General features: G+C 37.8%; 1 protein-coding gene and 1 pseudogene across 1 annotated transcript; both read right to left on the bottom strand.

The window, feature by feature from the left end:
• Nucleotides 1–23,794: 23,794 nt before the first annotated feature.
• Nucleotides 23,795–24,443, bottom strand: LOC118851261 (annotated as a pseudogene).
• A 43,390-nt stretch (nt 24,444–67,833) lies between these two features.
• On the bottom strand, nt 67,834–207,340 carry TAFA2 (TAFA chemokine like family member 2). The gene is made up of 4 exons (XM_036758350.1): nt 207,235–207,340; nt 108,060–108,212; nt 106,695–106,819; nt 67,834–68,616 (listed from the first exon to the last, which is right to left on the bottom strand). The coding sequence occupies exons 1-4, from the start codon at nt 207,338–207,340 to the stop codon at nt 68,605–68,607; spliced, it is 396 nt and encodes a 131-aa protein (XP_036614245.1). The 3' UTR covers nt 67,834–68,604.
• Nucleotides 207,341–288,358: the final 81,018 nt, after the last annotated feature.

Below are 288,358 nucleotides of genomic sequence, written 5' to 3'. Positions count from 1 at the left end.
TATTGTTGCCAAATTCCAGAGCTCCCAGATCAAGGAGAAAATACTGCAAGCAGCCAGAAAGAAACAATTTGAGTATTGTGGAAACCCAATCAGAATAACCCAAGATCTGGCAGCTTCTACATTAAGAGATCGAAGGGCTTAGAATGCGATATTCCGGAGGTCAATGGAGCTAGGATTAAAACCTAGAATCACCTACCCAGCAAAACTGAGTATCATGTTCCAAGGCAAAATATGGAGTTTCAATAAAATAGAGGACTTTCAAGCTTTCTCAGTGAAAAGACCAGAACTGAATAGAAAATTTGACTTTCAAACACAAGAATCAAGAGAAGCATGAAAAGGTAATCAAGAAACGGAAATTGCAAGGGACTTACTAAAGGTGAACTGTTTTGTTTACATTCCTACATGGAAAGATGATGAGTATGATTCATGAGACCTCAATATTAGGGTAGTTGAAGGGAATATGCATATACATATATGTATATATATATATATATATGTTTATGTATATATATAAGTGAATGTGTATGTATGTATATATCTATGTGTATATGTATGTATGTGTATATATATATGTGTGTTTATATATATATATATATATATATATATATATATATATATGTAAAAGAGAGAGAGCAGACACAGGGTGAGTTGAAGATGAAGGGAAGATATCTAAAAGAAATAAAATGAAATTAAGGGATGAGAGAGTAACATACTGAGAGAGGGAGATAGGGAGAGATAGAATGGGGTGGATTATCTCGCATAAAGGTGGCAAGAGGAAGCAGTTCTATGGGAGGAGGGGAGAGGGCAGGTGAGGGGGGAATGAGTGAACCTTGCTCTCATCAGATTTGGCCTGAGGGGGAATACCATACCTACTCAGCTGGGTATCTTACCCCACAGGAAAGAAGAGGGAGGAAGATAAAAAAAAATTAAAAATAAAAGGCGGGGGGATGATGGAGGGGAGGGCAGATGGGGGTGGAGGTAATCAAAACAAACACTTTGGAAAGGGGACAGGGTCAAGGGAGAAAATTCAATAAAGCGGGATGGGTTGGGAAGGAGCAAAATGTAGTTAGCCTTTCACAACATGAGTATTGTGGAAGGGTTATACATAATAATACATGTGTGGCCTAGGTTGAATTGCTCAACTTCTTAGGGAGGGTGGGTGGGAAGGGAAGAGGGAAGAGAATTTGGAACTCAAAGTTTTAAAATCAGATGTTCAAAAACAAAAAAAATTTTATATGCAACTAAAAAATAAGATACACAGGCAATGGGGTGTAGAAATTTATCTTGCCCTACAAGAAAGGAAGGGAAAAGGGGATGAGAGGGCAGGGGAGTGATAGAGGGGAGGGCTGACTGGGGAACAGGGCAACCAGAATATAAGCCATCTTGGAGTGGGGGGGAGGGTAGAAATGGGGAGAAAATTTGTAATTCAAATATTGTGAAAATCAATGCTGAAAACCAAATATGTTAAATAAATAAATTGCATTAAAAAAAAAAGTCTTCCCAGAATGACAGCTAAACCACTACTTTCACCAAGATTCTCTTCCTTCTTAAAGATGAAGTAACAGTAGCTATGGTCTCTGAAGCAGAGGTTAACCTGCTTATTTCACATTTATATAAAACAATATTTATTTATCTGCAAGAGGAAAAAAAAGAGCCTATCACAATTTTAATTTCCTTTACCCCAATTAAATTGATATAGAATGATAACAATGTCCTACAATGATATATTTTATTATGTACCCCACTTGCACTTCCAAATAAAATCCATCTATATTCCTGACCTGTTTTTCAGTGAATGCCTGTTTCTCTAGTCTTTACTCAGAGAAAACACCTACTAACTTATTCATTTACAGATATTTTCATAACCTATCCTATATGAACATAAATATTAGTGGGCTATATCCATGAAGTTAACAAGGCCTAGATAACAGCTTAGTCTAGCTAAGGACTCTCTGTTAATGCTCTTCTTTGAGGGAAAACATCCGAAGTGGGCAAAATAATGAAATGCAACACAGCAACCTGTCTGCTCAGAGAGCTCAACCTGCTCAGAATAAATTAACTAGAATGACCAGTCATGTGAGTTTTAATGCAAATGAACCAACACCTTGGCATTCTTGATTCAGATTTGTTGTCTGCCTGTTATGTGTGAGGAATAAGATTTAAAATTATAAATATTTCCCAGTTTACTCCTAAGTTATTAGAATATGTCACCTTTTGGTCTCATTCAGAAACGTATAGTAGGTTAAAGCAACAATAACTGGCAAGAAGTGGTATACGATATATATCCTGGATAATAGTGGAAATGATAGGTGAGCAGAAAAGAATGTAGGCCAGTAATATAGGGGGAAAAAGGAGATAGAAAAGAGATGGACAGCTGTAACCAACCCCAAAGAACATATATTATGCACATACAGATACACATACTCACGCACACACACACACATATGTGTGTATATGTATCTATATTTTGTATATATATGTTTATATATTCTATGAGGTCAATTATAAATACATATTTAAGGAATTATTAAAGAATATATAATATATAAATTATACTACATATCAACAAAAGAGTAAAACCTAGGTGTGCATATGTATATATTTAGAGGATTTATAGGATGGAGACAAGGTTTTTGTAGTGTGAAAAGGTATAGATATACAGCAGTAGAAGGAATATCCATCATGAGTCCATTAAAGTCTTGAAATCAAAATATTTTTAAGAGCTTTGAACTTCACAAATTACTTTCACATTTATTAGAATGCTTTTCACTATCAGTCCATTTACATATATGCGTGTATTATAGTACAAATACATATGTGAATGAGAAAAGAGAGAGAATATGTGTTTATAAAGAGTGTCTCCAACCCAAAGTCTTGGTACGATATTGTTATTAAAGCTTAAAACTGTGCTAAGATTTAGGTGATATCCTCTATATTCAAGACTAATTCTCCCTACCTTTCTCAGGCTGGAAGAGCAAGGGATACTCACATGCCCAACCCTACTACTAATCAACACAGGAACTTTGACCCTCTCCATTTCTGATCTGGGCCAGTTTGCCTCTTTCTTTGAAAACCTGCCCCCTGATGATCCTCCTATTTAATTCAGACACAAGACTGGTACAGCCCACTGCAACTGAGAACTCCTGAACACAAAGGCTGCCGATCTCTTCTTCTCCAGAAGCTTAGGTTACAGGTGTGCACCACCACACTGGTCTCATTGAATACTTTTAAAGTATTTGGCATTTAAATTGGCATTTAAAGTATTCCAAATGTGGTAGCTACATAAAAATAATACCTCACATTTAGACAGCAATTCATTATTACAAAGCACTTTCACATGTATTTTCCTGTATGATTCTCATAACAACCCTATGAGAAGAATAGCACGAATGTTATCACACCCAAATTGCAGTTGAGGAAATTGAGGATTGGAAAGATTTGGTGACTTCCCCAGGGTCATGAAGTTCATAAATGGCAGAGATAATTTTCAAACCCATGATTTATGCCTCTAAAGTCTGGTTGATTTTCCACTATATTACTTTAAGGACCAATGCAAAATGAAACTTGATAGAGTGGGGCCAGATAAGAGAGGTCCCCAGAAGCCAGTCAGAGAAGTTTAGATTTAATGCAGCAGACAATAGACATTTGTTTTTGGAAGATGAGTCCAATTCTTCTTCAGAAGCATTATCAACATCAACAGCATTCATACACAACATTAAGGTTTAAAAATCACTATAATCCATGAACTATAAATTAGAGAAGAATGATAGAGAATCAACATCACTGCCTAGCAGACTATTATAGGAACCTAAACTTCAAGTCTGAACTAAGTGAATGACAGTGAGATTGAAAAGGAAAGTGAAAATTGAAAAGGCATCTCAAATGGAGAGTGATGGAATGTAGTGACAGATTAGATTCAGGAGATGAGAAAGGGAAAGTCAAAGATAATTCCAAGTTTTCTAGTCCAAGAGACAAAAGGAACTGTGGAGTTGCATATTGAAAAGGGGAAGCCTGGGAAGGAAGCAAATTTTGGTGGGAACAAAATAGTTCTTGGGAAGCATTTTTTCCCACTTATTGATTACTCATTGGCATCTCGTTAAAAAGTCATTTTGAGTGGTCCTTAGGCAATGCCCAGAAGTTGAATTATTCTCTCATCCACTGGTTCAATAAAAATTCCAGACACAATATCATAGCATTGATTGCCAAGAATCAGAATATACCTAATGAGAAGCCATTATTTTATTCTTATTTGACACAATAAAAGTTAAGTGATTTGCTTCGAGACAATTCAACAATTTGGCAAGCATTTATTAAATACCCTGTCAAGTATGGCAGCAGCTAGGTGTTCAAGTTACAAAACCAAAAATTAAAGTCCCTGTCCTCAAGGAGATTACATTCTACTAGGAGGAAGTGATCAAAACTCCATGTTAATAGACAAGACAACCAATAGGCATTTGGTCATTCACTAAGTGAAGCTGTCTGTTAAGGTTTGACTTCATAAGAAAAAAGAAAAAAAAAAAACTAAAAGGTATTGTTCACTCTTTTGGTTCTCTCCCATAAGAGAAGTAAAGGAGTTACTGGCCAAGTCCAGTCACACTTATCTCTCCTCCTACTAAGAATTTCTCACTCCAAGTCTCCACCCTTGACCTTAACCCCAAGAAGAAGGAGGGCAGGGGAGTAGTAGGAGTGAATGGGGAAATATGATATATCTGCCTCAGTCTTGTCCCAGAAAGCAAAATGACAATCTTACTAATTTTAACCCAGGGCAAAGGGAAAAAAGTTCTGCATACAGTTTAGTTCAGCCATTTAGGAAGTTTGCAAAAAAGTTGTTCATAATCAAAATCATAAGATTCTCATAATTATAGCTTAGAATTCCTAATCGGAGGGAAGACTCTAAAATTCTGTACAAGGGTTCTACTATCTGCCCTGGTTTCAATCTTGTGAATTCTCAGCTATTCACAGGTATCCCCCACTAAACTCCTCCCTGAATGCAATCAATACACATACCTATATCACAAAGAGGTTATGATTAATTGTAGTTTCTAATAAAAAATAAAATCAGGAAACAGAAACATCTTTATAGATTGATGGTTACTACACTGACAATAATTCTTTGTAACTGGATGTGATTATTAATTGGCTTTTGGTATCACAAGCTTTCGAAGAATTAATTCTTCAGAAGATGGATATTTAAAATGGGACCATGTGATCTAAAAGACATTGGAGTTCTAGCATATACTCAGCTATTTTCTTGATGCCACTGCTGTTCTACCAGCACAACCTGCCCTTGCCCTCACTATACCATTTTATGGAAAAAAGCTAAAGAACATAACTCACCCACCACACCATTCTCCTTATAACATTCTACATCAGTTCATGTAGATCTTTCCATGCTTCTCTATAGTCATCACATTCATCATTTCTTATAGCACAGTAATCTTCTATTACATTAATATACCACAATTTCTTTAGATACTCCCCAATTGATGGGCATCTACTTTATTTCTAGTTCCTTGCTCTCATAAAAAAATGCTACTATAAATATTTTGGTGCATATTGGAGGATCTATTTTTGTCAATGATCCACAAAATATTCTTAATAATTGACAAAATACCTTATCAAATGCATTTTGAAACAAATCGCTTAGTACTTAAAGCATATAGGAATAAAATAGAGAAAATAATCTATAGACCAAAATGACTGATAATTCTGATGAAATTTTTTTAAACCATGAAATTACAGAAAAAAAGACTAATTTATTTAAGAGTTATTCAGCATGACTGAGTTGTATTTATATAAGGAACTGAGGATGATTCAGTATTAGGAGGACAATTTAATCAGTCATATTCAAACCAAAAAGCAACCTGAACTATGCCATCATATTGATAGGAGTGGGAAAAGCCACTGATAAAATTCAATATACATTTATGTTGGGAACTTTAAAAATCATGAGGGAGATTTCCTAAGATGATAAAAAGTTTATAATCATATTTGCATATATTTATGTACACATATATATGAAGTATATATGAGGTAAAGAAGTAATTGATATTGTATTTTTTAAGTATAAAAGTGAATCAGTGGAACAAACTATCAAATGCAAATCAGAAACCATCACACTCAACAAACCTGTATTTAGTAAACCCAAGACCAGAAACTACTTGGGGGAGGATTACCTATTTCCCAAGAATTGTTTGAAAGTTGGAAAGCAACTAGACAAAAAATTCATTTAGACCAGTCATTCTTATATCATCCCTTGAGCTTAAATGACTGTAAACATTTAAATTAGCAAGAGTGCAAATGGGCTGAGAATACAGATTTGTGATGATAGAATGTGTGCTTTCTGATTGAAGGCCAACACTAACCATAGAATTTTGGAAATTAACATACAAATCTAAGCTGAGTCACAACGTGGGGATTATGTGGGTTTATGTGCCTTCTGTAAACAAACCTGCAGAAGAGCTAAATCAGTGGACCCATGGCAATACATTGATGTTTTTCAATAGGAACATCCCTTTCCACACACTGTTATCATTCATCAGTGTTTAGGGAGGATACTTGGGCAACAGTAAAGAACCAGTCTTCCAAAGTATCTTGCCTTCATGTTCTGGAAATGGGTTCTGAACACATTGTTTTTCCTGGCTGTTGCTTTTTCTACATTTATTATCCTCTCTTTCTAGCCAAGCTCCCCAAAGTGACAGCTAGCACTCAGATGAACTGGCATCATAATATGAACATACCCAGAACATATCAAATTACTTCATGCCTGGATTTCATCCCCAGCTGCTTTGAACAGATCTCCACCATTGCTCATACATCAAAATGATACTTAGGCCAGAGGAGAACTGAAGACATGGTTCTAAATATCAGATACCATTTACAATGAAAAACTGGAAGGGAGGGGGTATACATACTAATTCCAATTTAAAAAAGAAGATATTCACTTTCAAATGTCAATATATGTATGTATATATAAATATATAGATGTAATACATATACATACGATATACATATGTATATTCATATCTAAAATTAACTAATGCAGCCTTAAAGATCCTTAACTGAGAAATGTATTGAAAATAGTTCATTCAAGTGAGAAAGAATTGTTTGTGTACCACAGATAATAAATCCTGCTTCTAATAGAATTGAAGAAAACCAGCAGTCTTTGAAAAAAATTACAGGTATAAAATGATTCTCAAAGAAAAATGATGAGACAAAAAATCCAATATACAGTAGAAATATGAAATCTTTCATATTTTATGAAATACCTGTCAGCAGAATTATAAAATAAGAAAAGATTTTTAGGAAGTCATCAGGCCAGGTCCCTACTTCTACTAGGTCAGCTTCTAAAATATATAATGCAGTTAGCTGTTGATCCTGATTATAAAAGTCCCACAGGAATGGAGATTCTACAACCTAATTTAGTTTCCTGTTTCTATACTACATTACTTCTACTCTGTGTTAACCAAACTCTCTTTCAATGCAATCTAATATTCTTTCCTCTACTTTAATACTCTCTGAAGAAAAAGACTTACAAGGTCAAGGCTCTTTCTGTAATGATTTACATATTTGCAGGTCATTGTTCAGCCTGGAACTCTATATCCAACCTGATATACCGTTTCTAGATCGGTCATCAAACAATGGAACAAAGGGCCACCAATTCAACCAATTATATAGTTTTTGAAATGAACTTTGTTGCAGAGAGGAAAATTTGATAATTTCATTTCCTGTGGGGTCTTGGGCACAAACTGGGAAGTGTTCTCATCCTTCCTCCTGCTTCTAATGGGGATCTGGGGTGCCCTGTCCTGCATGCTGATGTTACTGTTATCGTATGTGATGCTTAAGTTTCTGGGGCAGACGTCTATTGGTCTGGTCCTGTCTGCAGATACAGATGTGACTCTGGGCCCATCTTGTGCTGGGCTCTGGCCTGGTTTTATCTCCTGTTGTGGCACCAGTCTGCTTGTAAACTTTGCCTCACATCTAATCTGGTATCTGTCTGCTCAAAGCTTCTGCAAGATTCTTGTCCTCTTTATGTGTAGTCCTGGACTAGATTGAGTTAATAGCAGATTCTCCTTGGTTTTCTTTATCACTATTCCTTCAAGAGAATTTTTGAGCTGTGCTAGGATATTTGCATGGAATCTGTGTTCCTCTAGGTTCTAACACCCCACTATCTTCCTACAATTACAACCATTCTGGAAAGCAATTTGAAACCATGCCCTAAAAGTCACTAAACTGTGTATGCCTTTTGATCCAAGAGTGCCTACTTCTAACCTATACCTATACCCCAAAGAGATCAATGAAAGAAGAAAAGAATCATTATGTATAAAAAAATTATAGCAGCTCATTTTATAGTGGCAAAGAACTTGAAAACAAAAGGAATGCCAATCCTGGAGAATGTGTGAGCAAATTACAAACATCAATACAATGGAATACTATTGTGCCATAAAAATAAAAATGGATGATTTCAGAGAAAACTGGGAAGAATTATGTGAACAAATGCAAAGCAAAGTGAGCAGAAGCAAGAAAACAAGTTATACAATAACAATATAATTATAAAAAAATATAACCTTGAAAGACTTGAAAATTCTGATCAATATCATGACTGACTACAATTCCAGAGGGCTGATGAAGTACTCTACCCACCTCTTAACAACTCAAAACGTAGAAGAAGACAACATTTTCAGACACGGCCAATATAGATATTTGTTTTGCTTGACTATTCATATTTGTTGCAAGAGCTGTGTTTTCTTTCTTTTTCTTTTTCTAATGAGGGTAGGGAGATGGGGGGAGAAGAAAAAAAAAGAAAGAAAAGAGAGAGAAGAAAAGAGTATCATTGAGTCACTTTTTTCTTAATGCACAGAAAGTAAGAAAAATCCAAGAAGAATCACAGACAAGCAGGACAGCTTTGAAAGCCACAAAAACTTATTATATGTTTTAAAAGAAAAAGCAATCTATATGTAATAGAGATCTACAGTTCCATGTACAATCTTTTTTTCCTATTCTACTATGTATGTGTAAATGGCATTTTATTTAGTGACTATTAAGTTCAGAATTTTAAAAATAAATCTATTTTCAAATAATTCATGATTCTTCTGTTAAGGGCAAATGCTTCGTCATATTCTTTAACTACTTATCTATTTGGAAATGGTATATTATATTGGACATTCTCTTTTAGGTGCATTTTGTACCATATTACCACTGAGGTCCCTTTCAGCTCTAAAATTATATAATTGACTCTTCTTTGTCTATCTTTATCCTCATAGTTTTTTCATCTTTCTCATTGTTATTGCTAACATTTGAAATACTCCATGAAATAATAGTAGGGAAATGGGGCAAAGTTGCTTTACTCTTTTATGTATTCTTTAAGCTTCAAGTGTTTTCCCATTATATATAAAACTAAATTTCAGTTTTAGATGGTTTTGTATCATATTATGAAAAAATCCCATTATGCCTACCCTTCGTTGAGACTTTAACATAAGTGCATATTGTACATTGTCAAGGACTTTTTTCCTGCATCCATATAATTGTGTGGTTAGGAATGTTTTTAATGTGGTTAATTATATCAATTATTTTCCTAATATTGAACGGTCTTTATACCTTTATACCTCTGGTATGAATACGACTTTAACACAAAGTAATTTTTTGTGGTATAAATTGTTATAGTCTTTTTGCCAATATTTTATTTAAAATTCTCAATTTTCATTAATAATAAAGTTCTATTGTTACCTTCACTTACTTTATCCTCACCCAATTTAGTTATTAGGTCTACATCTCATAAAGGAATTTGGTAAAGCAATTTCTCACTTTTTATAAAAATTTTCTATAGTAGAGGTATTAACTCATCTCTGAAACTTTGGGAGATTTCTACTGTAAATTCATCAAGAAGAGGAGTTTTCACTTGGTTTTGTTTTGTTATTTTGTTTTTTGTTTTGGTAATCCCTTTACAACTAATTCAACTTCCTTTTCTGAGACTGGATTGTTTAATACCTTTATGTGGTGATAGAAGGATATATTAAAAGAAAGAAGAGAAATAGAAGACAGAGGGGAATAGACAATTCAATTGAACCAAGTCGTGATTCCTATTGTCAGTGAGTAAGCAGGGGGATGCAAAATAAGGGGAAAGAAGTAGCAGAGGGAGAGGGGCTGGGAACAGGGAAGCAGTAGAAACAGGTTAACGATGAAGAACATTACCAATGGAGAGGAAGCAGAAGATGGGGACCTTGCAATGAGACTTATCTCTGAAAAGTCTATACATTTTAGAGCTACCTTCTCTGAAATATATTTATAACTACAGTCAGTTTTCTGCCCCAGTAAAAGAGATGCATGAGTTCCTAAGGGCAGCTAGCTCTAAGAGTGTTGGGGGAGAAATAGAACAAAAGTAGGAACAGCACACAGTCTTGGAGATGGAGAATCTGTGAATATAGGAGGAGGCAGGGGAAGAACTTGGGCTGTGTGATTCTATCCACAGCCTAAGATCTATGCAACACTGTATGCATTCAACATACTTTCACCATGAATTGATATTTCTAAGGGTGAGCTTCAGCTGAAAAGGCAATAACATAAAATCTATATAAAAGAGTGAACTCAAATGTTGTACATCAGAAAGTCTAACTACATATGATGTGCTGAGAGTAAGAAGGAATAGGAGAAATGGATAACTAAATTAATACCAAAAAAATAGAAATCAAGAGTAAAATTCAAAAACTTCTGGCCCCCTTTGGGAGTTTATGTAAATTCTCTTCCTGTATGTGGATATCTAACTCTTCTTTGCTGATTCAGATAATAGAAAACTCATGAGATGCCTTCTACTTCTGCCCCCTTCTCGGTGTTTGCATATTCTCATATATACCATTTATGGAAAAATAGTGAGACTCCCAGTTTTCTCCCTAATTTCTTCCCAATTGAATTCCTTTTCCTCTTCCTTCTCTTTCCTCTCTTAAGATCAACAGAACCATGACAAAACCCTATATTTGTCTTTCTTTATATCCTCTGTGATCCTTGAATATTGTAGAATTCTCAAGAGACACTCACCTCGTCTACTCTTATTACAATCTAAGCTCTTCGTTAACATTTAGCCCCTTCCAATTACTGAAATATATTTACTTTTACATGTTTCTTTTATCTTCCATTTGTGAATTTCAAAGATACTATCAACTTTAAAATCAGATTGGAAGCTTTCTATTTTATTAAAAATACATCTATTTTCTTGTAAAAATGAACACAGGTCTTTTTTTAAAGGATTTTTTGTAAGCTTAATTTTTGTATTTTAAAACATTGCAGGAGTTAGCAAACTACGGACCGTAGACTACCTCCAGCCTGATGCCTGCTTTTGTGTAGCCATGAGCTAAGGATTTTTCTATGCTTTTTTAAAATAAAATAGACAGTCTGGATTTGACCCTTGGACCATAGTGTGCTGATCCTTAGAACACATTGTATTCTTAATTATTTTTTCATTACTGTACTTTCAGAAAACTTTTGTGTCACTATGATCTCTTGATACTTGAATTATTTTCCCCTGACTGCTTGTATTACTTTTTTTATTTGACCAAGAATCTTTGGATTTTGGCCATGACATTCCTGGGTCTTTTTATTTTGGGATTTCTTTCAGAAGTTTGCTGCTGGATTCTTTTTTTTTTTTAAATTTAATTAATAAATTATTTAATTATGTCTCTCATTTAAATTAATAAATTATTTGATTAGATAATTATTATTTTATTTTATTTTTACTTTGCCCTCTGGTTCTAACAAATATGCTGTGTATGGGTGTGGGTATTTTTTTTTTAATTTCATCAATACAGTATCCAAGTTTTTGTTTATAGTTTTCATGAAGATCTTGATTATTAAATTATATCACTTCATTCTATTTTCTAGGTCAGCTGGTTTTGATAATAAATATTTCACATGTTCATCTAGTTTCTTAATCATTTGATTTTATTCTAATACTTCTTTTCTTTCTCATTGAGTAGTTGAGTTCTTTTTGCTCCATCCTGTTTTTCAGGGATACACTATTTGGGTTATGTTTTCCCCTTTCTATTATAAGCTATTTATTTTCCTTCCATTTTCATACTCAAGAGCTCCAATTTTGTTTTGTTTTTATTATTTGATTCATTCATTCTATCTACTGTGGGTGTCCTTGTGGTCAAGATAATCATACTTGTAGTTACTATGAAATTACTTCTTTCCTTCTGATTTTACCTCCTAGACATATCTTGAAATAGTATTTCTTCACTGTATTAAGAGTTTTCTTTTCTTTACTCATGTCTTCAACCTCAGTTCATGATTTAAGGCTTTGAGCCAGGAACAAATTTTTTTTCACCTTTCCACTCTTGAATAGCTTGTCTTGATCCTAGCCTTGACTCTTTTTTGTCTCAATGCCATTTATATTGTCATGTCATAGCTCTGAATGGTATGACTGCTCTCTGTTTCCTCTTCTCCTCATTTTCTGCAACTCCGTCATTTTGGACCCAGTGCTGAAGCCAGGACCAAAATTAGACTTAAGGCCAGCCTTCTGCCTTTTTCATTTGGTGTACCAATACAACCACCAGCTCCATTTTCACGGTCCCATTCTCCTCATCTAGTAACACCTACAAACTGGCTTTGTTACGTCCTGAAGCCATGGCAGACCTCACAAAGATATGATGATTATTCTTCTTTAGTCCTTGTGGTGCCATTCAGTGATTAAAGATCTTTCCTGCCCATTCAATAGACTTCAGGTGAGGCTAGTGAAGGGAAACTTGATTAGAGGTTTATTTGTAGGCAGTCCTATACTCTTTACTTACTAGGTGCTAAGCCCCAGGCATATGCCCTTTTGCTGATTGGGTGTGAAGCCCTCCATCCCTAAGAAGAATATATAAACCCAGAAGGTAGCCATTAAAGTCAGAATTCAGCCCAAGGAGAAGGAGTAAGAACTCCAAGATGACAGAGCTGCACAGAGAGTGCAGAGCAGACAGTAGAGACAAGGTGCGGAGACCAGAGAACTGAGAGTCTACAGAATTAAGAGACTGAAGAATGGAGAATCCAGAAGACTGCAAGGACTCAGAGTTGTAAGGGGAAAGGATGCAGTCAGGCAGACAGGATTCGTGATTGTTTATGAGAAGGCCCTAGCAGGGGGAAGGTTACAGCATGACCTGGTTCTTTGCTGTAATACTATGTTATAATTTCCTTGTCGTTACATTGAGGTGGACTTACTGGCTTTGGCATACAACTGTTGCTATCTCAGGTTGGAGTTATTGGTTTGGGGATTTAATCCTCTGGCTAATAAATAAATGTTATACTTCCTCTGCCTTCTACCTAAAGAATCTCTTACACTTTGTTATTCCTAACTATAAAGGCATGTTCATGGTCATCTTTGAGGTCATGAATCTTGCCTTATTGATACAGTCTTTTCAGAGGGCCCCAGGCACCTCTACCTCTGCTTACCTGAATGCTATTAGTTTCCTCTCATGTGGCAAAGCACTTGGTGCTGATCTTGTTCCAGCTGAGATTTACAAGGCTGGGGTCCACTGCTCTTACAAAAAGTTACCTGAAATCTTCTGAGTTATGTGGCAAGAGGAGGTTATCCCCTAGAAGTTCAAGGATATCTCCATTGTCCATCTCTAAAAAGGAAAATTAAATGGGTTGTCATGTGACAATCATGGGGGGGGAGGAATCTGTCTCTTATTCATTGCTGGCAACCTTCGTACAGGAGCTCTCCTTAACAGGTTGATCCGTCACCTGCAATATGGTCATCTACCTGAGAGCCAGTGTGGCTTTAGAAAAGCCTGAGGAATAGTCATATTGGTGTTTGCTGCCCAGCAACTCCAGGAAAAATGCCAGTAGTAGAACAGAGGTCTATACACATTGTTCATAAATCTGACCAAGGCCTTTCATACTGTCAGTCACAAGGACTGTGGAATAGTACAGCAAAATTTGTTTGCTTGGAGAAGTTGTATAACAGTTCACAACATTATGCTTGAGCAGGTTCTGGATAATGAATGATGCTCTTGTGCTTTTCCAATCACCAACAGAGTGAAGCAGGGCCATGTGCTTGCTCCCATGCTCTGTATTATGATGTTTTCAGCAAGGTTGTCAGATGCCTTCAGTGAGAACGAAAATGGCATCAAGGTCAGTGATAAATATTAATTAGTTAAATTAAATTATTTAGCTTGAAAAGGCTAAAGTAGAGGGACAGTTGGTTTGTGACTTTTTGCTTACAGATGATTGTGCACTCAATGTAGCCTCTAAGTATGGATTGATTCTCTGCCTCTCGTGTCACTTTTGTCCTGACAGTTAACAACAAGACAACAGAGGTTCTCCACCAGCCAGCACCACACCATCCATATATGGAACCATCAGTTACAGCAAATGAAGAAATTTTGAATGCTGTGGATAAATTCACTTATCTTGATGTTATACTTTCCAGGGATATACACTAAACGAGGTCAATGAGGTTAATGCATGCGTTGCCAGAGCTAGTTGAATCTTTGGGAGGTCCTGAAGGAAAGTGTGGGAGAGAAGAGGCATTAGGCTGCCTACCAAATTCAGGGTCTACAGAGCCATTATGCCGACCTCATTGTTTTATGCCTATGAAATCTGGACAATCTACCAGTGCCATGACAGGAAACTGAATCACTTCTATTTGAATTGTCTGAGGAAGATTCTGAAGATCACTTGGTGTATTATGAGGGCAGAATTTATAATTTCAAAAAGAATCATATATATGTCTGAAAGGTTCGGAACCACCAGATATAAGGAGTTCTCAAAGTAGGAGGCAGAAGAATCAAAGCATATATTTAGGCTCCACAGTAACCAACCCACAAACCAGCATCCCCATTTTGATATTTTGATCAAAAGCTTTCACGCCCAATAAGTCCGCCTCACAAGAGTAACCAGGAGGCCACAGAGAAGCATGATGGTATAAAGCAAAATCATATACATGCTTCCCCTCTATGGTAAAAAGATTACCCACTGGCCTCAGCACTCCTCAATCCACACATAGGTCAGCTCTGCTACCAGCAGCTTCAGCTTCGGCTGTAGCTGTAGCTGTCTCTGGCTCCAACCAAAGCTGTTTTTAACCATCCGGCTAGCAGCTTCTGTGGGAGTGTAAGGTACGCCCGGGGAAAGCACAGGTTCTTTTGATCTGCTTAATCAAGTGAAGCAAGGTGAAGGGGCCAACAAGCTTACTTTAATCCAGCATTCAGTCAGTTCAGGGGAAAAAACCAGCACCCCAAACTTCAGAACATTCATTTAGTTCAGGGGAAAAAGCCAAACTATTCAAGGGCACTTGTTGACTAAGTGCTAAGGAGTCCATTTTTGGTTACCAACACACTTGGCAAGATACATTACTGTCCAGACGCAGGTCCTTTCTTGAGCTGAATTGCCAAGCATTCAAACCCTACTGCAAAGAGTGCAACTCCAGTGAGCTGGCCATGTTGTTCAAATGCTAAACATGTATGCCTAAAAGGCTATTTTACAGAGAACTCACACAAAGCAAGCACTCATATGGAAGTCAGAAGCAATGCAAGGACACTCTCAAGGTCTTTCTGAAGAAGTTTGGAATTGATTGTGAGCCATTAGAGACACTGACACAGGACTGCCCTAAATTGTGTGCTCACATCAAAGAAGTCCCTGTGCTCTATGAGCAAGGCAGAATTGCAGTAACTCAAAAGAAACAATGAGATGCACAGATTTAGAGACATCTCCACTCCAAATGTTCATGTGGACTATTTGTGCCTGACCTGTGTAGTAGAGCCTTCTGAACTAGTATTGGTCTGATCAGCAACAGTCGGACACACTGTTCTTTGCCCGCAACACAATGACTTCATTTTGGTCTTCTTTGAGTATGAAGGACAACCAAACAACTACATATATGTCCACATGTAATATAAAATACAGAGTATAGGTAAATATAAATAGATATGTATGGAATCTTGTCTGATTATCTCCATGATCAACTGGAGTGATCAGGCAAAAGAGTCATGAGGCTGGCCAGTCTGCGCACTTTGGAGAAAGGATACTGTATTAGAATTAAATAGCTCTGCCCCTCTATTTGTTGCTAGTTTTGGAAAACTGGTCTCAGCTGCTATATTCCATTTCACCATCTTTACTAGAAATCTCTCCTATGAGCCAGCTTTATCGTTTCCGTAAGACCAGCCATGGGTACCCATCCCAATCATGTACCAGCCCTGTACCATGCATTCTTTATTTTGAGATGATTTTTAGCAGAATTGAGCCCCAAATACCCATGGACTTACTACCTGTAATTACAAATAGTTCAAGCACAATCATTCCCAGGCAATATGCCTATAGTTTGGATATAATTATAGCAGGGAAAGAGACCAGCTATAAAGTCCAAATGGCACAATTTCAACCAAAATGTACTTGTATATTCTTCCTACAAGCCCCAGCTACATTAACAACTGCTGATTATATGCTTTAATACAATTTGGTCTAGAGATTGTTATATTCAGGGTCTTTTGCAGGTTATTCAAAAGTTATTTTACAGTTGGAAAAACCAGGCAATGACTGGATTTTGATGGTGAAATGGTCTGTGAAGTTTTCTCACTCTTAAATGACTCTGGGTTTTCTTAGGGGACAAAACACATCATCATCTAAAAGCAAATATCTTTACAACTGCAAATCAAGCATACAGAGCTTAAATATTTATAAAAAGAAATTATGTACAAGATAATTCTCTAGAATATGCCCCTGTTGGGACACTGGAAAAGTACAACTTTTAATTTTTTGGCTCTTTCAGGTATCCTGAAGAGGAAGCTTTTTCTCTCCGCTATCCATCATCTCATTACATAGACAATGGTCAAACCATTAAAGGGGGAATTGCTACCTTCTGTTAATGCTATAAATCCCACCACATTTCCCTTCCCTTTCCAAAGAATGCTAATTTGGAACCAATGTAGTTCCTACCAATGACTATGACAAAATATTTACCTTTCTGTCACCCTCCAGGACAAGACTTACAAGTACATGAGAGGAGTCATTTGTGTGGAATGATTGCGAGGGCTGCCTAAATCTACCTCTCCCACAACTTTATTACTGACACCTAAATTCTGAAGTGTGCTGTAGACAGCTCAAACTGGCTCATAAGAGCTGAATGTTAAATTTTCAGTATTAGCATTTGCATCTTGGAAATTGGCAAACTCAACAAAATCAAAGCTTAATGTATTGTTTTGTTGATTTTCTAGATTTGAGAGAGATAGAGAAAATTTTAATAATTCAGATTAAATTTTAAACACCATCATGCATAATTTTTTTGGTTGTTGGAGAGGTAGGTGCACCACCCCCTAAGTTTTACTATTGGAAATTTATCCATTTGTATTATTACTCCTCTGTTAAAAATAAAAATGCTCTTTGGGAAGGATGCACAACTGATAGGGAAAATATCATTTGTCTTCCTGTATTGATACCTCCTTGCTTTTAGTCTGGGGCACCTCAAATGAATGATAATACTATACCTCCTCCTCTTTCCCATCTTTCTTATGGGATTATCAGGATTTTAGACATCAGATCCCATGACAAGGAGCCTGAATTCACTTATTCTTCATGTTAGTCTGTTTCTTTTATTTGATTTATATGATGTCTAGGACAACAGCCACTAATATTTTTTGTGTTAATTTATAAGCTCTTTCCAACAGCAACAGTGGTCAAAAAGTAGTTTGAGGTATAGTACAGGAGGTCTAGGGCATGGGACCATGACTAAGGAAAAAAAAAGCCTAAATAGAGAGTCCAAGCATATGCAGTGAGAGGTAACAGATGCTGAAAGAAACACATCCATTACTGTGTCACAACTTTGGCTCATTGTGGTCCTGGATAAACACTAGTGCATTAATAAATAATGTGAGAAATGCATGATTAATAAAATAATTTTGTTGATAGAAAGGGTGATATAAAAGTCACTTATAAATACATGATGATGGTTTACATTTATATGGCTCCTTAAAGTTTGCAAAGGACTTTATATACATTGTCCCATTTGATCCTCACAACAACCCTATGAGATACACACTGGCATCACCATTTTGCAGAAAAACAAAGTGAGCTTGAGAGAAGACAAATGACCCTGCCAAGGTCACAAAGCTAGTACATGTCAGAAATGGGGGACCCAGATGCTGGCCTCTCTTGATGCTAGGTTCACTGGGCTTCCAATGTGGTATTTCTATACTATACCACCTTTCTCTTAATGATCTTCAGCTGTATTACAGGATTATCTCAGCTGATTCACCGACTGGAGTTTTGCATAGATTTCAGAAGTAAATGACAAATTTTCCTGAACATTAGAAGAAAAAAAAATAGAATTATTCCCAGCCGAAACTTGTCTGACTTCCTTTAGAGTTCAATGATGCTTGATCCGCATCCTCCATTTTTAAAGGGTGGGGAAGAGCTCTGGCAATTAATGTGTATCCCTAATGAAGCAGTTCTTTCCGATTTGTCTAAGCACTAACATTGTTGTATCCAGTGAAAAGAAATGGATTTCCTTTCACCATCCTGCACTAGTCACTGTTTCTTTAATATGATAATGAGCTTGCTCAGAACTGTTTTCAAAACGTAGGATTGAATAACAATTTTCTAAAACAAGGCTACATGAATTTCACAGCCTCTGCATTGTCATGAAATACAGCCAGTTTTTTTTTTCCTCCTCTAAGTTCACTAACGTGGATGACAATTTCCCTTCACATCATTTTTGTCTTGAAGCCATTAATTTGTTTTTCTCTTCCCTTCCTTTTCCTAAGCCTCTTATCCCTAATGGTAATCTAATCAAAACAAAGTTTTTTTAGATTCCCAATTACCACCTCAAATTCCCCTACTAAACTTCTGATTCCAAGAAAAATTCTGAATGTGGTCCTTTCTTTCATGTCATTTAATGGACAAATTTAATAGGTATACCCCAAAAGCCCACTCTGGATACCTCAGGGGAGATCGTGATGTTAAGGTATAATAGAATGATAGATGAACTGAGTATGGGAATGCATATTAAAATAATGCTAAAAGCTAAAAGCTGACCTCCTCCTATTCATTGCAACCGCTAATCTCAGTCACCGTAAACTAATCATGTGCTCAAACGTACTTTCCCCTTCTCTCTAGAGACATGGGAAATACTGGAGGGGAATGCTGTTGCATATATCAGACTTGGTCAGTTCTGCTTAACTGCTATGTTGTTGTCGTGGTTACAAGAGAGGGTTAGGGGAGGTATACTTGGAAATAACTGCGATGAAAGGGGAAAAGAGCATAAAATGTAAAAATCAAGGATTAATTGATTAACTCCCAGGTGCCAACGTTGGGATAAAATGAGGCACTCCTAAGCCAGTCAAGGGGGGGTTACTTTGCCCTAACACAGCCAACATATGAAATGAGGATACTCTGACACTTGCTTCTCTGGATGCTGCCTTCCTTCGTGTCCAGTCAGGAGGTCTTCAGAGTGTGGCAGCTTTAAGGTAAGTAAAATCTCCCTGGCCTAATCCTACCAGTCGAGAGCACCAAAATGCTTTGTTGTAAACTCTCAATTATCTGAGTTTTATGGCTGATCAAACCAGAGTAAAACTAGGGAGTAAAAAGAAAGCAAACTTAAAGATTATACAACATGCTAGATGCATTTTAGGGAAGGGGTTTTCTGCCTCCAACCTGCATTTTAAACATTAAATTATTAATTTTTTTTTCCATTTTTACATTCAGACAATTGATAAAAAGCTGTCGACCTAGACACCTTAATTTTTTTTGGTCATTTTTTTAACAAGATAATTACATATTGATAAAAAGATTCCAAATTTTATAAAGAATTTCTTTAATGTCATCCATGTGCATTTTTTTTTAAATTACAAGTGTAGATACTCTACAACTTTTGAGAAAGTAAGTTTTAAAGGCAAATAAAGTTATGTCTATATCAGTGAGCAACAGTTGGTCCCCTTGTCCCTCTCCCCACCTAATTACAAGCAATAAAAATTTCTGCCTATCAATATCACTTGCTTATACAATAAGCAAAGAAATGAGTGGGGAATGTTGGCATAAAAATGTGTTACTGAATTGATAATGTTCTAGAAGGGAATATAAGTAAGTTTCACAGGGCTCTAAGGACCCTTTCCAACTCTAAGATTCTGTGAAAAAGCTCTTGCCTGAAAGAAGTGCCTAGAAGTACCTACAAAGGTGGCTCTAGATCCTCTTCCTAACTTGAAAACAATCCCTTGGGTCTCTGTTCTTATTCTCATGATAGCAATCCAAGAGATTTCATTTTCCCCCAACAACTCCATACCCCATCATGCATCTCCATCAAACATCTCCATGCCTGGGAGGCACCATGGGTTACACAGGCATTATGAAAAAAAAACGCTACCTTTTCTAGTTCCCTGGTGCCTGTTATTTGCATTTGAACTTGTAAGCATGTCTATTTCAGCAGCATTTTGAATATTGTGTTTCCCAAAATTTTTCAGTGGTGACTGATGAACAAAACATCAGAAACTTATTCTGCTCAGGAAATTGGTAATGAAGCTTATACAACTTATTGAAATTGCCATTTAACAAAATATATTAGTCCATTCCAATTGTCATCTCTAACTGCATTGTATTTCAAGTTAAACGCCACATGAAAACAATTCTAAAAGGCTTCATTTTTTGTTTATTTTGAAGGGCTGAGGCAAATACCATTGAGATGTGAGCCACAGAACACAGCAGCTACTTCACCTCTCTAACAAAATAATGAGAGAGAGGAGAAACCCAGTTCCAGATAACACATTAATGAGTCGATGCTCAGTAAGGAGAGTTGGCTTTTTGTAATTCCCTAGTATTCCTAAACACTTGATTTTTTTTTCCTTTCATGGTTATTGTTTTTTTCCCATAACTCATTAATGTGATACTCTCTTGCATTCCCTTTTGTAAGATTTCTTTCTTTTAAAATGTCATCCCTCATAAATAGCAAGGCTGAAAGCTTTCCATCACTCTAATAGTTAAATAAATGGTGGCAATGCTATGTAATTGAAGCAGCCAGTTAGGTCACCTTGACAATCCTATGACTGGGAAAAGTAGCTGAAAGGCACCAGAGCTCTTTATTGTAAATGAGCTGAGTGAGTTTATATCTATTCTGGGCCAAATGCATTTAATAACATTCAAACTTTGAGACAAACCAAGGAAGGAAAGCTTCTAGAGGAGTCATGACACTCTTTCAGATACAATAAATACAGACCCATCTGCAATAAAAAAAAATTTGACCTGACTGCTGCACTTGAAAATTTTGGAAGCAGGATGATTTGCATTTCTGTCTTTTAAAAAAAAATAAATTTGTGATAATGCCCTTTGTTTTCACATCACCTACATTTCTTAATATACCTTTTCTGTTCTTCCTATCCCTTATAATAAATAGTAAAAATAAGGGGTAAATATTCAGCAAAACTTTCTAATACGTAAAAAAAGTCTGACCTACACTCTTAGTAACCCACTCTTCCAAGAAGTGGGAGGAAGTGATTTTTCATGCTTCTTTTTGAGGACCAAACTTTATCATTATAAATCATAGCCTTCATTTTTTATTGTTTGTTTTTTTCACTCACATTATTGTAGTTGTGTATGTGCATATATGTGTATATATGTGTATATAATATATAAATGTAAACATGCATGTATATGTATATATGCATATATGTGTATATCCCCTTATCTGTATATGTAGTTTTATATGTACACATGTATATTTGTGTGTATGTTTTCTTGGTTCTATTCATTTCATTTTGTATCAGTTCTAAATCCTCCCACTCTTCTCAGTAGCTCTTATAATCAACATTTCTTATGGTACAGTAATATTTCATTACATACGTGCACCGCAATTTATTTTTCCAATCTCCACTTGATGAACACCTTCTCTGTTTCCAGTTCTTTGCAACTACAAAGCTGCTAAGTATGTTCATTTAAGGGGACTGTCTTTTTGTCATTGGCATCCTTGGTGGTATATACCTAGATGTACAATCTCCAGGTAAAAGGTGTAGACATTTTAGTCACTCTCTTTATCTTCTACCTGATTGTGCATCTATTGGAATCATAACATAACGAGGAGGAAGAGGAGGAAGAAGGAAGCTGGAGAGAGCAGAAAAATTACAGATTGCTTTCCAGAATGGATAAAACAATTCACAACATGTGGGCCAATAATGAATTTAACATACATATATTCCCACATCCCCTCGAATATTGAATATTTCCATCTTTATCATTTTTGCCAATTTGTTGGGTATAATGTGAAACCTCAGTTGCTTATATTTTAGGTTTTCAAATTATAAATAATTTGGAGCATTTTCATTGGCTAATAGTTTGTAATTCTTCTTTTGAAAAGTATTTGGCTATATACTTTTATGACATCTGTCATGAAATGTCTTTTAGTCTCAAATAGTTCTATAAGTTATCTATGGTGTCTTGGATATCAGATATTTACTGGAAACATTTAATTTTTTTCCCTCAGTGAATTGTTGCCCTTTTATCCTAGCTGAATTCATTTTTACCAAGCAATTTTTTAAAAATTTCATATGATCAAATTTTTTTATTTAATTTTGAGTAATTTTATTTTTGCTTTGAGATGATTACAATTTTTGCTTTGTGGAATTCACCCTAATGAATATTAAATTTTATTCCGGCTTCTTATTCTGATTCTAGTATATCTTTCTTTTTTAGATAAATTTCTTTTAAATGACAGATTGTGACATTTTGTTTCTTTACCCATTCTTCCATTTTCATTTTTTAGATTTTTTTTATTCTTATTTAAAATTATAAATGAAGGTTTGTGTTTTCTGCTATTTCTTTCTTTTATATTGGTATTTTCTTAGATTTTTTTTTAAATTCCCTTTCCTCTTTTGTTAATTTATTTTCTAATGTTAGTTTTCTTCATCTTATTTTAACACAATTCTATTTACACAGCCTGTCTCTCCCAACATACTCTGGGGTCTCCAGTTCATCAATCAATCAATAAACATTTATTAAGTGCCTACTATGTGCCAGGCACTGTGCTAAGTGCTGGGGATACAAAAAGAGGAAAAAGGCAGTCCTTGTCCTCAAGGACCTTACAATCTTTTTTTTGAAGGAGCAAAAATTTTTATCAATGAATATGCAAATTTATCCATATGCAAGGACCCAACATGGGAAAAACAACCAGCCTAGAGATAGCCACATCAGGATTCTATCCGGAAAGATGAACTTGTCCAGAAGTGTTCTGGAACAGCTGTCTACCTCTTTGCCATATGCCCTTATTCTTGTCAATTGTGCCAGGACATGAAATGAGTTGATGGCCCTCACTAGATCTCACCACTTCCTGGGATTGGCCCCCTTTACTATTAGGGAACTGACACCATGCTTACAAGAGAAATGGGATTTGGAGAAGCAAACACTGTTTCTGACTCTGAGGAAAAAACTGGTAGTAAGCACAGCCTACAGCACCAGTCTAGATATGTCAGGGGTCCAAATGAGCCATGGGGTTGCTGACCCTTTAGCCAGAAGTGATTTGCCCTGCCCTGCCATGGGAGAGGTGTAACTAGAAGGCCACCTTATTGATCCAGGAGAAACAAACAATCTTCTGCATTTCTTGCATCAGGATCAGGGGAAAAAAACTATTCTGGGGGCTTATATGTAGCAGCACTGCTTCTCAGAGGCCTTTATCAAGTTACCCCAGATGCACTTAGCAGTGTTCCTTCACTGCCAACAAAGCAGCAACCAAGGAAAGTATCACCTGGAGAAGACAAGAATACTCAAGGGCAACAGGGAGGGCAAACCTGGTATTCCAGGTGAAAGAATTGCCCTGGAAAAAGGAGCCCGTTTCCTTGACCTTCCTCTGGGAGTTTCAGTTCTGAAATGTCAGGGGCTTATAGATGATAAATTGGATAACAAAATCCTTCTTGATCTTGGTCTTCTATAACTGCATGCAATCCGTGAGTAAGTTCCACCAATGAGAAGAACCAACAATACCAGGAAGGCTCACTGCCCACCTGAATGTGCAGCTGTCTCTTAAGCAGCCCAACTATATTTATAGGCTGGCAGTGAGCCTCAAGTCCTCACCCTGGACAGGCACACCTTAAAAGGGAATTCATGACATGTACTGGGGGTTGGTTCTGGAGGCTCCACACCATCGTTCCCACTGTACTCTAGAAGCAAGCTGACTGGTGGTGCCAAGCAGTAGCCATGGAACTGATAACAATTGCCTAGCTCTTCATAACACTTGGTCAGAGAACACTTGGTCTACTGCCAAACAGTAGACATGGAACTGATAACAATTGCCTAGATCTTCATAACACTTGGTCAGAGAACCATAGGGCAGAAGGATGCTAGTTCCATCCAGAATGGCCTTGGCTAGCTCATAATCATTGGCTTCCATTGCAAAGGCAGCTGCATGGAGTGCACTCCAGATCTCCTTTAGTCCTTCAAAGGCTTGGTGTTGTGTCCCAGAACTCATCTAGCTTGTTCTGCAATTGCCCATCTGTCAGGATAGTCATACTTCCATTTGGCCTCTCTTTCTTTGAGGACTTGTTACATCCTGCTCATTTGCAGAGGTGTCACCATGGAGTCAGTCTCTCTTGATGCTCTTTTCCCACTCAATTGCCCATGGTGGTGACTCAGCCAGCCCCATGCAAAGGAGGCTGTGGCTAAACTCAGGAGCTTACAATCCAATGGAGCAGACAATAGGCAGACAAATATAGACAAAACAAGCTATTGGCAGGATGAATAGGAAATAATTAACAAAGGGAAGGCACTGGAATTAAGGAGTTGGGGAATGCTTCCTATAGAAGGTGAGATTTTAGTTGGAACTTAAAGACAGCCATCAAGGTCATATGTCAGAGTGGAGGAGGAAGAACATCATAAGCATGAAGGACAGCCAGAGAGAATGCCCAGAGCTGAAAGATGGAATGTCTTGTTCTAATAACAGCCAAGAGGCTGATGTGACTGGATTAAAGAGTCCCTGTCAGTTAATAAGGTGTAAAAAGAATGAGTAGGAAGGGACTAGTTTATAAAGGGCTTTGAATCACAAACGGGAAATTTTATATTTGCCCCTGGAGGAGATAGAGGGTCACTGGAGACTATTGAGTAGAGAGATGTCAGGATCACACTTGCATTTTAGAAGAATTGCCTTAGTGGCTGAATGGAGGATGAGCTGGAGTGGGAAGAGACTTGAGGCAGGCAAACCCACCAGCAGGCCACTATAATAGCCTAGGTGTGAGGTGAAGAGGACCTGCTGCAGTGGTGGCAGTATCAGGGGAGAGAAGGGGACAAGAGATGTTACAAAGCTAAAATCAACAGGTCATGGCAACAGATTGTGAATGGATGTAGGGTATAAGAGAAATAGTGAGGAATCCAGAATAACTGCAAGGTTGTGAAATTGAGGGATTGGAGGAATTTGCTTTGTGGGATTGCCCTTTACATTAATAAAATAGGACCAGGGGAGAGTTTAAGGGAAAAGATAATGAGTCCTTTGGGGGCATATTGAGTTTAAGATGCTTTTATTATTATTATTATTATTTTTAATTTAATATATTTAGTTTTCAGCATTGATTTTCACAAGAGTTTGAATTACAAATTTTCTCCCCATTTCTACCCTCCCCCCCACTCCAAGATGGCGTATATTCTGGTTGCCCTTTTCCCCAGTCAGCCCTCCCTTCTGTCACCCCACTCCCCTCCCATCCCCTTTTCCCTTCCTTTCTTGTACAGCAAGATAAATTTCTATGCCCCATTGCCTGTGTATCTTATTTTCTAGTTGCATGCAAAAACTTTTTTTTTATTTTTTTAAAACTTTGAGTTCCAAATTCTCTCCCCTCTAACCTTCTCACCCACCCTCCCTAAGAAGTCAAGCAATTCAACATAGGCCACATGCGTATCATAATGTATAACCCTTCCACAATACTCATGTTGTGAAAGACTCACTATATTTGCTCCTTCCTAACCTATTCCCCTTTATTGAAATTTCTCCCTTGACCCTGTCCCCTTTTGAAAGTGTTTGTTTTTGATTACCTCCACCCCCCTCTGCAATCCCTTCTATCATCCTCCCTTTTTTATCTTCTTCCTCCTTTTTTCCTGTGGGGTAAGATACCCAATTGAGTATGTATGGTATTCCCTCCTCAAGTCAAATCTGATGAGAGCAAGATTCACTCATTCCCCCTCACCTGACTTCTCTTCTCTGCCTACAGAACTGCTTTTTCTTGCCACTTTTATGCAAGATAATTTACCCCATTCTTTCTCTCCCTATCTCCCTCTCTCAATATATTCCTCTCTCATCCCTTAATTTTATTTTATTTCTTTTAGATATCTTCCCTTCCCTTCATCTTCAACTTACCCTGTGTCTGCTCTCTCTCTCTCTCTCTCTCTCTCTCTTTCTCTCTCTCTCTCTCTCTCTTTCTCTCTCTCTACGTATCTATATCTATATATATACACATATATACACACTCACATAAACACACACACACACACACACACACACACACACACACACACACATATATATATACATATTCCCTTCAGCTACCCTAATACTGAGGTCTCATGAATCATACACATCATCTTTCCATATAGGAATGTAAACAAAACAGTTCAACTTTAGTAAGTACCTTGCAATTTCTTTTTCTTGTTCTTTTTCTTGATTACCTTTTCATGCTTCTCTTGATTCTTGTGTTTGAAAGTCAAATTTTCTATTCAGCTCTGGTCTTTTCACTGAGAAAGCTTGAAAGTCCTCTATTTTATTGAAAATCCATATTTTGCCTTGGAGCATGATACTCAGTTTTGCTGGGTAGCTGATTCTTGGTTTTAATCCTAGCTCCATTGACCTCTGGAATATCGTATTCCAAGCCCTTTGATCTCTTAATGTAGAAGCTGCTAGATCTTGAGTTATTCTGTTTGGGTTTCCACAGTACTCAAATTGTTTCTTTCTGGCTGCTTGCAGTATTTTCTCCTTGATCTGGAAACTCTGGAATTTGGCGACAATATTCCTAGGAGATTACTTTTTGGGATCTATTTGAGGAGGCAATCGGTGGATTCTTTCAGTTTCTATTTTGCCCTGTGGCTCTAGAATATCAGGGCAGTTCTCCTTGATAATTTCTTGAAATATGATATCTGGGCTCTTTTTTTGATAATGGCTTTCAGGCAGTTCAATGATTTTAAATTATCTCTCCTGGATCTATTTTCCAGGTCTGTGGTTTTTTCAATGAGATATTTCACATTGTCTTCCACTTTTTCAATCCTTTGGTTCTGTTTTATAATATCTTGATTTCTCATAAAGTCACTAGCTTCCACTTGCTCCAATCTCATTTTTAAGGTACTATTTTCTTCAATGGCTTTTTTCCATTTCCATTTGGCTAATTCTACCTTTCAAGGCATTCTTCTCCTCATTGGCTTTTTGGAGCTCTTTTGCCATTTGAGTTAGTCTATTTTTTAAGGTGTTTTCGTCAGTGTATTTTTCAGTATTTTATTGGGTCTCCTTTAGCAAGTCGTTGACTTGTTTTTCATGGTTTTCTCACATCCTTCTCATTTCTCTTCCCAATTTTTCCTCTACTTCTCTAACTTGCTTTTCCAACTCCTTTTTGAGCTCTTCCATGGCCTGGGACCAGTTCATGTTTTTCTTGGAGGCTTTTGTTGTAGACTCTTTGACTTTGTTGACTTCTTCTGGCTGTAGGTTTTGGCCTTCTTTGTCACCAAACAAAAATTCCAAAGTTTGAGACTGAATCTGGGTGCGTTTTCACTTCCTGGCCATATTCCCAGCCAACTAACTTGACCCTTGAGTTTTTCAGTGGGGTATGACTGCTTGTAGAGTTAAGAGAACTATGTTCCAAGCTTGGGGGGATGTGCCAGCTCTGCCACACCAGCACTCCTCCTTTCCCAAGAACCCCCAACCCGGACTGGACTTAGATCTTCAGCAGGCTCTTCATTCCTGCTCTGTTCCGCCACTTAATTCCTCCCACCAGGTGGGCCTGGGGCCAGAAGTAACTGCAGCTGTAGTTTTGTAGCTGTCCCACCTCTGTTGCCCCCAGGTCGGTAGCCTAACGGCAAGCTCCTTCCACTCCCATAGCTTTTCCCACTAACCTTCTCTGTTATATTTGGTGTTTGTGGGTTGAGAAGTCTGTTAACTGCGGCAGCTCGCTGATTCAGAGTGCTAGGGCATGTTCCGCCTGGCTCCTGGTCTGCTTGATCCACACCACCCACACTGGGCTCTGCTCTGCTCCACTCCCAGCTCCATGTGGGATAGATCTCACCCAGAGACCATCCAGGCTGTCCTGGGCTGGAGCCCTGCTTCCTCCTGCTATTTTGTGGGTTGTGCAGTTCTAGAATTGGTTCAGAGCCATTTTTATAGGTTTTTGGAGGGACTCAGCAGGGAGCTCACGCTAGTCCCTGCTTTCCAGCCACCGTCTTGAGTTTAAGATGCTTACTGGAACTGGAGATGTGAGATTGGAGGTCATCAAAGATTGGGACAGAAAAGGTAGATTTGAAAATCATCAGCATAGAGATGGTCATTAAATCCTTGGGAGCTGATAAGACCACCAAGTAAAGTAATACAGAGGGAAAAGAAAAGAGAGCCCAAGATGAAACCCTGAGAAACACCTACAGTTAGAGGGTATGATCTGGAGAAGGATCCAGCAAAGGAGACAAAGAGGAAGCTGTCAGATAAGTAGGAGAAAACCAGGAGAGAGTGTTCATCGACATTTTCCATAATTGGGGAGTTTTATTTAAATCTTTTATTAATTTTTCATTTTTTTAAATTTCAATTTATTTATTTATTTTTAGTTTACCACACACATTTCTACATAATTTTGAGTTCCAGATTTTCTCCCCTCCCTCCCCCCTCCTTTCCCAAGATGGCACATAATCTCATATAACTACCATGTATAACTTCGCATTGAATTAATTTATACACTAGTCAAGTTGTGGAGAAGAATTATGACCAATGGAATGAATCATGAGAAAGAAGAAACAGAACCAAAAAAAAAAACAAAAAAAAACAAAAAACAAAAAAACAAAAACAAAAACAAAAGAGAAGCAAAAAAAGCGAGCATGTAGTGCACCTCAATCTGTATTCAAACTTCACAGTTCTTTCTCTGGATGAAGATAGCATTCTACATCGTGAGTCCCCTGGAGTTGTCCTTGCACCTTAGGTTGCTGAGAAGAGTGAAGTATGTCAGGGTTGGTCCTCACAGAATCCATATGTCTGTGGCTGTGCACAACGTTCTCCTGGCTCTGCTCCACTCACTCAGCATTATATCGTGTAGGTTTTTCCAGGTTGTTACAAAGTCTGCATCATCCCCATTTCTAATGGCACAATAGTATTCCATCACCTTCCTATACCACAGCTTGTTCAGCCATTCCCCAATTGATGGGCATCCCTTTGATTTCCAATTCTTGCCTACCCCAAAGAGAGCTGCTATAAATATTTTTGTACATATGGGTCCCTTTCCCTCTTGTGTGATTTGTTTGGGATACAACCCTAGAAGTGGTATTGCTGGGTCAAAGGGTATGAACATTTCTATAGCCCTTTGGGCATAGTTCCAAACTGCTCTCCAAAATGGCTGGATCAGCTCACAACTCCACCAGCAATGCAACAATGTTCCAATTTCCCCACATCCTTTCCAGCATTTATCGTTTTCCTGTTTTGTAATTTTAGCCAATCTGATAGGAGAGATGTGGTATCTAAGAGTTGTTTTGATTTGCATTTCTTTAATCAGTAGTGATACAGAGCATTTTTTCATATGCCTATAGATAGCTTTAATTTCTTCCTCTGGAAACTGCCTGTTCATATCCTTTGACCATTTCTCAATTGGGGAATGGCTTGTATTCCTATATATTTGGCTCAGTTCCCTGTATATTTTAGAAATGAGGCCTTTATCAGAGATACTAGTTGCAAAGATTTTCTCCCAATTTTCTGCTTCCCTCCTAATTTTTGATGTATTCGCTTTTTTTGTACAAAAACCTTTCAGTTTGACATAATCAAAATTATCCATTTTGCATTTTGTAATGCTCTCTATCTCTTGTTGGGTCATGAATTCTTTACTTTTCCACAAATCTGATAAGTAAACTATTCCTTGCTTTCCCAAATTACTTATAGTATCAGGTTTTACTCCTAAGTCATGAACCCATTTTGACTTTATTTTGGTATATGGTGTAAGATATTGGTCTATGCCCAGTTTTTGCCCTACCATTTTCCAATTTTCCCACAGTTTTTGTGAAATAGTAAATTATTAGCCCAGAAGCTGGCCTACCCATGAGCAACTGATATTTTTCCATTTATTTGGATTTGATTTTATTCACGTGCAAAGTGTGTCATAATTATGTTCATATAGGCCCTGGGTTTGTCTTGGCAAATAGACTCCCATATATTTTATAGTGCCTACAGTAACTTTGAATGGAATTTCTCCTTCTGTCTCTTGCTGTTGGGCTTTGTCAGTAATGTATAGGAATGCTGAGGATTTATATGGGTTTATTTTATATCCTGCAACTTTGCTAAAGTTGTTTATTATTTCAAGTAGTTTTTTACTTGATTCTCTAGGATTCTCTAAATAAATCATCATATCATATGCAAAAAGTGATAATTTAGTTTCTTCTTTTCCTATTCTAATTCCTTCAATTTCTTTTTCTTCTCTTATTGCTACAACTAATGTTGCTAGTACCAAATTGAATAATAGGGGTGATAATGGACATCCTTGTTTCACCCCTGATCTTATTGGGAATGCATCTAGTTTATCCCAATTACAAATAATGCTTGTCGATGGTTTTAGGTAGATGCTATTTATAATTTTAAGGAAGGTTCCACTCATTCCTATGCTTTCTAGTGTTTTTAATAGGAATGGGTGTTGTACTTTGTCAAAGGCTTTTTCTGCATCTATTGAGATGATCATATGGTTTCTGATAGATTTGTTGTTGATATGGTCAATTATGCTAATAGTTTTCCTAATATTGAACCAGCCTTGCATTCCTGGAATAAATCCTACCTGGTCATAGTGTATTATTCTTGTGACAAGTTGCTGCAATCTTTTTGCTAATATTTTATTTAAAATTTTTGCATCAATATTCATTAGAGAAATTGGTCTATAATTTTCTTTCTCTGTTTTAACTCTACCTGGTTAGGGTATTAGTACCATATTTGTGTCATAAAAAGAATTTGGTAGGACTCCTTCTTCACCTAATTTCCCAAATAGTCTACAAAGTATTGGAATTAGTTGTTCTTTAAATGTTTGATAGAATTCACATATAAAACCATCTGGCCCTGGAGATTTTTTCCTAGGGAGTTCATTGATGGCATGCTCAATTTCTTTTTCTGATATGGGGTTATTAAGAAATTTCACTTCCTTCTCTGTTAGCCTGGGCAGTTTATGTTTTTGTAGATATTCATCCATATCTCTAAGGTTGTCAAATTTACGGGCATACAGTTGGGCAAAATAATTCCTAATTATTGTTTTGATTTCCTCTTCATTAGAGGTGACCTCACCCTTTTCATTTTTGATACTGGTAATTTGATTTTCTTCTTTCTTTTTTTTAATCAAATTGGCCAAAGGTTTATCAATTTTATTGGTTTTTTCATAAAACCAGCTCTTTGTTTTATTTATTAATTCAATAGTTTTCTTGGTTTCAATTTTATTCATCTCTCCTTTGATTTTCATTATTTCTAATTTGGTATTTAATTGGGGGTTTTCAATTTGCTCTTCTTCTAGCTTTTTCAGCTGTATGCCCAGATCATTGATCTCCTTTTTCCCTATTTTATTCATGTAGGCATTTAGGGATATAAAACTTCCCCTAAGAACTGCTTTTGCTGCATCCCATAAGTTTTGGTATGTTGTTTCATTATTGTCATTCTCTTGAATGAAGTTATTAATTGTTTCTCTGATTTGTTCTTTGGCCCACTCATTCTTTAGAATTAAATTATTTAGTTTCCAATTAGTTTTTAGCTTATTTTTCCATGGTACTTTATTAAAAATGATTCTAATTGCATCATGATCTGAAAAGGATGCATTGACTACTTCTGCTTTTCTGCACTGGATTGTGAGGTTTTTATGCCCTAGTACATGGTCAGTTTTTGAGTATGTGCCATGTACTTTTGAGAAGAAAGTATATTCCTTTTTATTCCCATTCAGTTTTCTTCAGAGTTCTATCATATGTGCCTTTTCTAAAATTCTGTTTACCTCCTTAACTTTTTTCTTATTTATTTTGAGGTTAGATTTATCAAGTTCAGAAAGGGGGAGGTTGAGGTCTCCCAATATTATAGTTTTGCTGTCTATTTCTTCCTGTAACTCCCTTAACCTCTTCTCTAAGAATTTGTGTGCCTTACCACATGGTGCATATATGTTAAGCAATGATATTGGTTCATTGTTTCTGGTGCCTTTTACCTGGATATAATGTCCTTCCTTATCTCTTTTAATTAGATCTATCTTTACTTTTGCTTTGTCTGAGATTAGGATTGCTACACCTGCTTTTTTTACTTTAGCTGAGGCACAATATATTTTACTCCAGCCTTTTACCTTTACCCTATGTGTATCCCCCTGTTTCAAATGCGTTTCTTGTAAACAGCATATTGTAGGATTATGGTTTTTAATCCATTCTGCTATCTGCTTCTGTTTTGTGAGAATGTTCATCCCCTGCACGTTCAGGGTTATGATTTCTATCTGTGTCTTTTTCTCCATCCTAATTCCCCCTGTTTATGCTTTTATTTCTCCCTTTCCCCTTCTCCTCCTCAACAAAGGTTTGCTTTTGACCACTGCCTTCCTCAGATAACCCTCCCTCTTTATTCCCCTCCCTTATCTTACCATTTCCCACTTACTACTTCTCCTCACCCTTCTGACCACCCCCCTCCCTTTTTCCCCCCTTCCCCTCCTACTTCCCATAGGACAACACACCAGGGTATGTTATTCCCTTCTTGAACTAGATCAGATGACACTAAAGCTCAAATACTGCTCTTCTCCCTCCCTTCTTTCCCTCTACTATAATATGTTTTTGTGCCACTTCATTTGGTGTAAATTTACCCTTTTCTGCTACCTCCTTACTGCTTCTCTCATAGCCCTCCCTTTATATCTCTTACTTATATTTTATATCCTTACATCAGTTAATTTATACAGGCATTCACAACCTATGTATATCCCTTTCAGTTGTCATAATAGCTGTACCATTCTCAATACTGACATATATATATATATATATACATATATATATATATGTATATGTATGTATGTATACAAAACATACATAAGATGATATAATCCCACATAAAGATGTCAACAACCTGCCCTTATTGGTTAATAAGTTTTGTGGGGTTTTTTCCCCTGGTTACCTTTTTATGTCTCTCTTGAGTTTTGTATTTGGAGATCAAATTTTCCATTGAGTTCTGGCCTTTTCATCAGGAAGGTCTGGAATTCCCTTATTTCATTGAATGTCCATCACCTTGCCTGGAAAATTATGCTTAGTTTTGCTGGGTAATTGATCCTTGGTTGTAGTCCAAGCTCCTTTGCCCTTCGGAATATCATATTCCAATTTCTCCTGTCTTTTAATGTGGAAGCTGAGACATCCTGCGTGATCCTGACTGTAGTTCCACGATATTTGAATTGCTTCTTTTTGGCTGCTTGCAGTATTTTCTCTTTGAGTTTATAGCTCTGAAATTTGGCTATAATATTTCTTGGTGTTTTCAGTTTGGGATCTCTTTCAGGAGGTGATCGGTGAATTCTTTCAATGACTATTTTGCCCTCTGGTTCTAGAACCTCTGGGCAGTTGTCTTTGATAATTTCTTCGAAGATACTGTCAAGGCTCTTTTTTTCATCGTGGATTTCCGGTAGACCAATAACTCTTAAATTGTCTCTCCTGGATCTATTTTCCAGGTCAGTTGTTTTGCCAATCAGATATTTTACATTTTTTTCTATTTTTTCATTCTTTACGTTTTGTTTTACTACTTCTTGGTGCCTCATAGATTCATTGGCTTCTACTTGCTCAAGTCTAATTTTTAATGAGTTAGTGTTTTCATTTTGCTTTTGAGTCTCCTTTTCCAATTGGTTGATTTTACATCTCAGGGTGTCATTTTCTCTCTCTAGATTCTGAATCTCCATAGCCATTTCACCAATCTTTTTTTCCATATTTTCTTTTAGCTCCCTAATTTGGTTTTTAAAATCCTCCTTTATTTCTTCCAGCAGTGCTTTTGGGGCTGGAGACCAGTTCATATTACCTTTTGAGGTATCCGATGTATCTACAGTATCATTGCTGCCCTTTTCTATGTTGGTATTTTGATCCTGCCTGTCTCCATAAAAGGAATCTATTGTCCTCAGTTTTTTTGTGTTCTTCTTCATGTTGGATTGCCTTTTCTTGGCTTTACAATGAATTTCTACCTTTGGGCCTCAGGGCTTTCTGTCCCAGCTTTCTTATTCTGGGGTTTGTGAGTCTAGAATTATAGCCTTCAGTTTCCTGAGGTGTGGGGGAGGGGTGTGGTTCTCTGGCTTCTCACTCCCTATGGGTGCTCTCCAGCACTTGCTTATCAGCAATGGTCTCAGCTGTTTGTTGTTTGAGCTGATATCTGGCACTTCCCCTGGGGGAGCAAGGTTACGTCTGGGCTCCTGGCGTTGACCCCTGCCGACTCTGCCCCTCTGGGACTGATGAACTTCTACTATTTGACCACTGAAGCCCCACTACTTTCTGCTCAGTTCCAGCTTTCTCTCTGTTTTTTTTTTTTCCCGAGGAATTCTCTGGGTGGGGAGGGGAGGGATTAGAGCCCTTTACCTGGCCATCACACCTCCCGGAAGTTCAAGACGCCATGTTTAATACGTTTGGGCTGCAAGCCTCAGGATTCGGTATGTCACGGCCAGTGGCGTTGCGCTGCCTCTCCTTGCTTCCACAAACTGCCGTCCTGTGTTGGGAAGCCTGGGGATCTCCGCCGGTTTCGGGCGCCCAGCTTTCTCCCAGCCCGTCTCCCACGTAGATTTCCAGGCCAGCCACTTCTGCCTTGGTCTGGAGCAGCTCCGCACAGAGCACTCTCCCACCCTACAGGTTCGTGCCTCCGGCCTTTCAGACTCTCCCAGCTTGGAAATTTGCCCCACGAAGACTCCTGGCAGTTTCTGACTCTCTCAAATATGCTCAAATTCACTTTTTTAAAGGAATCTAACTGACCTTGTGAGAGAGCTCTGGTAAGATGCTGCCTTCATGAGGCCATCTTGGCTCTGCCCCCCCAATTTTTCATTTTTTAATTGTTAACTACCCCCTCCCCTTTTATCTGCCTTCTCTTTTACCTCTCAGTTAAGTGGTTATTTCAAAATCGTCACTTCTCTCTGAATTCTTATGTTCATTAGGGTTCTTTTCCGAAGTCTTTTTCTAAGAAGGTTTTCTTTCCTTTGTTCTTTTTATTCTCTTTCTTTCTGGCCTATCCTGAAATGTTATTCTCTGAGTCATGATCAGTATCCTTATTTATCCCTCCTTTAACCACACCACTCCCTGGTATTCAATGTTGGTCCCCTTCGCTATCGGGATACTGGCGCCTTGCATGGTCCTCATGAGATAAAAATTTCTGAAATATTAGGTTTGAATTCCATTTTCTAACCAAAATCTCTGTTATTGTCTTTATTGATTGTGCTCCATCATCCCTTTTTTCAACTGGCCCTAACTCTTGGGTGTATCAGTTCATTAGGGAAGTAATGTTATATAGGAGCAATGTCATGCGGTGTTTATTGTCCCAAATCATGTAATCCAATTCAATTCATTTCACTCTCTAGGATTGTTCTTCTCAATGGCCAATACTAACTCATCTCTGAGCCTCTTAACAGTCCCCATCTTTCTGGATACCAGCTATCCCCAGTAGCTGTTCCTTTTCTTCTCCTGGGACAGGATGATGGCTATGAGGCAAACTCATTCAAAGAAGACTGTCTCTGGATGCATAAGTTACTTCCAGATTAAATCCATCATGATAGCCCTCTCTCCCATTGCAGGCACACACCTATGTTCCCAAAGATGTGCTCTTGAGTGGAACCCCCTCCCAGTGCTGTGCTGGAGCCAGTTCACGCTGGCTCACGAAAGCTGATTGTTACGTTTTCAGTATGAGCATTTACACCTCGGGAATCAGCAAACTTTGCTGATTTTCTAGACTTAACAAAGCAATTTAGAAAATTCTAGTGATGCAGATTAAACTTAAAACTGATTTGTGCATTTCTGGAGAGCCATTTGCTAAATGCTTACCAACCAGCACACTCCTGCTGGGCTCCTCAACAAAAGATGGACACTTCCACTTTCATTCCCCTAGATTTAACTCTCCCCTTGTGCTGTTTCCATTCTCATGCATCCCTTCCTCTTGCTAAGAAACTGTATGAGTCATTATCATTATATGGTTCATCTAGGGGCTTCATAAAAGTATATCACACCCTCCCTCTCTCATACAGTTCCCCTCTTTCCATCTATGTTTTTTCACTCACTCTTCAATTATGTTTCACTAAATAGATGTATTCACATATATAAGGGCTCTGGAGTTACACTTTGGTTATGCTTCACAACTTTCATTTTGCCTATTTTTTTAAAGTTCCACTTATATCTACAGCCTTGTGTGCACTTTATAAATTCTTAATGACACCTCTTTGTTGCTGTTGTTGCTTTAACCTATAGGTCTTTCTCTTGCCTCTATGTCTCTGTCTCTCTTCTCTATGACTCTGCTCTCTGTCTCTCTCTGTGTCTCTGTCTCTTTCTGTCTCTCTGTCTCTGTCTCTGTCTGTATCTCTGTCTTTCTCTGTGTCTGTCTGCTTGTCTGTCTGTCTGTCTGTCTCTCCCTCTCTCTCTCTCTCTTTCTCTCTCTCTCTCTCTCTCTCTCTCTCTCTCTCTCTCTCTCTCTGTCTCATCCTCCTGCACCCCCAATTACTCCTCTCTTTTTTTCCTCTCTCAATAACCTCTAAATCTGAGGTAATTTGTTTAATTATTTTTCCCTGGGTAATTATTCTTATTCACCTTTCTGGTTTTTCTGGGTTTTTTTGTGTTTATAAACTTAATATTCTGCTCATGTATGTGTGTGTATTTTTTTTTCCAAGAATGTCTCAAATGCCTCTCTTCTTGAACATCCATCTTGCTCAGGTTTTTAAGGTATGTCATTTTGGGTTATAGCTTGGACTGCTTTGCTTTGTGGAATAAATTCTTCCACTCCACTCAATAGTTTTTCATAGGTTCAGAATGGTTTAGAATTATTTATGTATTTTTTACTTTATAATTGAGGTCTTTCTCTTAGTTTGTTAAAAATGTATTGTTTATCATTGAAATTGTTACATTAACCACTATGTTTGTTGAAATTTGAAGTACAGGTTTTTATGTTTTGCTTTGTTTTGCTGGAGACAATCTATGGATTCTTTCTAATTGTACTTTATTTTCTACTTTCAAAATTTCTGGACAGTTTTCTTTTATGATTTCTTGAATTATAATATTAGTTCAGGATTTTTGAAAAGTCTTCTCATCCTTTTCAAGAAGCTTTTTGATCCTTGTTGCCTCTAAACATACTGCTTTCAAAGTTAGTGACTCTGGTATTTATAGAAATCAGGCTTTTTGTGTTTACACTGTTGCCTTTTGCTTCACTTCTGACAGATTTTCATTCACTGCATTTTTTCGTGCTCCAAATCATTAATTTCTCTCAATTCTTTAGAATAACTTCTTATTGTAGGTTTAATTTTTCCTAATCTGAGCTTTAAATTCTCTCTAAACAACTAAAAATTCCAAGCTATATTAATTCCCAATTTATTCTCATGGCTTTTGCTTCTCTTTTTAATCATTCTGGAATTTCTTTTTGTTGTTCTATACCCTGGGAGTCCAGAATATTCTATATTACATCAGACATTAGTTAAGATTCATTTGTCTTGTGAAATATGTTAAGAAAAATTTGTTATCTGTTTGAGGACTCACTATTCATCCTTCTTTCTATCAGTCACTGAATCAACAAATATTTGGCAAAATTAAGATTACTAAATGACTGGATATGTGAAGTGAGATTTGGGATACTACCATAATACCAAGACTGTGAGCCTGGATGATTGAGGGTCCCTTCAATGGTAATAAGTTCAGAAGACTAGGTTTTCTGTAAAAGATGAAGACTGCTTTGTGGATGTGGGGTTTGAGAAAGGTATTGGATATGCAGTGTTAAATTTCCATAGGCAGTTGGTAATGTGCAATTAGACATCAGGAGAGAGTCAAGGACATGTACCTACTTCTGGAGATCATCTTCATACAGATGATAATTTAAACCATGGGAGCTAATGAGATCACCAAGCAAAAAAAGGATAGCAAGAAAATACAAGAGCTCTGATGACAGAGCATTGAGGGACACTAGAAGTTAGTGGGCATAATCTGGATGAAGACCCATCAAAGGATACTGGGGAGAAGCAGTCAAACAGGGATAAAGAAAACAAAGAGATTGTAAAATCATGAAAATGAAGAGAGGAAAAAGTATCTAGGAATAGAATAGTGATAAATAGATCAATGGAGTTAAATGCTACAGAAAAGCCATGAAGGATGAGAATTGAGAAATAACTATTATTAGATTTGCCAAGTAAAAGATTAATGGCACCTTTGGAGAGAGCAATTTTAGTTAAATGTAGGGTTGAGGACCAGATTGAAATGAATTTAGAAGACAGTGAGAGGAAAGGAAGTGGAGGTACTGAGTGTAGAGAGATTTTTCAATTAGTTTATCCAAGAAGAAGAGGTGAAATATAGAACATAGCCAGTAGGCTTGGTAGGATCCAGTGAGAGTTTTTACAAAACATGGAAGAATTGTTTGTAGACCAGTAGCTAGAGCAAGATTGAAGATTCACAAGACAGAAGAAATGACAGTGGTGGCTATCTGCTGGAGAAGATGGAAAGGGATGGCATCAAGGATACATGTCGACCTTGACAAGCAGAAGGGTCTCCTCTTCATCTAGTCTTCAGAGACTAGACTGAAAGAGGAGACGGTAGAGGTGATCTAAGCACAACATAAGATGAGTAGGAGGGGAAAAGAGGAAGTTCTTGGTGAATGTGTTCAGTGAAGAAGGAGGTAGAGTCTTAAGCCAAGAGGGCAGGGAAATGTAATAACATGGAACGTGAAGGAGAGCAAAGAAAGCTCTTAACCACTACTCTGGTCAGTTGGATAGGGACTCAATTAGGGAGGAGGAGGATCACCTTCCTTCAATGTGAGCATAGTTGAGATTAGTTAGCTTAAATTTGCAGTGGACTCAGCACAATTTTGTGATTTCTTCCAATTCTGCTCAGCAGGATGTGAATAGGATCAGAGATGGTGGATGGAAGGAGGAATCCATGGTTAGGATTGGCAAGGCATGATTGTATAGAGTTGAATGGCTCATCAAAGGGTCAAATTTGGGAATGAAGGGCAGCACAGCCAGAGTTGGGTTATTGCTTTGTCATACTACAGAAAAATTGAGTGATCGGAGTAAAGATCCTATGTATCAATGTATCTGCTAAGTACTCTAGGTTTTTATTGATTTTTTTTCTCTTAAAATCTTTGATGTTCCAACCTTTTGTTCCCCCCCCCTTATTTATTTATTTGTTTATTTGTTTATTCATTTGCTTGTTTATTTGTTTGTTGATGCATGCATTGGGCTTTAGGATTTCCAGGCTTGGGTTCTTGCTCTGAGTAGCCTCTGGGGGAATATAACTGACCCAGATGGATTTCAGTTTACTCCTCCTCATTTCAGTCCTGGTACTGGACACAGGCTTAACTTAGTTTTTCCCTTGATATTCCTCCATTATTTCTCTCGCTGTTTTAAATCAATATATGGGGCTTTTTTTTTCTTTCTTTCTTTTGGCAACATGGGAGGATATTATGGACATAAGCTATGCAGTTTTGGGCCTCACTAACCTAATGCAAAGTTCCAAGCAGAAGGAAGAATATTTTCAGCACCTTCTTTGCAGGGTTGGAGAAAGTCAATGTCTGACACATTTTTTGGTGAGAGAAGAGCATATGGCTTTATGTAATCAGAATCCCTAAAGCAGGGCAGTGGGGGTCCTTGGGCCCCAGGAAAATTGGTGCATCCCTGCCAGTCAATTGGTAGCTGATGGGGTAGAGCTCCTGAGTTAGTGCTTAAAGATGAGCTAAGTATTAACTAATAAGGAACTTCGTCAAGACTCTTCCTTCCTTTCCCTATTGACCCAACTCTAATTATTCTACATCTGACACACAATTGCACTTTTTTTAGAAATATTGAGAGTTTACAGGAGTCTGAAAAAGTATACATTCTGCCTTCTTGATTCTATAACCAGGAACTAGAATCTCTGCCTTTTTAAAAATGGGAGCAACTTACAGTTGGCATTAGTACCAATTTTAAGATTTCTTCCAAGTTTTGCTATTTTGTTTTGTATTAATTTTTTTAGAAATTTGATGTTTTTTAAAACAAGACCTATGACTTCATTGGTGTAAAGCATTCCCAATGAGGAAAATCATCCTACTAATGCAGATCCACACATGTGTTGCAATTTATAGTCTTAAATAATTGATTCTCCAAGAAAATGAATTATAAATATAAAATAGTTCTATTGATTTTATGTTGTGTTTACCCATCCTATATGTTACAAAATGAAGAATACAAGTACACAGATAATTCTATTAAATAAATAGATCCTACAGAATACATGGGATCTTTTTTTTTTGGAGGGGAGAAGGATGAAAATTAAATTATCCACATGATTTCCCCTACTCTTTAATTAATTTTGCCTGTGAACAGTCTTTTGTTTTTCTTTTCCCTTCACTCCAAGAAATAGAAGTACTTGACTTTGACTTTGCTGTTATTAAAATCTCTTTCTCCCTCTCCCTCTCCCTCTCCTTCTCCCTCTCCCTCTCTCTCTTCCCCCCTCCTCTCTCTCTCTCTCTCTCTCACACACACACACACACACACACACACACACACACACACATCTATATTAAGGTTTTAAAAAACCTGTAGAATTGAAGAGTTTATGTCATTATTCTGGGCAAAAGTCCAGCTTCAGCTATGTGAACGCAAATTACTACATTGCCTTTTCATTTTTATTGACAATTAAACTCCTCATAGGAAATGCTCTATGGTTCCACAATGAATAGAGACTTTTCCCCAAAAATTAGAACTGTAAGATTTAATGTTTATTACCCACAAAACAGTTTTTTCTCCAAAATTTAATAAAGTTTAATGTGTTCCTGAGATAATGTATTAGGCTTACAGAGTCTGAGGGATTATTATTCAAAAATTAAATTAAACTCTGACTGGCCTCAAATTCTAAATTGGAGAGTGGCATTGATGCCAAATGAATTTTGTGTAGAGTTCAGAAAAGTTGGAGCTGGCACAGTGGTAACTTCAGCAACAGTAGTCCAGCCAAAGCTCCAGGCATAGCCCTTCTTCTGTATAGCAGGATAGCAATAAGACAGTCTGCTTTGTGGGAAAGCACCTATTCAGAAATCAGATGGCTTTTCTTGTTCTAAAGCCTGAGGTAGAAGGGCCCAGATTCAAATAAGAGGAGGCTATATAGACATTGACTACCACTAAAAACCAAAAGTGGTGTTGACCCTTATGTGTACAGGTGATAGAGATTTACTAGGATTGAATTGTTTGTTTTTTTTACCACCCCCATGCATATGGGTAGAAATAGCTGCAAGATGGTTTGTTATCTAACATAAAAGAAACCTCATATTCACTGTCATTATCTCTCTTTCCCATCCATGTAAATATATTTACAAATGGATATACTCACAGAGTATTCTCTATCATTCTATGAAATGGACATTCTAGTAAATAAGTGGCATTTTCTACACATCTATATTGCTATAGTAATAACTAGATACTCAAGAAGATGACCCTAAGCCGCTGCAACATCCTAAATTTCCTCCTGAATCATCAAAAGAGGATGAAATGATATGCAGTAAACTTTTCATTATACATATGAGTGTGTGTCTATAAATATACCATATATATACACATATATAGGCATATATAGGTATATGCCTATGGTTTTAAGGTTAGCTACATACAATATATCTATATGTATGTGTGTATGTAATGTTAGGTTTGTCTATGTATGTGTGTGTGTGTGTGTGTGTGTGTGTGTGTGTTTTGATGATTCAGAAGGAGATACAGGATCTTTCAGTGGCTTAAGGTCATCTCCATGGGTACCTACTTATTAACATGGCATTGTTAACTGAAGAAACTAGAGGAAAAATGAGAATTATTAAGGGTCACAAACCCAAAGGAAGAATAAAATCTGAGTAGCAGAGAGGGACTTCAGCTCTCTCTCTCTCTCTCTCTCTGTCTGTCTCTCTGTCTCTTTCTCTCTCTCCTTATAATATTATTGTTTATCCTTTGTTCTCAAAGAAAACCAGTGCCATCAGGAGGGTGATGTCTTGACTTGCAAGTGAATTGGATTTAATGTATATATACTTATATACATTTATGGACATGTCTGTCTGTATCTATCAATCAACTATCTATCATCTATCCACCGCATATTGCAAAATTTTAACTTATATAAAAGCTCTTATTACTACTACTCATTAATATGAGATATTATTTTAATTGTTTATTTAGATTTAATTCAATGAATATTTATATATAACCAATTGTAAGTTGAATATTGTGCTTCATGCTAGAGTTAAGAAGTCAGGTAAAACCTGAAGTCTGCCTTCTTGTAGTTTATAGTACATTAGGACAGGGGAGGAATATGTACATAGACACAGAAACAGATATAGACATAGAAATGTAGAAGAGAAGCAAAAATAAATTCTTACTTAAATATGGTGTAATGGAAAGAACACTGGGCTTGTATTCATGATATCCCCATCTATCTGCACATACACATATACACATATATATGTACTCACTTCTCCACTAATCAGCTATCTGTCATTTGGCAAGATTCTTTACTTCTTAGGGTGGCTATAGGGCATCATTAAAGCTTTTTGAACAGAATAATGATACCACCAAATCTATGCATAAAAAAGATTTTCCTGGGGGATTCATTAGACACTTCATCTCCTGATTCTGTGTGTTTCACTATCTCCCACACCTACAATTTTCTCCCTACTCATCCCTATCTCCTGATTTCTTTCAAATGCCAGCTAAAATCTCATCTTCTAGAATAAACCTTTCCTAATCCCTTTTAATGCTAGTCCCTTCCCTCTGCTGATTATATCGGATTTATCCTGTACATATCTTGTTTATATAAAATTGTTTTCATGTCTCTCCCTAGATTTTATTAGAAGGAGTGTAGCTGATAACTCCTGAAGAATGAAGTATCTCATAGTGGAATGAGATGCCAAGTCTGCTCCACAATGAGAATTCTGAAAGGATTATTGCTTGCCAAGTGAGGAAGGAAAGATATTAGTAGAATCTGAAATCAGGAAGGAGTGGGGTGCTGAGAATAGGCCAGCAAGTCAGTCTGATTTACTCTACCCCTCAGCTCACAGTAAGAACTGGCTAAGGTCCTTTAACAGAGTGATGGCATTGGAAATAGAGGAGAGGGGACAAAAAGAGATGGATCCAGAGAACAAGGGGTACGATAGTAGTAGAATTGAAAACTGGACTACTTTGGTTTTATACATGTGGCAACTGTCTATAAACCATGTTTATAGTTTATAAACTGTCCATAAACTATGCCTATGTTCCAACCAAGCCTGAGAACAGTTGATTGTATATAGCATTGTCTTATGGGGAGCACAAACACAGATTAACAGGAAGTGATGAAATGAAAATCTTTTAAATCCCTGCATCAAGGTATAATATAATGGATCCAAAGTTTAGCCTGGTATTTTTTTAATCCTCTGTTACCCTTTTACTTCTATATGCGATGCTATAAATTGTAAACCTAGCCATCCTTTAATGGGAAGTCATTTAGCATGTTAGTCTCCCTCGGGCATTGTTTGACCTGGCACAATATAGTGTGGCCTTCACTTACCAAACAATGAATCCCTTTTTTCTTAAACAAAGGGTATCCTGAATTTCCTAGAATTCTGAACAAAGTATTTACTTAAGAATGCACTAGACTATGCCTACACCTGCAAAGCAAGTGGGGCAATAAAATAATTCTCTGCATGTTTTGGTCTAAGAAACACTGGTTTGAACTGATTTATTATCAGGAAATGTCCTCCATTGTACACTTTATTTTTTTTTAATTTAGATATAGCCATAGATTGCTGATGGGGACCTCTATTATTACTTAGATGTTATTCTTCCTTTGACCTTGTGATCCTTAATAAAATAATTCTCATTTCTCCTCTAGTTCCTTTAGATAAAAATCACCCGGGCCAATGGAGCCATTTAAATCTGGCTGATGTTTCAACCTGTGGTCAGGATAAAAGATAATAAGCAAGGATGACACAGACTGAAAAATTACAGAATCACAGAATTTGAGCATTGGAAGGGATCTCAGTGACCACCTTGTCCAATTTATACATCAAAGGAATCCTTCTGTAGAGGTGCCTTTCCCCTTGCCTTCCTTCTCACTGATCCTGCTCTGAGATCCAGTGGGAATAAAACCTCCAGTGATGAGGTATCCTTTTCCTTGGTCTTTCTTCATTCTATCCCAAGGACTTCTGGAATGCCCATACCCTATGGGGCAGTATTTCAGAAAGAACTGCCAGTGTAGTAACTTTGCTTGTCTTTCACACTCCCCCAACCTAGGGCTACCCACACACAACTGGAAAGGTCAACTCAAATCAACATAGATGTTGACACCACTTAGATGAGTTGTCACCAACTACAAGTTTTTCACTTACATGGAGAACCCTCAGGCCTTGGTGTCTGCCATGCAACTGCATCCCAAAGTCCTCTAGACCTTAGCATCTACCTTGCCAAGATGCCCACCCAATTCTTATTTGTGATTAGCTGAATTGCTATTGAATCCTTAGGACTTCTAGACCTTTGTATCTTCTTCACAAACTGAGCTCATTAATATGAATTGTCTCCCTCAGTTAGAGTGTAATAATAGCCTCAATAAGAGGAGAGACTATTTCATTTTTTTTAATTTCTCTTCCCAGTACCTAGCACAATGCTTGCCACATGGTAAGCATCTTTCTATTAATTTATTCATTCATTCACTCACTCACTATTACATCCCTGAATAATGGTCATCTAGCCTCTTCTTGAAGATGTCCAAAGAGTGGGAATGCTACCTTTTTAAGGCAGCCCAGAAGTTAATTTTCCTGATATCAAGCCAAATTTTGCCTCTTTGCAACTTCTGGGCAATTTGGTTTGTCCCTGTATGGTTAAGAGTTAGAGCCATCTGTCTTTCTGCTTACTCAGAACTGTAACAACCCACAGGGAATGTGATTGACTGAATTTTTCAATCCTGGCTTATTTGCCGAGCTCTAGAGAATATAAAGAAAGAAGAGTTCAAAAATATAATAATAATAATTTGCATTTATGTGAGACTAAAAAAATACTTTGCTCACAACACTCCTGTGAGGTTTATAACTCACATTATGTCCGGACATATGCTAGGACATAAGTAAAATCTCTATTTCCCTTGTACCTTCTTTCTGGGCAATTAATCATTAGTTTAATAATTAGGCTAGCCAGCAATCAATAAATTGATGGTCAGTGGTTTCTCTCAGTAAAAATGGAAAAACATGGAAAGCCTAAAAGCCTTAAATATTTTTCGAAAGGAAATATCCCTGACAAGTGAAAAGAAACCCCAATTGGTGGATATTTAATCAAGAAGTCTTCAGCTCCTGCTTGAGAATGTGGCTTGATCATGAGACTCAGACACCTCCAGCAATCCGGTCAGGGGAATCCATCTCCATCAAGACCACTCTGGTTTGTTTTCTCCTTCATGAGCTGGGTCACTCTAAACTCTTAAAGTAGTAGTAAGGTATAAATTCCTCCTGTCCTAAATCCTCCATGCCCTACTGAGGAAACCTTTGTTCTGGTACTGACTTTTGTTTGCATTCTTTGTGTGTTAGTGTATGGGGCTCTGGATTTGAAATTAGGAAGCCTAATTTGGAGTTAGATTCAAGTCCAATGTCAGATACTATCCAAACAACCCTGGGCATAGTGATTTAACCTCAGTGAGCTTCCATTTTCTCATTTTAAAAAGAAAGGCATTAGAATTAATGGTCCCTTCTAGCCAGTGCTCTTCCAATAAATGTCTAGCAACCAGTTCTTTGGAGAAAAATGTATATGACACATTTTGAAGTTTTATATGCATCATTGATATTTCCTCCATCACTTTCTTAAGTTTAGACAACCAAAGAAATAATAATTTATAGCCAATGGTAGCCAATGATTTGCAGCCAACTTCCAAGGTACAAATACACTGAAAATTTTAAAATTGACTATCACCAGTCATTTCCAGCACGCTCTTGCTTCTGCCTCTAAACCTATGATCCTAGGATCCCCCCTAGATTCACCTTTGAAAGTAAGACGCTCACAGAGAGCTGGAGAGAGAAGTCAGAGAAATTTGGAGAAGGCCCACATGCAGATGTGATCTTAGTTCCCTGGAGAGAGGACTTCATAGCAGAGTGCACCTTCCAGGGAAACATATAACGCCAGGGAACCATTTGTAATGAGAAAATAATGTCAGATGAAGAAAATAAAAGGTGTGGAACAAAGAGGAGTACTCCTGAGGGAAAGAACACTCAAAACTCCAGGGATATCTTCCCAAGGGAGAGGATGGAGCAATAATAAGCTTTTGTTAGATAGAAATGCAAAGGGAATAAAAAAAAATCAGAAGAGCAGAGAGGTAGAATATAGGAGACTAGACTGGATTTGTTCCTTCACTGGTAACATGAATCAAATGGACCTAATGGGAAAATGGTACCCAGGGAGATTGCTTGACTCCCTACAACCCCAAGTTCTTTACCATTGCCGAGAAGGTAGGTAACACACTAAGATAAAACACTGTGTTGGCAGCATTAATAGAAGGAGCATCCAATTTAAAGAGGATCTAGATTCAAAGTAGGGTTCTAAGTAACCTTTGGCAAGACATAATCTCTCTGGCTCTCAGTTTCTTCATCTGCAAAATAAAAGTCTCTCTAAAGTCCCCTTGGGCTTTAAATCTATGGTTCCATAATATACACCAGATCTTAAACAGTATACAGGTCTCTAGGGAAGACAGAGACCCACCAGAAAGGGAAAAATCATTGTGTGGGCTGTTTACAGACTAAACAAAAGGTTTTTACATTTGCTTCCAGATTAAATAAAACCAATCCCCTATTCAGTATCTTCTTTCAGCCTGAGTGTTTACAGAAGGCCCTTTTAGATACTAATGTTTTCAAGCAAAATGAGCCAACGATATTTTAGAAGGAAATTTTCTGTGCTATGCCAAGTTCATATGAGCTCAAAGTTGTAGCTTTGATCCATGGATTATAGGTAGAGAGTAAAAGTGTAATTGTTATCCTCATTTTACAAACAGAAAACTGAGTCTGAGAAATTAGCAGCAAAAACAAACAGAAAAATGTCCAAACCTGTAACACCCCCACCCCGCCTACCTAAAGGCACACTAAGGGTAAAGAAAAGTAACTCTTACCATTACTAAGATTCTGTAAGCACTTGGCATTTACAAATTTCATTTAATGTTTGATTTTTAAAACATTATGTGATTAAATAGCTTCAATTCATTCCTATGCTACTGTCTCAGCTGTTGTCTTTTTAATATTTTTTCCTTACTATGCAGATCATATATTCAAATTCAAAGGGATCTTAGAGACCATCTAATCCAATCTCATTTTAGAGATGAAGAAACTGAGGACTCGCCCTTGTTTCACACTGGTAGAAGTGGCAAAAGCAGGATTTAAACATAGAACCTCCCTCACCAATGCCAAGGCCAAGGCAGAGCATTTTATCAAAGACTAAGTAGCAGAAAGTATTCACACCCCAGATTAGACTGATTCCACAGGGTGATTTAAATTAGTTTTGCACAGAGGATGGGGGGTGCAGAGCCAAGATGGCACAGTAAAAGCAGGGACCTGTTGAGCTCTCCCCCAAACCCCTCTAAATACCTGTAAAATGACTCTAAACACATTCTAGAGCTACAGAACCCACAAATGACAGAGGGAAACAGATTTCCAGTTCAAGACAGTCTGGGGTATACAGGAAAGGTCTGTTGCACCAATCTGAGAGAGGAGCACAATCCAGCATGGGCCTCATAGGGTCAAAGGAGAGAATAGAATAAATAGGGGGCAGGAAAGGATGGAGGGAAATATAGTTAGTCTTTTACAATATGACTGTTATGGAAGTGTTTTGCATGACTACACATGTATAACCTATATCGAATTGCTTGGGTGGTTGGGGAGGGAGGAAGGGAGAGAATGTGGAACTCAAAAGTTTTAAAGATGAATGCTAAAAATTGTTTTTACATGCAACTGGGAAAAAAGATATACAGGCAATGGGGTATAGAAATCTATCTTGCTCTACAGGAAAATAGGGAAAGGGATACAAGAAGGGAGGGGTGATAGAAGGGAGGGCAGAATGAAGGAAGGGGTAATCAGAATGCACATTGTCTTGGGGTAGGGGAAGGGGAGAGATGAGGAAAAAATTCAGAACTCAAAATCTTGTGGAAGTGAATGTTGAAAACCACCAAAAAGTAATTAATAAAAAGAAAAAGAGACAAAATTTTAACTGGCAAAAAAGTTAGTTTTGCACATTAATTAGGCTTATTCCGTGAGAGACCACAATCACAACAGTCATCACACTCAGAAAGCTAGGAACTCGATGAAAAAAGTAGAAAACATGGCCTGGAATTGAAGATGCCCTTAACTCTGACAAACAAGATTGCCAGCTGTCAAATAGAGCACTAACTCTACAGATGCATGATAATAATGGACAGCTAACCCAATTTGCGAAGTGAACAAGCACTAACGATTGTGTCAAACCTCAGTAAGGGGAAAATAATTAATTGCATTTGAACACTTTTAGTTTGATTGATTTGTACATGGAGAAATGTTTGGTGGGCCCAGACAGCTAGCCATTTAGCCAAGAAAAGAAAACATTTAATTTTAATCACTTCTTTTTATGTGGGACCAAGTATGGGTATGTACATATATAATATATGTGTGTGTTCTACACACATATATACATCTATACTATACCATAAACATACATGTGTATGTTTATGTATGTGTGGATGCCTATTTTAAGTGAAATCAAAATAAAAGAAATAATACATAATCTTGAAAACCCCCACATATTTGAAAAGAAAATGTTCATTCAAATTTTTGCTGCTATAAAGATTCAATGGGATTTCCCTAAAGAGTTCCTTTTTTCCTGTAAATGAATTTCCTAGAATCTGCTAACTGGGATTTAATATGAAAACATTAAGCAAGACAATTTCTCTTTGGCTATACAACTGGTAAACATTATGAAAATTGAAAATGTGTTTTATTCATGGCCATGAGAATTATGTGACTATCTGATCCATGATAGAATGAAAAAGAAGCAACTATCTTGTCTGCTCTTGTAAACTGTTTACCGTGAGGCCTTTTAGAATATAAATATGCTATAAATTATCCAGCATTTTCTACCAATATCATCATCTTCTCCCTCCATATGTTCTTCCTCTAGGTGTCTAATGAGCTCCTACATATGAAGGATGACAAGAAAATCTGTCTGAGGAATATTCTCTGCAATTGTGGCATATGGAGATGCTGTTTTTGAGTTCTTTTGCCATGATTCCTAGGCAGAATGTCAGGGACTACCTGACTGTGGATGTTAGAACAAATCATTAGCTCCACCTGTAAGTTCCACTGTGTACTCTGATATACAACTTGGACTATTCTGTTAGCATCTCTGAACTGACAGTGGGAGGGGGTGTCCAAGCAAAAATATTAACTGTCAAAATTTGAGCAAACGTTTTCTCGTGTTCTTGACATAGACAATATATCTCAGTTCTCAAGAATGTTTTCTTAACACTAAGGAAATACCCTCCCAAAAGTGATGCCGATATAACTGATTAACACCACTGTTTCTAGGAATCTCTTGAACAACATCCGTTATAAGACATTTCATGTTTCTAATTACTTAATGCCTCAAACCTTTTGAGGATTATAGTTGCTCAGGAGGAGAGGCATATTATGTAAAATCATAGAATCACAGAATCCTTGAGTACTTTAGAGGTTGTGCAATCCAAACAGGATCTTTCCCTCTACAAGTGGACATCTAGCCTCCATCTGATGAAAGATAGAGAACTCAGTACCTACCATAGCAGTACATTCTACTTTGGAATTTCACTTCTACATATTAAGACATTGTCCCTTCTTATTGAATGAATGAAAAAGTATTCAGTAAGTGACAACATGGCAAAGTAAAGAATCTGCCTTGGAGTAAAAAAGACCTGAGTTGAAATCTGACCTCTGAGCAGCTTTGTGACTCTGGGCAAATCACTTAATCTGTTAGTCCCTCAGGAAACAATCTAAGACTATACATTGCAGACACAGTGTGGAACTGCCTTGGTAGAGGGAGTTTCCTTATCAAGGACAAAACTACAGCCCTGCTCCACCCTATGATACCGTGTGTTTGGCAATGGGGTATAAATTTTTTAAAATAATAATAATTCAAAAGCGGGACAATCCATGACTTCGAGATGCTTTCATTCTAATAGGATGAACTAATGTAGGAGAGGCATGGCCATGGAGGGGAGTTTTTGTCTAGAGAGTCACAGGAAGGCTGAATAGAGCTATAATGCAATTGATTGTCGGGCCCTTTCTAGTAGCAATGAGCAATAATGCATTGATTTGATTACTGTTCCCAGAGCCAAAGGTGCCAGGCAGGATGTAGGAAGGGACAGGGCCAAATGCAAATGTCTAGATTGGGGGTTGGGAAGGATGGTCTGAGACAGACCACAGAGATACATCCCTCCTTACCTCTACTTCACAGTCCATCTCTTGCTTTAAGATGCATCTCAAGCCTTTTCTGATGCATTTGGCTCCTAGTGCCCTCTCTCTTTAAGAGGAGCCATAATTATATTAAAATACTTGAAAAATTGTCACATTGAAGAGGAATTCAATTTATTTGTTTCAGAGGACAAAATTACATGAAATGAATAGAAGTTAGAGATAGGCAGTTTTCAGATTGACATCCACCTTGGAAAGCTTGATATTTGCCCTGTCATTGGCCTCCCTCCCTGCCAGGAATAGCATCCTCTGTACCAAAATTCCAAAGCCTTCCTCTCTCCTCTCTCCTCTCTCTCTCAATCTCCTCTCTCCTCTCTCTCCCTCTCTCTCTCTCTCTCTCTCTCTCTCTCTCTCTCTCTCTCTCTCTCTCTCTCTCTCTCATTTCTTCTTTCTCAGGATTTCTCCCATAGTTCCTCCTAAATCTTCTTATGGGCTATATATCTCTAGTTCCTTTGACAGATCCCATATCATATGGTGTTGGACCCCAAAGCATGGTGGAGTAGTTAGTGTGCTGGACTTGAGGTCAAGGAGACCTATGTTCAAATTTTCTTTTCAGGCTTGTATTAGTTGGGTAACCCTGGACAAGTCACTCATTTTGTATTTCTTTGTATCTCCAGCACTTAGCACAGTGCCTGACACATAAGCTGGAGCTTAATAATTGATTGTTGACTTGATTTGATATAATCTCTCTGATTCAGTTTTCTCATCTTTAAAATAAAGAGACTAGGCTAGGTGACTAGTAAAATCCATTTTGGCTCTAAATCTATTAGGAATCATCCTGATTTCTTTCCTTTCTATGTATTCTGGCTTGTTTCTCATCTTTTTAAAGCTTAACACTCAGAACTATACATAATTCTCCTTTAGGATGTGATCTAATGAAGAAGAAATTAGGCAAGACTATGGCATTCCTCAGTCTGGGCATCATGTTTCTACTAATATATGTGAATGTCTTTTGGGGGGCAGGGTAGCAAATTCAGTTGAATAAGGGAGAAGAAGGTAGCAGCAGTGCAAAGTCCAATAGCAAACAGTTTCATCACCAGAGAACATGGTTTCGTTTGACCTTCATAACAACCCTATGGTTCTAGATGGTAGAAGTGTTATTAATCTTGTACATGAGGCAACTTTTCACAGAGTTTAAGAAACCCACCCACAGTTACATAGCTGGTGAATATCAGAAACATGTCAAAAACCTATCTTCTGACTCCAATTCCAATGGTCTTTCCACATCACCATCATCAGGAAGATGTGGACTTTAAGTTGTTTTTCTATTTGTAGTGTTAGGTTTAAAATAATTCAAACACATTCTCTTATCCACTCTCTCTTGTCACTAACCAACCACATATTTATAAGATGTATGGTCAGGGTCAGGGTTAGGCTAGGGGCTGTGATTATGGAACGAAGTCAACTTGCTTATAATTATCAAATGGAGATATAACAAGTGAACAATCTTTATCCTTTAGGCATCTCAAATTCACTATGCCCCAGACAATTCTGTATCTTTTTTCCCCAAGCCCAGTCCTTCTCTGAATTTCGCTATTAATCTCAAGGTCACCACCACCCTTCCAGTCACCAAGATATTATCTTCAATTCCTCACACTCACCCCACATATCCAATCAGTAGACAGATCTTATCATATCTCTATCTACAACATATCTTGTGTACCTTAATTTCCATTCACTTACACAGCCTTCAGCCCAGTTCAGTCCCTCATCACCTCTCTCCTGGGTTATTACAAGTACCTCTTACTTGGTTTCCCTGTCTAAAGTTTCTCCCCTCTCTAATCCATCCTCCTCATCACTGTCAAAGAGATTTTCCTAAAGCAAAGACCTGATCAGATCACCCCCTACTCAATTAACCCTGGTGATTCCCTATTACTTCTTAGTATTAAATATAAATGCATATTTGGCATTTTAAATTTTCATAACCTGACTTCATCATACTTTTCAAGTCACTGCACATCATTTTTCTCCATACCCTCTACAAATGGGCCATATGGACCTACTTCCTGTTACTTGCACATAATACTCCTAGACCATCCCCCTGGCTATCCTTCAATCCTGGAAAGCCCTCATTCCCAACCTCTGCCTTGGTTTCCTTTAAGACAATGTCCAACTACCACTTTCTTCAGGCCTTTCCCAATTCCCCAAACTCCTAGTGCTCCTCCCTCCAAGGTTACCTTGTATTTACTTCATATGTGTTTGTATATGCACACATATTTACAGGTTAGAATGTAAGCTCCTAGAGTGTAGGGACTATGTTCCCTTTGGTTTTGCATCCTCAGTACCAGGAATAGCACCTAGCACACAGTAGGTGCTTAATGAATGCTTTTGATTTTATGATTGACTGAAGCCATGACTATGACCTAATTAACATAATGCTATAATCAATTGAGCTGATAAGGCACAGGCACTATTGTCTATTGAGTTTACAAGTTTATTTTCCTTCCTGCATACCACTTCAGTTATATTAATGAGGAGAACCCAATCCCAAGAAGAGAAGTTTTAGGGGGCTTTAAATTTTATTTCTCAATAGAAACTGCCTTATTCTTTGATGCTGCACTTACATAGGAAAAAAAAATGCTCTTGTTCCAAATTCAGAAGTGAGGATATAAATGTGAAATTATTCAGTGTCAGTTAATATTTATACAAAATACTCTGATTGATACAAGAATCAGCACTAAATTTGGTAAATGCTGGGATACAAAACGATTTTTAATTAAAAATGCTTTTCAAGTAAAATAATTCTCCTCATTGGAAATTTTTCTTTTTGAATTTCCAGACAATATATTGGGGAATATAATTTCCTTAGTATATTCCAATAAAAACTATTAATAAATTAATAAATTAATAAAAACCAATAAAAACATCTAACATTTGAGTCATAATTTTTCAAAGATTTTTCTCATGCCTTAACTTATTTGATCCTTAGGGCAAAATTTCAGGTGTTTGAAGAAAATATTATTTTTATTTCACAGCATTTTCATAGTACCTACTAAGTGCCAAACACTGTGCTAGGAGTTTTTCATTTTTACAAATATCTCATTTAGTCCTCACAACAACCCTGAGAGGTAGGGACTGTTATTATCTTTATTTTACAGTTTAGGAAACTGAGGTACAGAGAAGTAAAGTGACTTTCCCAGGGTCACATAGCTAGTTAGCGTCTGAGACCAGATTTGAACTCCTGACTCTAGGCTAAGTGCTCTATCCACTGGACCTCCAGTTGCCTCTTTAAAGAAGAAAAAAAATTCAGTAAAGAAAAATGAAACTGAAAGCTACTGAACCATATAGCATATCAGTGGCTATTGAATCCCAATTCTGTGCTCTTATCCAACAAACTATGTTCCAATATGTGATAGTCCTTGGACTGTCAGAGTAGCTTTCTCCCATAAATAGCTTTCTTTCCATAGCTGCCATTTTCTCATCATACTCTTTACCTGCCACAGCAGCCTCTGGAACATTGGGCCCTGCCATACGTGCTGCTGTTGTATGGGTGCCACTACCATCAAACCTTTCTTCTGTGTTGTTTCCGGCTTTGGAACTGTCATCAAATATGTATTACCATTGTGCCTGGATAGGGAGTGTCAAGCAATTCCCCTATTTGTTCCACTTGCATCCTTGTGACTTCCCAGACCAAAACACTCCTCACTATCTATTCCTATTAAAATTTATTGTCTATTTCTATTAAAAGCTAAGGTCATTAGGACAGGGATTTTGTATTTGTATCCCTATTGTTTAGAATAGTGCTTAGCAAATAGCAAGCATTTAGTAAACTCTTTTTTTATTCACTTGTTCATTCATTCGTAACACTCACAGTCATGAAATCTCATATTTGGAACAGAGCTCAGAGAACATATAGTGCCAGTGCTTGAATGAGAAATCCCCGTATAAAACTGCTAGCAAATGTTAATCTAACTGCTGCTTTAAGGCCTCCAGTGATGAAAAAACTACTGTCTCCAAAGGCAACCCCTTGCATTTTTAGACAGCTCTAATGGTTAAGCAGTTTGTCTTTACATCAAGCTCAAAGTTGCTTCTTGGTAACTTTCATCTATTGTTCCTAGCTCTTCTCTCTGGTGCCAAAACAAAATATTATCACTCCTCTTCCATGGGACAGCCTTTTAAATACTTTAGGATAGATCTCACAACCTTCCTAAAAATCCATCATTCTTCAAATGATGTTCCAATAGAATTACCTCCAGTTGTCTATTCTGATTGCTCCCTTCTGGACATGGTCCAATGTGTCAATATCTGTCTAGAACTGACCACAATGCTCTAGACCAAAGGAGCCGAATTCAAATAGAAATGGATCCCTGGGGCCACATATTGACGTAGAAAACCATAAATTAACATTATGTAGTTTGCATTGCATTTTTATTTATTTTGTTGAATATTTCCCAATTATTTTTTAATCTGGTTCAGGCCACTCCAGAGTTTTGCTGTCACTTGCTATGAACTGTGAACTGTGAGTTTAATACCTATGCTCTAAATGTAGTGAAAACACAATATAATGAGACTATCACTTTCCTAATTCAATATACTATATCTCACTTAATGGGACTTCCATAATAAACTATTAATTCCTATTGAGTTTGTAGTCCAAAGCCTAAAATGACAATTTCTTTCTTTACAATTTCTATCCCCGCCCTTTGACATTTTGCAAGATAAGTACTATTATTTCTATTTTACAGATGAGAAAACTATGGCTACCCAATATCACTGACTTGTAAGACTTGTCAGGAGCAAAGCCAGCCACAGAACCAAGATTCTCTGATTTCCATTATATTATGTTGCTTTCTAAAAATTCCAATAAGATAAGTCAAATGAAACAAAAAGAATGCTAAAATAAGATCTGTCATTCAGAAAGAATTTCCTCTCATTTGAAAGGCATCCTGTCTGTATTCTCATTTATGGATTGACATTTGATGGAGCTGACTGTGAACAAAAGTGACAAGATACATCCGAATCCACTCTGTTCAAATTTGGTTTATTGTTTAGTGAAGCAATCCCTGAAATTAAGTGACTATATATCGGAGTTTCATTTTAATGCTGACCTCGGAATCTGTGCCATGGGATGGATTACAAGTGAATATGTGTTATAACTAAGCCCTTCTGGAACTAAACCCCCAAAGACGCACTTTCCATACTGAATTCTCTGGAATGGCATTTTATGATAATGAGAAAATCCAATGTCTGTTCCTTTTCATTGTTAATATTGACTATTTGAATTAGAAATCTTATAATTGGATTTTTTAAGCTACCTGTAAAGTAATTACCTACAATCCATCCTTACCCTCTCTCTCCCAGTAAACCTACAAGAGACAGAAAGATCTAATACCTTTTCTTTTGTAACACCCTTAACAGCACTTGCTGAAATAGTTTCTAATAATGAGACCTCTAAAGGGGAAACATGGGTCATATTAAATCCCTACCACTAAATTGGAGTCATCTGTAACTGGCCACTATGAGAGGAAAGGCCAAATGTTTAGCCCAGGTTGAAGTGAGGTAGGTCAAAGGAGATTCACATGGGATTATTAGATCTATTACTGGAAATAGTTCCTCCACTCAAAATACTTAACTTTTAAAGATGCTGACATGTGTCAACAGCTTTCATGATGAAACTGCAGAGAATTCAAATATTTCCAATATCACATTTTATAGAAGAGAGGAAAGAGTACATAGGAGACAAGCATTTTTTAAAGGACCAACACAGGGGGCATTTTCAGTGACATACTTAGAATGGCTGACTATTAAAAGTGACGACAGATCTCTTTTGTGAACTCCACTGTAAATAACTTAGAAAATTATAGTTTGGGTTCATTTCCTAATGCCATCAAAGAATGAATGCAAGTTTTCCGTGAAAAGAAGGGAACTGTCAGGACTGACAGCTGTGATTAGGTAGTATTCTTTTTGCCTTTTAGCAGGCCTAGAATTATGAGGGGCCGTTTAATCCCATTGGATTGTTTAACTGTGACATTTCTGATGCACAGATCAAGAGATTTAACTATCAGCAAGAAAACAAAAACAAAAATAAATAAATAAATAAAAAGAGAGAGATGGCATTTGCTCTACAAAGCAAAAACATGCTCCATTTACCTGCTTTTGGCAAACAGCTTATAGCAGTGTTTCTGAGCATGAGGACTAAGACAGTCAATTAATAAAAGTGAGTCTCTACTCAATATCACTACATGGTTTCTACATGAATATGAATATTGCACAAAATTTTTCAGACACAAAATGCATACATCATGAATTTCACATCAGTGAGACAGAGTAAGACACATATACACACAATTTGATGAGCTGAGTGTGGAAATGAAAATCAAAAGTCTCACTTTAGTGAACTGATCAGGCTAAATCATAACTCTGGTTAACATACACTGCCACCATTCTCCCAAAAACCCTTCAATGGCTCTGTCTTGTCTGGCTGATTCCAAACTGTCTAGAATACAAGGATATCCAGGATCTGGCCTCATGCTGATTTACCTTTTCATGCGAATCTGCTATTGTAGCCCTACACACACTCAGTGCTCCACTTGAATCAGATTTTTTTGCTATACCCTGAGGCTGTCATGAATTTTCCAGCCTCCAAACAGCCTCTGGAAGGTCCTTCCTTCCCTAGCTTCATTTGTTTGATTCTTACCCATTTGTTAAGGATCGATTTATAACCTGGATACTCCATGAAAGCCCTGACTCCCCATACCAACAGGGAAAGCGCCCACTTCTGAAAAAAAAAATACCTTTATCTAGTACATGTAGCATATTAAGTGCTATATTTGTAATCAGGACAGCTAGGTGGTTCAGTGGATAGAGCACTGAGCTTAGAATCAGGAAAACTCATCTTCCGGACTTCAAATCTGGCTTCAGATACTTATTAGCTGTGTGACTCTGGGCAAGTCACTTAATCCTGTTTGCCTCAATTTCCTCATCTGTAAAACGAGCTGAACAAGGAAATGGCAAACTACTCCAGTTACTTTGCCAAGAAAACTTCAAATAAGTTTGTGAAGAGTCAGACACAATTGAACAAGATTTAGAACTACAGAACCTTGCTTCAAATGTCTGCTTTACTATTTATCTATGTGACTTTGGAGAAATCATTCCTCCTTTCTAGACCTCAGTTTTCTCATCTGTAAGGTGAAAACTTTGAACAAGATGAGTTCTATGATCCCTTCTAACTTTGACTTTCTATAATAGCATAACCTTTTCATCACTATTTCTATACATGTTATTTCCCCAATTAAACTATAAGCCCCATGAGGACAGAAACATATCATAACTTCCTTTGATCCCTCACAATGCCTGGTAGTTTTTATTGTTGTTGAGTCATTTCAGTGATATCTGACTCTTCACAAACTTATTTGAGGTTCTCTTGGCAAAAGCAACTAGAGTGGTTTGCCATTTCCTTTTCCAACTTGTTTTACAGATGAGAAACTGAGGTAAACAGGGTTAAGTGGATTGCCCAGGGTCACACAGCTAGTGTCTGAGGCCATGCAAATAAGTTGGATTTTATCACCTCCCTGATGTCATGCTCCTCTTTGAGAATGAAGGACGACTAGCAACCTCTGTGAGAAGGAGCTGTCCACTGGGGACCAAACTTCCAGTTCGGCAACACAACTTTCTTTCTTTCTGAAACTTTTGTTTTGTTTTGTCTTGTTTTCTCTTAAAGTCCAGCCTGAACCCCAAATCGCTCTGGCTCTCATTGATTGGCCAACAATTGGCCCGATTGGCTCAGAATGAACAATTGTTTCTATTTTGGCCAGAAATCCCAAGGGTCTTCCCCTCCCAGATGTATGTTTTTAAGAGTCCATTTTTTGCCTTGTTTCTTATTAAGCCTTAATCACTGAATGGGCACTGCCTCAGTCAAATTAGGACCTGTTAATGACCTCTGCTTGAAAAGGTCAAGGTCCCCCACTGCATCCAGGACCATCTCCAGTTGTCCTGATCCATATCTGGCCACTGGACTGAGATGATTCAGGAGGAGAAAGTGAGACTGGTGACTTTGCACAGCCCTGTCTCACTTAAATCCAATTCACTAGCATGTCATGACATCACCTCCCTAATGTCATGGTCCTCTTCAAAAATGAAGAACAGACAACAGCAAGTCTGAGACCAGATTTGTACTCATGAAGATGAGTTTTCCTGACTCTAGGCCCAGAATTCTATCCACTGTGCCACCTAACTGCCCAAATGCCTAGTAGAGGATTCAATAAATATTTGTTACAGGAATATAGTAATTTGTTGAATAAGACTATTAATCTTTGAAACAAAAACTGAAAGAGAAACATGATGTTTCCCCTCTATCTGTCATAGATTAATAGCAGCTATTTATCCAGCACTTTGGGATTACAAAGCAATTTATGGTCTTTATCTCATTTGATCCTGAGAAGCAAATGGTATAATTGGATCATAGGGAGGAATCCCAAAGTGCAGCACCAGATACAGCTACTTAATGAAGACAAAGAAGAAACAAGTAGCCAAGAGAAGGAGTGAGAGAAAGGTGAAGGGAACGAATATTAAAGGTGTATCAGAGTTCTTCTTTCCCCCACCAAAAACAGTATCCTGTGAGACCCATTCACTACCAAATCCTAGATGTAAAACTAGGGCCTAGAAAAAATTAGTCTCACAAAGGAATTGGAGCCCAAAAGAGTGGGATTGATTAAGGTACACAACAGGCCCAACTGCAGTGGTCTCTTAGAGTTATCTACTGACACTGACACAACTGGTCACTCCCACTGCTTGAGGGACAGAACCCTCATCTAGTACCAATGGTCTGAGACTGGGGTGGGAAATGTGTGGCCTCGAGGTCACATGTGGCCCTCTAGGTCCTCAAGTATAGCCCTTTTCAAAGGGACCTAGAGGATCATATGTGACCTCGAGGCCACATGTTTCCCACCCCTGGCTGAGAGAATAGAGTACAAGTATCAAGGAATGGAGGTGGGGCACAACAGTACACACCTGAAGAAGGGAAGGAAAAGGATTTGTGAAAAGGGTAATATTTACAGCAAGTATTCCAGAAAAAAATCAAGAAAATCATAAAGATCGACAAAAGGCAAAAAGGAAAAATAAATAATGATAGACTGTTATTATACAAGAAAGAAAACTGTGTTGAAATTTCCTGAGGAAAAGGAAGATAATATGACAAATTTTGCAAGGTACCATGAAATGGTAATAGAGACATTTCAAGAAACTAGAATGGTTCACAAGAGAAATCAAAGCATTAGCTGAAAATAGAGAAAAAAGGGAAAAAAATTAGAATACATAAAGAAGAAATCAGCAAATCTAACCAGAGACCAGAAAATCCTGAATAAAAGACAGACATGGATTCTTTCATGATTAAAACAACAAAGCTGGAATGCAAAAATACAAAGGCAGAAAGACAACTAATGAAAGAATTAAAAAAAAAATTAAGATTGGAAGAATGCATGAGAATGGTATAATACAAAAATAGTGAACTTTAAGGTAGTCTGAAAAGAAAATCTAAGGATTATATGGCTTCAAGAAAAAATGAAAAAGAAAATGCAAATACGCATTTCAAAAAATCATACAGAGAAAAATGCCCTCAAATGTTAGAAGCAGATGGCAAAGTGCAGATCAGCAGAGTCCACAAAACAGGAAGAAACTCCAAGTTGACCTGATAAATATCATAGTTAAGTTTCAGAAATATAACATTGAAGAACACATTTTGTAGTCAGCAACTGGGGAAAAAAGAAAAAGGTAAAATCTTTACCTTGCTGGGAGAAGTAAATCAAAGTAGCAAGGATTACCATAGCTTTGCAAGAAATCAAAGAAAAAATAGACTATGATATTCTGAAGAGCGAAGAAGAGCAGCTGACACCTACAAATGACATGTGCTGCAGGAGTGAGTCTAAGCATATAAAAAATAACGAACATTTAGCAAAAGATAAGAATTCAAATTATTTCTTCAAAAGAATCCAAAGGTTATTAGAGTATTTAATATTCAAATTGATCAAAAGTAAAATAATCTCACATAACCAAGAAAATAACTGCTTGTTTTCAAGTGACTATATCTAATCACAGACCTCAATGTAGTAGGGGGAAAATCTTTTTTATTTTCTATTTAAAGGAGAAAAACAACTTTCTCATCATCTGAGAGACATTGAAGGAAGGAAATAAGAATTTATATAGCACCTACTGTGTGACAAGCAGTGTGTTTAGCACTTTACAAATATCTCATTTGAGCTATGAAATACTTATCTATTCTACAAATATATTTATCTGATTTGAGATGTGAGATACTTGCAAAGCACTTAGCACAGTGTCTGGCACATACTAGGCACTTTCTAAATGCTTATTTCCTTCCCTTCTTCACAGCAACTCTGGGAGGAAGACATCATTACTATCCCCATTTTACAGTTGAAGAAATAGACATAGACATTGTCCTAACTCGGATCACCAGCTAGTAAGTGTCTAAGGCCAGAATTGAACTCATACTTAGTGCCTATTCACAGAGCCCCATTGAGTAGGCAAAGAGATCGTCAATTTGTTAAAAAAAAATTAGACAAATAAGAAAAGTAAAGAAGAACATGTGGAACAAGCGAATAATTAGTTTGCAAGGGAAAAAAATCCCACTCCTACACTAGTGTTATAGGTGATAGGACAATACAGAGGAGTTCCACAAAGATAGGAAAGCATGGAACCAAAGTAAAGACTGGTCAGGACTCAATCCAAGAAGTGGTTAAAAGGATTTTCCCTGTCTTTAAAGTTATTAGGACATGGGCTGAGGGAGATGCCAGGGAGTTCAGTGGAGCAATAAGCCCAGTAGAAGCGTTATGCTCAAGAGTGGCAGCATGCAGAAACCATGAGAAGAGATCTGCAGTATCTGGAAGCATGAATCTCCTGGACCATAGTAGAGTCTCCCTACTAGTGAAATCTAGGGGTGTGTCCACTCTTCCCACAGACACTGTGTGTATTTGTTTGCAGAAGGACATGTTCCTGATTTGGGGAAAATGTTCTGTAAGCTACTGTTCTGAAGATGCCATCACAGAAAATACCTTTGTTTTGAAACAACCATGACTTCTTGCTCTTTATAAACGTAAATACACTAGTGGTGGCCTGTGACCTATAGGAGGGTAGATCACAGAGTACCTTGAACCTGCCTTAGCCATTTGCTTGGGTAACCAAATTTGCAAGTTCAAGTTGGAGGATTATCATCAAAGAAGGTGTGATCCAGATAGATACACACACATATATGTGTGTATGTGTGGTATGTGTGTGTGTGAAAGACCACATGATTATTTCAGTAGATGTGGGGGAGGGGTGAACTCTTTGACAAAATGAAAAGTTCATTTATGTCAAAACTTCTAAAAATAATAGACATGAAACAGTTCCTATATGATCATACCTTTAAAACCATGAGGTAATATTATTTGCAAGTATTAGACACTACAAACTTTCCCAGTACAAATAGGGGTAAAGCAGTAAAGACCCCACAATCCCTGCTTTTATTTGACATAGTGCTTGAAATGCTAGCTAAAGCAATAAGATAAGAAAATTAAAGCTATAAAAATCATCAAGGAGGAGAAAATTATCCCTAATTGCAGACTACATGATTGTGTGCTTAGAAAACCCCAGAGAATCACTGAAGAAACTAAATAAGAGCATTAATAGCTTCATAAGATAGAAGCTTACAAAATTTAAAAAAAAACACACAAAAATCATCAGCCTTCCTATACACTATGCAAAAAAAAAAGTTAGAAGTGCTAAGAGAAATTCCATTCAAACTGAATACAAAATTTATTAAATATCTGGGAGGTAACTTACCAAGGTACATTCATGATTTATATAAATGCAACTGAAAAATACTCTTTATAGAAAGAAAGACAAATAATTGGGGAGATACTCATTGCTACTGGTTAAGCCCTGTTGATATAATAAAAATAATTTACAGATTTAATGCTGAGTCAAAATTCTTTGGGGAGGGGTTACTGCATAGACCTATAAAATTTATCTGGGATTTTTGTTAAGCTAGAATAGAAATGAGACTATTAAAAAAATACAAATGAAGGCTGCATAGCTTTGCCAGATATCAATCTATATCATAAAGCAGAAATCATCAACACTATTTGGTACCAATTTTAAAAAATCAGTGGAAGATAATAGATAAAACAAGAAACAAGCAATTGAAAATAGTAATTCACTGATAAAATCAGTTTCTGGAGGAAGATTTTTTTGCCAAAAATGTGCTATAAAACTAGAAAAAGGTTTAGCAGAAATTAAGTTTAGACCAAAAGTTCTTAACCTTAGATTCATGGCATTTGTTGTTTGTAGTATTTTGATTACTGCATTTCAATATAATTGGTTTTCTTTGTAAAATTATGCATTTTATTTTATTAATTTAAAAACATTACTCAGAGAAAAAGTCAATGGACTTCACCAGACTGCCAAAGGAAATCCACTAAACACAAAAGATGTTAGGGGTATCTGGTTTAAATCAACATTTTGCATCGACATAATAAGATCAACATGGTAAGTGATCTGATTATAAGAAGTCACTGCATAAAACAAAAAGTTAAAAGAAAATGAGATCAAGTACTTTTCCCAACTATGAATAAGGAGAGACTTCTTAACCAAACAAGACCAGAAGAAAACACCGGTAATAAAATAGATCATCTTGACTGAATAAAACTTAAAACCTTCTGCACTAATAAAATCAAGGAAGAACAAATAGAATGGGGGGAAAATATATTAAATACCACTGATAAAATCTAGCATTTGAGACTCATTAGGAATTGACTTGAACATAGTCTATGAAGTTATTTCTCAACTCATAAATAGAAAAAGACATAGATAATAGTTTTCAAAAGAAAAGTGACAAATTATTAATGACCATATTAAAATACACTCCAGATCACCAATGGTAAGAGAAACACAAATTAGGACAACAAAACAAATTGACAAAGATGACACAAAACAAGACTAGTGCATATTAAAGTGCCTGTGCATATTCACTCTTAATCAACTATACATTGGTAAACCATTCTGATATCAATTTAAAGTTGTAATAAGCCCTAGCAAGGGGTTGACTGATCAGGAAAACACTTGGAATTTTTATTTATTTCCAGTGTAGGAAGATAGGAACTTAAGTTAAGATCAGCCCTCAGACAGAGGGGTAGAAGTTTTTCAGGTTATCAATTAACATTTATTAAGACCCTACTATATACCAGGCATTGCACTGCCACACAAAGAATTCTTTGGGAGGAAAATAAGGAAAAAAGAAGGGAGAACTGGCATTAGTCCAATATCAGTAATACAACCCTAGCAGAAGTTGGTGTCTGCCACATCTCTCCTTCCCTAAAACATAAGAGATGGCTTCTAAATGGAAAAGTGTGTGGCTGTTTGTTTTTATTTTAGGCACATTTTCTCTAATAGCAGGTGCACTGAAAGAAGCCAGGCAGAAGGACCAGGAGCCCCTAGTCACTCCCTCTTGGTCTCACTTCTGCTTAATTGTATGTGTTTTTCATTTGTCCTGTTAAAGAAATATTATTTGTCATGCACACTTGTGCCTGATCCTGTCCTTATACTGCCAGGTATCCCTTTGTCTGCAGCATGAGGGCACAACAGGAACCACACAGGGGAATGACCTTCCCTAACACTGGGCTGGGAGCTCAACCCCCAGTCCATTGTTAGAAAGTTGTGCTCTCTAACATGAGACATTTCATAACCAGAATTCTCAGTGTAGAATCACTACAAATATGGGCTCTATTTTAAGAATCTGTCTCCTATGCAAGACAAGGTTTTAGTTATGCAACAAGAAAAGTGACTTATTTTTTGACCCAGAGATCCCATCGCTGGGTTTATACCCCAAGGAATAAACATGTCTCATATGAGGTGTCCCAGAAGTCTGAAAGTTATTAAAAGAGCTTAAGTTATTAAAGCTTAAAAGCATACCAAGACTTTTTGGACACCAAAAGAGTCACTCTTCGTAGTAACAATGAACTTGAAACAAAGAAGGTGCCCATCAATTGGGAAACGACTGAAAAAATTTTGAAATAGAACATGGAAAGGAGCCACACAGTTGATAGAGCCCTGGAGTCAGAAAGATCTGAGTTCAAATTTGATCTCAGACATTTACTATCTGTGTGACCCTGGTTAACCCTAATTGCCTCCAAAAGAAAGAAAGGGAGGAAGTGAGGAAGGAACAAAGGAAGGAAGGAAAGAAGGAAAAGAAGGAGGGAGGGAAATATGTGTGAATATACTGGAATAATATTAGAAGTAAGAAATTATAAGAGAAATTCATACTCAAATGGGAATAGCTGTTTTAATTGATGCGGCATAAAATTAGCAAAAATGAAAGAATTGGCTACAATGATATGAATGAAAACATTTTTAAAACCAATGAAGATGCTGGAAAACAGATAATGAAATATACTTCTTACTCATACTAGGAGAGAACGTTGTGTATTTTGTCCAATGTGATCACTATATCAGATATTTTTGCTTGATTGTTTTTCTTTCAGACAAGATGGAGTTCAATCTGGAAAGGTAGGGCTTTTTTTCTTCCTAGGAATGATTATGATGTAAAGAGAAAAGGCATCAAAAAATGAACTTTGTGTAGAAAAAAGAGCACCAGTTAATAACCATATTATCTACTCCTTATTATCACAAGTCATAATTGTGTATGATTACATTTAGCTCCAACAAGGAGTCTGTTGAATGAGGATAATGAATAATAATCAGCTTGCCTTTGAAACCCCGGGGTGGTTTTCCAGTTCTCCTCTACCAACCCGTCTAAAATTACATTGCAGATCTGAGCACTTGGGAGATATCATCTAAGGAAAAAGCAGGTAACAAACACTGTATTTTGGCAATAGACTTCTATTGAAAATAAAGCTGTCATGGTCTTATATGAAAAATATAGAAACTATAAACTTCAATAGGATTCTCATAAATCAACCTCTTACTGCCCTATATTTTAATCAGAGAAGCTAGCTACTGTGGCTTGCCTTAATGGATAACTAGCGCATTATTTTTAAAATGGCCACAGTTAAGTGTATTTGATGTGTTGTATCTTTTTTCCCATAGATCAAATTACAAGACCTAACTACAACAGCATCTTAAGCCATTTTCAAAGGAAAAATTATACCACATATTTTGGGTGATAACACGTCATTCTCCTTGCTGACAGAGGTGGACCTAGAAGGACACTGCTAAATCTGTTCGAATTGTTTCCTTAGAAAATAGCAAATTAAATATCATAAGTCAATGGGGGTGGCAGAACTTGCCATGGGATTAGAAACTCATTAAATAATTATGCCAGGAATAATGTTAGTGTAGAATTTTCCTGAGTAGAAACAGCAAGAGGAAACTGGGTGGCACTGAGGATAGAGCACTGGACTTAGGGTCAGGAAGACCTGACTTCTATTCTAGCCTAAGACATCACCTAGCACTGTGACCCTAGGCAAGTCACTTAACCTCTCTCTGCTTCCATTTCCTCATCTACAAAACAGAGTTAATAATAGCATCCACCTCCCATGGTGATTGTGAGGATAAATGAGATATTTGTAAAAGCATTTTGCTAACCTTGAAGGCCTATAGGAAAGTTAGCTATTATTAGAGACAAAAACATTGTTACACTAAAAGAAGAGAAAGCATATCCCACAAGTGTATATCCAAGAAGGGGAGTCAATTTTATATCACAATTTTATTCACTTTTTCTGAATAGTTCACAACATTAATCTACCGGGGATAATCTAGTTAGAATATCTGAAAGTCCATTTATTTTCACCTATTGATATGCATGTGTTACACTTGTATATAATACAGAATTTCCAGTGTTGGTTTCAAGAAGCGCCAAAGGAAACAATATGGAGAAGCATGATATGGAATTAAGATCAAACTGGGTCCAAACATATAGCCTACAAAATAACATAGTCTTAACTTCTCATTTTTCCCAAAAAAGGGATGCTCCTTCAAAGGATGCTCTCCCCAACCCACATGCCTTTCTGCCCAGTTCTATATAACTTATTGGAAAAGGCATTCGGAGCCAGCTAGCTGGTTCTAGTAACACCTCCTAATTAAAATGGAGGCAGACACACATCTCTTTCCCTGGAAATGTTGATGGTGTGCAATATTCTTCAGTACGATGCTATAAGTCTACGTCTCCAATTTAGGTTCCAATAATTGTTACATTTTACCTCTCTTGCACAATAAAACAGCAGAGGTAATGAATTGGTCTTGGAATAGTGTTGCATATAGTGAATTATCAAAGCACTCCAGGGTGCACATCCATCATGGAACCCAATTTATGTCTAATTGGCCATGTCAATGAGTTGTAAAAATAAAAAGATTTCCCTGCTTCTTCAGCATATTGATGCCTCATGCCAGCTGCTTGAATGAGCTTGCCCACACAATTATTTTCAATAGGCCTGCATCTGTACAGTCTTCATGTTTGTTTACAAAATAAAAGTACTGAAGTCCCACCCTTCTCTTCATTCCCACCTGCAGGATCATGTAGTAGCATTGGTACAGAATAGGAATGAAATGCCCATTCTCCTCTGCTTCCATGTTACAAGTGGAATATAGTAAATGAAGTATAAAATTATACATTCTGTAATAACTTAGAAAACAAGTTCATAGATGTTTAAGGCTTTTTAAATATTTAGAAGACTTTTCGTGAAACAGCAAATCACAAATTTAAAAGCTAGCCACTAAAATAGGGGGGAAATGTTGGCCTAAGAAATGGTTTGAATTGGATAACTCTAGGCAAATATTTGTGAATTGGAGACTGGGAGAAGTGAACCCTTTCCTCTATTAACAGAGAGATTTAGCAGACAAATACATAAGCATCCAGATCACCATTTTGTTCAAGTCAGAGACAGTCTTTTGAAAAAGAAAAGAAGAAAAGAGAGAAAAGAAAAGTAAAAGGAGTTTCAAATGAAGAGCATCTAAGTTCAGCATTATAAAACTGGCATGCATCCCTGGTGGTTTTCAAAAATCAGGATTACAATCTGTGACTGCTTATTTCTGATTGGTGTAAATTGGAGGAAGAATGGTACATTAAAGAACCAAAGCACATAACACATTTTGAGGAAGGAAAAAAAGAAATCTAAAAGGTTATGGTCTAAAGGTACAAAATACCTTATAATGAAAATGGTACTCCAGCTCTGACCACTACTTATTTAATTGACAAGGAGCTAGAGGAGTCCATTTGACTCAGGGAAGGAAAGATGTCAGCTTTTCTACACATTTTTATATGATTGATGTATCAGATAACTATTACTTGCCAACAATCATCATTAACAATAGATATATATATATATTTCCATTCCTATAACAAAAGCAATTTTAAGATGTTAAAATACATAGGCTTTGAGAGCTTCAAGATTAGAATACAAATCAAAAAGTTCAAAGGTATGCCATGCCAGAGGACAAGTTCTACAGAAGAAATATTATTAAAGCTGTGCGCAGTCCTGCCAGCCAATGAAATACAGGGCTCAGGAACGTAGACCAGCCAGTGTTTTGTAGACCACTTTCAGAAACTAGAAAAGCAATCACATCAGGAGCCAAGAACCCAACACTTTAGCGTCTCTTCCATCATCTTCGAGCATATCAACTCCTTGGACTGCAACTTTAAATTCTTCTAGCATGTGCAATTTACAAGTGTGAACAGTCTAATCTCATTGAGAGCTTTACAACCCACAGAAGTTCATGGTTGACTTTGAGGAAGCTGTGATCTCAAAGAGTTGTTAATTGCAAGCCAAGAATCCCGTTGGGAAGAATGTGAGGGTACCAAAGGGTACAATCCCCACCGTATAAAAAGCTTCTTTCTGATTGGTATCAGTAATTCATTCCAGATATGGGTACGTTTAATGTTCTCAGCTTTAGGCTTGATTTGTCCTTAGCTAATGGGTTACCTGCAAAGGAAAAAAAAGCATGATCAGCATTTCATCAATAAGCAATAGCCTTTAAAAAATTGAACACAATATAAAACCAGCATTATTGGGATAGGAGAGGGACAGAGAATATGCATGCACATGAGTTTCAAAGTTCTGAAAGTTTCTCTTTCAAACCAATTCCATAGACCTAAAGGATATGGAACCATCCAGTGAAAACTCTCTCTTCAAGATATTTATTTCACATTGTAACTAGATATCTACAGAGTCAAAGTGGGCAAGAAGCTTTCTCAGTCATTCAGATGACCCCAACTTTGGCCTGAATGATTGGACTTGGCTGTCCTGACATTGTCAGAACCCACTAGATGGTTTTGCAACCCTCTTTCACTATCATGTCACACGAAGTATGAGATACAGAAATTCAAAATGGATTTGAATACCTTGGATTTCATAAAATGACTTTTATCTGGACATATACTCTTTTTTTGGAAGGCTCCTAGATTTCCCCCACTGTTGCCAATAGAGGAAGCAATGCTGAACTACCATTCTATTTTTTTTCCTGCTCCCTAATAGGATTTAAAATAGGGAGCAACTCAAACTATAACCTTCATTCTTTCATTCTTGAAGTGTTTTTTACCTTCCATAGTACTCCATTTGGTCCTAACTATATTTTCATTTTTTTAATAATTCAAAAAGATGAATAGCAGAATTTTAGAAGAAAAATATTTATGCACAGGAGTGAATGCTTACCCTATTATTTTACAGTATTCAGAGGTTTTTATGAACTTGACTAGAGTAGAATTATTCAAGCAAATTCAAAACACATGAACTACACAGAGACAATTAGAAGGAATATTTCACAGACTACCTATACCTATATAGACCTTAAAATATGAAGGCTATGTTGGGAGAGGGTAGGGATTAAAACTGAAGCATATGCATATCACATATATATATATATACATATATACATATATATAGTGTGTGTATATCATATATATTATGCATAGGAGAAATATTTCTGATGAGTCTGTCTACAATTCGCACCTTCATCCTTTTTTATGATGTCAGAGAGGAACAAGACTTTGTGTAAGGAACAGGAGAACAAACAATATGCTATGAAGAGAATTCTAGCTTTAGAATTACAAGAATCTTGGTTTTCTCCCTTAGTAGCTATGTGACCTTGGATAAGTCTCTTCCTCTTTCTATGTCTCAGTTTTCTCATCCGTAAAAGATATTAGACCAGATGATCCTTAAGGTCCCTGCCAGCTCTGACATTCTGATTCCATACCAGATGAAATCCAATAATTATAACTAAATGGGATGTCTGGTTCTCTCTCCCTTCTTTTTTTGGAGATGAGTCATTTTTCTTCAGGATTAAAACTTTATCATTAGCAAAAATGTTTGCTAATGTGCAGAACAGAAATATTAATAAAAAGCAATTAAAGGTATAGTGCAAAACTTTGAATTTTCCAATGCTACTCTAGCTTTAAATGCTTTAAAAGAAATAAATGAAACTGTGATCTATATTTTACTGATGCAGTTGGTTATAAAGCAAAGTCGACTTATTTTTAGTCATTAGAAAGAAAATTGCCATTAACATATTTAAAATGTCTCCCCCCTATTTCTGCAGTGACAGTGAGATCACAGAAACACTTGCATACTAAGAGTTGAAAAGGGATGTCTGAGGGATAGATCATATACCATATTGACGTTCGGAAACATTTGCTGAAAAAGAAGAGTGGCTCACTTGTTTATATCAGTTGTGTTGAGATAGAAAAGTGACAGTTAAAGGACAGAGAGGAGAAATGTCAATCCCCTATAGCAACATTTGCAGTTGTATATTTGTTCTCCAGCTTTTCATGTTGTTTCACCAAGATGACTCACATTCCTCACCCTGTCCCTTAACACTTCATATAGTCATGCTACACACTTGTGCTGGAATTGCTCCTGGGTGGATCTCAATAGAACTTTTAAGGATTGAATTTGAAGATTCACATATTTTGACAGGAAAGTTTTAAGAGGCTGCCAATGGTTGCTGACCACTGATATAAATCTAAAGTTGTCGCTTTCTGATTGAACCTCTTCTCAGTAAATATTCAGTGTAATTGCTCAGATCTTCAGAACTATCTTTTCAGAACACTCTCCTTTAATGTAGGGGAAAATTAGAAAATGCTAAAAGGGTGTCACACATCCCCAAATTAGGCTTGTATGTGATATTGGAACTGAAAGGGGAAATGAAATCATTTAGCCATCCTATTTAGGGGGAAAAAAGAGATAATAGGATGAATGTGGACCTTCCTGAGCAAAAGTAGGATAGAAATTTGCAAAGCACTTCTAGGCCTTCTTATGTTGGCAAATATGTACAATGCATGCTTTGTTCAGACCTCCATCTTTGATGGAGAGTGGCACCATATTGCTTATGAAATGCCAAATTGTGACTCCCTCAGTTATCAATTTATTGGGGTTTTTCCTTAATAAAATACTCAAAGAATTTGACTTTCCAATTTAAAGCACAGGTTAGGTCATCAATAAAGTGAAATATGCTGCATTTTGTCTTTAATTGCTATCAAATATTTTATTTACATGATACAGGAACATATTGTTTTTCTGCCTTGGGAGCAGAAGAAAAGTGGTGTTTGACATTATACTATCTATTCCTGTTCCAAGTGGAGACAATTCATCTGCTTAATCAAAGACTCTCTAGCATATTAGATGTGGTAAGGGTGAGACAGAGATAGATCATTCTTAGTGTGAGTAAAAATGGGTATGTTTTTCATGTATATTTTAAAATAATCTAACTTCACATGAGGGAGGGCAGCCTATTTTTAAAAGCATGATTTAGTGAATGGAATGAGAGTCAAAAGGAATAAATAAGAGACACTCTAATAAATATATTTTACAGGGAAGATACATAGTTATGGAACAGAGATAAACACTAACCAACGAGTCTCAATTTTCAATGCAGCATAAGTAAATCACGCCTCTATCAGCAAAAATGCTAGATGGAACCTTCAGATTCAGAGCCTTGGTAATTCTAAAACAAAACAACTCTTCTAACAAAGCAAAGATTATTCTGGATAATGGAGAGACAAAGTAGTATATTGTATAGAGGATAAGCTTTGGGGTCAAGAAGAGCTATCTGGGTTAAAGTTCCATCTCTGTTACATGCTGACTTTCTAAGCATGGACATGAAATTTAACTTTTTAGTGTCTTACAGATGAGTTACTACTCTGCATTGGTTGAAAGAGTTTCCTAGATCAGTGAAACCACTAATCCAGACCAAAAAATCCACAAATTAAACATTGTGATATGCGCACTTAATGGAGTACTTAACATTGCAAAAACAATGTATTAAGTATGAGCATCAGTACATCATACTGGATAAAGAACTGGTATAAAAAAGACCTAGTTTTAAGTCCTGATTCTGGCATTTATTAACTATGTAACCATGGACAAGTCATTAGAGCTCCCAATGCCTCAGAAAACTCTAAGGATTTAAGTTACAGATCTGTGTTGGTGGAGGGAATTTTCCACAGCAGGAATTTCTCCAAAATATCAAACACCACCCCCCCAAAAATAGGTATATGATTAATTATACTTAACTCTTGTACTTTGTCACAAGAGACCTCTCATAAAGTGGGAGTAAGCTATAAATGTGTGGAATATAAAAACAAATCACATCAGTAAAACTTTTTAAAAAATGAATTTAGGTGTATGATTAATTTTGCTTAATATTTTTACTTTGCTATAAGAGACTTATGATGTGGTAGTAATTTATGAAGGTACGGAATATAAAAAACAAAACGTATAATTTTTTTAAAGAAAATTAGTTAAATGTAGGGGTTTCCCCTAGCACCTTTTCCTTATGTCCCATCTACTCATTCAACAAGAAGTAAAATCTTTGTCTCATCTATTTATCCAACAAGGAATATAAGCTTGCTGTCAGAAATTTTAAGAAAATAAAAATTTGAAAAACTCCCTCACTATGTGTCAATATACATTTGAGACCTCTTTCCAAACTGGATTGCTTGAGTAATATTGAGACTGTGAAACATTTTAAAGCCACTATATTTAAAGGAAGATTTTAATATAGAAAAGAGTGTTGCCACATTGTCATGGCTCAAAACCAATGACCTGATTTCCTAATCTTTTACCCCTCAGAACATCACTTTGGGCAGAGGCCAAATATTAGAAGTTTTACCTACCATGAAGGATTTTCCTGGAAGTTTTCAGTAACTGAAAGCAGAAGGTTGCAATAAAATGGGATTCACAAAAAAAGAGAATAACACTTGCTACCATGAATACAGACTGTCTTCTGGTTCTGAGGGCAAGAGATAAAATACTGCACTGCACGAGGGAGAGAAATGGTACTCAGACTGTTATTGTTATGCCTTGAGCTTCATACACTATAATCACCAGCTCAGTAAATTTCCCTTCCCTAAGGCAATATTTTACACAGCTGTTCTTTTTTGTGTAAATCTTCCTTGTGTGTGCTGCACATCAACCCTTCTGGTTTTTGAAAATGGTCTGCTGCAGAGAACATGCAAAGGGAAAATAATAACGTTTGTTGCTCCAGACAAAGGCACAAAATGATACAGGGAATGACCTGCCAGGAAAAAAGGAGCTAATCTGCTTGCTTTTTAAGAGCCGGATTAATGTTTTAAGGTTTCAAAAGGCATTCAATAAATTATTTATTCTAGCATTTTTTTCTGAGCCCTGAAAAAATTAATATATTAAAAAAAAGTTTGATGGAAGCTCAAGTTCCATGAATCTTTTAACCGACTGAAATTGAGAAAATAGAGGTAAATAGCAGAAATACCAAAAAAGAAATTCAAAATAAAAGAAAACATATATCTCGGTGCAATTGTCATTTGGTCATTTCTTTTTAAAGGTGTCAGCAGGCACAATTTTATTTGAATATCCTCTCAATTTGTGGGTAAATTGAGGAGGGAAGGAAATCCCATTAGTAATGATTCCTATCTGCCCCCTTCCCAGATAACAATATTGTCTCTATAAAATGGGTGAAACCCTTAATCAATTGGAAGATTAGATAATTTCACATTCTTTCTATGAAAGCATTTTTTCTTGCTAATAACAAAAAAAAGGTTTTATATTAGTATAGCTTTGGGTGGTGGTAGTGTTTCTTTGTTTTTGTTTTTCCCCCAGAGATGGAGGAGGTAGGATCTAAATCTATAATTTCATTGGTGTAGGAACTTCTGGTGATTAGTAGATCAGCAACCCTTCTACAATTTAAGAGTCTCAGAAAATTGTTTGGGATGCTCAAAGGTTAAGTTTGTTCAAGGTTACACAGCCAATACATGTCAGAGACTGAATTTGAACCCAGGTTTCCCTCAGGCTAATGCTGATTGTCTCTCTACTACACTATGATGAATCTTCCTTCTGCCACCAATAATGTTATTGATAATATTTATATTGTAAAGTCATGTTATTATTAGATAATCCAAATTTCTCATTGTTTTATGATAATGATAGCATTTAATGACTACATATTTGATCAGCAAACATCTAACTATTCTTGCTTAGTATACAACTCCACACTTTCAAAAGTGCTCTATCCTCTCTGACCTTTCCCATTAGATTGTGAACTCCTAAGGAGCTAGGACTTTCTTTTACCTTTCATTGTATCTCCAGCACTTACCAGTGCCTGGCACACATACTTGTTGACTGTCTTTTTTTTGTTCTATTCTATTCTATTCTATTCCATTCCATTCCAATTCTAATTCTAGGAACCCTAGACTCTAGATCATGACTTTGCACAGCTCTCCCTCACTCAAATCCAATTCACTTGCAAGTGAAGACATCACCCTTCTGATATCATTGGTCCTCTTTAGAACGAAGGACAAACAACAGCAAGTCTAAGAACAGACTTTGTATCTCAGAGATAGGGATTGGGAACTGACCTGTGAATTTAATTGATACATGAAAGAGGAAAGTCCTTCTATCAATGTAGTTCAGCACCTTCTCTGCAACTATAGTCTTAAAAAAGGATTCTTTACCTGAGTTTCAGGAATTTGTGTTTTATTTTTTTGTTTTGTTTTGTTTTATATTTTGATAGCTATATTTCAGAATGAGTTTCATTTTAATCCTATGAATTTTATTTTCTGTATTTAAAAACATTATTCTGAGAAGGGGTCCATATTCTTCTCCAGACTACCAGAGGACACCAAGACACAAAGAATGTCAAGATTATTGGCATTAGAAAGTTATTTAGAACACTGAAATGTTAAGTGACCTGCTCAGGGTCATTGGAAGGACTTGACCCCAGGTTGGCTTTAATGTCAGCTCTTTATGCACTAAGCCATGCTACCTCTCACTTAGAAATACAGTATAGGAAATCAGTACTGTACACTCACTACTTTGGCATGAAAGTGGTAATTATGTCCATACCAAAGTTATCTCAACTTTTGCTAATTTTGTTACTAATAGCTGCCTGGGTGTTTGCTTTATTTTTGCTATTTTCCACTCCTAAAAAAAGGTATTCATTTCTAGACCTAAACTATTTGGGGGGGGGAGGGGAGAGAATAGGATGAGGGTGTGGGGAACTGAATCCTCCAGCCAATTTGGCTGGCTCCATTAATAAAAATAACCAGAAAAATGAAATATCTACTTCATTATTTAGATTTTCATCCTGCCACATTGATCTGACACACAAAAAATAGATTCTTTCCCCAATTTGGTCTTAAAACCCTGCTACGAGGACCCACTGAGCAATTCCCACATTCTTATGGATATAAATTTGATCTGTGCAGGTACATTAGAGACAAGAAAGGGAATTATAGATATTGAAATTGATTTCATAAAGAAGCAGTTACATTTTCACTAAAATACCTATGAAATTTACATAAACCTTTAAACTTGGGTTGAATGTTCAATCTTCTTTAGGTTAGCAAAGTGGCAAGGTATTTTTTTCCAATATTGGCGTGGGACCCCTGTAAGATTTATCAATAGTTTGTTTTTGATTGCCGAACTCCTCAGAGACAACTGGCATTTGAAATGTGGGGAAATGGGTTCAAATAAATCTTTCAATACACAGTTTATCTAAAATATGGCTTTTACTTGATAAGGGAGTAGAGGAAGAACCTGACATCTTTGCTCTTCTTAGTTCTGGTTTGAATAAACTTGTTCATTTTTAGACTGATTGTTCTTTTAACGCAAATGTATTTTTTTCTTACTTGGCTTTAAAAGTACAATGCATTAAACTCTTATTTCACTTTCTGTGTACCAAAGGCACAGTTAAAACATAATTACTCTACAGAAGATAACTTTCTCACTGAAGCTGAAGGTAGGATGCTGTGAGGTTGGGACGAACTGTATATGAACTCACTTATTTTATTTTAAGGCAACTTATAGGATGAAATATTAACAACATGATATGAACATGTTAATTTAACTGGGTAAACTTCCAAGAACCTGACCTGGCAATCTTTGTGCGCATGTAATCACTTGTGTTAGAAGATGAATTATGCTAGGGAGAGAAATGATAAATTAATAACTTTAGGAATAAGCATATACCTATTTTGTTTGTTTGTTTTTGGAGGGGAGAAGGCAGTGCAATTGGGGGTAAGTGACTTGCCCAAGGTCACATAGCTAGTAAGTTTTGTCAAGTGTCTGAGGCCGCAGTTGAACTCAGGTCCTCCTAACTCCAGGGCCAGTGCTCTACTCACTGCACCACCTAGCTGCCCCACTAAACCTATTTTCATCACAAAACAAATATATTTTGTCCTTCAAGATATAGGAAGTATTTCCAGACAAACTAGAAGTACTGGTTTTCATCCCATAATTGTGTTTCCTCATCCAAAGCAACTAATGGTACAAGAGTTTGAATGAGCATTTATTTTAACAACTGGGACACCAAAGGGCACTTGTTTTAATTCTTTAGCTAAGATTTCTACCAAATAACATTCTAATCATTCCCATATCTTTTTTGGTAAATATTCAGTGGCACAAAGAGCCTTTGGCTGTTGGAAGAATATTTGTTGCTAATAATTGTGAATGTATGTGGTAGGGTTATAGAATCATACACTTTTGAGCTGGGAGGGAACTTAGAGGTCATCTAATTCTGGTCTCTCATTTTACAGATGGTGAAACTGAGGCCCAGGGAGATGAAGTGATTTGCCCAAAGTCACAATATAGTAAACAGAACAACCAGCATTTGAACCCCAACTTTCTTTCACCAGGTACTGACCCTCTCACCCCTATACTATTGCTCTGTAGCTACATATACACACATGATACTGATGTGTATATATATATATATATGTATATGTGTGTGTATTCATTCATATATATGTATATAATATCATATGCATATACCTACATATATAATAACTATGAGCACTGCGCCTGTGTTGGGTGCAGGGTGTGTGTGTGTGTATGTGTGTGTGTGTGTGTGTGTGTGTGTGTGTGTGTGTGTGTGTGTGTGCGTGTACAAATAGGCGCACAATATCAGGACCAAGAAACAGAAATCTACCATATGCACCAAGGGGGAAGATCTTGATGCAGTGAACTTTCTTCCTACAAACATTGCTTTTTTCTCTCTATTCTAAATATATATTCTGAAGAACTTTTCACGTGGACAAAGCACGCGAACATCCCAAATGTCCACTTACCAGATGAGTCGTAGAAATCGGTCAGACATTGATCAGAAGTTTGGATCAGGTGATTTATGTGGTTTCTCCTACCTCTTAGTGTGATGTACTTGAAAACTGCTAAACTTGGAAGTAGCAAAGATCAGTGTTCCAATCAACCCTCTGACACTTACTACTTTCTTACCCTGACTAGTTACTTAAGTGACTGTGGTCAGTCACTTAAGTTCTCTCTGCTTCAGTTCCTTATCTGTCAGGTGGAAATAATATGCTCTGTAATATCTACTGCACAGTGCTATTGTAAGGATCCAATGAGATTGATTCAAGAGTGCTTGGTATGACTTTAAAGTGGTATAGAAATGTCAGGTATTATCATGATTCCATATACCATTCAATTTTTAGAACATAGACATAGCATTAGTGGAAATAACCTTGGAAAATGTGGGGAACTGAGTACAGGGATAAGCTTTTTTCTAAATAGCTTTTAGACTACTAGCTGTGTGACCCTGAACAAGTTACTTAACTTCCATTTGCCTCAGTTTTCTCAACTGTAAAATGAAGATAATAATAGCATTTACTTTTGCAGGGTTGCTGAGAGATAATACAGATAATATTTGTGAAGTTCTTAGTAACAATGCCAGGCACATAGCAGGCACTGTGTAAATGCTTATCCCCTTCTCTTCCCTAGCTGAGCTCTGAAAAATATATATATATATGACACTTGGTAACCATTTTCCTGAAGACTTAGTTCTAGTTCTATTATCCTCTGTTAACTATTCATATGTCCTTGGCTGAGTTACTGAACCTTTCTAGATCTCATTTTCAACAACAATCATATAGGTTAGATGAAATCTCTAATATCCTTTCCAGCTTTAGCATCATGTGATCTTTCTGAAGTCTCATGATCCTTAGTTTTTATTCTGATTGGGCCAGAACCTAAACTCATTGAAGTAATAGCTATCATGTAGTACTCAGGAAAAAACACTTAATAATTATATTAGAATACCAATCTAGTGTGAGATATTAGCACAGACACAAAAATCTGTCAACAGTTTCTAGCTGTTTCCTGCACTCGGCAAATGAAGATTTGGGCTGGTAATGAATCTCTTGAACAGATGGACTTGTGTTGTTTCTTGGAACTTTGAAAGCAGTAGTACAGCATGCCCACCACCAACTCTTCTGCATGAGTCATGAAAGCAGATGACAGTTTGCATCACCACTTAGGCACATTCATGCCCTCTAGAGCAGGGGAACTGATTCTCTTTGGATGACTTTCAATATTAGCAAAACAACTTTTCCTAGGCTCTTTCTCTGTGGCTCATAAATTCCTCTGGGAGTCAGAGGAAGAAAGTTGGGGCTTTTCTCCTGCTACTCTGACCCCCACTACATGTTCCTTCCGGGTTTTTTTCATAGTAAACAAAGAAAGCTGACTGGACCAGAGTATGACGGGATTAAAGAAAACCTTTGCAGAAGCATCAAAATAACTAAACCAAAAGCCCTTTAGAGAATCTGGGTCAATTTTTCAGATATTGACTTTGCATACCAGTACACTTCTCACATTTTAAATGAGAGCCTCTAAGTGGATTCAGTTGGGATGTACTTTACATGATAAATTGGATACCAGATTTACTACGTACATATATATATATATATATATATATATATATATATATATATATATATATATATATATATATATATATATATATATAAGTTTCTGCCACCATCACGTCTCTGTACCCAGACATATCCCAACCTCATCCCTTTCCGCCACTACAAATAGATTGTATGTTTGGTCAAAATTCTATACCCCTAAAGAACTCTTACTTTGAGTGAGAAGTGTGAATAGCATTAAGATTAACAGGAAGTAAAATGGGTGGTGGGGAGAGACTGAGTCCAAGAAATAGTCTTTTTAGATTCCTAAGAAAAGATGCTGCTTTACTGCTTGATATATGGTTTTTCTACTTAGCTATGTCCAATAGAATTTCCCTGCAGGCAGAAACTGTTTCCTTTTGAGCTTTGTACCTCTAGCACCTAGGACAGCACTAATAAATGCTTATTGATTTAATTGGAATTCAATTGAATTGGTTTAGATCAGAGATGTCAAACAAGCAGAAAGGGGTCCACAACAACTCCCAGGTGCTGCTGGACCAGATAAAAATGTAATTGGGAAATATTTAACAAAATAAATTTTAAAATACAATAAAACATAAATAGTATCACACTTTAAAATTAACTCAATTGGCGGCCCACAGGGATCCTTATGTATGGATTAGTGGCCCTTTTTTTTCTATTCGAAATTGACACTGTTGTTTTGGATGACTAAAGAGAGCATGATCGATTGAACTAATAAAAATAATTCTTGCCAACCATCTTCCAATCTAGTTTAAACTAGGATCTAGGACCATTCAGCCAGGTCTGTGTAGGATTATTTATAATTCATTATTGATTATTAATTATTAAGTGTATATATAATTATAATAATTATTATTATTTATTTATATGAGGCAGTATGGTACAGTGGAGAGAGCACCAGATTTATAATAAGAGGAAATAGGTTCAAAGTCCATTTTTGTCACTTACTACTCAAGTGACATTAAGGAAGTCATTTAATATCTCCGTGCCTCAATTTCTTCATCTGTAAAATGAAAGGATTGGACAAAATAACTTATAAGGTCCTCTCCTAGCTCTAAATCTATGGCACTATTAATTTCTAATTGTCTACATGTTGATGTGCAGTCATTCATTCTAGTGTTGGGAAATCTCAGCTGAGCCTATGGGATCTGATTGGGTCAAAACGCAATCTCCATTTGGTTGACAAAGATTAAATAGAAATCCAGAGGATTATGTTCACATTCAAGGCAGAGAATCAGATGGCTTAATTCATTTCACACTATTTTCCTGAGTTAATAGATGTTTTCAGCACTGACAGAGGCCAAGGAAGACACCCTTATAGCTTGTGTCACCCATTATTTAGCCTTTGAAAAAGCAGTATACAGAGAAATTGCAACTGATGGTATGAGATGTCTAATTGAATGGACTGAGGATTACAAACTGGCTTTTGGTGACCAATTGAGTTCCTAGTGTAGAGCAAGGTCTGTCTACTTCTGTTCCTTTCAGAGTAGAAAATGTAAAGCAATTTTCCAAAGAAAGGAATCCCTGTAGGTAGCCAAGTATTTCCTTCTTTGCTCAGTAAGAGGGTTCTCTGCCCTCTGACCCTCCTTCCCTAAAGCTTCATCAAATGAACCATGGGGCCCTTAGAAAGGAGGGGTGCCTGGAACACTAGCAGGCGCTATGATAAAGAGGATGTCACAGTTAATCCTTTGAAGATGGTGTACACACCTGCTGTTTTGTGAGAAATAAACCAGGACAGGAGCACATTTCTGAAGTGGTTTTGACTCAACGAAACTTCTGGCCCTTCCTTAGAATCCGACCAACACTAGGATTCATCACAACTAGTGCTCTAACGTGGAGCCAGAGTGTTATTTTGTGTGTGGAATAATCAAAAATTGTCATCGAGCAGAGCAGAAACCTCCTCTTTCTACTTCTCCATTCGGAACTTGAAGAGTTTTACACGTTTGCCTAAGGAATAAACACATGTCAGGTACTCTACTGTTCAAATGTTATTTACACATAACAAATCTTGAGGAAAGGGGACATTTTTACTTTAGAGAAACAAGTGTAAAGTGACAAAGTATTTCTTTTGTTATCAGCAAAAATAATGTCCTTTACCCAACCCACCCCAAAAAAGTACATCATGGGAAAGCCTTTATACTTCAGAGTAAAATGATCAGTTGAATTTTTGTCAATCTCAAAACATTACTTCAATTTCTGTAAAGCCTAAATACACAGACATTGGTTAAAACATAGCAATTTTGATAAGAATAACAATGACCCTTATTTAGAGTTGGTGAGAAAAGAGTTAAGAATCATAAAAAAGAATATAGTACAGAATATAAATACCATTAATTTGAAGACATGAGGGGATAGTGAGCTTAGCATATATGATAGATGGGTGGCATCATATAGATATTGATAGGCAGCCCACTCAGTTTCCTAAAGAACCTCAAAGATATCAAAACACCATGCATTCAAGTTTTATAGAATTGAGGAGCTCCTAAGAAATATTAAGTGATTATATAATTCAGATTGTGCTTGTGTGGATTGTGTAAACTAAGTGATATAAAAGAAGCTTTGCTACACACAATTGAAGACAAAGGATGATTAAAAATTTTAATAATTGAAAGTCTAATAAGCATTTATTACTGGAAGAATATCTTCCTTCCTTTTAACATATTTTGCATTGGATCCTATATTTAGAGCTGGAAAGGACCTTAGAAAACTAGTCCAACTCCCTCATTTAACAGATGATGAATCTGAGGCCCTGAGAGGGTCAGTGGGTTTACCCAAGGTCACGTAAGTAGTAAATGACAGAGCTGGGATTTGAATCAGGTCCTCTGACCTCAAATCCTATACTGCGCCATCTCTTCTCTGTGAATACTGAAAAGAATATGATGGTAATGTGGGTAAAGCAAAAACATCATGTCATAGAAGATTCTATTATTTCTATTTACTACAGGTACTCTACTTCATGCATGTGGTTGTTCCAAACCAAGTTCATTGGTAAACGAATTATAAAGATGGCTTACATGGTTATTTCCATGTTTGCACCACTTAGCTGGGAATATATTGGTTTTTAAGCCTGAGAATTAAGCTCAAGAACTTCATGGATTTTTGAATAACTTAAAATCATAAGGCAACTGGAGAAATTCTCTACCTACCCACTATTCAATATCGTTTATATAGCTCATGAAAGTTTGCGAAAGCACTTTACAAATATTATCTCATTTTATCTTTACAACAAGCCTGTGGGGTAAAGTGCTATTATAATCCCCAGTTTACAGATAAGAAAAGTGAGGCAGACATAGCTTAAGTGACTGTACCAGGATTACACAGCTAGTAAGTATCTAAGGCCATATTTGAACTCTGGTCTTCCAGATTCCAGGCCCAGCACTCTGTGCACCATAGCACCACCTAGCTCCAAAGTTACACCTCTTTTCATGAAACCTTCTCTGATCCTCTAGTTGACAGTACATTTATCCCTTTCACATTGCATGGGTTTGGGGCACGGCATCCCCACAATCTGGAAAATGCACACAAAAAATTTTGGTGCTCCCTTTGGACTAGAGAAGAAGCCTGAATTATTATGGTATTAAAGTCTGAATTATTATGGTACTAAAAATGAAATATGTTGATATCATATAATACTATACATATATTTTATGCATTTTTGAGTTTTTAAACTTTTTCCATGTCATCTGCTGGCCTTCATGTGTCATCTGCAGCTTCCGCAAAACTCTCCCAAAATTCCCATTTAATTTCTTATGCCAACCCCCAATACATCAAAATTGTGATGGGGAAAGTTGTGATGTGGAAGGGATAACTGTACTCTCTCACCCTCATCAAATAATGTTGTACTGACTTATCTAGCAGAAAATCTTCCCAAGAAAATGTTCTTTGAACTCAGATACAACTTTTCATCATGTAAAGGAATAATCACAGGAACATAGGTTCACAGATTCAGAAATGAAAGAATGCTAGAGGTCATGTAGTTTAATCCATCATTTTACAGTTGGTTTGTTCCATACTGCTATTTCTTGGGTGAAAGATGGAAGACTGACAACTGTCTGGGGAGGAAAGAAGAATAGATATTTTCTGAAGGAAAAAAAAATAGATAGTGTATGGATTCACCCTAAACAAGTAAGGGGGACAACTAGTTGACCTAACAGGTCACTTCCTCCATATTTAATTTCTTTGATTATTCCCATGATTCGCTGGTTTCAAAACTCAACATTATGGATTTGCATGGTTCTTGACATTCAGATTCACATTTGAGCCTCTAATATTCAAATTTATTCACATTTGGAAATGGCCTGATTTTTTCAAATAAGATAAATTCATGAAAATAATAAAAGGGGAAGATAATGCTACAGTGTGATGCTTTAATTAGTATTAGGCTAGCCTCTTGGGATGTAAGAAATGCCCAAATGCATAGATCAGAGTTGATCCTGGCATATATATTACAGCTAACATTTCAGTTAGAAATTAGCTTAATTTTTTTTTTAATGTGCTCCTACCCTCCAGGAAGGGATTTGCCTGGAATATTTAGTAGAGACAACTGTCCTGCTCTGGTTTAATATGATTTCTCAAGGCAGCTGAGATGTCCCAGACTAAACTTGCTGCAATGAAAGGCACCTAACAAATATAGTTAAGGTAGATACAATTCAAAAATGATTGCACACCCATCCTCACATTGAATATTTACAGTTATGAATGAATTCTCTCTCTCTCTCTCTCTCTCTCTCTCTCTCTCTCTCTCTCTCTCTCTCTCTTCCTCTCTCTCTCTCTCTCTCTCTCTCTCTCTCTCTCTCTCTCTCTTCCTCTCTCTCTCTCTCTCTCCCCCCCACCAAAAACTACAGAAAAATATAGTCCCAATTCTGCATATGAAAAGGCACTGCTGCATATTTATGTCTTTGCCTTTGATACTCTACTCTCTTGTTTCTAGAACACTATACTGTCTTGGCTCTCCTCTTCTTCCTCCAGCTTTTTCAATTATGAAGAAGATCCCAAGGTTCTGGACTCTGACCTCTTAATATGTATTTTTGTATGTATGTATGTATGTATGCATGCATGCATGCATGTATGTATGCATATACACATATATAATATGTGTATATGTGTATTTCTATGTATGCACATATATATGTATATGCATATATAGTATATGTATATGTGTATTTCTATGTATGTATATGTGTGCATAGGTGTATGTATGTATATAGCTGACACAGCAAGGTGTATGTTCATCAGTGAATAGAGTACTGTTCCTGGAGCCAGAAAGACCGGAGTTCAAATGGAGGTTCAGACACATATTAGCTGTGTGATCCTGGGCAAATCACTTCACCTCTCTTTTATTCAGTTTCCACAATCAACTGCAAAATATGGACAATAACAACTACCCTGCAGGCTGGAATACAGTAGATATAATGCTTATTCCCATCTTTTCCAAGTCTTTAATTGTATAAATGTTGAAACTGAGGCCTAAAGAGATTAAATGACTGAAGGCAAACAAACAGGTGTGTAGCCAGAATGGCCTTTGTTTTCTTTGAATGGCTCAGCTTGCCTCATTGAGCCTCTGGACACTGTGGCTTGCTCTTCCGGGGCAGGAGGCCCGGGGAGCATGCCGGGAAGCAGACAGCTTCCTGTGTGAGGAGTCATGGGGCTGGCTGAGGGGAGGTGTTGGCGGCTATGCTAGGGGGAGGGGCCAACTCAGGAACCAATCGGCCCTGGTCATTTGGGCGGAGCTTGATGATGTCAAAAGCCCTATAAGAGGGGAGAGGACAGCTTGAAGAGCTCTCTCTTCCTTTTCCGGTTGGAGCCAGCGACAGTTACAATGACAGTTACAGAGGCAGTTACGACAGTTACGTCAGTTACAGCCACAGCTGAAGCAGGAGCTGCCAGTAGCAGAGCTAACCTACGGGAGAAAGCTGAACAAAGACTTCAGGCCATTACAGCGACAGTTACAGCGACAGTTGGAGCCAGAGGCAGTTACAGAGGCAGTTACGGCAGTTACGTCAGTTACAGCCACAGCCACAGACACAGCTGAAGCAGGAGCTGCCAGTAGCAGAGCTGACCTACGGGAGAAAGCTGAACAAAGACTTCAGGCCAGTGGGGTAATCTTATTACCATAGAGGGGGAAACATGATTTTGCTTTACGCAATCATGCTTCTCTGTAGCCTCCTGGTTACTCTTGCAAGGCGTACTTATTGGGCCTGGAAGCTTTTGATCAACATATCAAAATGGGGTTGCTGGTTCATGGGTTGGTTACTGTGGAGCCTAAATAAATGTTTTGATTCTTCTGCCTTCTACTTTGAGAGTTTCTTATATCCGGCGATTCCGAACGTTTCAGACATGTTTATGATCCTCTTTGAGATTATAAACTCTGCCCTCCTGATACATTTGGCGTCACGAACAGGATCGCTAGGTATAAGATCTCTATTTAGAAGCAGAACAATTTCAGAGGAAGAGATGAATATCCCAGGATGGGAGGATCCATTTTATTCCTCCCTAGCAAAAGAATTGGCTAAAAAAGCTGGACCCTGTGAAAACTGGGAACCAAGGCTACGGAGAGGAGATCCTAGGGATTTGGAAAAGTGTTTACGAGAAGTTGGGATTCAGTCAGGGGCATCACTATCTAGGCAAAGCTGGATAGTGTTATCAGCCTACCGGCTAGTATACGAAAGATTGAGATTAAGTGAAAGACATGGGGGCACTCCTACCCCACAGGAAGAAGAGGAATCTCAGATAGCAAGAGACCAAACTGACTCAAATGAGAACTTTTCTATTAATGTGGCTAAGAGCAACAGGAGACCAAAAAAGCCCAGAGTGCATTTCAACCCAGCCCAGAAAGAGCCTGACTGCCTGCTTCGTCCTAGCCATGGTGGCAGAGGAAGTGAGTGGGGAGAGAATGAGACAATGTTAGGGGCTGAGGCACAAAACACTACTGGGGTTCAGGATGTGCCTCACACAGAGAATAGGAGATGGTTAAATGATCAGACAAGGGCTCGACCCATACAAAGGAGGAAGACAGAAACCCGAGGTGAAGATTCAGTTACAAGGGAAATTCAGGAAGATTTCTCACCGCAAGAGGTCACAGATATTTTGAGTAGATTCAGCCAAAGAATAGGAGAACCATTGATATCTTGGATGGTAAGACTCAGTGATCAAGGGGCCGGTGGAATATCAGTAGATGGGACAGACTGCATGAGATTCATAGGTATCAGCCATGATCCTCTAGTTCAACAAGCTTTTAGGGAACATCATCAGCAAGGAGATGGTGATAGCAGGACTACTCTGTTGGCATTAGCCGCTGTGGGATGCAATAAGAGATATGCTACTGATTCTATGTGGCCCACTGAGCACAGACCCTGGTATTCACTTAGAGATTGTATCATGAGACTAAAGGAGGAGGTAATGAAGACTGCCATTATGGTAGGAACTGCAGACAAATATTACAATGATTCAATGGAACTGCCTCATAGGAATTTAATAATTAGGACAGCTCCCCCTGCTTATAAACAACTAATTTTGAATTTATTACTTGGAGAAGTAGGGAGCCGTCTTACAACAGTGATAAATAAGATTTTACAGTTATATGACTTAGGTGACTGGGGAAGGGATAGATCTCCTCAAGAGAGAAGGGTGAATAACCAGCAAACTTGGCGCCAAAGGAGAGTAACAAGGAAAGAAATGTTTACTGCTTTATTGAGAGCAGGAGTAGGTTTTGAAATGATAGATGGAATTCCAACCAATGAATTATACAGAATGTATAGAGGACTTGATAACACGAGAAATAGGGAAATAAGAACTGCTCCTGCAAGCCTACAAGCCACTCAGACTGAAGGTGACCTTGTGTGATTAACGGATGAAAACTTGTACATCTGGAGAAAGGCTGGGAGGACAATCCTAGTCTCTATCTAGGGTGGGATCCTCTTGGCTTCCTCATTATGTTCCTTTTGAAAAGAAACATTTCCCACCTGAGTTTGGCTCTGATGTTGGATCTTTGCATAACTGAAATCTCAACCAAACTTGAGATGATTTTATTTGAAGAATTATAGTCCATACTTGTCTATTCTTTTTGTCCTTTGTTTTGGCTAACCTTGTTGCTAGTTTTGTTTCCTTCAGGCTTAAGCACCCTGCACTTTCCGGTGACTGCCTAAGCATGTAGCATTCTTGGAATTCCTGCCAGCTCGTTAAAGAAATGACCTCTGGAATGGGACTTTTTGGGGGCAGGGCCATCTCTACATCCAATTTCAGCATGAAGAAGCTATGGAAAATGAGACCTTCACCCCTCACCCCAAGATTTTGAGCCCCAATCGTTCAAGGGGGGTGGAAATGATGATAGTGTTCTGTTTACTTATTTTGTGTTATCCTTGCTGTGTTGTTTTATTGTTATGATATTATTGATCCTATGTAATGGATACAAGGATTTAGGGGTGGACATTTGAATTATTAATAATTATTTTGGGGATGATTGATTGAAGAGATTATCTTGCTGGGACCTAGGGGTGGATCACATTTGAATCGTAAACCAATATTTAGGAATGTCACCAAATGATATGTTTTGCTTTATAATGAATGATATGTTTTAGTTTCCTTTGTAATTGGATCACAATGTATGTTCTAGGATACATGGCTGATTAGATTATGTATCCTATAACAAGGGGTGGAGTGTAGCCAGAATGGCCTTTGTTTTCTTTGAATGGCTCAGCTTGCCTCATTGAGCCTCTGGACACTGTGGCTTGCTCTTCCGGGGCAGGAGGCCCGGGGAGCATGCCGGGAAGCAGACAGCTTCCTGTGTGAGGAGTCATGGGGCTGGCTGAGGGGAGGTGTTGGCGGCTATGCTAGGGGGAGGGGCCAACTCAGGAACCAATCGGCCCTGGTCATTTGGGCGGAGCTTGATGATGTCAAAAGCCCTATAAGAGGGGAGAGGACAGCTTGAAGAGCTCTCTCTTCCTTTTCCGGTTGGAGCCAGCGACAGTTACAACGACAGTTACAGAGGCAGTTACGACAGTTACGTCAGTTACAGCCACAGCTGAAGCAGGAGCTGCCAGTAGCAGAGCTAACCTACGGGAGAAAGCTGAACAAAGACTTCAGGCCATTACAGCGACAGTTACAGCGACAGTTGGAGCCAGAGGCAGTTACAGAGGCAGTTACGGCAGTTACGTCAGTTACAGCCACAGCCACAGACACAGCTGAAGCAGGAGCTGCCAGTAGCAGAGCTGACCTACGGGAGAAAGCTGAACAAAGACTTCAGGCCAGTGGGGTAATCTTATTACCATAGAGGGGGAAACATGATTTTGCTTTACGCAATCATGCTTCTCTGTAGCCTCCTGGTTACTCTTGCAAGGCGTACTTATTGGGCCTGGAAGCTTTTGATCAACATATCAAAATGGGGTTGCTGGTTCATGGGTTGGTTACTGTGGAGCCTAAATAAATGTTTTGATTCTTCTGCCTTCTACTTTGAGAGTTTCTTATATCCGGCGATTCCGAACGTTTCAGACATGTTTATGATCCTCTTTGAGATTATAAACTCTGCCCTCCTGATACAAGGTGTTAAGTACCAGAAATGGGAGCAGAACATGCTTAAAGTCTAAATATTTACTCTTTTATAAACTGCGAATTTATTTCTACTTTGTTTTGAAATGATAATATTCCCCATGTAAGCATCATCTTTAAAGCATAGTTCAAATTCTACTACAGTGTTAAAGGCTATGAAGATTATAGTATATGGCCATAATAAAAAGCACACATTTTATCTCCTAGGTGTACTGTATATTTAAGTGTTTATATATATGTTTATATATATATATATATTTATATGTATATATATATAATACTATTTTCAAAATGCATTGTTTGATTCATATACTATTTAATGGGGAATTATTTTCCACTGTTAATTAATTGCTGAATTATATAAACATTATCTATATCACTGTTTTCTTTGTGTCCGTTTAGTTTAATGGAATAAAAGATAAAGGGGGAGGTGAGAATAAGCATTTATATAGTGCCTACTATGTACCAGATGCTGTGCTAAGAGTTTTTTACATGTTCTCTCATCTGATCCTCACAAAAGACCTACGAGGTAGGTGTTGTTATTATCCCAACTTTACAGTTGGGGAAACTGAGGCACATAGAGTTTAAGTGACTTGTTCAGGATCACATAGCTAGTATGTGTCTGAGGCCAGATTTGAACTCAGGATTTCCTGACTCTGGGCTCAGTGCTCCTTCCACTTACTCTACTGAGAATCACTAATTTTCAAAAAGTATTACACATTTTAAATAAGTGTTAATGAGTTAGTTTAGATAATGCAGTTTTTCTTAATTTTAATTTAGGTTTTGTATGCCCTTAAATTACCCTAACTGACATTCCAAAAGAATAGCTGACTTTGCCTTATCTAGAGTATGACATTTAAAAGAGAAAAAAAAACACTGTTAATTAGTACAAAATATTAATTTTAAAAAGGTACCAGAAGTTTTGATGTAGGAAAAAAATGAAAATAATCCAAGCAAATTTAACTCTGTGCTCCTAATTCTTTATATAAAAATAATCTAGAACTTCAAGAAATGTACAGATTTTAAAATCAATTTAAAATCATTCATCCAATTCAACAAGCACGTGCTAAGTCTTTATAGCTAGGTCCCAGTTACTGCAGTTAACAGATTCCATGAAGGGGCTCCATGTATTCAAATTTACACTATTTGAAGTTATAATTATATAAAGTATGGCAACTGGTTCAAGTCAACAGTAAATATGCTGTGCAAATTCAAATAATACCATCATTTCCTGGCATTCCTTACTCACAGTAATCATGACATAGCTCTACGATACAGATAATATTGAACTAAGGTGAAAAAAAAATACCAGCCAGCCTTTGCCTCAAAGTGCTAACTTTATTTAGTTGATTTTAGTAAGTACACTTTGAAAAGAAGACTAGCATGCTGAGTGCTTCTATTTTAAATAACATCAATGAATTATCACAATTTGAGATTAACATAGGTTTGGAAGAATTATGGAATGTGTAATTTTTGCCACAATAAATGTGGCTTCTTGAAATGGAGTTATGTTAATCCTATTAAGTAGATCCAGATTCGTTGCTCTTATTTAAATATTAATAAGTATAAAATTCCATTTTAAAATTGATGATATTTTTCTGTAGCAGTAGAAACGCTGTTAAAAAAAACAGAACAGATTATGATGGGCTACTTTTCCGATTGTAATGGAAGAAAATTTAGTAGTTTAAACAGTATCTATCCCATCATTCCTGGGCTGCTTAATCCCACCAATATTTAAGAGTTGGGATTCCTAAAATAATTAATTTCAGTCATCACTGGAATTATGCCTACACTTGTTTCTGTGTGTGCATGTATGTGCATATGTGTATTAACATGGGTACGTATCATAGCCACACCCCAGAAAATAGGGTTGACAGAAGGGTAAAGCATCATGTTCACATTTCCCCTTTGAGGTTTTCCAAAAAGCATTTTTGGATGTGCTACCACTCCCTAATGAGAACTAACAGTCTTTAATGTTTATTTGTACAATAAATAAATTATTAGGTTGGGAACGGCCTGTCTCTACTAATGTACCACTCATAGAACATTAGCTTACTGCCACAGTTTAGTTATAACATAAACAAATACTCCTGATGAGATAAAGTTTCATTTTGATATTGAAAATTTATTTCATAAATATAAATATATTTTTGTCAAGGTGATTAGAATGAGTTAATTTAAGACTTATGCAGGAGACATGTATTCGTGGCAAAATTCTAGTCCAAATGAGGAGGTCACTATGAATTGTGATATCTGTGATGTAACTACAAGAAATATATCCCTAAAGTAATGACAAACATGTTTTGTCCACTGTTAAATTATTATGTCAAATGCTGGTGATGATTTTGTTTCCTTTTTGTAATTCTGAGTTTGCTGTAGGGAGACTGTTGTGTAGAAATAGGTGTGAATATGAAAGGAGCCCCCATAAGAAGATATAAGCCTCATATGCCTGACATACGTTATAAACTGTAAAGAAGAACACAGGCCAGGCCAGCCCATTTTCACAATGTCAACCAACTGTGATGGCCCAATCCTTCCAAATCCTAGTTCTTAAAATGGAAGTAAATTTAAAGTTAGAGAAACAGGGTCCCTCAAGGTATAAAAGTAAAGAAACCGAGACAATCTCGGTGTTTTCACTCTGTGGACATGGTACCATATGTCATGGTACCGTATTCAGCTATATTCCCAGGAGATGTGGCCCCTTGGGACTTAAAGTGACATACATCTGGGGACCCAAATCAGCCATGCCTCTCCCTGCTTAGATCTGATAGCTATGGAACTGGTATCCTTGAAGGTATCACTAAAGAAAAGTGGAACAAAATAACATCTAAGTATGTATATTATATGATTAATTTGCTAAGTAAAACAGAAGCTTATCACTATCGTGCAAACCTTGCAGTTGGGAAGAATTGATCATCTCATTCACGCTGGTCCAATAGAACAGAAAGAATGCAGCTAAACATTTTGTGTAAAAAAAAAATTCAAGGATTTTCATAAATTCTAAGCTCAATATTAGTCAACAATACAACATGGCAGATAAAAAAGCTAACAAAATCTTAGGCTATATTAATAGAGAAATAATATTCAGAACAAGGGAGATTATAATTCTGTTACACTGTGGCCTGGTCGGATCATATTTAAACTCTTTGGCTTGGTTCTGATTCTCTCATTTTAAAGAAATTGAATAATGTCCCAATGAACATCACTAGAGTGGTAAAAAGACTGGAAACCAAACAGTGTGAAGATCAACTGAAAAACTGATAATATTTTACTTGAAGAAACTATCTTTAAAGTAACATAATAATAGTCTTCACAAAGCACTTTACAAATATCTCATTTTACCCTCAAAACAACCATGCAGGGGTAGGGGTCGTTGCTATCCCTACTTTACAGATAAGTAAACTGAGGCAGAAAGAGATTAAGTGACTAGGGAGGTAGCTGCTATAATTATCCCCATTTTAAAGATAAGGAAACTGTGGGAGACAAAGGTTAAGTGGCTTGTACAGGGTCAAAGTACTAGTACATGTCTGGAGCTGGATTTGAACTCAGGTCTTTCTCATTCCAGGCCCAGTGCATTATCTACTATGTCATCTATCTGCCTAATACATATATGTGTGGGTATGTGTATGTGCATATTTGTATATGTGTATATATACACACACATACATATATATATATACATAATGTAGTATATAATATATAATATATGTACATATATGCATATGTGGTTTTCATATAGAAGAGGATTAGGCTTGTTCTTGATAAAAGGTGGTAGGAGCAATGGGTTGTAATTATACAGAGGCAGAATTTGGCTCAATTTAAGCCAAAAACTTTCTAAAATTTATTTCTTTCCTATTCAGACACCTGGTACTTCCCCTGTCTCTTACCAAATTCTGATAGAGTAAAAGATTTAAAATTAAAGAGTCCAAGAACTCAAGATTTACAAGGCATATTGGTAGGCATCTAGTCCAATGTATATATTCAAAAAAATTCCCAATATAATATACCCAACAAGTGATTATTCACCCTCTGCTTGAAGACCCCCTAAAGAAGGAAAACTCAACAGATCCTGAGGCATATATTTCCCAGAAGTGCTACCTAACTAACGTCAAGGCATGTACTGCGAGGATTGTAAATTACCACCAACTAAATAGACAGCTCTTTTGATTAAAAATACTAGGTTAGAAATCCAGCAACATGGCACAAAAGATAAAGATCTTGACCTCAATCCAAGAAGACTTGGGTTCAAATAAACATCAGACATTAATTAGCTGTGACCCTGGATGGGAAACAAAAGACAACAAAAGAAAAATCTCTGCCTTAGTTTTCTCATCTGCAAAATAAAGCCAATACTATCACCTACCTCTCACAACTGTTGTGAAGATCAAATAAGATGATATTTGTAAAGCACTGCCTGACATATAGTATGTGCTTTATAAATGTTTGTTACTTTTCCCTCCCCTCCCCCCAAGCAACTTTCTGTTTCTCCATGGCCTTTCAAACATCACTAGCAGAGGCCCTACAATTATATTTGTCAATTCTTTTAGTAGCCTAGTGTGGATTTCATCAAAACCAAGGGAAGTGAATTCATCAGGGGTAGCTATGTGCCTTTCCTATCTCCTTACTTACCTTAGAAATTTATTTTTCTGACATTTCTAGTGCAAAGAGGATGCTCCTTGGCAAGGAAGCCAACCAGAAATAAAAGAATTGAGCAAACTCTGCCTACTCTCTGTTTTCAGTGATCATTACCCCATCTACCTCAGGGTGTGGTCCTAGCTTTTCTATTACCCTCCTCTACCCCGAAAAGTAGTTAAAAGAGACCCCCACTTTTTGCCATTTATAAGTCTTGGCTCATTCTAAATATTATAATTCCCGACAGTACTTAGTTTTACAGACCTGTGCCATGTTTTTATCTTCACCCTCTGTTACCTGTTTTTTGTATCTATCTTCTAAACACATCTATTAAACCACACCAATCCCCTTTACACAGTCTTAACTATGATGGCCCAATCCCTCTATAGCCTAGCTCTTGAAATGGTAGTGAGAAAAAAATAAATCTTAGAAGCAAGGTCCCTCCAGGCGTGAAAACAGACACCAAGCCGGTCTTGGTGTTTCATATCGGGGATGGAAATCCCTGAATATGGCATCATTTTCTAGTGTGCACCTACACATGCCAAAGAGATATATCCCCTAGAGAAATGAACTGAAACATTTCAGGGGGCTAAAAGTAGTCATGTGTCCACTTTGCTTGGACTTGATGCTTACATAATCAAGCTGGTTGCTTTAGACCAGTGCTATCAAACTCAAATAGAAACAGGAGCCACTAAACTTTTATTTCATTAAATTTTTTCCAATTACATTTTAATCTAGTTTGGGATTGACATCTCTGCTTTACAGATAGGTCTCACACCCTTACCAGTGTGTGCTCTGTCCAAGGTGAATGTAAATTTTAATCTCTAAAACTCTTTTTTCTTTCTTAAAGACCAGCCTTAACCCCAAATGACTCAGGTTCTCATTGATTGGCCAACAATAGGTCTCAGGCCAAGCCCTACTTGGTCTTTGTTTGGGCTCTGATTGGCTCAGAATGAATGCAAATAACAGTAGTTTCTGTTTTGGCCAGAAACCCACAGAGTCTTCCCTCCTAGACTGATTTTTTTTTTATTGGGTAAAGAGGCCATTCTCTGCCTCATTTCTTATTAAGCCTGAATCACTAAAATAGGCAGTCAAACTGAGTCCTGTTAAAGACCTCATCTTGAAAAGTCCAGGGTCCCCAACTGCATCCTGGACCATCTCCAACTATTTTGATCCATATCTGGTCACTGGACTCAAGATGGCCCTGGAGGAGAAAGCGAGGTGGCATCACCTCCCTGATGTCATGGTCCTCTTCAAGGATGAAGAACAAGACAAGAAGTAACTGCTCTTTTTGGGCATTGAAAGAGCTCCAATAGATGTCTAGATAATTGGAACCTTTCATCACCACTCTATCATGCCTCCGAACTAGGTTTATGATCTGTTTCCTAAAGTGATCTCTTTCTTCTTTCTGTCCAGGTGGTCTCTAGTATGTTCCACTGACAAAATCTCTTCCATTTCACCCTTTATTGATTTTATCCCCAATTTCATGCTTGCTTAATATTTCAATACTCCCCTTTTAACTATGCTAGTTCTTTTGAATAAGATTTACCCTGACCCATTCATGTTCCTGACACAGATTTCATCTCATCAAGTTTCATCAACACTTAAATCAAATTTTCCCACTCGTGTCTTTATTACTAGTTCCTGTTGTTTGTTGCCTAAATTTTGGACCTTTGTACATAGACATTGAGACCATGGGTTTTACTACTGGTTTCCTTCTTGGATTTTATCTTCTGTGAATCTTTATGTGTCTCAAATGCTTTTCTTTTTTTCTTCATTTCAGTCATTCTCTACGATTTCTGAGTTGTAGATACACATAGGCAGCTTTCTCCCTCCCCCATTCTTTTTATTTTAAAGATTTTTTTATTAAGTTTGCAAGTCATTTGAAACAAATATATTCTTATTAACCATTGTTAGATGCAATTCATGCACACTAAGTTACAAATCACGGATTCAGAGAATCTTGGAAATGGAAGGGAACTTAGAAATAACTTAGTTCTCCAATTGATGTAATATTTTTTTTCACACAAATTTCATGCTAATGTTTACAGTGGGGAGGAGATACTTCAAAAGAAAAGTCACTTCAGACAGCTAGAATTTTTTTTTTAATAAAAGGTTTTTTTTAATATCCCAAAGCAAAATCAGTCACTATAATTGTATTTCCTAGGTCGTAATTCTACCCTCTCAGATAACAAAAAAGTGTTGGTGTTTTCTTCTTCAAGTTAAATTTCCTTTCTGTGCTCAACAGCTGCCCTGATGACATGCTTTATAAAGTCTTTACCTTTTTAGTGAACTTGAAGATACCTCTAATTTTCCAAAGCTCCTCTTAAATTGTGCTGCCCAAAATTCAGAACACTATTTCAGACAAAGAGGGTCTGAGAGATACAGAGTACAATGTAATGATCACTTTCCCTATTCTAGACCAAGACACTGTGGTATAATGGAGAAAGAGCATGCCTTCAGAGCTGAGAAGACCTGGGTCCAAAGCCCTCGTCTGGCACATACTGGCAGTGTGACCCTGGGAAACTTAGTACTCTCAACAACTCTTTAAGAATGTAAGTGGCAGGGGAGACAACTTAAATTGGTAGTTATAGTTTCTTCAACAACAAGGCTCCCTATAATAATAAAATCACAGATCTAATCCTAATCTTTATATTTCTATTAATTCTGCCTAAATGACTGAAAATGGGCAAATGCATTATCACTCATTCAACTGATCAGTCAGTCATTTGAATGACTAAAAGCAGACAATCACATTACTGCATCCTGGGATAGCTGGGTTTTCACATAAATTAGAGTTTTGAGCTAAAGGAATGAGTCTCAAATGGAATTTTAGCCATTAGCCAGCTGACAGGGAAAATAATTTCATGAGGCTCCTTGGACTTTCCTGGTCCTCATAAAAAACAGCATTTTGGGTGTCCACACATAAGAGAAACCCTGGAAGTTGTCCATGAAATTTGCCAAGTAATGTGGCCAATGCATGCGACATTAAACTAAACTAAATTAAATTAAACTTTCTTTCCAACTTTGCAATCACTTTCAGTCTATTATAAGGCTACAAATATAGTATAGAGTATTATGTACCCATTAGCACCTGGCTCAAACACAGAACATCTAATTTTATGTAGGATTATGAAGGCATGCATATGTTACTTATTCCCCATTTTTAATTGTACAAACCAGGGCCAAGTTTGGGAAATATACCCTTAGTGATAATTTCTAAAATAGCCTCTTTTCCTGGAAGTACCATACAACTATAGCCAAGGCATATACTCCTAGGACTGTAAAATTGTTTTCATCTAAGTAAGTAGCTCTTTTAATTAGAAATACTAGATTAGACATGCTACTTTGGTAAGTAATGTTTTCAGAATGCATAAGCCCAGACAGTTCACTTCCTTCTTAACAGAGGGCCAAAACAACAAGTCTAAATAATTCAGGTCTTCTATGAGTGTCTCTTCAAGATGCCCTGTTCTGACCTCAGGGACTTGACTGTTCAGATTGGTTTATTTTCTTTTTATCAAATTGTTTTTCCAGAAATATCCTCCTCATTCTGGATTCTAAAGCCTACCTAGAGTACGTGTTTCCCTAAATTCAAAAGTTCCATTAATTCTTATTACAGTAAAGAAACAAGATAGTACAGTGGAAATAACACTGGCTAATGTGTCAAGGTCAGTGTTCAAATCCTGTATCTGATACTTATTACTTGTGGAACCCTAGACAAATCAGCTGACTTATTTGGGCTTAGGTGTCCTTATCTGTAAAATGAGGAGGTTGAAAATGCTCACTGAAGTCTTCTCCATGTGATTTAGTGATAAAATTACTAATCAAAACCACTGATGGAGGGAGACCCAAAATGGTGGCAGGAAAGCAGGGACTTGCTTAAGCTCCCAGCCAAATCCCTCCAAACACCTGTAAAAAATGTCTCTGAACAAATTCTAGAGCTGTGGAACCCATGCAATAGCAGAGGGAAATAGACCTCCAGCCCAGGAAAGCGTGGATAGTCGCTGGGAAGTGTCTATCTCATGGTGCTAAGAGCAGAGGGCAACCCAGCATCAGCCAAGCCAGGACAGACCAGACCCAGAGTCAGCCAGCCAGAACAGGACTTGGGGCAATGAAACAGTGAGCTGTGGTAGTTACCAGACTTCTCAACACAAAAACGCCAAAGAGCAGGTTAGGAGGAAACTGTGGGATGAAGTTCAGAGTGGTCCCGGCCAGAAGCTCAGGGGGTGGAGGAGGTTGTGCATCCATGGCGGTAGCAGCAGCAGGAAGCTCCTGAGGCTGGGTCCAGAGTGCCAGAATCAGCAGTGAGTCTCTGGCTCACACAGTGGGAGGAGTCTAGCAGCAGATCAGAGTGGGAATGCAAGGAGCGCTTTGTGGGCACAAAGGCAGATTCTCTTTCTGTGCCCTGCTTGGATCCGAATTGCAGTCCTGGTTGGCAGTTCTTGGAGGAGGAGGAATGCTGCTGGGACACAGCCTGGATGTAGCTCTGAAAAGAGCAGTGCTTGGACTCTAAAGCTTGGGACAAAGTATTCTTTCCTCTACAAGCAGCTATATCCTGACAAAACGCTCAAGAGCCAAGTAGTTGGCTGGGAACATGAACAGGTAGCAAAAATGAATCTCAGGCTCAAACTCTGACTCAGACTCAAACTCTAGATTCCTTTTTTGGTGACAAAGAAGATCAAATCATACAGCCACAAGAAGTCAACAAAAGTCAAAGAACCTACATCAAAAGCCTCCAAGAAAGATATGAATTGGGCTCAGTTCATGGAAGAGCTCAAAAAGGATTTGGAAAAGCAAATAAGAGAAGTAGAGGAAAAATTAGGAAGAGAAATGAGAAGGATGCAAGAAAAACGAGTCAATGACTTGCTAAAGGAGACCCAAAAAATACTGCAGAAAATAACACCTTAAATCATAGACTAACCCAAATGCCAAAAGAGCTCCAAAAAGCCAATGAGGAGAAGAATGGCTTGAAAGGCATAATTAGCCAAATGGAAAAGGAGGTCCAAAAGATCACTGAAGAAAATACCACCTTAAAAATTAGATTGGAGCAAGTGGAAGTTAGTGACTTTGTGAGAAATCAAGATATTATAAAACAGAACCAAAGGAATGAAAAAATGGAAGACAATGTGAAATATCTCATTGGAAAAACCACTGACCTGAATAATAGATCCAGCAGAGATAGTTTAAAAATTATTGGACTACCTGAAAGTCATGATCAAAAAAAGAGCCTAGACATCATCCTTCAAGAAATTACCAAGGAAAACTGCTGTGATATTCTAGAACCAGAGGGTAAAATAGAAATTGAAAGAATCCACCAATCACCTCTTGAAAAAGATCCCAAAAAGAAAACTCCTAGGAATATTGTAGCCAAATTCCTGAGTTTCCAGGTCAAGGAGAAAATACTGCAAGCAGCCAGCAAGAAACAGTTTAAATATTATGGAAACACAATCAGAATAACAAAAGATCTAGCAGCTTGTATATAAAGTGATCTAAGGGTTTGGAATATGATATTCCAGAGGTCAGAGGAGCTAGAATTAAAATCAAGAATCCCCTACCCAGCAAAACTGAGTATAATGCTCCAAGGCAAAATATGGACTTTCAAGCTTTCTCAATGAAAATACCAGAGCTGAACAGAAAATTTGACTTTCAAATACAAGAATCAAGAGAAGCATGAAAAGGTAAAGAAGAAAGAGAATTCATACGGGACTTTTTAAATTTGAACTGTTATGTTTACATTCCTACATGGAAAGATGATGTATGTAATTCAGGAGACCTTTCTCAGTATTAGGGCAGTTGAAGGGAATATGGACAGAGGGCACAGGAGGAGTTGAATATGAAGGGATATCTAAAAAATGAAATAAATTTAAGGGGTGAGAGAGGAATATATTGAGAGAGGGAGAAAGAGAGAGATAGAATGGGGTAAATTATCTCACATAAAAGTGGCCAGAAAGAGCAGTTCTGTTGGGAGGGAAGAGGGAGCAGGTGAGGGGGAATGAGCAAATCTTACTCTCATCAGATTCAACTTGAGGAGGGAATAACATACACACTCAGTTGGGTATCTTACTCCACAGGAAAATAAGGGGAAGGGGATAAAAAAAGGGGGATGATAGAAGGGAGGGCAGATAGGGGGAGGAGGTAATCAAAAGCAAACACATTTGAAAAGGGACAGAGTCAAGGGAGAAAACAGAATAAAGCGGGAGAGGATAGAATGGAAGGAAATACAGTTAGCCTTTCACAACATGAGCATTGTGGAAGTGTTTTGCATAATTATACATGTGTGATCTATGTTGAATTGCTTGCCTTCCTAGGGAGGGTGGGCAGGAAGGGAAGAGGAGAGAGAATTTGGAACTCAAAGTTTTAAAAGCAGATGCTTAAAAACCATTAAAAAAAACACTGATGAAATTTTTTTAAAGTGTATTCTATATTATAATTATGATTTTGCTGAGTTAAATGAACTTTATTTATTAAAATTAACCCAAAGTTGTTCAGTATGAATTTTTTCTTTCATTTAATTCATCTTTGCAAGGTTTTGTTCATCTTATTTCCTAAGTTCATGAGGAAACCATAAAATTAAAATCTGAAAGTCTGTATTCGCTATAATCTTCTTTTGCTCCATTTTTTTGTTGCCTTGTCACCAGGCTTAGCAATTATTTCCACAGAAGAGTACACCATATAAAGACATCAGAGTCTGAAGCCTCTAAAGAATGTCAAGATATTCTGGCCTAATTGATTAGGATTCAATTTTGTATTCAATTGGAAAAGAAGCCAAGAGAACAAAGGGAAATGGGGCCTCTTAAAGAGGTGGATGTTGATGTAGGGTTGGCATTATTCAAAGGATTATATAACGTTATGCCTAGAAAAAAACCTCATAAGCCATTTAAACTAACCCCTTCATCTTACAGATGAGGAAATTGGCTTCTGGAGAAGTGGAATAATTTGCTCAAGGTCACACATTGAATAAGTGGCGATCAAGACTCCAGTCCAAATCCAGAGTCTAAGCTCAGTGCTATGTGTGTAGCGTATATGTACCCTATGAGGATATGTGCATAGGGTATATATACCTTGTGAGGATACTATGATAAATTTCCTGGACAGAAGAAGAGATTGTGATTGGGAAATTCTTATATAATGTACAACCATAGGTGAAAAAGATTTAAATGTGGTGTTTAGCATGACAATAGAAAACTTAGACCATGTTGTGGCGAATGCATCAATTGGGGCCTTTTTCCTTTTGATCACCTCTCCTTTTTTCCTTTTCTTCTATCCTCTTACTCTTCTTTCTTTCCCTTCCCTTTCTGTATCTCCCTTTCTCCCCTGCCTATGCTAATAATAATAGTAATGATAGCAAGCATTTATAGAGTTCTTATTTTGTGACAGGCACTATACTAAGTACTTTACAAATATCATTTTATTTAATTTTCACAACAAACCTGGGAGATAGGTGCTATGGTTATCCCTATTTTACAGCTGAAGAAACTAAGGCAAACAGAGGTTAAGTGACTTTCCTCAGGGTTATACCAGGGGCTACCCTGATGGTACTGAATTATTGAGTCTGGGTATCCAAGGAAGTAACAACTGATATAAAAGAGAGAATGAATGGGGATGGCTAGAGGTACATATCAGCAAAGCAACCACAGGATGTTACTACATCTCTGTTTTACAATGCATTCCTAAAAATAACTCAGAGATTTCAAGGTTACTCTGAATTAAAATGGAGAAATTCATCACCCTTACTATACCCGGAGGCAATATGGGTGCTGGACCAGGAGTTGGGAGAAATGAGGATTTAGTTCTTGGCAGATCACATGACTTGGTTCAGCTTTAATTTCCCTACTAGTAAATGAGAATGATAATACTTGCACAATCGTACAGGGCTGTTGTGAGGAAAGCACTTTGTAAACCTAAAAGCACTAGAGAGATGGGAGTTGTCATGGCTGACTATAAATCCATCTTCTGTTGTAAATATCCCAATTGCAAAGATGTATATTGATGAAGTAAAAAGAATTAATGCCATTCATATCTATAAAATGCCTGAGGGCTTGAGAGAAATTATCTCTAAGTACCTTTCCAGATCCCCACTGCTGAATTCTTGGCCAAACTTTTGAAGCCCAACCCAAGCTAGATAAGTTGGTTCACACTTATAATCCCTGCTGCCAGGCAGGCTAAGGCTGGTGAATCTCTTGAGCTGCAGAGTTCTGAGCTACTGCCAATCTGGTGTCACACTAATTAATGAATTAATATGGTGAGGGAAATTGAAGGGGCACCAGGTTGCCTTAGGAAAGGCAAAATGGCACAGGTCAGAAATGGAGTAGGCCAAAGCTCCTTTGGCCAACCAAGAGCCACTGGGTTGGGAGAGTGGTCCTGGCACTTATAACCTGGATGAGATAGGAAGACCCAGTCTTAAAAAAAAACAAAACAAAACCCAAAGTCCACCTCCTATATAGCACCTTCCTCAATCTCTCAGTCAGGATCTTGCCTTTCAGACCTAATTGTACTTTGTTTATACACTTTCGGAGCATTTTATACTATAGTACTATCTATGTTTATTATCTTACCTCCCTTATTATAGTGTAAGTTCTAGGAAAGCAAAGCCAGCTTCTTATCTAAATTTTGTTATCTAGCCAGCACTTAGCATGGAGATATGCACACAACACTGCAAGCACTTAGTATTTATCTATGGGCAGGACACTGTGTTAGTCACTAGGAATAGAAGGACAATAACAAAACTGTCCCTTCCTTCAAGGAGCTTCCATTCTATTTGAGGGATATAACATGTATCCATTCAAGTGAATATGAAGTATATCCAAAGTAAATACAAATAAATTTCATAAAGAGTAGATCTCATCACTAACAACCCAAGGGAGAGGTTGAAGGGAAGGAATCTAAAGGGGAGTCATTTAGGAGGAAGCAACTGAGCTTAGCCTTAATGGGAAATTGGAGTTTACAAGAGGAAGAGGTCAATGTATAAGTGAATTCCGTGATTTTAATGCCCTGGTTTTGCAAAGGGAAAACAATGTTGCAGAAGGGACTGATGGGAAATAGGGTAACTTTTCATTTTTCATAAACACTGTTTACCTGTGGAGAATGCAAGACTATATCTGACTATGCAATGCTCATAATTCCTGCATTGTAAAGATGGCAACATTTTGGCTCATTTCTCTGCGTAGGATTGATGCTTTAATTCATCTTAGATATTGATTCTCTTTCATTTATTGGGAGTAAAGGAAAAATGAAAGTAACCTGGTTTGGTTTTTATTTTTTTCCTCTCTGTGAAAATCATTATTTTTAAACAGGAACTTTGGGGGATTAGAGAGTTCCCTGCCCTAGAGATCTGAAAGTTCAATGAGGAAAAAGCAAAAGAACTGTATTTTATAAAAGAGACCAACTAAGAAACTTCTTGTTAAGGATAATAGAGTCAGTGCACCTGGGAGATAAGATACTTGAAGAAAATCTAAAACTACACAAAATGAAAACATTGGTTCTTGAAGAGGAGAGAGCTAAATGCATCTTTCTTCAGATTTAAAAGAGATTGAATTAACCTAAAGGAGCACAGCCAACATGGAATTTGGTGTCCTTCTCAAATGACAGAAAACATTGAATTATAAAGGCAGACTATCTTGACTTCTTCAATCAGATGTTCCACTAGGAAAAATATATATTACTTAACATTAAAAGATGTGAGTCTAGGCCTGATTTTTCTTATGATTCTTTCCAACATTATGATTAAAAAAATAATTCTCTCAAAGCTTACAAGCTTTACAGCACCTTTTCCCCTTGCTACTTTTATATTATATAATGAGCATATTAATTATATGCTCTTTCACACTAGAAAAAAAGTATTATTTTATTAATGACTCTTTGAAAAGTTCTTCATTATTTATCTTGGAATGTGAGAAGCCAGAAAGCTTTTCATTACTTTTTCTTTCTTCTTTAAAAAAAAAAAAACACTAGTAGTTTCTTAATGGTAGGATAGGAAGGTAAATGGTTACGGCTTCCAGTTCCAAGTTTTCAGTTATATGAAAAGAGGAATATATTTTATAAAATATCAGGATTTCAGTAGTATTCTTTAGCAATTAAACATTGTGGTTTAGAGAGACTATGTACCCTAAACAAAAATGTCTCACAAAGTTTTTTTTTAATTTACATTTTTTTTTGTTTTTGTGTTTTCATAATGGAATAGAATGTGTGTATGGTATGTATGTGAGAGAATGAGAGGTGGGGGAGGGAGAGAGAGAAGGAGGGGGAGGAAGAAGAGAAAGAAGAGGAGAGGGGAGGACAAGGGAGGGGAGGGAGGAGGGAAGGGGAGGGTAGGAGGGGAGGGGAGGGAAGAGGGGAGGAGAGGAAGGGATTAGCCAGAGGAAGAGAGAAAGAGGCCAAAAGACAGAGGCAGATAGAAAAGTGAGGGAGGGAGAAATAGAATCTTTCTTTCAGGCCCAGAACAGAGCAAGAGAGGATTTGATTAGCACACATTATGCAATCAGCATGGCCCATCCCCTTATACTCTAAATGTTCAGTACCAGAAGGGTACTGCTGGCCTTTGCTAAGAGCCAACTTAGCTCAGCTGCTCCTGTTTTTGGCCAACTGTGTTTCTTGAACATTAGGCCCACTGGAAAGCTCCAGACTGGAGATGCACAATTATAGTCCAGAGAGTGCATACATTATTCCAATTTTAATCATTTCTCATGCCATTTTTCCAATAGAGATCATTCCACAAGGCCTGCATATCTTACTCAAGAAACACCAATGCTTTTTGCCTGAGAACAACTATTCTATATCTTTGTAATTCATTCATGCTTAACTTACAGCCATTCTTATTTGTGGTTGGACCCCTGCCATATAAAATCTGCCTGCTCTTTCTCATCACCACCATGACAACTACCTTATATGGGAAAAGCACAGGGGGAAAAACTGAAGATGATAAAAATGATAAGATTTTTTTTTCTTTGTGAAATTGTTGCCACTAATATGCTTATGAAATTCTGTTTCTTCCTGACAGTACTATCACCTTGACAATAAATGCCCAGAGGATAATCTAGCTTTTTCCTAATGTTCTATGGAGTCAAGTGCCATTTTTGTCCTTTTCCAACAATGGCCTTCCATTTCTCAAAACTTTTCCTCTCAATCAGTTTCAAAGAAATTTTTCTAGTTTACTGTGACTGATAGACTGACTATAATTATTGAAAATCTTTCTTTCCTAACCATTGTCTCCTTTCAATAAAAAATAACCAGATCTCTCCATCAATATTGCTTTCTTTGTCTTAGTAATGATGAAAAAATAACATTCTTTGTTTGAGTAATGTTTCATTCTCATCTCATTTTCCTAATCATAAATGAGACTTTTTCTTTCTTTTTCAAGTTAGAGGACTGAGCAGATTTCAACGCTGAAAGAAGAGGAAAAGTAATGAGTTGCATCCAACACGCCTGTGTTCAAAGTATCAACCCTGACTGAGACTTAGGTATGTCAGAATGAAATAAGTGGGCTGAGCCCCTCTGCACCTACGCCCTCAATCTTTCAAGCATCTTCTTTCATTAAGTTATCAACTATTTGAGAAACGGGGTCGGGACATGTCCTTTGAGACTAAAAGACTGACAACAATGGACTCATTTCAAAGGCAATTTACTATGAGAATTAAGGTCAAACAATTATAATAATTCTAGAACAAATCTAAAAATCTTTTGAAGCTTTCTATTCTATATCAATAGCACTTTGGAAAGTTGTATTATCCCTAGTGCTTTTTATGAAAAAGTAATGCTAATTAATATAATTAATCTCATTATCAACATTCTGCAGAAATAGCCTACTTCTTACCTACCAAAGTAAACAAAGGCTTAATATTCAAAGGTAGATATAGAATTGTTTTTCCTTTGTTCTTGAATCTTAATGAAGGAGGTTTGGTGAATTTCTATATATGCCCTTTTGCAATAAGATTTAACTGTTGAGCAAATGAGAAACTTCAATATTGTTAATATAGTTTATCATAAAAATAATCTAGCATTATCAAAATATTTTAAAGTAAATCAAGGTTTGCCAAATGCAGAGTTACTTCACTAGGGTAATACACTTATTCTAATTGACCGTGTTTGCATGGATGAGGGACATTGAATGAATCTTAGAAAGATTCGTTGCCTTTTAGCCAACGGGTCACAGAGCCTTGACAGAATGTTAATTTGACTACACTTGCTAGCTGGTCCCTTCAGTCGAGCTTTAGGTAGCATATTCAATAACACATCATTAGGATAGACAGAATCATAGGACTAGCTGGGACCTAATAAGGCAAGCCAATCTACGTCAGGGCATCACCATGATCAAAAACTACTGCATTATGGCCAGTCTCCAGATGTTGTAGAGATTTTGTTTTGGTTTGGCTTTCACTTATCTCTTTTCCTCCCACTTAATATAATAAAATAATTAACAGCATTTTTCTAATCAGTTGGCTTTTATCAAGCATCTTGATTCTACCCAACCTCTGTGAGTACCCTTTGATACAGGGTTTGTTTTTGGTTGTTTTTTTTTTGACTTAGGTTCCACAGAACCCAAGGGGTTCATGGACAGATTTTGAGGGGTCTGTGAACTTGGATTGGAAAAAAATACATAATACATCTTTATTTCAATATAATTGGTTTCCTTTGTAATCCTATACATTTTATTTTATGTATTTAAAGACCTTATTCTGAGAGGCGGTCCATAGGCTTCACCATCAAAGGGGTCCACAGCACATGCATAAAAAAGGTTAAGAACCCAGACTTTAGAGGCTCATTGGGCATTAACAATTCCATCAGCAGATTCTATGAAGCAGAATTCAAATTCTCTCATCCTTCACCACACAATACATTGTTAATGTTTTCACAATCAGGTTTAGGAAATCTAAGTCTCTGATCAAGAGGTTAACAGGCTAATTATTAATCATTATTTGTTATGGGTGCCTCTTTGCACAAGCTTAAAAAGATTGTGATTCAAAGAGAATTTATTACATTTTTACTAATCTTGACATCTCCAAGCCTCCCTTAAGAACCTATTTCAGCATTTAATCACCTCTATTATTAGTAAAATTTTAACTAGAAGATTCAGATAATCAAAATAGTCACATAAAGCTGGAAGAGCCTTGATTTTTAAGATTTTTAAGGGACTGACATAGCCAGCACAAATTTTGTGTTACGCAATTTAATCTACCTTGGAAGGACAAGGGGTTGGGTTACCCTTCCAGGACATTAACAGGCAGTGCCAGGCAGTTTCTAATCATCAGTCTCTCATGAGATAAGGGATTTTATTTTTGGTCCAGACCGATGATTTTGTTGGCACAGGGAACTTCAAATATGGAAACTCCTTCCACTGAGGCAGATTAGCACCTCATTCACATCCTATAGAGTCTCCTGCAACACTAAGAGGTTTAGTGTTCATGGGCAGATAGATAGACTGAGTCAGAGGCAGGATCGATCCCAGGTACTTCTGGTCCCAAGACAGGCCCTTCTAACTAGTCTTGTATGACTGCCTCTGAAGGACCAGTGGGCATTTAACAAACAGCCCTGTAGCTGATTTTTACATTACCAGGACCAACTAATGAGCACAATTCTAAAACAAAACTCATACCCAAAATGACACTTGGATTTGATTATACCTACTTCACCTTTATCAGCCAAGCTATGTATCATGTTATATGCCAAGACTAGGCTTGTACCTACCCTAGTCGTCTTCACTTTATTTCCAGAAGAACAACTCCACCCTTTCCGATCTGGAAGAACTTTACATTCCTCTCCTTCAAGACATGGCTGCATGTGACACCACCATTTCTGCTCCACTATTGAAGCTTCAGGAAGGGGAAAAAAATCAAGTCACTATTTTCCTCCCTGTTCATTATTTCTTGTGGTGTTATAGCAAAACTACGTGGGATGGGGAGTAAGGGAAGGAAAGGGGATGAAAAGAAGCATGATTTCCATTCGTCAGTAGGTATTCTAGGTTTTGAGAAAAGTCCCTTGATTTTAGCCAAAGGGACCTTGAATGATAGATGCCTAGATTTGCTTACCAAATTTATTTCTCGATACTGTTTACAGTCTCCTAGACATCAAGCATATCGACAGGTAGCAGTATTTCCATTTTAGAATGAATACAGAATTCCCCACAAACAAACCGAATCTCTGGGCTGGTGTAACATTAATTTTATATTATAGGCAAAACCCAGCACCATATAATCTGAAAAATGCTCACATCAGCATTTAAATTCTATATAACATTATATTGAGATTTACTTATTTGAAAGTAACAATCACAGTGAAGGTTTTACTAGTTATCAGATAAGAGCTCTGCTTAGATAAGATGACTTGACTTGTTTCCCAAAAAATCGATGAGGTAAAATTCATTGAGAATGAAGGACACTATAATTTGAATTTTTAAAAGAATTCCTAGCATTTAATTGTTTTAGAAAAGTAATATCAAATCATTAATTTCGTTTCTTCCCATTTTTTTTACATTCTTTCTTGTCTGGATTTGAATAAAATGTCAACCAAAATAAAGAGCATGTGCACTGCTAAGCAAAATATATCAGAATGTCAATTAAATATCATTCACTAAGAAACAAAAATGACTATCAGGACTTGCATATACATTTACAGGATTGGGTTTCTGAAGTAGCAAAAAGATCTTATTATAAAGTGTTATCTGTAGAAGAGCATAGAGGCTCTTCTTTCCCCCTAGCCCTGATGCTATGCCCCGCCTCCCACTCCAGGCCAATATTATTTTAAATCACCAGAACACGGAGGGGGGGGGAAGGGGGAAGGGTGGAGAGACATGGAGAAGGAGGGAGGGAGGGAGAGAGGGGGGGGGGAGGGCGGGGGAGAGGGAGGGAGAGAGAGAAAGGGGGGAAAGAGAGGGGGAGATAGAGAGAGGGGGAGAGAGAGAGAGAGAGAGAGGGAGAGATAGGGAGAGAGAGGGAGAGGGAGGGAGGGGGAGAGAGAGAAAGACTGAGAGAGAGAGAGAGAGAGAGAGAGAGAGAGAGAGAGAGAGAGAGAGAGAGAGAGAGAGATTCAGTGAAACAATTCAAGAAATCGCACCATCAACACAAGAAGGAGCAGCTCTAGTGGTGCCTGCCACCTGCCCTGGGAAGCATGAACACTTGACCGTCTGTGATCTTTCTTCTATCTTGTTCTTGTTACAACATCTGTGAAGCGCCACCACCTCACAGGTTCCAGTTTTAACATGGTGAGCTGTGCAAACAAAAACAAAAAGAGAGAGCAAGATGGCATATCAAGGCAACTTAGCATATCTCCCCCCTTCTAATCGGAAATACATTAAATATAGCTCTATATGAAATCTGTCGTGCATGAAACTAGAATCCCAATGATGCAACTTGCTAATGCAAATTTGATTTCTTTTCCAAATGTAGTAGCACTAGTTCTGTCAGTAAATACTTGGTGAAGCAAGAGGAATTAGTGAAAACAGTCTAGTGAACAGTTAGAGCAATCTGAAATATAAAAGCATTGTAAGAGACCATCCAAAATGCATGTACTTGCATAATAAGTACCGTGGGTAGCTTTTTTCACACCTTTCTGTTCAACTCGAAAATCAACATATTATTTTCCTTCAGTGCTGTACTTTTTTTTCAGCACTTCTCCAAAGTAACTCTCCTCTGAAATAAGACACAAAGATACACACACACACACACACACACACACACACACACACACAGAGTCCTGAAAACCAATGTTCCATAAATATCTTCCAGTATCTTCAATGAATTGAATGCTTAATATTTGTTTTGCTTCGTTTTTTTTTTCAAAATAAACTATTCAATGGGAAACTCAACAAATGGACAATCTGGAGATTTCACTTACTTTTTACCATACCATATGATCTTCAAAAAGGTCATAAGAGTTTGCATTTGTACAGACTTCTCTAACCCTCTGCACACATCCTCATACAAGAAGGAAACAGACCAGAGATGACTCCCTGGACAGCCACCATTGGATATACCATTAGAGTCTGGGGGAAATCATTTCCTGTCTGCAACTTCAATCCAGTAGGCTTAATCAGAGCAATACTCAATAAGGGTTTTCATTTGTGAAGAGTCCCAATATAAACAGGACAGGTGTTAAAGATGTTTAAAGGAATCTAATGGAACTTTTTTTGAGGGGGGCGGCGTTTCTACCACAATCCACCCATCTCCTCAGACATTCACCTGGCTGCACTCACTTTGAACTTCTTTGACTTCTTAATCAAGCCCTAGTGCTGGATACTTCCCAAACCCCCCTTTTTAGTTTCCTTTTGTGTGTTATTTTACCTTCTTAGACTGTAAGCTCTTTGAAGATAGGGACTTTCTTTTGCATACTTGTATTTCCAGGATGTAGCACAGTGCCTAGCACATAGTAGGCACTTGATAAATGCTTATTGACTATTTATTGGCAAGCAACCATCCTTTTGACCTAAAAGTCACTTCATGACTTCAGGCCTAAGGTACCCCATTTGTAAGATGATGATAATATTATTCTACCTACCTTTCAGCGTTGTTCTTTGAAAACCTTAATTCACATCAGAATTCCAAGCTGTCATATTGTTGCACAATTATTTCAAATTAATCACAAGCCCAGCTACTGGAAAAAATATGGTGACTAGGCAGAAGGTACCTTAACACATACACACACACAAGTGCTCACATGAACTCACACACACACACACACACACACACTTATGAACACATACACATTTATATACACATACATACATTTAAAAGAGATTCAGTTCAGTCATTTCAGTTGTGTCTGACTCTTCATGACCGCATTTGGGGTTTTCTTGGCAAAGATACTGGAATGGTTTGCCATTTCCTTCTACAGCTCATTTTACAGATAAGGAAAGCTGAGCCAAGCAGGGTTAAATGACTTGCCCAAGATCACGCAGTTAGTAGGAGTCTGAAGCCAGATCTGAATTCAGGAAGAAGAGTCTTCCTGACTCCAGGCTTGACATTCTACTCACTACACCACCTGATTGTCCAAAAGTAGAAGAGTAAAGAAGAGAATGCTTAGAGTCAGAAGGACTAGGTGCAAATCCCTGACATTTTACTGGCTGTGTGGCTGTGTGCAAGTCACTACAACCTCTCTGAGCCTCAGTTTCTTGGTTGGGAAAGTGGGAGCAAGAGCATGAGCACAAGGTTCTGCAAGGAAAACACTTTCTAAATTAATCATGGCATACACTATTCATACCCAAAGGAAACAATCGAGCCAATTCAACTGATAAATGAGGTGTGCTATATTAGGATAATTCAATATGCCACTGACTTCTTATAGAGTAGCAAGAAAGGCAGCTTTCAAATCTTATATAAGCAGTGATGTGACTCAGTGCCTTGAATGGAGTAAGACTTGGAGTCAGGAAGACCTGATTTTGAATCTTGCCTCAGACACTTGCTAGCTCTGTGATCTTCAACAAGTCACTTGGTTTCTCTTAGCCTCAGTTTCCTTATCTGTCAAATGGAGATAATAATAACACCTGCCTCACGAGGTTGTTGTGAGGTTCAAGGGCTATGTAAGGAGATCTACAAAACTTAAAGTGCCATATAAGTGCTGGCTATTATTGTACTGCAATCAACTTAGAACAAGAGGTTGAGGTCACTAAGCTTTGTCCTAAGTCACCAAAATGTAGAGGACTCCTGACTGCTCCCGACCAAATGGACTTCTCTCTGTACAGTCCCATCAGTGAAGTTAGCTTTATCTGGGGTCACTTTTTTTCATCTTCAATTTCAAATCCCCTGCCCATCCCTTCATCACCATCAGACCAACCCTTCAGCAGCAGAGAAAATTCCAAGGGTCCCCACGCACCTCCTCTGGACCCCTCACCCCACTCACACCCTCAGTAGCAATACTCCATGTGAGATCTAATCCCATATCCCTCTGTCTTCACTCTTGTTCAGGCACATTTCCTATCGCGTTTCTAAATGAACTTCCATGAAGCATGGATGAGAAAGAAATGGAGAAGTGAACACGCAGGGCCTGGGCTTGTTTCCCTGGCCTAAAAAAAGAAGGGGAAAAAAACACCTCTCAAGGTTGTCCACTAAATTTAGAATTTGGTGAAGTCAGAGGAAAGTAAGCTATGTCTTATGCTACGTAGACTGGGGATAAAGACAAATGAAATCCTGAAAAACAAAGGCTGTTACTACATATAAACCACTCAGCACATGGTAGATGTTTATGTAATAGTCAATAAGGTAGGAAGCTAAAACTAACTCCAGTAGTTTTGCTTTAAAATGTTAATAAGAGTAGGAAGTCCAAAATTTCTTTGTCCATATCTATGAGACACAGCACATGATGAATTAACCATTCAAATACTAGGGGTTTCCAGATGAACAAAATAAGCTTAACAGATGAACAGTTAGCATCATATTAAAATGCTACAAGGCACCTTGGAGAAGATTCAAATGAAAAAGGATAAACAATTTTGTTCAAGTCAAAAAAAGATTCAGAATCACACAATGCAAGGTGTTACTGAGTCTGTATGTAAACAAATATCTGAGACACTTTTTATTAAATTCCCATGAAACAGAGATACAAAATTTGACCCAGCTACAACCACTGCCTTTTTTGACATTATAGCATTAATTTCCCAGTACTGGTGCTGTGGCATGGAGTTTTGACCTGAATTGGCAGTTTCTTAAATCAGGCCTTTAAATTCTTAAATGAAACATTTGGGGAAAGAGATATAATTGGTTCTGTCAGCAACTTCTAAAAACATGTCACTGGAAAATTATTTCAAATCAATGTCTTCTGTGGCATGTGTTTCGTTTTGCTTTATTTTTTCATATCTATTTCATATTAAGGGGGTTTTCCCATTTAAAAAAACCCTGCTGAATGGGTTTGTTCACACCAAGACTCTAATGTAGGATAGAGGAGAGAATTCTGGAATGGTGGAAGAAGATCTGGGGTCTTGACACTTACAACCTGTGTTGCTCTCAGTTTCCTAACATGTAAAGTAAGAGTTGAGCTGCCTGACCTACAAGGTCCTTCCCAAATCTAAATCTGTGATTCTATATTCCACCTCCATCTGGGACAACCAATGGAACGGAAGGTGAAAAATGGGGGGAAGCTGCTATTTTATATTTTATATATTTTATTTTTTATTTAATTATTTTTTGTTTTATTTTTCATTTCATTCACTTATTTATATTTCAGAGTGTTATTTTAAATCTGGAATCAAATCCATGTTCCACTACTTATTGCCCGTACAAAAATCCATGATCCTAGGAATATGGTCCTAGATTTACACTAGTGCAATTTTATACATTATTATGGTAAACACAGCCTCCTTTGGTGGATAGGACACTGGATTTGGAATCAGGAAAACTTGAATTCAAATCTGTCCCTGGTACTATTTTTGTGACCGCAGGTAAGTCACAACCCTCTGAGCTTTGGTTTCATCATCTATAAAATGTGGGTGTTAGACTAGGTGGCCTTCAAGTCCCATTATAACTCAAAATCTATACCCTATATTTCTATATTATGTTATATAGAGTCAATTAATTTAATTCAGAAAGCATTCTTAAGCACCTACTGTGTGCAAAGCATTGTGCTAGATGCTAGGGATAAAAGACCAGGAAATTTAAATTCTGCTGGTCTGGGAAGGGAGTGTGGCAGAAAGGGCTCAACATGTACAAAGAAAAGCAAATAGAATAAAATTTGAAAATTAAGAGCTCCCTTAGCAAAAGAAGCAGCAGAGGAGAGAAGAGAATGAATCCAATGCAAGGGGGATGAGGTAGGAAGTGTCTCTACAATGGTGCAGACATATGAAATGAAGTGTCATGTTTGAGGGGCACATTGAAGATCCGGCTGCCTAGAACATAGAGGTGTGTACGGTGTAAAGAGCCCTGAATTTGTATTAAGAGGATCTGGGCTTGATTCTCCACTCTGTGTGATCATTTTTCTCCAGGACTTCAGTTTCCTAATCTATAAGATGAGCAGATTGGTCTAGATGCTTTCTAGGCCTAAATCTTTACTCCTTCCACCTCTGAATCTATGATTCTAGGGGAAATTTAGAAAACAGAAATAACGTGAGATTTCTAGAATCAATATAGAAATATGCGCTTCCTCTGTTCAAGGTTCTATCCCGGTCCTTCTTTGCCTACATCTACTCCTTGGGAACATCATCCATTCTCATGAGTTTAATTATTGTATCTACACAAATCTCTATATCCAAGTAGAATTTCCTGCCAGAATTCCAGTCCAGCCTCCTGCTGGATATGTACTGCTGAATATCACATTAATGTGTCAAATTCAATGTGTCCAAAACAAAATTCATTTTTCCTCTCTAAAACCCATCCTGCCTCTAAACATATTTATAGCTATTGAATGTAACCCCTCCTTTCACTCATCAAAGTTAATTACCCTCAGAATCCTCCTTAATTCTTCCCTCTCCAGCATCCCTCAGATCCAAACAGTTGCTAAGTCCTGTGAATTCTATTTATATAACATCTCTCAGGTCCAACACCTCTCTACTTACATAGTCACCATCCTAGTTCAAGACTATATCACTTGCATTACTATAATATCTCCTTCTAATCAACTTTCTAGTTTCCAGCCTCTCCCCTCTCCAATCAGTCCTCCAAAAAGCTACCAAATTAGTGATCCCAAGGCAAAAGCCTAGCCCTGCAACAACCACTACTCAGAAGTTCAGTAGTTCATGAGTTAAAAAAAAAGTACAAATTTCTCAGCCTAACATTTAAGGCCCTTTTGCTCTCCTTGGAAAATTTCACTTTAGGTATGATCTCTCTGACTAGAATATCTCTAAGGAATCTTACATCTCAAACAGTCTATGATTCCATGATCCTAAAATATACAATGAATATGCAAGATGTTTATAACCTCATGCATGCTATGCGCAGCTGTTTGAGAAAAAAAGTTATGTCCATTTTACAGTTTAAAAGATACACACTTAATTGTGTTGACATGATATGCAAGTAAAAAGAAATAAGATTTGACAGCTGACCTGTGTTGGAGAGTAAATTTAACATTGGACTGTGAATTTGTTCCTACTCAGTTTCCTCTCTATTCAATTTCAGTTCTGATTTGTATTCTGATTTGTCTCATTGGTTCTGAAATTTTGTTTGTCTCCATACACTTCTATTTAATAGTTTTACCCAGCTTGACTAGCTCTCTAGAGACTCTGTATTATACCTTCCAAGTAAAAACAAAGCATCACTTCCATGCACCAATAAGCGTCTGAAATGCAAGCTGGTTAGTGCATTTAGGCGGCTGTAAATCATTTTAAGGGGGGGGGGAGAGTGAAACCAAAACTTTAAGGCAGCTAATTTCTCACTTTTGTTCATCAAAAAGAGAAAATTTTAGGCTTTTGTACAAACACTATCTAACTAAATAAAATGATTATTTATGTCTCTTAAGGATAAAGTGATATATGAAGCCAAATTAGGGACAAAAATAACCAAATGCCAATGTCAATCTTCCAAAGAGAACTACTTGAACCATTTCAGTGTTTTCCCAGAGAAACATAGACCCCCAAGGAATGAAAAGACTATGTCACCAAAGAATGTGTGACAATATCCTCTAACACCCCACCATTTTTATTGGAAAAAAATTAATCAAAATTCTCAACCAGAATTTATTCACATTATACTTTTAGGGAAAAGAGGCAAATCATTAGAAAGCCTGCTTATGTTAGGGATTTAAAGAAAAAAAAAGCCTATAAAATTGGCAGGTATATGGCAGTAGATAGAACTCTGGGCCTCAAGTTAGGAAGATCTGAGTTCAAATTTGACCTCAGACACTTACCAGCTCTGTGACCCTGGGTAAGTCACTTAACCTCTATTTGTCTCAGTTTCTTTATCTGTAAAATGGAGATAATAAAAGCCCCTACCTCCAGAGTTATTGATAGGATCGAATGAGACAATAATTATAAAACTCTCAGCATAGTGCCTGGCACGTAGTAAATGCCACATAAATGTTAGCTGTTATTATCATTACCTTGGGCACAAGACACATCCAGTATGATTTCCAGCTCTTTTGACAAATATATCTACAATACTGTACAGTGAGAATTGATGTTCAGAATAATCACCCAGAAGTGCTAAAAATCTTCACTTCATCAGAGAAATAGTAAATTACATTCACTGTACTGCACTTACTAAGACAGGACTAATGCAATTTACAACAATTTTCGGTGATGAAGGGGATTTCAGCTTAAGTCAGTTGCACAGAAAATACACTTAACCAAAATACTATGAGCATTTTGGTGAATTGTGTGCCATAAAAAAAATGTATCTCTTGGTGTTCCTTGGAAGAAATTTTGGGAATTAGAGTTTGCTAAAGGAAGAAGCATAAAGTATTAGACAGAGCAATAACCTGGAAGACAGGGACACAAATTCTAATTCCAGACCTCTCCCTGATTGTTTGAAGCTGATCAAGCCACTTAACCTCATCTGTAAAATAAGGAAGTTGGACTAGATGATCTTATATCTCTTCCAAGTCTTAAAATCTATCCTTCTAAAAATTACTCAGGCCCAAATAAATCCAATACATCACACTTATAAGAAGCAAATCAGTTCAACAGATAAAAGATTTTCCCAAAATGAATAAATATTAGCATAATGCAGCCCTTGAACATTTATAGTTCAAGAAGGCTGATGGGACTAAAGATTTAATGCTAGAAGGACTTAATCGATAATTGATATCTCTAATTTATCCATTTTAGATGGGCTAGGTCCATCTAATATGGACTCAGTCAAGTCTAATTTGATACAATTCAATGAGATTCCTTTTATTTCTACATTGTATAGATGTTCACAAGAGGTAGGATGACAAAGTGTATAGGTACTACTCAGACTCTGAAAAGAATGGGTCCAAGAATTGTCTCTGATACATCCTTGCTATGTGATTACGAACAACTCAATTATTAATTCTGTGCCCCCAGACAACTCTATAAGACTAAGTCTAAGTTAGACTGGTTGCAGATCTGTAGCCATAGAAGAAGATTCCATACTGGATATTCCCAATGCTAGTGAAAACATAGTTATGTCCCACCCCAAGAAAAAATAGAATTTAATATTCCACCTAGGTGGAAGACTAATGAATAATCATAACATAGAAGTGACTTTAAGCTCTTAAAGAGAAACCAGTAGAATATAAACTCCGATAGGTCCTACACTCTAATCTGACTATAGTAGAGATCTGAGATCTATTTCCATGAAAGCAGTTTAAATAAATACAGAGAAGCTCCTCACCAGAAGGTTGATCAACAGATGATGAATATTCTTTGGTCATGGCAACTACTAAGGTATGGAAGAGGTTTATATTACATCAGAAAAGAAAGTACCAACCTTGATGAAAACATGAACCTTTTACTAAACAGAATGTCCACAAAAAAAATCTCTATATATTAAAGTCAAGAAATATTGCAAAATATGAAATGTGCAAGGGCATCATTAAATTAATAGGTTATATTCTCCATTGCTTATTAAGTTACCACCTGTTCATTTTAACAGAGAGTATAAACAAGCTTGAAGAGGAGATGCCATATATACAAATAATCATATTACAAGGAAATGATTATACATTTATATGGTTATGGTTAGTGTAATTTGAATTATAATAGGTAACCAAAAAGGCAATGGGATTACAGACGGTACTTTGTTTTCCTTTCTCCCCCCACTCAACCATGGGAGGGAAGATAAATACTTGTTAATTGAAAAAATACATTTAAAAGTGAAAAATATATATTAGATTAAAATAGGCTACAGTGTATTAACAATGATGACTTACCAAGAGATGTGGCATAAAAGAAGTCACCAAGGATATATTTAACTGGAAAAGAGGCTTGCCTGATTATATAGCAACAGTGAGCAACAACAAAGCACTGTGTCACTAACTGTGATCTTAGGCAAATCACTTAATTCCCCCAAGCCATACTTTCCTCATCCTTAAAGTGAAGGGGATGGGCTATATGACCGTTGAGATTTCTTTTCTAGCCTTAATTCTACAAGTCAGCCCCATGAGATGGACAGTGTGAGAACTACACTGATACTAATTAAATCTTCAATGAACTAGACGAAAGACATGTGGGGTAATTCCTTTATGGAAGATTTTCAAGAAGACATAGGTCAAGGTTGTATGGGATGAAAAGACATAGATAAATTGAAATCTGTATCCCCAGGGAGTGTTCCCAACATCAATGAGGTTGAAGCTCCATTAAAGGATTGAGGTAATTGAAGTTTGGAGTGCTTAGTTCATAATAACCCTTACAAAGTAAGTTCAAATAACATTATCCCCATTTTCCAGTTGAAGGAACTAAAAGATCCCCAAAAGATTGCCACTTGCATAACTCATATAGTTTCAAAGTCTAGGAGCTGAGAACTCAGCTTGTGTAATTTATACCTAAGACTTCCTTCCACTGTTTTGTGGATGCTAAGAAAGAAAAGGGGATAGAATACTGTCAATATATTATTCATTTAAATCTGGGGTTCTTGACATTTTGTGTGTCATGGACCCCCTTTAGCAGTCTGGTGAAGCCAATAAGCACCACAAAATAATTTTTAAATGCATAAAGTACACAGGTTTACAAAGCAAACTAATTATATTGAAATAAAAATTATTTTTTTTCCCATTCAGATTCATGTACCCACTGACTGAGAACCCCAGGTTAAGAACTGCTGATCCAGATTGCCCATCCGCCAAAATGAATGACAGCTGATAGTCCAAACCCTTGGTCAGACCAAACAAAAACCCAACTGTTTCAGCAGAAATGGAGATAAGCAGCCCAACATTGCCCATTTTATTGTTTACTGGATATGCATTACCACTGGAAGCATGAAGAGTGAATTGAAATAGAAAGATTTTCCACAAATTCTCAGAATTAGACCAAAAGAAATTTATGTAGACTTATTTGGTAATGCTTAATTTTGAACATCTTAAACTGTCAACATGTCAATAAGCCAAACAAATGAGAGACCCTGTGATGAGAGGATGAGATGAAATGTGATCTGGGGGAAAAAAACAATAGATTCAGAATTAGAAGACTTGGGTTCAAATCAGCAGATTAGCTCTGTTCAAAACCTGTGACTTACTACCTTTTTACTTTGTCAATTCACTTCTCATCTGTAAAATATTCACTTAGATGATTTCTAAGTTCTAACATTCTATCCTTTATAAAAGATGCATCCAATAGAGTTATTTTTTAAATTATTTTTGGTTTTAAATTTAAAATTATTTTAGGGTTTTTTTAAAGTGGACATAACTCCTTTAAATATTTGTTTACAGGCAGAGCCAAGATGGCGACTGGAAAGCAGTGAGCTCCATGTCTAGTCCCTCCAAAAACCTAGAAAAAAATGGCTCTGAACCAATTCTAGAACTGCAGAACCCACAAAACAGCAGAGGGAAGCAGGGCTGCAGCCCAGGACAACCTGGATGGTCTCTGGGTGAGGTCCATCCCACACGGAGCTGGGAGCTGGGAGCTGGGAGCTGGGAGCTGGGAGCCGAGCAGAGCCCAGCGGGAGCAGCTCGGACCAACCAGACCAGGAGCCGGGTGGAGCGGGCCCTAGCACCCTGAATCAGTGAGCTGGGACAGTTACCAGACTTCTCAACCGACAAACACCAAAGACAGCGGAGAAGGTTAGTGAGAAAAGCTGCGGGAGTGGAAGGAGTTCGTGGGCTTGGCCACTGCCCCCGGGGCAGCAGAAGTGGGGCAGCTACAGCTGCTGTTGCTTCTGGCCCCAGGCCCACCTGGTGGGAGGAATTAAGTGGCAGATCAGAGCAGGAGTGCACAGCCTGCTGAAATCTAAGCCCAGTCCGGGTTGGGGGTTCTTGGGGAAGGAGGAGTGCTGGTGTGGCAGAGCTGGCGCATCCCCCCAAACATGGAACATAGAACTCTTTAGTCTACAAGCAGTCATACCCTGCTGAAAAACTCAAGGGTCAAGTTACTTGGTTGGGAATATGGCCAGGCAGCGAAAACACACCCAGATTCAGTCGCAGACTTTGGATTCTTTCTTTGGTGACAAAGAAGACCAAAACATACAGCCTAAAGAAGTCAATAAAGTGCAAGAGCCTACACCAAAAGCCTCCAAGAAAAACATGAACTGGTCCCAGGCCATGGAAGAGCTCAAAAAGGATTTGGAAAAGCAAGTTAGAGAAATAGAGGAAAAATTGGGAAGAGAAATGAGAAGGATGTGAGAAAACCATGAAAAACAAGTCAATGACTTGCTAAAGGAGACCCAAAAAAATACTGAAAAATACACTGAAGAAAACAACACCTTAAAAATCAGACTAACTCAAATGGCAAAAGAGCTCCAAAAAGCCAATGAGGAGAAGAATGCCTTGAAAGGCAGAATTACCCAAATGGAAAAGGAGGTCCAATGGACCACTGAAGAAAATACTACCTTCAAAATTAGATTGGAGCAAGTGGAAGCTAGTGACTTTATGAGAAATCAGGATATTATAAAACAGAACCAAAGGAATGAAAAAATGGAAGACAATGTGAAATATCTCATTGGAAAAACCACTGACCTGGAAAATAGATCCAGGAGAGATAATTTAAAAATTCTTGCACTACCTGAAAGCCATGATCAAGGAAAGAGCCTAGATATCATCTTTCAAGAAATTATCAAGGAGAATTGCCCTGATATTCTAGAGCCACAGGGCAAAATAGAAATTGAAAGAATCCACCGATGACCTCCTCAAATAGATCCCAAAAAGAAATCTCCTAGGAATATTGTCGCCAAATTCCAGAGCTCCCAGATCAAGGAGAAAATACTGCAAGCAGCCAGAAAGAAACAATTTGAGTATTGTGGAAACATAATCAGAATAATCCAAGATCTGGCAGCTTCTACATTAAGAGATCGAAAGGCTTGGAATACGATATTCCGGAGGTCAATGGAGCTAGGATTAAAACCTAGAATCACCTACCCAGCAAAACTGAGTATCATGCTCCAAGGCAAAATATGGATTTTCAATAAAATAGAGGACTTTCAAGCTTTCTCAGTGAAAAGACCAGAGCTGAATAGAAAGTTTGACTTTCAAACACAAGAATCAAGAGAAGCATGAGAAGGTAAACAAGAAAGAGAAATCATAAGGGACTTACTAAAGTTGAACTATTTTGTTTCCATTCCTACATAGAAAGATGATGTGTATGATTCATGAGACCTCAATATCATAGTAGCTGAAAGGAATATGCATATATATATATGTTTATGTGTATATATATATATATATATATATATGTTAATGTGCATGTATGTATATATGTATGTGTGTATATATATACACATATATATATATAAATACATATTATATATGTATTTATATATATATATATAAAGAGAAAGAGAGCGGACACAGGGTGAGTTGAAGATGAAGAGAAGATATCTAAAAGAAATAAAATCAAATTAAGGGATGAGAGAGGAATATATTGAGAGAGGGAGATAGGGAGAGATAGAATGGGGTGGATTATCTCGCATAAAGGTGGCAAGAGGAAGCAGTTCTGTGGGACAAGGGGAGAGGGCAGGTGAGGGGGGAATGAGTGAATCTTGCTCTCATCAAATTTGGCTTGAGGAGGGAATACCATACATACTCAATTGGGTATCTTACCCCACAGGAAAGAAGAGGGAAGTAGAAGATAAAAAAAGGGGAGGGGATGATGGAGGGGAGGGCAGATGGGGGTGGAGGTAATCAAAAACAAACACTTTGGAGAGGGGACAGGGTCAAGGGAGAAAATTCAATAAAGGGGGATGGGTTGGGAAGGAGCAAAATATAGTTAGCTTTTCACAACATGAGTATTGTGGAAGGGTTACACATAATGATACACATGTGGCCTATGTTGAATTGCTTGACGTCATAGGGAGGGTGGGTGGGAAGGGAAGAGGGGAGAGAATTTGGAACTCAAAGTTTTAAAAACAGATGTTCAAAAACAAAAAAAAAAATTTTTGCATGCAACTAGAAAATAAGATACACAGGCAATGGGGCATAGAAATCTGTCTTGCCCTACAAGAAAGGAAGGGAAAGGGGGATGGAAGGGGAGTGGGGTGACAGAAGGGAGGGCTGAATGGGGAACAGGGCAACCCGAATATAGATCATCTTGGAGTGGGGGGAGGGTAGAAATGGGGAGAAAATTTGTAATTCAAACTCTTGTGAAAATCAATGCTGAAAACTAAATATGTTAAATAAATAAATTTAATGAAAAAAAAAGCAACCAGCAGCTGGTGGATATTATTGAAAAGATGAAACCTGAAATCCGGCTGTTGATCGAGAAATGCAACACGGTCAAAATGTGGGTTCAGCAACTTATCCCCAGGATAGAAGACGGGAATAACTTTGGTGTATCCATCCAGGAGGAGACAGTTGCAGAACTAAGGACTGTGGAGAGTGAAGCTGCATCTTATCTGAACCAGATTTCTAGATATTACATTACAAGAGCCAAATTGGTTTCTAAAATAGCCAAATATCCCCATGTGGGAGACTATTGAAGCACAGTGACAGAGACTGATGAGAAGGAATAGATCCACCTTTGGCTCATCATATCAGAACTGAGGAACCAATACGTCACTTTATATGACATGATCCTGAAAAACATGGAAAAGATCAAGCAGCCCCGGAGCAGCAATGCAGAGATGCTGTACTGAGGCCAGGGCCGTAGCCAGGGGACTCTGTGAGTCTGGCTCAAGACCAACATTGCCTTGGTTTGTTACATTACTATCAAGATGGGGAAACTGGCTGGAAATAGTAATCACACCTCTCTTCTTAGTTAGAGTCTAATGAAGCTCTGATGTAGTTCTGTGACATGTTTACCTCTTATTTCAGGCCTCAGGAACTCTCCTACCCTAGTCCCCATTCCCAACCTGCCCTGTTGAGACTCATTTCTGGAGTGTTTGCATATGTGTGTCCATGCACACGTGCACTTTCTCTTGAACTCTTTTTCCCACCCCAATCCACCTCTGGTCTCTTGGTCTGTTTGTCTCCTTTTCACTTAGTTGGTTAGACATTGGAGGAGTTGGAAGTGGAAGACTTTGGTGTTTCTTTGAGGGAATGGCGTGGGCTACACTTACCTATCTCTGGCATAGAGAATGGGATGGGGAGTGGGGGGAGAAGGGAGGGAGAGTTTGTATTTCCTAAATTGCATCTCCCTACCTTGGGAACTTGGGAAATATCATACCTTCTATTGTCTTTTCAGAGGTTTTTTGATGTCTTTAGCATGAGGTTTTCGGTTTTTCATATGTAGCTCTGCCACTGCACATATTCCTGACCCTATTACCAGACCTCCCATCTTCTTCAGGAGTTCATCCCAGTTCCAAGAGTTATGTCCAGACTAAGTGGAGGAAGATTCAGCTGAGAGGCACAGTCTGTTATACCTGAGCAGATTGATGGGGAGGGAAGGCAGCTACCATCCTGTAACTCAGTCTTGTTGGGGATTGTTACAAAGACTGCTGCCCCAACTCTCTGGCTCTTAAATCAGTTACAAATGGGAGGTGGTGTTTTCTGAGCTTAGATCCAGATGCTACGTTTAGGCTTTTTCCTTTGGGAATATTTTTCTTATTTATATTTTTTCCCAAGGAGGGTAGTGTGCGTGCGTGCGTGCATGTGTGTGTGTGTGTGTGTGTGTGTGTGTGTGTGTAAATCTGCAGGGTGGGTCAGAAACATGAAGAGTTGCTGTCTTTCTCTTGAGAAGTCTCTGGATATATTCCATTCATTATTACAGGTTCTTTGACCTCCCCCATCTTCCCCCCAGCTCTGTTACTCCTCAGAGAGGGTCTGTTTTTTTCAACCAATCAATCCTTCCCCTGCACATGTTTCCATCCTCCCTTCTGTTTTTCTTTCTCTTCACTTTCCTGCTGGTTTCCACCTGGGATGCATCACTATTTGTCCCATTATGTTATAGTGAAGGAGTCAGGACATTGTCTTCCCATGAATAATATTCAGTAACAAACCAACTGTGTTTTAGTTGGGCCTCCCCTAGATCCCGTCCCTGTCCCCAGCCTACCTTCTCCTTCTCCACCATGTGTTTCTTGGTGTTGTTTGCTTTTTTGTTTGTTAGATTGTTCTGATGTCCCCAACCCAGCTTCCCCAATCCTTATCCTACCCCTGCTTCCCTGGATCATAATGTAAAATTCTTTTGCCATATCAAGAAATTATTAAAAATACAGGTACTTTGACCTTTTTTTAAAAAAACAAAAAACAAAAAAAATATTTGTTTACAGAACATTGACTTGGAGAGCAGCAGAGAAACAGAAGCTGAAGCCTTATACCATTACGAATGAAATATTCACAAAAGTTAATATAATCCATGTTTCAAATTATAACATAAATCAATGGGATCACAGGGTCATAGACATAGATCTGGAAGGGATCACAGAATTTATGTAATCCAGCCCCCATCCCTCTCCGATTTTATAGGAAACAGAAGGCTGGAAAGGTTGTGATGGGCTGTCCAACCTTGGGTTTTTATTGAAACAATAGACAATATATTTTGATTTGCCATTTTAGTGAGAGCTCTGTGGTAGCTGGGCTTTGTTTATTAAAGCATTTATGTAAATTTCTATGCTTGTAGGCCCCATAGATCACACTGCAGGGTGCATTTTGGACAGCCCATTTTAAACATACAGCAGCATCAGTAATTGAATCATATCCATTGATATCAAAGTCTGTGCTTTTTTCTAGTGAAATCCTCTGAAATAATTATTCGTCTTATACACAACTCATCTTTTCCAGGAATAAGAGGCAAATAGATCCACTGTACTCTGCCCTTGTCAGACTTCATTTTGCTGCTTTCAGTTCTGGGCACCATGGTTGAAAGATAATTTTAATAAGCTGAAGAGGGGTCTCAAGAAGGGTATAAAGAATAGTGAGAGGCCTTGCAGCCATGTTACATGTGGGTCAGCCAATGACATTGGGGATGTTTAGTCTAGAGAAGACTCGAGGATCCCATGACAGCTGCCTTTAAAAGTTTAAAGGTTATTATATAGAAGAAGGAGGAGGCATTCCAATTGAGTCTGGGTGGCCATTTATCACATATTTTATAGTAGGGATTCTTTTCCAGTATGGATTGGGTTAACTGGCCAATTAGGTCCCTTCCAGTTATGAAATTCTGTAATCCTGTAACACCACTTTGTAAAATGGGAAACATATGAATAAGGTTGAATTTCAATGGTTCTGGAAATACATACATATATACATACATATATACAGATGGATAGATAGACAGATAGATATAGATATATATATGTATATATACACATATACACACACATATATACACACATATACACAATTATTATGCATATATTATATATTAGATATGTGTGTATATATATATTTATATTATATATATATATATATATTTGTTTTGAGTTTATTTGTGATAACAAAATTAATAACACCATGACAGCAGCCAATCCTAGCACAGATAAAATAAGCATGAATGAAATCATCTTTTCACTTCTTACCTCAGACATCTGCTCAATATTGTACTTCACTGTTACAGGACTTGCTTCATTTCACCCCAGTGCCATGATGTATGTGTATATGGACCCAATAAACAGGAAAAACAAAATCTCAGGAAGGGGATTGTGAAATAGGATCCATTACAAGGTGACAGAATTTCTGAGTTGCAAAAGCCCTCACTGTGCCTTAGGAAAAAAAAAATAATTCTCTCTACATTATTCCCCCAAAGTGGTCATCCAACCTATACTTGAATACCTCCAGAGAGAAAGAACCCACTAATTTCAGAGTCAGCTATCCACTTTTGGATAACTCTGTCAGGAAGAGTTTCTTAACTGGCCTCTTTGCACCTTTCACCTATTTATTGCTATGGGTTCTGCCCTCTGGAGCCAGAGAAAATACAACTCCTCTTCCAGAAGGTACCTGGAGATAGTCATCAGGAGCCCCTGAGTCTCCTTCTTAGGCTAAATATACCTATTTTTTGAATCTGTGTCACCTTGCATGTACAAGCCTTTGAACAGTGCAAGCATAACTCATTTTAGTTCTCTATGTAAACAGTGTGTAAAACTTCAAAGCAAGATAAACAGGGCTCCCCAAAGAATTTGCATATGGTCTCTATCCTCATGTTCATTTTTTAGGGAGCTCCATTTCTCTAGAGAAAATAAAGTATGCCCTTTAGATATTTACATACTTTAATGTTGCATTTCAAAGCATTTACCAAGAGTTAATTTAGGAATGGGAAGATAAATTTTGTCAGTCTTAGTTAACTGCCCAGTAAGAGAATGTTTTAAATAACAATAGGACACCAAGGTGGGGCCCCACCAAGGGTAGTGGGAAGAAAGCCAAGAATGACCACCCTAGGCCAAAGCAGAGGTCAATCTAGCACTAATTTGCACACCAAATCTTAATAAATTAAGATTTCTATTAATAAATGTTTGTAGATTAATTAATTCAGAGCTGGAAAGGGCTTTACAGAAAATAGATTCCATATAGATGACACGGCCCTTGAGATGTTCTTGAGAATCACACTGTACTGAACGCATCAAGTCCCAGAACAGTAAGAGACCCCCTCCATGAGATTCCCCATCATTAAGTGAAGATAGTTGGGCCATCAAAATAGGAAAGCACAGGGATATAATCTAGGGAACACACTGTAGTATGATGGAAAGAGAATGAGATCTGAAGTCCGAGAGACAGGGTTCAAATTATGGACTTGTTTCATACTTTTGTGCACTGGCTAAAGTCATTTAAATTCCCTGGGTCTCAGTTTCCTAACCTATAATATGAGGGAATTGGGTTAGACAATTTTTGCTGTCCTTTCCAACTGTAAATACTATGATTCTATCAGAACAGTTCAGTGCACTGTGGGTGACTCTGGAGGGTAGCAAAGCAGAGTAAAAGAGGATTTGTTCACAGGATTTGGTTTCTTGGGTCATGACATAGCATGTAAGAATCAAGGTTCTGGACCAGAAATGGAGTATGACTAACTATTGAGAGGAAGAATGCATTTGCCAGGAGACTGGCTGATCTGATTAAGAAACTTTAAACTACAAAGGATGAGAGGGATAAATATGACCAGATCCAGTTGCTAAACCAGATAACACAGAGGGCAGCAGGTAGGATGAAGAATGTCAATAAAGTGTTCGGTAATCCCCAGCAATGCTCAGAATGATGATGAGTGGAAATGATACCTCTGAGTTCCGTATGACTGGTAAACATAGCAAACCAGAAATTTTAATTCGAAGTGATTGTTATGGCCTAATAAATACCCCTGAAACTTGATAGGATGTAGCTTATGAGTGTAAAAGAGTACCTGATCAAAGGGAATCAATTAGGGAGGGAACGGAACTCCATGCCTGGAGTGGAGCTCTGTATTCCTATATGCCAAGTTATAATCCAGGAAGCCAAATCCTGTTAATAAACTCTTTATACTCACCTGAGCAGCTAGGTAATACAGTGGATAGAGTGCTGGGCTTGGAGTCAGGAAGACTCATCTTTCTGAGTTCAAATCTGGCCTCAGACACTGTTGACCTGAAAGTTTGGTTAAAGGAGGCAAATGTGCTTATTCCCTTAAGGCTAGCAGATACATGATCATGGAATCAGAAGCAAATTTCTGATTGACTGACAGAAGCGTGATAAGGTATAAGTACACTTTAGAACAATCCCAACTCCAGTTTATGGTCTCCATATCACAAGAAAGGAAGTTTCTTAGTTGAACGAGTCATAAATATGGTCAGACAAGAAAATCAACAAGGTAGTGTCAGGTAGAGATGAGGATCCCAAGATGAAAATATCCCTAGAATATCAAGATAAGAGAAATCTCACTGTTCTAGTTGCAGACATCGGGTCACCAACAGGAAAGATACCCCTCGTCAATCTTATCTGGTCTTTGAAGTTGCTGACACAGGAAAGGGTATTTTTAGAGTAGAGCAAAGCAGTTTGGTTGATTAATTCAGTCTTTAGATCTTATTGGGGGTTCAAATAATCCAAAAGGATTGTCAACAGTTAATAGTTGTGTGACCCTGGGCAAGTCACTTAACCCTTTTTGCCTCAGTTCCTCATCTGAAAATATATATATGTGTATATATATATACACACACATATATATGTATTTATATATATACACACACATATATATGTATTTATATATACATATATATGTACTTATATATATGTATATGTATATGTGTGTGTGTGTGTGTGTGTATATATATGTATGTATATATATGAGTTGTAGAAGGAAATGGCAAATCACTCTAGTATCTTTGCCAAGAAAACCCCAAAGGGGATCATGAAGAGTCGGATGACAGAAAAACTGACCAACACTCACCCAATTGTCCATAATACATTGACATGTATTCATAAAATGAAGATATATTAAGGAGATATTTACTCGAACATCATAGAACATGAGGGAAGGGGAATCTGTTCATTCATTCACACATGCATGAATGCATTCATCCAATATTATTGCCTATTGTGTGCTCAGTCTGTGAGGAGAATCAAGAAGTCTATACAAGTATGTAGCAGAAGGGAAATAGAGGACTGGTGCTAGTCAACCACAGAATGAAGGAAACAGGGATTCCTGAGTGAGTAGCAATGGGCAACCTGGGGAAGAATTTTGAATGGGATTGAGTCTGAACATAGAAGAGCAAATGTGGTTCATGAGGCATCCCCTCCATCTATTTAGAGGAAGAGCAGCACATCCTCTGCCTTATTTACTCACTTTAACTTCCTGTTCTGCCTGTCCAGCCTCAGGCTATTTGAAAAGAGCAGTTGGGGATATGGAAGTATTCCTCTTTCCACTAACTGTTTACTTTTATGTTTAAAGTTTTATCATAGGAAACAACCCAGTTGGGCAAACAGATATCCTAAACTATGTATTGTATTTAGAGAAGATAAGAGGGGAAGTAGGGAATAGATTCCCTTTCAAGAGAGATATTTTGTCCAGCTGAGCTAAGGTTTGAGAGTAGAGGGAATGGAGGCATTAAAGACCCAGAATAACAAAAGAGGGAGAAACAAGGCTTAAATAACTTGAAATCAAATATACTCTCAAATGATTCCCTTTAGGGCTATTACCAGCTAGTATTAGCTCCCTCTGGGACCGAGGGAAGGGAGCAGCCATTTTCCCCTTCCCTACAAGGTATCATGGACTGGATCTGATACAAAAGCCACACCCAAAGGAAGGTGAATTGCCAGGCAGCCTTGCTCATGCCAAGGGATTGAATTCCCCTGACAGGCTCAGATAGGGCCCCAGGCTAAGGTAACTGATAGCTAGGCCTGCCTCACAACACTACCTGCTGATTACGCCAATAAAAGCCATAGATTTAAAAAATGCCAACGATTATTTTAAAAGATTTTTTTTTATTGCTATGTTCAAGAAGAAAAATCAAAGACAGGATGAGATCTCTGCTTGATATGATGGATAAGATGAGAATGGATGAGGAATATTAGAAATGATTACCAAATTCCTATTTTTCTAGGACAGGGTCTGGTAAAGGGGAGTTGGGAGGGAACAATTTATTTAGCACCTGCTATATACCTGGGACTGTGCTAGGCACATTACAGATATGGTCTCATTTGTTCCTCACCACAACCCTGTGAGGTAAATGGTATTATTATCCCTATTCTACAGTTGAGGAAACTAAGGCAGAGAGAGATTAAGGACTTACCCAGAATCAAAAATCTGGGAAGTATCTGAGGCTGTATTTGTACTCAGGTCTTCCTGACTGCCAGGTAGTGCAGTAGATAGAGCACTGGGCCTGGCGTCAGAAAGACTTGAGTTCAAATCTGCCTTTAGACGCTTACTAGCTGTGTGACCCTAAGGGTTAAGTCCCTTAACTCTGTTTGCCTCAGTTTCCTCATTTGTAAAATGAGTTGGAGAAGGAAATGGCAAACCCGTCCAGTATTTTTGCCAAGAAAAGCCCATATGGGGTCACAAAGAGTGGGACACAACCGAAAGCAACTTCTGGACTGCAGGCATAGTGTTCTATCCACTCTATCCACTATATCATTCAGTTGTCTAAATTTCTAAAATGCTTTGCCTCAATCTAGCTGTTACTGCTCCCATTTCCCATGAAATTTTTGCATTTATTTGGAAAAATTTGCAAAAATTTGCATTTGTCTGTTGTCCTCTCCCATCTTTATCTCATTCTAGTAGAATATAAGTTTCCTGAGGACAAGGAATATTTCATTTCTGCCTTTGCATATCAGCAGTTATCAGTTATTTGCATACAATTGGTACTTAACGAATGCTTATTAAATGAAATTAGATTTTACTTAATAAATGCTTATTAAATTAAATTAGATTTTCAAAGCAATATTTTTGTCTCTGCTCGGTTCATGTGGTTGGAATGTAAAGACCCCATTGCCAGGGAAGGACATGTGGGTTTGTCAAACTTAGATAATCTCCAAGTGAATGGCCTTAGATAATTTATTTTGCTTTATTATTACTGGAGTATCTATGAATCAGGACTCTAAGCTCCTTTCTCTTGATTCCAAAGAAATCACAGCAGGTAAACATAGTAAGGGTCAAACCAGACCAGCAATTTTCCATAGAACCAAACACCAGATTATTTTGATGGGTAATGATATGTTAACCCTTTATGACAAAGGCAGCACATAGCCCCCAGTTTTGTATCTGAAAAAAGCCAGGCTACACTGAGCAACCTACAATGACTTAGGGCCTTAGTACTCACTATAAATTAGGAACTAGATGCTGCCACTGTATTGTTTATTTATCATCATGTTTTTATCGAGTTGCTCTAGCAAGGCCAATGAACTTTTAACCTCTGCCATACTTTCCAAAGTAGTTCTTCATCCCTGTCAGAAGTGTATAAGGATATGGTTCTGCTTAGAATCTTGTAACTAAAACCACAGTGCCAGGTACATACAAGGTGCTTAATAAATGTTTGTTCCCTCCCTACTCCCACTTACTAGACCCTGTTCTATGTACATTGCAACTTTTAAACTTCTAGAATGTAAATGAGTGGATGTTGCTTGCAATCAAATGTATACGAGCATAAATACATATATATGATTATGATATAAATTTGAGAAAATAACATATTGCTCCCTACCACTCATCATCTTAGAACCCTTGAAAAGGAGAAAAAAATCTCTAATACACATCAAAGTTGAGATCTTTCCTAAATAGAAGCCATATTTAGAGCTGCCACAAGATCACTTCCAGTCAGACATGGATTTGGCAGACTAACACTTCCCATTCCTTTCTTCAGCCCTCCTGGGCCTTGGTTTGCTATGCAGAATAATCTTTAATAAATCAGGCAGTTAGATAGCCTAGTGGCTAGAGTGATGGATTTGGAGTATGGAAGATCTGAGTTTGAATCTCACCTTAAACACTTACTTGGTTGTCAGTCTATTACCTATTGGACAACTCCTCAGTCTCCTTTGCTGGATCCTTATCCAGGTCCATGTCCTCCAGTTAGGTGTCCAACAAGGCTCTGACCTCTGCCCTCTTCTCTTCTCCCTCTATACTACTTCACTTGGCAACCTCATCAGCTTTCATGGATTTAATTATTATCTCAAACCTACCTATCCTTCTTTAATCTCCTTGCCAACTTCCAGTCTTACTTCTCTATCTCCCTTTCAGATATCTTGAATTAGATGTCCACTAGACATCTTAAACCCAACATATCCAAAATGGAACTCATTATCTTTCCCCCTTGAACCCTCCAAATTTCCCAGTTACTATAGAGACTAATATCATTTTCCCAGTCCCTCAGACTTCCAATAAACTCTTCGCTAGCTCTCACCCCCAACATCCAATCTGTTGCCGAGGCCTAATGATTTCAGCTTTTAAACATCTTTCAAATATGCTCTCTTCTCTTCTCTGACAGGGCCAACACCTTACCCCCTCATTCTTGGATTATTGTGATAGTCTGGTAATTAGTGTGCTTGCTTCAAGTATCTCTCCACTATAGTCCATATTCCTGCCACTAAAGTTTCTCCCCTAAATCGCAGGTCCAAACATGTCACCTCACTACTCAATAAACTTCAGTGGCTCCCTATCACCTCCAGGTCAAATACAAAATCCTTGGCTTTCAAAGCCCTTCATAACATAGGCCCCTCCAACCTTTCTAGTCCTCTTACACATTACACCTCCCCACATGTCATATCCAGTGACACTACTAGCCTCCACACTGTCCCACAAACCAAACCCTCCATCTCTTGGCTCTGGGTATTTTTACTGGTTGTCTCCCATACCTGGAGTGCTCTTCCTCCTCATCTCCACCTCCCAGCTTCTGTGGTTTCCTTCAAGACTCAACTAAAATCTCACCTGCTAAACGGGAAGCTTTTCCCAATCCTCCTTCATGCTAGCACCTTCCCTTCATTAATTATTTCCTAATTATCATGTATGTAGCTTGTTTGTACGTATTTATTGGCCTATTGCCTACCTCATTAGATTGTGATCTCCTTAGGACCAGGGACTGACTTTTGCCTCTTTTTGTAATCTCATTGGTACCATGTACCTGGTTCCTAGTAGGTACTTAGTAAATACTTATTCCCTAACCACCTCAGTTCCCTCATCTTTAAAATGATGATGATAATAGGACATATCTCTCAGAGTTGTGAGAATAAAATGGAATTATATACATCTATGTGTACTTATGTAGATACATACATATATTTATATATAGTGCTTAGCAAATTCTAAAGTGTTATAAATTGTGTTACATTATAAATTATTATCTGTCTATAGCCATATCTATCTATATCTACATATGTCTTGTGTACAAATACAAGTGTGGATGCAGGATTGCTGCATAATTATTAATTTGGAGATACATGGGCTGCCAAATGAAGAAAATGAAATGAGTAAGAGAAACAGAGGACATCTCATCGTCAAACCCCTCAAACCCAAGCAGCCCTCATTCCAAATGCGGCAGTGAGAAGCCCTAATTTAGTCCTAGACAGAAGAGAGAATGAACGCCTCACACATACCTAAATTGCTTCTCAAAGCCATAAGTGAAAAACACTCACTGGGAAATTGGTAAGACTTAGCAGGAGAAATGGGGGTGGGGGAGATTCAGAAATGAGAGAATATATGGAAATTAGAAACAAGAGAGAAATAAAATTTCCCTAAGATGTAGCAAAATAAAATTCTAACAAGCAAGAATGAGACTAAAATGCTATTCTGAATTTCCAAGACAACCATTTAAAGTTCATCAAGGCTTGTTGATCCAACAAAAGGAAAGATTTGCCTAAAAATGTACACTCAAGTTCTTTTGAATAGATTTAATCCCTTTACTTTTGTTCTTCAAACTCCGAGACTTGGATATTGTTGCAAAGGAATCAAGTGTAACACAAGAAATCACCACGCTAGTTAGCATGCTCCAGTATTTTATTCAATTCCAAAGGGTCCAGATTGCCCATCTAATGTCTAAATTGATTTTACCTGTTGAAAAGTGGATTAATTTGTGTATGTCACTGTGTTATGGTCACCAAAACAGAAAGGGTTAATACATACTTGAAAGTTACCTAAATTACAATCGGGGCAATTTGGGCTGAAGGCGAACACCACATTTTTTAAAAAGTGATATTAAGACGAACGGAGGACACAATAACAACAATATTATATGACGAAGAATGGTGAATGACTTAGCAATTCAATGATCCAAGACATTCCCAAAGGACTAATGATGAAGCATGCTATTCACCTCCAGGGAAAGAACTGATACTGTTTGAATACTGACTGAAGCATGCTATTTTCACTTTCTTTCTTCCATTATTTTTCTTTAACTTGAGTCTTCTTGTACAAAATGACTAATATGGAAATGTTTTACATGATTGCATATGTATAACCTATATCTGATTGCTTACTATGTAAGGGAGGGGTGAGAGAGAGAATTTGGAACTCAAAACTTAAAATGTTAAAAAAAATTGTTTTAACATGTAATAGGAGAAAGAAATAAAATGGAATAAAAAATAACAACATCTTATTTCATTAATGTTTTAATTTGATGATGCATTGGTTTTCTAAACTGTAAGCTTCCCCATCAAATTATAAGCCCCTTGAGATCAGGGACTGTTTTTTTGGGGGGGGTGGGGTGTTGGTTTTTTTGCCTTTTTTTATATTCCCAGTGCTTAGCACAATGCCCGATACATAGTAGGCTCTTAATAAATGCTGGTTAACTGACTGATTTAAAGGCTTGTTCCAGTAAAAAAAAAAAAACACATCCTGTCAAGTCAACCTAACCAAGGTAGAAAGATTTCAAGTACAAGCCCAGTGAGAGACTTTGCGTCTGTCATCTGTGGACCAGGCCAGCTAAGTTGGGAGAAAACTGTCACCAGGAAATCAGGTAAGGATCTGTGGTTTTTGTTGTTGGTCCAAACTCTGTTGCTGCTCAAAGCATCAACAACTGCATGTCTATGTCAGAGCTCAAATAAATCAACTCATCTGAAGTGCTGAAGTTTTGAAGAAATCTGAAATCCGCAATTGCTACTATTTTTGGCTTAATATAGATATATGCCATGGCCAGATCAAGAGACAAAACACAGGTGAGTTTGTTAGTGCGGGACTTTCCCGCACTGAAAGAAATCAATCATCAAGCACTCATCAACCATCTGTTATGTATTAGACACTGTGTTAGACTCTATGGATACAAATACCAAAGAGTTGGGGGTCCTTAAAGGAGCTAAGGTAAGTGGTGAGGATTATAACACATTCATAGATAAGTAGATAAAAGATACATACAAAATAAATCCAAAGTGATATAAGCAGGGAACCAAAAATGATGCAATCATGAAAGACCTCTAGAAAGGGGGTGCCTGGAGTTTAGCAACCCATCTCTAATTGAAAGTTGACTAAAATAGGCCTATAGCTGCTAGGTGTCAAAGCTGGGATTTGAATTAAGGTCTTCTTGATTCCCACTCTCTCCACTAGACCATGTTGTGTCTCTCTATAGCCTAGTTAACATCTATAAATCCAGCTAGTTGTCTGAGTCACATTCTGAGGCGAATATGGTGGGCAGTCAGCAGGCAATGAGCATTTACAAGCCCTTCCCATGTGTCAGACACTGTGCTAAGCATTGTGGGTGTAAAGAGTAGCAAAAAGAGATAGTTTTTGCCCAGAAGGAACTTCTAATGAGATGATAACACAGAAAAGGAGTCAAAAATCAGGGTTGGGGGAGGTACCCACCCCAGAATATAGTGGAGGCCCTGAGAGTAATTCAACAATGGGGAAAAGGGGCCAAAAAGAAGACAGGCATTTAATATTCCAGGTAATGAGAGAAGTTCTAGAGGAAGACGGAAGCTGAGGCATGGTGGTGAGGGCCACATGATCAGAAGCACAGCCACAAGGGGAATGAAGCATGGCCAATCTGGGCCCTGCCCCAAATAGAGACTCAGAGGGATACTAAGCAATTGAAGAAGGGGCCAATGATGCAGAGGGATAATCATGGGTGAGAAGCCACCCGAACATGGAAGTAAATCCGGAGAGTCAAAAGCAGAGAAATATACTTTAAAACAGTAATTGCCTTTAATTTGTCCTAAATTTAGCACTAATAAGCTTTGTAACAATAACAACAAACAACAATAATAAATTATAATAATGATAGCCAACAGATGTAAAGTGCTTTATTTTAACTTTGCAATGCATTTGAGATGTATTATCTCATTCAGTGCTCATAACTGCACTGTGAAATAGGTGCTACCATTATTCCCACTTCATATATAAGGAAATAGGCTGAGAATGATTAAGTGACTGGCCTAGAGTGAAATAGTAAGTGTAAGAGCGAGGATCTGAACTCAGGTCTTCTTGATTCCAGATCTAGCAATATATCCACTAAACTACTAATTCTAAAACTTTTTGGGGTCATGGGCACCCATAGCAGCGGTCCAATAAAGATGTGGAACCTTTCTCAAATTAATGTTTTTTTAAATGGAAGCAAATGCTAAATTTCATTTAGTGGTTACTGAAAATAAAGATGCAGGCCCTGTGAAATCTAAAATCTAAACAGATATCTTGAATATTTCAAGGCTTCTTAAACTGGGGTCTACAAGGGATCCACAGACATATTTCAAGGGATCCATGAACTTTAATGGGGAAAAATACATCTTTATTTTCATTCACCACTAACTGTAATATAGCATATGCTTCAATTATAACTTTATAAAAGTATTCTGAAAAGAGATTCACAGACTTCACCAGATTGCCAAAGAGACCCATTACACCAAGAAGGTAAAGAATTCCTCATCTACATCATCCCTTTGTTCTGGCATTATGGGAAAGGGCACAAAGTTATTGTAAATCTAAAACGACCTATAAATTTTAACATGAATATATGCAGGGGTGAGATTCAAATGAATTAACAACCATTCTCCACAGAACTGAGCCAAGGCACTGGCCTGCCACTGACCTGGCTGGCGCAGGCCCCACCCCTGCTAACAACCAGTTCTCCGAATTCAGCCTAAAATTAGGTACTGGTTCCATCGAACCGGTATGAACCAGCTGAATCTCACCACTGAATATATGTTTCAAAAGAGCATTTTTGTCTAACATCTATGGGAAGTCCTGGGCAACAAGGGTCATTGCACCTTGCTAATCTCTGACAACAAACCTAACAACTCACACTCGAATGAGTTATTACTCCTCTCCATTATAAAGCAGTTTTGAAATCACAAGAACAATTCTTGACAAGTGTTTATCCCACAGATGTTAGCCCAGCTATGCTTGAAGGACTACTTCCACTGTGCAATTAACCTATTTAGTCCAATTGGATAAAGGATGGTAAGCAGAGTTCATGTGACATTATGTGCCAACAGCATCCCTGGTAGCCTTTAAAAGCAGAGCTAATGAATGGTTGGCCACAGTCACCCTGCCAAGTGTACTCTACTGCATGATGCCATTGGGGGAAAAAATCTCATTCATCAGCTTGTCTGCCAGCCACCAGTTATAGCCATCTGTGAGGGAAGACTTTTGCCCCCCTTGGAAAAAAATCAAGTAAAACTAACATGTAAGCATTCTCTAGGGATCAGCTCACTAATGACCCAGTAAAATTAAGCCCCAAATATTCCCAGGGCCCTGATTCCCTGTTACAATAGCTTGTGGGATGGATTTATCTTCACTGAGTCAGGGAAAGGTTTGTTGGAATAACATGGCAAATTGGCCTCATCCCAGCTGGGCACAAAATCTGTAGAAAACATAAAACCACAGATGGAGTACTCCATGTAGAAACTCTAGGATCTGGACAGTTTTCAGCCATCTGACTTCAGCCTCCTGGGTTTACACAGGCTAATTTTATTCAATCAGTCCACTGGCACAAGGAAGAGTGTGTTTTTTGAATAGGTTATCTCAACTTCCACAGAAGTCAAGCCCCTCTCCATGACTGTAGTTACAGCTAAGGCTTAGTTGGCAGAATGACAATGGGAGATGGAGGCAGACCATTCACACTAATTCCCTAAACTCTCCTGCATAGATTTACTATCTAATAGATTACCCCCTTATGCCCACATATGCAAAATGTAATTCATTTTAAGCAGTGCTTTAAAAAAATAGTGATGTATGTCAGGCCTAATGCTGATATAATACTAGAATAAACAGAACACATAATGAAACCATGGTAAGAACATCAGGGAGGCAGAAAGTTCATTCATTTCAACATGCTATATTATGTTTTTAAAAATCTGATTAAAAGATAGTAATGGCTAGTAATCAAACAAATCAGTATTCTGTCATTTTGTAATGTTCTATATACTGTCATTTAAGATCATTGATTTTTTGACTGTTTTGTTATTATTCTTTTCTCTCTACAAAATTGTCACTTTCCACTTACTCTTCTCTCCCAATACAACCTTCCCTTGTAAGAAACAGACATCACCAAACAAACAATTCAAAATATTGACCAGGTTTGAAAATATGTCTTATTATACACTTCTAGGCCACCACCACCATGCCAAGAGGCAGAAGGAATCCTTCACAATCACTCAACCCAAGCCATAATTTTTAACCAAATTGATCAGAGTTCTGAAGTTTTTCCAATGTTATAATCATTTTGTAAAATCTGTTCCTCATAGTGCATCAGTTCATTCAAGTTTTCCCAAGTTCTCTGAATTCTTCACAGTTGTCATTTCTTATGGCATAATAGTATTCTATTATATTTCTATGCCATGGCTTGATCAGTCATTCCACAATAGATGGGCACCAAATTTGGTTGTTCTGTGGAGTATGGATGTAGTGTTAATGTGATTACTTACACCTTTTACTTACTAGGTACGAGGCCCCAGGCCCACATCCTTTTGCTATTTAGGTCAGAAGAGGTGTGAAACTCTCAGGGCCCTAAGGAGATGTGCTAAGACCAGAGCCAACTGTATGTTCACTGAGTTCTAGCCAATCAGATGTGCATGAATTCAGCCAATCAGAGACCTGAGTTCTATCCAATTAGAAGCTGGCTAGGACCGTACATAAAGAGAGCCCAGAGTGTGAGAGAAACAGAACTGAGAACAGCAGAACCGAGAGCAGCAGAATTGAGAGAAGGAGAATTGAGAAGTGGACATCAAGAAGACACTGAGGCAGCCAGAGTCAAGAGAGACTGTAGAGTGGAGAGTGCAGACAAGAGAGTTGCTGAGATCAAAGACCTGAGAATCCAGAGCAACAAGAGATTGGAGAACTGAGAATTCAGAGAATCCAGGAGACTGCAAGGACTCTGAGAACTGCAAGGGCTTTCAGAACTGTGGGAGAGGATGCAGGCAAGCAGACAGTTAGGATTTGTGAGCAATTGTTTACAGGAAGGCCCTATCAAGGGGGAAGGTTACAGGCTGACTTGGCTCCTTGCTATAATACTGTGTAAAAATTTCCTTGTTGCTACATTAAGGTGGGCTTACTGGTTTTGGAATATAATTACTGCTATCCAGAATTGGAGTTATTGGTCTTGGGATTGGATATTCTGGTGTCTAAATAAATGTTATGCTTCCTCTGCCTTCTACCTAGAGAGTTTTTCATACTTTGTGATTCCAAACCACACAGGCATGTCCATGGTGATCCTTGAGGTCATGAATCTCACTTTACTAATATAACAGATTAGAACAAGAAGAGACCAGATTCAAGGAGACCAATTAGGAATTCACTGCAATAGTAATGGAATTTCAGGAATCTTAAATCCACAATGTAATGGTAAACAGTAAAAGATTATGAGGGCTTGTTGTAGAGATTATGTGATTTGTTTTGACATCTGTGTTGGTGGAAAGAGTGATGACAGCAATAAAATCAGGAATCTTTTGAAGTAAGTATTATTCCTTAAAGATTTTTTTTGGAGAGGAACACGGTGATCAAGACTGGGTGTAACATATTATAACGTGGTAAAAAAGGATGGTGGATGTCATCAAAACCATATGGGCTTTAATAAGAAGACTTTGTTATCTCCACCAGTAAGGAAAAAGCAAGGAAGACCCTAGCACAATCCCCCAACCCCAACTCATGGGATTACCCTCATCAGTGAGCTCAAAGAACTATTTAAATCTATGTGAACATGAATATATGCATATATATGAATGTGTGCATATATACACACAAACAAATATAGATAGAGGAAAAACACATAGCACCAATTCACACAATGACTAGCCTCAGAACCCACCCAAGTTGTAGATTTCACAGACATTAGCAAGAACAAAAACATCAAAAAGTCTCTTAAATAGTACAGTTTTCCAAATGTATGTTCAAAAATTCAAGGCTGAAATACTGATCACAGTAATTAATCACCATTTTGAATTTTATTGAATCACAATGTCAGCGTTCAAGTCAGAGTTCCAGTGTTTCCATCCAGGTAAAAGCACTAGTGAAATGGCCAGTGGGAAAATAGTTCCTTGAAGATTTTAATGAGTCACATTTCCCTTTCAAAAGTTGTTTTTAACAAGCAACTTATATGAGCATCTAATTCACTATTAATGAAGCAAACAAATGATAAATTATACCCTCAAATATACATCATATATACATATAAGCATATCTGTCAAGAGGCTGCCATAGTCAAAGAGGTTCTGACTTGTGATAGCTGTCTTCCTTATTCTCTTGGCTTTAATTTCAGGAATCTTAAACCCTTTCAGTTGACAAGCCTCCCTCAGCATCTTTCCAAAGGAACTGAGGAAAGGAAAATAAAACTTTCCCTAGAAATCTTGGGAGAAATCTTGGATTGAGAACTGGAAATCTGGTTCTAGGATGTTAAATCTAAAGACTTCTTGAACTATAATGAAATCAAGGTTGGTATATACACATCCAGAAGAAGACAGGAAATGGATTTGGAAAACAGAATAATACTGTTTTGGAAATGACTTAGTTTTTTTTTTTTTTTTTAATGATACAAAGCTTCTCCTCAGACCTCACCACCCAAAAAGTTCCATCTTTTCTACATAAAATTCCCCAGTAATTCTCTATTTTGAGAAAAGAACAATAATAAAATTGAGAAAATTGAGACTCTTGTGATATCAAAATCGGAGAGGAATTGAAGTTGTAGGGGACCTAAGGGAAACAGAAAGTTGCATATTGAGAAAATACAGGGAGCCATACATTGTCAGTGATAGTATACCCTAAAGAAATGGCATTACAGGGGCAGAGCCAAGATAGCAGCTAGAAAGCAGGGACTGACCTAAAGCTCTCCCCCAGGACCTTCCAAACACCCATAAAAATGGCTCTGAACAAATTCTAGAACTGCAGAACCCACAAAATAGCAGAGGGAAGCAGGGCTCCAGCCCAGGACAGCCTGGGTGGTGGCTGGGTAAGGTCTATCTCACGGAGCTGGGAGTGGAGTGGAGCAGAGACCAGCATGGACTGCACCCAGACCAACCAGACTGGGAGCCAGGCAGAAAGGCCCTAGATTTCTGAATCAATGACCGGTGGCTGTTACCAGACTTCTCAACCCACAAACACCAAAGACAACAGAGAAGGTTAGTAGGAAAAAACTTCTGGGACAGAGTGTAAGTAGTTCACGGTTCGACAACTGCCCTGGGGGCAGCAGAGGTAGTGCTGCTACAGAACTATGGCTGCAGTTGCTTCCTGGCACCAGGCCCACCTGGTGGGAGGAATTAAGTGGCAGATTCAAATGGGAGTGCAGAGCCTGCTCAGATCTGAGTCGCAGTCCAGGCTGGTGGTTCTTTGGGGAGATGGAGTGCTGGTGTGGCAGAGCTTGCTGTGTAGAAAAAGCTCTGAAAACAACAGCCCAGCTCCTCAAGCTTGGACAAAGTACTCTATACTCTACAAGCAGTCATACCCCAACAAAAAACTCAAGGGTCAAGTAGTTGGCTGGGAACATGGCCAGGTAGCAAAAACAGACTAAGATTCAGACTCAGACTTTGGAATCTTTCTTTGGTGACAAAGAAGACCAAAACACACAGCCAGAAGAAGTCAACAAAGTCAAAGAGCCTACATCAAAAGCCTCCGAGAAAAACATGAACTGGTCTCAGGCCATGGAAGAGCTCAAAAAGGATTTGGAAAAGCAAGGTGGAGAAGTAGAGGAAAAATTGGGAAGAGAAATGAAAGTGATGTGGAAAAACCATGAAAAACAAGTCAATGACTTGCTAAAGGAGACCCAATAAAATACGGAAGAAAATAACACCTTAAAAATAGACTAACCCAAATGGCAAAAGAGCTCCAAAAAGCCAATGAGGAAAAGAATGCCTTGAAAGGTAGAATAAGCCAAATGGAAAAGGAGGTCCAAAAGACCACTGAAGAAAATACTACCTTAAAAATTAGATTGGAGCAAGTGGAAGCTAGTGACTTTATGAGAAATCAAGATATTATAAAACAGAAACAAAGCAATGAAAACATGGAAGACAATGTGAAATATTTCATTGGAAAAACCACTGACCTGGAAAATAGATCCAGGAGAGATAATTTAAAAATTATTGGACTGCCTGAAAGCCGTGATCATAAAAAGAGCCTAGATATCATCTTTCAAGAAATTATCGAGGAGAGCTGCCCTGATATTCTAGAACCAGAGGGTAAAATAGAAATTGAAAGAATCCACCGATTGCCTCCTGAAAAAGATCCCAAGAAGAAAACTCTTAGGAACGTTGTTGCCAAATTCCAGAGGTCCCAGATCAAGGAGAAAATATTGCAAGCAGCCAGAAAGAAACAATTTGATTTTGTGGAAACACAATCAGAATAATACAAGATCTAGTGGCTTCTACATTAACAGATTCAAGGGCTTGGAATATGATATTCTGGAGTTAAATGGAGCTAGGATTAAAACCAAGAATCAGCTACCCAGCAAAACTGAGTATCATGCTCCAAGGCAAAATATGGATTTTCAATAAAATAGAGGACTTTCAAGCTTTCTCATTGAAAAGAACAGAGCTGAATAGAAAATTTGACTTTCAAACACAAGAATCAAGAGAAGCATGAAAAGGTAAACAAGAAAGAGAAATCATAAGGTACTTACTAAAGTTGAACTGTTTTGTTTACATTCCTACATGGAAAGATGATTTTATATAATTCATGAGACCTCAGTATTAGGGTAGCTGAAGGAAATATACATATATATATATATATATATATATATATATATATATATATGTATATATATATGTATATATATATATATATGTATATATAGACAGAGGGCACAGGGTGAGTTGAATAGGAAGGGATGATGTCTCAAAAAATAAAATTAAATTAAGGGATAAGAGAGGAATATATTGAGAGAGGGAGAAAGGGAGAGATAGAATGGGGTAAATTATCTCACATAAAAGTGGCAAGAAAAAGCAGTTCTGTATACAGGAAGGGAAGAGGGGGCAGGTGAGGGGGAATGAATGAATCTTGCTGTCATCGGATTTGACCTGAGGAGGGAATAACATACACACTCAATTGGGCTTCTTACCCCACAGGAAAGAAGGAGGAAGGAGATAAAGAGGGGGAGATGATAGAAGGGAGGGCAGACGAGAGAGGAGGTAATCAAAAGCAAACACTTTCGAAAAGGGATAGGGTCAAGGGAGAAAACTGAACAAAGGGGGATAGGATAAGAAGGAACAAAACGTAGTTAGTCTTTCACAACATGAGTATTGTGGAAGGGTTTTGCATAATAATACGCATGTGGCCTATGTTGAATTGCTTGCCTTCTTAGGGACGGTGGGTGGGGAGGGAAGACGGGAGAGAATTTAGAACTCAAAGTTTTAAAAGCAGATGTTTCAAATAAAATGTTTTGCATACAACTAGGAAACAAGATATACAGGCAATGGGACATAGAAATCTAACTTGCCCTACAAGAAAGTAAGAGGAAAGGGGATGGGGGTGGGGAGTGGGGTGACAGAAGGGAGGGCTGACTGGGGAACAGGGCAATCAGAATATATGCCATCTTGGAGTGGGGGGGAGGGTAGAAATGGGGAGAAAATTTGTAATAGAAGCTCTTGTGAAAATCCATGCTGAAAACTAAAAATATTAAATAAATTTTTAAAAATACTTCTGAAGAAATGGCATTACAGATATTGTTAAATAAATGTATGATTATAAAATGTGGGGCTGTCATGTGTCAAGATAAAGGATAAAAGAATAATCCACTGCTATCAGTAAAATCTAAAATAACTACATGACATGGCTTGATGATACCTATTTAAAGGAAGGCCTCCAGCATATTGGGTAGATCCTCCAGGATCTATGGAAGAAAGCCAAAAACTATTTCTTAGTGTTAAAAGTTTTAATGGGTACTTGGGTTAAATTGACAGAAGGAGTACCCATAGCAATGAGATCTCTTATCCATTAAAGTGTGTGGGGAGAATATTAAATTAAATAACAGATTAAATAAGTGGTTTGCATTTATAGCCCAATGCTAATCATTAAGGAAGGGCAAACGTTTAGATAACACCTTACTTTTGAAGGAATTACAGTATGATCAAGAAGAATTCATATGTAAGAAATTACCAACAGAAGGCAATGAGGCATTCCACGATACAAGGATATTGGATTCTATGTAGTTTGGCATTGTAGAAAGATGAGATGACATGAGATGACATGAGATGACATGAGATGAGATGTATATTATATGTTATAATGAACATAGAATGATTAAAATATATGACATGGTATATAAGGGGAGGAGGAGGAGGAGGTGGAGAAGAAGAAGAAGAAGAAGATGAAGAAGAAGAAGAAGAAGAAGAAGAAGAAGAAGAAGAAGAAGAAGAAGAAGAAGAAGAAGAAGAAGAAAAAGAAGAAGAAGGAAGAGGAGGAGGAGGAGGAAGAGAAGGAGAAAGAGAAGAATAAGGAGGAGGAGGAGAAGGAGGAGGAGGAGAAGGAGGAGGAGGAGAAGGAGGAGGAAGAGAAGGGGGAGGAGGACAAGAAAGAGGAGAAGGAGAAGGAGAACCAGAAGGAGGAAAAGGAGAAGAAGAAGGAGAAGAAGAGGAAGAAGAAGAAGAAGAAGAAGAAGAAGAAGAAGAAGAAGAAGAAGAAGAAGAAGAAGAAGAAGAAGAAGAAGAAGAAGAAGAAGAAGAAGAAGAAGAAGAAGAAGAAGAAGAAGAAAAGGTGAAGAAGAAGAAGGAGAAGGAGAAGAAGGAGGAGAAGAAGAAGAAGAAGAAGAAGAAGAGGAGGAGGAGGAGGAGGAGGAGGACAAGGAGGAGGAGGAAGAGAAGGAGAAGAAGGAGAAGAAAAAGGAAGGGGAGGAAGAGGAGAAATATTGGGGAAAAGGGAAATGAAAGTTATATATATATTATGTATATACATATATATATAATATATATATATATATATATAACAACAAAATAAAAGCTTTTCATGTATAAATAAGCAAAAAAAAGGCCATGTAAAGCCTAATGTCAAATATAAAACCTACAGGTTTCCAAAACAGTTCATAATATATTGATTTAGATATGATATACTAGTGATGATCAGACCTGAAATATTGCAATTAAGCATAGAAAAAGGCTAATAAAACATAGGAAACATGTAGGATGACTATTATTTTCATGCTCTTTTAAAAAGCTTCAGAAAGTCTCCTTTAACTCTAGCTTACATGTAAAAATACTCAGTATAGATTTTATATTAATTGATGCTTAGATTAGAAACAGCAAGGCAGAATTTATTTTATAGCTATTCAGTGAAATCTTTAAAAAAATAATGTGAGGGTATTTTCTTGAAATAAAATGGACAGAAAGAAGGTGAAATATATTTTAAAATTTTAACAGTTAACCACCAATCAAAAGGAAATTACTTTGTGTCAAAACACATTATCAATTGACAAGTCTAAAAAGCAGTCCCTAAAAGTAATGAAAACAAACATTCCATACCAATGAGATGCAATAACATATCCTACTTCAGGTCACGAGCATGAAAACATCCAATTTTACTACACCACCACAAAATGCGAGAGCATTTTCAGGTTTCAACTTGCTTTAATTCATATTGAACATTTTTTTTTCTTGTTTAACAATCCCTTTTTTATTTACTAACAATCTAATGATGATAGAAGCTGTGAGTGCCCAACATGGCTGGTTAATGCTTCTTTTTTACTATTCTTTGTTGTTGTTTTCTGATGATGCTAACATGGTGAGAGCTGTACAGAGCACTATATAAGCATGGCACTAGAACTATATTTGTGTTGAATTCAAAGGGATAATATCCATCTAAAAAAGCAGGAAATTATATGAGATGATCTGATTTAGCAATACCAACCTACTCCTTTCTCATTAAACATAACAGCATGAATGAAGGGATTGAACCTTGAGTCAACAGATCCTGAAAACATATCTTTCATTATGAAAACCATAGCATCCTAGAGCCACAGAGACACCTATAGCTATTAATGTGGACTCTAATAATGGGACAAAGGAAGTAGAAGCAGGAGAAGAAGAAAAAAAGAATACTAAAAGGAAGCCAAGTTGGGTGAATGGCAATGAGTAAAACTGACCTCAGAGAAACCATGATAAAATGCATTTTTCTTCTTGTCAAAGATGGGGGAGAAGAGGAGGCATGGAGGGGCTTACAGATAAAGAATGTTTATACTTTGTCAGTCACAGTCACTGTGTTGGTTGCTTTTAAATAACTTTTCTGTTGTTGTTTGCTGTTTTTGTTGTTACAAAGAAGTATTTTATGAGGGGTATATTAAAGAAATGAGCTGGAGAAGGAAATGACAAACCACTCCAGTATCTTTGCCAAGAAAACTCCAAATTGGGTCATGAAGAATCAAACATGATTGAAACAAATGAACAACAAAATATTAAAGAAATATCTATAATGTAAAACCAAAAAGCATTAATAAAACATTTTGACATTTAATCAACAGGTATTTATTATGTGCCATACACTGTTCTAAATGATGGAGATACAAAGAAAAGTGAAATGGATCCTACCCTCCAAAAGCTTACATTTTAATGGAGAATGAATAGATAGATAGATGATACACAGAAAGATACATAGATAGATAGATAGGAAAAATGCTGAATTAAGAAAGGGCCTTATTACAAAAGCTATAACAAATAGATCTTCATGAATTTCTTATCAAAGAAGGTATCTGAAATTTGGAAAAAAAAATTGTTCAGTAATATTGGCTATAACTAGCATTTACATAACTAGCACTTTAAATGTTTGCAAAGTCCTTTCCCCACGTGATAATATCTCATTAGATCTTCATGACAAACCCATGAAATGATTGGGTCATTGGTCTTCTTCAAGAACAAACGACACTGAAGATGGTTGCTATTATTATTTCCAATTTACAGTTGAGGAAACTGAGGCCTAGAGTGGTAGTAACGTCACATAGGATAATATAACTAGCAAATATTTGTGATGGCATATAAGTCTTCATGACTCCAAGTCTCAAGCTGTAGCTACTACACACAATACTAACTTCTGTCCTACGTTGCTTTATGTAAGAAATAGCAAAGTTTTCTCAATTACTTAATGATTATAGTTCCTGGAGAACATTATAATAAAAATCTTTTGCATGCTATTGGCCACATCAACAAACAAGAATTTGGAATATATTCATCTTTGGCTTTTCTCATTAAACAGTTAGGAGTTTAGGGGCAATAATACTCATATCTGAATTTGAAATATTTGAAAACTGAAATCACCAAGTGGTGACTTTAGAAGACTGGTAGTACTTTTATTTTTTACTACCACATATGTCAAGAAAAACTGTAAGGGTCCAAATAGCATTTCAGGAAAAGTGGATAGACAACCAGCCTCAAGTCAGGAAGACCTGGGTTCAATTCCACCTCTGAAACGTACTCATTGGCTGTGTCACCCTGGGCAAATCACTAAATCTCTCAATGCTCTAGATGGCTCTCTAAAAATTGCAGAGGAAGCACTGTCCTACATTAGTATAGGGAGTTTCCTTACCTAGGACTTCCTTATACCAATGAAATCACAAGTCCAGACTTTATTAATTGCTGTATGGCTGAAATAAATTTTATTTTTGAGTTGTCATAGAACTGTGTTTAAGGATTTTAGTAAGAAAATGACAAAAACGTTTCCTTTATTTTCACATTGTTTGATAGGAATTGCTTTTCATTTTCATTCCTTTTTTACATAAATGTGCACCATAGCCCCTTCTTTTAAAACCACAAAACCCCCATTAAATGTTTAAATTGTGGGGTTTTATTTTTTTAGATGTCTCACCAAAATCACAAGATCATTGGCTTTCAGAATTGGAAGAAAGCATAGAACATGTTTAGCCCAATTCTCTGATTTTATAGATGAGGAAAATTAGATCCACAGAGTTAAGTGACTTGTGCTCAAAGTGAAAAAGCTAATTATTGACAAAGTTATCTATAATACTCATTTCACTACGACATTAAAGCCAACTTCTCAAAGTGACAATTCCCACTTATTCCTTCATGCAGACATAATGTATTGGTGAAATATTAGCCATCTACTTTGAGTTTTCTAACATTTATCACTCTGGGTTATAGATGTCAAATTATTTAAATGTAGGTGCTTTACTCCTATTACTGAGTAACAGACAAAATCAAATTAAATTCCCCCTTAAATCACTGCTCAAACATAACAGTGGATGATTAAGATAGATATGTTGGCAGCTGGGAGTAAATTATACCTATTTTTTTATCTGTTCTTTCTGCATTTATGATCCTCAACACAAAAAAGGTGAATTGGCTCATCTAAGCATGAATGGCAGCTTTATATAAGAAAATTACTGCACACTGAGTTGAATCCACATCCATATTGAGCACCATGAAATCAAAAGTTAAAACATCATTGATTTGAGAAGGGAGATTTCCTAAATGGATTATTGTTTGGTCTAATCATGCGGATACACATAATCAACTAATTGAGTCTCTTTTTTTCCCAGTCTCTCTTTTATCTAATCCATCCTCTCTATAGCAGTCCTAAGACACAGGGCCGGAGATAGGTTTGCTAAGTGGATTATGAGCTGAGCCGGTCTTTGAGTTAGGAAGATTGGGTTCAAGTCCTGCCTCTAACTCATACTACCTGTGGGACCCTGGAAAAGGAATTTAGCCTTGCAGTGCTACCAAGAAATTCTCTAAGACTTAAGTTGTAGAACAGTTGCGAAACTTTACTGGTAGAGAGACTTTAACTCCACAGGGATTTTACACCAATGTAATCATAAGTCAGAACCAAAAAAAGAAAATTCATAGATGTTTCACATCACTCCCCAGCTCAAATATCTTGAATGGCTTCCTATTGTCTTTAGGTAAAATATACAAACTCTTTAGATTGATACTTTGTTTCAACAATTTGACTAGCCGCTATTGTAGGGGTGAAAGAGACCAACACAAGCCCAACAACAAGCACACTGCCAGCATGCTGCAAAAGCCCAGGTTCTTTTGATCTGCTTTACTAAGGAAAGCAACATTAGGGGGTTAACAAGCTTACTTTAATTTGACATGCAAATACCATTCACTTAGTTCAGGGGAAAAAGCCAGTACCCTGAACTTCAGCGCAAATACAAATTACAAACATGGACAGACAGACCTTGTCAGTTTCAAATCTTAATATATAGTTACCAGAGTTTAAAAAAGTCCCAGCATCCAGATTTAAGAGCTGGAGGGCTCTTAGCTACAGCTGTCCGGAGTCTCCACACCACCAAGAGTGACAGCCCTGAGCAAATAGCTCTGTCTTCTCTTCTCATACCCTTTCAGACATCATCAAAAGTCATCTGAATGACCAGAACTTAGGCTCCTTTGATTGGCTCTTGAGTTAGCACCTCCCCTTAGTACCCTGGGAGCTTCACACCCACATAGGCTTAGTACCTAATAGGGGTTTGGGCCTGGGGCTTAGCACCTAGTAAGACTCAATGAAATACACAGAATTAATCAAAGGAAACAAAAGCCAAACTCTTCAAGGGCACTTGGTTGAACTGAGTGCTAAGAGCCCATTTTGCTTACCAACACATACTTAAAGATGCCCACCATCTGGTTCCCACTTACTCATCTAGATTTATTTCTTATTAGTACTCATCATGCATTCTATGTTGCTCTAACAAAGCTCAACTATGAGTTATTCCCAAACTTGACTTTCCATTTTCAGTCTCCATAATTTTGCAGGTGCTATCCCAAATGACTAGAACACCCCCTCCTAAGCCCATCTCTTAGAATATCTCATTTCTTTCAAAATTATTCTTAGGTGTCATGTCCAATGCAAAGTGTTTACAAATCCTGCTCAGTTATGAGTGTCCTCTCCCTCCTTGGATTATCATGTTTTTACTTTCCTGGGTCTGTGTTGTATTCCATCCATCAAATATGTGCATCTTTAGTCCAGGGCTGTTTGCTTTTGGGTCTCCAGCACCTAGTATAGTGTCTTGGTCATAGTAGGGGTTTTATTAAAGCTGTAGCTTTATATTATATGTATATAATACCCTTACTAGGGAACATAGTACATATAGCTACAAAACATTCATTTATAAATCTGGGACACTCTCACAAACATACACAGCATCCGTGGCAAGAGTGGGCACAGACAGAGAAGGGAAGGGAAAAGGGATAAGTATTTATGTAGGTACAGGCACCGTGCTAAGCACTTTTACAAATATATCATTTGTACAGTGGTAGTGAGGCATACATGTAGGGAACAAATGTGGCCAAGATTTCTTAGGATCCCAAAGTCCTTTTTCTCCTAGTAGAGTACCAGAAAACTAAACTCTCAACTGCCAGGTATAACTCTTTCTTGAGTCCATAGCTCTTTTCTCTGCTGCCAGGGATTATGCTCCTTGAAATTACTACCAGGTTGGAATTATTCTCCCTCTTTATCTTTCTCTGGAGGACATGGCTTTGATCCTTCAAATGTATATCAAAGGCTCTTGAATTTACTCTCCAACTACTGGATGGAGTTTGTCCTGCTGAGAAACTACATAACTAGACACCACATCAATGGTTTGAGAGAGAAAATCTCCTGCCCTCCCCCAGGAGATGAAAAGTTGAATTCTTCCCTGAGGGTAAGCTAGCTAGAGCAGTGGGTAGAGGACTGAGCCTTGAGTCGGGAGGACCCAAGTTCAAATCCAGCCTTAGACACTTGGCAGTATGACCCTGGGCAAGTCACTTAACCCTGTTTGCAAGGTAAAGTGCATGTGTTCAAACAGGCGGTGGAAAGATTACTGGAATATCAAAGAGTTTAGGAATGGGTGGATATAATTCAGGCGATCATTGCATATACTACTATGGTCAGGAATGCCTTAGAAGAAATGGAGTAGCTATCATAGTGAATAAAAGGGTAACAAAAACAGGTACTGAGTGCAGAATTTCAGAGAATGCCAAGGAGAGAAAAGAATGAAGAAGAGAATGGGCAATGCAAAGAAACTGAAGAAAATAATAGAATGGGAAAACAAGAGATCTCTTCAAGAAAATTGGAGACATCAAGGGAATATTTATGCAAAAATGAGCATGATAAAAGACAAAAATGATAGTGACTTAACAGAAGGGTAAGAGATTAAGAAAAAGTGGCAAGAATACACGAAAGAATTATATGAGAAAGATCTTAACATCACAGATGACTACAATGATGTGGTTACTGAACTAGAGCCAGATATTCTGGAGAATGAAGTCAAGTGGTCCTTAGGGAACATTGCTAACAATACCATAAGTATAGTGGAAGTGATGGAATTTCAGTTGAACTATTTAAAATCCTAAAGGATGGTGCTGTTAAAGTGCTGTTAGCCATCAGGTATCATTTGTTAAAAAAATTCATAGGTTAATGCTTGTCTTGGTGCTTGCAAAGACCTTTCCAAAATCAAAGATAATTTTTTAAATATATAAGGGAAAATAAAATAAAATCGGAGAGGAAGCATATTTCCTCAGAGTTTCAGAATATATGGGTTTCTCTCCACAGTGATTAGAAACCTAAGGATGACTAGAAGTTACCCACTCACCCTCCAGGACAGAAACCAAACTGTCTTTATCTTGGTACTTGTATAACAATACACACCCATTGGGCCCAGGAGTGCTCGCTTTCTCCTTCTTCTACTAAGGGCCTCTCTTCTCTGGACCCATGCTCACAGACTAAAGTCAGTCCATAGGGTAAAAATTCCTTTGGATCTTTGTAATCCACAGAGCATTCCAACTGAAGAATTGTCAATAGATTCTGTATAACACGAGGCATTCAAAGTTTCCTTAATGGACCTGAATTAAATAGAACAATCAAAATGTCTTAACACACACTCACTAGGAGAAAAAGATTACTTTAAAGAGAAATCAAAAAAGTCAGAAAAATTTCAAAGAGGAATAGGGTTCCCCCCCCAAAAAAAATAATTAACCCCTTGAAACTGATTACTTGTTTGTTTTTGCCATCTGGCAAACCTTTATCTATGTATCTGCAGTCCAGAAGCATCTCAGACAAGCTATTTAGAATCCTGCCACAATGAGATAAGGTCTGTCAAAAGTTTTTTGTTTGTTTTCATTTGCTTGTTGTTGCTGATGTTTTAATGGACATGGCCAACTTCCCATAAAGTGCTCTAGATGAATCCCCAGGCAAACTATTCCAGAGCTGTGAAATCCATACTACACAGATTAGCTTTTATATCTATCATAAGCATAGTAATACAATAATAGAACAGATATTAGTGCATAAACATTTGACCATGTAGAATTAATCTCAAAGAAACTGGTCTGATGTATGGAGACACAGCAGAAAACTGTCTAATCTCAATCTGAAACAGAAGCAGAGAAAACAAAGCACTTCTTTTCTTCAGTGAATCTCTGTAGTACTAGAGCATCCAAAAAAGAGTCACAGGTGGGAGACTCTCACGAGTGGGTCCTTACAAATGTGCACTCCCTCTGGGCTTCTCTCCACCTATGCATTCAGAGGTTTGCAGATTAAGTTTCCAGGACAGTGACTACTCTCACATTCAAAGGTATAATATGTGGATCCGCATGCCTACTGCTATAACTTGCTAGTCTCCATTGGCAGCCTTCCCATTAAGTCAGTAGACATAAGTATAAGGCATTTGCTAAGATAGCAATAGTAAGAACTGTAGCAACAAAATTTACCTCCCACCCAATGAACCTGGAATGCATTCTCCCATAAATGCATATAGCATTGGGAAGAGAAGTCACAAACTTTAAGTATTATGTTAGTGAATCACATGGGAAAAGAACATTTAGGGATAAGGCTATTCACTCCACTATTGCAGGGCCTCAACTTTCTTTCTCTCCTAGTTGTCATTCAGTTATTTCAGTCATTTCCAACTCTTCATGACCCCATTTGGAGTTTTCTTTGTAAAGATGCTGGAGTGGTTTGCCATTACCATCTCCATCTCATTTTATAGATGAGGAAACTCAGGCAAACAGAATTAAGTGATTTGTCCAAGGTTGCACAGTTAATAAAGTGTCTGAGGGCAGATTTGGACTCAGGTCTTCCTGACTCCAGGCTCTGAGCTCTATCTACTGCACCATAGAGCTGCCCTTTCTCTTCCAGTAGAATTCCACTAAAGCTCAAATCCTTCTTTCCAGGGCTTGTTCTCTTCTGATTCTCTATTCTCCAAATGCTGCTACATGTAATGGCCAATATGGAAAAGAGAGAGAAAATCCTCACCCACCCACTCCGAGAAAGGTAAAGAGCAGGAAACATAGAGAGAAATGGATATCTAGAAGTAGAACTATCTATGCATCTATATAGATATATTTCCTCTGTGTGTGTATAGGTCTGTGGATGTATAAATGTATGTGTGCACATAAACACATGTACACACACACTGTATATATATATATATATACACACACATATATAATGTATGTATATCATATATGTATATAATCCTCTCTCTCTAAATATATATAAGATACACATTTATATAGTTAGTGATATATGTATATGTATATACATACATATATATCATATATACATATATACATACACATACACATACACATACACACAAACATACATATGCCTATACCTATACCTATACCTATACATATATCACAAACTCCCTGTGCCTCAGTTTTCCAATGTCCAAAATGAGGTGGTTGGCCTAGATTGCTTCTGGGTTCTCTTCACTTCTAAATCCATGGTCATGATATACCAAGACATTTTATCTCTCACCTTTGTATATTTGCACAGTCCATCCTCCGTTCCCAAAATGCTTTCCCTCCTCACCGGCACCACTTAGAATCTCAAGTTCTCTTCAACTCAGTACAGCTGTGGCTTGCTACTTCCTTTTCCTCTAATGATTAATGCTCTTTGCCCTACTCCCATGAAAATTACTTTGTACTTCTTTTGAATAGATTTTATATTTCCTTTTCTGTATTTATGTGGTTTGTTCTCTCCCACTCCTTTTGTGGTCAAAGACTAGTTTTATTTTTTTTAATTATATCCCCATCTTACAAAATAGCACATAAGAAATACTTGTTGAATTGTTAAATTGAATTATATGGAAATAATAGAGTAGGATGGATTATATTTAGGAAATTGTGTGTATTTTTAATGACTTCAAACATCTTAAAACAAAACCCCACATTTTTAACACCAATATTATTCCCCTCTACAATACCATTCTCCAAGACGTGAAACAAGTAAATTAAGCCCCCCAAAAGTAGAGAAACTAATGGAGGAATAAATAGACCATAGCACATTACCAATGACTAATTACGTATAAGAAGTGGCATAGAATATGCCATTCAAGAGATATATGATCAGAAGAGCAGGTGACCCAGCTGTGTAGGGAGAATGAGAAATAATTGATAGATGTCCTGCACTGGTATTCCTGTGATAAGAATTGACCTGGAGAAAGGACTCCAGTACACTGAATGGGCCTTCTGAGAGGATTTATGGTAGGAGTCAGGAATAGTCTAGGATGAAACAGTATAGATGAATTACGAACACTACCATGGGGGGAAGAGGGGGAAGGCAGGAGGGGGAAAGTGCACAGCTAGGTGGCTCAGTGGATAGAGTATCAGGCCAGAAGAGTCATCTTCCTAAGTTCAAATCTCATCTCAGATACTTACTAATTGTGGGAGAGTCGCTTAACCCTGTTTGACTCAGTTTACACATTTGTAAAATGAGCTGGAAAAGGAAATGGCAAACCATTCCGGTATCTTTGCCAAGAAAATCCCAGATAGGGTCACAAAGAGACAGACACAACCAAACAACAACACTGTGTCGTGCGTGTGTGTGTGTGCGTGCGTGCGTGCGTGGGTGTATGTGTGTAAAGTACTAAAAAGTAACCATTTTTGAGTCAGCTAAATGTCTCAGTGGATAGAGTACCAGGCCCTAGATTCAGGAAGACTCATCTTCCTGGGTTCAAATCTGGCCTCAGTCACTTAATAGCTGGGTGACCCTGGGCAAGTCAATTAACGTCCCTTTGCCTTAATCCACCAGAGAAGGAAATGTCAAACTCCTCCAGTATCTTTGCCAAGAAAACCGCATAATGAGGCCAGGAAGAGACAAGATTGAACAACAGCAAACCATTAGAGAGAGCACCCAAATCAAAGGGTTGCATATCCATCTAAGCAGTGAAGTTTTTTAACCCCTTCTAGGCAAGTTTCTTCAAATGTCCCTTACACTATTAACTGTGCAATTATCCCTCATTATCTAAGATTACTATTCATGATGGTGACTGCAATGGGGATTTGCAGATGTGACTAAAAACAGAAAATAGAAAAAAGTTAGTTCTTCTGTCTGTGATGTATAAATATAGAAAAGTATCTTTTGTCTTGTGGCTGCAGCAGCTATTTGGAAAATCCTGCATCTTATATGACTTGATTAAAAGAACACAAAAATGCAAACTAAAAGTACATTCTTCCTATTTTGCTCTTGTGTATCAGGAAATTTTATGATCAAAAGTTCTCAAAGAGCTTGAGCTCCTTCCCTAAAAAGGAATGTGTAACTATGGAAGTCTCTATTTTAAATGATACAAAACTTTGCCCCGGAAACAGAATAAATCAAGAGATAAGTCACTTCTTCCCAATGAACGTGGTCCCTAGCTCTGATTGGCTGCTTCCTTCCAAAATCACCATTTTGTCCTCATTCCTCTCCAGCCTCCACTCCTGACTCTCTTCACTCTGGGAGTTTATTCCAGCCTTGGATTTCTCCCTGACATGTCTCTCTGACCCCTTCCTCTCATTGTCTGCTTCCTCCCAGAACCTCCAATTTTAGGAAAATACCCAGACCAGTCATATTTTCACTGCTGTCTAGGTTTCACTCTTCACTCTCTAGACCAGGGGTGGGGAACCTGCAGCCTCAAGACCACATGTGGCCCTCTAGGTCCTAAAGTGTGGCCCTTTGACTGAATCCAAACTTCACAGAACAAAACCCCTTAATAAAATGATTGGTTCTGTAAAACTTGGACTCAGTCAAAAGGTAGGCACCCAAGGACCTAGAAGCCAACATGCAGCCTTGAGGCTGCAGGTTACCCACCCCTGCTCTAGACTTTTTCTGCCATGCCTTCATTGGGAACTCTCCCTCCTACCTTTCCCTTTTATGGGTTATCTTCCTTCTTTAAAATGTTAGCCTTGCTTGAGGTCAGGGATGATCTTTCAGCTTGTATTGGTATTTCTAGCCCTTATCACAATCTCTGACACATAGTAACTACCTAATGAAAGCTTTATGACTTTTTGGCTTAGTTAGAATTTCACATCTATCAATCCACAAATAAAGATTATTGAGAATATAGTACTACGTACCTAGCATAAGGAGGGGAAAAAAGAGGAAGAGAAGACCCTGTAGCAACAATTCAGCTAGCAGCTACTGTGGCTGTGTTTTAAAACCAACAACAACCAGCACACAGAAGACCGCTAACACAGGTTCTTTTGATCTGCTTTACTAAGGAAAGCAACGTTAGGGGGTTAACAATCTTACTTTAATCCAACATACAAACATAACTCACTTAGTTCAGGAGGAAAAGCCAGTAACCTGAACTTCAGAGAAAATACAAACAAATTACAAATATATAAACAGACCAAATCACAATTCATAGTTACCAGGAAAGCATCAACATCTGGGTTTACAAGCCAGGGAGCTCTTATCAACAGCTTGCTCTGAGTCACACACCACTCTTCCAGTGAAGGGAAGATGCCAACCTCTTGAGTTTATATATTCTGTTCAGGGTCAAAGGGTGTCACAACATGTGACTCACCCACATGACCTAAAAGCATCACAAACATGGGACTCAAACACACGTGGCCTAAAATCTTCTGGCCTCACAAACATGTCACTCAAACCCATGCAATCCAGGCTTTCCCTTGAGGCAAGGAGGTCATCAAAGACTTCTAATTTAATCAAAGAAACAAAGCCTGGACTCATCAAGGGCACTAAATTAAATAAGTTCTCCAAAAGAGAAAACAGTAGTCCCACCTTAATTAATATTACAGACCCTAGCCTACAAATAGGTTACAATCTCGTTAGGCAGGCAAAATTTAAACACAGAGAACAATGAGTGAATAAGACAGTATCATTCTAAATACCATTGTATTGTTAGCACACTGTAGTTATAATAAAGTGCTACAAAGATTGTCTATGAAGTTTTCTTCACCATAGTAAAACATTCCAGTGGGTATTGATCCATGGATCAACAAGCACCTACTATGCGCAGACACCATGCTTGGCTATGGAGATACAAAGACAGAAATAAAAATTTCTTGTTCTCAGGGAGCTTACAGTTTAGCCAACAGAGGCAATTCATACGTATTGGATGGCTCGGCGGTACGACAAATAGAGCACGGGAGCTAGAGTCAGAAAGACCTGAATTCAAATCCAACCTCAAACCCTTACTAACCATGTAACTCTCAGCAAGTCACTAAACCTCTGTTTGCCTCAGGTTCTTCATCTGTAAAATGGGGATCATAATAGCACCCATCTCCAGGGTTGTTGTGAGGATCAAATGAGACAATAATTGTAAAGCATTTAGCCCAGTGCCTGGCACATAATACGTGGCATTTAAATGTTAGCTATTATTACTACTATTACTATTTATATTTGAAACCAATACAAGATGATTTATTGGAGGGAAGGACACTAGCAGCTAGGGAAGTCAAGGAAGGCTTCACGTAGGAAGTGGCACTTGAGCTGAGCCTTACATTCTGAGGAATGGTGGTAATCAAGGGGTTTATTCCAGGCAGAGGGACAGCGCACCAGGAACAGAAGATGGAATTTTATGCATGGCAAGAAAACTGACGTCACTATAGCAGAGACTACATGGAATGGAGTAAAGTGTAAGGAAACTGAAATGTAGAAAAGAGACAGGCTATGAAAGCCAAATAGAGAATTTTATATTTGATCATGGAGGTAATAAGGGAGCCATGGAATTTAATGAATCCAGGAGGAAGGGCTGTAAAGGCAACCAGTGAATGGGAAGATCTTCCCCCCTCCATGTGAGTGGGCTTCAGGGGCAGGGTTCTCAGGGTCCTGGGGGGATTGGCTAGGACTGGAGCCAACGGTAGGCGCCTGAGTTCTGGTCCATGTGATGACATGAAGCCTGTGGAGGGAGGAGCTTGCTGAATGGTTGGAGCAGAGCTAAGAGGCAGTTGGTGAGAGCAGTTAAGAGCTGAAGGAGAGAGCTAGAAGTCAGCTAGCTGGAACACAGCTGGGAGATTGTGGCTGAAGCGGCAGCGACAGCAGCAGGCGCTACAAAAAAAGCAGGACTGATCCTCATGGAGACCAGAGAGTGCTGAACAGGGGCTTGAGACCAGTGGGTGGTCTTCTTGCTGGAGAGCCCTGGCATTGGGGGGGGAAGCACCATTATGGCTTTGCTTGCTGCCACAATGTTTTTCTGTGGCCTCCTGGTCACTATTGTGAGATGGGCATACTGGTTTTTGAAGGTTCTTGCCAGGATGTCGAATTGGGGACACTGGTCCATGGGTCTGCTACTTTTGAGTTTCAATAAATGCTTTAACTCCTCTGTCTTTTACTTAGAAAATTCCTTATATCCTGCAATTCTGGACAATTCAGGCATATTCATGGTTATTTTTGAAGTCATGAATTCTGCCTTGATGATATAGGGGCATGCCCAGACCTGGGCTTCGGGAAAATCATTTTGGCAGTTGAGCAGAGGATGGATTGGAGTGGGGAGAAGTGAGAGAAGAAAAGCAACGAAGAGGCTATTGTATTAATCCAGAAAAGAGGGAGTAAGATCTTGAATTAGGGTGGTAGCTGTGAAAAAGAAGAAAAGGTTTAGGTCAGATTATGATGTAAATAGAGGTAACCTAGATTTTAATCAAATACTTAACAAAGTCTTCCATACTACTATTCTGATGTGGGGAAAATTAAAAAGGAGAGGAGGGAGAGAAGAGGAGTGGAAAGGAAGAAAGAGAGACAGAGACACAAAGAGAGAGGAAGAGAGGAGAGGAGGGGAGAAGGGAGGGGAGGGGAGGGCAGAGGAGGGGAGGGGAGGGGAAGAGAGGAGAGTGATGGGAAGGAGGGGGAGGAGAGTGGAGGGAAGGGGAAGGGAGGAGAGGAGAGGGAGAGAGGGGGGTAAGGGAAAGGAGGGGAGAGAGAGGGAGAGGGAGGGAGGGAGAAAGGGAGAGAGAGAGAGAGAGAGAGAGAGAGAGAGAGAGAGAGAGAGAGAGAGAGAGAGAGGTGAACAAGGTGTATGGCTGGATGCAAAGAGTAGTAATTAATTATCTTAAGTCAAGAGTAGAAATTCTCCTGTGGTGAGCCCCAGGTATCTGTGCTAGGTCGTGTACTCATCATGATTTTTATCAACGATTTGGGCAAAGGCAAGGATGGCATGCTTAGCAAATAAACAGATGACTCAAGGTTTGGTGGAATAACTAGCAAGTTCAATGTCAGAGGAAAGCTTCAGAAAAATGGGCAGAATCTGATAAGATAAAATTCTATAGGAATAAATTTTAAAAAAATAAATAAAATCATTCATTTGGATTCAAAAAAGCAACTTCACAATTATAAGATGAAGAAGGTATGACCAGATGGCAATTTGTCTGAAAAAGATCTGAGGATTTAGAGGAATAATAATAATAATGATAATAATAACTAGTATTTATTTAGTGCTTTAGGTGAAGGGATTTACATATGTTAAATCATTTGATCATCACAACAACCCCCTGCTCTTATCCTCATTTTACAGGATTTTATAGAAGGAATATAATGAACTCAATGTAAATTTAAATGTAATATAAGTGAAAACATAAAATTTTGCATTTTGCAGGAGGAAACTGAGACACAGAAAGGTTAAGTAACTTGCCTAGGGTCACACAGCCAGTGTCTGAGGCAAAATCCAAATGCAGTTCTTCCTATTTCCAAGTCTCACACCCTATCTATCCACTGTGCCATCCAGCTTAAATATAAGAGTATATGACCTTTGATTGCATTAAGAGAAACTTTATAACCAAGACTATGAAGGTAGGGAGCCCATTGTATCCTGCTCTGGTCGGATTATATGTGATACTCTTTTCTCTCTAGGTTTTCAGGACATAACTCTCTCCTGGTTTTCCTCCTACCAATATGACCACTTCTTCTCTGGCTCCTTTGCTAGATGCTCCTCCAGATGATGCCCTCTAACTGTAGATGTCCTTCAGGATTCTGTTCTGGGTCCTCTTCTCTTCTCCCTCTATACTACTTCACTTTGTGACCTCATCAGCTCTCATGGATTTAATTACCATCTCTAAGCTGATAACTGTCAAATCTACTTTTCCTACCCCAATCTCTCTCCCACCTTTCAATCTCATATCTTCAACTAACTTTCAGACATCTCAAACTTGGTGTCCAGTAGACATCTTAAACTCAATATGTCCAAAACAGAACTAATTCTTTTCCCCCCCTCAACCCTTCCTCACATCCTGCCTTCCCTATTACTGTACAGGGCAATACCATCCTCCCATCCCTGAGGCTCACAACCTAGGAGTCATCCTGGATTCCTCACTATCTCTCACCCCTTATATCCAAGCTGCTGCCAAGGCCTTTCTATTTCACCATTACCACCACCTTTATCTCTTAAATATGCCCCCTTCTGTCCTCTGACCGTGCCACCACTCTTGTTCATGCTCTCATCTCATCATGTCTTGATTACTGCAACAGTCTCCTGGCAGGTCTCTCTGTTTCAAGTTTCCCTCTATTCCAATCCAATCTTTCATTAAATCACTAAAGTGATTTTCCTAAAGCAACAGAACTGATCCAGAGAGGAGAGGAGAGGAGAAGAAAGGAGAGGAGAGGAGAGGAGAGGAGAGGAGAGGAGAGGAGAGGAGAGGAGAGGAGAGGAGAGGAGAGGAGAGGAGAGGAGATGGGAGTGTGGATAGGCTAGAGAACAACTAGCAATGGTGAAGAATCTTAAAACCATTCCACAACAGAAATGACTGGAAGAGTTGGAGACTTTTAGCAGTCTGGAGAAGAGAAGCCAGGCAGGTGGAAGGTATACTAGCTGTCTTCAAGAATTCAAAAGGCTGTCATCTGGAAGAGGAATTACACTTGTTCTGAGTGGCCCCTGAGAACTGAATTAATAAAATTTTTAAAAAGAGAGAACTGAACTATGAGTAATGGGAAGAAATTTCAGAGAAGCAATTTTTGGTTTAACATAAAGGAAAAATACCCTAAAATTGAGAGCAGAATGAGCTGTTTTTGAAAGCAGTGGATTCCCTCTCCATGAAGGATTTTGAAGCAAAGACAGAATGACCATGGGATAGCTTGACGAGGAGATTTGCCATTTTTGCTTGGTTTGAACCAGATGACCTGTGAGATCCCTTCCAAATGTGAGATTCCAGGCTCCCTTAAACATTAAGAATCTAGAGTTTCTAGACATCAGAAAAAAAAATTTTCAAGTCTGTATTTTCTTCATTTCACCATAGAGATTTTGCTTCAGAGATTTGTTTTAACTATACCTGTGGCAACGGGTAGGCCTGTGCCTTTGAAGATGAATCCTATAACTTTTGATGCAGATTCACTGCAACCCTGGCCTGCCACGTAAAGCAACAATGAATGAATCTTGACAAAAAGCAATAATACTGACAAATATAAGGAGCAAAAAAGAAAAATAAATCAACCACTCCCAAATGATAATACTGACAGTTCAATTTACCTCTTCCACAAACTACAGTTCTGCAGTCTCCTGGACTGAACCCCACTCCTTCCCCACCCCCTCCCTTCCACATATACTTTCCTGGAGACATGTCTTTTCATCTTCTCCAGTCCTTGTCCTCAAACATTTTAAATTACATCCATGATAATAGAGATACCTCTGTCACACAGTTTCTCCTGCTTCGTATTTTCATTCATTGTTAGCAATGTCCATGACTGTCATCTCAAAGACATGCGTTCTCTGGTTTCTATTGTGATCTGATATTATACTTCCTAAAAACTTACTAGAAGCATGATACTTCATCAGATACAGCCCCTATCACACTCAGTCAGTCAATTAATGTTTATTAAGTACCTACTATGTGCCAGGGACTTTGTTAAGCTCATTCATTCAACAAATATTTAAGAGCCTACCACAGTTAATACACTGTTTTAAGCAAATAGACGATATGAAGATAAAAATTATGTAAGCCCTATTGTTAAGGAACTTAGAATCCAAAAGCCATTCAGTCAGCTGATCTTGCCTATTTCTCTAGACAACCATCTTTTTTTTTTCCATTCTACTATGTTACGGAAATGCTTGTTTTATTTCTTAAGCTCAGAATAAAATAAATAAAATTAAAAATAATAAAGCTCTAATTCTTCCACTTATCATTTTTAGCATTTGGTAAACAGTCAGATTTTGTCCCAAAATACATACTTGGGCAACTCCCCTTTACCTTCATCAAATAGAACTCCCCAAAACCCAGACTAGGCATGTGACCAGATTTAGTTTAAAGACAAAAGAAGAGGCTTTCCTAATTACCAACCAACTACTCTAACCATTTATATTCATGTGTTGCCTTCATGGTGATTTTTTTTCACAAGGCACATCTTCATGTGTTTTTCCACACATGCAACCTATGGTTGATGCATATATTCTCTTGATCAAATGATAAGGAAAATAGTAGGCAGGAATAAGATCAGTTCAGATAAAGAGAAGATGATATTAATAAATATAGGATGGTGAAACACCTTTCAGAACCTAAGACTTTTTAAATTTATGTGAAAAATTGTGATAGCCCCAAATATAATTTGTCCCACTATTAAAAATGTCCTACTCCTTTCAAGGCATTTAGTGCCTTAGAAATCACAGAGGTGGGGAACCTGTGGGCCCGTGTGGCCTTCTTGGTCCTTGGGTACAGCCTTTTGACAGAGTCCAAGTTTTACAGAACAAATCCTTCTGTTAAGGGGATTTGTTCTGTGAAGTCATAACAACAATGCTACTTGCCAATACTGTGGCTGTGTGAGACCAACAACACCAGCACACAAGAGGGCTACTAGCACAGGTTCTTTGACCTGCTTTTCTAAGGAAAGCAACTTTATGGGGTTTACAATCTCACTTTAATTAAACATACCTATATTATTCACTTAGATCAGGGGCAAAAGTCAGCACCCTCAACTTTAGAGAAAACGCAAAGAGAAATGGCAAGCAGAAATTATATAAACAGAGCAAATAATACAAATCACCAGACAGGGCTTCTAAACGACTGTCCATAGCAATACATACATACTTACCAGAGAGAAAAGCACCAACATCTGGGTTTTCAAAGCTGGGGGACTCCTTAACACCCACCCGGAGTGTCATCTGGCCAAATCACAGGAATGCTCTTATAATGAGTGAGCCCCCCAAAGCAAAATGCTAGCCACACTTCTTCAGGGTCAGAGGGCATCACAATCATGCAAATCAAACTCATATGACTTAGACTTCCTTGTGACTCAACCAAGTCATCAAAGACACTTGATTCCATCAGAGGCAAGACTCAAAGGCACTTGATTGCCTTAGTGCTGAGAAGCACTCCAAAACAAAAGACAACAAAAAGTCCCACTTTACTTGCCATTACAAAAGTTCGGATTCATTCAAAGGGCCACATTTGAGGACCTAGAGGTCTGTATGGGGCCTCAAGACCGCAGGTCCCCCACCCCTGGACTAGATTCTTGATTCTTTAAGACAGTATATCTAAGGGAAAACTACAAAAATGAGGAAATTTGATTCTGTCTCTTGGAAATGGTTCAAACTGTGTGTCCCTAAAATACCTTTTATGCTAATTTTTAAAAGATGACTTATGAGGAAGTTCCTGGACCATTTAAGAGAAAGTATCAGTTACTAAAACCATAGGAGAAGCCTGATGTTAGAAACTTGTGCTGCATCACCCCTCCCTACTAATCAGCTGGTCTCTTTTCTCACACTCTGTGTTATCTATCGTTCATTCCTCTTTCACTTCTGGCAGATGTTCAGGGGTGAATTATGCAATTAGGAATCCAAAATCCCACTTCTTCCAGATGCCTAATTTGCTAACTATTCACTCATCGGAAACACATGTTTACTATCTATTACATAATGACTACAGCTCAGAACAGCTTCTGGTTTTCATTTCATGAATTTAGACTGCGAATCTGACAAATGTCCCGGAAGGCATTTTTCACTGCCCATTTTCACCCAATTTTATTAAATTTCATAAATTCACCAACATCTGGAAAGAAACTTTCCCCATGAAAAGTATTCAATTCCGTAATCATTATACATTTTATGTCTTAAAAAAACACAAAACCTGGGCCAAATCTGTAGTTTGACAATTATCCTCATTGTTTACTCAGAATCTAAAATGATGTTAACATGGAGAGAAACAAACATGAGCCATTCTTGAAGTCTGTCACCCACCCCAGAAAGCATGGAACAAGATTTGCGTGAGATAGCAGCTGAGTGGGGCAATGGGCACATCCATAGTTTTGGCCAATATTACAATCCCTGAAATGCACTGTTGTTAGAGGCAGCAGTGTCTACAGCAGAATATGCTATCCTTACAATTTTCAGCATTCTTCACGTGCTTCTCACAGCAAGGCTTCATTATCAATAGCTACTCAAGCCAGGCCATTGAGGAATATGCTTCCTTCATAACTTCATCTTCATTAGTAATACAAATGTTTGATTTGAAGATTCAGAAAAATACCAATTAAACTTCATGACAAGTTATCTTAAACATTTAAAGCAATTCAGTATAACCATCCACATAATGGATGAAGAATGTCTATTGTCCAGATTACAATATGTAGCTGACAATAGACTACAGAATTCTTCTATTAACATATATATAGAAAGTTTAAACTATGTATAAATATACGTATGTGCATAATACATATAAATATATGTAGAGCTTACATTTATATGCATAAATGTATTTCTATGCATATGTCATATGTACATGCACACATGTACAAACATGTACACATATAAGCATATATACGTATAGGCATATGTACATTTATGTGTATGTATGTATGTATACATGCATCTGAAAATGGATGATGAGTTAGGCTCAGAACAGCCCAGGAAGAAGAGAAAAAGTTGATTAAGTTTGGGAAATTATAAACTTATTTTAGTAACTACAAGCTTCTCCCTGAAACAAAGGTCCATCTCTGATAATGTATGATCGTGATAGATCACTACAGTGCCTGAAGAATTAGTGTTGAGGATCATTCAATGGGCCACAGAGAGGCACATGGTGGGTCTGATGAGTCTACAACACAGTTCAGACAGGGAGTTGCTCAGGAAAAGTAGTGAAAATGATGTTATCAAAGGAATGAGTGATTTTAAAAGATAAACTGGTCACATGAGAGAAACAGTATGTATAGTCTGTGTGTTCCATTGGTATCTTCATCACATAAAGAACACAAGGTAGATGCCTAGCATATTAGGTAAAGCCTCTGTGTTGAATTTATGGGGAGGACATGGATGAGAGTCACATAGGATAGCCAGGAACTGATGGATTATAATCTGCATCCTTGGAGGACTTAGCAGCAGTGATAGGATCCCAGATCCATTGAAGCATTGAAGTGCGAGGCATCTAATTACACCAAGGATTCTATTATGTCCCCTCATGCCCCTCCTTTGCATAGTGATATATAGTATATCCCTTTCATTTAATATACATCCCCTTACACACACACACACACACACACACACACTCTCTCTCTCTCTCTCTCACACACACACACACATACATGCACTACAAAAGTAGGACTAATCCTGTGCTCTAAATGTTGAAATTCTATTTGTGTTCTATCCCTGAATCTATCTCAATAATCTTATTCCACAGGGAATTCTGGGTCCAAGAGAATGATGGAAAACTTAGCATACTTTCATAATGGGAAACATAGTGATGAAGAAAGTACTCTGGAGTATGAGTCAGGAGATCTAAAGTTTAGTCCCATTTCTGGATGAAACTTTCTCCACCTTAGTCCTTCCCTTCAGCATGGCATGGAGATGGTTCTGGATTCTCAAAGGCAAAGCTGGAGGAGCTCAATTTCAGGCAGGCCACACCAATTTGAGAAGGCTTCAAGTATGGGCCTAGCAACGCACCATACTCCATTGTCTGAGAAGACTCATTAACTTCAGAGAGGCTCATTACAGGGTTGGCCATAGGGTAAGTGCTGAAAACCACCCTTTATCAGTATATACCCTGACGAAATTATGTACACACTTTATCAGTACATACCCTGATGAAAATATGTACACACTTCATCAGTACATACCCTGATGAAATTGTGTTTTTGAAGCACTAAACTCAGCCTGCCCCAATCTAACTTTGGGATATTGGGAAGATGATTCAACCTCTTCGGGCTATTTGTTCCCTCCCCTGTAAATTAAGGTAGCTAGACTAAGTAATCTCTAAGGATTCTGCCAACTTGAATTTCCTATGACTTATAGCAGCTGGGAGGTTGGGATTCAGAGGGGTTTACATTTTGAAAATATTGTCCAATCAATGAGTTTATCCTTGTACCCAACCTGGGAAATGAGGTGGAGCTATAAATCCATTTTATAGATGAGAAAAATGACCTTCTCTGATCTTGCACTAGTTATTAGTCTCACAGTAAATCAATAATTGGCTAAAATTTCTCCCTGTATTTTATTAGGTCTTTGTGGCCTCAGTGTATTATACTCAGTTTAGCAGTGATGTGGGGACTCCAAAAAAAGCTTAATGTGGACGACACCCAAAACAACTTTCTGGAATTTTAGTCGACATCTCCCTGAAAGTGACATAGCCGATGTGGAATTTGTTTTGCTTAACTGTGCATTTTGGCTGCAGAGATTTTCTTTTTCTTTTCCAATGGAGGTAGAAGGTAAAAGCAAAAGAAAATAAATGCATGTTAACTGGAAAAAATAATTTTAAAGAAGAAATTGAGACTGAAGGAGTTTTTAACTATATCACTACAATTCTGGGGTAAACATCATTCCTATTAAGTTGACTTTTCAATTATATCCTGGGTTCAATCCCCAGACTCTCTAGATCTTACTTTTTTTTGGAGAAAGCAAAGTGTAATGGAAAAAGTCACAAGGCCTCGATTTGGAGTTAAAGAACCTGAGGTTATATCATGGTTCTGATACTTACTACCTGTGTGACCTTGAGCAAATCACAACCTCTCTGGTCCTCAGTTTCCTAAACTATCAGAGATTAGACTGCATGGATAAAAAGGTTGCTTCCATGTCTAAATCTATGATCACACAGTAATTTTCAAGTGACTTTTAAATGCCTTGTAATTATATCTCTTAGCTCCAATTTGTAGAATATTTCAGTTCCCTAGTTCATAACCAACCTATGATGTAGATAAGAAAGGAGAAAAGGAGACCAGGGAGTCCAACCTAAATGACATTTTTTCTGTGAAGCTGTCTGTGATGACCTTCACCTTTGGCCTATATAGGCCATAGTTTTATGCTGCTCTAATTCATCTAATGTGGAATAGTTGTGCATAACAGCATAATAGAGATAAATCAGATCTCATGGAGCATTGTGGAAATGAACTAAGTACTCTCTGTCCACTTCCAAGGACCCTGGTTCTCAGTGCTAAGAGACCTTGAAGTAATCCAGAAATCCCAAGGTCCCTGTGAGAGCAGCAGGGGCACGGGGCTATGGAAATGTTCATTTGATCAGGAAGACATGCCCTCCTCCATACATAGACTAATCTAGGGAGAGATAACTGCTTTTTCTCTCTTCTTCCTCCCTTCTCAATGTATGGCTTGGGGCATTCCAACAACTCTCTCTTAGACTACCTCCATGGGTGCAGGGGGAAAATGGAGAGTAAAGTCTCCTCTACCTCCAGCCCCTCAAGGTACAGCAGCTCCTTGCAAATGTATTTGTCTAGGTAGGCCTAGTAATCTCAAGGTGCTGACTACCTGTTTTAATTTGTGTCTCTTGGGACCAACAGAGGTTTATGAGAGAAGGATGTCTCAAGCCCAGTGACAACATCAAAAGATTCTAGGTTCTTCAATGAAGACTGACTGAAAGAAGGATGAGATTTCTGCTGCTCCATTTGTCTTGGAGAAGCTGACTCTTAACAGGAAGATGAGCTCAAGTATTCTCTTCCTTTCTGGAAGATGTGAATCTCAAGGCATCATTTCAACAATACAGATCTGAAGTGAAATAGTCCCACAAAATATTTTCATGCTTCATGTAGGAAGTGTCAACCTCCTGCAAGAGTATAATAGGAGTTAGAGATTACTGTTTTAATATTTTAAGTCTTTGTCAATACACACTTATGAACTTTTTGTGTTTGGTGTGTGTATGCATGTGTGCTGTAGTAGTAGGAGCACAAGCAGCAGCAGGAGTCGTAGTAGTAGTAAGTAGTTCTAGTAGTAGTAGTGAGTTCTAATAGTAGCAGCAGCAGTAGTAGTAGTACAGGTACAGTATGACATGCCACCTGACATCATTATTTGTGTCTTCCTTTTCTCTCATCTGGGGATGATTTTTGTTGTTGTTCAGTTGTTTCAGTAATATGTGACTCTTTGTGACTCCTTTTGGGGTTTTCCTAGCAAAGAGTGGTTTGCCATTTCCTTCTCCAGCTCATTTTACACATGAGGAAATTGAGACAAACAAGATCAAATGACTTGCCTAGGGTCATACAGTTAGTAAGTATCTGAGACCAGATTTGAACTCAGGAAGATGGGTCTTCCTGACTCCAACACAGGAGCTCTGTTTCTTATTTATGCTACAGGGATCATTTTGACAAAAGTCCAGGATTAAAAGCATAAGTAGTGATAGACTTTTGAGGCCCAAATGTGGATCTAATACTTAATTACAGGGAATTACAAATTCACCATTCTGAGAAGTGAGTCTCTCACCTCCTAGATTTTATACCCTGTTACTTGCATAGAATCCACAAAGAAGGGAGTTGTTGATCACCATGTAGAAAAAGATGTATGTAGCCTGGCTATCTCCATGATAGCCATGTATAGAAGTGAAAAGGCTCTGACTGAAAGGTCTGTTTATAGTTATAGAAGGAAGTGAATAATGAGGTTTTCCTCTAAACACTTAAGTATATCCCCAATAACCTATCGCTATCTTTTACTCTGTAATCTTCAAAGACATATAACCACGTTTACACTTAGAGAAGAATGTGGTTGAGTACAGGTGAGGAATGGACTTCAATCTAGCCTTTGAGAAGAGAAGACCAAAATATCCCATTGGGAGCACATATTACTTGTTCAACAAAAATTTATTGAAAACACTTTGTACAAGAACTCTGTAAAGGATACTATGAGGGACACAAAGAGATTATCAGAGAAAAGAACTGGAACAGGCGAAGAAAAAAAAAGCCAGAGCAAGCTAAAAAGGCAGGCCAGAATGAGAGATGGGTAAGGAAGAGATGTCTCTGTTATTTCACACACTCATTCACCTGTACCCACTGTAAATTACAATGCACTCAGCCTTCCTAGGAAATGCGAAAGCTGTTGCCTATTAAAATGTTCCCTATATGTTTCATAGTGAGATTTCTCTAAAAGTAAATGACTTGGTTATTTTTAATTCAGCCTCCAAATACGCTAACAGCTGACATATATGGGGATGTCAGCACTTCAAAGCTCAGCTGGTTTTTGAACCCACTGTGTGCCAAAATTGTGAAATTGCCTTTAAAGCAAAAAACAGGAACATTTTTCACCCTGGCATAACTAAAAATAGCTTAACATTTTTTTCTCAAATTTTTCTAAAAATGGTTTTGTTGGACTGGGGTCAATGTCCTAAAACAGTTAAAGCTCATCCTTTTAACACCAATGTTCCTCCAGTGATGTTATAATGCAACTTCTTATTTTAAAAGGGCACCTAGGCATCATAGTGGATAGAGGAGTCAGGAAGACTCATCTTCCTTGATTTCAAATCTGGCCCCTGACACTTACTAGCTGTGTGACCCTGTGCCTGGGCAAGTAACTTAACCCTGTTTGCCTCAGTTTCCTCATCTGTAAAATGAGCTGGAGAAGGAAATGGCAAACCACTCTAGTATCTTTGCCAAGAAAAACCCAAATGGGGTCATGAAGAGTAGGCATATAAAGACAGACATGTTTCCAAATTAGTCTCCCTTATGAGAGGCAGCATAGCACATTGGAAAGTCTATACGGCTAGAAGAAAACCTGGGTTCATATCCTGGCTCCACCACTTACTACCTATAGGGACCATAGCAAGTCACTGAACATCCTCACATCTCAGTGTCCTCATCTGTAAAGTGACGACGTGTGGAATAGATGATGTCTAAGATCAGGATCTATTAATATAATTGATAAAATAATGTCGTCATTAACCTAACTAAATGTGACTGACATCCATAATCATTATTTACATCAAAGTCTCTTCATTCGTGTAGGCAGCTAGGTGGCACATTGCACGGAGCCCTGGATTTGGAGTCAGAAACACCTGGGTTTGAATCCTACCTCAGTCTTTTACTAGCTGCAGAACCTTGGTCAAATCGTTTAATCTCTCTCATCCTCAGTTTCCTCATATGTAAAACGGAAATAGTAACAGCATCTCCCATTCAGAGTTGTTGTAAGGATCAAAGGAGATAAGTATGGATGATTACTTTGAAGAACTGTATAAATTTTAGCTGCTGCTGCTGCTGCCGCTGCTGCTGCTGCTGATGACATATATAGCACAGTGCCTGACACATAGTTAGCACTGTAGAAGTCTTAGACACTATCATAATGATTATTTAATTTATTATTATATTGCATCATGTTGCCTTCACTTTTTCCCTTGCCTTTCTCAAGCTTCTTCCTTTCTACCAGATGTTGAACAGCATCAGGGCATGAATTTATGTCATGTTCAAATATCTGCCTCCTCTTTCTCATTATCTATATACATGGTTCTTAGAACATGATTCCCTTTCCAGTCTTATTTTCTTAATTGTTTTCCTAGGTTGTGAATCTTTCCTCCTTCTTCCTTTTCTCAGATACTTTTGGCTACATTCTCACCCTCTACCTAAATACTTATTCATCTCCTGATTGCCTACAGAAGAAAACAATTCAGACTTCAGTCTAGAATCTATTTTCTACATCTTGGGGGTGTGTATTGCTAATTAAGGTGGGACTTTTTTTTTTTTACTGTTTTCTCTTTTAGAAATGTTAAAGTAATCAAATGCCTTTGATTAAGCCTTACAAAGCCCCAGGTCCACACCCTTTTGCTAACTAGGTACTGAGCCCCAGGCTCATAACCTTTTGCTGATTAGGTGTGAATCCTTTGGGCCCTGAACAGGATATAAAAACTCAAAGGTTAGCATTTTATCTGGGGCTCTCACTCATGGAAGAGTGTTGATGTGGAGACTCTGGGCAGCTGTTGTTAATCTCTCTCACATATATTTTAGCAAATATTTTAAAAGGACACTATATTGAATAATGACCAAGAAATACAAAGAAGAACGATAATAGTAAGCTCAGTCATCAAGTCTAGTATTGCACAAAGAGGAAGCCAGAAGCATGTGGGCATTGGAAAAAGGATTCTGGCAAAGAAGCTAGTGCTAGCACAGGAAATCAAGCTAGAAGCCTGCCCGCATTTGAGCAGAGTAAATCCAGGGGCTATTGGAGGCTACAGTACATTGTCCTCAAGGGGCACGAATCCTGAGTGGTCCTCAAGGGGCATGAATCCTGAGTGGTCCTAGGGTGTTGGAAACTTGAAATGCTCTGATAATGGAGACTGGTTAGAACCAAGTGTACTCTTCCAGGTCACACCAGAAATCTGCACCACTTGGATGCTCCAAAGAGCCCTGAAGACCATAGCACCGTGACTCTGAATATCCAGGCGTCTCTAAACCTGCCAGCTTTCTGAGCCCAAACCTTCAGGGGATGTAGAAGTCATCATGTAGGAGTCCAAAAAAAAACATAGATCATCCAAAACTGTGAGAAGGAGCAGAGCCTGATGTTGGCACAAAGTCCCAAATGAGGAACTTCAGGCTGGAGAGAGGAATAAGTAGAGGAAAATATCAAAATGTAGGAAGAAAAAGTATAGGTCAAGAGTATCTAAGAGATAACCCAAAGCAAACAATAACTCCATAACAAATATAAGCAGAGACTCAGAAAGAAAATGGCTTGGTCAAAAAGACTACGAAAGTAGTACAAGAAATGAAGCAAGAGATAAAAAATGAAATTATAAGTGAAATATAAGCTCTGGAGTACATAATTAGAAAGAAAATAAATAGCTTATAAGAGAAGGTGGAAAATTTTAGCCAAGTAAAAAAGGAAGGAAGGAAGCATTTATTAAGCACCTACTATGGCCTAGGCACTGGGCTTTATAAATGTTCTGTCATTTTATCCTCACAATAACCTTGGGAGGTAGGTGCTATTATTATCTTCACTTTACAGTTGAGACAATTGAAGAAAACAGAGGTTAAGTGACTTTCCCAAGTTTATACAGCTAATATGTATCTGAGGCTGGATTTGAATATAAGTCTTCCTGACTCCAGGTCCAGTGTTCTATCTACTACTGTACCACCTAGTTGCCTCAAACTGATTCCCTAGAAAGTAGAATGAAACAAAGTGAACTCAGTGTGGCTGTGAAACAACAAGAAATATTAATAAAAAATCAAGATTGAAAGCATAGATGAAAACATGTGCTATATGCTATTAAAAACAACTGCCTTTGGAACTATGCCCAAAGGGCTATAAAAATGTGCATAACCTTTGACCCAGCAACACCACTTCTAGGGCTGTATCCCAAAGAGATCATACAAATGCAAAAAGGACCCACATGTACAAAAATATTTATAGCAGCTCTTTTTTGTGGTGGCCAAGAACTGGAAATCAATCCCCATTAATTGGGGAATGGGTGAACTGGTTGTGGTATATGAATGTAATGGAATACTATTGTGCTATAAGAAATGATGAGCAGGCAGACTTCAGAGAAACCTGGACTTGTATGAACTGACACAGAGTGAGGGGAGCAAAACCAGGAGAATATTGTACACAGTTACAGCCACATTGTGAGATGGCTAACTTTGATAGACTTGGCTCTTCTCAGCAACACAAGGTTCTAAGACAACTCCAAAAGGCTCATGATGGAAAATGCTATCCATATCCAGAGAAAGAATTAGAGTCTGAATGCAGAACAAAGTGTACTATTTGCTCTCTCTCGTTTTTGTTTTGTTTCTTCTTTCTTGTGATTCATTTCATTCATTATAATTCTTCTTTGCAACATGATTAATGTGATAAAATGTTTAATATGAATGTATATGTAGAGCCTATATCAGATTGCATGCCATCTCAGAGGGGGGGGAGGAGAGAGGAAGGAGGGGGAGAAAATTTAAAACTTAGAAGCTTGTGGAACTGAATGTTCTAAACTAAAAATGATTTAAGTAATTAAAATTAAAAAAAAAACAATTGCCCTTGGAAACAGTTGAAAGATTATTTAAGAATCATCAGATTCAACAAAGACCAAGCTAATCCAGAAAAAACTTAACATTTAATAAATGAAAGCAGACCACATCTCTGAGGATGAGAGAAGAAAGAGAAAATAGAAATAATTTATTGGTTACCTTCTGAAGGGAACCCTTAAATGAAAATATTGAGGAAGGTCATTGCCAAAATTCAAAGCAGGTAAGTAAAATGAAAATATTGCATTCACCCAAAAAGAAAATAGTTCAAGTACCAAAGAAACAATCAGCAATGCATAAGACTTAACAACACTTACTCTAAAAAAGAGAAAATCTTGAAATCGGATAGTCCAAAAGGTAAAAGATAAAAGCTTAAAACCACTAATAACTTGCCCTATAAGACAATATAACCCAGGAGAGAAAATAGACATATGATGAAATTCCAGAGGACTTTTATACATTCCTGATGAAAAGACCAGAGTTGAGTAGAAACTTTGACATGCAAACACTGGAGTCGAAAAAACCTAGAAAGATAAATACATTTGAGAAAGTGAATAAATCATAATGAAATGTCTGTATTCTAATAGAGGAGAAGAAACAAGTGTCCCTTCAGAATCTAAATGTCTTCAATGGTCATAGAAGAAATCATACAAGACCAACAGTGGGCCTTGTGATGGTTTTGTGCTTTTTTTTTTTTCCCCAGACACAGCCAATGTTTCCATTTATTTTTTTTTATTTTTTTTAAATTTATTTAATATATTTAGTTTTCAGCATTGATTTTCACCAAAGTTTGAATTACAATTTTTTCCCCATTTCTACCCTCCCCCCACTCCAAGATGGTGTATATTCTGGTTGCCCCGTTCCCCAGTCAGCCCTCCCATCTGTCACCCCACTCCCCTCCCATCCCCCTTTCCCTTCTTCTCTTGTAGGGCAAGATAAATTTCTATGCCCCATTGCCTGTGTATCTTATTTCCTAGATGCATGAAAAAACTTTTTGTTGTTGTTGTTGTTTTTGAACGTCTGTTTTTAAAACTTTGAGTTCCAAATTCTCTCCCCTCTTTCTTCCCCACCCACCCTCCCTAAGAAGTCAAGCAATTCAACATGGGCCACATGCGTATCATTATGTAAAACCCTTCCACAATACTCATGTTGTGACAGATTAACTATGTTTTGCTCCTTCCTAACATTTCCCCCTTTATTGAATTTTCTCCCTTGACCCTGTCCCTTTTCGAAAGTGTTTGTTTTTGATTACCTCCTCCCCCTATCTGCCCTCCCTTCTATCATCTCCCCTTTTTTATCTTCTTCCTCCTTCTTTCCTGTGGGGTAAGATACCCAATTGATTGTGTATGGTATTCCCTCCTCAGGTCAAATCCAATGAGAGCAAAATTTACTCAATCCCGCTTGCCTACCCCCTCTTCCCTTCCTACAGAACCACTTTTTCTTGCCACTTTTATACGAGATAATTTACCCCATTCTATCTCTCCCTTTCTCCCTCTCTCAATATATTCCTCTCTCATCCCTTAAATTGATTTTATTTTTTTTTTAGATATCATCCCTTCATATTCAACTCACCCTGTGCCCTTTGTGTGTGTATATATATGTTGGGGTCCTCTCACCCCTGGTAGTTCTTGACCAGCAAGGACCTGTCTCGGGACACAACGATTGAGGCAGGAGCCAAGATAAGATGGAAAGAACTCCAATTTATTCAGGTTAGAAGCAAACTTTTATATCTTTGGTTAGGTAGGCATTAGGGCCGCCCTGGTTTCGCCTACTCTCCTCCCCTTCTCTTCCCATGCTAACCCAAAGTTCCCTGTGGTCAGGCAGTCCAGACAAAGAACTGGAAGTGCCATGTGGTCAGGCAAGTCCAGACGAAGACCTGGAATTGCCATGCAGGCAACAAAGGTGAGACCCTTCCTCCTGTATCTCAGAGCCCTGAGTTTACCTCAGCAGGCCCTGGGCGCAGAGGTCCGAGGAGGGCAGGGGTCGGCTCTAACTTGCCCCATTACATATATATATATATATATATACGTATACACACACCACACACACACACACACACACACACAGCTACTATGGTATTGATGTCTCATGAATCATACACATAATTTTTCTATATAGGAATGTAAACAAAACAGTTCAACTTCAGTAAGTCCCTTATGATTTCTCTTTCTTGTTTACCTTTTCATCCTTCTCTTGATTCTTGTGTTTGAGAGTCAAATTTTCTATTCAGCTCTGGTCTTTTCAATGAGAAAGCTTGAAAGTCCTCTATTTTATTGAAAATCCATATTTTGCCCTGGATCATGATACTCAGTTTTGCTGGGTAGGAGATACTTGGTTTTAATCCTAGCTCCATTGACATCGAGAATATCATATTCCAAGCCCTTTAGTCCCTTAATGTGGAAGCTGCCAGATCCTGTGTTATCCTGATTGTTTTTCCACAATATTCAAATTGTTTCTTTCTGGCTGCTTGCAGTATTTTCTCCTTGACCTGGGAGCTCTGGAATTTGGTGACAATGTTCCCTGGAGTTTTCTTTTTGGGATCTATTTGAGGAGGCGATCTGTGGATTCTTTCAATTTCTATTTTACCCTCAGGATCTAGAATATCAGGGCAATTCTCCTTGATAATTTCTTGAAAGATGATATCTAGGTTCTTTTTTTGATCATGGCTTTCAGGTAGTCCAATAATTTTTAAATTATCTCTCCTGGATCTATTTTCCAGGTCAGTGGTTTTTCCAATGAGATATTTGACATTGCCTTCCATTTTTTCATTCCTTTGGTTCTGTTTTATAATATCTTGATTTCTCATAAAGTCACTAGCTTCCACTTGCTCCAATCTAATTTTTAAGGTAGTATTTTGTTCACTGGTCTTTTGGACCTCCTTTTCCATTTGGCTAATTCTGCTTTTCAAGGCATTCTTCTCCTCATTGGCTTTTGGAGATCTTTTGCCATTTGAGTTAGTCTATTTTTTAAAGTGTTGTTTTCTTCAATATTTTTTTCAGTATTTTTCTGGGTCTCCTTTAGCAAGTCATTGACTTGCTTTTCATGGTTTTCTTGCATCATTTTCATTTCTCTTCCCAATTTTTCCTCTACTTCTCTAACTTGCTTTTCCAAATCCTTTTTGAGCTCTTCCATGGCCTGAGACCAGTTCATGTTTTTCTTGGAGGCTTTTGGTGTAGGCTCTTGCACTTTGTAGACTTCTTCAGGCTGTACCTTTTGGTCTTCTTTGTCACCAAAGAAAGATTCCAAAGTCTGAGACTGAATCTGGGTGCATTTTCGCTGCCTGGCCATGTTCCCAGCCAACTAACTTGACCCTTGAGTTTTTCATCAGGGTATGACTGCTTGTAGAGCAAAGAGTACTTTGTTCCAAGCTTGAGGGGATGCGCCATTGATTTCAGAGCTATTTGTATATAGCCAGTTCTGCCACCCCAGCACTCCTCCTTCCTCAAGAACCACCAACCCGGACCTGAGGCAAATCTTCAGCAGGCTCTTCACTCCTGCTCTGATCTGCCACTTAATTCCTCTGACCACGTGGGCCTGGGGCCGGAAGTAACTGTAGCTGTAGTTCTGTAGCTGCACCTCCCCCACTGCCCCTGGCCAACCTCGAACTCTGTGCCCCGCAGCTTTTCCCACTAACCTTCTCTGTTGTCTTTGGTGTTTGTGGGTTGAGAAGTCTGGTAACTGCCACAGCTCACTGATTCAGGGTGCTAGGGCCTGTTCTGTCTAGCTCTTGGTCTGGCTGGTCCTGCTGCCTCCCACGCTGAGCTCCATTCCCCTCCACTCTGTGCGCCATAGACCTCAGCCAGCGACCATCCAGGCTGTCTTGGGCTGGATCCCTGCTTCCCTCTTCTATTTTGTGGGTTCTGCAGTTCTAGAATTTGTTCAGAGCTATTTTTTATAGGTTTTTGGAGGGACATGGTGGGGAGCTCATGCAAGTCACTGCTTTCCAGCCACCATCTTGGCTCCACCCCTGGAAGTCAGTTTTGTTCTTTTTTGATAGTCTTAACAGACTTAAAAATGTCTCAGATACAAAATAAGATCATTTGGTACACATCAGTAAAGTACTTCCTTAGTTTATAATGAAAATCTCAACTAAATCCATTCTTTTTAATATTAAAGTAATACCCCATGAAATTTTTGGTGAAACTTTTATTCTGCTACTTTGAATATTCTCATGCCTTCCCTATGTACACCCCTCCCAATGAAAGGAATAAAGGAAACCATCACTATGCATCTTTTCTTGGAGGACTTAAATTCCATTCCTGTTTTAAAGATATTGCTGGGACCATAGCTGGAAGTGATGTAACAGTAATTAAGGTGGGATTTTTTTTTATTGTTTTCTCTTTTAGAATGCTAAAGTAATCAAGTGCCTTTGATTAAGTCTTGGTAGTTGCTAAACCCCAGACTCACACCCTTTTGCTGATTAGGTATGAAGCCTTCTGTCCCTAAGAAGGGTATATAAACTCAAAGGTTATCATTTTGTTTGGGGCTCTCACATACTAGAAGAGTGTCCTGTGATTTGACCAGATGAGACTTTGGGTAGCTGCTGGGGGCCCCCCGGCTTTGAAAAGCCAGATACTGGTGCCTTTCCCTCTGGTAACTATTGTGATTTGGTCAGACAGATAAGAGGCCTGTCTGTTGATCTCTGTGTGTTATTTGCTCTGTCTATATAATATATGCTTGTAATTTCTGTTTGTATTTGCTCTGAAGTTCAGGGTGCTGGCTTTTCCCCCTGAACTAAGTGAATGATATATGTATGTTTGATTAAAGTGAGATCGTTAGCCCCTTAAAGTTGCTTTCCTTAGAAAAGCAGATCAAAGAAGCTGTGCTGGTAGCCCTTCTGTGCGCTGGTGTTATTGGCCTTACACAGCCACAGTAACGGCAAGCCACATTGTTGTTAGAAGTGGACAATGAAGACAAAATGTGTGTGTCTCAAGACACATACATACACACACACACACACACACATACACACATACCCCCAAGAATATTGGTAAATTTGAGGGACATTAATGAGACTAATAGTCAGGAAGTAATACATGTGTCAATGTTCAAAGCAAGAAAGAAGGTCAGAAACCATTCAAGATGCCAGAAGACAGGCCAGAGAGCTAAATGCAAAGTTTTATACTTGGACGAAAAAAAAGTCATTTGCATGAGGATAAAACGACTGAACGATAGCTAGAACAGAGTTCATGCAAAAAGGGGTTTTGCTTCCTACCCAAAGCTGTTGTGCATCAGCAATGGTAAAACCCAGGATGAAACATCTTAGAGGGTTTCCTGGGACACCGAGATGTGAAGTGATTTGCCTATGGTAGCATAGCCAGTAAATATTAGAAGCATGACTTGAACCCACATCTTCCTAACTTCAAGGCCAGCTCTTTATCTCCTACCACAAGCTTCCTCTAAAATATAAAGTATATTTAAAGTAAATACATGTAATTTTGCAAGGGAAATATACTAACAATTAGAGGGATAAGAAAAAGGCCTCATGTAGGTGGTGGTACCTGAGCTATTCAAGGGAAGGTAGGGATTCTAAGAGATGGAGCTGAGGAGGGAATATATTCAAGGCATGCCTGTATGGAGATGAAGGATGAACTTCATGCATGGATCCTGAGCTGGTCAAGTTCCTGGGCACTGGATATTTGTGAACTGTTCTCAAGATAAGCTATGGACTCATGTCTAAGATGGTGTTTTTGAGATTCTACTCTCAGTGGAGGGAGAAACTGGGAAAGATACAGTAACTTCACAATGGCTAATTAAATGTTTGATGGAATAAGCAGCAATTGAGGGAGAAAAAGAAATGAGATAGCTAGGGAGGGATAAGTAGAATGGGAGGCAACATTTCAATTTCTTGTTTAAGCCCTGTCTTATCTGTACCAGGAAATTCTTCAAGCTGTATGAGAAGTACCAGAGAATTCTGAAAGATGGATATATTCAAGGAGAAACCCTTCAAAATTCATGGTTCCAAAAATAATTAAAGACAAACCTCCTTTGACCATTGGATTCCTTTTGCATCAACCTTCGCTACCCTCCCTTCTGCTCCTTGAACGCAAAGCTCTGTTTAGTGATTCTATGTCTTTGCACAAGCTGTCATCCATTTCCGGAATGCTCTCCCCATCACCTCCAATTCTGGGTTTCCTGATTTTCTTCAAGCACTATCTTCTACAGGATGCCTTTTCTAGTCCTTACCCCCACCCCCAGCTTGTGCTTTCCTTCTGACATTACCTTCTAATTGCTTTGCAAATACCTCCCATATACATGATTATTTGGATTTTTTTGCCCCATTAAGATAGATACAGGAATCTCATTTTATTTTCCCTTTCTTGGTATCACCAACATGTAGCCCATGCCTGGCATGTGGTATGTACTTAAAAAATGCTTGTTGACTGACTGAATATTCTGCACATCAATTCTTTGTGTGTACAAAATATGTGTGGGGTAATGAAAATAGATGTGTCAATATATGTAAGCCAAGAATTGCCCCAACATGGGGCCACTTGTTTCTGATTTGAGGAGGTCAAATGGCCAAATTCAATTGCCATCGAATTTAGCTCATAAAGGCCATTTCAGGGAAAAGCATTCTTGAAAAATATTCAAATTGAACCCCACTGCTCTTGAAAATGTCAGGTGCAAAACCTTTTACAATTCCATCTGACATTTCAAAGCACCACACAATTGAATGAATAAATCTCTAGGAGGAAATTGCAGGCCAATCTAAAACCCTAATGCTTAGTCAGTCTCGAGGGATTTTCACTTATAAGTAGTTTTGAGGATCCTCATACTAAGTTCAGATGAATTCAGTCTCTGATGAAGATCAAAGATTTAGACAGGATCTTTCTTACAAGCTAGTTAGTCTATCCCCTCCATTTGACAGGTGAGGAAACTGGGACCCAATGAACTTATGTGATTTGCCCAAGGTCACACAGGTAATGTGTAGGTGGCATGATTTGAAAATAGGCCCTCTAATTCTAAATATAGTATTCTTTCTACTATACTAAATTGAATAAAATTTTTCAGGATTTGAACTACATCACTCATTCAAATTTGGAGAAATGCATTTGGAAATCCAAATATCCAATTTAATTCTTACAAAACTTTTGAATTATTAGGATCCCTGAATATTTGAGGAAACTCCGAGTAAAGATGAAAGAATCAAAATTCACAATTATTTCAATAGACTAAAATACTAAGCCCAAACCAACAAGATGAAATTTAACAAGGATAGATACGAAATCCTACGCTTAAGTTAAAAAAAATCAATCATAAGGTTCACATAAGAAAATGTTCTGGGAAGTTTTAATTCAAGTTAATTGAGTTCTGGGCACTTTTAAATTCAAGCTTCATATGAGCCAGGAATGTGATGACATGGCTGATATTAAAGGTACTCCAATCTTAGGCTATACTAACACGACAATGTCATATGATCATAGCAAGGCATGTACTCCTTGCTGACAACATCTAGATTATTATATTAAATTTTCAGTCAGTCAATAAGCATTTATTAAGAGCCTACTATGTAACAGTGCACTGTACTGTGGTTCATATAAAGAGAGGAATTTAAAAATAGAGTTGTGTCTCCATAGAAGGGTATCTTGGATATTGATGAATCTAAATACTAAAGTATCAAACATTAAAAAAAATTAAAAATCACAAGGAAAGGTTGAAGGAACTGGAAATATATTATCTAGGTAAGAGTCAGAATGATGATGACATGGTAAGGATGACTTAAACATATTTTAGGTTATCCTAGAGATAGAAGATCTAGGATCATTTATTGAAAGTTACTAAAGAGCATAACTATTGTTTCATATAAGGAAGTACTTTCAAGTATTTTTGATCTGTTTGACAATTAAAGGAGCTATTTCATTAAATTGAATGGGGTGGGGTGGGGAAGCTAGGTGGCACAGTGTATAGAGTGCCAGGCCTGGAGTGAAAAAGACTCATCTTCCTGAGTTAAAATCTGGCCTCAGATACTTGCTGACTATGTGATCCTAAGCAAGTCATTTAACCCCATTTACCTCACTTTTCCTCATCTGTAAAATGAGCTGGAAAAGGAAATGGCAAAGTACTCCAGTACCTTTGCCAAGAAAATCCCAAATAAGGTCACGAAGAGTTGGAAGTGACTGAAAAACAACTACACAACATTTCATTAAATACTCAGTTCCTTATCATTGGAAATGTTCAAACAGAGGCTGGATGGTCATCTCCCAAGGGTGTTATAGAAGGGGTACTTGAATTGAGCAAAAAAGTGGATGAAATTACCTTTAAGTTTCTTTCATATTTCACCTTTAAATTACCTTTAAGTTTCTTCATAACTTACTTGAAGAACACTCTGTCCTTCATGAACATGCAGTGAAAGGCTCACTGCAAGGAAGTGAACAGTGTACAAATTTTGTTTTAGGAATTAGGGTTTAAAAAATATTATTGTTATTAGAAATAGATTGTGAGTCCATGGTACAGTAGATAGAGCTTGATTGAGATTGAAAAGGATATAAGAAGACAAATTCAAATCCAGTTTGCTGTGTGACCTTGGTCAAGTCATTTCATATCTGTCACCTCATCTGTAAAATAAGATTCCTAATAGTACCTATGCCCCATGGTTTTGGTGAAGATAAATTTAAAGGATATTTACAAGGTACTTTGCAAACCTTAAAATGCCATGTAAATATTATTTTTATTAGCTATCATTAACATTTATATAAAACTGTGAAATTTAGTAGGGCAGATTGTATGACAAGAATAAGAAATAAGCACAAAACAAGAAGACATAAGAACAAACCTGAAATATGTCATTGTTCATTTAATAATCCCTGTACCTTTCTACTCTAATGGGGCACAGTAAAAAGACCACATGAATCTGTCTTCATATTTCAACCAATCAGCATCCAATCAGCACCCAATAAAGGCTTGAGATTTGAGTCTTTGACATAGAGTGACAAGTATCTCCACCATGAAGAATAATTCTAACTTTCTAAGTGGTTTCTTGCAACATTCTCAAGGCAGTTTCGATCAGATTGAAATCTAGTCAAATTCCATTTCAGTGCCCAGCCCTCACAACACCATTATACATATGCAATCATCTCTCTATCCAAAAAAGAGTCCAACTTCCTGGCTTTTACCTATTGTAAGAATTCACAATCAAGCTACGTTTTTCACATACTTTTCAAGAATTTTCCCCAAAATGCAGCCTATCAAGATTTTCTATTAAGTTTAATGCCATAATTATTAAAGTTACGAGGGGTTATCTCTATAACGAATTAGGTTTTTGAAACCTCCACCTGTATATTTCATCAGCAAATCAAACCCACCATGTCCAAGGGCAACCTTGTTATTTTTCCCCAAGTCTTCTTTCCTTTTGCACAAGGTTTCACTGCAAGTAATCTCCAGCTCTCTGTTTTCACAGGTGTTTTGGTGGGAACTTAAGAGGCAGGATGTGACTACTGCAGGCAAGCAGACATTTTTACTCAGAGTTCCGAGTATCCCTGACGTTGAATTTGAGGTACCTTCATAAAGAAGGCTTACCACAAGAGGGAAGGGAGACAAAGAAGGAGGCGAGGTAGCCGTGCTAACTATGTAACCAGAACCGCATCCTGTAACGTCCATGTAGGGAGGTAAGTAAATGGATGGTGGCCATCACTTGCAGAACAAAACTTCTGGAGCTAGACATTTATTTAGTTCCCTACTTGAACAGGGCAAGGACACAATCTCAACCCTGGCCTGACACTACAATGGCTGCCTTACCTTCTTTATTTCATAGTCCTATGCCTCCTTTTCCTTCTTGAATCACCTAAAGTTTAATATCAGAGGCCCTTGGGGACCCTGGGTAAAAATATCTCTCACCTGACATAGTATCTCGTGTGCCCAATGCATTTCCACAAGAGAATGCTAAGCTGAGGATTGCATATAAATTCAATTCAAGAAAAGTTTATTATGTGTTCACATAAAAGACCCTGCTTGATTTTGGGTTATGATGGCAAAAATAAAACAGTCTTAGTCATACTGAATGATTTAATAAATATGCTTTAATGTTTTAAAACCAAGAGTACAAGAATTCATATATCCAGGTGGAAGCTATCCACTTTTCCAGTGACTGATCCAGACATGAAATTTCCCTTTTGATATTGCCTTCTGAATTAATAAATAATGTAATAAATAATTCATGCTAATAAATTAGTCTCATAATTGTGTAGTGGCAGCTAATGTCTGACCAAAAATAATATTATCTACTTTGATTACCAACCTTATTCAATTGACTGGCTCTAAATTACCATTAGATGTCTCCAAAATCAATTCTACTCTCAAAGAAGATTTGTCATCACTGAGGATATTCATAAATCTTACTTGCCTAGGATGCTGCAATAACCTTTTCCCACCAGTCTCCCTACTTCCACTTTTGCCTTCCTCTATCTATTCTTCATACCAGCATACTATTAATCCTCCTTTAGCACAGATCTTATCACATCTTTGTCTCAACTCAAAACCTTTCAATGGATCCTTTTGCTTGTTGAATCAAGTTTAAATTCTTTAGTCTTGCAATCAAAGTCTTTCACAATCTAACACTACCCTCTCTTTCCACCATTATTACATAGGATTTTCTTCCATATGCAAGACACTCAAGAACAGGACTACTTGCCCTTCTATATACATCCTCTTCTTCATTGTCCAGTCTCTGGGGTTTTGCTCATACCATTCCCTATATCTGCTATGTCCTTCCCATCCATCTCTGCCTACTGAAATTCTGCTCACATTACAAACCCTAGTTCATTTGCCACTGATTCTGGGAGACCTTTCTTGACCCCAAAGTCACATATGATCCTTTACTCTTTCATAGAATTCAACTCACATAGATAGAAGACTAAATTCACATTCAGAAGGATCTGAATTTAAGTCCCAACTCAAACATAATATTAGCTACATGACCTTGGACAAGTCATTTAACCTCTTAGTGTTCAAGAAAATTTACTAAGAGTCTAAGTTGAAGGACAGTTGCTGATCTCCTTTAATAGAGCAAGTTTCTTCGAAAGAGTTTTCCCTACACCAAGGAATTCACAAATCTGAACTGCTGTGCCCTACCCCACCTCCCCCCAAATTGCATTGAATACTTCTACTATTTCATAAACTCCAAGAGACCAAGGTCTTATTATTTGTTTATTAAATTTATAATTTAAATTTTGTATCTACACACACACACACACACACACACATACACACACACACCCTAGAACAATGTTCTACTCATAAGTGCCTAATAAATGCTTGCTGAAATGAAAGCAATCTTGCTTGGACATGTTAATAAGTATTAGAATCAGAAAACTGTTATAAGATGCAAAATATTCAGGAAGTGACAAATAGGTGACATGCAGAGTCATGTAGCCTAATATGTTTCCCTCTTCTTATAATCTCTGGTCAAAGTTAGGGTCACAAGAAATGAAACTAGTATGTAGGCAATGGATGTCAAGGGTCAGTCAATGAAACAACTTGACGGATGGTGAGAAACATAAAGGAGTAACATATATCCATAATCAAATGTGAAGTCCCACAAGACTACCATGTAAGTAATGGGCCTGGGGCAGACGGGTTCAAACAAAAGTATTCACTGGACTCTGGCATTTCAGATATACCTGGGGCACAAATGTCCTTCTAATTTATTAGCTCCACAGCCTCAGCATCAGCCTAGATTCCTCAAACTCACTCTCACCACATTATCTAATTAGTGGCCAAATGTTGTCATTTGGACAGCTACAACAGGCCATGTGTTTATCCCCTTTTTTCCATTCACACAGTCACCTCTCACCTAGACTACTGTAATACTCTCCTAGGTGATCTTTCTGGGTCAGGTCTCTCCCACCTTCAATACATCATCCACACAGGTGCCCAAATGATTTTCCTAAAATGCAGGTCTAACCATTTTACTCTCTGGCTCCTTTTTACCTCTATGATCAGTTATAAATTATTATGTTTGTTGCTTAAAGCCCTACACAATGTGGTTCCGATCTACTTTTCCAGGCTGATTATACTTTTTAGTCATCTCTGACTCTTCATGACCCCATTTGGGACTTTCTTTGCAGAGATACTGGAGTGGTTTGTCATTTTCTTCTCTAGCTCATTTTACAAATGAGGAAACTGAGGCAAACAGGGTTAAGTGACTTGCTCAGGGTCACATAGCTAGTAAGTATCTGAGTCAGGAAGAGTCTTCTAGACTCCAGACTCAGCACTCTATCCACAGTGGCACCTAGCTGCCCAATTATACTTTATGTTTCTTCACATATTTTCTATATATCCAAATTCGTCCTCTTGCTCCTCTTCACATATAATACTCCATCTTCTATCTCTGTGGCTTTATACAAGTTATCTCATGTTTTTGAAATGAACTCCTTTTTCACTTTTACCACTTAGAATTCTAGTTTCTTTCAAAGTTTGTGTCAAGCACCAACTTCTACATGAAGCCTCTCCTGATCCCCCCTTCCCTTGCAGCTTCCAGGGCCTTGATCCCCAAAATACTTTGTATTTTTTACATATTCACATATGGAGACTTACATGTTCCCCATTAAGCCCCCTGACAGGAATATTAACTATTTAGATTCACCAGTAGAAATATTCTCAAAAAAAACCTGGAAAGACTTAAATGAACTGATGCTGAGCAAAGTGAGCAAAACCAGGAGAACATTTTACACGGTAACAGGAACATTGCAATGACAAACTTTGATAGACTTATCTCTGCTTAGCAATGCAAGGACCTAAGACAACTCCAAAAGACTCAGAATGGAAAATTCTATCCATATCCAGAAAAAGAACTATGAAGTCTAAATGCAGATCAAAGCATACTATTTTCTCTCTCATTTGCTCTCTCTCTCTCTCTCTCTCTTTCTCTCTCTGTTTTCTTCTTTCTCTTGCTTTCTCCCATTAGTTCTAATTCTTCTTTACAATATGACTAACATGAAAATATGTTTAGTATGAATGTATATATAAAGCTTATATCAGATTGTATGCTCTCTTGGGGTGGGGAGAAGGGAGGGATGGAGAGAAAACTTGGAACTCAAAATCTTATGGAAGTGAATGGTGAAAACTAAAAATTAATTAATTTTTTTTTAAAAAGAAAAATATCCTCAAAACACCCTACTTGTCCCCCTGGATTTTCTTGCTTGAGCATTTTGGGAATACTAAAATGATAGGAAAGTATCTTAACCTTATCAACACATCATAAATAGTGTGCTCATACTGAAGTAACACGCCTATACTTCAGCACATTTGCTTTGTCACATTTACTACAAAGAGAATCTGGCTCAATCTATCCTTCTTCTGTCTGGCAAACAAATGGGTAGTTGCATTTCCTATTGGTCTTCCTAAACTATGAGATTCAAGTACAGAAAATCCTGCTGAAAGAGTCTGAGAAAATAGAATCATCCCAATGGTGCCCCTCCCAAGGTTATGTTAACATTTCCAATCCTGATAACAATTTCATGCTCATTTATGGCTTGCTGTGTGTGCAGAAATGAGCTCATAACCCCAAAATACATTCAGGTAGAAACATTAGAGGTAAAGGTAATAAAGAAGCATTCACACAATGCAGGGATGTGTTTGATTAGTGTTCTGGTCCTTATTTACAGAACTTGAAAATTATTTCCATTAAAATGAAGTCCTGGTAAGTCATTAAATGAGCACTCAAATTATAATCTTCTGTGATGTTTTAGCCAAGATAATACTGTAGATGGCATAGTGATATTCTGGTAAGAGGCATTTAATTTCCCTCTTAAAGATACGAGGCACATTTTAATGAATATTGAAACAAGATAAAAGGGCAAAATCCAAGTTATCACGTCAGCAAAGTAAAACTGGCATAGGGACTGAACCTGGAAATATTTGATACAAGAACACCCAGGGGAAGAAACTGTCTACCAATGCTGATCGCCCTCTTCTCTGCAGTTTATAGTTGTAGAGTTGCCTGGAGAATGAGAGGCTGTCATTTTCTCAAGGTCACACAGGCAACATATGTATGTACGTATGTGTATATATACATATATATACACATATATATACATATACATATATATGTATATATATATATATATATATATATATTATATATATATATATATATATAAAAGGGAAGACTTGAACTGATGCCTTCTAAATACAAAGGAAGCCATCAATCCAACATACGATGATATCTCTCACAATAAAATTAAATATTCAAGCTAATTCACCAAAGGGATTATTTAAAACAACTTTGTTTTATTTACTATGGTTAATAATCTCTCTCCCACCTTCTGACTACTGATTTGAGCACTTACGTTCCCATTAATTGATTTCCATTCTTTTATCATTCTTCCCCACACATTTTATTTGCCCACACAAGACAACCTATAACCCCCTTCTTCTCTCTCACTGACCTACTCTCTCTGACTCACCAACCTAGACTTCCCTCTGGATTTCTTTCTTTCAATGTATCAATGTGCTTTTCATATCCCATTTTGCTTTATTATGTCTGTGTAAGTGTGTGTGCTTTCTTATGTACCCATCTGTGAACTAGTGAGAAGTAAACACTTAGGAAACACAAAGTGTTTTCAAGCAGAAGAGGAAGGAATTTAAGTATAATCAAAGGAAATTGAGTCCAGGAAATCTAGATACTGATATTATGATTGGGCTTGGAAGGCTAAAACTCTACTTAAACATAAATCTAATTATGTCTACTAATTCAAATCACATCATTCAAACAATCAAAATGCTATTCCTGGAAAGAAAGTCAATAGTGTTTGGAAGAAGAACTCTATTATATCTGAATATACCCAGAAAATGGGAAGATATATGTCATATATCAATATGTCTGGGGATTCATAGGTAGGTACCAGGGTGTGTGAGGGCAGAGTTGTTCATTTATATCTTTTGATATTATTATTCTTAGAAAATACACAAATATCAAGAAATATGAACAAAGCAGGGAGGGAATGGATTGAATATGACATTGCGAATCTCTACCATGTCCCCTTATGAACTTCCTTCTATTATATTCTGTGTATTTTTTAAAAGGCACCATTAATTCTATTTTCTTCTTTCCTTGCTTTCTATTTCTTCTTCCTTTCTCTTCTTTCCCTTATTTCTTTCTTTCCATATCATTACTTCTCCATCGCATCCTCCCCCATTCTCCTTCTCCTTCCTCAAGAAAGCCCTCCTTTGCAACAAATTAGTGTGGACAAGAAAAACAAATTCACATGTTGTCCCTATCTAAAAATATATCTTATCTGACACCTCTAGGCTACTATCTCTCTGCCAAGAGGTAGAAAGCATGATTCATTTATCAGTTTTCTAGAGTTCTGTTTGGTGACTTAATCATCATTTTTAAGTTTTTTAAAGTTGTTTTTCTCTACCATATTGTAGTTATTATATAGGATTCTTCTCTCAGTTTTGCTCACCTCACTCTGCAATACTTCATACAAGTATCCTACCAAATTCTTGGAATCTGTCCTTTTCAGCTTTGTTTTCCTATAACATAATTTGTTTAGCGTTCTCCAATTGATGGACACTCAAGTTGTTTCCAGTTCTTTGCTACAAGAAGGAATGTTGCTATAAATATTTGTTTGCCTATAGGTCCTCTCCCTTTTTCTTTGATTTATCACTTTGGGGTATATGTCTAGAAGTGGTATTAGTGATTCAAAGCATATGCATAGTTCACCCAATTTAAGAATATAATTTTTAAATTGCTTTCCACAATATTTGCATCTAATTACACATCCACAAATAGTACATCACTGTCCCTGTTCTCCCACCAACTTTCCAACAATTGTCATTTTCTTTTTTTCTCATCATTGCCAACTTAGTGGGTGTGAGATAGAACCTCAGTTTATTTTAATTTGAATTTCTCTTACTATCAATGATTTGGAATATTTTTTTAAAAAAATATGATCGTTTATAGCCTGCCTTTATTCTTTTGATAACTGCCTATATATTTCCTCTGACTATTTATTGGTGAATGACTTTTATTCCTGCATATTTAATTAATTTTTTAAATAACTCAGACACCCAATTTTTATCAAATAGGTTTGCTACAAATATTTGCCCAGTAAATTATTTCCCTTCTAATTTCCAATTCTAATTTTGCTTGTGCCTAAACTTTTCTATTTGCTTTCATAAAATCAAAGTTGTTTATTTTATTTCCTGTTAACCTTTTGTATGGTCAAGAAGTCTCCTCTTTTTTGAGAAAAGTATCTCCTTTCCTCCTCTAATTTCTTTGTTACATGACTTTTTATATTTAGTTCATACATCTATTGGGAGGTATGGTGGCATACAGTATGAGATATTGAAATAAACCTCTGGATTGTTGAAATAAATGTACCAGATTGCTTTCCAGTTTTCTGAGCTGTTTTGGCCAAATATTAAGTCCTTTGCCCAGTAGTCAGAATCCTTGAGCTTATCAAACAGCATGCTATAATTTTCAATTGCTTAAAGGTCTTGTGTAACTAATGTATTCTACTGATCAACTTTTTAAAAAAAAAATTTAAACTACCACCAAATACTCCTGATAACTATTATTTCGTAACACACTTTAAATTCTGGCACTGCTTCATTTTCTTCTATCCACTCTTTTTCATTATTTCCATTGAGATTTTTGGCCTTTATTATTCTATATTGATTTTTTAAATGTTTTTATAACTGTGAAATAATTCTTTTGTAGTTTGATATTGCAGTAAGTTTGCACTAAATTAATTTTGGTAGGATTACAATTTTTATTATATTGACATGACCCAAACACAAGCTTTTAATTCCTCTATTTTTCTGTCTTTATTTTTTGTAAGTAATTATTTGTAGTTATAGTCATATAATTCCCGTGTCATGGTAGGTGGACTTCCAAATATTTTCTATATTCTGTAGCTATTTCAAAAAGAATTTCTTTTTCTATCTCTTACTTCTGGGTTTTGTTAATATAAGAAAAAGTGTCCCAATTAGCCTTGTACAAAAAAACTAGGCCAAAACACAGGAGCCTTCAGATGCAAAATAGATATTCCACAGAAAGGATAGAAGAGGAGAATACTTCAATTGCACATAAAGAAGTCAATGAACTTGCCTCCTGGGTATAGATTGCATTCACATCTTTATCCCTAGTCACTCTTCTGCATAAGAGCCATTCCACATAAGGAAGGGAGGTGAACCTGACTAAATTGAAACATATTTCTGAAGAATGCTGAATACTCAGCTAGACGATTCAGTTAATAGAGCACTGAAGCTGGAGTCAGGAAGACCTGAGTTCAAATTCAGATTCAGACATTTACTAGCTGTATGACCCTGGGTAAGTCACTTAATTAACCTCTGTTTGCCTTAACCCACTGGAGAAGGAAATAGCAAACTACTCCAGTATGTTTGCCAAGAAAACCCCATGGACAGTATGGTGCACGAGGTCACAGAGAATTGACATGACCAAACAACAAGAAAACTTCTTCCAGCTTCCTTCTGGAGGTGACAAACAACCTCAGAAGGTTGTTTGTCAGAGCAGAGCTCTGGGAGTCAGGGAAGAGGCTTCTTCCAATGCTAAAATAAGGGTCATTGCCCTGGCTGAAAAAGTTTTGCAGTACTCCAGCTGAAAAGAGTATAATCAAGCTCCAGCTGAAGCTAGCAATCAACCCATCCAGCACAGATGCTGTAACGTTAAAATAGCCCAGCAGCTGAACCACCTGCCCAGCAGAGCATGGTAGCAGTTGCCCAGCAGCAGAGTGGCCTGCCCACAACTGTCTAGCAGCCACTGCCAAGCAGCAGTTGAAAATGGTAGAGAGCCAGCACAGTCATCAAGTAATCTGCCTGACCCAGCCCAGAAACAGATTGGCCCATCCAGCTGAGACACCATGCCCTAGATGTGCTGAGCCATTGGTTCTGTGAGGAGCCAGCTGAAAAGTGGAACAACTCATCCATCACTGACACCACACCCCAATACAAATGTCAAATAACACCCTCTAGACAGAGAAAGAAAAGCGATGCTCTGGAGCTCCAGAATTTTGAGTTACCTTAGCCACATACGCATACAACTCGCTACAATGCTCTTTTGAGTTCATAACCATTATCTCCCATCCTCAGACTCTGGGTGCATTTGTGGAAGGGTGTGCCTCTTGTATAGGGAGGACACCAGGGGTATGTAAATGTTTAATAGCTAATTCTCTGAAAAGCAGAAAGTACACAACCCACTTTTAAGTTGAATGCATTATTTATATTTTCTCCGTCACTTTCTTAAGTCTACAGACAATCTCAAAATAACAAATCCAGCCCTAATTTGTAGCACTTAATAATTTCCAAGGTATAAATGTTTACATTTTAACAATGGGCTCTCCAGAGGCAGAAGATAGATGTAGCACACCAAGGGAGGAAATGCTTATGATTTGTGTTCTTGCTATGCAATTTGAATAAATACCTTTGTTTATGAACTAGTTGAGTCTGATTGTCCAGGGGAAGCATAGTAGTAAGGGCTAAGGAACTAGTGTTAGGAACACAGCTACCTCAATTATTATCTATTTTCCCCTGTAATTTGACTAACTCAAATATTCAAATGCTATGCCATCCAGCCTACAGATATTAAATAATGATATTCTTTTGTTATCTTTGTTGCCTTTAAGTATAATGTAGTTTTGCTCCTTTTCTCTTTTAACCATGCCTATTTTTACTATTGCCTTGTTTGAAATCATGATTCCTAACCCTGATTTTTAAAAATCTCCTGAAGCAAATTTAATTCTTCCCTAAACCCTCATTTTAACTCTGAGCCTTCTGCTTCAAGTGCATTTCTTATAAACAACACATTATTCTGTTTTTTTTAACCCAGTACTTCTTAAACTGTGGGTTGCAACCGCATAAAAGGGTCCCAAGTGGAAAAAGTTTAAGAAGAACTGTTCTAATCCATGCTGCTAACTCCCTCTGTTTTATGTGTGAATTCATTCCATTGATTTCACTGATGTAGGGAATTCCCAGGCAAGAAAACTCCCTCTACTACTGCAGGTCAGAGCCTTCTCTGCAACTTAGGGTGGTTGAGAAGTTGCTCAAAGTATTAAAGGCGTATGTCAGGCAGGATATGAGGGGCCGGATTTGAACCTGGGTCTTCCTAGTTTCAAGACCAACTGACTATCCACTATATGATATGCTTCTCATTGTCACAGTTTTAATTGTTAATTATTTATTGTGTTCCATCACATCCTCTCATACTTTTCCCTCTTTTGTAAACCCAGGTTTCTCTTTTTAAAAGGAGATAGAGAAAAAAAGAAGGAATCTGAACAGTATTAGTAATATATAATCGACTTGTCTGTTCCTACTCTTCTACCCCTCTTCTCTTCACCATGTCCAAACACTTACCTCTGGTTCTTACTCTTATTTTCTCTGTTTTCGTCCCCTTCACAATCCACCCTCTGAAATGAAGTTTGTTTTTCTCGTGATTATTTGTTCCCAACTGTATTCTCCCTTTTATCCCTCCCCATTTCCTCTCTATCCATTTCCCTGTTGAACACAATCCATTTCTCTGTCAAACACTGTATGTGTGTGTGTGTGTGTGTGTGTGTGTGTGTGTGTGTGTGTATGTTTAATTCTCTCTTGTTTATTTTAGATGAGAGTGAGACTTATGGCATGCCCCCACCCACTCCTCTATGTTCACATGCTCTTCTCATTGTTGTTCATTTTTCAGTCATGTCCCACTCTTTGTGACCCCGTTTGGGGCCTTCTTGTTAAGGATACAGGAGTAGTTCGCCATTGCCTTCTCTAGCTCATTTTACAGGTGAGGAAACCAAGGCAAACAGAGTTAAGTGACTTGTCCAAGGTCACATGGCCAACAAGTATCTAAGGCCAGATTTGCTCTCAGGAAGATGAGTCTTCTTGACTCCCAGCCTGGTGATTTATCCACTGTGCCGCCTAGCTGACCACTCTCCTTGGCATACTCCAATTATGGGAAATGGTGAATTCTTCCTCCATCTTCCCTAGTATATAACTCTCCCCTTTTCTTTCCTCTCTCAAAACAACAAACCCACACCTAAGCCCTGTGTTTGTATGTTATTTAACTCCCTCTGTTACTGTCTGTTACAGATAGCGAGATTCTACAGGGACACTAATTTCTTTGCCCTCTGTTAAACTGTAAACTCTTTATCATGATTAAACCCTTCTATTTGCTCAAATGATTTACCTTTCTATGTTTCTCTTGAATCCTATGCTCATATTTCAAAGTTTCTATTCAGCTTTGCTCTTTGAAATGATTCGAAGTTCTCTATCCATTCTATTGAAAATCCATTTTCCCCTTGTAGGAGTATATTCAGTCTTGGAGGATAAGGTATATTTAGTTTTAAGGTTTTATCTTTCACCTTTTGGAATATCGGGCTCCAAGATTCCCTCCCCTTAAAGGTAGTTACTGTCAAATCCTGTGTGATTCTAACTGTGTTTCTTTGGATCTTGATTGGTTTTTGTTCGTTGGTTTGTTTGTTTGTTTCAGGATGTTTCTAGCATTATTTATTTGATTTGGAAACTCTAGATTTTTACTATGACACTCCCAAGTGTTTTCAATGTGAGATTTATTTTATAGATTGAGCAATGGATTCTTTCTATTTTTACTTCATCCTATCATTCCAATATATATGGAATGTTTTGTTTTTTATGATTTCTAAAAAATATGATATCCAGGGTTTTTACTTTGTTATAGCTTTCAGTTATTATGCTTAAATTTTTTCTCCAACTCTGTTTTAGGTCATTGCTTTCCTTCTTCTGTTTAATCCAGGGGTGGGGAACCTGTGGCCTCCCCTCCCTGGGTCCTCAAGTGCGGCCCTTTGACCCAATCCAAACTCCACAGAGCAAATCCCCTTAATAAAAAGATTTGTTCTGTAAAACATGGACTCAGTCAAAGGGCTATACCCAAGGACCTAGAAGGCTACATGTAGCCTCAAGGCCACAGGTTCCCCAACACTGGTTTAATCCTCTAATTTTGTTCTTCCAAGTTGTCTTGTGAAGTCACTGAGTTCTGTTTGTTCCTTTCTATTTTTCAGGGTATTCACAAGGTGGGTAGTTTTCCACCTTGGCTCTAAGCTATTTATTCTCCTTCCATTTTTTTCTCCTCCGGTGCTTTGCTTTCATTTATAATTACTTCGTCATTTATTCCATCTTCTCTTGCAGTTTGTGTGAGCCAAGCTGCTCTGTTTTTCTTCTAATGTTCTACTTGTATTTATTGTGGAGTTTCTTTTCTTCTTGGCTTATATTTTGGACTTCTTATAACCCATAGTATTTCTTCATTGTATTTGATGTTTTCTTCTATTTACTCATTTTTTCCCAGTGTCAGTTCCTGGATTGGGACTTTTTTTCCCAGGGCCAAGTTCCAACACTCTTGAATGGGTTAAGTAGGCCTTGTTTTGTTCTCTTTCCTCTGCAGACTGGATGCCATTGCCAATTCCCTTCTGGATGAGGTTCCTGATGTATCCCACATACAAAGACAGACAGCCAGGAATCCCTAGTTACCATTTCATGTTGGTCCAATATAATAAGAACTGGCCTCAGTCCATCTCTGTCTCCTTCTCCTTGTACAATTCCCAGTCAGGAGTTGCTTCTGTCAACTGTTATAACACTGAGAGGTCCTAGTTGGATTTTGAAGATGGTGCTAGTTTCAGACCTCCTACAAGGTCCCATAGTGCAGGTTACCAAGAATTGAATTAGCCTTGTCTCTTGGTGCTCCAAGGACTGTACAAGTAGTTCCTGTCTCCCTGCATGATGACCTGTGAAGGTAAGATATGTCCTAACTTCTCTTCTGAAAGACCAGGGGTGGGATCTGGCTTCAGGCACATTTATCAAAGCCCTTGCTGGTTTCCCTGGAACAAAACCTCTAACAGCATTGTCAAGCATTAGACCTATTTAATGGAGCTTATGCTGGCTTCCCAGGACAGACCTCCCTGTATTGGTAAGGCAAGATTCATGACCTCCAGGATGACCATGAATATGCCTGTATAGTGCAGAATCACAAAGTATGAAAAACTCTCTAGTTAGAAGGCAGAGGAAGTATAACATTTATTTAGACACCAGAGGATCAGACCCCAAGACCAATAACTCCAATTCAACATAGCAGTAATTGTATTCCAAAACCCACAAGCCCACCTCAATGTAACAACAAGGAAATTATAACATAGTATTATAGCAAGGAACGAAATCATCCTGTAGCCTTCCCCCCTGCTGGGGCCTCCCCATAAACACTCATGAATCTTAACTTTCTGTTTGCCTGTGCTCTCTCTCCACACTTTGTTCTTACTGCTCCTCCTTGGGCTGGAGTCTGAATTCTCACTTCTGACTTCTGAATTCTCACTTCTCAACGGCTACCTTCTGGGTATATACTCTTTTTAGGGCCTGAGGGCTTCATGCCCAATCAGCAAAAAGGTGTGGGCCTGAGGCTTAGCATATACTTAGCAAAAGGGTGTGAGAAAGATCTTTAATCACTGATTGGCATCACAAAGGTGTAGGCCTGCCTCTAATCAGGCCTCCTTTAACTGACCCCGCCTGAAGCCTATTGAATGGTTGGAAAAGATCTTTAATCATATTATCACCACACTCCCTCCCACAATTCACAGGCTTTGGACCCATTTACTAGATGGAATATGTACAGGCTTCCCCCTTGGTAAGCTCCCCACCAGCCTGTGTTGATTTCCGGCTTTCTTTTTTATAGTTCTGGACTAGATGGAGAAGCTTACTTATCTTTCTCTTATGCTCTTTCCATTTTGTTGATCTATCTAGTGGCCTAATCAGGATGTTGTTGTTGTTGTTCAGTCACGTCCAACTCTTCATGACCCCATGGACCATAACTGTCCATGGCGTGTTCTTGGCAAAGATACTGAAGTGGGCCACTTCCTTCTCCAGTGGATTAAAGCAAACAAGGTTAAGTGAGTTGTCCAGGATCATATAGCTAGTAAGTGTCTGAGGTCAGATTTGAACTCAAGTCTTCTTGAGTCCAGGCTCAACTGAGCCACCTAACTGCCCCCAGGTTGAGGAATACTGATAGGCCTTACACCCATCAGTGAGTTAGGGGGATGTCTTCCCCAAGCACATGAAGGCACAAAAAGGACAGATGAAAACAATTTATTCCAATGGCCTCCAGTGAAGGTGACTGAAGCAGGCCTTGTGGAGTACTTAGAGTTTGATCAGACACCAAAGATGCCAAGGTCATCCACTGCATCCCTGTCATTCTGATTTTTATTTTGCCATTGGACTTCAAAAGACTTCAATGACTCTAGAAGAGAGTGAGGCTGGTGACTCTGTGTAACTCTGCTTCACTTAAATCCGCTTCACCCCTGAGTCAAGACACCACCCTGTAGTGTCATTGGTCTTCTTTGAAATAGAGGACAAATAACAATCTGGTGAATATTTGTTGGGGTATGTGTGGGAGCCCTGGGCTGAATATAAATGGGCCCGCCACACCCAAATAATAAGGGATTGAACCTAGAGAAAGGCTAATATCAGTCCATTTTTTTGTCAGCCTCCATCCCCCCAGTAATTGGACTAACTTAGAACCCAACTCCAAATCCCCAAATCCCTCCAAGAGCACAAACATAAAGATAAGCAGATGTCTCAAAAGGAAATCTGCTTTCCTGGAGACACATACTACTGGTACTAATTATTATTCACTCTTAATAATAATAATAATAACAATTACATTAGTGCTTTGAGGTTTACAAAACACTTTACAAATATTATCTCATTTGAGTCTCACAACAACCCTGGGAGGTAGTTGCTATTATTATCTACATTTTACAGTTGAGGAAACAAAGGCAGACAGAGGTTAAGTGACTTGCCTAGGGTCACACAACTGGTCAATGTCTAAGGCCATACTTGAACTCATCTTGCCAACTTCAGGTCTAGCAATCCCCTGTGTTGCCTAGCTGCCTCTGTAGGACATGCCTCTCTTGAGCCAGAAAATAGTGTCCTACACCTACTGCTACTAGAATCTAATATAATTCCTCTGTAGGGCTTTTAAAGCCCTTTATGTCCTGGCTTCAATCTACCTTTCCAACCTTTTTTTTAATAGAATTGCTCCCCTTCCCTCACTCTTCCCTGACCATCTTTGAGTTTCTCACATAGGATATACCATCTTGCTTTTCTGCATATTTGCACTGTTTAGCCCGCATACCTAGACTGAGCTTCCTTCTCCCCTCAACCTCTTATTTCCTTCAAAAACCATCTTTTACACCAAACCTTCCCTGATCTTCCTAGCTATAAGAGCTTTTCACTCAAAAAATTTACCTTTTACCCATATGATATGCCCATCCACCACAGAATGATAGCTCATCGAAGAAAAAAACTGATTCATTTTTATCTATGTATCCCCAGCACTTGGTACAATGGCTGGCACATAGTAATTAATTGATAAATGCTTTTTTATTGATTTATGGGCTGCCATTAGGAATGGTAGAACCAGTCATCAAGACACTTACACAATTCTCAGTTCTGATACCCAAAGGAACCCCTCACAGCTAACAGCAAGGCCTAGACCTGAGGGGTCTTTTTAAGCATACTGTGGCCAAAGTTCATTGTCTCAGGTGCCTGAAAGTGGTGATTTCTTGTTTACAAATAGGGAGTGGGAGGATAGGGATCACCTGCATCTACAACTATTACACACACACAGGCCTTCGCAGGCAGGTGCGTGCACACACACACACACACACACACACACACACACACACACCCTGTCATTGAGATTTTCAAGTTGATTTAAGTAAATCTAATAATTAAAAACCATTGGCAAAATAGTTAACAGCTAGGTGGCACAGTGGATAGAGCATTGGGCATGGATAGAGCACTGGGCGTGGAGTTAGGAAGACCTGAGTTCAAATCCAACCTCGAATCTTTACAAGCTGTGTGACTGTGGGCAGGTCACTTAATCTCTGTTTGCCTCCATTTTCTCAACTGTAAAATGGGGATAATAACAGCACCTACCTCCCAGGATTGTTGTGAGAATCGAATGAGATATTAACTGCAAAATGTTTACCACAGTGCCTATACTAAGTGCTATATAAACATTAGCTTCTATTATTGCAAAAGGATTCTTGGCCTTACCAAAAAAAAATCACCACAGTGTTCCTTCAAAGAAAAGGTTTGCCTGTTCCTCTAAAAGTTTAATTAGGATCATAGATTAGAGATGGATAGGATCTTAGACATCATTTAGTTCAACCATTTCATTTTACAGATGAAGAAACTGAGGCCCAGCAAGGTTAAATCTTACCCCAAAATCACACAGGTACCTGAAATTAAACCCAAGTCCTCTGATTCCAATTCCAATGCTATTACTATTAGAAATAATAACAACAATAATTTGAAACTTTTTTTTCAGAAAAACAAATTCTATAAAATGAATCACACATATATTGACCTAATGGCAGCAATGCACACATGTAACCAACAGCAGTCTCTGCCACAGGACTCAGTGACACTGGATTATCACATTCTCCTATGTTCTCTAGCCTCAAGAGCTAGGTATTCATTTTACAATTGAATATACAATGGACTTGACTACATGAGTAATGTATCTGACACCAGACAAAACAGTCGTGGAGCTGGAAATTGATATACAATTATGCTACAAAGGATAAACTTGCCTGATCAATATGAAGAAAGAAAGGAAGAAAGAATGGAAGGAAGGAAGGAAGGAAGAAGGGAAGGAAGGAAGGAAGGAAGGAAGAAAAGAAAGAAAGGAAAGAAAGAAAGAAAGAAAGAAAGAAAGAAAGAAAAAAAGAAAGAAAGAAAGAAGGAAAGAAAGAAAGAAAAAAGGAAGGAAAGAAAGAAAGGAAGGAAGGAAGGAAGGAAGGAAGGAAGGAAGGAAGGAAGGAAGGAAGGAAAGAAGGAAGGAAGGAAGGAAGGAAGGAAGGAAGGAAGGAAGGAAGGAAGGAAGGAAGAAAAAAAGTGACAAGTCTATATCAACTAAGATTAGGATACAGGGACTGGGATTCAGTCGCTAGTCACTAAAATTTGGAGGACACTGATAGGGCACAGAGAGTGCTTCACTAGTTATAGACAACTGCATCTGAGCTCAGTTGCAAGAACAATTCATTCATATAGGAAACTATCAGAGACTGTGCCTACCCTCCCACTTACTTGGAGCATACTCCAGGTAAATTCTTCCTTTGCCATCCCACTCATTTCTCATCATCCCAGCAAAAAACTACAAGGTATTCTAGAGTTCACCCTCAAATTGCTGCTTTTTTTTCCATCTGCAAGATTATTTTTTCTTAGAATGAGAAGAAATGGAGTTCTGCTACGCATTTTAATTCCTAAGTTGGTGGCAAATATCTCTATAAATGATTTTGTTATAATGTTCATATTCAGAAAGGAAAAAAGAGAGCTTATACGTAAGCTAACACATACAAATGAGATTTATCGAAGGGTATTTTTTACCACTGACTGAGGCCTCAGGAGGACAGGAAACAGGGGATGCTTCATATCTTTAAGTCTGAATAAAATCAATTTGTGGTGACTTGCAACAAACAAATATGGCTTCCTAGCTTCCTCTTTTTATTTGGAAAAGGTCCCATCCCTGATGTGTGTGTATGTGTGAAAAGTCACCAATTTTTTTTCTTTTTTACTCACCAAGGCAGTGATTGGTAGGGAAGCAAGGTATTGTTTGTTATTTTCCAATCCAAGATCTACAGGTAAAGGAGGAGATTGCTTTCCCCACCTCAGTGGATGCAGTCCCAGAAATCCCAGAAGGTGATCACCAAAGTATTAAAAATTGTAGAGAGTGTCTATGCCCTTATAAAGTATGAACACCTCTCTGAATCAAGGGCAGAACAACTAACTATTAATAGAGTTGAGGAAATAAATAAGCATGTTGCATGTGTGTGTATGTACACATATATTTTATATACATATATACACGTATGTGTATTTGTGTATATATGTATATATGAATATATCTAAGCTCTGGAGAGGGGGAGGCAGTTAAAGCTCAAAGGCTGCTGTGGAGTAAATAGATGTGGCATAGAGGAAGAGGTAAAAAATGTATGACATGTTTTGGGACCTTGCAGTATTGAAATTGGCTGAGAGGGTAAAAGAGGGAGTAAGTCTAACTTACCCTATAGTAATTTGGCAAGTCTACTGGGTCTGATCTCATAGAAATAAGGGCTTATTCTTATGGCCTTAACTGGACTCTGAGAAACTTTCACAAAGCTTAGCGATTCATTGCTCCCACGGGTTGCTATGAGCTTATAAGAGGCCTCAGGGCAAAACAAAGAAGAAAGGTGCATTCACTTTGCTCACAGTCTAAATTTCTGATTTAACTCAACTCTCCTCTGCTAGTTTCTAGATTCTAAAGCATGCTATAGGTTCAATTAACAAGTTAATCTTAATAATATATTATTATTAATTATTTAGTGCTAATTAATCTTTCATACCTAATATATTGGAGTATCTAACATTAATAAGATTGGCCAGTAGGCAATTTACTAACTTGTGTATGCACTTATACATTTTCTAGCAAGAAATTCATTCATAAAGTTAGGATGACATTTGCAGTTGCAACAACTCTAAATAGTAAACATGCCTATCCATAGATAGATATCTTTCTATTAATAGAGGCATACCTAGATCTATGTAGTTAATTAATATAGAGATATCCATATAGAGATATGGAAATATAAATATATGTGCAAATGTTTACATGAAATATATGTATATATACACAACTGTATGGCATTATGAAATAAATTATGGCAGTCCCAGCTTAGTTGCCCCTGTCATAACTCCACCTCAACTGAATTAAAGGCATCCTTTGTTTTGCTTCTCCCAGGTACAAAAATTCCAAGTTATTGTTTTGACTTTTCCCTTTATGTGTTGTTTAGTTTTCTTTTTCAACCTTGTTGCAAATTTTTAACAATCAGAGCAGGGTGGAGCAATTCTATATATACATCAGATTTGTCGCAATATTTATCCTGGGAGCCAGAGTATTCTAATCCAGGTTCTAGTTCTGACAGTGACAGATGATACGTTTGTGCAAATCACTTCCCCGTTAGACTGTGAGCTCCTTGAGGGCAGGGACTTTCTTTTACCTTTCTTTGTATCTCCAGCGTTTAGCATGCTGCCTGCCACATAATAAATATTCAGTACTGTTTAGTGACTGACCTACTGGCTCTCATTTTCATCATTTGTCAAATGAGAGGGTTGGAATAGATGAATTTCTATGGTCCCTTACAGTGCTAAGGCTATGAACCAATGATTCCCTTAAAGGACCCATCTACCTCCCAAATTCAATGATTCTATGTAACTTCAAAGAAGAGGATGAGGAGGAACAGACTTCCCATATGATGATGACTAATGATTGCTAACAAATGTGTCATAGTAAGATTGTCTTTTTCCTTCTTTCAGAGCTTTCTCTCCTAGCTCCATCGCATTGCTCACATAGCAACAGATACATATTTACACATACAAAGACATTTCAGAAATGAGCGGGGAAATGGAGAGCCTATGATTCTCTAGTGAATCATTATAATACCTTCATAAGAGAAGATTGTTCCTAGCGTGACTAAGTAAATCGATTTTCTTTTCCAAGTACTGGCTTTCAAAAACAAAACCCAAACACCCTACTATTTATAAATATGTGATCAATGAAAATGTCTGCTATAACAATAAGATTAGTTTCAGACAAATATCTTAATTGCTAGTTAGACATAGTCTCTCGTACTTGGTCACCATTACAGATAACAGGTGCAGTTAACGTTTCAACTTAAATTCTTTGGAAAAGTAGATTGTTCATTATCAAATTATCAATTTGTTCAGTCATTTAATATGCAACATTGTACCTTGTTTATGATTTTATTTTAATAACTTTTATAGGAATTTTACAACTATGCTTAATGAGTTTTAAATGGCTTCCTATTATACAGACCCTTCCCAAAAGCACTAGTGCTACTGATAAAATATCCACAAAAAGAAAAAAAAATCAAATATTAGAGGACGCAATAGTTACTTCTTAGTCTGACACTGATATGCTTTATTGGGGAAAACAGAGCCACTGAAAGGTTGACTTTTTAAAATGTAAGTAACAAATATTATTGGGTCAGAAATAGAAGACTGGCCTCATTACTTCATCATTATTATTGGCATCATCATCGTTACTAGTAGTAGTACTATGGATTCTAATAATGATAATAATACTAAATAACAGGGACAGAGGCTAGAGCTGCAATTTAATTGGTTTAGGAAAATCCCTCTATCAACGTAGGTCAGCCACTTCTCTTAGTCTTAGAGACTCAGTCTTTAATTTAGACTCAGAGTCGCTAATTTAGAGTCGTAGAAAGTGATGTAAAACTGTGAGATATTAAATGACTTTCCCAGGGTCACACTGCCAGTATGTATCAAAGGTGGGACATGAACCCAGGTCTTTTGGGCTCCAAGCCCAGTTCTCTATCCCCAATTCCATATTGCCTCCATAATACGGTGTTTATGATCATTTATTGAAAGGTAGGCTTGAGAAAGATCAAAGAAAAATGAAATTGATAAAAGGCATTTCCCTCATTCACATCAGTATGCATTACTATTTCTTCATTAGTGAGCATCTAACAGAATTAAGGCACCAAAAGTTTGGGTTTCTAAGATAAAAGGTATATTTGATTATCAGTTCATTGCCTTCAGAGATACAGAGATAAGCTATACTCCTTGGAATTGCCTATCTTGAAGCCAAACATCTTTAAAGAACCAGCCCCTACAGTGGTAGAATATTTTCTCAATAACTCAAAGAGTCACATAACACTAAAGATGGTATATAAATGAAAACACACAATAGACAATGGGGTTACTTTATAGTTTTCCCCAACTTTTTAATGCCCAGAATAGAATTAGACTTCCTAGAGATAAGAAATTAAGTCAAGATTACTTTGTTACCTGATTAACTCTAATGGCCCATAGCCTGAATTACAAACTTTAAGAGAATCATTCAGAGTGTTTTTGAGTGTGTGTGTGTGCGTGCATGTGTCTGTGTGCGTGTGTCTGTGTGTATGTAAGTGTGCTTTAATTCTATCCATCAAATTGTCACAAACAGAAGGACTTTCGATAAAAAACAATGCATAGGCTACTGAGTTTAAGCATGGGAACAAGCTTAATTGTTCCCCTGCAAAAGAAGTCATGTATAGGATGTAACAACAGGTGTTAAATGTAACAGTCATAGATGATTAAATGATTTCCTGCTTAGAGAATTCTTCAGTTTCATCTGACCTTATATTTTGACAAGAACATTTACTGAAGAAATCCAGTCTAAGACAGCCTGGACCATTACCAACACTACCAGTCTCCTTTAGAGTATCTTTCTTTGAGGATTGTTTCTCCTGGTAAAATTGCTTATAAATCTAGGATTCTATTGGGTTTAATTGATTTATTTTATTTATTTATTTATTTATTTATTTATTTATTTTTAGTTTACCACACACGGTTCTACATAATTTTGAGTTCCAGATTTTCTCCCCTACCTCCCCCCTCCCTTCCCAAGATGGCATGGAATCTCATATAACTACCATGTATAACTTCGCATTGAATTAATTTATACACTAGTCAAGTTGTGGAGAAGAATTATGACCAATGGAATGAATAATGAGAAATCCTCAGCATTCCTATACATTACTGACAAAGCCCAACAGCAAGTGATAGAAAGAGAAATTCCATTCAAAGTTACTGTAGGCACTATAAAATATTTGGGAGTCTATTTGCCAAGACAAACCCAGGGCCTATATGAACATAACTATGACACACTTTTCACGCGAATAAAATCGGATCTAAATAAATGGAAAAATATCAGTTGCTCATGGTTAGGCTGAGCTAATATAATAAAAATGACAATTTTACCTAAATTAATCTATCTATTCAGTGCCATACCAATCGAACTACCAAAAAATTATTTTACTGAGCTGGACAAAATAATAACAAAATTCATCTGGAAAAACAAGAGGTCTAGAATATCTAGGGTATTAATGAAAAGACATGCTAGAGAAGGTGGCCTAGCCATACCAGATATTAAACTGTACTACAGAGCGGCAGTCATCAAAACTGCCTGGTACTGGTTAAGAAACAGGGGTGTGGATCAGTGGAATAGGATTGGTACACAAGTAGGAGAAATCAACAAGTTTAGCAATCTACTCTTTGATAAACCCAAAGAGGCCAGCTTCTGGGCTAATAATTCACTATTTCACAAAAACTGTTGGGAAAATTGGAAAATGGTAGGGCAGAAACTGGGCATAGACCAATATCTTACACCATATACCAAAATAAAGTCAAAATGGGTTCATGATTTAGGAGTAGAAGCTGATACTATAAGTAATTTGGGAAAGCAAGGAATAGTTTACTTATCAGATTTATGGAAAAGTAAAGAATTCATGACCCAACAAGAGATAGAGAACATTACAAAATGCAAAATGGATTTATTTGATTTTGATGAGACAACTTCCACTAGTCTTTAGCCAATTAAAATTAGTTTTCTGGTTTCCTTATAGCGTATCTTTGAATAAGTCTGTATTTATATCCTTCACTTTAAGGGGGAAACTAAGTTTTCACCAATTCTCTATAGTATTTATCCTCCTAAAGATGTAGTTTGGTTGGAGCTTAGGAAAGGATTTGATGGGAAACTAGGAACTCTAAACTGGCATGTTTCAAAGGTGATTTCCAATATCTAAACAGAGTGAACTTGAGCACTTTGGTGGGGGAAATTGATGTAAAAAGGACTTCTTAGAGTTCCTGGCTGCTAAAACGGTGTACTTAAACCTCTGCATAAATATGTTACTCCCTGTATCGTGAGAATTAAATGTGAGAATTCTCCAATTGGTAACAACTTTCCCCTTGCGTTTGCTCTTAGAAATCTCAAAACATGATATCTGTATAGTTGATGTCTATGTTTCCAAAATTGTAAGTAATAGGATCCCCAGCTCTATAATGCACTCAAAGAAACAAATGCATTAATCCGGTTCTGGACAGCCTTTATTCAACCACTCAGATAACTTTGAAGATGCAAAAGACTTAGAGAAACCCCGAAACAAATGCAAAAAGTATATTAAGGGACTAAATGACCCATAAATCATGCAATTCTTCCTTCCCTTTGGCAAGTCTGACTTTTCTACAAAGGTCCTATGTTTCTTCATATTCAGTGCCACCCTTTGATGCCCCTTGAAAGAAAACAGAACTTGGGGTTATCAACAGGGCAATCTCTCCCCAACATTCTAGTGACTACCTCCTTCCACAGTCTCCTCAAGCATCATAGTACCACTCTTTAGTTTCAATGTCTCTCAAAGGACACTTGGGACTACTAGACAGGCAACCTCTTTCCCAGTGCACCTACATTGTATGAATACTAATGGATAGCAGAGTATAAAATTCACACACCTTGCTCCTTCATATTTTAATTTTAGTCCCTAACTATTGCTTCATCCAGCCTCAGGAGAGACATGCATCATCTTCTCTCCCTATGACATACACTGTTCAAGAAATTCTTCTTCTCTGAATATAATGCCAGATACCCAAAATGTAGAACTAGGGGTGCTCATAAAGCAACACCCCAGACTAATACTAGCCCATAAAACCCTTTCCACTAACTAGAACTCTTAAACTGGCAATCAAAGTTATATATAAGAAATATACTATTTTCAGTGGATTTATCATAGCCTTTATAACTAGAAAAGACTTTATTACATTGTACCAGCCCCCTCATTTTATAGGTAAGGAAATTGGGATCTAGAGTGATTCACCACAGGTTGCTTCTCATCTATTTTTAACTTAATAAATCAGATATCTTTAGATAAGTAAAAATATGGTATATTTGAATGTTTGAAATGGAATTTGGTCTGCTTTAATGAAGTATATGTTGCAGTACCTGGAAAATGACTATAAAAAATCCAAATCCAACTGACAAAAAAAGCAGTCCATTCCATTTACCAAAATAATTCATATTTAAGTCAAATCCAAATTTAAACTTTAGACTATAAAAGGCTCCAGCACTTTGTATTTTAGATTCAACAATGGGATGCTTCAATCTAACAACCATTGGGATGTGTAACAAGAGATGAAAGAAATCACGACAGATTATTGGGAACCTTAAAGTAGAGGGAGGTGATTCTTAATTTTTGTGAGGGTAAAAACCAGGGAAAAAATCACAAAACAAGCCTACCAAATGAATTCTAGATGACTTCCCCGTGAGATTATTCTCCTCTGCATCACTGTGTCCCATGATTTCACGATCTAGGCCCCAACAGATTGCAAAGTTACTCCAGGAATTTTTTTTAAAGCTTTAAGTGATTTACACCAAAATCATTTTTAAGAGCCAGTTTCTGGTGATGTATGAGGCAGAAATATGTAAACACTTTCCCTTGTGAGATGACTAACTTTATTCAAAAACCTTCAGACAAATTTTTTAAGTCAGGCAGAGTACCTTCTACAGAGAGTGGGCTGTGCTGACTCCTTGGAGAACAGCAACATGTGAGTCAGTGTTCTGACTAGATGGCCACTCTCAAGGTCAAATAAAAGTCTGTTGCCATAAAATTGGGAAGATCTTATCAGCAAATCTAATGATGTCCCTGGGCAAGGAAAAGGGTTTTTTTTTTTCTTAAACTTACCCCTAAATCATCCACGGGTATATTTTACAGAAACATAGAATTCTACAGTTGAAAGAGACCTCCACAGACATTTAGCCCAAACCATGTCTCACAAGAATTCACTAAAACATTCCTGACAGGAGGTCCTTTGGCCTTTGCCCAAATATACTCAACGAGGTATATCTTCCTACTTCCTGGGGCAGTATTTCCACTTCCTTGATATTTGATCTGTTCTCAATAGTGCAGAAGCCCAGAGGTTTGGTCAATGGCTATCCCTCCATCATAAGCTTTCCTACTCTCTCTCTCTCTCTCTCTCTCTCTCTCTCTCTCTCTCTCTCTCTCTCTCTATATATATATATATATATATATATATATATATATATATATATATATATCGCAGTGTTCCATGCAATAGCAATTAATTTCACACAATCAGCTTAGTGCACCAGAATTCAAGAAATTCTAAATTCCTGAGTGATGCAAGGTCAAACCATGATTCCACAGGACTGAAGATGAAGCGTATTACCCATCTCCTGACAGAGAGGTAGTGGCCTCAAGATTCAGAGTAAGACATACATGTTTGAACTTGGCTAATGAGAGAATTTGCTTCACTTAACTATGCATATGCTATAAGGGTTATTTTTTGTTCTTATTGTTCAATTGGAGAGGAGTAAGGAGAGAAAATAAATGGTTGTTAATTGACAAACAATAAGATTTTTTAAAAATTCTTTGTTTTTTATCTAAAAAAAGGAATTTAAAAGTAAAGCTATTACAATGACTTAACCAAAAGCCAAAAAGTGACACAATAGGGTTAGGGATAGGGACTGAACCTGTGATATTATTGGTATGGAAAACTCTGTGAGATGACAATAGGTGCATTTATAGGGGTAGGGCATGAAGAGAGGTTGAATGATATCAGATTTTCTAATTAGGGAAGTAGAACTCTTCTGAGTAATGGTAAATTATACTGAAATTTCAGAAAAACAGGAAATTGACTTCTTACGTTAGGAGTATTTGATTGTGAAGAGAATAAGTCAAAAACAGCCCATTTTTAATTCACTATATTAATCCTACTAGCCAGAAATGAAAAAGCAAAAGGTATCCTCCTGACTACCCAAAACCTTTTAGGTTTAATGTGTATCTATAGATTGAAAACTCTCACTGCTTGGCTTATCAAAGCAAAACCAGCAGCAGCACATTAAGCATATTATGACTAGTGTCTAAATGGAAGTAGAAACAGATACCTCAGGAACCGAGAATCTTCTTTCTATTGAGGAAGCAATGACATTCAGGACCGGCTGTGCAAAAACTTAGCTTTGACAGGCAAACCATTTGCATGCCATAGCAGAATGGATGTTATTAAAGATGGCTTCTTTATGATGTCTATTGCAGTCAAGAACTTCTCTAGAGCACTCATATGCTCCTTGATACATCTTTATTACATGTCAACTTAACTTTTCAACTGCCCCATCCCAGGAAGGAAAATGGCAGTGAAATTGTCAGAGTTGCAATTTCCTATGGATTGAATCGGCATGCTAAACTGATATGGCACCAATCCGGGAAACATTAAATAACCATTTCCTTCCATAACACGCCCGCCTTAGAAATCACTCTCTCTGAATCTTTATTTGTGGAGCATTCTCAGGAGAAATTTGCACCCAGGAAAATCACAAAAACTACCCAAGACAGAGTCATACTTTTTTAAAGCAGAGCCAGCTTCAACAAGGTGCTGAAAAAAGGATCTCCGATTTCTTACCTTTATGGTGGTTTGCACCAGATGCTAGCTTGCCCCACAAGGTGAGAATAAATATTATTATTAGCAGCTTTCCTTTTGTTGCTTTCTGTAAGTATCTCTTATTCATCCTGTAAAGAAAAGGAAACATGTAAGTACATGACTCTATCACATCCATTTTTACACAGTCACAGAATTTTAGACTTGAAAGCGATCTCAATAACCACCCCATACAACCAATACCCAAAAAGTAATTCTCACTGCAATATGCTTGAACAAGTTTTCCTCCAGCCTCTGCTTGAAGACCTCCAATAGGAGGACCCCATTCTTCCCTGTGCCAGTCCATTCTCATTTGAAACAGCTCTAACTATTGGAATTATTCCGGCTTCAAGTTTATGTTCATCTCTTTACAACTCCTACCCAATTGCTTCTGGTTTCTACCTCCCAGAGCCAAACAAAATAAATCTAATCCCTCTTCCAAATGACAGCCCTTCAAAGACTTGAAGACAACTAGAATTGCTCCTTCAGAGATTCCCCTTTATCCTGGATAAATAACCCCAATTCTTTCTATTAATCCTCATATCACATGATACTTCACCATCCTCACTGTCTTTCTCAGGATACTCTCCAGCTTATCAATATTTTCCCAAATTATGACACTCAGACTGAAACACAGTACTCTACATGTGGTCTGACTAGAACCCAATACAGTGGGACTATCAATTCTTTATTCCTGGAAGCTCTACCTCTCTTAATGCAACCCAAGCTACTCTGGCTGCTACGTCTGTCATCCCACACTACTGTCTCAAATTGAACTTGAATTCTGTTTAACTCCCATATCTTTTTTTCAGATAACCTGCTATCTAACCATGCCTCTCCATCTTAAACTTTCTAGGTTTTCTAGGTTTCTAGGTTTTTGGAACCTGGTAGAAGATAGCATATTTCTCTTTGCTAGATTTTATATTACTAAATTCAACTCAGTGTTTTACATCTTTGCATTTAAAAACCCCAAAAGAACCTAGTACTTTTAGTTCCTAGATTGACTCTGGATTCACCTCAAGAATTGAAAATCTTTCTCTGGTGATAAACCAGGGAAATCAAAAGTGAAATTTTCCCAAGAGCCTCATGAAGCAAGAGCTAAGTCATCCTCTATGTCTTATTTATGCTTTGGCCTCTAAGGACCTGTTTTGCTTATAATCTAAATAAATCTACTATAATTTGAAGTTACCCCAATAGTATTATGGTCCAAACAAGTATGTTTAACTCATTCACAAGTTTCAGTGCTTACTAGTTGAAATTATCATTAAATAAATCCATTGTGCTTTTGGAAAATTGTATTTCCTCATTAATTTGTCATATGACCATGGGACTTACTGGACACAGTTTTAGAGAAATTTTGTTATTTTAATCTCTCTATGGCAAAATCCGTTTCGAAAGTAAAATGCCTTCCAAAGCTAGAGAGGGACAACTTCCTTACTGCAAAAATAATAACTTGGGTCTACTATGCAATTTGTGGAGCATGCCTCATATTTTCTCAGTTATTTCAGAAGAAGAAAAGAGATGGGATAAGCATCTGATTCTTAGCAACTAAACTTAGGAACTATACTTGAAAAGAAATGGATTTTGTACAAAAAAATATGTGGAATTAACTAAGTGAACGGGAACACAGCAGAAAATAGGGAGCAGATGGGTGGTCATTTATCTTGAAGAAGAATGGGGCCCAATTATTCATTCTTCAATTCACCCCCTCACCTTAAGTAATTTAGGAGAAGTGAGACTGTAGAACAACACAATAATAAGTAGACCCTCTACAATGAGGAGTCACAATTGCAAGGATCTTCATAGTACAAGATGAATCCCAGCTTTAGAACTGGTCATCTAGTCCAGGCTCTTCAATTTATAGATGAGAACCTGAAGACCTAAAGGATGAGTAACTTGACCAAGGTCACACAGGTAATAAGCAGCAGAGTCAGGAGCTGAACACAGATTCTCAGGCTTCCAAGCCAGTACTTGCTCCACTGTAGAATCCTTCCTGGAGCTTTGGGATGCCTAAAGTTGGGAGCTTCTGGATAGATGACCTTTGCTCTCATATTAATCTGCTCTGTTGGTAACTGGTACTTCATTCATCTGTGTCCCCCATTCAACCCCAGACCATAGGGTAGGCTATGAGTAGTCCTAATCAAACACACGATGAATTTCTTGTCTGATTCAGATTCAGTCTAGGCCAGTGGTGTCATATTCAAGAGAAATGGGGCCAATAATCTATACATAAGGATGTCTGTGGACTGATTTAAAGTGTAATGCCATCTGTTTTATTGTGTTTTTCTTTATTTTGTTAAATATTTCCCAAGTATATTTTAATCTGGTTCTGGAAGCATAGCCCACATGTTTGACTCCTCTGCTCTAGACCAAGTCTGATCCCTTCCCAGTTTCTTAAGGTTACTTTTTGGCTGTGACAGATAACTTCTCTCCTTCAGTGCATGAATTCTCTGTCATTTCTCCATCTGAATTATCACACCACAAAAAATGCTACCTCCAAAAAGCAGAAAGATCTTTACTGTAACAGCAACACATTCTGAACCCTTTTCCCTAGAAATCATGAGTGTACTAAGTTACCATGTCTTCACTGAGTAAGCAAAGTTTTGATCCAGATATTTCAAGGAAAAAGCAATGCTTGTTTGAATTATTTGGCAAAACAGCCCAACAAAATGCAAACTTATCCACTCTGTAAAATTCATTTTTCAGTTAGAAACTACAAAATGAAAGTATCAAATTGATATGGGATGTCTGATATGGGAAGGGACAAGGGAATACGCATTTATAGAGTACCTACCATGTGTCAGGCACAGGCTAAGTGATTTACAAACATTATCTCATTTGATCCTCACAACAACTGGGAAGTAGGTGATATGATTATCCTTATTTTACGGTTGAAGAAATCGAGGTAGAGAGAGGTTAAGTGATTTTCCTAAGGTCACACAGCTGGCAAAAGTCTGAGATCAGATCTGAACTCAGGTTTTCCTGACCCTAGGCCAAAGGAACAGGAGGTCTTAGACCCCTTTGACTCTGACATTTACTAAGCTGTGTGATCATGAACAAATTACTTAAGCTCCCCGAGTCTTGGTACCCTGATATGCAAGATGGAGAATATACTTGTCCTACCAATCTCAAAAGGCTGCGAGAAAAATGATTGTGGAACTTTAAGGTGCTATATAGAAATGTGAGATAGGATTTATTTTGCCATTATTACTCCATTAACCTTAAAAAGAGAGATCACATATGCCTTTTCCTGTCTCAATATAGGTTAGTGTTTCTCATAAAAGAACCGTGGAGGAACCTGACAATTACCTTTCAATGCTCCAGGGTTTGAGGGAAAATGAAGTGTTCCCAAAGGAAGTAGAATTGGGGCTTCAATGGGGGAAAAGGGAATTCTGAGGTAGAAGAAGGGAAAATTGCCCCTTGTCAGGAGGCCATAGATTGGGAAAAATATAACAGGGGAGGAAAGGAAGGAAAAAAAATCTCTACAACTGGAACAAAAACAAACAAACAAAACAGATTTGAGGCTCTTCATGAAGAGCAAAAGCTATCTGTGCTAAGGAGAAAATTGGATTCCTTGTCCTCCAATGAATGATATGGTAGAGACACATATGCTTTCACTCACTGAGAGATTACCCATTAAAGGTCAGCAAAAAAAGCATGGTAGTCATCGTCAGTGATTCCCTGCTCTGGGAACACCAAGGCAGGTATTTGTCAGCCTGATAACAACAATAGAGAGGTCTGTCATCTTCCTGGCGCATGCATTGAAAAACATGACAGGGAACCTCCCAATATTTCTCAAAAAAAAAAAGACTGCCACCCACACGTGAAGTTTCTTTTGGGTTACAAACAATACTAGTCGAAAGAAACCAAAGGGTAGTATGCAAGATTACAATGTCTAGGACAAGAAACTGAAGGTACAGGTTGTATTTTCCTCATTATTTGAAATTAACATGCAAAAAGAAAAAAAATTGGATTTGGGAAAGGAACAGTGGGGATGACAAACCAGAGATTACAGGTACGAAATGTGCAGTTAACAAAGGCTGGACCTGTGAACATCTGGAAACAGAATCATTAAGTATAAAAAATAAGCACTAGTTCATTAAGAATATCTCCTACTGGACCAACCTTATTGCCTTTTTTGAAATAGTTACTAAAATTGGTAGATCAAGAGAACATAACACATTGAAGCTAGCTAGACTTTAATACAGCACTTAATTAAGTATCTCATTCTATTCTTGTGGAAAAGATGGAGAGACATGGACTAGTTCCAAGCTCAAATAGAAGCACAGACCATAAACCATAGACCAAATTCTCCACAGGCTGCATATTAACTTAGAAAACCACATAATAACATTATCTATGTTTTGTTTCAAATAATTGATTTTATTTATTTTGTTAAATATTTCCCAGTTACATTTTAATGTGGTTCAAGCCAGACCTGGGAGTGTGTTTGATAACTCTGAACTAGGTGATATTTCAATTAGGTGGATATGAAACTGGCTGAATGGCCAGATTCAAAGAGAAGTCATTAACGGTTCAATGTCAACTTGGCATCAGGTCTCTAGAGAAGTGCCCCACAGGATCTATGTGTGACCCTGTTCTGTTTAAGATTTTATCAATTACTTTAATAAAATCTTAGATGGCATACTTATTAAATCTGAAGCTAACACAACCTTGAAAGATACGAATAAATCTAAAATCTTAAAACTAAGTTTAAAAATCAGCTTCACAACTGCAGGATGTTGGGGGCATGGTTATGTGGCAGTTTCTATGATAAAGATCTAAGTTGGTATGGAAGCTCTCCCTGCCCTAGCCCCCTCCCCAAATAAAGATAATGCAATCTTGGCACATATTAAGAGAGGCCTACATAATTTCTAGGAATTAAGAGGTGATAATTCTTTGTGTTCCATTCTAACTGTTAGAGTTTGAGGATAATATTGATAAGCTGGAGAGAAAACAGAGGATAATTTTGTTGTCATTGCTGTTCATCCTTCATTCTTGAATAGGAACAATGATATCAGGAGGGTGATATCTTGACTTGGAAGTGAATTGGATTTCAGTGAGGCAGAGCTGTGCAAAGTCACCAGACTCACTCTCTCCTCCAAAGTCAATCGGATTCCAGTAGTAAGACATAATGATCAGTTGAAGGGACTCGGATGGTTTAGTTTGGAGAAGAGAAGGTTCAGGGGGGATGTGGTGGCTTTGTCCAATGATTGAAAGGGCCATGATCTAAAGGACAGAATGAACTTGTTTTATACGGTATGTCCATGTAGAGCAGAATCAGGAGCAATGAGTGGAAATGGCAGAGAGGCAAATACAACAAGAACTCACATCTATATAGCACTTACCAAAGGCCAGGCACTCTGCTAAGAGCTTGACAATCATTATTTGATCTTCATAACAACTCTGGGAGGTAGGTGCTACAATTGTTCAGTCAATTCAATCATTTCTGACTCTTCATGACCTTATTTGGGTTTTTCTTGGCAAAGATACTGGAGTGGTTTGCCATTTCCTTCTTCCCTATCCACTGGGCCACCAGCAGCCTCTTAGGTGCTATTCCCATTTTATAGATAAAGAAACTGAGGCAAAGTGGTTAAGTAATTTGTGACTTTCACAGGGTCACACAACTAGTATGTGTCTGAGGTCAAATTTCACCTCAGGTCTTCCTGATTTTAGGCCCTGTGCTGTATCAACTCTGTCACCTAGATTTGGTGTTAGGAAAAACTTCCTAAGAATCCTGTCTTGACTGAAAATGGGATAAGTTATCTTGGGAAATGGCGAATCTTCTTTTATTTGACATCTTCAAGAAAAGGCTCTATGAGCACTTGATGGTTATATTACAGTAAGGATTCCTCTGGGCTATGTGTTGAACTAGATACTGTTGAGTTTTCTTTTAACTTTAAAAATTCTGTGATTCTGGGGGCGGAGCCAAGATGGCGGCTGGTAAGCAGGGAATAGTGTGAGCTCCCTACCGAGACCCTCCAAAAACTTATCAAAAAATGGCTCTGAACCAATTCTAGAATGGCAGAACGCACAAAACAGCAGAGGGAAGCAGGGCTCCAGCCCAGGACAGCCTGGATGGTCTCTGGGTGAGGTCTATCCCACACGGAGCTCAGAGCTGGGAGCTGGGAGCTGGGAACAGAGTGGAGCAGAGCCCAGCCTGAGTGGCATGAACCATCCAGACCAGAAGCCGGGCGGAGGGGGCCCTAGCGCCCTGATTCAGTGAGCTGTGGCAGTTACGAGACTTCTCAACCCACAAACACCAAAGACTGCAGAGAAGGTTAGTGGGAAAAGCTGCGGGAGTGGAAGGAGTTCACGGTTCAGCTTCCAGCCCCGGGGGCAGCGGAGGTGGGGCAGCTACAGCTGTTGTTACTTCCGGCTCCAGGCCCACCTGGTGGGAGGAATTAAGCGGCGGATCAGAGCAGGGGTGCACAGCCTGCCGAAGATCTAAGCCCAGTTCGGGTTGGGGGTTCTTGGGGAAGGAGCAGTGCTGGAGTGGCAGAGCTGGCACCTCCCCAACAAACATGGAACATAGAACTCTGTAATCTACAAGCAGTTATACCCCACTGAAAAACTCAAGGGTCAAGTTAGTTGGTTGGGAATATGGCCAGGCAGTGAAAACGCACCCAGATTCAGTCTCAGACTTTGCATTCTTTCTTTGCTGACAAAGAAGACCAAAACATAAAGACAGAAGAAATTAATAAAGTCAAAGAGCCTACAACAGAAACCTCCAAGAAAAACATGAACCTGTCCCAGGCCATGGAAGAGCTCAAAAAGGAGTTGGAAAAGCAAGTTAGAGAAGTAGAGGAAAAATTGGGAAGAGAAATGAGAAGGATGCGAGAAAACCATGAAAAACAAGTCAATGACTTGCTAAAGGAGACCCAAAAAAATACTGAAAAATACACTGAAGAAAACAACACCTTAAAAAACAGACTAACTCAAATGGCAAAAGAGCTCCAAAAAGCCAATGAGGAGAAGAATGCCTTGAAAGGCAGAATTAGCCAAATGGAAAAGGAGGTCCAAAAGACCACTGAAGAAAATACTACTTTAAAAATTAGATTGGAGCAAGTGGAAGCTAGTGACTTTATGAGAAATCAGGATATTATAAAACAGAACCAAAGGAATGAAAAAATGGAAGACAATGTGAAATATCTCCTTGGAAAAACCACTGACCTAGAAAATAGATCCAGGAGAGATAATTTAAAAATAATTGGACTACCTGAAAGCCATGATCAAAAAAAGAGCCTAGATACCATCTTTCAAGAAATTATCAAGGAGAACTGCCCTGATATTCTAGAGCCACAGGGCAAAATAGAAATTGAAAGAATCCATCGATCACCTCCTCAAATAGATCCCAAAAAGAAATCTCCTAGGAATATTGTCACCAAATTCCAGAGCTCCCAGATCAAGGAGAAAATACTGCAAGCAGCCAGAAAGAAACAATTTGAATATTGTGGAAACACAATCAGAATAATCCAAGATCTGGCAGCTTCTACATTAAGAGATCGAAGGGCTTGGAATGCGATATTCTGGAGGTCAATGGAGCTAGGATTAAAACCTAGAATCACCTACCCAGCAAAACTGAGTATCATGTTCCAAGGCAAAATATGGGCTTTCAATAAAATAGAGGAATTTCAAGCTTTCTCAGTGAAAAGACCAGAACTGAATAGAAAATTTGACTTTCAAACACAAGAATCAAGAGAAGCATGAGAAGGTAATCAAGAAATGCAAATTGCAAGGGACTTACTAAAGTTGAACTGTTTTGTTTACATTCCTACATGGAAAGATGATGTGTATGATTCATGAGACCTCAGTATTAGGGTAGTTGAAGGGAATATGCATATATATATATGTTTAGGTATATATGTATATATATATATATATATATATATATACATATATATATGTGAATGTGGATGTATGTACGTATTTATGTGTATATGCATGCATGTGAATGTATGTATATGTATATATATATATATATGTATATATATATATATATAAAAGAGAGAGCAGACACAGGGTGAGTTGAAGATGAAGGGAAGATATCTAAAAGAAATAAAATGAAATTAAGGGATGAGAGAGCAACATACTGAGAGAGGGAGATAGGGAGAGATAGAATGGGGTAGATTATCTCGCATAAAGGTGGCAAGAGGAAGCAGTTCTGTGGGAGGAGGGGAGAGGGCAGGTGAGGAGGGAATGAGTGAACTTTGCTCTCCTCAGATTTGGCCTGAGGAGGGAATACCATACATACTCAGCTGGGTATCTTACCCCACAGGAAAGAAGAGGGAGGAAGATAAAAAAAAATAAAAGGGGGGGGAGGGCAGATGGGGGTGGAGGTAATCAAAACAAACACTTTGGAAAGGGGACAGGGTCAAGGGAGAAAATTCAATAAAGCGGGATGGGTTGGGAAGGAGCAAAATGTAGTTAGCCTTTCACAACAGGAGTATTGTGGAAGGGTTATACATAATGATACATGCGTGGCCTAGGTTGAAGTGCTCGACTTCTTAGGGAGGGTGGGTGGGAAGGGAAGAGGGGAGAGAATTTGGAACTCAAAGTTTTAAAAACAGATGTTCAAAAACAAAAAAAAAAGTTTTTGCACGCAACTAAAAATAAGATACACAGGCAATGGGGTGTAGAAATTTATCTTGCCCTACAAGAAAGGAAGGGAAAAGGGGATGAGAGGGGAGGGGGGTGATAGAGGGGAGGGCTGACTGGGGAACAGGGCAACCAGAATATATGCCATCTTGGAGTGGGGGGGAGGGTAGAAATGGGGAGAAAATTTGTAATTCAAACTGTTGTGAAAATCAATGCTGAAAACCAAATATGTTAAATAAATAAATTTAAATAAAAAAAAATTGAAGGGCAAAAAAAAAATTCTCTGATTCTGAGCCATTGAAGGTTTCAAACAATGAAGTGGTATGACCAGATGTTTGCATAAAAATAGATTAATCTGACAGTACTGTGAAGGATGGCTTGGAGGTGGGCAAGCCTAGAGGTAGCCATGCTGGGAAGAAGGCTATTGCAACAGTCCAGGTGACAGTTAGTGAAGGCCTGGACTAGGGTCATAGTAGTAGCTAGAGAATGAAGGGGAGATAGTACAGAAAGAGAATCAATAGGACTTCACAACCAATTGGACATGGAGGATGACATTTACAGTGTCAAAGAAGATCCTGAGACTTCAAGGAGTGCAATTAACAAAAAAAAAAAGAAGCTTAAAAACTCATTACAACCTCACAGTCTTTGTTGACTGAGTATACTACAATAATTATCACTAAAATAATAATTATTGCTGCAAATTTCTTTCTTAGGAAGCATCAGACTATAGACTTTATTTTAATTTTTTATTTTTAATCCGTTCCTAGACAAAACAATTGCTGTATAATGTCTAATATATTTAATTTATCTTTTTGTTTGGGATTCTGTTTAGTTAAAAAGTTCAAGCCTGCCAGAATTAGAGAAGAAAGCTCTGTTAAGTTTCCAAAGCTTGGCTGCCAAAAGGCTTGAGCCTCATTTAAGAACCATAATAGTAGTCTTTCCCCACCCAAAATACATAATTCTAGTCACCTAGTTACCTCTACTACCACTGAGCAAGTTTTAAAAAAAAATACATAAAAATAAAAAGTCTTAAGTTTTTTGCAGGCACATTATTAAAAATTTTCTTTTTTCCGTAATAGTTCATGGGTACAGTGTTCAATTTTCTGTCCAAACTTCAGTGGCTTCTTTGCCTATTTACAAGATAAGAAAAGGAACTCCTCTTTTTGGAATCTAAGGCTTTATACCATCTGGCTCTTGCCTTCCTTTCTAGCTGATTTCACATTAATCCTCCTCATGCACCCTATATTACAGCTAAGTTGACCTACTTGCTATTTCCAGTTATTAATAGTTTATCTCCCACCTCCAAACTTTTGCAAAGGCTGTTTCCCATATCTTGAATGTACTGGCTTCTCACCTTTTACAATCAATATCTAAAGGCGCAGTTCACATACCACCTCCTAAAAGCTGCCTTTCCTGATTCATACAGCTAGCCCTCTCCCCCTCATAAAATTACATTCTTAAAATTATTTGTCAAATTAACAAGCATTTACTTTCTCTCCTGCCCACCTCCTCCTATTGGAAAAAAAGAAAAGCAAAATTCACTCAAAAATACTCATAATCGAGCAAAACAAATCCTTACATTGGCTTACCTTTTAAGTGATGCACAGAGTCCATCACTACTCAAATTTAACTCGTAGTTACTCAGTATTTACTATTATTGTTCAGCCATTTTTCAGTCATGTCTGACTCTTTGTGACCCCATCTGGGGTTTTCTTGGCAAAGATATTGGAATGGTTTGCCATTTCCTTTTCCAACTCATTTTACAGTTGAGGAAACTGAGGCAAACAGGGTTAAGAGACTTGTCCAGGGACACACAGCTAATAAGTATCTGAGGTGAGATTTGCACTCAGGAAGATGAGTCTTCCTGATTCCAGGCCCAGTGGTATATCCACTGTGCCACCCAGCTACCCTCAGTAATTACTAGTCCGTATAGGTGTTATATCTCTATTGTACAAGGTAAACCCATTGAGGGCAGGGACTTATTTTTTGCTCCTTAGAAGGAAAGCTATGGCAAATCTTTTTTTTTCATTCAATAGTATTTTATTTTTTCCAATTACATGTAAAGAAAGTTTTCAAAATTCATTTTATAAGGTTTTGAGTTCCAAATTTTTCTCCTTCCTTTCCACCCCCCTCCCCAAGACAGCAAGCAATCTGATATAGTTTATACATATAGAATCATGTTAAACATATTTCCACATTAGTCACATTGTGAAAGGAGTATCAGAACAAAAGGGGAAAACCATGAGGAAGCAAAAGCAAACAAATGAAAAGTGAAAATAGTATGCTTCTCTCTGCATTCAGACTCCATAGTTTTTTTGTCTTGATGCGGTTAGCATTTTCCAAGAGTCTTCAAATTGTCTAGGATCGTTGTATCGCTGAGAAGAGCTATGTCTATCATAGTTGATCATTGCACAATATTGCTGTTACTGCGTCCAATGTTCTTTTGGTTCTGCTAACTTCACTCAGCAGCAGTTCATTCAAGTCTTTCCAGGTTTTTCTGAAATCCACCTGCTTATCTTTTCTCATAGCACGATAGTATTCCATTGCATTGGTATACCACAACTTGTTCAGTCATTCCCCATTTGATGGGCTTATCCTCAATTTCCAACTCTTTACCACAACAAAAAGAGCTGCCATAAATATTTTTGTACATGTGAGTCCTTTTCCCTTTTTTATGATCTCTTTGGGATAGAGACCAAGTAGTGGTATTGCTGGATCAAAGGATATGTACAGTTTTAGAGCCCTTTGGGCATAGTTCCAAATTGCTCTCCAGGATAGTTGGATCAGCTCACAACTCCACCACAGTGCATTAGTGTTCCAGTTTTCCCACATCTTCTCTAACATTTTTCATTTTCCTTTTCTATCATGTTAGCCAATCTGCTCAGTGTGAGGTGGTACCTCAGAGTTGTTTTAATTTGCATTTCTCTAACCAATAGTGATTTAGAGCATTTTTTCACATGACTGTAGATTGCTTCAATTTTTTGTCTAAAAACTGCCTGTTCATATCCTTTGACCATTTATCAACAGAGGAATAATGTATTCTTATAAATTTGACTCAGTTCTCTATATATTTGAGAAATGAGGCCTTTATCAGAAACACTGGCTGTAAAATTTGTTTCCCAGCTTTCTGCTTTCCTTCTAATCTTGCGCTCATTGGCTTTGTTTGTTAAAAACATTTTAATTTAATTTAATCAAAATTATCCATTTTGCAGTTCATAATGTTTTCTATCTCTTGTTTGGTCATAAATTCTTCCCTTCTCCATAGACTAACAGGTAAACTATTCTTTGCTCTCCTAATTTGCTTATGGTTTCACCTTTCATATCTAAACCATGTATCCATTTTGACCTTGTCTTGGTATATGGTGTTATATATTGGTCTATGCCTAATTTCTGCCATACTATTTTCCAGTTTTCCCATCAGTTTTTGTCAAATATTGAGTTCTTATCCCAGAAGCCGGAGTCTTTGGGTTTGTCAAATAGTAGATTTCTATAGTCATTGACTACTGTGTCTTACGTAGCTAATCTATTCCATTCATATACCACTCTATTTCTTAGCCAGGACCAAATAGTTTTGATGATTGATGCTTTATAATATAGTTTTAGATCTGTTACAGCTAGGCCCCCTTCCTTTGCATTTTTTTCATTAATTCCCTTGATATTCTTGACTTTTGTTTTTCCAGATGAATTTTATTATCATTTTTTCTAGCTCTATAAAATAATTTTTGGTAGTTTGATTGATATGGCACTGAATTAGTAAATTAGATTAGGTAGAATTGTCATTTTTATTATATTAGCCCCACCTACCCATGAGCAATTGATATTTTTCCAATTGTTTAGATCTGAGTTTATTCGTGTAAAAAATGTTTTGTATTTGTGTTCAGAAAGTTCCTGGGTCTGTCTTGGCAAGTAGACTCCCAACATTTTATGTTGTCCACAGTTATTTTAAATGGACCTTCTCTTTCTATATCTTGCTGCTGGGCTTTGTGGGTAATATATAGAAATGCTCATAATTTGTGTGGATTTATTTTATATTTTATATTCTGTGACTTTGCTAAAGTTGCTAATTATTTCAAGTAGTTTTTAGTTGATTCTCTACGATTCTCTAAGTATACCATCATATCATCTGCAAAGAGTGAAGCAATGGCAATTCTTTACAGCATAGCCTAAAAAGCAGAGACATGACCTTGTCAACAAAAGCCCATATAGTAAAAGCTGTGGTTTTTCCAGTAGCAATGTATGGCTGTAAGAGTTGGACCATAAGGCAAACTGAGTGCCACAAAATCAACCCTTTAGTTGTGGTGATGGAGAGCAATTTTGAGAGTCCCTTGGACAGCAAGGAGATCAAACCGGTTCATGCTTAAAGCAATTAATTTCAACTGGTCAAATACTGAAGCTTAAATACTTTGGCCACATAACGAGAAGAGAAGACCCGTTGGAAAAGACCCTGATGTTGAGAAAAATTGAAGGCAAAAGAAGGGGATGGCAGAGGATAAGATGGATAGATAGTGTCACGGAAGCAAAGAACATGAGCTTGGACAGACTTTGGGAGGTAGTGGTGAATAAAAGGCCCGATGTCCTGTGGTCCATAGGGTCACAAAGATTGAGAATGATTGACTGAATAACAACAAAATCCCCAACCCATAGAGAGGCACCATGCAAAGCAGCTGGAAAGCCAGACAAAAAACCTGAATTCAACTCAGTCTGACATATCCTAGCTATGTGATGCTGATAAATCACTTAACCTCTCAATGCTTTCTAACTAAGACAATAAATTGAAGAGAGGGTCCTGCTATGTGCAGTAGTAGAAGGAGTTTCCTTACTTAGGACTTCCCTATACCAGTAAAAGCACAGTCCTAGGACATGCTACGTTGCCTTGCATATAGCACACTGCCCTACACACAGCACACATTTAACAAATGTTTTTTGAAGTGTCTCATCACCAGAAATATCAATTAAAATGACATTAATTATAGCATTTATAATAAGAGTAACATTTACATAAATTTTTGAGTTTGAAAAGTACTTTACATATGTTATTTCATTCAATCTTCACAACAACTCTATGAGTTAGGTGATGTTATTATGCCCAATTTACAGATTAGAATTTCAATTTTGTATTAAAACCAAACTTTTGGAAGAGCAATTAAATGGAAAGAATATAAAGAAGCCCAGACCAGAAGCCACCTACTTAAAAATTAAAAAATTTCTATTCTAAGCAACACTCAACAAAAATAAACATTCAGATGAAAAAACAAAATGGAAAAAGATGGTACTTAAAAGTGTAAATTCCATTATGTATGTGTTCAAATTATTCCTATTTATCATTTCTTAGCCCATTTACTTGGGAGCAGGTAGGTAGCATAGTAGACAGAGTACCAGGCCTGAAGTCAAGAAGACTCATGTTCCTGAGATCATGTATGAATTCGTTATTTTAGTTCAGTCATTTTTAGTCATGTCTGATTCTTCATGACTCTAGATGGTACAGTGGATAGAGAGTGCTAGGCCTGAAGTCAGGAAGACTCTTCTTCCTGAGTTCAGATCTGGCTTCAGACACTTACTAGGTGTGTGACCCTGGGCAAGTCACTTAACCCTGTTTGCCTCAGTTTCCTCACCAAAAAAATGAGCTGGAGAAGGAAATGGCAAACCACTCCAGTATCTTTGCCAAGAAAACCCCAAAGGGGGTCACAAATAATCAGATACAACTAAAAAAAGGCTGAACAACAAAGCCTACTTACTTTACTCACGGGGAGATTCAGATTCTCACTCAAAGCCTATGAACTTACAATTACCTAAGCACCTTTTGTGTGTAGAGGTATGTGAGATATGCTTTAGAAAGCTTTCTGTCCAAATCGTTTAGATTTTTAAAGCTTTGGCACTTAAAAGGGTAAGTTTTGGTTACACAGAAAATAAACTTATTGGAGGTGGGGGAGGCACCTCACTTCCTCAATAAGGCAGTGTGGAGGCATGAAGGTTAAACTTCCTAAACATAAGAAAACTTCCTTTCCCTTTCCTTACACTGAAACTAGACCAATTGGAGAAACTGTAGCAAAATCAGGGATGCCATAAGATTTAAAGCTGGAGTAATCTTAGATCTTTTTTTTTAAAATAAAGGTAGCATGATGAGTGACTGTCCTAGAGTCAGAAGAACTGGATTGAGTGATTTAATCATAAGCAAGGCAATCACTCAGAATTTCAGCTTAATAGTCCACAAAATGGGGATAATATCTACATTACCTGCTTCACAGCACTGTTCTGACAAAAAGCTTTCGTAGAGTTTTAAGTGCCACACAAATGGACACTGCTATTGTCTTTTCCTGCCCCCTCACTGGATGAGGCAACTGACATGAGAGACTCGTCCAAAGTCACGTAGTTAATGACGAACAGGTCAAGAACGAAACCCAGATACCGCAGCTCCAGATCCAACAATCTCCACTATATAATAATGATGATGATGTTAGCTAGCATTTATATGGTGCTTTGAGGTTTGTAAAGATCTATGCATGTTATCCCAGCACTATGTGGTAAGTGGTATTATTAACCCATTTTGCAGATGAGGAAACTAAGACTGAGTGCAGTTAAGTGATCCACCCAGGGTCACGGTGTTAACAACCAAGCCCACTATGCCACTTGGCTAAATGATATCTCAGTGTCCCATTAGCAACCCTATTGAGCTATGTTAACCTCAAACAAAAATAATATGGACTTCTATGCTAAAGTAATAGGAATTTTTGCGTAAAGCAAATCTTAGAAGATGGCAAGAAATTGGATGATGGAGTCTCCATTAGTATTTTATTTTGGGGAACTCTGAACCCTAGGCACTCTGCTTAGGAGTGCCTTAAGTTAGCCATAGTTCTGTTGACAGGTCAGGAAGATGTGAACTTATCCAGAATCAATCTTTGGCATTTTAGGATGACTGCTTCTTCATACAATATTTATCTCTAAGTAGGATCATAAGATCATAGACTCATAGTTCCAGAGTTTGAAAGGACCTTACATCCTGTCCAAGCTTTTCATTTTATAGATGAGAAAACTGAGGTCCAAGGAATTTAAGTGACCTGTTCCCAAGTCACACAAGTAGTAATCAAGTTTCTGCCTTCATGCACGGGGAACACCTGCTCTGTTTCAAACCTATTCTGCTATTTCTAGATATTTTTATTTTTATTATTATCACTGTTATTTATTTTATATTTTTATACTATATAGATATAAAATACTTATATTTATTTATTATTCATAATAATAATTATTTATTTCCTATATTTTTTATTATCAGCCCAAGACCTCAAGTTGACCACATTTAAAATACTTTTTCCTAGCCATGGTATAGTATAACAAACACTAGTCTTAGAGTTAAAAGAACTAAGTTTGAATTTGGTCTCTGGCCCTTTGCTCAGTCAACCAGCATTTATTAAAAGATTCCTATGGGTCAGTTAGGTGATGCAGCGGACAGAGCACCTGTCCTGGAGTCAGGAGGACCTGAGTTCAAATCCAGCCTCAGATACTTATTAGCTATGTGACCCTTAAAACCTCAATTGCTTCCAAAAAACTGTTTATGTGCCCAAATGGGATCACAAAGAGTTGGACACAACTGAAACAACTGAAACAACCATGTGCTTATCCCTCAGGATAAAAAAAAGACAAAAGACGGTATCTACTCTCAGAAAGTTCATAATCTAAAGGGAGGACAGGAAGATGACATACAGACAACATGTATTAAAGGTAGATTGGAGATCATCTCCAAGGAAAGGCACCTTTTTAACAAGGATGAGCTGGCAGAAGCTCCAATAACTTGCAGAAGCTGATTGTTAAATATATATGGGAACATTTACACCTGAGAAATAAAGAACAGTTTGTCATTTTGTCAATTGTTTAGATTTCAGAACATGATAAAGAAAATGTTAATAATACTGATTAGACTTACATGTGGGTCCTGCATACGTTTTTTATTTTTCCTCAAGCCAGTTATTAAACATTTACCAGCACTCCCCTGCACAATCTCATTTGCAAGTCTCTTGATTCCCTGGATTTCCTGCCAGCAAAATATTATTATAGGTCTGGACCTATAATTTCATCAGTTTAGGGACCTCCATGCTAAAGAAGCTCCCTCTATATATACAGATCTTACAGGTTGCCTGGGGCAGTGAGAGGTGAAGTTACTTGCCTGGGGATATAACTACATCTCCAAGAGGACTTGAACTCAGGTTGCCTTTATTCGAAGGTCAGCAACTCTCTCCAGGGGTGGGGGACCCACAGCCTCACCATATGTGGCCCTCTAGATCCTCAAGTGTGGCCCTTTGCCTGAATCCCAGTTTCGCAGAACAGTTTGGATTCAGAGGGCCACACTTGAGGACCTAGAGAACCATACGTGACCTCAAGGCCACAGGTTCCCCACTCCAGCAGCCCATTCCAACATTATCATTGCACCAAACCTAATAATCGCTGCGTTACCACTCTCGAGGATGATTAGGAGGATACAGCAAGAGAGTGCATGTAAAAACACGACGTGAACTTCAATCTTTCTAACTTGCTCTGTTGATGCTGCTCCACTAGGGACCACCATGCAAATGCTTTGAAAAAACCAGACTGCATTGTCAATCCAAATTCAGCCTAAGCACATCGTGTTTAAGATCGCTTTCAGCTTCATGAAACCACTTCCAAACCCTCTACACCCATCTCTACTAAGCTTACCATTTGCTGATTTTTAGGGTACAAATCTGTCTTTTCCCCCAAGCCAGATAAAGAAGATGCATTGTAATTATCATTAGAAGGGAAAAATAAGCTGTCATAGGGTATCATCTGCAATAGACAATTCACATGCTATCTATAAAAGTCAAACTTAACTAAATTAACATATGAAATGTACTAAAGCCCTTCCATTGAAACAAAGTCCTATCTGACAGTTTAATATGCATCCTTCTTTTCATTATCACTGATAAAGGAGAAAATGAGGATAATTGATATTCACAGAAAATCCCTAACTTTCATTTAAGTCTCAGCATTCTCTTCCACCAAAAAATGGCAACAATCTGAAAAAAACAAAAATGTAGCTGCTCTTCCACCCTTCCAGGTCCTAGCAACACATTGCAGTTTGCCTTCAGACCTCATCATTCAACTGGAATTGCTCCCTCCAAAGGTACCAAAGATCTTGATCCCTGCTACATTTGTTCTGTCTACACACTAGACAATTCACGCTAAATATCCCATGGGAATCTCAAACCTAACATGTATAAAACTTAATTCACTATCTCTCCACACACACACACACACACACACACCTCTTTTTAACTTTCCTATTTCTCTTGAGGGTACCACTATTCTTCTGGACATTCAGATGAATATCAGCATTATTCTTTAGTCCTGACTCTGCCTTACTCCACAGATTCAATCAATTGACTTACTTCATCGTTTCTACCTTCAAATCTCTTGCATCCATCCTCTTCCCTTTACTCAAATGGCTGCGGCTACCCAAGTTCACATCCTCATAATCTTTCTACTAATTGGTCTTCCTGCTTCAAGTTTCCCGCCTCTCCAGTCTGGCCTCCACCCTTTAGCTGCCTAAAGGGCAGGTCTGACTCCGTCACTCCCCTTCTCAATAAATTTTATTGTCAGTGAGGAATCATGACCTTAGAGTGAAAGAACAATCACATAATCAAAGAAATGCCTAAAACAGTGACTCAAAAAGGGTATCCCACAGATGTGGGTGCCAACATATTGAACTTAGATTTGCATTCCCAATTGCATGCCCAACTCTTCCCTAGGGCCCCAGTTCCTCAAAGCACAGAATACTGTGGAGCCTGGGGTATAAAGGTTTGAGAAACACTGGCTGAAAAAATAGAGTTGTACCTTATCTGTCATTACCTTTACCAGAGTGAGAGAACAGGAAGCTAGGCAGCCTTTGATAATGTCACATTTACCTTGAGAAGAGGACAGCCAACTAGACTGATGTCCTGAAATAATGGAATACAAGTATAAAGGACTTTCCCTTTCCCTCTCTTCCTTCTCTCTCTCTCTCTCTCTCTCTCTCCCTTTTCCTTTTCTTTTCTCTCTCTTCCCTGTTATCCCTTCCTCCCAAATTCTGATTTCCTTTTGGTTACTATATGCTTGCTCTCTTTAGAACAGGCTTGCACAATATACAGCAACCAGCCTGCCAAAGAATTTCGACCAGCCCACGAAAAAAGTAGAGGATATAAAAGAAAGTAAAGAAGTATCAAGAGCTTTGTCTGTACCCTGCTTAACCCACCTTCCCCTGGTCACTATTGTATCCCTCACATTACTTGGCTGGTGGGTTACCGCTGCACACTCTTTCCTATTTGTCATGTGACACTCGGCAACTAGTCATCATCAGTCTGACTGTCTTTAGTCTGTCTTTGGACTGAGATATCTTTTCATTGTGTTTTCAATTGTTACTGGCTTTGAACAGGGACAAACCGAATGCAGCCATGTGCCACTGCAGCTGATGCCCGCTGTGCAATGAGCGGCAATAACATGAGGGCTTCTTCTCCTCCCTTGCGGCTCTGCTCAGCCTCCTTCCAAGTTTCATGAGTGTCTGTCGCTATCTCCAAAATCAGACATTCAGTTCAGTATTTCTTTGTATGTGAGCAGCTGCTGTGGAGATATTTTTTTTTGGTTCTAACGTTAAAGTTTTTGGGGTGATTTTGTAAAATGGGTGATAAAAAGAAACAAAAGATCGAATCAGAATATAGAGTGCTTAATCTGGACTAGACAAATAGATATTTATTACATGAGAGACAAAATATTGTGCCTTGATTGCCTAGAAATAATAGTCATTCTGAAGGAATACAATCTTCATCACCGTTTCGAATCGAAACATCCTGACTTAAGCAAATTGGACACCAATGAAAAACAAATTTAAGTGTCCAGATTGTTGAAAAATCTCGGTGGGGAACAATGTTTTTTCAAGAAGTAAACTCAGAAAATGAGACAGTTACTAAGGTTAGTTTTCAGATTTATAAAGAAATTGATTTCAAACTTGATTCCGGAGTAGGATAAACTGATTGCTGACAAGAAGTGAAATATATCTCATTAACCGGATGTAAACAGTAAGAAAACCTGAAAAATGTATTAAAACTTGTGCCCCTTTAGTAAAATTATTTTTTAACATTAATATGATTTCATGATAAATAAAAATCTTAAGTAATGAGTGTAGTTAACTGACATTAATTGAAATTTCCCCTTTTTAAAGGCCTTTCTGGGCAAGGAAAACAACTATTGGAAGGGACAAGGGTGAGATCTATAGTCTGCCCAGTACAGTCTGAGACCCCACCTTCATTTCTCTTAATAGGGGTTGGTTTCTTTGCCCAAAGGAGCTTCTTGGTTTCTTTTTTACACCAGTTCCTATAGGCTTGCTTTCTATGGAAACACATCAAGGGGGAAAAATAGATATTTAATGAAATAGAGGCCTTTGAAGCATTCCTGATAAAAAAGACCAGAGCTGAACAGAAAATTTCAAATGAAGCATTAAAAAGAAGGGGAAAAAAGTCAGCACAACTATATAGCAGCCAGAGGAAAAGATAGTTGTGGCAGGAGACACTCTCGCTGGGAACATTACTGTTACTACAGGCTTGCTCTCTGTGAAAACACATCTCCCCTCAGAACACTCAGAGGAAAAGATAGTTGTGGCAGGAGACACTCTCTCTGGGAGCATTCCAGTTACTACAGGCTTGCTCTCTGTGAAAACACATCTCCCCTCAGAACACTCAGAGGAAAAGATAGTTGTGCCAAGTTCATATTTCCCCCAGGAATGTTATTGTCAGAAAATTCTTATACAGCTTTTCATGGAATTCTTGAACTAACTTCCCCACCTGGGGGAAATTTACTGTGACAACATCGACAAGAAGACATTGCTCCATGTATTTTTGCATGGAAAAATATTTCACATACACTCTTTATCTGTACATATATGTTTGGTGTTCTATATAACTATAGTTATCATAATAAATTAGATTTACAAGAAATAGGAGAGTATTGTCAGTACTATATTAATGTAGTACTTTGGTAATAGCTTAAACACCTGAGCATTCGACTGCTCAGCAATTCAAGCAGCAGCCATGCGGGTGCTGTGAACCATACACTATATTAAGCCTCTGTAACACATTGTTTATGCATTGTTGTCTTTCACAATAAGATTTCAATTCCTTTAAATTTCAATTTATTCATCTGTTGACATTATAGATTCCTAAAGGGCCCCAAATTTCAGGGACTTCTGTTTCTGAATCAAAATCATTTTATGAATATATATTTTTGGCATACTGCCATTGTTACTTTACAGCCATCTTAATGGAAAATGTATAAGATTAACTCTTTCCTTTCCTTCTCTACACTAACCTTTTATACCCTAATATTTCACTGTAAACAATGGGTTATGTGGCTGTCCTAGTTTCCTCAGCTATAAAGCAGATGTGCTCTTTTGGGCTGTACTAATAATGCACAGCAACAACCACATGGCTACCTATGTAATCTCAAGAAAATTTCCCAACTGTGAGATTGATTAGATTGTGGAATACCACCACAGTAGTGATGGAAGCTCCGTTACCTGAGTCTATTCCTGAAAATACACTGAGAATCGGGCTACATTTCAATGTCTGGGAAGGAGATTGGATCAAACCACTGGCATTTTTGCCATTTGCTAAATGCCACTATCTGAAACCTGCTGATCTTATTATCTATCCCCTTCTACTCTCTAGATTTCAGTCAAGGACAACATGAGGAATCCAGGTGAAAATATGCAGCATATTTTAAGAAATAACACTGCAATGGTTCAAACCCAACCAAGAAGTCAAATCTTGAGTTAACAATCTGCTTTCCAGGCAATACTGAATCTAGGAAGAGTAAGTCATGGTAGTGTGGGTAATTTACCTTAAAAAAACCTACTGGAAACAGATTTCAATAATAAACTATATTTCTATTAGATTTATTTAATAATAAATTAGCAATAGTAATTCTAGCACACTTCTGAAAAGAGGGTTCAGATGTGACATGGGCTGTACCATGTCTTAACAATCTCTTCCTTCTCCCACTTATTATTGTCCTTATCCTTTGTTAGTTCACCTATGCCACCCTTTATTATGTATGTGTCCAGCTCCACCAACTAGATTGCAATATATGCTCACACAGGAGACCAATAAACACAGTTATATTTAATGATGATTAGGAGATAGGGATGGGAACTCTAATCTTAGTGGTACAAGGAAATCCTTTCGCCAATGCAAGTTGGCATTTTCTCTACCACTTAAAGTCATAGAGTAGCCCAGAGCATTGAGAAGTTAAGTAATCTGCCCAGGATCAAACAGCCAGAATATATCAGAGGAGAGGCTTAAACCCAGGTCTTCCCAGCTCTGAAACTGACTCTCTTTCCACTACTCCTTACTGCCTCTATTAATGGTAATAATAATGCCATTTTTTCATAATAGGGACAGCACAGTAATAACTATTGAATTTTGATTTAAGGGGTGAAATTTATTTTGACTTTGAGCTTGATTGAGAAAAAACTCCACAATATTTCACTATGAATAAGATTTCCTGATTTTGTTATCATTTAAAAAGCTGATTGGGATTCAAATTAATAAGACTAAGAGCTATCCTCCAATAGATAAGTAGTCAAAGGATGTTAACAGGCAGTTTTCAAAGGAAGAAATCCAAGTTATCAGCAACCATATTTTTTAAAAATGCTCACGATCAGTAATAGAGAAATGTAAATTAAGGCAATCTGAGGTTCTACCTCTTACCCACCAAATATCTGACAATAACAGAAGAGGAAACAAAATGTTAGAAGGGCTAAAGAAAAAGAAAAAAACAGGCATACTAGTACACTAGTGAAGAAGTTGTGAATTACTCTAGCCTTTCTGGGAAGCAATTTGGAGCCATGCCCACGAAAGTTACTAAATGCATACTCTTTAACCCAGCTATACCATTACTAAGTCAATATCCTAAAGAGATCAAAGAAGGAAAAATCAGACCTATTTTGTATTTTAAAAAATATTTATAGCAGCTCTTTTCACAGAAGGACCAAAGAGAAATGCCCACCTATCGGAAAATGGTTATCTTACTTTTCTATTTGTATCCCCAGGGCTTAGTCCAGTGCTTTGTACATATTAAGCATTTAATAAATGCTTCGTTCATTCCTTCTTTCACAATGCCATAAGAAATGATGAAATGTATAATTTCACAGGAAACTAGAAGACCTCTATGAACAGATGCAAAGTGAAGTAAGCAAAACTAGGAGAAGAATTTATACAATGACAAGAACATTATAGAGAAAAACAACTTTGAAAGATTTTAGAACTCTAATCAATCCAATAATAAGCCACAAGCCTGGAGGACAGAAGATGAAACATACCAACCTCATCCTGATAGAGAATTACAGACTTTAATTGATGAATTGGACAAAAATTTTGGGACATGGACATGGGACATGTAGGAATTTGTTTTTCTGGACTATACACATTTGTTATGTGATTTTTTTAATTGTCATTCAATTAGAGGGGAGTGGTGGGGGAGAGATAATAAATAATTTAACCTGATGTCCTGAAAACATCATAAACTTTAACACATCCAATACACAATTGATTATCCTTCCCCCTTTAACATATCCAACATACAACTCATTATTTTTCTCCCCAAACCCACCCCTCTTTCAAACATTCTGATTTCTGTCAAAGGCAACACCATTCTTCCAGGTTCCCAGGTTCATCACCTGGGTATTATACTTAACTCCTTAATCTTTCTCATTCCACATACCTATTTGCCAAAAATTGCCTTTTTCATCTACATATAATCTCCCGCACCCATCCCCTTCTTCCTACATGTACAGCCATCACCTTATCTCTAGCTCTCATCTCTTCTTGCCTGTACTGTGACAGCCTCCTAATTGGTCTCTCCGCCTCAAAAATCCCTCACCAATCCAGTTTATCCTTCATACAGTTCCCAAAGTGATTTTTCTTTAAATACACATCTTACCATATCAGTCACCTACTCAGTAAACTCTAGTAGTTTTCTATTGCCTTTACAATAAAATAACACTTCTGCTTAGCTGTTAAAGCCCTTCACAACCTGGCACCAATATATCTTTCCAGGCTCATTATACATTATTCCCTTAACCACACTTTGTGATCCAGCCAAATTGGTTCCTCACACACAGCACTACATCTTTTTATCTACATGCCTTTGCACTGATAGTTCCCCATACCTAGAATTTCTGCCTCACAGAATCTCTCTTTTCCTTCAAGAACAAATTCTTGCATAAGGAATTCTTAACCTGAGGTCTATAAATGTTTTATTTTAATATTTTGATAACTATTTCAATATAAGTGGTCTTTTTGTAATCCTATTTTATTTCATGCATTTAAAAACATTATTACAAGAAGACATGCACAGATTTCTCCAGAATACCAAAGGGATCCATGACACAAAAAAGGTTAAGAATCTACATCCTACAGAATTCCTTTCCTGATCCCCACAATTTCTAGTGTTATCTCTTCCTAACTAATGTATCACCAAACCAATGGTGATGAAGTGGAAATAAATGAATTTTGAAAAATAAATTAAACCTCTGAGATATGCTTGACTTTTGAGAGGGTAGGAACAAAAGACATTGAGTACATAAGAAGGTCCAGATTTCAAAATACTTCAGTAAAATTATTAAGCTTTAAATAGATTAAGGTTAAGATGGTCTTGTGGCAAGGGAATAAGGAAGTTTAAAAAAGAAGTCTCTTCCTATCCACACATTTTATTATTTCAAAATGAATTCACAGGTGGCATCAGAATTTGGTTCTATAACCAATGAGGGTTTTGAAGTGTATACCAGAATGACTGCTGCTTCAATAATACCATCCTTCAGGTGACATATTAAACTGAAGCAGTACCACCTCATCACTGATGACTGTTCAGAAAGCAACTATAGAGCTTCAGACCTGAACTTAGTGACACGTATCTTAATTAGTTTCGGTAATCTCCTCAGTCGGAAATCATACCATGTATGTATGTAACTATCTGTGCTCTGCTGTTGTATTATAAATGACATACCATCCACCATAATCTCTGGTTATCATCCAAATGTAAGAGAGCTCTGTCAGCCTCTCCAAAAATTCCACTCAATCAACTTAAGTTTGTAGAACCAATAAGCATTCTTTTAATCCTGTGAACATTATGTGCCCCAAAGAGGCCCACAAATTCAATTATCAAAATAGATGCTTAATAAAGCATATCTCCAGCTTATATGTCAGTATGACTAACTGCAGTGACAGGAGAGGAAACCCCCACAATCTATGGATCAGCAACTTATTGGTTTTAAATATCCGCAATATGTCACTTTATCTGTCCACGACATGATAGCATGTTGCTGTTACACGATGTTGGTATTTTTGCATCCTGTACATTGTGATCTAACATTAATCTGCATCCTTTATTGTGGTTCCTTAAAAAAGTGAATGAGTAAGCAGCTAAAAGAAAAAAGGTCTTTATTTTCAGTATAGGTCAGTCTTTGCAGATTTCCCTATTCACAGCAATCTTTACAATGTGTCTCACATGAATTATGAGTGTCTCCCATACGATTCTTCTAAAGAATTAGAATGGATTATGGTGCTTCTGTTTCTTTATGATTAATATGCATCTTTGCTCTGAGAGTAACCAGGAATAAGTGTATCAGGGAAATTACGTACAAGATTAAGAGTTCTATTTCCAGGCTTTCAAAGAAGATGCCATTTTACACAAAGAGAGGAGAAATGTACAATACCAGGGGTACATGTGCCTTTGTTCTTCATTGTCTTTTGTTCCATATTTTCTGTATAGAAAATCCACCTAAAACATAATCTTCAGAGAATTAATGGCCCCATATGCTGACAACCTACAAAATAATACTCTATAAAGAAGGAGAGTTAGAACATAATCAATTTTTCACTAATCATATGTGAGCATTATCACATTATATTGTGAATTACCCATAGAAACATTTTGAAAATAAACCTGGCTTTTCCTTTGTGTCCAAAATTCTCTATATTAATTTTAGTTACATGCACAGATGATGCAAACTGATTTAACTACCAACTCAAATAAAGTACAATTAGAAAGATGTCTAAGGAAGAAAAAAACAGATAAAATGTCATAAAGTCAAAGGTGAAAGATTTTAGTTTATCCAGTACTTCAGATTATATACGTCATTGTTTTCCTCCATCCCATCAAATAATAAAGAATTCAATGTTATATTTAAATATTCAAAGGGTCCCAAGGACTCATCAATTTGGAATTTCCCTCCATTGAAACAGAGGACAACCTACCCATGCTTGTTCATCCTTTAAGACTCGGCCATGCTCACCAAAGAGGATGCATCCAAAATTCTGAAGGCAGTTCTTGCTGTCTGCTGACATAGCCATGTCTACACGGGTACCTGTGGAATACTCTGGCTTTCCAATTGTCATTCCTCACTCTCACCAATCTTCTCTTACTATCATAAAAGTCTATGATGACATTGTTTACCCTGATTTTTCTTTAAACTTCCTCATTTGTTATATGTTGAAACTGGTTGATACTCATTGCCCTATGTGTGATGTTCATTTTTAATTCATTTTTAAATCTACTGTTTTTTTCTACCACATAGTACTATAAGTAAAAAGTTGGTAAAAAAAAAAAGATGGGGTTTTATTTTCATAAGAAGTTGGGTATTCAAGGAGACTTACAATTTTCTAGGAGCCATCTAGCTGAATCTCTTCCTCTTATTTTCCCTAACTCATATAGAGACAAATAACCTTTCTTTTTTTTTCTTTTAAATTGCACTAGAACGCCCTGGAAAATTATCAATGATCATGAATACTTGTAGATACAAAGAAGACCAGGAAATAGAAATTGTAAATGCAATTGTAAATCAACTCTATAAAGTTCGTTATCCTTACCAACGCATATTTAATATTAGTAATTAGTACTACTTAGCACATTAGTATTACTAATGTTATTTTGCTTATATATGATTCTGAACTTTTCTCTGGTCTCCTTTTTGTATTGTCTTTCCCCTTTCACATATTTTTCACATACCTCCCCACTTTTCTCCAAATCCTCCTCCCAAAACAAATACAATCCTTTTTAACAAAAGTATGGTTGAACAAATAATTCTTTGTTTTTTTGACTGTGTCTGAAAAATGTATATTTCATTCTGCTACCCATAGTTCATCATCTCACTACAAAAAGGTGGAAGGCATGCTTCTCCATCATTTTTCTGGAGCTACTATTGTTCATTGCACTAATCAAACTTTTTAGTCTTTTAAGGTTGTTTTCTTTTACATTGTTGTGATCATTAAATTTGTCCTGGTTCTGCTCATTTTACTCTGCATCACTTCATAAGTTTTCCCAGATTTCTCCAAATATGAAACTTTTGGTTTTTTCTTACAGCACAATAATATTATATTACATAATATCATATCATATTCATAAACCATAATTCACTCAGCCATTCTTCAGTTGATGGGTATCCACTTTGTCTCCAGTTTTTTGCAGTAACAAAAGAAGTGTAGCCATAAGCACTGTGCTTTTTTTAATAAATGTGGATACTTCCCTTTTTTAGGTCTCTTTGTTGTATAGGCCTAGTAGACGCATTTTTGGATCAAAGAGTAGGCACAGTTTAGTGACTTTTGGTATATAGATCCAAAATGATTTCCAGAATGCTTAGACTGTTTAATAACACCACAAACAGTATATCAGGGGGTCTTTGCTTCTTTGCTCTCCCCAACAATTGTTATTTTCTTTGTCATGTGTTTGTCAATATGGTAAATGAGAGAGGAAGACTATCAGAGTTGTCTGAATTTGCATTTCTCTTATTATTAGTGATTTGGAGCATTTTTCCTGTTTTCCTTGATAATTTCCTGATCACATCTTTTAACTATTTAGCTGTTGGGGAATAGCTCTTGTTTTTATATATTTGTATTAATTACCCTTATATCTTTGATAAGAGGAAGAGTCGTGTGATGAAAATAGAGCTGGCCTCAAAACTATAAAGACATAGACTCAAGTTCTATTCCTGACAAATATTGGTTGTGTGACCTGGCCTGAGACTTCATATCCCATTCTCTAACAGAGAAAATGCTAACCTCCATAGGAGTTCTATATATCACTGAAATCACATCTAATCCCTATCCCTCATAGACCTTTTGAAAAGAATTTGATGCCAAAATATTTCCCCAGTTAGTTAGTTTTCATTGTATTGATTTTGTTTGCAGAAAAATCTTTCTATTTTATGTGATCAAAATTATCTGATTTATCTCCTGTGATTCTCTCTTCCCATTATTCATAGTTCATAAATATATCTCCTTACATTCTCCTCTCACTTGCTTATGATATGGCCATTTACATCTAGGCCACTTATCCTCTTGGAATTTATTATGGTATATGGTATGTGGTATTGATCCAAAACTACTTTCTCATACTCTGCTTTCTAATTTTTCTAGCAAATTTTTGTCTGACAATAAGTTCTTATCCCAGTTGTTTCTGGGCTTGGATTTTTAAAGTCCTATAATAGCATATTCATTTCTGTCTATTATGTACCTATCAATGAATAATTGTGGGGATAATGGGTATCCATGCTTTACTCAATACCTTATTGGGAAGGTTTCTAAATGATGGCATTAGACAGATGTTGTTCATTATATTAAGAAAAGTTTAATCCTATTGCTTTCTAATTTTTTACATAAAAATGTATTCTTTCAAAAGATTTTCTGCATCCATATAGTCACATGATTTTGTTTTTGTCATTAATATAGTCTATTGAACCAACTCTGCATTCCTGATCCTAGTTTATGATCTTTTTAATATAGCCTCTTTGCAAATATTTTGCATTTATATTCATTATGGATATTACTTCATAGATTTTTTTCTCTAAGGTTTCCTTCTATCTCCTCTGCAAATAACTTATAGTACTTTATTTATGTCATCTTCCCCATTAGAATGTAGGATTCATGAGGTCAGGGACTATTTTTGCCTTCCTTTATATGCTTGGCTTAGCATAGTGCTCAACACATAGTATTCATTCAAGAAACAGCTATTGATTAAGAGACTGAAAGCCTGTCACCTTCGGTTTCCTCACAAGTAAAGCCAAAGAACAGTGCTTTCCTGACAACTCTCAAAGGATTAAAGCAGTAAAACAAAGTATGAATCATGAAGGTGACTTGAAAATTTTAAAATGTTATGTAAATATAGTGACTCATGGAATTTCAGAGCTATATAGAAACTTGGAGGCCATGTTTTATTGGTTATTGTAGCTCTTCCTGTTGTCTCATCAATCAAGAAACAATTATTAAATGTTTGTTATAAGCCAGGCACATTGCTAGGATCTGTTCATTGGATGTTTTGATCTAGTCCATCCTCTATATTTTAGTCATGTGGAATTGGAATACTACAGAAGTTAAGTGACTTGGACAGGGTCACACAGATTTCTAGTAGCAGAAGCAAGACTAGAACCTAGTTCTCATTATTACCACTGACATAAGACCTAAGGTGTATGCCATAGACTCTCAATTTTACAAACAGAAAAAAAGTATACAAAAAGGTGACATGATTCTCCCGAGCCACACATACGTAGGCTGTTAGTGGAAGTAATGTTTATCCCCTGAGTTACATGGGTTTATCTGTCTGTTTGTTAAGACTATTAAGACTGATACTGTGGACATAGTTTCTTTTAAATGAGAGGATTTTAAATACTGCTAATAAATAGCTATCTCATCTTTTTGGGAACCAGAAGGCCAATGTAATTCAGAAAGTCATCATCACCTCCGTTCATGTGGAAGTAATTATGAAAATGCTCCATTTTACCTTCTCCTTTTTTTACAAATACATTTTGCAAGTTATTCATATCAGCATGAGAATTTATAACATGTTCTTACTGTCCCCAAAAAGTACCAATCCACTATCTACTCTATAAAACATTGTCACTTACACTCGATATATGGTCCTCAATCTCTCCAGTGTTAAATGAAGGATTATCTAGTATTATCATTAGTATCCAAGATTTAGTGATGAAAAGAGATTTAGAAGTCATTGGGTTCACACCCTCAACTTACAAATTAGGAAACTGAGACTCAGAGAAATAAAATGAATTGCCCAAGATCACACTGCCAACAAATAGCAGAACCAAAATTTGAACCCAGGTCCTCTCACTCAAAACCCACACTCTTTCCACTGGAAACTCCAGGCATTTTATTGGTTCTACGCCACACATGGAATGTTATTCCTCATCTCTGCCTCCTGGCTTCCCTGGCTTCCTCTGAGGTTCAATTAATGTCCCACTTTGTACGGGGAGCCTTTCCTAATCACTCTTAATTCTAGTGCCTTCTTTCTGTTGATCATTTTACATTTATCATGTATACAGCTTACATAATTGTTTGCGTATTGTCTCCCTCATTAGATTTTGAGCTCCTGGAGAGCAAGAACTGTCTTTTGTCTTTCTTCATATCCCCAGGATTTAGTACAGCATCTAGCATACAGTTGTTGCTGTTTTGTGATTAAGTCATTTCAGTCATGTCCAACACTTTGTGACTTCACTTGGGGTTTTCTTGACAAAGATACCGGAGTGCATTGCCATTTTCTTCTCCAGCTCATTTTACAGGTAAGAAAACTGAGACAAATAGGGTTAAGCGATTTGCCCAAGGTCACACAGCTAGTAAGTGTCTAAGGCCAGATTTAAATTCAGGTCATTCTAACTCCAGGTTCAGTGCTTTATTCACTGGCCACCTAACTGCCCCTGGCACACAGTAGGTTCCTAATAAATGTTTATTGACTGACTGAACAATTTTATTTAAAATAAAAGCATGATAACAATTAACAGCAAGCATTAATTAAGTACCCAATGTATACATGACACTGTTTTGGGCATTGAATAAGCAAAGAGGTATAATCCCTCTCTCAAGGACCTTAGCATCTAAGTAGGGAGACAGGCCAAATAACAACTAGAAGTACAAGATAGTCTATGGAAAGCACCAAATGTATTTTTTTAAAAAAGACAACAATTGCTAGAGTACAAGAAAAAGAATGATAAAATACAAAGTGTTACATGAATTTGTGTATCACTAAGCAGCAATATTCAATGATTAAGAATAAGAATAGTTACCATTTAAATAGCATTCACTACGTTCCAGGCACTATGCTAAGTGCTTTATAAATATTACCTCATTTGATCCTCACAACAACCCTAGAGATAGGTGCTATATTATTGGTCCCATTTTACAGATGAGAAAACTGAGGCAGATAACTGTTAAATGACTTGCCCAGAGTTGCACGGGTAGTACAAATCTGAGGCTTGATTTGCGCTCATCTTTCTGACTCCAGACTTAGTTCTCTATCCAGTGTTACCTAGCTGCCCCCACTGATAATCATGAAAGATCAACTCTGTCAGTGTGCTTATAATATCATATTTATTAATAGAGGGCGGGATGTCATGACTCACAAAAAATTGAAAAATATAACCTGAGGGTGATTTTTAATCCTTCTGTAGGGGGAATAACCCTTGACAATTCACTTGCCTGGAACATAATTTTCCTTCAGTTTTCTGAGAAAGCAGTTTCCAAAATAAGGTTGTCTCAGTATTCTGAGACAGCAGTAGCTCATTTGCATATAAAAATCTGTTGAACTTTGAAATTAATGTAAGATATAGATTTACTGATTTATGCTTCATACATTTATTTGCATAAGAAAAATTGGAGAAGTTTGATGTTAATAGCTAGAGAGATATGAATACTAGACTGTTTTATGATTATCAGACAATTGTACTTTGCCCAATCATGGATAAGTGCCAGAAGAAGAGAATATGGCTACAAATCATTTTATGAAATTAGGTCCCTCACAGAGAAGCCCCAGTTGATGTATGTGTGTGTGTGTATATGTGTGTATGTGTGTATGTATATATGTATGGATGATGTGTATATGTGCACACATATATGTGTGTATATGTATATACATATATAGGTATGTGTATAATTTAGATTTGAAGATCTTTCCCACCCATTAATAGGCCATGTGACCTGCTTACATCACAGGAAGCCTAAGTCACATGTGGTGGGAGGAGCTTACTGAGAGGAAAAGGAAGTTGCGTCACAGAAGATGCTGAGAGAGCCGTTATGGCTGTTAATGGCCGTCATGATAGTTAGAGCTGAGGTAAAGAAAGTTGACCTGTGATAGTTGTACTGTGAGTTTTGTGGGAAGGCCCCAGCAAGGGGTCAGAGAGGTTTTGGGATGGCGAGGCTCCATGTTGTGATATTGTGTTTTAAGTTCCTTGCTGTTATGATAAAGTGGACTCACTGGTTGTGGGAGCAGATTGCCTGGTTTTGGGATATCGTCATCTGATGTCTGAATAAATGTTTTACTTCTTCTACCTTCTATATGGAGAGTCTTTCATACTTTGTTATGCAGAACTACATAGGCATATTCATGATTATTGTTGATGTTGTGATTATTGCCTTGCTGTTATAATACATATATAAATTTATTTTAAAATATAATATGTAGCATAACAAAACTATATAATATATAATAATTATTGTATAAATAGGCAAATATAAATAATATGAATACTAAATTATATACAAATAAATATATAAATATGCAAATCATAAATAAATATATAAATAAATTATATGATATATGGTAAAATATATAATATACAAAATATATAAATATATTTCTTCAGAGACAGAAGTCTCAGTCTGTGTGTATGTGTGTGTAGGCACACACATATATATGTGCATGTGTTTCATTCTCTCTTTATATGTATACATACATACAAATATATGTATATATTTATATATATATCGACATAATATATACATACTTCAGATACATAGTACATAATATATGTCTGTGTATCTATGTATGTGTGCATGTATGTGTATATGTACACATACTTATTTATACATTTGCACACATATGTGTACATACATATATACACATATGTATGTATGTATGTATGTATATATACTTCAGAGCTCTATAAAAGAAAAGCCCTTTCTCTCTATACCTGTTGCCAGATAGCTCTGATTGGCCAAAGAGAAATTACCATCTTCTTGCTCCTGACACCTGTTGAGACATAGGAAAGGAAAAGGACAATCATACAAAAGAATAGAGTTGGAGAAGAATTTGGCAAATTTAAGATAAAGGTTACTGAAGGCATCAACTAAGCCTGAAACTGGAAGTGGCAGATCCTAGAACTGCTGTTGAGGAGCAGACTGAGCTGAACAGAGGAACAACTTAGAGGCAAAACATCAGAAAAGTAGCCTCATGGGTCATATTGTCCAGCTGAGACATCCCATCAAGTGAGGTGTTAGAACATCACACTGTGTATCTGCTCCATTTAGTAGAAGCTACAGTCAACAAGCATCTGAGACTGACAGATGATCTGAATGGTTCCAGATTTGTGAGTTTCTCTGGTCACTTGTGTTCCTTATACATATGCCTTATTTCCCTGGAACTTGAGCAAGTACCTCATTTTTCTACAGATCATGATGGGGAAAATGTCTGTATTACTATCTACATATAGGTTAGAAAATGTTATCTAGGTTTATGGGTGGGATAGCAAGAGCTTCCTTTGCATTTTCAATAAATGTTTTGGCTATTTCTAATTGTTAGTGATTGATTTTTTTTAAGAAAAATACATAGAGGTAGGGGAGAGGATTTATGAGCTATAATGTTAGTAGGATTAATTACCCATAAGGGTTACCTCTAGAATCCTGAGATCAGAGGTCTTAGCAGTCTTCCTTCCACTAGGGAAACACTGACCTACCAGCAAGGAGAAAGTTTGAGGGAAAACAAAGCACAGAAAAGGAGCAAGAGGAGAAAGAAAAGGGGGAGCTATACTTCATCAGGCATGTAATCTCACTGATGTGAGTACTCCCTTCAAAGTTGCAGACCACATCCTTCTCATATACCTTCTCATCCTAGATGCTACTTATGCATGCCCTACCATTAATCCTCCACAGTATATTCACCCAATAAATTGGGGGCATTTCTCTAAATCACCTGACCTTGCATGGATACCCATGAAGCACAAGGGCTATCAATCAGTTTTCCCTAATTCCCATTGTGTGACTGGCCCATCATTTTTTCTACTCATATACTTCTCTGATAAGATCCTTTATAGAGTTTCTCTAGTATAATTCATCAGCCTACTCATGCCCACCATACATTTCTCCATTATCCTTTGAGTCACCTTCAATTTTAATTCTGTGAAAATTGTGATATTCCATAACTTGGGATTCATATTGCATTACTAGAAAAATATTAACGCTAAAAATCTGTGTCTTCATTTCAATGACAAGTTTGAGTTCATTAAGAGCACTTTTCAATTTTCCAAAGATTATCCAGCCCAGTCTTCTCATATTCAACTACAGGCCCAACTTACTGTTTATCTACAAGGTCTGTCCAAGATATATTTACCAATTAGTCAGTGACATAGGTCGCCCATTCAGCTGCAAATTATAATCTAGATAAAAGACATTCTTCATCCAGTTGGTTTTCCTTGTGTAAAGGTAAGACAAATTCTTTTTGTGTTTATTAATATAATTTAGGAAGTTCTACAATGTTGTAGGGTTTAATGAAATTAACATCATGTCATGAGCAACTAAAAGAATCCCTCTTCAATATGGATTTGGCACTGACTTGACATTCTTAATTTGAGAAGCAAATACCTTTGGTTAGAATACATTGCCATATTTTATATACCATTTGACCTTAATAATTTGATGATCATTGAAAAAAACTATTGTTATCTGTTAAGCAAAAACAGATTATTGGAAGAGATACTTTAAGTCAACACTTTGTTCTGCTAAAGCATACATTTCGAAAGTCAATAAACAAAAAACATACTAAAAACTTGCTTTCTCTATATTTTCAATCAAATGTATGTCTATAAATATGTAACTTAGTTGCAAAATATCATTATGAAAGCCTACTTGTTCCCTTTCCCTGCTTTTATCAGTCATATCTTTGGCATACATGCAGATTATTTCTGAAAAGGTTTTCTAGAGATCAGAAAGTAAGCGTTTGGTTCACTACTCATTGAAACTCTCTCCATCATTTTCTAAAATATAATAATAGCATTCCTGTTTTTTTGAAGGTGTTGGTCTTTTCTCTTCCAGATATCCTGAGAATCAATCTCTCTATGTCCTCAAAATGGTATTACTTCCAATATGGACTTCTGCATATATTTAGTCCAGGTTAGCTACTCTTCATATCTTTGCTTTTTCAGGGCATTTCTATTATCAAAAAGTGTCTCCAGTTTTCAAAGAATGTTATCAAAAAGGAAAAATAAGTTATCTGTTCAAATAGCAACAGTACTTATAATTTTTAAGGTGGATACTACCCAAAAGATCCAGAATGGAGAATGTTGAACAAAGTAAATTAACATAACAGATTACAAAAATACAATACAAATGATGACAACTATGGAATCTACAAAGTAATCTTGAAAGATCGTTATGAAATAATGCGAAGCAAAAAAAGGCAGAACAGAGTTGTCTGTAAGGCTAGACAGAGGAATATATTTCATAAATGCTATACCTAGGGCTTCATTAAACAAGATATGGACGTCAGGAAAAGTACAGGTTTTATAGAAAAAGTGATGAATTCTGCTTTAGGCATGTTCAACTTAGAGTGCCACTGGGACTTCCAGGTAGAGATGTCCAGGAGGCAGTTGGAAATATGTCTGACAATAGAGAGGTTAGGGCTGGAGATCAATCAGCAACCAATTATTAAGTGATTTTATGTGCCAAGAATTGTGCCTAGAGCTAATAATACAGAGACAAAAATGAAACAGTTCCTCCTTTCAAGGAATTTATAGCTGTTTTGGAAAACAACGTATATACTTGAAAACAAATTTCATATATGTATATATATATATATGTATATATATATTTATTAATATACACATCCATGTGTATGTGTGTACACATACACATATATATGCATGCCTATGTATGTGTATACACATATATACGCACTAATACACATATGTATCCATATATGTATATATGCAGTAAGTACAAAATAATTTCTAGGGGCCGGGGTACAAGTGGCTGCTTGAGGGGGCAGGGTATATATCTCAGGAAAAGCCTCAACGAGGAGGTGATACTTGACCTAGCCTTTAAAGGAAACAAGGGGTTACATTTCATGCACTAGAGATAGTATTCCCACTGGACATAAGATGTTGTATGAGAGGAACAGCAACAGGCCAATTTGACTGTACCACAAAGTACAAGCAATAATAAATGTAATAAGCCCAGAAAGGTTTAGAGTCAAATTGTGCAGAGTGTTGAATGCCAACTAGAGAAATTTGTATTTTTTTATCCAAGAAACAATGTGGGATAATGGGTAGAAAGCTGGTCTAGAAACCAAGAAAACCCAGAATCAAGCCCCTCTTCTGATAGATGCTCACTATGTGACCCTGGACAGGTCATTTAATTACTCAGTGTTCTAGGCAAATCTGAGACTTTTAAGTTGTAGAGAAAATGCTGACCTGAATTGGTAGAGAGAATTTCCTCACCCTGGAGCTCATTATACAAGTAAAATCACAGGTTCAGTACCTATCCCTAAAGGCAAAAGGGAATCGCTGAAACGTTTTGAGCTAGGATATAATTTTGAATACTGTGTGAGGGATGGATTCGAAAGGGGGGAAAATTGAGGCAGGGAATCCAATTAGGAGACTATCACAATAATTCAGGGGAATCATGATGAGGTCTTGAACTAGGATTGTGGCTGCACAAATGGAGAGAAGGGGATGGATGGGATTGATTTTGAGAAGGTGAAATGGTCAACACTTGGCAACTGATTAGATATGGGAGGTTGAGAGTGTGAAGAATCAAGGATGATGCCAAGGTTGTGAAGTTAGGTGCCAAGATATATATGGTGATGCTCTGAACAGAAATAGGGAAGTTCAGGAGAAAAGTGGGTTTGGGGAAAAAGATAATTAGTTTTGTTTGCAAATACTGAGTTTGAAGTATCTATGGGATATCCAGTAGAAAATTTTCAATAAGCTGTTGGTGGCATGGGAAAAATGTTCAGGAGAAAAACTAGGGCTACAGATCTGGAAGTCATCTGCAGAGAAGGGATAATTGAGGCCATGAAAATAAGATTACAAAGAAAGTAAAGGAAAGGAGGGATTGGGAAGGAAGGAAAGGTAAAAGGAAGGAAGGAAGGAAGGAGGGAAGGAAGGAAGGAAGGAAGGAAGGAAGGAAGGAAGGAAGGAAGCAAGGAAGGAAGGAAGGAAGGAAGGAAGGAAGGAAGGAAGGAAGGAAGGAAGGAAGGAAGGAAGGAAGGAAGGAAGGAAGGAAGGAAGGAAGAACGGAAGGAAGGAAGGAAGGAAGGAAGGAAGAAAGGAAGAAAGGAAGGAAGGAGGGAGGGAGGAAGGAAGGAAGGAAGGAAGGAAAGATCTGTGAGTTGAAGTCTCTCACTTAGAAATATTATAGCCAATCTAATGTTATGTTGTATCATGAATCCTATATTTATTATTAGAAGCATTTGTTTCTATGCAAACATACATGGCTTTTATGGTGTAAACAGAAGAAGATTTAAAAGTGCCCCTCCAAGAGATAAGGTCATTTTGCGAAAGTACTGCCTCTGTGACCCCTGTGTGTTTGCATATATATAAATTCCCTCTATGACATTCCTGTCGTGTTTGCTCAGTGAACAAGTAATTTGCCACTCTCATTACTCCAGGTACAAGGTAGCTTGTGAAAAATCAATCTTCTTTCTGCTTCATACATCACAGCTTCCCCAAGACACAAAGTGAATTCTGATTATGAAATGAAGCTATGAGATTAAGCTACAAGTCTCTGTTGGCAGACTACATTGTTCGAAGGGGCTAAGAAAAGTTAGATTCTACCTTGCCAAACAAAAACTTGGCAGTCACAGAGGAAATTTCTATATACAAAGCAAGGTATTGTTTTTGCAAAACATTTCCTTTCCTAGAGGGAGGGTTGAATAGTGGAAAGAATAAGTAGCTATAGGGGCTTTAGTGCACTGCTATTCAGAAATATTAATCTTCCATCTCTTCAGGTCACAAATCATTTTCTCCACTTCCTTGACAGGCTGAAATTTGACTTTGAAGGACAATGTATTACAGGGTCCAAGCTGGCTGTAATATGCTTGGATTCTCCTGAGAGACAGAGCTGACTTGTATCAGCAGAGGGAAAACATTTCAGTATTTTCACTGGCTAAAACACAAATATAAGAGTCAGCACCAAAGTGGCAGCCTCAGCACCATGGCTGAACAGCTCCATCGCAAAGACAGAGAGGGGCACTTTCATGCTATGGCTCTTATCAGACACATACTTCAAGTATTCATGGATTAAAACTTCCCTGTAGGCTAGAACACATTTGTTTTAAGGGTCAACAAATATTACCAAAATAAAGTTTATAAACTACAAAAATGGAGGCAGGGCTGACTCTGGAGTCAAGAGACCTAGGTTTAAATCCCACTTCTGATTTGCACTACCTCTGTGACCTTGGGTAAGTCACTTAATCTCTGAGACCTATATTTGCATCCCCAGCACAGTGCCTGGTACAAAGTAAAAGCTTAATAAATGTTCACCATCTCTCTGTATGAGAAGATTGGATTAGATGGCCTCTAAAGTCATTTCTAGCTCTGTGTACATTGGCAAGTTGCTTAAATTTTCTGAGACTCAGTTTCTTCATAGTTGGCACGCCCAGTAGGAGCTAAGACACTAGGCTGTGCATTTCCCAGGACCATTTATCCTCATCTTCACCCAGGCCATTTTCTGTGCTACTGACAATAAGTACCCTCTACGTTCCATCCACAATAACTCCCTATCCTTGCTTTCAATCTCTTGCTCTGAGAATTGTAATCATGTCAACACTCTGATTGCCTCTAGATGGGGGGAATCACTGAATTGTCTATTAGTCCACACACCAGCTTTGTAACTTCACTAACTTTTAACTACTTTCTTAATCACAATTCTTTTACATGTGTCCTTTCTTCCATTAGTATATAAGCTCATTGAGGACAGGAGCCTTCTAATTAGTTGCCTTTGTTTCAAGGCTCTACTCCCTATTCTCCACTCAACTGTCAAAGTGATTTTCCTAAATTGTAGGTCAAACACCATTCCCTCACTCAATAAACTCCATTGGTTTCCTATTACCTCCAGTGTTAAATATAAAAACTTCTTCCCTTACTCCCCTTCATATAGTCTATAGTTTAGCTCTGCTGGTTCTATCCCTTTATGGTAGATATTCACCATACCTGGAGTTTCTCTCTCTGTCTCTCTGTCTCTCTCTTCCTGTCTCTCTGTCTCTCTCTGTCTCTCTCTGTCTCTCTCTCTCTCTCTCACTCACTCTGTGTGTATGTATGTGTGTGTGTGTGTGTGTGTGTCTGTCTGTCTCTCTGTGTGTCTCTCTTTCTCTGTGTCTCTCTCTGTCTCTCTCTGTCTCTCTCTCTCTCTCTCTCTCTCTCTCTCTCCCCCTCACTTTTACATCCTAGTCTTCCTTTAAGTCTCTATTCACAACCCACTCTCTTCAGGTAGCCTTTCACTGGTCCCCTCTTCCAGCACCTTCAACACCTTCCCTCTGAAATTACATTCTATATATACTGTATATACTATACACAGACAGAGGTATTTGACTGTTGTCCCCCCATTAGAATGTGAGCTCCTTGAAGGAAGCGCCTGGCTTTGTTTGTTTGTTTGTTGAAATCTCAGCATTTAGCACAGTGTCTGGCACATAGTAAGTGCTTAATAAATGATTGCTGACTGACGGCCTGACTAAATCGATTCTATATTCGTATCCCCAGCACATTACTTGGTACAAAGTAAATGCTTAATAAATGTCATTCAATCATTCATTTCTCTGTAAAAGGGGAATAATACTGCCAGTAATACCTCCCTCACAAAGCTGTTATGTAAATCAAATGAGATAATATTTGTAAGGTGCTCAGCACAGTGTCAGGCACAGAGAGGGGAGCTTAATAAATATTTATTATCTTCCTCTTCTAGTTCTATTATGTTATCCATCTACTGTGGCATGCTACCTCAGATTATTTATTATTATTACTATACCACAATATAGTTTCCTCATTCATTGAAATGAACAAAACCATGCAGTTCCATATAATGATGAATATGATAGGTTCACACTTAAAGGATGTAAGGCTAGGCTTATTATTTACCTCTTTAAGTTTTTATTATTTTATTGGATCATTTATCCCTTTAAGGTTCTCAAAGCATTGTACATACACTATCTTATTTGATCCTCACAACTTATTTGTGAGGTAGTTACTAAAGGAATTATTAACCCAATTTTACAGATAAGGAAATTGGCCCAAAGAAACTAAGTGACTGATCCATGGTCTCACTGCTAAGTAACACAATAAGTGCGAGTGGCAGAATTTGAACCCAGATTTGGCTTTCAGGACCTGTATTCTTTCTACCACACCATACTACCTCTCCCAAGTAGTTGATCCAACATATAATCTGTTTTCTAATAGAATTAGTTTTTGTTGTTGTCATTTGTTTGTTTTCCTGTGCTTCCTTCCAGAAAGGCAACATGGTATAAATGACCTGCAGTCGGGAAGAGCTGGGTTCCAATTTTGCCACTGACAACGTACTAGCTGTGTGACTCTGAACAAATCACTTAACCTTTCTGAACCTCAGGCAAATCTCTATCTTATCTACAAAATCATAGACAGATTATTGTCTGTTTGTAGGAGAGAGTTTCAAAATTGATGAAATCACAGAAACTTGACATGTTTCCTTCTGGTTTGGAAGAGGGTGATTCAAAAATTGCCATAAGCAATTCTACACTGAAGTTGAGATTTTCATAGTCTCTCAGATCTTTAAAAATAATCTTAGGGATCTTCCAGCCCAAATTCTTCATTTTACAAGTGGAAAAAAGGAAGGCCCAGCAAGATTTAATGACATTCTCCTTTTTTCTCAAGTGGTCCCCAGGCAAGCTACTCACTTCATTCAGTTCAGTCTCTGGACAGCTCCACCTGCCCACCAGTTGCCTTGCCCCTTCTCCTTCCTCTTCACCCATTCTCCTCCACATCTATCTGCCTGTCTGTCTATCTATCTTACCCAAAGCACACAGTAATACAGCTGGAAATAGCCTGAAGCATTCTGACTCCAAATACAGTGCTCCTTTCCCTAATCCACGTTGATTTCATGATCCACTTCCATGATAGATCTATAATTTCATCAGGCAAGCAAAGAGGCTGACTTGACCAGAATCATAAATCTAGTTGGTGGTGGAGCAAGGATTTGAATCCAGATCTCCTGATTCCTAAATCCTCATCCAAAAAAATCAAACTGGCTTCATGACCTCTATATGTAAGGGATCTATGATTTTATCAGCTTAGGCAGCTTTCCTAATTTCAAAGGTGGCATTTACATCCAAACCTTCTTGTTCCCAAACCTGGTATGTTATTCACTATAGATCACTTCTTTTCCTGTCCTACATAGAATTCAGAAATTCCAAGATAACAGCTCCAATAAAACTGGCCCCCAACACTTGTTCAGTAAACAGAAAGTTGTACTAAGGAGCCCACAATGGAACACAGATTTAGAGAGGAAGTAACATGGCCAAGTTCATATGAGTTCTGCAAGTACAGCTGGGCTGATTCAACTCAGTGTTCTTTCCTATTTACCAGGATATCTTAATTTGACCAAATAAAGAGAACATGTGCCCAGAGATACAGCCACAAACGCAGAGCAAAAGTGGGGTTGGTTTTCTGACAACATAGAAGTCTAAATTACAAAGAACAGTTAGACAATAGATTTAAATGTTAGCTTGATTGTTGTCTCTCCCATTTGATTGTAAGCCCCTGGAGGGCAGAAAATGTCTTTTGCCTTTCCTTGTATACCAGCACTTAGCACAATGCCTGGCACATATAGTTATTCAATAAATGCTTATTATACACACAAACATACACACTTGTGTCTAATGGTAGCCATCTCTAGGATGGGGGAGGAGAAGAAAAAAGAAAAATTTATGTAATAAATTTATTATATGTTTTAAAAGGAATCACAAATTGTTTATAATAGATTTGCAATTTCATGTGTAAGCATCTTTTTATTATTCTATTATGTTATGGAAATGCTTGTTTTATTTCATAAATAAAAAATAAAAATAATTTTAAAACACATAAATGTTTATTGACCGGCTGATTAAATTGAAGCCAGTAGACACTTCCAGAGACAATACAGTATATTTATATGGTATAGTGAAAAGAACATCAGATTTGTAGTGAAAGGACCTGGGTTTGAATCCTGCTTCTGCTACCTATTAACTTGGCAAGTCATTTAATGTCTCTGGTTCTCTGTGGCCTCATCTGCAAAGGCCCCTTCCTTCTCTAAGTCTGGGAATGTTTCCCTGGGGACTGTGCATTCATTTATCCTATAGCTAAGGCACTGGCAATACTTTGAAATGCATCTAATTATATTTCCTTATAATGTTTCCTCTATCTATTATTGTGGTTCTGAAAACTTGATAAGTTAATCTCTTGACTAAAGACTCCTGGTAAGTTTCATCTCCTAGGTTGTCATTATATCAAATGGCTAAAGCCACTTTATAGCCTCTTGAAAGTTTAGAGAATGTGTTTTCTCTGCCAAATAATGCATTTGAAGTCAAATTGCTGCATTTGCTACAATTGCTACATTAAAAATGATATGATACAGCTGCAGACCTGTAGCATCCTTATAAACCCACTGCGTATGGTTAGTCTGTAATGTAATTCTGATTAAACAAGACTTCTTTCTCAATGTGATTAACTGTAATTTTCACCTTTGCTGAATTTCCAACAAGATACTTTGGGATAAAAATAAAGAAAACCACACAGGAGTAAACAGTTCATCCTTTCTGCTGACAACAATTTCATGGAATCTTGCCTTATTTCACTCTTCATTTTTGGATGTTTATGTCCTATCCTTTTCTCAATCACTAACATTCAAGGTAAATTAAAAAAAAAACTTTAGTTTTCAAATTTGTTTCTTCTCTATTTTTTTCTCATATCAAATGTGAAGTATAGCACTTAATATGTTGAATAGTCCCATGTGGAGTCACCCAAGACTCTAACATTTACAGCAATGTTCCTACAGCTAATTAATTCTGAGTTCAAAACAGATTTAGAGACCACCTTTTAGACTACAGCCCAATTTTTCAGTTGGAGTGTTCATATGTGTGTGTGTGTGTGTGTGTGTGTGTGTTAATATTCAAGCAATGGATGAGAAAATGAAGACAATCTAATTCAATTGAATAAATATTTAGTGAATGCCTGACACAGACAAGCAGTTCAACATCGGATAGTTATCTTCAAGTATTTGAAGGGCCATCATGTTAAAAAGTGATCAGACCCACTTTGTTTGGTCCCAGAGGGCAGAACCAGGAATAACAGGCAGCTTTAAGTTTAATGCTGGGGAAAACTTCTTAGTAATTAGAGTTAGCCAAAAGTGGAAGAGGCTGCCTGGATAGGATATCCCCAAACATCTTCATCAAGGCATAAAACTGCACTAAATTTCGTGATTCACTTCCAAGAGAGACGTATGATTTCATCAGGACAGTCATAGAGGGTGACTTGACCAGAATCATATAGCTGGGTTAGTAGCAGAGTTGGGATTTGAACTCAGGTCTCCTGACTCTTAGAACAATTAGGTGGTACAGTAGATAGAGTGTTAACCTCTCAGGAGGACCTGAATACAAATTTGGCCCCAGACACTCATTAGCTGTGTGACCCTGAGCAAGTCACTTAACCCTTTTGCCTCAATTTCCTCACTTGTAAAATGACCTGGAGAAGGAAATGGCAAACCACTCCAGTATTTTGCCAAGAAAACTCCAAATGGGGTCATGGAGAGTCAAACGTGATAGAAACAACTAAACAACAACTCCTAATTCTTAGTACAATTTACTTTCCAATACAGCAGGCTAGTTTTATGACATATGAGTCATTTGTGATACTGTCAGCTTAGGAGAACTGCTCTGAGTCAGAGATAGGCTGCCTGAAATCCTTTGGCGGGCTGCAGGTTGTGCGGGCCTGGTCAGAGGTATCATTTATATCTAGGTCTTTAAACCCACTGTGCTATTCACTAGTGCAGTAAACTCTACTAAGATACTTGGGACCACTGTATAAGGCTCGGGTATAGGTTGGACAAAATGGGCTTGGAGTTCCCTCCCAGCTCTTAAATTGTATGATTCTGATCTTCATTTTCCAGTCCTTATTTAGAAAAGAGGTGTCAAATATGAAACCTACAAGCTCTATCATGACCCCTAGTGCAGCTGATATGAAACTAAAATGTAATTGGGAAATATCTAACAAAATAAACAAAAATGCGATAGAACATAGATAATGTCAATGTGTGACTTCCTAAGTCAATATACCAACTGCAAGGATCCTTATGTACAGTGTCTATTTCAGTTTGACACTAGAGATTTAGAGGTACATATTTGAAAAAATAATAATTCTGACTCCCCACAACCTTTTCTTTCTTTAATGAGGCTGATTGAAAATTCCAAATTTAACCAAGTATCTTAAGGATGTTACGAGTAATTAGTGTCAGAACTAGACTAGACTTTAGTCTTGGCCTTTACCTAAGAGTGTTTCAAAACCAACCAAGGGTATTTCAAAAATAATCCAGAGGGAGTCAAAGGAGGTAATGGTTGTGAACAGCCTGGCTTAAGAGGGAAAAATAAAGGAGACTGAAGATCAATATGTACCAGAACAGTACATTACAATAACCCCCCAGATGAAATGTGCTTGCTGGAATACACAATTACATTATAGCCCAGAGCACCCCTACATACCCTTCCTAGGGAGGGAATAGAAGGTAAGTTAGAACCCTAGTTTCCAGATATAGTGATATATCCACTAGACAAGTAGTCTTCAAATCAAAGACCATTTTTGATCCTATAGTCCTATCAGTTATTAAAAAAAAAGATTCTGCTCATTTTGCCCTTCATTCTTTTGTGCAAGTCTGTCCATGTTTTTCTAAGATCATTGAGCTCATTACTTCTTGTTGCACAGTAGTATTCCATCGCAAACACATAACACAACTTGTTCAGTCATTCTCCAGTTGACAGACATCTCTGCAATTTCCGGTTCTTTGCTACCACAAAGAGCTGCTATAAATATTTTAGAACATATGGGTTCTTTTGCTTTTTCCCTAATCATCTTTGGAAACAGATCATTGTATACAGTAACAGCAATATTGTTTTAAGAACAATTTTGAGCAAATAAGTCATTTTTGACTATTATAAATATTCAAATTAACTACAAAGGACATATGAAGGAAGATGCTACCTGCATCCAGAGAAAGAAATGATAAATAGATGGATGTATTGAATGATTTTACATATATGTGTGTGTATACACATATGTGTGTTTAAGTGTATCCATCTCTAGGGAAGAAAGGAAGAGGGAAGAAAAAAAGGAAACAAGAGAAACTTACATGATAATTTGATTATATATTTAAAAGAAATAGCAAGTTATATATAATAAATTTATAGTTTCATGTACAATTATCTTTTTTTACTATACTATGTTATAGAAATGCTTGTTTTATTATTATTGTTTTATTCCATAAATTAAAAATAAAATAAATAATTTTTAAAAGGAGTAAGTACACCCATTTATTTGTTTATTTTTGCCTGTCTTTATATCCCCAGCACTTCACATAGAACCTGGCATGTAGAAGGTGCTTAGTAAATACTAGTTAACTATTTATAAATTACATACATGTGTTACTAACATACTAGGTACATTACAAAACCTACACGATAACATACTCAAAAAGAAGAGATAATAAATAAAACATATTTTCTAATTCTTTAAAATTTACCAATAGAATAAAATTTTTTTATCAATGTGATTGAATATGCATTATTATTATTTAAAAAAGAGTTTAAGGGCATCTAAGTGGCGCAGTGAGTACAGCACCAGCCCTAGAGTCAGGAGGACCTGAGTTCAAATCTGGCCTCAGACATTTGACACACTTACTAGCTGTGTGTCCTTGGGCAAGTCACTTAACCCCAATTGCCCCGAGAAAAAAACAAACAAAAAAAAAGAATTTGATGCTTCATAATATAGTATTTCAAAGGTCTGGCTCTGAGTTACAGTTTATTTCAATTCTTGGTTGTAATAACTATCATAGGTGGAAAATGACACCTCACAATGACAGGACTGAATATGGGATTTTACTGGTATAGAGAACTCCTGAGTTAGGGAACTCCTTCTACCAGTGTTGGTCATTCCCTTCTCTTCAACTTGACAACTTAGGTGCCTAGAGCACTCAGAAGTTAAACAACTAGCCCAGGGTGACACAGCCAGGATGTATCTAAGACAGGGCTTGAATGCAAGTCTGCCTGACATCAAAGTTGAGTGTCTGTCCACCATGTGACACTGCCTCTGGTCTTAAAAGGATACCTAATTCTAAATGGAAAAAGTGATTGCATTTATTCATGATAGTATGTTTTAAATCCCAATAAGCAATTATGTGAAGGGTTTTTGTTGACATTTGACAAACACAGGGAAGAGAGCAATTTACGGTGCTTATGAAAATCACTCCATGGTGTACCACCGATGGACAATAAAGTGGGGAAGAGTCTTGAGAACAGATCAATGAGGAGGCCACTGCATTTACATAGGTAAAGGGGGATGAAGGACTCACCTAAAACGGTAGCTGTATGAAAGGAGTGAGAGGATCTGATTTGAGAGCTGCAAGTAACAAGATTCGGCAACTTACTGGACAAATGGGGTGAAGTAAAGAGTCATAGGATAAGGTTATGAACCTAGGAGGCTGGAAGAATCCTCCTTGTCTACAGAAATGGGGACGTTTGGGAGAGGGGAGGGTTTGGGCGATAATAATCAGTTCAGTTTTAGACACGTTGAGTTTGATATCTCCAGGACATTCAGTTTGGTGCGTAAAGGCAGAAAAATGCAAAAACATTTCCTTTGAGTGAGACGATAGCAATCCAGTTATGTTTTTCCCTTGTTTTTTAAGCTATTAAGACCTTGATCACATCCAAAGCCAAACATGGAGATAGGGATGGCTCTGGAGTAGAAAATTAATGAAATTGTGACCAAAAAATTAACAACTGTGGTCAAAGGCTCAACAAGTCTACCAGGTTCCAATTATGTTACATTTACACAAACCCAACAAAATATTGAATAATCTTCCAAACACTGCATATTTAATTTGCCCAGGGATTCCCCAGGCCCGTGTGTAATAAACTCAACAGTTAAATACACAGCACTTGAAAAGTGCTTAGATTACAATTCCCATCCTTTCCTCTGATGTTACTAGGCCACTTCAAATTCTTGAAACTCTTCCCTTGCTAGTATTTGTGCTTAAAAAGGTTTAGTTTATCAAGCTTTCAATCTCTTTGTTGACTTGGGGAAGGGGAAAGGAGAGGCAACACAAGATGGGGGGACTAAAATATTTGTTTTTAATTTAGAAATGATCTCTTGGAAGATAGATATTTGACTTTTTGAATCTTATCTTGCCAGCTCTTTTTAACCTGCTGACTGGAAAGGGGGTAAGGGGCATGGCACGCAAAAGAAAAAGGAAGTGAAAAAAGAAAAAAGGAAAAGAAAGAAATGGAAGGAAGGGAAGGAAAGGGTAGAGGAAGGATGGGAAGGGGAGGGAAAGAAAAAAGGAAATGAAAAGAAGGAAAGAAGGAAAGAAGGAAGGAAGGAGGGAAAGAAGGAAGGAAGGAAGGAACGAAGGAACGAAGGAACGAAGGAACGAAGGAACGAAGGACATATAGCTCCTACTATTTGCCAGGCACTGTGCTAAGTGCTTTACAAATACTATCTCATCTGGTCCTCACAACCATCCTATGAAGTAAGTGCTATTATTATCCCTCACCAGATATGCAAGTCATGTCATCATTTCCCTGATGTCATGGTCCTCTTCGAAAACAAAGGACGCATGCAGCCTGTGAGCAGACCAAGCTGCCTGAAAGGGCACCCACTTAGTTGGGTGACTCAACTCGTCCTCTCCTTCTCCTTCTACCTCTCCTTCTCCTTCTCCTCTCCAAAGGAAGGTAAATTGTGATGGCCAGAAGCTGCCCAATTAACTTGGGGTTTACTGGCTAGATTTCTTCCTTCCTTCTTTTCTTTCTTTCCCTTCCTTCCTTCCTTCCTTCCTTCCTTGCTTCCTTCCTTCCTTCCTTACTTCCTTCTTTTCTTTCTTTCTTTCTTTCTTTCTTTCTTTCTTTCTTTCTTTCACAAAACCTTAAATCCAGTTGACTCTGAAGCTGATAGATTCAACCACAATAGGTCCCTGTCCAAGCTCCACTTAATGGCTATATTTTGGGCCCTCCTGCCTTAGAGTGAATGTCAATGATTAACTGTTTCTTTTTAGAAGAGCAATGCTGAGGGTCTTCCCCTCCCAGCTTGATTTTTTTAATCTTTTTTCTCTAATTAAAGGGGCCACCCCTTGACTCACTCCTTAAAGAGGCCTATTCACTGAGTGGGCATTACCTCACTCTACCTGAGTACATGAAAAGGCCTTGGCCTAAAAGGGCCAGGGTCCCCCATTGCATTCTGGGTCATGTCCAGTCATCCTGATGAATATCTGGTCACTGGATCCAGATGGCTCTGGAGGAGAAAGTGAGGCTGGTGACCTTGCACAGCCCTCCCTCACTCAAATCAAAGTCAGCTGCAAGTCATGTCATCATTTCCCTGATGTCATGGTCCTCTTCGAAAATGAAGGACAAACACAACAATAACAATTATTATCCCTACTTTACAGCTGAGGAAACTGAGTCAGACAGAGGTTAAGTCACTGGTCCAAGACCACACAGCTTTGTGTCTGAGGCTGGATTTGAACTCAGGTCTTCTTGATTCCAGGTCAAGTGTTGTATCCATTCTGTCACCCATCTGCCTCCAGCTTGCATGAATGTTTACGGTGCTAGGATTAGGGATAATGATATTTTCCCTTCACATACACACACACACACACACATGCATGCACACATGCACACACACACGCACATGTACACACACGCACATGCACATGTACACACATGCACATGCACATGTACACACACACAGAAAAAAGAATGAATGAGACATTTTTAAATGCACTGAAGAGACCAGAAAGAAGTATAGAGGAGACACAAGTGGGACAGTTTAGGAACTAACCAGTTGAATTTACTATGCACATTTTAAAAAAACCTAGTTCACATATAAACGTTTTCTATTCTTCTTTGCATGTAAAAGTGTTCATGCTGTTAATTTCAGAATAACAAAAAAAATTCTGAAACAAAAAAATGTATGCCCATGTTCTACCCATGAATCAAGAGTTGTAACTAGGGTGGGGCAATCAAGGCTTTGGGTATAGAAACATAGAGGGCACTGTTGGCACCTGTAATACTTCAACATACTTCAACCAGATTTCATCTTAGTCCTCCTGCCCTCTCCCCAGTGATGTCATGGGGTCCCAGTATTTCTCTCTCTCTTACCACATTCCAGGGTTTGTGGCCTGAGGTCTTTCTTAATGATTGCCCCAGGTATCAGACTGCACACAGCTAGTAAGTATCTGAAGCTGAATTTGAACTCAGGTCTTCCTGACTCCAGGTCCAGAGCTCTATCCAGTGCACCCACCTAGCTGCCTGACTTGCTTAAAACCATATAACTAGGAGAAAATATAAGATTCAATCCCAGGTGTCTACTAACTCCAACTACAATGCTCTTCGCACTGTACCACAATATTACTCTGTTGACATCCTACACATCCTTCAAAATGTAGTTTAAATGACACATCCTTGTGAAGCTCCCCTGATCCTCCAAGTTGGAAATGAACTTTCCTTCCTCAGATATTGAATGATTCTTTACATTCTTATGCACATAGCACATTTTATTTTGTATCGTGGTTATTTGTGTATGCATCCTTTCTATTAGTTTGTAAACTCTCTGACATCAAAGGAGTATGCCTTATTTAACCTATGTGCCAACATCACCTCTGAAAGATAATAATAAAACCTACCTATTTTGTCATTTGTATCTTTGCAAACCTTAAGATGCTACCTAAATGCTAGATATTATTATTTGATGACTTTTTAGAAAGCTGAAGGCAGATCACATGGTCAACACCGACACCTTATCTCAAGGCAAAGCGGACAGTGTCAGGCTATGGTGCATAAGAATTTGGCAAAAATTAGTCAAATAAATGTTAAATTGTATGACATGTTCCAGTATCATCTCTTGCCACCCAAAAATGAAAATTATTCTGTAAATTTGAAAAAATATGTCTTTTGCTCTTCAACTCACTGTAGGGTAGGCAGGGAGAAAAAAAAAGGAAAAAAAGAAATTTACATAGTAACTTTGTTGTATATTTGGAGGGAATAGCAAGTTGTGTATAGTACATTTGCAGTTTCATGTGCAATCATCTTTTTTATTGCCCTGTGATACGGAAATGTTTTTTTTTCCATGAATTGAAAATAAATGTTTTTTTTTTAAATTATGTCTTTCACCTTTTCAATTCTCACAATCTTGGAGGTTCTATTTGACTAAAGAACTAATTAAAAATAAAAATAACAAATATAGAAACTGAAGTTTCCCTGCATGCTAAATAGTAACATTGAGTTAAAATTTATTTGCACTCATCAGGGCAGAAAGTTCACTCTTGGTAATGCTGAAAAATTTCAAGAGTATAAATTTTCTCTACAAAGTCAATCGTAATTAGCACTCATTAACCTGGTTGCCTTCTCAATCAAGAGAACAATAGTACATGAGAAAATTTTAGGAAAAAAATGCAGCTCTAGATACATCCTGTTCTTTTAAAGAGCTGTCATCACAAAACCTAAGGATGTTGACTTCTGTTGAAGCATAAATTTTGATCTATTTAAAAAAAAAAACAAACCATCAAGATCGCAGAAGTTAAATCCAGAAGCTTATTCCAGCCCATCCACTCAACCTCATCTGTATACTCCCCTTCATACATTATGTCCCACCAAATTATACTAATCATATCCTGTCTTCTTCTGCTACTGTGTAATGATTCCACCTGTCAGAAAGGTAAGCTTCTTACATCTCTGTGCATATAGTTCAGTTACCACCACTCCCAGGAAATCTCTGATCCTTCTGTTTGAAAGAGGTCTTTCTCTCTTCATATTTCTGGCAGCAGTCTATTTAAGAGAACTCTTTTGCCCTTTAATACATTCTATCTTATGCCATACTCACTCCCATACAAGTTGTATTCTTTCTATTGGAGGAAAGGAACTATATATTTTTTTCATCTCTGTATCCAGAGATTACGTGCTTCATAAATGTATATTGAAACTGCAAATTGTCCTTCAAGCTCTAATTATATTGATCCACAGACACACAGTAGGAATCAAATGGGGAAAAAATATTGAAGACTTACTATGTGTTGATGATATAAATGGAAAACGAGGGTAGTCTCCTTCTCTCAGTAACTCACATTCTAATTAAGAGAGACAATACACATAGTAGGGTTCAGCTATAAGGTAGGGCGCAGTGTGCCACCATATTAATGAAAGATTGGTAATTCTCCCTATCCAAGAAGTGTATGAACAGATCATGTCCTTGACCAGTGACTATTGGGAAGGTCAGAGCAGCACAGGATTCTGGGTTATCCCAGGTGGGGGAATGCTGCCAGTAGCTACGGCATCAAAATGGCTGGAGATGGCTGAATGCCGTGGAGAGTGAAAAGAAAACACAAAACACGGGCCAGGTAGGAGAGTGAAGAACAGCTCCGTTTATTTAACTGAGGGACAGGGCTTATATACCTTTTAGGCAAGCAGAATCAATAAATCCACATGCGAGGCATTTGCATAATACATGACTTCCTCCTGCTTTTGTTCCCCTTTTGCTGTAAACAATATTGTGTTAATAGGCCATAGGTGGTATTTAGCACATGTATGCCATGGGGGTTTTGGAGAGAACATGTGTGTACCGAGGAGGCTTAAAGAACCTTCATTCTGAGCAGCATGTGTATGCTGAGAGAGATGGAGAGCCCACGTGCCGAGTTATCAGCCCAAGGGCAAGAACAGGCCTCTGACCTGTGTCTCTTCCCAGAGTGGACTTTCTCAGAGCTGGCCCTCTACAGGAGAATAGCATCCAATCAGGCAGTGTCTGGTGGGAACTGAGCCAAGGGGACTATACTTGGAGAAGAAGGGCTTCTTTCAACTTTTTCCTACTGGATCTTTGGGTCCCACTGGTATCTAGGGAGTTATAGGCAGGGGAGTGGAAAGTCCCCACAGTACCTCATCAGTCTTACCATAACATAAGAAGAGAGATTCAGGAGGCAGCAAAAGGGGACCCCCAAAAGATAGCCAACACAAAAGAACTCTTTTTTCTTCTAATTAGGTGTCAGTGACCCACCTGGATTAGGACAACATCTTTCTCCTAACTGGTGTCAAATCTCTTCCTCTTACCATACATCCATTACTTTCCCAACAGATTAATATCCCTTACACACAAAGTGATATCACTCTTAAATTCAGTGTTCAAATACTACTACGTACTGGGGAACACAGACAACAACAACAAAAGGCCACTGTCCCTACTTTTTGGAACTTACATTCTACTTGGCAGAAGGGAGAAAGAAGGCTATAATGTGCACAGAGGAGTAAATACAAGTTCATTTAAGAAGAGAATGCTGACAACGAAGGGAATTTAGAAACCTTTCGCAAAGATCCTCCGCTCAACATTTTTCAAAAGTTCTCTCTTGCCTAGGGGGAAAAAACCAATTCCTTAGTGTAATATTCAAGTTCCTCCACAGTCTGATTACATACAAGATATATACACTACAAAACAGGAGGTAATCTCAGAGGGCAGAGTCTCGAATGAGGCCAATGAAATCACAGGCCTGGGGGGAAACGCAGGGTTTTCAAAGGGCTTTCTGTCAAACAATCCTGAGAAGGAGGTATTACAATGATTATGCCTATTTTTCTGATGAGAAAACTGAGCTTCAAATATGTTAAGTGACCTAAATAATAATAATAATAGCTAGCATTTATATAATATCTACTATGTGCCAGGTATTGTGCTAAGGGCTCTACAAATATTATCTCATCTGATCCTTACAACAACGCTGGGAGGCCGATGCTATATTATTCCCGTTTTACAGATGAGCAAACTGAGGCAGATGATAGTTAAATGACTTGTCAAGGTCACGTAGCTAGAAAAGGTCTTAGGCGAGATTTTAACTTAGGTCTTCCTGACTCCAGATCCAGAACTCTAACCACTATACCACCTAGTTTCCTGACTGGCTTTAAGTCATACAACGTATGTATCATAGGTAGGATTCAAACCCAGTTGAACATTTCTAATTCCAGTTCTTTTCCCATTATTACCACAATATTACTCTTTCTGTTGGCATCTTATGCAACCTTCAAGGCCCAACTTAAGTGACACCTTCTCAGTGAAGCCTCCCCTGATCCTCCAAGTGGGAGATAAAATTTCCTTCCTCAGACTCTGCATGATTCTTTATGCACATAGCACATTCTATTATGTATTGTGGTGGTTTGTGTGTGTGCCCTCTCTCCCCTACTAGATTATAAGCTCTCTGGTGGCAGAGGACTATGTATTAGACTCCTTTGTAACTCTTCTAATACCTTACAGGGTAAGCTATACATAGTAAGTAGGTGCTTTATGAATGCACATTGAAGTAAGTCAATTGAACTTCTCCAGCTATCAGGATACAAGTGACATTCAGAGCCAGACAACTGGCTGAGGCCATTTCCCATCATAGTAATCACTTAGTCATCAACATACCAGGCCTCCCACTAATGAATGCAATATTGGACATCCTTCAATCTCTATAGAGATGCCTCACAGCAGGCACATGAAATATTTTATTCTCATCCAATTCCACTGACATTAATCAAACCACCACTTTTGGGTGCCACCATTAATTAAACTAATATCAGGAAAAACTGAATATAGCACAATTTGGATAAAATTAAATATTTCTTTCATAAGACTATTAATGCTTGAGTTCAATGAAAAGGTATAAGGACAGCCTTTGTTGCGTTTGCATCTTTAGAATTTTTTAAATCTCCTTATATGATAAGTTTAATCAAGGTGATAGTAAAATTTTGACCACTAAGAGGGAGTCAAGAATAACAGGTGTAATGAGAATGAAATCAACAAATTTCAGATTCACAAGACTTTTTTTTTAAAAAAAATTCCAGGTCTTTCTTTTTTAAAACAATCAGTACAGTCTAGGAATAAGGTCAAGTCGAATATTTTCTGTCTCCCACAAGAACCATTGCATCTGATTTAACAATAAACAAAAGTCCTAGATATTAATGGAATTATTTTATAGCCATTTCAAAAGAATAATCTCCCTCCTTAAAGAACAAAAGAACATATTGCCACTCAAAAGCCCAAGACTTAATAGGATACTATAATAATGGTGTGGATTAGTTGATGTAACATGTAAAATATCACTAGACAAATGACCCAACTATATTACTAACTTGGCATCGATATTCCAATTTCATAAGATCCAGATCTACGTCATAGAGATAATTTTCATAAAAGAAAATATGGCATTGTCTTATTTTACAGATATAAAACTAGCCTTGATATCATTTTGCTAACATCACCAACTATTCTTAAGGGACCTCATTATTCCATATACTAGTGACTAGAAGTCTTCCACAGAAAGCTTCCCCAGGAATCTGAAGAGGCAACGGTAAAGGAGAACATTCCGGGTAAGAAGAACAACTTGTACAAAGGCATAGACATAAAATATGGAACAACATGTAAGGAAGAATATTTGTCTGGATTCAATTATCACTTAATGTGTAATCACTCTGGAAAAGGGAGGGTAGAGGCATGCGATGAAGAGCCAAAGAAAGGAGTTTTTATTTGATCTTAGCAGCAATAGGGGACCACTGGAGCTTGTTGAGCAGGGAAGTGACCTACTTTAGGTACAGGTCTACACATTAGGAACTTAAAGAGGAAGGTCTTGCCATAGAACCATGGAATCTGAGAGTTGGAAGGAACCTTTGAGATCACCTACTCTAATATCACCTCATTCTACAGTTGGACAAATGGAAGTACAGTGAAGAGGTCCCCTGGTTAATTAATGGCAATGTTGGAATTACCCACTATGTTTTTTTAAAGGAAGCATAGTTAAAAATATCATCCTTATTCAAAAGGGACTGGGTCTGGAGAATCCTGGAAATAGACATTTTATTTCTAGCTAAAAAATGTTTCTGACAGCTGTCTCTTTCCAAAACTCTGCCCTCACATTAAAAAAGTCTTAATTAGTTCCTAATAGCAGTTTGTTGGAAACAAGTGTAAGACCAATGTATGTGGGATTGAGAGATAGTTGACGAATTGTTGGGAAGAAAAGGGGATATTCTACATTATAAATTCATGGGTTTTCTGTGCTCAGTCATCTAGGAGGGACCAATCTAATTTGATGCAGATTTCCAGGTATATGACAGATCATGGACTTACTATTGTCACTCAGGTAGACAATGGAAAAATGAACACCTAGAAACTAGATAGAGCCTACAAGCCGAGGTAGGATATAGCATAGTATTATGGCAAGTCCAAGGGTTCTAGTCCTGAAGTGATTCTGCACTTCAATTCTGCTTTGAAGCTAAGACAAAGACCAAACATCCAAAATGTCACACTGAATTTAAGACACAGGCATCTATGTGAAATCATGAATAATGGGGAAAATCCAGCCGATAACAATCAAAGGATTTAAATGTAGAAGAGATTCTCTATTCCAACATTCTCAGTTTGTAAATGAGAAAATTGAGGACTGAAAAGGTTAACCAGCTTGCCCAAGGATACATAGATAGAAAGTAGAGAGCTGGGAGTCATACTCATGTGTTGTGCTCCAAGTCTTTTTTGTAGGACTACTGACAGGTAAAAGAATGAAGCTGATGACCTCTCAAGGTCCCTTCCATGCCCACAATCCTCTGTTATAATACAAATGTCCTACATTCTGTAAATGTAAACCAAACTAACATGAGCTTTTTTTCTCCCAGTATCAGTTTATTCTCTGATATGAAATATAATTTGTAATCCAACAGTGATCCAAAGGTGCAATTTCAGGAAGCATGCTTCAGATGAAGGAGTCTACATTTCACTGTCAGAGGCTTATAAGAGATGACAGTTTGTAATCCCATGGATGCAGTGAAGGATGGTCACATATCATGAACTCTTGAGTGAATAGCCTTACAATGCCAGCATTGGATAGGAAGCTAGTCTTGAGTTATTTCATTCTAATTGCATTTTTTGACTTTAAAGTCATAACCTCTGCATGCCTTCGTCACTCTATTTGTAAAATAGTCAGAATACCAAAGTGTCTTGAGACCCAATGACAGTCTCCACGACATCCAGAGGTACAAGGAATATATTGTCCTTCACAAATATACATTAGGCTACTGAGTTATAGTCATTCATTCAGATATTGAGCCCCTCTGAAGTACAAGGCAGTGTTCTAGGTGCTGTGGAATCCATTTGAATGTGAGTCACTTGAGAAAAGGGATAGTCTTTGCCTAGAATGTAGTAAGCATAGTGAGCCTAGAGAATTCAAGAAGAGGATTTCCCCTTGGGTGAGATCAGGGTCTTTCCCTGAATTTGAGATGAGATTTTACTTTGCTCTCAAAAGAAGGGCTCATTCACTCTTGTTTATTTTTGGATATATTCTAGTCTGTAGAACTTCTCCAATTACTACTGACTATTTTGCTTAAATAAATGGGTTTGGTTGCTATTTCCTTTTGGGTAACCAGTGTTTGATGGATTGAAAGCTGGAGAGGGCATTAGAGATGATCCATTTCAACTCTCTCCTTTTATAGAGGAGAGACCTGGGGCCCAGAGAAATAGTCAATTTGACCAAGGTTACAAAGTTAGTTAATAAAGTAACAGGTAATACAAAGCCAGGTCTTCTGACGCTAAATTCATTGATTCACTTCAATTCACCAAGAATTTGTTAAACACCTGCTAAGTATAAGACACTTTGCGAAGTATTGGGAATACAAAGATTAAAAATGAAGCAGGCAGGCCTTGCCATCATGTAGCATGTATTATATTAGGAGAAAACAACATGAACACTTAAAATAACAAGAAAAATGCATGCAAGGCAAATACAAAGTAATCTTGGAGAGGGGAAGATACCACCAACTAGGGATCAGCGTGAGATGCTTATAGGGTGTCGTATTTGAGCTGAGTCTTGAAAGAAGATAGCAATTGTAAGATATAGAGATCAGAAGGAAATATATTCAATCTATGGGGGACAGCTTATTCAAAGTCACGGAGGTAAGAGATGATGTTTCATGGTACTAAAAACACACAGACCAATTTGACTGAACTATAAAAAATATAAAGACAAGCAATGTACAACGACCCAGGAAACAGAATGGAGCCAGCTTGTGAAAGGCTTCAAATATCAAACAGAGCAGTTTGGAGGTTAATTGGGACCCCCCACAGGTTCTTGAGCAGGAGAGAGACATGAGAAGACCTGTACTTTATAAATATCATTTGTTTTTTCCACTACACATTCTTACCAACCTCTTTCTCACTTCACAATCAGGGTTGACTCAGCAGAGCCATGAGGAATATGCAGGCTTTTTATTCTAGAACCACATTGTCATTCAGGGACAACAAAATATAGAGCCAGATGGAACAGTAGCAATGTTTGCTCAAAATGTCCCACTAAATTCTTTAGTCCTGTGGCTCAAACCCAAATCAGACGGACAAGTGTGTTGTAGAAGTGATAGTAGCAGCAGCAGCAGTAGTAATATCAGTAATAATTATAGTAATAGTAGTAGTAGTAATAATAATAGTAGTAGTAATAGTAGCAGTAATTGTAGTAGTTGTAGTAGTAATAATAGTAGTAGTAGTAATTGTAGTAGTTGTAGTAGTAATAATAGTAGTTGTTGTAGTAGTAATAGTAGTAGTAGTAGTAATTATAGTAATTGTAGTAATAGTAATAATTGTAGTAGTTGTAGTAGTAATAGTAGTAGTAGTAATAATAATAGTAGTAGTAATAGTAGCAGTAATTGTAGTAGTTGTAGTAGTAATAATAGTAGTAGTAGTAATTGTAGTAGTTGTAGTAGTAATAATAGTAGTAGTTGTAGTAGTGATAGTAGTAGTAATAATAATAATAGTAGTAGTAATTGTAGTAGTTGTAGTACTAATAATAATAATAGTAATAATAGTAGTAGTAGTAGTAATTATAGTAGTTGTAGTAGTAATAGTAGTTGTAGTAGTAATAATAATAGTAGTAGTAATAGTAGTAGTAGTTGTAGTAGTAATAATAGTAGTAGTAGTAATAATAGTAGTAGTAGTAATTGTAGTAGTTGTAGTAGTAATAATAGTAGTAGTTGTAGTAGTAATAGTAGTAGTAGTAGTAATTATAGTAATTGTAGTAATAGTAATAGTAGTAATTGTAGTAGTTGTAGTAGTAATAGTAGTAGTAGTAATAATAATAGTAGTAGTAATAGTAGCAGTAATTGTAGTAGTTGTAGTAGTAATAATAGTTGTAGTAGTAATTGTAGTATTTGTAGTAGTAATAATAGTAGTAGTTGTAGTAGTAATAGTAGTAGTAGTAGTAATAATAATAGTAGTAGTAATAATAGTAGTAGTAATTGTAGTAGTTGTAGTAGTAATAATAATAATAGTAATAATAGTAGTAGTAGTAGTAATTATAGTAGTTGTAGTAGTAATAGTAGTAGTAGTAATAATAATAGTAGTAGTAATAGTAGTAGTAATTGTAGTAGTTGTAGTAGTAATAATAGTAGTAATAGTAATAATAGTAGTAGTAGTAATTGTAGTAGTTGTAGTAGTAATAATAGTAGTAGTTGTAGTAGTAATAGTAGTAGTATTAGTAATTATAGTAGTTGTAGTAGTAATAGTAGTAGTAGTAATAATAATAGTAGTAATAGTAATTGTAGTAGTCATAGTAGTAATAATAGTAGTAGTAGTATTAATAATAATAGTAGTGGTAGTAATTGTAGTAGTAGTAGTAGTAATTGTGGTAGGAGTAGTAGTAATAGTAGTAATAGCAGTAGTAGCAGCAGTAACTGTATTAATTAATAAGAATAATAATATCTAATATATGGCACAAATAAGGCACTGTGGGGGTAGAAGCTAGACATAGAAGTTATAAAATATGATTGTTGTTCTTAAGCAGATTTAAATCTGGCTGTGAAGACAAGACATAAATGCTTCAAAAACTTCACAGTATTAATAATAAAGCTAACATATAACACTTTAATGTTTGCAAAGCACTTTACAATTATTATCTCACTTGATTCTCATAACAACCCTGGAGGTTGATGATATTATTCTCCCCATTTTACAGACGAGTAAAATTGAGATTGAGAGAAGCTAAGTGATTTGCCCAGGGTCCCATAGCTAATAAATGTCTGAGGCTGGATTCAAACTCATGTCTTCCTAACTTGCAACACTCTATCCATTGTGATATCTGCTACCTCTGTAAGAGGTAGACCGGGAGTAAGAGGATCTGGGTTGAAATTCTGAGTCTACTACCTACTACCTGGGTGACCTTAGATAAGCCAATTAACCTTTGTTGTCCTCATTTTCTTTATCTGTAAAATGAGGACAATGAACTCCCTTCCAAATCTGTCTCTGTCTCTCTGTCTCTGTCTCTTTCTTTGTCTCTCTGTCTGTGTGTGTGTCTCTATCTCCTCTTCTCTCCTATTCTCTCTTCTCTTCTCTCCTCCCCTTTCCTCTCCTCTCCTCCTATCATTCTCCTCTCTCTCTCTCTCTCTCTCTCTCTCTCTCTCTCTCTCTCTCTCTCTCTCTCTCCATATACATATATATATATATATATATATATGTATTTGCACTCTCTCTCCATATATATATATATATATATATATATATATACACACACATACACACACACACATATATGTATACACACACACACATTTATGTCTGTGTGTGTGTATCCTCTTATGGTACCATGCTTTGAGTAAGTATTCCAGACAACAGCAGGATCCATATAGTCATATATGATTAATTTTTAAAGGAATCATAAAGAGCAGTGCTGTGATGCCGTGAATTATACAGAGAAGAACTTTGAGGGCCTTTTTAGAAGAGATAGAATTGGAGCTCAGCCTTGAAGGATAGTTAACGGTGCTTCTATTTTTGCACATAGACCCCATGCTGCAAAACTAGAAGAGCCAACCCCTATCTTAATCAGCATCCCTTTTGAAGTTGAGCTAAATACTCCCCAGACCTCTCCCCATGCAACTATGAACCATCTGTGTTTCTTCAGAGCCAGTAAATATCAGTCTTAAAACTGGCAGTGATGTTTGGGGCTCTATTTTGGGAGGTATATTGTTTCACAGGCCAAGTGTGATTGTCTCTTTGTCTTTCGGGTTTGCAGAAATAACTTCAGTGATTTGCCTTCTTGTTCCTTGGCTGCGGAGTGACATCCGGAATATCACGTAAAGATGCTGGCAAAGATTACATTTATTCGAGTTTTGTCCTTCCAGATTTCCAGGGGGAGGGTGGTAGTGACAAGAAGGTGTGTTAAATTATTTTTCTTTATATATTTCTGTTGGGGAAGAATTTGGACAGAGATCTTCTTTGGGTTTTTATTTCTCTTTTTGCTTTACCTTGGGGGAGTACTAGCCTTATAACCACTATCAATATCAGCTCCCTCCCTCCCTTCCTCCCTTCCTTCCTTCCTCCCTCCCTCCACCCCTATCCTGGGCTGCTGGGAACATTTCTGGAGACTCACCTTGGTCCAGATCTGCTCTCATCTACACTTCCATTCCTTCTCACAGCCCTGAACAGCCATTAGATCCACCATCTGCCTTAGAACTTCTATTCCCAGCTCAGACAAGCCAAAAGTGGTGAGTGGTAGGGCAAATAGACTTTAACTCTTCACATTCTGGAACTAAATCACTATGCCACTGCAGACTTATATTCTTTTTTAAATTCTTCCCATCTAAGCTTCCACAATGGTGCTAGAGTAAAATTGTCCAGTTGTGAGGGTAGAGCTTCCCCTGAAGTCTCCAAGTCTTCATCAGCGAGAAGACCCCGGGTTCTTGAAGGCCAGTGAGACACCATCTGGAAAGACTTCAAGTGCAGGTCCAAATAAGAGAGTCAGAGGTGGGAGGGAACTTGAAGGTCAGCTTTTTCAACTGCCTCATTTTATAATTAAGGAAACTGAGGCACAGAGGTTAAATAACTTGCCCAAGACCACACAGGTCATAAGAGCATAACTTTAGAGCTGGAAGGGAATTTAACGGTGGCCAACTTGTCCAACCCTTTAATTTAGAGATGAGGAAATTGAAGGGAAAGGAGGACTAAGTGACTTTTACACAGGTAGTGTCAGAGCGGGGCTTTGAACACTATTCCACAACTCCAAATCAAGCGTTCTTTGTACTGTATATGCCTCTCATTTTGCAAATGCTGAAGCTGAGGCTTAAGGGTGGAGGGGGGTTGATTTGCCAAAGGTCACATAGTAAATTTATAGCATAGTAGGATTAGAAACTTGGTGTCCTCAATCAGTAAACATTTATTAAGCACCTACTATGTGCCAGGCATTGTACTAAGCACTGGGGATACAAAAATAGGCAAAAGACAGTTCCTGACCTCAAAGAGCTTACAATCTAATGGGGGAAATAACATGCAAACAAATACATACAAAGTAAACCACAAGTAGGATAAATTGCTATTCAGTTTTGTCAGTCTTGTCTGATTCTCCATTACCCCATTTTGGGTTTTCTTGGCAAAGATGCTGGAGTGATTTGCCATTTCCTTCTCTGGTTCATTTTACAAATAAGGAACTGAGGCAAACAGGATTAAGTGACTTGCCCAAGGTCACACAGGTACTAAGTGTCTGATGCACATTTGAACTCAGGTCTTCCTGATTCCAGGCCCTGTGCCTTACCCAAGGTACCACCTAGTTACCAGCAGGATAAATAGGAAATAATTAATAGAGTGAGTTAATTTAGCAGATTACTTCCAAAATGAGAAGGCATCATGCTGTAGTAGATAGAGAGATAGCCCCATAACCAAGAAGACCTAGGTTCAAGTCATCCTGGCCATATGACCCTTGGCAAATCATATAACTTCTAGGCCAGAGGTGCCAAACAGTCACCCTGTGGCCTGCAACACTCCTGAGTAGGACCAGAAATAGGAAATAATTAACAGGCACTAAAATTAAGCAGGGATGGGAAAGGCTTCCAGAAAAAGAGGGATTTTAGTTGGGACTTAGAGAAAGCAAGAGAGGTCAGTTCTTTCCACATTTGAACTCTTCTTTCTCATTTTATCTTAATTTGGTTTGAAGTGACTCTATAGACAAGGATTAAAACACTGGGTTGGCTGATATCCCATCACTGTCACCAGCCCGTGCAAATCTTCTCTGTCTGACTTAGAGATGGATATGGGAAAGGACTGAGCGCTCTTCCGACCAGATTGGGGCTTTCTTGCATGAAGGACTTCAGCTGTGATTACTGCTGACCCCATTCATTTTCTTAGCAATTAAATGACCAGGAAAGCAGAGTTGTGAAACAAATATTAATAAACAGTATTCCAGACCCTCGGGAGTCAGGAACTGTGTGATCTCTGTTCCCTGAAGACACAGTGCTGTGCCTCATGAGTTCAGCACCGTTCAGTCTTAAATCCTAGAAACCAGGTAGTAGTATGACCTCACAGGGCAACGATAGAATTACAATCAGGCACTTAACGTTCTGGATATCCCATGAAAACTAATGTGTGACCTTGAGAAAATTACTTCACCTACCCATGCCTACACACTCTCTCTCTTCAGTTGGTGAAAGAGGATGATTCCAATCTATCTCTAGGGAGTAGCATGAATAAGAACTAACCGATGCATAACCACCACCCCCACCCCCATTTTTGTATATATAAAGTTAAAAATGCTTTATATGACAAATGCCAAATAATAATGATGATCCTTTGGGCATTGCTGTGAGGGACGCTTCAGAAAACGCATGAATACTCATTCAATCAATATACTGCCTTGCTTTATCATTTCCTGTCTCCCTCAATCTCTTTGAAATGTGTGGTTCTTAATGTGGGCTATGCTGGGAAAAGCTTAACAAGAAGCTCTCTGGGGAGAAATATACAAATGACACACTTAATTTTAGTATTTTAAATTAATTTAGCATTAATTTATAGCAATAATTAATAATATTAATTGATTTATTGATTGATTTTAGTGTTCTAAATTTTTAATTTTAGTATGAATTACTAACATTTTCTTCATCACATTCTTAATCTAGACAGTCAGCAAAACCATAGATCATTCCCTGATTTGTATGATTTGCTGATTTCTGGGATGTGAATGTTCACACTGAAAATGTAACAATCACCAAACTGGCTCCAGAATTCCCCTGCTCCCAACCCTAATCTCCCGAGGATCGGGGTTTGGCATGACTTTTCATTTGTAATTTCCCAACCCCCTCCCCACCTTCTCCCTCCATGTGGGCTCAGATCTCCATATAAATGAGCTTGGCCTTATGCAAAACTACAGCTCCAGATTGTGAATTATAGACACTGCCCATAAACTCTATCCTAACCCCTAGTAATTTCCTACCGTGTAACCATGGGAGATGATGCCTATTGAAACATAAATATTCCTAAGAGGCATAAGCAATCAGTCAATGAGCATATATTAATCACCTTCTACATGCCAGGCACTGTGGTAAGTTGCTATTTGTCATATATACCTTACAGTGAGTTAATTCAGCAGATTATTTCCAAAATGAGAAGGCATCATGCTGTAGTGGATAGAAATCTGTCCACACAACCAAGAAGACCTAGGCTCTGGTCTTCCTGGCTAGACAAATTACTTCCCTCTAGGAGAAAGGTGTCAAACACACAGGGCTGCACTGTTGCCTACAACACTCCTGAGTGGGGCCAGAACTGGGTTGAAATATAACTGAGAAATATTTAACAAAGGGAATTAAAATACAATAGAAAGTAGATAATGCTGAAATGCGATTTTCCCAGGCAGTATGATGCTGCTACTTTTGGCAGCTCTAAAATATAACAATTTGCAGAAAAGGTACCTACCTACACTGTCAGAGGAAATTCTCCTCAGGAGTTTACTATGCCAGTGAAAATTCAGGTCTATTTCCTATTCCTATTTCCCAAATGATAGCTATATAGGGGGAGAAAGGAGAGCACAGGGGTACTGAGTGCCTACAGCAGATTGCCATGAGGGGAGAATGTCACCAAAAGGCATTGGTATCCAAGTAATTAATTAAGAAATATTTGTTTCCCACTATATGCCATGCTCAGTGCTGGGCTGACAAGTATAAAGAATGACAAAATTCTTACTCTTGGGTACTTTACATTATAAAGTTTTGAGGCTTTGCTGAAGGTGAACTTTTGCAACGTCAGAACTCAGCATAGGGTCAGCTTTGCCTCAGCAAGATGGACTTAGAGACAGGGTCTGATGTTAGTTCACACCAAAGTCTTGGGCTAGAACGCAGCCGTCACTACTATAAAACTAAAAACAGTATACACTCAAAGAGGTCCTCTACACTCACTTAATCCTTGGCTAACCCTTGGTTTCTGGCAATGATTTGAGCTGCTAGTGAATCTGTAATTGTGTCATTTATATAGCTTAGTTTGAAGTAAAGTTATTTGAAACTATAGACCTTTGTATAGTATTCTTGAAATCATATTTTTACTCAAGCTAACATTTTCATTGGATGGTAAGAAAAACAAAAATATTCAAGATGGAAGGGTCAGACCCAAGAGAGGTTTTCATCAAGGAAGTTTAGCTCTGAAACACCTGTTCTTTACCATTAAATGGCCACCCATGATAAATGAAGTGTGGGTTTTTTTCTCCATTCCCTTATCTGAAGAGCAATCCAGTGAACAAAACTTTTTTTATTTTTTTTAGGGAGGAGTTTTTTGTTTGTTTGTTTTATTTCCTTACTGCAGAGTCTCGGGGAGGGAGGGGGAGAGGGCGGGGCAAATTACAGAAACATTTAAACCATAAGATTTAATTTCAAATTTCGTTCTTTACAGTCTTTTACCTCAGTTGCCAGCTCTCTCCCGCTTTCCTTCATTTTCTACCTTGCGCTCATTGAGCTTATCTGAATAAAAAAATCTCAGGCTGAAGGCATTTAGCTGAACAAAATATTTTCAATAAATTTAATTTCAATAAATTTTAAACAGCTGCATTTTCCACTGAGATAAGTGTGTGGGAGAGATGTGTACTAAATGCTGAGAAGTTGTGGTCCACCATGGTCCACTCAGCTGCTGCACTTGATGTGACTCTTGTGTTTTAATGGGAGGAGTCTCCTGAAGAGTCTCATCAGCTTCAGAAAAGGTTGTTTTGGCTGGGTGACTCGAGGTGGGGAGGCAGGGAACAGACACTCAGGCAACAAGAGGGTCTTTCCTCATGCCTTGGCCTGTATGAGTCACTTACTTTCTTATGTTTTCAGTATATTCAATCTATCAAATATCAAAATCTATTTTAAAATAGACATAATCTTATTTTAACCTGATTAGCTTCATCTGGGCAGGGAAGCTTCCAAGGGAGAAGTCAGATTAGAGATATATTCCTTTAAGAAGTAGCAAGCTTTTAAGACGTACTAATAAAATTAACAACACTAATGGCCAACATTTTATAGTGCTTGATATATGCCAAGCACTATGCTAAGTGCTTTTATTTTATTTATTTATTTTTTTTAGTTTTTTGGCAGGGCAATTGGGGTTAAGTGGCTTGCCCAAGGTCACACAGCTAGTACATGTGTCAAGTGTCTGAGGCTGGATTTGAACTCAGGTCCTCCTGACTCCAGGGCAGGTGCTCTACTCACTGCGACACCTAGCTGCCCCTATGCAAAGTGCTTTACAATTATTATCTCATTTGACCCCTGGGAAGTAGGGGCTATTGCTGTCTCCATTTTACAGATGAAGAAACTGAGGCAGTTAAATGACTTGCCCAGGGTCACACAACTAGTAAATGCCTCAATTTAGATTTGAACACAAATCATCCTGACTCCAGGCCCAGAACCCTATTCACTGCTCCACCTCACTACAATAATACTCGACATTTATCAAATACATTGAGGATCTGAAAAACATTTTATCTCTGTCATTTCATTTGACACTCTCAAAAATTCTATGAGATAAATACTACAAGTATTATTACCCATATTTATAAGTAGAAGTAGAAACTGAGTCTCAGAGCACCCATGACCTGACCAGGGTCACATATGTAGTAAAAGTTTTAAAGGTCAGCAAGTAACTATCTCTCAGCTTGAAAAACTGACTTAGGTTTTCATACCTTTTACATTTAAAATATGTATGCATATTTGGGTTTTTCACTTTAGTATTGCCTTTTTGTACTTTCACAATTCTGATCTCTTCGTATGGTAATTCATTTATCTTCTCACTTCCTCCCTTGCTTTATTTTCTTTTCAGAACTAGTTCTTGAGGAAGGACACCTGGGCCACGTGTCATAACACACGTGCAGCGCATGTTCAAGATAAATCTTGTATTTCACATTGACAGAATTACAGATAAAATTTTAAATTAATCTAAAATGCTCTCCATTTTTGCTTTAAAATAATTAAGGAAGGATACATCTAGGTTTTATGCTTCCTTATCCAAATTATGTACAGATGCTGCATAGAAATATATTCTTAATGGCTACATTAACTATGATAAGTTCAGTCACATCATTGTCATTCATGTCTAATTAACCTAAATGCCCAACTGGGAGTAGTAAGAATTTGTGCAAGGCAAGGAGAGTGAGACATGTGGATTTCCCCTTCCATTCCCTGCCATTGGAAGCTTCCCAGCGTGGGAGAGAAAAGCAATGCTGAACTTTCAAGATCACAGAGGGACAGCTGACAAGTGAACCTGGCAGCACTGCATGACAGCAAAGAGCCATATTACTCTTTGATGGAAAGTCTTATTTTTTAAAAAAGGAAGCTGAGATCAACAGAATAGTGAGATCAAGCATAAAGCTGTCTTCATGGATCCAAGACTAGCACCGTTCTCAAAAGAGTACAAAATTTTATTTTCATTCAATATTCATTGAATGATCCTTGAAGCTTCTACTACATTTAGTGCACTATTCTAGGCACCAGAGAGAAGATGAAAAAAATAGAGCATAGATTCCAACCTTCACATAATTTACAATCTAATAATCAATGTGCATTGATTAATTATGCACTATGTGCCAGCCACTAAGCTAGGCACTAATGTTATTAATACAAAAGAAAGAATGCTGTGGAGGACAGAGTTGGTGAGGAGTGAGAGAGATGAAAAAAAGGAAGAGGAAGAGAAAGAGCAAGAGAAGAATAAGAAGATGCAAAAAAGGAAGAGAAAGAGAAAAATAAGAAGATAGAAAAGGAGAAGGAAGTGAAAGAGGAGGAGAAAGAGAAAAAGAAGTAGGAAGAAGTGGAAAAGAGGGATGAAGAGGAAAAAGAGGAGAAGGAGGAGGAGAAGGAACAGGGGAAGGAGGAAGAGGAGGAGGAGGAGAAAGAGAGGAGGAAACAGAGATGGAGATGAAGGAGGAGACAGAGGAGGAGAGGGGGGAGAAGATGGAGGAGGAGATGGAGAGGAAAGAAGATGATGATGATAATGATGATAATGATGGAGGAGGACGAAGAGAAGGAGGAGGGGGAGATGGAGAAGAAAAAAGAAAAAAGAAAGAGAGAGAAAGAGAAAAAGAAAGAAAGAGAGACAGAGAAAGGAAGGAAGGAAGGAAGAAAGAAAGGTGAGGAGTCAGGGAAGAAAGAGAAAGGAAGGGAGGGAGAAAGGAAGGAAGGGAGGAAGGAAGGAAGGAAGAAAGGAAGGAAGGAAGGAAGGAAGAAGAGGAAAAGGAAGAGGAGGAAAGAAATGAACATTAAAGAAACATTTTAAAATATACACAAGAGAGCAGAGGGAAGTTCAGAGGAGTACATAAACCAGCAGGACAGCTTTGTTACTGTCATTTTGAATGTAATATAAACTTGTTGAGTTTTTTTTAATAAACTTTATGTTAAAGAAATTCCCACTATCATATGTAATTCTTTTTGTCGGTTTGTATTTTGAAATGCTCATGTATAATTGATATTTGCTAGATTTACTGCAACAACAAAAATGATGGGATGTTTTAAGTGATATAGTCTGCCCTCAAGGTGCTTACATTCTGAAAGGGGATCAGCATGCTAACAAATAAGTAAATACAGATTACATACTAAAATACAGCGACTTCAGGGGCACTAGCAAATGGGAGAACCAGGAAAGGCCTCTTAAAAGGGCAGTGTCATGTATATAAATGAAAGACAATAACTCTTTTGACTGAATTTAGAATTCAGACTTGGAGTTAGAATCTTGGCTCACCATTTATTACCTGCGTGTCCACAGGCAAGTCACTTATTCTCCATAGATTTCAGCTTTCTATCTGTAAAATGAAGGAATTAGACTAGATTGCCCTTGAGTTTCCTTCTACCCCCTGATCTATGATCCTATGATGGGACTAAGAACACCAATAATTGAGAGAATCTGGAAAGACCTTTACTAAAGATGATAGATAAACAAAAAATCTGGGGCAGATAGGTGGTGCCATAGCACATAGAGGGCTAGGAAGATTCATCTTCCTGAGTTCAAATCTGGTCTCAGACACTTACTGCAAGTCACTGGGCAAGCCACTTACCCTCTTTGCCTCAGTTTCATCATCCGCAAAATGAGTTGGTGAAGGAAATGGCAAACCATTCCAGTATCTTTGCCAAGAAAACCCCAAATGGGATCACAAAGAGTTGGACGTGACTGAAACAACTGAATAACAAAAACACAGAAGAAATCTATAAATTAAAATAGGATAGACTATTAAAAAGACTTCATGAGGGAAGTATGAAGTGTATTTTGAATGTTGTCATGTCAACAGGTGGTGATGAGGAAGCAAGGGAGCAAGACAAGCATAGCAAATGAGCAAAGGCACAGTCAGGAAACACGGTAGCTCAACTTGGCTGAAGCATATAGTAAATGACGGAGGGGATGGTGTGAAGTAAGGCTGGATAGGTGAGGTATAGTCATAGAAGGTATGGGGGTGTGTCTTGAAGGTCAGATTTAGGAGTATGGATTCTATTCACCTGACAAGGGGAGGCAACAGACCTGAACATTAGGAAGATTAATTAGGACACAATGGGAGAGAGACTAGAGGCTTTTAAGACCAATTAGGAGGATGTTGCAAAATAGTCCAAGTGAAAAGGAATGAGGACTGGATTTCAGGAATAACAAGAGGATGGAAAAGATTTTGCCAACTAATTGGACATGCTAGATGAGCAAAAAGAAATAGCACCCACCTCCTAGGGTTTCAAGAAGGATCAAATGAGATAATATATGTAAAGTACTTTGCAAACTTTAAAATGCTAAATAAATGTCAGCATTAATTATAAGTAATAAATCAAGTTCCTTGGACAATGCCTGAACATTTTTCTTATCAATGTGTCTTCCTTCTAGTAAGATGTGAGGCCCCCGACTTGCCCATTCTCATCATTCCAGCCCACAACATTCAGTTGCTGAGCTGGTAGGAACCTACAATCAACCTTGCAATATCGGGCCATGGCTTGAGGTCTCCCTCTCATACTCTAGAACAAGGAAATGCACAGGCAGTTTCTAAGCCTGTCAGAACAAGCTGGGATGGAAAATACACCCTGTCATGATCAGAGGGAAGAATTTCAAGGGGGCAAATTAAGTCAACTAGGCAGCACTCCAGAATTACGTGCCTCTAGTCTCTTGATCTGGTGATGTATGTATGAAGCTGAACATCCACCTCTGCATGTGGCTGCCCACCTCTAACTCAGGATCATAGTAGCTAACCAACACAGTGGATAGTGTTGGAATTTGAGTCCAGAAGACTTGGTTTCAAAATCCTGCCTCGGAATTTTACTACCAATGTGACTCTTGAGCAAGTTACTTAACCTCTGCCTGCTTCAGTTTCTTCACCTGTAAAATGGACTTAATAATAGCACCTACTTCCCAGCGTTGTTGTGAGGAACAAATGAGATATCTGCAAAATCTTAAAGGACTATATGAATGTTAGCTCTATTCCAGATAAATAAAGCTGCTGCCATTTCCTTTTTCTACACTAGCTAGCTTCTTTTTACATGCAAGGAAACCGAGGCACAAAGAGTTTAAGTGACTTGCCCAGAGTCACTTAACTAGTAAGTGTCTGAGGCAACATTTGAATTCAGGCTTTCCAAATGTGGACTCCCATGCTCTATCGTCTATCAAACACACTGCCTAGCCACCTCAACCACTTGGAATTTGGCACTCCGCCCCAGCCTGATCTTTGTTTTACATTTGCATAGATCCCCAGTAGATCCTTGCCACTCTTTGCCCAAGAACGTGATTACTGAAACTGCCAGGACTGAGCAGCCGCTTCTTGCTCCCCCACTTCTATTCCCCTATTATCTGACTATACAAATTGTCTACAGTGAAAGAACCATTCTGTAGGTCCTTCTAGAGAAGATTCCTGAAACGATGCAAGTTCCCGAAGTTGGAGAAGTTTTCCCAGAACCTGGTAATGATTTAAAGTGTGCTTGTCACCTTGTGGGAAGCAAACTTCTGCCTGAAGGACTTAAGGTCATAAACCCTACCCACAGAGAGCACATGTATTTTCCCCTCAGACTTTTCCACTAGGGAGAAGATCCTCTCTCCCCTCATCCTAAGCTTGTTGACTCAATATGAGACTTTCATGGTACTGTCCCGTGAGTCCTGGCTTTTATTATATCCTGCCTAATAAAGTGGTCTACCTTTTGGGATATACCTTCCTTCAACCTAGTATGGTGGAATGGAATATGGAGACCAGTGGTTCAAATCCCACATGTGACAGTTACAAACTATACGGCCATGGACAAATTACTTCCTGACTCTAAATCTTAGTTTCCTTATCTATAAAATGGGGGTGGGGATAGCAATACTTATCTTACCTATCTCACAGGACTATTAAGAAAACATTTTTTAGAACTTAAAGTGCTATATGAATGTGTGTTAATCGGATTATCATAGGTTTATAGGTTTAGAGCTGGAAGAGGAGCACAGAAGAAGAAATTGAATGAATTGCTCGTCACATGGGTAATACGTGGCAGAACCAGAATTTGAATCCATATCCTATGACTACAGAGAGTACACCAGCATTCTCCCCACTGTACCAACCATGCTATGGACAACATACTTCAGGAACTCAAAGAGACTTTTAGAGTCAAGATTATTAATAAGCAGATGGAACATCTTCAGAAGGAGCATGGGAACACCGTAGCTTCCTTCTGAACTTGAAGTCAGGATGTATCATGGAATGCTTCCATCCTGATGGATGCAGATCTGGAAAGTTTGGCTTAGGTGGATGTAGCAACCAATCATCTCGTACTCAGCTGGAAAGGTGTGCATAGGGACATACCTGAAGTGATAGCAAGCCCACCACCACTCTCTTAGGAGGCCTTCTGGAATATGGAGGCAGTGAGGGAGTGGACACATGGGCCACGGCATTTCACTCAAGCAGGGAGACAACCCAGAACGACTAATAGTCCTGTCCTATTCCACAACCCATCTCTTCTTGAATTTCAAAATCCAAATTCAAACTTTGGATATTATCACTCCTGGTGATATTAGACTTCAAGGTTTAAGCCAACTTGGTAGAATCAGTTCTAGCCCCAAAGGAATTTACCGTAAGTTCTATACCATGACAGTGGTTGCTGAAACAACTGACAGATACCTGCTTTGATACAGACCCAGGGAATTAAGCCATTAGGAGTCTGGATGGGAAAACATTGAAAAGTCCTAAGCCTGACTATTACCCAATACACCTGTTTCCAACAGTACTGGAGATTAGTTATCTGGAGCCACATAATCGATTCTTTCAGGAGTCAGGGATAGTTACATTACTCTTCTAGTAATATCAAATGCATTGTCCTTAATAGATGTATGTCACGTTTATCCCACCACAGATCATTCCTCCCATACCACAGCTCTCTCCCCAATACCAGCACCTGCCAGCTAGGATTATCCTCCTTACTTTTCATCTTCCTTGCATTCCAAAGTCCTTGCTATGATGGGCTCATGTTAACCCTGAACTGTTATACCCCATAGATCCTTGACAACCACCATTAATAAGAAAAAGATGAGCAAAAATAATATATCATACAGAAGATCCTAAGCTCACAGAAATCACAGGATCAGAGATTGAGAGTTGGAAGGGACATCAGAGGCCACCTAGCCCAACCCTATCCTTTTACATATAAGGAAACTGAGGCACAAAATGGTTAACTGATTTCCCTAGGATCATATAACTAGTGTCTGAAGCATGATTCAAATCTGTTGACAGGGCTGCCTAAAACTTCCTATCTTGGATCTGTGGACATAATGAATTTAGGGTTTATTACCAGCACTGAAAATTCATTTGGAAGAGTTATCACTCTGAGTGCAGATACAATTATGGAGAAGACCATAACAGTAGACTATATGATGCTCCTCATAGATGGCTTAAGAGTATTGGCTCTGCTAATAAATAGCTGTGTGACCTAAAGGATATCTTCTAACTGCTCTTTAAAAATGGGAAATGAGGACATTGAATCAACTGCATGTCATAAAAATGTTTGTTTGGTTTTTTTCTAACCAATACAGAAATGTTTTGCATGATTGCACATGTATAACCTATATCGGATTGCTCACCATCTCAGAGAAGGGAAAAGGGAGAGATAAAATTTGGAACTCAAAATTAAAACAAAAAGCTTAAAATTGTTTTAGCATGTACTGGGGAGAAAATAAAATATTATATGTACATATATATACATATATATATTTAAAGATTCTTTTTTCCTTGAAATTTGTTTAAATTCTTCAAAAAAGTATAGTGGTCAGAAACATTACCTGATTGTGGTTCAAGAATATTGGCTCTGATGCTAACTAGCTGTGTGACCTGAAGAATATCCCCTAACATCTCTAGATATGTCTTCTCATACATGAAATGAGGATTGATGAAATTGAATTGAATGACTTTTCATTTCAAGTCATAAATTTACAGGTGGAAGGGACATTACAGGTCATCTACCCTAACCCCCTTTATCTAGAAGATGAGGAAACTGAGGCTCGGAAAGATACAGTGGTGACAGAGTTACATAGGTAGTACAGGATTCAAATCCAGGTCTTCTGACAGCAAATCCAATGCTTTCAATAACATCTTGTGGCCTCCCTTCTAAGGTCTTTTCTAGCTTTAGAGTTCCTTGAAATGTATTCTGAATTTGGTTTTGTTGGTTGATTGGTTTACTTTTCAAGCAGCTAAGCTCCCTTCATTTGCCTTTTACTGTAAGGTTGCAAGAAAGCCAATCTCATTGCCTCCTCAGTGATTTGGTCGATTTTTGGATCAGTCATACAACCATTTATTCCATTCCATGGTATGCGTCCATTTAGTTGGATTCAAAACTTCCTTTCAAAATGGAAACTTTACAATTCATTTCTGAACATTGGCATATAGTCACAAGCTTATCTATCCAGCCTCCTTTCCTTTTCTTTATACTTCCTTGGGAATTGAGTTAATAACTAATAAAAAAGTAATCATGATGCACTTAGAAAATATATCATACCACAAGTATAAAATGAATATAAAAATAATTTATGAGATTGGCCTCTTTTCTTGGCTAGACTTCCCTTCTATATACCCTAGAAGGCAAAGTGACAGCTCTCTAAATTTTGACCCATCAGACATTATTAGGCCTGTAGAGATTTCTGGTGACTTTTGCTACCCCTTGCTACTCTTCTGCTGGCTTTGCCAGCTAGCACTCTGATGCATCATACTTATAAAAAGAGTTTAGGTCAATAATGGTGAAAAAGAAAATCAATTCCATCACTGGATATAATAGTAGTTAGGGATTAGACCTGTGATTTCATTGTTTTAAGGAACTCCTCCATGAGGAAAATTCCCTCTTCCAATGTAGGTCAAAATCCTCTCTGAGATTTAGAGTTTTAGACAGTCACCTGGAACACTGAGAGGTAATATGGCCAGGGTGTGTCAGGGGCAGGACTTGAACCCCTGTCTTCCTGGCTTCAAGGACAGCTCTCTATCCACTATGTCACCCTAATAGTAAATTAGCTAAACTAAACAATTGCCTAAGAATAGACTGATCATTTATAGGGCTTTACATAATGCACATGAGAGTTGAAGTCATATTTATATCCCAATACACACATGGCATTTTTATTTTATGCACTTACAAATGGTTCTCAGGAAAATCAAAGCGCATGTAAATCATTATCTCAGAAAGTGGTTTGACAAGTTGACATCCTGCCTGGGACTATTTCTTTAATTGATTCATTTAGAGAAATACTTGATGGGTAATATATAGAAACAGTGAATTTCAGCCCACGTCTAGAAGAACTAGATGGGTGATGGGTATTCAGCTCTGGAAATCCCAACAATGAGAATCCATGGAAGAAAAAAATTTAAAAATCCAGAATCTTATTAGAGGAACCCCCACCTCCATCTCCTATGACATGGGACTTAGAATCTGGAAAGGAAATGTTCATCCCATAATATAACTGACTCAGAAGGAGCTATGATGTCTTCATTTCATTATTAACATTATTTTAATACTGCCTATAAACATGTCATTATGCTAATCGGAAATACTATACAATTGTAAAAATATGCCCTGTAGAGATGAATTAAATACATACAGGGTGTCCCTAAAGTCTGGACACATAGGCAAAAATGCATATTTTGAAATATTTGGAATATTAACAGACCTTAGCCCCCTCGACTTCTTTTTCTGGGAAGAAAAAAAGAAGGTGTACTCAATGAAAGTCGCAGATGCAATGCACTTGATTGAATGCGTAAAGAGTGAATGTGCTAAAATTGATGGCAATGTGGAGTTATTAACCATTGAGTTCACATGAATGTTACAAAGTGCGTCAACCTTTGCGTCACAAATGATGGAAATCATATTGAAAATATTATTTGTTAACATTTCGATTAGATAAAATGTTGAATATTTCATTCATTTCATTTCTTGAAAATATGCATTTTTGCTTATCTGCCCAGACTTTAGGAACACCCTGTATATTAAATATTTTGTCTGCTTTTCACCATTGTTGACTTATACGCATCTCCTCCTATTGCCAACACACACCCACACATACATACATACATACACACATACATGCGCACACCCCCTTTGAATCCTCCTATAGTTTTAGTATAGGATTCTACATATATTACTCTAATATACTAATAAATAACTATTAAGCAACTAATAAAATCAGAGTTCTGATCTGTCAAATACCATCAAGGACAGGATGGGTATGAATAGGCTGCAACACATTACAAAGGAGAAATTCACAGCAGAAGTGGTATAAGGAATATCATCAGAGGAATATATGGCCAGGAAAAAAAAGATGTCTAGGTCAAGAGTAAAACACAAAGAATGAATGAATAAATGAAAAAGCATTTATTAAGCTCTTACTACTGCCAACACTATGCTAAGTTGTAGTAATAAAAAAACAAAAATAGGAATGATCCTTGCCCTCAAGGTGCTTACATTCTGGCGGATGAGACACGGTGGTGTGAATGATATATCGGCTCTCAAGGGGAGTAGATTGACACGCACACCTCCAGAGACAATGAAAGAGTTCATCTGATCGTGGTTCCGGAACTGGGGTGTTGGTCAAGGTGTTAACAAGGTTCTTGAGAAGATGGCTAGGGAGTAGGGAATGAAGGGAACCATGGCTGGTGCCTTCTCGAAATAGTAAACAAGGAGAGAAGTCCCCAAGGGGGAGCATGGGAGTCATAGGACAGAAGTTCCAGAGATGAAAGAGTTAAAACCAAATCAGTATAGTTTCTGGTGTGTTTGGCAAAGCTGTCAAGAAAACGGTGGGGGAGTGAAGTGAAGCGTTGAAAGAGTAGGCCCAGAAAGACATTCACTGATCAGGACAGCAGGGCCCCAGGGCAAAAAATAGAGAGATGACAGCCTTCACACTCAGCTGATATCCCTGAAATGTCAGGATATTAACAAAGAAATTCCCCAACACTTTGTGTCATCCATCTGCGTTGGCTTGATGGGAAGATATCGACAGGCATCATAAAGGATGGGCAAGCTTGGATAGGTTGCAATCGTGGGAGAGAGTACTCACATCACCGAGATCACAGATGAATCTGGAAACTGGACTGTACGTCAGCTATCTGGCTGCCCTGATCATAAAGTCAACAGAGACTCCACAGTTAAGTCACCTACTTATAGCCTGTACTTAACAAATTACTGACTAATAGTGCAAATACAAGCCAACGTTTTCATGAGATTGTCAGATCATATTCCAATAAAATAATCTACTGGAATTGTACAAAGAAACTCGTAAATCATATTCTTTATAATAAATAGCACTTTCTAAGTCCCAGAACTACCTGATAACAATCATTGAAATGGCCAAAACTAGAACCCAGGGGTGTGTGTGTTTGTGTGTGTGTGTGTGTGTGTGTGTTTTATTCTCTTCAGCAAGCCAGGACAATTATGGGAAGTGAGGGTACCAGGACAGATAGGTTTCACATGAGGCAAGAAGCTTCTACTTGCTGACTACATGCCCTTAGAGTTCTAACTTGACCTCTCTGGGCCTCAGTTATTTCATCTATAAAATGAGAGGTTTGAACTGAAAGCTCTCCAAGCTCTTGATCCCAGGATCCACAGAATTTCTTTACATTTAACAGGTCAATCAGTCAATAAACATTTACTAAGCACCTACTATGTGCCAGGCACTGAGCTAAGAGCTGGGGACACGAAAAGAGGCAAGCAACAGTCCCTGCCCTCCAGGAGTTCACAATCTAATGGGGGAGACAGCAAACAAACAAATATGTACAAACAAGTTATGTAAAGGAAAAATAGGAAAAAGTTAAGAGAGGAAAGGTACTAGAATTGAGAGGGATTGGGAAAGGCTTCCTGTGGAAGATAGGTCAGATCCCATTATCACAGATAAAGTTTAGAGCTAGAGGAGATCATAAAGATCATTTAGCCCCCAAAATAAGGAACCTGGTGCTCAGAAATGTCAAAAGACTTGCCCGGGGTCACCCAGCCAGGAAGTGACTGTGTCTGGATTTAAATTCAGGTCTTCCTGACTCCAGGCAAATTGCTCTTAGCCCTCAGCATCACCTCTTTGCCTCTAAGAAGCTACCCCTCCCTGCCCTCCCCAATGTGGATGGTCCAAGGTACTGTGCTGATAGCTGGTAGATTTGATAAGACAGACAAACAAGCAAGTGATAGATAATACATTTCACGCAGCATTCCATGTCATCATAGCTGAAGAAATGATGCTATTCAATAATTTATTTCTGTTCTACATGTCACCATCAGCCTAATCAAAACCATAAATATCTGTAGCTTTCTATTCATGTCTCTGTGACGGCAGTATAGAACCATTTATTTTTAAATTGTAAGCTGGCCTACATTGACCTGGTATGTCTGATTGATTCTGGCACTGGTAATTAATCCTTACTCTGAGTGCACCCAAATTAATCCTCATGTTGCATGCCTTTTAGGTCGCCTTGAAAACCTGGAATGCTTTGTTTGATCTGATCTATGAAAAACATTTCTTTAATTTGAGATGCAAATATTATACGACGCCCACTTCAAACCAAAGGCAATGAAGTGGGTACAGTCCCTGATCTTCCGCCATCTGAGCTGTTAGCATTGGTCAGCCGCTGTGAAATTGGATACCTTTAATGCCTTTCAGGAGTAAACAACGTTGCAAGAAACCTCTGAACTTGGAATCTATATACTTGCTGCAGCTTGGCCCCAGTCTTTTGTTAAAACTCTAGACAACCTACAAAACCTTGGATCTGCTCTGATTCAGCCAGCATTTTCAAAAACTGCAATAAAATAGGTTTCTTTTTTTTTTTTAATATTAGGATTGGGAGGTACAATTTGACTCCGATGGTACTATCCATCCCTGTTGGTTATTGAGGTTTTTACACTATTACAAGGGTTCTTTGTTTTAAAATGCACAGAGGGTTTATAAAGCAACTTTATCAGATGAATTATCTACTTTGAGAAATATTCTGGACTCAAAGAAAGTAATATACGGCAGAGCCATTTTTTATCAGGTATGTGCCTGGAAATTTCAAAAGATAATCAAAATTCAGTATACCCTGCTTTTGCCTGACTGCAGGGATATATTTGAAGATAATTCTCGTTCATGAATGTTTGCATTCCTTACAAATTTTACATCTATGAATAAATTTTCCCTTCACCTCATACCTCTCTTCCTCCCAACCACACCAAATAATTGTATAAATCACTGACTCGTTTTAAAGTGAAATTTAATAGCAGGAAATGCATTTCCTTATCCAAATTAGTAATAGCTACCTATTATAGAGAAATATAGATGCACAGAGATATGAAAGTATGGGAAAGATTTATTAATAAAATGTACTTCATTTAAAATGAATAAATTTTTATTCAAAAATAAAATTGTTTTCTTTTTCAAATAAGTAATAAAATTATTTCATTTTCAATCAACACAGTATTTGCAGATTTCTCTTTCTTTGGTATGATCTTATGAAGAGTCACTGCAAATTCATTATTATTTAATGTTTAGGCCAATCCTAAAACAGAAAACACCCTTAAGAATAAGAGGTAGGGAAATGGTATGCACATGAAGGGATGTTATTTTCCTTTCTATGTATGTTGTAATTTTTTTTTTTATTATTTGGGAGGGCATAATGATCATTTAGTCAATGCAGAACTAATGGAGGCTTCCTTAAATTGGGAGCTATAGTAACCCGGACAGAACAGGATGAAAAATGAATGGTGACAGCCAAGCTACAAGAAAAGATAGAGGCCACACCCCTCCTAGCTCTCCCAGGTCGTCAGATATGCCCTAGAGCACAACTCCTTCACTGTTCAATAAGCCCTCTGACTGACCTACTCCCAAGACTCCTCCAGCCCTCCCAAATCTTTCCCTTTCCCAGACAAAGAGCCAATCCTTTAACAATTGATGATGGTCCATGGGAAATTATTTTGTAGGGTAGATGCTATGCTGTGTTATAGCTGGCTAACAATTCAAACCCTACTGATTCTAAGGCTTGCCTGGATTATATACACCACTGTCTCCTGAGATCGGGGCAGGCAGGCAGCCGATGACAGTGGAAGGCATTGTATGAGCTGTGATTACTAGAGTAGTACAAATTCTCTCTACCTGTGGAAGATGAGGGAGAAGACAATCTGGTACAATCATAATTCCCTAAACTATGACCTATAAGCCATTATGGGCTCATATGGATTATTTAGCAGCTTCGAATTGCATATTGGCATTCAGTTTGTACAAGTCAAGATTTAGGCCTACACAAGTTTATCACATGGTTTTAAATACAGTGTGGCATAGCGGATAGAGCCTTAGCCTCAGACGCAGGAGGAGCTTGGTTCAAGTACCTGCTTTGATACATACTAGCTGTGTGACCCTGGGCCATTTCACTCCTTAGCAGGCTAGCCAACTCTAAAATTATAAATTGCAGAGAAGTTGCCAGCCTGTATTAGTAGAAGGAGTCTTATCATTCAGGAGTTCCCTAATACCATTTAAATCACAGTTCCAATCCCTATCTCCAACCCCCTGTTGGTTTAAAATATTCTTCAACACCTTGAAGATGTATGATTTCATTAGTGTGGGTCTTCCCACCAATGGAACAGATCACAGTACTTCTATGTATTTTTCAGCCATAGCTACTCTATAGGTGACTTAAAAAAAACATCTTTCTCTAGCCAACCTAGTGATGAAAGTACATTGTCTGGTCACTGGATGTCAGGAGAACTGTCTATCACTGGACCCACTCATATTGAAGGCTTTCCATCTTGGTCAGATTTTCAAGGAATAAATCAATAAGCATTTATTAAGCATTCACAATAAGCCAAGAACTGGACTAGGTGCTACAGACACGAAGACCAAAGAAAGAGAGCCTTTTCCCTTTCCCTCATAGACAGATATTGATATAAATATAGATGGATGTATGTATATACATGTATGCATATGCATGTGTGTATGTGTATATATGCATATGTGCACAAATATACTATATATACTCACATATATACACATATACACAGACATACATGTGTGTGTATACGCACACACACACACAGAGTTACAGGGGGGGTGGGGAGAATAATAGGACACCTGAGAGAATCAGGAAAGACCTCTTAAAAGAGGCAGGCCTGGGGCAGCTAGGTGGAGCAGTCAGTAGAGCACTGGCCCTGGAGTCAGGAGGACCTGAATTCAAATCCAGCCTCAGACACTTGACACACTTACTATCTGTGTGACCTTGGGCAAGTCACTTAACCCCAATTGCCCTGCCAAAAAAAAAAAAAGCAAAAAAAAAAAAAACAAAAAAGGCCGCCCTTGGATTGGACATTGAAGGGGCTAAGACCTCTAAGAGGTGGAAAAGGAAACCATCCTGGGTATGAAAAGAAGAAGATAGAGTACCAGGTGCAGAGAACAACAGGCATGCCATTTTGATTAGCGCACAGAGCACATAAAACAAATTAATTCTGCCTCATTCAGTAACCACCTCATGTAGAATCACTATCTTACTTAAGATAATATATTACGCCTAACCTCATTTTCACCGTATCTCCTAAAGTAATTAATATCTCTTTTTTATGAGATGCAATATGAAATTTCTAAAGTAAAAAAAAAAAGAGATTAACAGTTTTTGCAGCCCCAAGTAAATCCAAAGTGTCAGGCAATGTTACCCCAGGGACTCTCATCTGAGCCCCAGACAGGAGGGTCCAGAAGCTAGGTTCAACTACTGTTTTGTTGATCAGTTACACAGTATTTGAACATGATCGTCATACTGCCTTCCCAAGTGGTATTCTGAAGTTCTGCAACTATCCTTAGGAAAACTATAAACTAGAAGAGGTCACATACTTGTACCCTAGGGCAGTTGAAGGTCCCCAAGGGCAGCTAGGTGGTGCACTGGAATAGCACTGGATGCTATGACAAGGCAGTGAGCTTGGAATCAGGAAGACTCATTTTCACGAGTTCAAATCTAGCCTCAGACACATACTAGCTGTGTGACCCTGGGCAAGTCACTTAACCCTGTTTGCCTGTAATATTAATTAAGATGGGACTTTTTTTACTGTGTTTTCTTTTAGGATGCTAAAGTAATCAAGTGCTCTTGATTAAGTCTTACTAGGTGCAAAGCCCCAGGCCCACACCCTTTTGTTAACTAGGTGCAAAGCCCCAGGCCCATACCCTTTTGCTAATTAGGTGTGAAGCCATCAGGCCCTAAGAATGGTATATGAATGCATTTTGTTTGGGGATCTCACTCACTGGAAGAGTTTTGGTGTGGAGACTCTAGGTAGTCCCTGCTGGAGCCCCCCAGCTTTGAAAAAACCCAGATGTTGGTGCTTCTCTTTTTGGTAACTATGTATGTGATATCTTGATCAGACAAAGCCTGTCTGTTGAATTGTGTTATTTGCTCTGTTTATGTTGTCTCTGTTTGTAATTTCTGTTTATATTTGCTCTGAAGTTCAGGGTGCTGGCTTTCCCCCCGAACTAAGTGAATTATATATGTATGTTTGATTAAAGTGAGATTGTTAA

Source organism: Trichosurus vulpecula, chromosome 5 (assembly GCF_011100635.1).
Source record: "Trichosurus vulpecula isolate mTriVul1 chromosome 5, mTriVul1.pri, whole genome shotgun sequence".
Lineage (NCBI taxonomy): Eukaryota > Metazoa > Chordata > Mammalia > Diprotodontia > Phalangeridae > Trichosurus > Trichosurus vulpecula.
The sequence above is the reverse complement of the archived record's forward strand: the minus strand, read 5'-3'. Positions and strand labels throughout refer to the sequence as shown.

What these genes read in the sequence shown, in the direction of transcription:
- TAFA2 (XM_036758350.1), bottom strand. Translation starts at nt 207,340, where the DNA reads ATGAATAAGAGATACTTACAGAAAGCAACAAAAGGAAAGCTGCTAATA. An exon ending in TGGTGCAAACCACCATAAAG is followed by an intron (nt 108,213 to 207,234) that starts GTAAGAAATCGG and finishes TTGTTTGCACAG; the next exon opens with CTCACCATGTTAAAACTGGA. An exon ending in TGCTCCTTCTTGTGTTGATG is followed by an intron (nt 106,820 to 108,059) that starts GTGCGATTTCTT and finishes CCCTTCCTGAAG; the next exon opens with CTTCAATAGTGGAGCAGAAA.